Source organism: Podarcis erhardii (assembly GCF_964252035.2).
Source record: "Podarcis erhardii genome assembly, chromosome: 2".
NCBI classification, from domain to species: Eukaryota; Metazoa; Chordata; class Lepidosauria; order Squamata; family Lacertidae; genus Podarcis; species Podarcis erhardii.
This window is the reverse complement of record NC_138498.1, coordinates 127,160,370-127,435,594: the sequence shown is the minus strand read 5'-3', so window position 1 is coordinate 127,435,594 and position 275,225 is coordinate 127,160,370. Positions and strand designations below refer to the sequence as shown.

General features: G+C 48.4%; 4 protein-coding genes and 1 long non-coding RNA gene across 25 annotated transcripts; 2 read left to right on the top strand and 3 right to left on the bottom strand.

The window, feature by feature from the left end:
- Positions 1–38,849: 38,849 nt before the first annotated feature.
- Positions 38,850–51,160, bottom strand: LOC309334715 (tapasin-like). 2 transcript variants are annotated; one of them, XM_081849312.1, is made up of 8 exons: positions 50,992–51,160; positions 50,235–50,448; positions 43,005–43,310; positions 41,827–42,159; positions 41,014–41,340; positions 40,565–40,654; positions 39,703–39,743; positions 38,850–39,376 (listed from the first exon to the last, which is right to left on the bottom strand). In XM_081849312.1, the coding sequence occupies exons 1-8, from the start codon at positions 51,049–51,051 to the stop codon at positions 39,374–39,376; spliced, it is 1,374 nt and encodes a 457-aa protein (XP_081705438.1). In that variant the 5' UTR covers positions 51,052–51,160; the 3' UTR covers positions 38,850–39,373. The 2 variants fall into 2 exon arrangements, with proteins under 2 accessions (XP_081705438.1, XP_081705437.1); XM_081849311.1 differs by having other exon boundaries at positions 50,235–50,447; positions 50,985–51,159.
- LOC309334748 lies at positions 43,318–44,914 on the top strand. The gene is made up of 2 exons (XR_014153241.1): positions 43,318–43,457; positions 44,311–44,914. It is a non-coding gene; the product is annotated as an uncharacterized lncRNA (long non-coding RNA).
- Positions 46,225–186,703, top strand: LOC309334671 (uncharacterized protein). Of its 14 annotated transcripts, none has more exons than XM_081849206.1 (6): positions 74,973–75,237; positions 75,290–75,643; positions 162,450–162,575; positions 177,403–177,576; positions 181,885–181,971; positions 184,718–186,703. In XM_081849206.1, exons 4-6 carry the CDS (start codon positions 177,444–177,446, stop codon positions 186,088–186,090), a joined length of 1,593 nt encoding a protein of 530 aa, XP_081705332.1. In that variant the 5' UTR covers positions 74,973–75,237; positions 75,290–75,643; positions 162,450–162,575; positions 177,403–177,443; the 3' UTR covers positions 186,091–186,703. The 14 variants fall into 14 exon arrangements, 13 of the variants coding, with proteins under 13 accessions (XP_081705334.1, XP_081705336.1, XP_081705332.1 ...); XM_081849199.1 differs by having other exon boundaries at positions 75,290–75,952; positions 177,413–177,576; XM_081849205.1 differs by having other exon boundaries at positions 75,290–75,952.
- Positions 120,065–248,094, bottom strand: LOC309334660 (uncharacterized protein). 7 transcript variants are annotated; one of them, XM_081849163.1, is made up of 4 exons: positions 247,507–248,087; positions 244,115–244,288; positions 190,422–190,595; positions 120,065–124,987 (listed from the first exon to the last, which is right to left on the bottom strand). In XM_081849163.1, exons 2-4 carry the CDS (start codon positions 244,245–244,247, stop codon positions 123,003–123,005), a joined length of 2,292 nt encoding a protein of 763 aa, XP_081705289.1. In that variant the 5' UTR covers positions 244,248–244,288; positions 247,507–248,087; the 3' UTR covers positions 120,065–123,002. The 7 variants fall into 7 exon arrangements, 5 of the variants coding, with proteins under 5 accessions (XP_081705289.1, XP_081705290.1, XP_081705291.1 ...); XR_014153225.1 differs by lacking the exons at positions 120,065–124,987; positions 190,422–190,595 and adding exons at positions 239,283–239,373; positions 240,749–241,079 and having other exon boundaries at positions 247,507–248,094; XM_081849164.1 differs by lacking the exon at positions 244,115–244,288 and having other exon boundaries at positions 247,507–248,086.
- A 13,671-nt stretch (positions 248,095–261,765) lies between these two features.
- LOC309334672 (uncharacterized protein) lies at positions 261,766–268,585 on the bottom strand (the record flags this gene model as incomplete). The annotated part of the gene is made up of 2 exons (XM_081849211.1): positions 261,766–264,560; positions 268,453–268,585. 2 exons carry the CDS (start codon positions 268,583–268,585, stop codon positions 262,768–262,770), a joined length of 1,926 nt encoding a protein of 641 aa, XP_081705337.1. The 3' UTR covers positions 261,766–262,767.
- Positions 268,586–275,225: the final 6,640 nt, after the last annotated feature.

The following is a 275,225-nucleotide window of genomic DNA, read 5'->3' as shown; positions in this document are numbered from 1 at the left end:
AGATTAGGGAAAGAAGAAAGAAGAGGAAGCAGGATTGGATGAACATTATAAGAGACCATAATTTTCCATTGTGACTTGGCTGAGATTTGTTGGAACAGTTTTTCAAAGGCTTTATAGAAACTGGACCTAGAAGCTGGAGAAATACTACAGTGGTGCCTCGCAAGACGAAATTAATTCGTTCCGCAAGTTTTTTCGTCTATCCCAGTGGAACAGACCTGACATAGCATTTGCTATTAATCTGCTCAGCCGGGGAGCTTCAAGCCCAAGTGTGCAAGCCTGGAATGGTATCAAACGGGTCCTGCATTGTGAGAGTTCAGAACTTAACTGGTTAAGTGTTCTGAGATGTGCGTCACTTTCTGACGTCAGCTGTAGAAGCTGGGAGGAGTCTGGGAGGAGACTGTACTTGTTGTTCTCTCTGTGTGTCTTGAGAGAGATGGACATGTTTTACCATGGCTGAAAGAAGCCCCGGTCTTATATGGGCTGAAATGTTCCAATAAAGAGCTGTAAATAGACAAACCTGTCTGTGTATGCTTGCATGGAGAAAAGGAGAAAAAGACTGCTTTACACCGCTGTATGCTACTCTGCTAAGCCGTGGCTAAAGAGACAGCAGAATTTGTTGCGCAGCTAGGAAGGAAGTGTGCCGGACGCTGTAAATGACTGATTGGGATCGTAAACTAATCAGTGGCCACGGCTCAACGATCAAGCTCCAAAGATCGTTATCTCAAGAGGTTATGGAGGTCAGTAAACGCTCGTAAAACAGTCGGCTATGAGCTACTGGAATGCTTTGAAGTCCGCACGGAAGCTAGCCGGAGGTTGGAAGCTGCATTCCGTGAGTCTAGCCTGATGCCGGGAAGCAGAGGGAGTTTTTGCCTGCTTCTGAGAGGCAAGAGAGCTGCTGAGAGACAGAGCTAAACGCTGGGAGCAGCTGAAATCGTTCCTCCACGGAAGGGTGAGCCGGAGCAGCTGGGCCGTTTCTCCACGGACAGGAGCCGGAATCAGCTGGTACTGAGTGAGTACTGCTTGTGGGGCACCTTGGGAGAACGGGAGAATATGGCTGAGAGCCAGGATATGCCGGTGGAAGAGCTCACTTTAAAAAGTTGGGCAACCTGGAGCAGAAGAGTAAGGGGCTGGTTCCTGGTCCATGGGCTTTGGGAAGCAAGCCAGAGGGAACCAAAAGCACCACCCCTTAGCTGGGAAGCAGAGGAGCTTCAGAGAGAGCTGGATATGCTCAGAGCATGCGTTCATGCATCGCTGAGACCCCATTTGGAGGGTGTACAGTCAGCAAGGGCTGCCTGGGATGTGCTGAAGGGCTTGTGTGAAGCTTCAGCAGAAGGCCAGAGCCCTGGAGACGCTGGACTGGCAGGCCCATTTCCCGATGTATCGGCCTCTAGGAGCGCTGGTGAGCAGATCGGGGGGGCGAAGAGTTCCAAAGGCAAGTTTAAGAAACTTTCCACAGGAAGTGCTGAAACGGAGAGCAGCTTCAGGGGGGGCAAGGCTGGTGGGAGGCGCCGTTCCAGGAGAAGGAAGGCCAGGCCAGCTGGGAGGAGCCCCGGGCAGTGTTTTTCCACTGGAGTTCAACGTCTGCGTGGCAGTTGCCCCCACCGGAGCACAGAGCCGAGGCAGGATGTTGTGAAGGACACTTCTCATGGGAATCAGGCGGGTTTCCATGGCAACAAGCCTGGCCAGGCAGGCAGGCGTGGGATTGAGTCCGGAGGACGTGCAGGTGGACGTCGTGGTAAACAACAGGAAGAGTCTTATCAAGTCATTGCTAGCATGGCTTTGTTTGAAGACAGCCGTGTGGAGCTGAATTTTGTCATCGACTCTGCAGCTAACCGCAACATGGTTCCAGAGACCCCTGCAGTCGAGATGTGGAATTGCACGGCAGTTCCAAAAGGGCAGGGACAAACTGTTAAGTTTGCAAATGGACAAAGAGCTGAAGTTTATAAGTTTGCTAATGCCTATCTTTCTGTTTTGCAGGAAAGGATGGAGTTTTGTATTGTCCCAGAGGTGCATCACTGTTTGTTATCTGTGCCTTATTTGTTGAAAAAAGGGTTTCAGGTTTGTTTTCAGGATGATGTCTGCACAATCTCCAAAGGGGAGAGGGTACTTGCCAAGGTTAAGAAGGGGCAGAATGATCTTTTCATTCTTAAAACGTCTCTTGGGGGTGAGGGGAAGGTTGAGAGAGCACAGGCGCAGCGTGCTACAGTTCCCACTCATGTTCAATGTGCTTGTGTATGGCATCAGAGGACTTTTCATGGTTCTCTAGAAGAACTGCAAGTGCTTCCTGAGGTTACCAGAGGGTGTAAAATTAGAGATTGTGGACGTGCCATTAATTGCGCCACTTGCAAGCAGGCGAAGAAGAAAGGGTGCAGTTACCCAGAGGTGGAACGGGTAACCACTAAACCTTTTCAGCTGGTACACATAGATCTGTTCAGTCCTGTCAGGGAACAGAGTCTAGGGGGGGCCAGGTATCTGCTAACGTTTCAGGATGATTTTTCGCAGAGCACCTGGACTCACGGTCTCAAATCCAGGGAGGATGCAGCACAGCTGATCAGGAGCTGGATTGAGGGGGTGGAACTAAGGTTCTCCACCAAGGTGAAAGCAATCGTCAGTGACAGAAATGCTAGGTACACTGGTTCTGCTTTGCAGCAGTTCTTTCACAAAAGAGGGATAAGTTACACAGTTACTTCACCCAGTAAGAGGGGGGTGGCAGAGCTGAGGAGTGAAGCTCTGGTTAAGGCTGCACAGGTGATGCTAACGGAAGCTAGGTTACCTCCGAAGTTTTGGCTGGAGGCAGTCCGATGTGTGTCTTTCACCTGGAATCGTGTCTACAACTCACTGGTAGGTGACACACCGTACTCTTTGTTGAATGGCAGAAAACCCCAGGTTCACTTTCTGCGCAAGTTTGGATCTCCTGCGGTTGTCCCTGTGCCTAAGGCTTTGCAAGGGCCAGATGGAGCCAAAGTCCAGAAAATGATCTTCTGTGGGTATGAGCCAGACGCTCGTGCATGGAGATTTGCTTACCCGTCAGGTGATCAGAGTAAGGTGCTGATCAGCAAACACGCTGAGTTCTTTGAGCAGGATGAAAGGCCAAAGATTTCTGCACAGCGTGATGTTCTTTCAGAATGTCTCTCTGATCCAGAGGACAGTTCTGGTGAGGAGGAAGGAGAGGCTGAGTCTGCTGATGACGACCAGGTCACTGACCAGAGACAGGAGCAGGATGGGGCGTCTCCACAAGTTGTTAGAAAAGGACAGCCCAAGAGTGAGCCTAGTTCTCCTGTGAGTGTAATGGAGAGGATTCGAAGACGCTTTAAGTCAGAGGGGGAATCCTGTGATGCAGAGGACACATCTGCTGGTGACAGTGAGCCAGAGGAAACACCAGAGTTTGTGCCCAGGCGATCCAGTCGCACAACCAAGGGTATTCCACCTGAGAGGTACCAGGCCACAGGTGCGTGGGTAAGTTTCGCACAGTGCGATTCTGAGAGCTGTGAGGTGATTCCACAGATGCCTAACAGGTACTCCAAGGGAGAGCGCAAGGCATTGGGGAAGGGATTGATCTCACAGGGTGTGGCTGAAGATGTTACACAGGTCTTGTCAGAAAGCAACGCAAGGGGGTGTGTGAGAGTTCAGAACTTAACTGGTTAAGTGTTCTGAGATGTGCGTCACTTTCTGACGTCAGCTGTAGAAGCTGGGAGGAGTCTGGGAGGAGACTGTACTTGTTGTTCTCTCTGTGTGTCTTGAGAGAGACGGACATGTTTTACCATGGCTGAAAGAAGCCCCGGTCTTACATGGGCTGAAATGTTCCAATAAAGAGCTGTAAATAGACAAACCTGTCTGTGTATGCTTGCATGGAGGAAAAGGGAGAAAAAGACTGCTTTACACCGCTGTATGCTACTCTGCTAAGCCGTGGCGAAAGAGACAGCAGAATTTATTGCGCAGCACGGAAGGAAGTGTGCCGGACGCTGTAAATGACTGATTGGGATCGTAAACTAATCAGTGGCCACGGCTCAACGATCAAGCTCCAAAGATCGTTATCTCAAGATACTGCAAGATACCAAAGACTTCTGCCTTAAGCTGTCAGCCAATTGCGACATCAAGCTGACGTGCTCGGTAGACAGCGATTGGGTGAATCTGGCAGATAGGAGGTCCGTGTCCAGTATGGTGGTACAATTTGGGAGCTCTTTGTTTGGGTGGAGTTCCCAAAAGCAAAGTCTCATAGCGCTCTCATCTACTGAGGCTGAGTTCAGTGCTGTCAGAGCTGCCCCAAGGTCCCAGCTCACAGAGGACCAACGCCAGGTCGTTGTTATATACAAAAGTCTTTATTGAAGTTCAGTCTCTATTTCAAAACCGTGGCGCACAGCTCTACGTCTTAAACCCTAGACCGCCGAAGCTCCGTCTGAATCTCCTCCCCTCTGACACCAGTTTAAGACTCTAGCCCTGCTCCACCTCTTCCTCTGCTCTCTCCGCCTCTGGGTCCTCCTGTCCGCTGGGGCATTCCCCTTTCTGGACTCTTCTGACGCTGAGTCCCCTGACTCCTCCCCCTGCCTCCGGCGGGCTTTAGGACCTGGTTCCCAATCCTCGTTCTCTGCTGTCCCGCGCGCCTGTACATTTGAACTTGGCGCTCGCGCCAACCCAGTGACCTTCCTCCTGACGGTTACACTGCTTCTATCCCTGCTTCCCTCTTCCGGGATGCTGGCTGGACCTGACCTCCCCTCCGTTGCCTGACTCTCCGATGGAGGCGTGGTCAGCCCTGACTCATCTTCTCTCCCTGCTGGGGGAGACACTGGCCCCGATATCTGGGACTCTTCCCCCCCACTACGCTCTGGTGGGGAAGTTGGTCCTGATCTCCAACTGCTGCTCTGGGAGTCCCCGCTGGCCCCTTGCTTCTGGAGTGTCCCCCTTGGGACCCCCCTTGCCCTGGCCACCGGCGCCCCCTTCTGTGAATCTTCTGATTTGCTGGAGAGGCTCATGGAATCTCTCGGGCCACTGTCATCTTCTCCTACGCTGCCCTCCGATTCTTCCCCTTCGCTCTCCATTTCCTCTCTCCCCTGTGCCTCTGCTCCTGAGCCCCTGACATCCATCCCCCCCTCGAAGCCCCCCCTTCCCCCCTCTTCTGGTGTGGGTTCCAGGTGCTCCAGTGCTGTGGGGGTGAGCGCAGGATACAGTTCTTCCCCCCTGGTGTGCAGCCAGCCGGCTGGATCCGGCCAGTCCGCAATGGGCTCGTCGACGTCGATCTCCTCTGCTTCCATCTCTCTACAGGTGTGCTCGAACCCCGGATCCTCCCCCAACACGTCCATGTCCCCCTCTCCCCCTGTTGCCTCGGGTGACGCTGCGTGCGAGGGCCCGCTTGGCAGTTCCCTGCTCCACCCCACCTCTGGTTGATCTTCCCACCAATAAGAGCGGTCTGTGCCAAACCCTGAGATTGATCCCTCTGGGGAGCTAGTCTCTGGCGCCGTTTCCTCAGCTGATGAGAACCCCTGGAACGTGCTGGCTGAAAGTGTGGGTGTGAAAAAGATATTCATTGAAATAATCTGCCGGCATGGGTCTGTGTGGGAATAGTGCATGAAACTCGTCTTTGAGGTAGTGCTCCTCCACCGCATAGTAAGGCACCCACCTGTTGGCGCTGGCCGGGGTACCTTCCCTGACGAGGAGATATTCAACCCCCTCTTCCCATCTCGAGTCTAAAATCTCCGTGACCTCGTTGAGTGGCGCCGCCCTCGGTGACCCCCTCTTCGTGGGTGCCTCGCTGAGCGGGTCTGGTGCAGTCCCTGGCACCTGAAACCTGTGGGGTGCCTTGTAGGGTGTGAGCACTGATCTATGAAACACCGGGTGCATTCTGGAGCCCTCCGGGAGTGTCAACCGGAAGGCCACTGGATTGATCTGTGCCTCGACCTGGTAAGGCCCTAGCTGCTTGTGTCCAAGCTTCTTCTTAGCTAACGATCTGGCCGGCACTGCCTGGGCTGCTAACCAGACCCAGTCCCCCACCTGGATGTCTTCCCCAACTCTCCTGTGCCTGTCTGCCTGCATTTTGTAGGCGTGTTTTGCTAGCTCCAACTGCCGTCGGAGTTGCTCGTGGACCTCCTGTAACTCCGCTGCCAAGGCCTCTGCTCCCTGTGGCTCCCCCTCCCCCACTCTCTCTAATCCCGGGAAGGTTCTGGGATGCCGCCCATTGTTGGCGAAGAACGGTGTCACCCCCGTGGACACGTGCTTCGTGTTGTTGTAGGCAAACTCGGCCAGCGGTAGGTAGTCCACCCAGGTCGAGGGCTGTTGATTCGCGTAGCATCTCAGGTACTGCTGCATGATGGCGTTGACCCTCTCCGCTTGTCCGTTGGTCTGCGGGTGTCGTGCCGACGCTAAGTTGATCTTGACGTTCAGGATGCCCAGCAGCTTCTGCCAGAAGTTCGAGATGAACTGGCGACCCCGGTCGGACAGGATGGACCGCGGCAAGCTGTGCACTTTGAACAGGTGGTCTATGAACAGTTTGGCGGTCTGTTCCGCTGTGGCCACCTTCGCGCAAGGAATGAAGTGCGCCATCTTGGTGAACATGTCTACGACCACGAGTACCGCTGTCTTGCCCCGTGAGCTGGGCAGATCTGTGACAAAGTCCAGGGCCACTTTCTCCCACGGCTCGAGCGGCGTCTGTAGCGGTTCTAGCAGTCCCGCCGGCGGCCTGTGTACTGGTTTGGCCCTTTGGCATGTGTCACACCTAGTGACGTAATCCGCGACTTCTCCCCTCATCTTGGGCCACCAAAAGTCTCTGGCTACTAATTCCGCCGTCTTGTCCTTGCCGAAGTGCCCGGTACTGGGCGCGTCGTGTAACTGCTGCAGTACTTTCGCGCGGAGATCGTCTCCCGGCACATAGAGGGCTCCTTTGCGGATGAGCAGTCCGTCGTGTATCTGGAACTCGTCGTCCTTCGCTGTGCCGCTGCGCACCTCCTCCATCTTGGATCGTGCGAAGGAGTCCGTCTGCAGCGCGCGACGTACCGCGTCCAGGTCCACGGTGGCTGAGGCGCATGCCCACGCTTTCGGTGCGAAAATGTGCTTGGCCGCCGCCGGTGCCTCTTCCTCGAGATACTGTGGTTTCCTGGATAGCGCATCCGCTATGATGTTGTTGTCTCCCGGGATGTATTCTATCCTGAAGTCGAAATCCGCAAAGAACTCCGCCCAGCGGATGTGTCTCTGGTTCAGGAACCGCGCCGTGCGCCAGTACTCCAGGTTCTTATGGTCCGTGCGGACCTGCACTGTGTGTTTGGCTCCGATGAGGAAGTGCCGCCACGCCTTGAAGGCTGCATGAATTGCCAGCAACTCCCTGTCCCAGATGGTGTAGTTCTGCTCTGACTTGCTGAGTTTCCTGGAGTAGAAAGCACACGGCCTCCAGTCCCCTTGCGGGTCTCGCTGCAACAGGACCGCCCCCACGGCTCTGTCCGAGGCGTCCGTTTCGACCCTCATTGGTTTGCTGGGGTTTACGTGTAGCAGCTGCTCTTCGGACGCGAAGAGACGCTTGAGTTTCTGAAAGGACCGCTCCGCCTGGTCCGTCCAGATGAACTTCTTCTTGGAGCTGAGGGTGTCCGTGATGGCCGCCGTCTCCATCGCGAATCCCTTGATAAACTTGCGATAGAAGTTGGCGAAGCCGACGAACTTCTGGACCTCCTTCCGATTGCGCGGGCTCTTCCAGTCCAACACCGAGCGGACCTTGGTGCTGTCGATGGCGAGTCCCTTGTAGCTCAGGAAGTCCACCTCCATCATGTCAAACTGGCACTTCTCCAGTTTGGCGTAAAGTCTGTGCTCCCGTAGTCTCTGCAGAACCTCCTTGACGTCCCTCTCGTGAGCCTCCTGCGATTCCGAGAAGATCAGAATGTCGTCCAGGAAGCAGACGCACTTCTTGTAGAGGAGTCCCGCTAACACGTGGTGCATGAAGGCTTGGAAACAGTGGGAGCCATTTTGCAAGCCAAACGGCATAACTCGGTATTCATAGGTGCCTAAAGGCGTAAACATGGCCGTCTTCCACTCGTCGCCCTCCCGCATGCGTATAAGGTTGTACGCCCCTCGCAGATCCAACTTGGTGAAGATGCGTCCCTTCCTCACCGTCGCGAGCAGGTCGTCGATCTTGGGCATGGGGAATGCCGTGGGCTTCGTCCTCGAATTTATGACCCTGTAATCAACTACAAGCCTCTTTTGGGGTGTGTCTTTTTTCTCCACGAAAAACACGGGACTGCCCCTCACTGCTTTGGATTCTTGGATGAATCCCCGCTTCAAGTTGTGATCTATGAACTCCCTGAGCTCTTGCAGTTTGTCTTCAGACATGGAATACAGTTTTCCAGTCGGCAGCGTCGCCCCCGGCAGGAGGTCAATCTTGCAGTCGTAGGGCCTGTGGGGAGGCAGCTTGTCCGCTTCCTTCTCGCAGAAGACCTCCAAAAACGCCTTGTACTTGTCGGGCACCGCTTGCAGCATGCCCAAGTGTAGCTGTGGTTCATCCTCTCGCCCCTCATCTTCCTGGCTAGTCAGGATGCAGTGTTCTGCGCAGTAGGAGGAGCAGAAGGTCAATTGATGCTGGTACCATGCTAATGCCGGGCTGTGCCTGTCCAGCCAACTCATGCCCAATACTATGGGCGTGTCCGACAGGTGGGTGACATTGAAGCTGATGACTTCGCGGTGATTTCCAATTTGCATCACCATTGGCGGTGTTTGCTGTACCACCTGTCCTCCCAGTAGCTCTCTGCCATCGACTGTGACGACGTTCAGGGGCATTGTGGCTGGTAAGAGCGCTATGCGATGTTGCTTGATGAAATCCACTCCTATAAAGTCTGCATTACTACCACAGTCAATGGTAATAGGGACTTCCATGGTGCGTCCATTGGGGAGCTGGAGCGATGCGGTGAGTTGCACCACTGGTTTGGGCGGGAGGGGGTCTGTGGGCTGTAAAATCCCTGGGGACTGCTTCACTGACTCGCCTGGCTGGACCCCAGTGCCTCTGTCTCCAGCCAGACTCCGTCGTTTCCCTGCATCTGTTCCCCCTGCTGAGCTGCTCCTTTTACTGTTGCTGAGGCTGCAGTGTGCCTTTGGAGCCTCTGGGGACACTCTTTGGCCATGTGCTGAGCACTGTCGCAGATGTAGCACTTCCTGTTCCCTCTAGGAGCCTTCGCCTTGACTGCTCCTGGTGTTTGGGCTCTGGTTGCTGTCTGAGCCCTGGCACTACCTATCTCCATCGGCTCTTCTCCTCCCCCCAGAGGGGGCGTGGACTGCGCACGCGCTGTCTCTCTAGGTAGGAAAGAAGTTGTTCTGGCTGGTGTGCTTTCCATACGTCCCTCATCCCTCCTCCAAGGGCGTTCTTCCAGGCGCACCCCTATTGCCAGCGCTTTTTGGACGACTTCTGAGGTGTTGTTGGGTCTCTCCCCCCTCGCCAGCTCATCTTTCACGGCCCCATTTAGCCCCTCCCAGAACAGATCTCTGACTGCAGCTGAGTTCTTCTCCCAGCCCAGCGCATTTACCAACGCAAAAAAGCGGGAGTGATATTGCCTCACAGTGGCTTTGCCCCGTTTTAATCCATGCATTTCCCTCCTGGCAACGTCCACATCCACTGTAGATTTAAAACAAGCATCCATAGCCTTAATAAAGGCATCTGAATTTTGGAGGGTGGGATCATTGTCGCGCCAAAGATTGCGCAGCCACGCTTTAGCTTCCCCGTGCAGATGAGTTAGTATGAAGCCTACTTTCTCCTCCTCATCTCTAAAGTCTTTCCGAAGCAAATTGAGCGCGAACACTAGGTCTGCTCTGAAGTTAGGATACTGCTGCAGGTTCCCGTCGAAATGGGCTACGAGGCTGCCCCCCCTCTTCCCGAGGCCAACTCCCTCTGGCTTAGGTCCTGGCAGTCCCTCCTTGCCCAAACGTTCCCACCTGGTCTGCAGATCCTGGCAGAGCGCTAGTGCTTCTCCCTCTTTTTTCCTGGACACTCCTATCTCCATGGAAAGCCTCGTGACTGCGTCTTGCAACTGTTTTACTTTCTCGTCTGTAGTCATCTTTGCCGATCTTCGTGAGCTCGCAAAACACCGAGTTTTGCCCCCCCCCCCGCTGCGCCCACTCACGCTGCGAGGGTTAATTTTCTTAGGCAGACGGAGCTTACTGTCAGAGCTGCCCCAAGGTAACCAGCTCTCAGAGGACCAACGCCAGGTCGTTGTTATATACAAAAGTCTTTATTGAAGTTCAGTCTCTATTTCAAAACCGTGGCGCACAGCTCTACGTCTTAAACCCTAGACCGCCGAAGCTCCGTCTGAATCTCCTCCCCTCTGACACCAGTTTAAGACTCTAGCCCTGCTCCACCTCTTCCTCTGCTCTCTCCGCCTCTGGGTCCTCCTGTCCGCTGGGGCATTCCCCTTTCTGGACTCTTCTGACGCTGAGTCCCCTGACTCCTCCCCCTGCCTCCGGCGGGCTTTAGGACCTGGTTCCCAATCCTCGTTCTCTGCTGTCCCGCGCGCCTGTACATTTGAACTTGGCGCTCACGCCAACCCAGTGACCTTCCTCCTGACGGTTACACTGCTTCTGTCACTGCTTCCCTCTTACTGGAGGCTAGCTGGACCTGACCTCCCCTCCGTTCCCTGACTCTCCGATGGAGGCGTGGTCAGCCCTGACTCATCTTCTCTCCCTGCTGGGGGAGATGCTGGCCCCGATACCTGGGACTCTTCCCCCCCACTACGCTCTGGTGGGGAAGTTGGTCCTGATCTCCAACTGCTGCTCTGGGAGTCCCTGCTGGCCCCTTGCTTCTGGAATGTCCCCCTTGGGACCCCCCTTGCCCTGGCCACCGGCGCCCCCTTCTGTGAATCTTCTGATTTGCTGGAGAGGCTCATGGAATCTCTCGGGCCACTGTCATCTTCTCCTACGCTGCCCTCCGATTCTTCCCCTTCGCTCTCCATTTCCTCTCTCCCCTGTGCCTCTGCTCCTGAGCCCCTGACAAGTGCGCTTTCTGAGATTTGCAGGGAACTGGAATTCTATGTGTTTGGTTCCAGAAATCTGCGGAGAGAGTTGTTTGCCTGTCACTGTTTTGGAAGACAATCAGCTCTGTCTGAAGTTGGCAGAATCTGAGCAGTTTGAGGCCAGGACCAAGCACCTAGACATCTGTTTCCAGCATGTGTGTCAGAGTGTTTGGGCTGGATTAGTTGCATTGAAATACTGTCCCTCTGCCTGGAAGCTTGCTGCTGGGGAGTTCTGTGAAGGTCTGTGTTTGGGGTAAGTGGTGTTTAGATAGAAGAAACAGTGTGCAGACTTTTCCTTTATCTCACACAGAAAGCACTCGCTGCTCCCTGGAAGAATTTATGCACAGAGGAAATGTGTCGGACTCAGGCAGTAATCCAACAGCCCTGTTTAGGGAAGCTTTTAATAACGGATGGATTACTGTATTTTAATATTTTGTTGGAAGCTGCCCAGAGTGGCTGGGGAAACCCAGCCAGATGGGAAGGGTATAAATAAATTATTATTATCATTAACATCATCATCATCTATTTTCTGAATTTTTTTATATTAAGATTCTTTATTTTGAATTTAGGAGGACACACACAGGAAGAGGACATTTGGAGGTGCGAGGGACCTGCAAGGAACGCAAGGAAGGAAGGATCTCTCAGGGTGGGATATGGGGAGAAGAGGGGGTCAAGCAGAGAAGTGGGGGAGCCTGCCTTTCTATGTGTTGATGAATGACATGATATATATGATACAAAGGTCATAAACAGTATTTTTAGTGTATCCCCCCCTTTTTTTCCTTTCTATACAATTGTATTTTGTAAGGGTTGTTTAATATTTTTTGTTTTATTTCTCTTTTTTTGTTTCCCCTCTGTATGAATTCTTTGATGGCGAGTGAGATGGTAGGTGCTATGGAAGCTCTTTCCACATTTCAAGCACTGATAGGGTTTCTCCCCTGTATGAATTCTTCGATGGGAAGTCAGATGGTGAATGTGATTAAAGCTCTTTCCACACTCCAAGCACTGATAGGGTTTCTCCCCTGTATGAATTCTTCGATGGGAAGTCAGATGGTGGCTGTGACTGAAGCTCTTCCCACATTCCAAGCACTGATAGGGTTTCTCCCCTGTATGAATTCTGTGATGGGAAGTGAGACTGGAGCTAACAGTGAAGCTCTTTCCACATTCAAAGCACTGATAGGGTTTCTCCCCTGTATGAGTTCTTTGATGCAAAGTGAGTTTCGGCCGCTCCCGGAACTTCTTCCCACATTCAAAGCATTCATAGGGTTTCTCCCCTGTATGAGTTCTTTGATGCAAAGTGAGTTTCGTACGCTCCCGGAAGTTCTTCCCACATTTGAAGCACTGATAGGGTTTCTCTCCTGTATGAATTCTTTGATGGGAAGTGAGAGTGTGCCTCTGACTGAAGCTCTTCCCACATTGCAAGCACTGATAGGGTTTCTCCCCTGTATGAATTCTTTGATGGGAAGTGAGATCACCACTCAGACGAAAGCTCTTTCCACATTCCAAGCAGTGATAAGGTTTTTCCCCTGTATGAATTCTTTGATGGAAAGTGAGATTCACCTTCTGACTAAAGCTCTTTCCACATTCCAAGCAGTGATACAGTTTCTGCCCTCTATGAACTCTTTGATGGAAAATGAGAGTGGACTTCCGACTGAAGCTCTTCCCACATTCCAAGCACTGATAGGGTTTCTCGCCTGTATGAGTTTTTTGATGCAAAGTGAGCTTGGCCCCCTCCCCAAAGCTCTTCCCGCATTCGAAGCACTGATAGGGTTTTTCTCCTGTATGAGTTCTTTGATGGGAAGTGAGACTGTGCCTGAGACTAAAGCTCTTCCCACATTCCAGGCAATGATAGGGTTTCTCCCCTGTATGGACTCTTCTATGCAAAGCAAGATCACCTTTCTGACGAAAGCTCTTCCCACATTCCAAGCACTGATAGGGTTTCTCCCCTGTATGAATTCTCTGATGTGAAGTGAGAGTAGTACTGTGCCTGAAGCTCTTCCCACATTCCAAGCACTGATAAGGTTTCTCCCCTGTATGAGTTCTTTGATGCAAAGTGAGTTTCGTCCGTTCCCGGAAGTTCTTCCCACATTCCAAGCACTGATAGGGTTTCTCCCCTGTATGAGTTCTTTGATGCAAAGTGAGTTTCGTCCGCTCCCGGAAGTTCTTCCCACATTGCAAGCACTGATAGGGTTTTTCTCCTGTATGAATTCTTTTATGGGAAGTGAGAGTGTGCCTCTGACTGAAGCTCTTCCCACACTGCAAACACTGATAGGGTTTCTCCCCTGTATGAATTCTTTGATGGGAAGTGAGAGTATTACTGTGCCTGAAGTGCTTCCCACATTCCAAGCACTGATATGGTTTCTCCCCGGTATGAATTCTTTGATGGAAAGTGAGATTCCGGCGGTTACTGAAGCTCTTTCCACATTCTGAGCACTGATACAATTTCTCCCTGCTCTGTCCTCTTTTGTGTGCAGTGAGACTATCCCTCTGAACAAAGCTCTTTCTTTGACGGGAGGTGTCCTGGGAGCTCTGACGGATGTTCTCTCCACACTCTGAATGTTTATATGACTTCTCCGCTATGTGGATTCTGTTGTGCTCCCCCTTGTTCTTCCCTTCCAGTTCATCTCCATCTGCAATGAAGAGAGAAACGAATTAGAGCCTCAGGAAGAAATGGAGCTCCAGATCATTGAACAAAGTTAATGAATGCCTGTGATAGAGGAAGAACTAAAAATAGTTAGATGTGGGGCCTTTCTATAGTTTTCACTGCTTTGGTTGGCTGGTATTTACTGACATATTGCTTGGCTTTTATCTGGAATGGATTTTGTTCTGGCTCAATCCTGGAATCCACTCCATCTCCAAGGTTAGTCATCTCTTTGGTCAATCAAATGCAAACAGAAGCCTAAACAACAAGCCTGACAGAATTTACATCAACTTCCCTAAAAACTCTGTAGCCGGCATTTAAGAAGGCCTGGGTGGTTCAGAGAAGCCTGGTCACTGTTTTAAAAGGCATGACTAGACGCAGAACATTTAGAGAGGAAACAGTTGATATCCCTCCATTCTGGGTTCACGGTGGGGGATGTTAGAATCCCAGACGCTCTTGGTCTCCAGCCAAAGAGTTGAAGTTCATCACATACAGGTATGTATGGAACCCCTCCCATATCCAAGAATCTCCTGAGGAGCCTGCTGATTCTACAGAGAGGAGGAGCAATGTTCTGCTTTCTACTTAGTCAGTGAGTGAATCAGCAGGCGTGTGAGTCAGTCAGTGTATCAGAGAGAGTGTTAGAGATCGTGTCTAGAGATAAGGTTGCTGCTAAGAGCAGCTGCAGACTCTCAGTGTAGCATTGATTTATGCTTAGATCCTTTAGCTCTGTATATAGTTTTGTATCATAGTTGTAGCTATAGAATAAAAGGAAGATATTCTACAGAGCTGCTCTCCGAGTGGTTTATACTCTGCAAGACTCTGCAAAACTCTGCTGCGCAACGACTGTATTATTGTGCAAGTGAATCCGGTGCTCTCAGCTCTAAGCTGTGAGTCCACAGCACGGTGACCTGTCCCTGTGAGAAAGGTGGTCACTGGCAGTGCTACCCAGCTCGCCTAGCCCAGTCGGGGTTGAAGTGCATGAGTCCAGTTGGTGCACTGGCTCAAGGGCAATGCTGACAGTTGCCTCAATCTGGTTGGTCTAAATTTAAATTTATACGTAAATCACTTTCTTCACTTTGAGGAGACTGCATTTTTTCATTAGCAACAAAAGAGGAAAAGTGACTATAACTCAGTTCAAACCAATTCATGAACCAGAACTCATACACCGACCACTAATGATGAACCATATATTATAGATATTCCTGCAAATTTATTCTGCTATTTTTGATATGCAAATGGCATGCAAAGACTTAGTCTACATATTTGTATCATTTATTAGTCCTATGATCCTTGTTTTTAAAAGCAAATAAGAAGTTATTCCAAAAAGAAAAAGACAACACACAGAGGCCCCATCTGCATTCAAACTGCAAAGCAGGATCAGTGAGTTTTCTGACATTGGCAGGGCATTCAGATCACAGTACTGGTTTTAGACCATTTGAGCTGTGGTGACTGGGGAGCTGTGATCTATTCCTGGCTCTAATTGCCTGCAGATGACAAAGGCGCAAGCAGGCAGGCAGGTAGGTGGGGGAGCCCAAAAAGGTGCTCCCCTTCTCCATCTCCATCCGCCTGCCTGCCTCCCCCCCACCCCCTAGCTGAGGAAGCCCCAATTCCTCTCTGGCTCCATCCATCCAGGTCCCCATCTCCACTCTCCTGGAACTCACCAGATCTTTTGGAGGTCCCTGGGAGGGAACGCTCAGAGGTTGTGGGGAGGGATGCGGGAGACAGCCGGACCAGGTCAACCGTCCATCTTCCCCCTTCCATACTTGCTAGCTTTGCAGGATCCGTCTCTTTCATCCTTCCTGAGGAGTCAAGGAGCCAAAAGAAGCTGCAGGGTCCTGAGAGAGAGGAAGAAGCAAAGGAACCCTCAGAGGCTCTGCAGGGATTTTCTGGCTGGAGGGGAAGCCTCCCAATATGTTGGGGGCCCCATCAGCAGCAAAATCCCTGCTTTAACTCATTTCTGGCCAGAGAGCTTCCCCTCTTCACCCTCCATCCATCCATGTTCCCATCTCCCCTCCCCTAGGACTCACCAGATCTCTCGGAGGCCCCTGGGTGGGAACGCTCAGAAGTTGTGGGGAGCGATGCAGGAGACAACCTGACCAGGTCAACCGTCCATCTTCCCCCTTCCAACTTCGCTAGTTTTGCAGGATCCATCCCTTTCATCCTTCCTGAGGAGTCGAGGAGCCAAAACAAGCTGCAGGGTCCTGGGAGAGAGGAAGAAGCAAAGGGAGCCTCAGAGGCACTGCAGGGATTCTTCTGCCCCTGGAGAAGCACAAATGGGGCAGCCCCTTCCCAACAGAAGCCCCATTTCTATACCTCTCCAGTGGTTCCAATAAATCAGGTAGGCTACTTGCGTGGCAATTGAAGAAAGAAAAAGAGAGAGTAATTGAGAAATGAAAAATAATTGAAGATCCTAAAGAAATATGCAAAAAAATTGTAAACTACTATAGGAAATTTTACCATGCAGAAGAAGACCAAGAGGAGGAAATGGAAAGACACATAGCACAAAATAGATTCCCGACAATAGCAGATTGGAAAATAGAACAACTAAATCTACCAACAGTGAGGTGCAGCAATCAATCTCAAAAGCAAAGATAGGAAAGTCCCCAGGTACGGATGGATTATCGGCGGCATTTTATAAGAAGTTAGAAGATATATTATCAGAACTAATGAAACAGTACTAAACGGAATTTAAAAGAAGGAAGAATACCAAAATCATGGGAAGAAGTATTTATCACACTGATACCCAAACAAGGAGCAGATCCAACACTAATCAAAAATTATAGACCTATATCATTGTGCAATAATGATTATAAAATATATTGAATGAAATAATACATAGAGATCAGGCTGGCTTCTTACCAGGCAGACACATGCACAATAAAATGAGAAACATAATTGATATTTTAGAATATTTAGAAGCAAGAGCAGATAAAAAAGCCATTTTGATGCTAATAGACATGGAGAAGGTCTTCGACAACATCTCTTGGAGCTCCATGAAAAAAACTACAGAAAAAACAGGACTCGGAGAAAATATTATTAGGGGTGTTGAGGCAAAATAATAAGGAAAATCCTTGAATTTCGAAGTGGCAGGATTTAGTTGAATAAGACTAGTATGCTAGCAAAAAATATGTCAACACAGGAAAAAGAAGAACTAAAGAAAATATCAGGATTGGAAACAGTAAATAAAACTAAGTATTTGGGAATCTGGCTGACAAATGAAAACACCAATCTATTTAAAGAAAATTATATTAAAACATGGAAAGAAATCAATTTTGAATCATATAATAAGAAAATTGATATATAGAGTATGGGAAAAACATAAAGTGGTGTTAGAACCTAAAACCCCCTGGTGGATTTCAAGAAGCAATAACTGGGGAAAAGAAAAATATGGAATTGAATTGGGCCACTTTCACTGCCTTGTTGTGACAAAGGGGCTTGAATAACTCAGAGACGCTATGAGCTAAGCTGTGCAGGGCCACCCAAGACGGACAGGTCATGGTGGAGAGTTTTGACCAAATGTGATCCACCTGGAGCAGGAACCGGCCAGCCACTCCAGTATCTCTGCCAAGAAAACTCCATGGACAAAGACAACAGGCATCTAAAAGTTATGTCGCTGGAAGATGAGCCCCTCAGGTCGGAAGGCGTCCAACATGCTAGTGAGGAAGAGCGGAGGACAAGTAGATTCAGAGCTGATGAAGCGGCTGGGCCAAAGCCGAAAGGACGCTCAGTTGCGGATATGCCTGGAAGCAAAAGGAAAGTCTAACAAACACTCTGTGAGGTGAGCGGGGCTGAGAGACTTCAAAGAAGTGTGACTGGCCCAAGGTCACCCAGCAGCTGCAGGTGGAGGAGCGGGGAAGCAAACCTGGTTCACCAGATTACGAGACTACCACTTTTAACCACTACACCACACTGGCTCTCCAGAGGAATTATACCAGAAACATATGGATGTCTCGTACACCCCAGGTAGTGTGGTTGCTGACCTTGAGCCAAACATCCTGGAGAGTTAAGTCAAATGGGCCTTAGAATCAGAATCTCCTTTAAATCAGAACCAGTGAATGCGGTGAAGGTCCGGTGTGAGTGCCTGGAGGCGGTTGGAGGATGGATGGCGGCTAACAGATTGAGGTTGATCCTGACAAGACAGAAGTACTGTTTTGGGGGGACAGGGGGCAGGTGGGTGTGGAGACTCCCTGGTCCTGAATGGGGTAACTGTGCCCCTGAAGGACCAGGTGCGCAGCCTGGGAGTCATTCTGGACTCACAGCTGTCCATGGAGGCGCAGGTCAATTCTGTGTCCTGGGCGACTGTCTCCACCTGGTTTGCAGGCTAAGACCCTACCTGCCTGCGGACTGTCTTGCCAGAATGGTGCATGCTCTGGTTATCTCCTGCTTGGACTACTGCAATGCACTCTACGTGGGGCTACTTTTGAATGTGACCCAGAAACTGCAATTAATCCAGAACACCAGTCCTGAGAGATCTGCATTGGATCCCAGTATGTTTCCGAGCACAATTCAAAGTGTTGGTGCTGACCTTGAAAGCCCTAAACGGCCTCGGTCCAGTATACCTGAAGGAGTGTCTCCACCCCCATCATTCTGCCCGGACACTGAGGTCCAGCTCTGAGGGCCTTCTGGCGGTTCCCTCATTGTGAGAAGTGAGGTTACAGGGAAGCAGACAGAGGGCCTTCTCGGTAGTGGCGCCTACCCTGTGGAACACCCTCACCTCAGATGTGAAGGAAATAAGCAGCTATCCTATCTTTAAAAGACATCTGAAGGCAGCCATGTTTAGGGAAGTTTTTAATATTTAATGCTGTACTGTTTTTAACATTTGACTGGGAGCCGCCCAGAGTGGCTGGGGAAACTCAACCAAACGGGCAGAGTGTAAATAATAAATAATAATAATAATAATAATAATTATTATTATTATTATTATTTAGAAAGCACTGCTAATAACAAGGCCAGGGGAAGATGCTGCTGTTATGTTAAGGTGCAACACTCAATATGCCAGCAAGTGTGGAAAACTCAGCAGTGGCCAGAGGATTGGAGAAGATCAGTCTACATCCCAATCCCAAAGAAGGGCAGTGCCAAAGAATGCTCCAACTACCGCACAATTGCACTCATTTCACACGCTAGCAAGGTTATGCTTAAAATTCTACAAGGCAGGCTTAAGTATTATGTGGACCGAGAACTCCCAGAAGTGCAAGCTGGATTTCGAAGGGGCAGAGGAACCAGAGACCAAATTGCAAATATGTGCTGGATTATGGAGAAAGCTAGAGAGTTCCAGAAAGACATCTACTTCTGCTTCATTGACTATGCAAAAGCCTTTGACTGTGTGCCTGATCACCTCATCTGTCTCCTGAGAAATCTCTATGTGGGACAAGAAGCAACAGTTAGAACTGGATATGGAACAACTGATTGGTTCAAAATTGGGAAAGGGGTACAGCAAGGCTGTATATTGTCTTCCTGCTTATTTAACTTATATGCAGAATTCATCATGCGAAAGGCTGGGCTGGATGAATCCCTAGCAGGAATTAAGATTGCCAGAAGAAATATCAACAACCTCAGATATGCAGATGACACAACCTTGATGGCAGAAAGTGAGGAGGAATTAAAGAACCTTTTATTGAGGGTGAAAGAGGAGAGCACAAAATATGGTCTGAAGCTCAACATCAAAAAACAAAGATCATGGCCACTGGGCCCATCACCTCCTGGCAAATAGAAGGGGAAGAAATGGAGGCAGTGAGAGATTTTGCTTTCTTGGGCTCCATGATCACTGCAGGTGGTGACAGCAGTCACGAAATTAAAAGACGCCTGCTTCTTTAGAGAAAAGCAGTGACAAACCTAGACAGCATCTTAAAAAGCAGAGACATCACCTTGCCAACAAAGGTCCGTATAGTAAAAGCTATGGTTTTCCCAGTTGTGATGTATGGAAGTGAAAGCTGGACCATCAAGAAGGCTGATCACCGAAGAATTGATGCTTTTGAATTATGGTGCTGGAGGAGACTCTTGAGAGTCCCATGGACTGCAAGAAGATCAAATGCATCCATTCTTAAGGAAATCAGCCCTGAGTGCTCACTGGAAGGACAGATCGTGAAGCTGAGGCTCCAATACTTTGGCCACTTCATGAGAAGAGAAGACTCCCTGGAAAAGACCCTGATGTTGGGAAAGATGGAGGGCACAAGGAGAAGGGGACGACAGAGGACAAGATGGCTGGATAGTGTTCTCGAAGCTCCCAGCGTGAGTTTGACCAAACTGCGGGAGGAAATAAAACACCACCTAACAGGGTGGATCCAGTATCACCAAATAAATGAGGTCTTCATAGCTGACAAGAAAAAAGGTTTTGCAATTTCAGTATTGGATAAAGGATTATTACAAAACAAAACAAAACAAAACAAAAGTAATTTCTAAAATGTATGGAACATTATTGGAGTGGGAGGATATGGATGAACAGGTAAAGGCGGTAATGATCAAATTGGCTATGGATTTAGGGAAACCTATTCAATTAACATCATGGGAAAAATTATGGAAGGAGAGTTGGAATTTTACGGCTTGTGAGGCAATAACAGAAAATTTGATAAAGATGTTTTTTAGATGGTATATAACACCAACCAAGATATGTAAAATGTATAAAACAAAATCAAAATTACGTTGGAGGTGTAACCAAGTAGAGGGGACACTTCTGCATATGTGGTGGCTATGTGATAAAATCAAGGGCTTCTGGGATACGGTTTATGAAGAACTAAAAATTGAGACTGGTTTCCCAGGTGAAGCTTTTTCCACATTCTAAACAGTCCCCTGTAGGAAATATTTCATGGAAGATTAGATTCACCAACAGAATGAAGCCAGACAAATGTAGAAAGGGAAAAAGATCTCTGAAGCCTACATGGAAGAATATTCCCAGACAGAACAGGAGATACATCTCCTATGGAGAGTTTTCCATTCCAGGAGAGTTGTGGGTGTGTTAACATCTCAGATGCTGTAGGTGGCACTATTGGGCTCCCTCAAAATAGAGGAAGAAGGAGAAGAGAAGAAGAGTTTAGATTTGATATCCCGCTTTATCCCTACCTGAAGGAGTCTCAAAGCGGCTAACATTCTCCTTTCCCCTCCTCCCCCACAACAAACACTCTGTGAGGTGAGTGGGGCTGAGAGACTTCAAAGAAGTGTGACTGGCCCAGGGTCACCCAGCAGCTGCAGGTGGAGAAGCGGAGACGCGAACCCGGTTCCCCAGATTACGAGTCCACCGCTCTGAACCACTACACCACACTGGCTCTCTTGTTTCTCCTACAGAGATCTGTATGGAATTTCAAAGCTGATTTCATGATCCAACAGGGAGTCTTACCTGAGAGGCCACGATCCCACGATTCTGATCCTTGACTTCCTTCTGCAGAGCTCTCTGGTCAGGATCCAGCAAAGCCAAGTCCTCGTCTGTGAAAGGAACAGCTATGTCTTCAAAGCACACCGGACCCTAAGAGAAAAAGGGAGAAGAAAGATGATCTTCTACACATTGCTCTGTTCTCTTCTGTCACAATTTTGTTGTGTATTTAAATGATGGGTACAGGGTTGCTTCAGGATAAGAACAGAAATTGCACAGCGGTGGCCCCATTTTCTAACGTGGTACCTCGGGTTAAGAACAGTTTCAGATTAAAAATAGACCTCCAGAATAAATTAACCCGATGTACCACTGTATTAATCTTTGTGTAAATGGGGGAATTCCACAAAATAATATTTTCTTATCTATATGGTACTCATCTTCAGGTAAATCTTTGCAAGCATTCCCATTTTGCAGATGGAAGGACCTCCTCTCCCTTCATCTGGTGGGGTGGACCCTCCCCCTGCCCTCAAGCCAACTTCAAGGGGCACCAGGAGGGGGAGGGGAGGGAATGTTGGTTGGTTGGCATCCATGTGTCTTAGGAGACCACGGAAGAGTGTCTCTTTGGGAGTGAGGTCCGGTTGTTGGAAGGTAACAGCGCCAGCCCTGGGTGTGGAGACCGACAGGGGAGAGACATAAACAACTACCTGACATTCAGAAGACATCTTAAGGCAGCCCTGCTCAGGGAAGTTTTAAATGTATGACATATTAGTGTCTTTTTCGTTTTTGTGGAAGCCACCCAGAGTGGCTGGGGAAACCTGGCCAGATGGGCGGGGTACAAATAAATTATTATTATTATTATTATTATTATTATTAGTTGTTGTTGTTGTTGTTGTTGTTGTTGTTGTTGTTGTTGTTGTTGTTGCTGCTGCTGCTGCTGCTGCTGCTGCTGCTGCTGCTGCTGCATCTGGGACAGAGGAAGTGGTCCGGTTTTGCTGCTGCAGATGCAGACGGGCTTTTCTTCTCCCTGTGCTCCCCCCATGTGGGAATGTTCCCCTCTGGCTGCAGCCTCTGTTCACAAAGGTGACTTTTCCCTCCCTCTGAAGGGGGTTTATTTCCTTGTCCCAAAGCCCCCTCCACAAAAATGACGGCAGCATCAGAATCCCAAGGAAGAGCAGAGCTGCATATTTCCTGCGAACTGGCCCCCTCCCTGGGTTGGCAGAGAGGACAAAGGAGGACCCTCTGCTCCCCGACTTGGGGGTCTCCCCCCACCGCGCATGACCTGAGCAGGGACCCCCATGCCCCCTCCCTGCCCCCCTGGGACCCCCTTCTTCCCAGGACACACTAAGGGGGCAGAGAGAGGGGACTCACCGGATTCCAGGAGGGGCTTCTGCAAAGAAGAGAGAAGAAAGAAGGATGGGAGGGGGGAGGGAATTTAGCCATGGAGGACCTTGCCCCCTCCCCCTTCACTTCCTGCCCTCTCTAGGAATCCAGCTCTGCTCCTTTTAACCCTTGCCAAACCGAGTCCTTCCCTCCCTCTCCCTGCCTGCACTTTTCCTGGTTCTGCGCCTGCGCCCTAGGGGCTGCCCCCTTCCCTCCCTCTGCCCCAAGGAGCCCACATTCCACCAGGGAGACGGGGGGGGTCCATGGGGGGGTTACCTCGGCTCTCCCCTCCCCCCACATCGTTCTCCTGGATCCCGAGGAAAGGCTGGGAGGGAGAAGGGGCGAAGGGCTGCCCAGTGGCGGGAGGTGCCGTGGGCTCCGAAATGGCTCCCTCCAGACACCCCCCCCAGGAACACCCTCCAGCTCAGGGGGGGGAGGGAGGGAGGGGGGCTTCCCAGCCGGGAGACCCCTCCCCCTCCCGAAAATCACCTCCCCCCCACCAGGAAAATAGGGAGATGAAACGCACTCGCGATCTTGGGGGGAGGCCAAAATGAGATTTACCTTTCAGGAGACCCACCTACAAAGGACCCATGGAAAATGGCTAATCAATAAAGCAGCTTGGGGCCAATAATTTATACCTTCAGATCAACTGAAAAAAGAGGCCCTTTATGCCAGCCCCACACTCGACCCAAAGCGGATATTAGACGTCGTAGCAAATGGAAAGAAATCGGACTTTTCAATACTGCCAGGGATGCCGGCAGAGGCGAAGGGAGTTTTCATCCAGAGCTTGAAAAGCGAGAGGCATGAAGAGAAATCCGCCCCTCAAGCCCCGGGAAACGGCCGCCTGGTCTGCCAGGAATCCTGGGCGCCTGAGACTGAGGCGAGGCAGTTGGGAAAAGGCGGGAAAAGGCGCTGAGGGGAAGAAGAGGCGGCGGGGGGAGGGGCGCCTCCTCTCTGGTCCCTCAGAGACACAAGGGGGGGGGAGCAGAAAGGAGGGGGCTTTCAGACTAAGGGGTGGCAGGCGGGGGGGTCTCTCTCTCCCTTGTCGCAGGAAACCCACCGCCATCATTCAGTTTGTACAAACTCCTCACACACTCACACACTACATACCCTACGCTTCTGTTATAAATTCATAGAAAATCAACCATACATCGGATCTGCACTGTTCCACTTTTATTTTACTCCATGAAGGAAGGACTACAAAATGGGGAAGAAGTGTGCATGCACACGAAAGCTCATACCAAGAACTAACTTAGTTGGTCTTTAAGGTGCTACTGGAAGGAATTTTTTAATTTTGTTTTGACTATGGCAGACCAACATGGCTACCTATCTGTAACTGGGGAAATGGTGAAGGTTTGATACAGGCCAGCCCAGCACATCCACAGGAGCCCTGCCCAGTTGCTATGCCAACCCTGATGGTCCTAGACCGAAGACCATCAAGATCACAAAGAACTTGCATATGGGAGTGGATTCAGCAAGGACTGGAATAAAGGACAATGATCAGATCTTCCCTCAGGGGGCAGGAAACTGCCAACTCCCCTCTGTCACCTGGAAGTGACTCATGGGGAGGGGGGAAAGGAGGAACCAGCCAGGTGACAGGACACTCAGGTTACCACCATAATCCCTCCTTTCTGTGATGTATGTATGATGTTTCTGGGGGGTGGTCTTCATCTACAGGGTGACAGTTTCAAAAGTCTTTAGAAGGCCTTACACACCCCTGTTGCAACAGTTCAATAAAGGCCAAGCCTACAGACTGCTGTTTTGCTCCAAGTTACCCTGGTTGGTGTCTTTGTTTTGGTTCAAGGGAGCCCTCGGATTTTTCCGTTAACAGCTGGAGACTCCCCTTCTGGCCCCTCGGGGTCCCAGGAGCCCTTTCTGGATGGCCCTCGCTTGTTCCTCCCCCTCAGGCAGTAGTTCAACAGGAGAAGTCTCAAGGGGCCAATGGAGCCCAGTGTGAGGACTGGGGAAATTGCTGAACTGGGGTTCTCCCAGTCCAGCCCAGACAAGAAAGAAAGGGAGCTCTCAGAAGAGGAAGCCATTGCGGAGAAGAACTGGACTTTGGCTGTTCTCTGCTGAGGGTCTCCTGCCTTTCTTCCAAGGCTTCCAGGGGGTGCCACGCCCAGAGGAAGACACAGCCCCCCCCTGAAGGGCCCTGGGGAGCAAGCAGAGCCTGCCTCAGTTTCCTTCCCCAAGGCCTTGGAGGAACCTTGGGGTACAGAAGGAGAAACCCCAAATGGAGCTCAGAGTCCTGGCAAGTGGGGAAAGGAACATGATATAGCACTTTCCAGATGAGTCTCGATACAATACAATATTTTTTATTGTCATTGCCCCATACAGAACAACGAAATTGAAAAAATCAACACCAGACATTGAAAAACCAACAAGCCTGCTACCCCAGCCTGGTTAGCCCCCTAAAAACTCTGATACCCCATAATTAAATACAATATACTCCCATAGAGACTACCTTACACTGCATTTAAAACCAAAATCACAACTGGATAGAAACTGTTTCTCAGGCGGCTAGTCCTAGTCCTTATAATCCTGTACCTTCTTCCAGAAGGCAGAAGCTGAAAGAGATCATTTCCAGAGTGCGCAGTATCCTGCACTATCTCTGCAGCTTTCTTATCTAGCACTTTCTGCAAATGCCTGCAGGGCCATGAGTAGTATGCATGAAAACATCAATGCTAAATTGAGCAGATCCCCGGAGGCAGCGCGGATTATTGCAGGGGACTTCACTCACACAGATGTGAGGGCAGCACTCCCAAAATCCCATCAGCACATTGAGTGTGCAATAAGGGGAGAAAGTACTCTTGACAAGGTGTATACGAACATTAGACGGGCATATGAGGTGCACTTCGGTGGTTCAGATCATGTGTCCCTGCTTCTGACACCAGTGTACACACCCCTCAGGAAAGAAGGCCAGCTACAAACACGGATGGTTACAGTGTGGCCTGAGGGAGCCTCTCAGCAGTTGCAGGACTGTTTCCAGGAGACCGATTGGAATATGTTCGACCAGCAAGATCTAGAAACTTATACATCAACGGTCCTGGATTATATTAGATTCGGCAGGTAAACACGAGGAAGGCTATGGGCCCAGATGGGGTGGCTGGCAGGGTGCTAAGAGATTGTTCGGACCAACTGGCAGGAATCTTTATGAAGATTTTTAACCAGACTCTGGCCCAAGCCGCCGTTCCACTCTGTCTGAAATCTGGTACCATTATACCCCTGCCAAAAAAACCAAAGATAGACAGTCTGAATGAAATGTTTCAAAAAACTGGCAAGGAACCGTATCATATCTTGTCTGCCAGTAGGACTTGACCCTCACCAGTTTGCATACAAGGCAAAGAGATCCACGGAGGATGCTGTGGCTTTACATGGTGTCCTGACTCATTTGGAGAAGAAAGGGAAGTATGCGAGATTTTTCTTTGTAGACTTTAGTTCTGCATTTAATACTATTCTTTCGCATAGATTGGTGCCCAAACTATTAGACCTGGGACTTCCACCGTGTTTGTGCAGGTGGATATTATATTTTCTATCAAAAATTTTTAGACGCTCAATACAGCTGACTGTGCCCCCAAATACCCCATTAATAAAATCATTAAGTTTGCAGATGATACAACGGTGGTTGGTTTAATCATGGCTGGAGAGGGGGAGGTGGCCTATAGGAAGGATGTTGAGCAGTTGGGGGAGGGGTGCAGGAAAAATTTCCTCCCTAGCTGAAAGAAAACAAGCGATTACTGTGGACTTTAGGAAATGTAGAGCATTTGGTATCGCCTCCACGGTCCAGGGACTGATCCACCCTGGCTTCCTCCTCGGAGGTCCCTTCAGAAGGAGAAGGGGTCCCGGGTCTCCATGGGGGAAAGCGTTCCTGAGGCCTGCGTTCGAGGCCAATGCTTTCGCCTTTCAGGCTCCAGCCCACCTTCTCTCTGGTGTTTTTGTCAGCTGTAGAGATGGGATCACATGCATTCCCAAGTTTAATAAGGATCCCTTGAAAAAGCTGAGAAACCTTCTTTTGCCAATGAACTTTGCCTCTGCGTGATTTATTGGGAACCAGATGCATCCACTCCAAAGAAGCTTCTGCAGCGCCTTGGCATTGAAGACCCAGAAAAAGAGACGGAGGAGAATGTGTGGGTCACAAGGTGGTAGTTGGAAAGGAGTCAGTGGGAGAAGTGGGAGGGAGAAGGTTGTGTTGAGCAGGCGAGAAAAGAGCAGGAGGAGACAGAAAGAGCCCCATGGAAAGACGAGGTTGGGCTGAGCTGGTGTGGGAATGAGAGGCAGAGAATGCAAAGCAACTCCGGAAACGGTGAACAAGGCAAGCTATGATCTCGTTTGAGGAACGGGAATTAAGATGCCTGCTTCCCCATCCCCAGTGGATTAAAATGTCCAAAGATTAGGGAAAGAAGAAAGAAGAGGAAGCAGGATTGGATGAACATTATAAGAGACCATAATTTTCCATTGTGACTTGGCTGAGATTTGTTGGAACAGTTTTTCAAAGGCTTTATAGAAACTGGACTAGAAGCTGGAGAAATACTAATTTGGATTATTAGACGATCATTATAAGAATCATATTGCACTGTCTGAGTTGGTTAAGATTTGAAAGCTGGGCTAGGGAGGGAGATGAAGGGAATGTGTCATCTTGGTGAAGAGAAGAAGAGTTTGGATTTGATTTCCCGCTTTATCACTACCCGAAGGAGTCTCAAAGCGGCTAACGTTCTCCTTTCCCTTCCTCCCCCACAACAAACACTCTGTGAGGTGAGTGGGGCTGAGAGACTTCCGAGAAGTGTGACTGGCCCAAGGTCACCCAGCAGCTGCAGGTGGAGGAGCGGAGACGCGAACCCAGTTCCCCAGATTACGAGTCCACCGCTCTATGCTAAATACCACTTACCACTGTATGCTAAATACAGCTGGGTTTATTCTGGAGTGCAAATTATGAATAATTGTTGCTACAGATGATTTTCAGACAGAGATGGGAGTTTTCTTTTCGGTGCCTGCCCTGTGGAACACCCTCCCAGCAGATGTCCAAGGAAAAAACAACTACCAGACTTTTAGAAGACATCTGAAGGCAGCCCTGTTTAGGGAAGCTTTTAATATTTGATAGATTACTGTATTTTAATATTTTGTTGGAAGCTGCCCAGAGTGACTGGGGAAACCCAGCCAGATGGGAAGGGTATCAATAAATCATCATCATCATCATCAATTTTTTTGTATTTTTTATATTTTTAATATTTTCTATTAAGATTCCTTTATTTTGAATTTAGGAGGACACAGATAGGAAGAGGAGAGTTGGAGGTGGGAGGGACCTGCAAGGAACGCAGGGAAGGAAGGATCTCTCAGGGTGGGATACGGGGAGAAGAGGGGGTCACGCAGGAGAGAAGTGGGGGAGCCTGCCTTTCTATGGGTTGACGAATGATATGATATATATGATACAAATGCCATAAACAGTATTTTTAGTTTATATCCCCTTTCTCTTTTCTATACAATTGTATTTTGTAAGGGTTGTTTAATATTTTTTGTTTTATTTCTCTTTTTTGCTTTCCCCTCTGTATGAATTCTGCGATGCGAAGTGAGATGGGAGCTATGAGTGAAGCTCTTTCCACATTTCAAGCACTGATAGGGTTTCTCCCCTGTATGAGTTTTTTGATGCAAAGTGAGCTTTGTCCCCTCACGGAAGTTCTTCCCACATTCGAAGCACTGATAGGGTTTTTCTCCTGTATGAATTCTTTGATGGGAAATGAGACTGTTCCTCTGACTGAAGCTCTTTCCACACTGCAAGCACTGATAAGGTTTCTCCCCTGTATGAATTCTTTGATGCAAAGTGAGTTTCGTCCGCTCCCGGAAGTTCTTCCCACATTCCAAGCAGTGATACGGTTTCTGCCCTCTATGAATTCTTTGATGGTAAGTGAGACTGTCCTTCCACCTGAAGCTCTTCCCGCATTCGAAGCACTGATAGGGTTTTTCTCCTGTATGAGTTCTTTGATGCAAAGTGAGCTTGGCCCCCTCCCCGAAGCTCTTCCCACATTCGAAGCACTGATAGGGTTTTTCTCCTGTATGAGTTCTTTGATGGGAAGTGAGATGAGAGCTCTTTCTGAAGCTCTTTCCACATTGCAAGCACTGAAAGGGTTTTTCCCCTGTGTGAATTCTTCGATGGGAAGTGAGATGTGCGCTTTGATTAAAGCTCTTTCCACATTTCAAGCACTGATAGGGTTTCTCCCCTGTATGAATTCTGTGATGGGAAGTCAGATGGAAGCTATCAGTGAAGCTCCTTCCACATTCGAAGCACTGATAGGGTTTCTCCCCTGTATGAGTTCTTTGATGCAAAGTGAGCTTGGCCCGCTCCCTGAAGCTCTTCCCGCATTCGAAGCACTGATAGGGTTTCTCCCCTGTATGAGTTCTTTGATGCAAAATGAGCTTGGCCCGCTCCCTGAAGCTCTTCCCGCATTCGAAGCACTTATAGGGTTTTTCTCCTGTATGAGTTCTTTGATGGGAAGTGAGATTCTGCCTGTGACTGAAGTTCTTCCCACATTTCAAGCACTGATATGGTTTCTCCCCTGTATGAATTCTTTGATGGGAAGTGAGAGAGCTGCTTTGATAAAAGCTCTTCCCACATTCCAAGCACTGATAGGGTTTCTCCCCTGTATGAATTCTTTGATGGGAAGTGAGAGAGTTGCTTTGACTAAAGCTCTTTCCACATTCCAAGCACTGATAGGGTTTCTCCCCAGTATGAATTCTTTGATGGGAAGTGAGATGTGCGCTTTGATTAAAGCTCTTCCCACATTCCAAGCATTGATAGGGTTTCTCCCCTGTATGAATCATTTGATGAGAATTGAGATGGGCCCTCTGACTGAAGCTCTTCCCACATTCGAAGCACTGATAGGGTTTCTCCCTGCTCTGTCCTCTTTTGTGTGCAGTGAGGCTATCCCTCTGAACGAAGCTCTTTCTTTGACGGGAGGTGTCCTGGGAGCTCTGACGGATGTTCTCTCCACACTCTGAATATTTATCTGACTTCTCCGCTATGTGGATTCTGTTGTGCTCCCCCTTGTTCTTCCCTTCTAATTCCTCACCATCTGCAATGAAGAGAGAAGCGAATTAGAGCCTCAGGAGGAAATGGAGCTCCAGATCACTGAACAAAGTTAATGAATGCTTGTGATAGAAGAAGAACTAAAAATAGCTAGCTGTGGGGCCTTTCTATAGTTTTTACTGCCTTGGTTGGCTGGTATTAACTGACATATTGCTTGGCTTTTATCAGGAATGCCTTTTGTTCTGGCTCAATCCTGGAATCCACTCCATCTCCAAGGTCAGTCATCTCTTTGGTCAATCAAATGCAAACAGAAGCAAAAACAACAAGCCTGACAGAATGTTCCTTGTTTTTAAAAGCAAATAAAAAGTTATTCCAAAAAGAAAAAGACAACATACAGAGGCCACCATCTGCATTCAAACTGCAAAGCAGGATCAGTGAGATGTCTGACATTGGTAAGGCATTCAGACCACAGAACTGGTTTTAGACATTTTGAGCTGCCAAATCATCGCGTTGGCTGGGGAGCTGTGATCTATTCCTAGCTCAAATTGCCTGCAGATGACAAAGGCGCAGGCAGGCAGGCAGGTGGGGGAGCCCGAAATGGTGCCCCCCTTCTCCATCTCCATCCGCCTGCCTGCCTCCCCCCACCATCTAGCTGAGCAAGCCCCAATTCCTCTCTGGCTCCATCCCTCCACGTCCCCATCTCCACTCCCCTGGGACTCACCAGATCTCTTGGAGGTCCCTGGGAGGGAACGCTCAGAGGTTGAGAGGAGTGATGCAGGAGACAACCTGACCAGGTCAACCGTCCATCTTCCCCCTTCCATCCTCGCTAGCTTTTCAGGATCCGTCTCTTTCATCCTTCCTGAGGAGTCGAGGAGCCAAAACAAGCTAGAGGGTCCTGGGAGAGCAGAAGAAGCAAAGGGAGCCTCAGAGGCCCTGCAGGGATTTTCTGGCTGGAGGGGAAGCCTCCCAATATCTTGGGGGCCCCATCCACAGCAAAATCCCTGCTTTATCTCATTTCTGGCCAGAGAGCTTCCCCTCTTCCCCCTCCATCCATCCATGTCCCCATCTCCCCTCCCCTGGAACTCACCAGATCTCTCGGAGGTCCCTGGGAGGAAATGCTCAGAAGTTGTGGGGAGGGATGCAGGAGACAACCTGACCAGGTCAACCGTCCATCTTCCCCCTTCCATCCTCACTAGGGTTTCAGAATCTGTCCCTTTTATCCTTCCTGAGGAGTCAAGGAGCCAAAACAAGCTACAGGGTCCTGGGAGAGAGGAAGAAGGAAAAGGAGCCTCAGAGGCCCTGCAGGGATTCTCCTGCCCTAGATATTCTCCTGCCCCTTGAGAAGCACAAATGGGGCGGCCCCTTCTGAAGAAAAGCCCCATTTCTATACCTCTCCAGTGGTATAGAGTTGGATGTGGTCAAAAATGAGATGGCAAGAATAAATATTGACATCCTAGGCATCAGTGAACTAAAATGGACAGGGATGGGCAAATTCAGTTCAGATGACCATCATAACTACTACTGTGGTCAAGAATCCCGTAAAAGAAATGGAGTGGCCCTCATAGTCAAGAAAAGAGTGGCAAAAGCTGTACTGGGATGCAATCTCAAAAATGATAGAATGATCTCGATACGAATCCAAGACAGACCTACAAGAAATTGAATACAGATTTCCAAAGAATAGCAAGGAGACAAGAGGGCCTTCTTAAACGAGCAATGCAAAGAAATAGAGGAAAACAATAGAATGGGAGAAAACCAGAGATCTATTCAATAAAATTGGAGATATGAAAGGAACATTTTGTACAAAGATTACCATAATAAAGGACCAAAGTGGTAAGGACCTAACAGAAGCAGAAGACATCAAGAAGAGGTGGCAAGAATACACAGAGGAGGAGGAGGAGGAGGAGAAGAAGAAGAAGAAGAAGATATCCCACTTTATCACTACCCGAAGGAGTCTCAAAGTGGCTAACATTCTCCTTTCCCTTCCTCCCCCACAAGAAACACTCTGTGAGGTGAGTGGGGCTGAGAGACTTCAAAGAAGTGTGACTGGCCCAAGGTCACCCAGCAGCTGCAGGTGGAGGAGAGGAGACGTGAACCCGGTTCCCCAGATTACGAGTCTACCGCTCTTAACCACTACACCACACTGGCTCTCCATAGGAATTATACCAGGAAGATGGAGGGCACAAGGAGAAGGGGACGACAGAGGACGAGATGGTGGGACAGTGTTCTTGAAGCTACCAGCATGAGTTTGGCCAAACTGCGGGAGGAAATAAAACACCTAACAGGGTGGATCCAGTATCACCAAATAAATGAGGGCTTCATAGCTGACAAGAAAAAGGGTTTTGCAATTTCAGTATTGGATAAAGAATTACTACAAAACAAAACAAAACAAAAGTACAGTGGTGCATCGCAAGACGAAATTAATTCGTTCCGCAAGTTTTTTCTTCTTGCGAGTTTTTCGTCTTGCGAAGCATGGTTTCCCATAGGAATGCATTGAAAATCAATTAATGTGTTCCTAGGGAGACCGCCTTCAGACTAGGTCAGGGGACAGTCTGTCCCCGGACCTCTTCTGAAGGCTGGCGGGGGGAGAAGGACTTTTCTCCCCACCGCCAGCCTTCAGAACAGCCTTCTGAAGGCTGGCGGTGGGAAGAAAAGCCCTTCTCCCGCCGCCAGCCTTCAGAAGAGTTCCTGCAGGGCTGCCTAGGCTGCGGATAGCAGCCTGCTGCCCGGCGCGAGGGGCGCTCTGAAGCAGAGCGCCCCTCGCGCAGGGCAGACATCTGCAGCTTGGGGAGCCCTGCATGACTTCCCCGCAGGGCTCTCCAAACTGCGGATAGCAGCCTGCTGCCCCCCGCTCTTCTTCAGAGCGCCCCTCGCGCGGGGCAGACATTCGCAGGCTGCTATCCGCAGCTTGGAGAGCCCTGCGGGGAACTCTTCTGAAGGCTGGCGGGGGAGAAGGGCTTTTCTTCCCCCCGCCAGCCTTCAGAATGCTGTTCTGAATGTTGGCGGTGGGGAGGAAAAATCCTCCTCCCACCACAAACCCCGGGAACAGAGGAGAAGCGCTGCGCGCCTTCTCCTCTGTTCCCGGACCTCCCACCGCAAGCCTTCAGGACAGGTCCGGGAACAGAGGAGAAGGCGCGCTGCGCTTCCCCGCTGTCCCCGGAGATTTCCCTATGGGCTTTCGTCTTGTGAAGCAAGCCCATAGGGAAATTCGTCTTCCGAAGCCGCTAAAAATCAGAAAACCCTTTCGTCTTGCATGTTTTTCGTTTTGCGAGGCATTCGTCTTGTGGGGCACCACTGTAATTTGTAAAATGTATGGAATCTTATTGGAGTGGGAGGATATGGATGAACAAGTAAAGGTGGTAATGATCAAATTGGCTATGGATTTAGGGAAACCTATTCAAGTAACATCATGGGGGAAATTATGGAAGGAGAGTTGGAATTTTACGGCTTGTGAGGCAATAACAGAAAATTTGATAAAGATGTTTTAAATAAGGAAATATTTCTTTACGCCACAGTGGCAGTGAGAACATTTATTGCCAATTAATTGCCAAAAATTGGAAAAAAGAAATAATTCTGACAAAAAAAAGCTCTCTTTGGGGGCTCCCTGGCACTTGGGGAGAGAACATAAATTTTGTTACTACTCCGGGTCAACGCTATCATTCCCCTTAATTCCTCATGAAGTTTCCTAAAACCCGTTATACCATATGCCTTATACCATTTCCTAAAATTCTATGATTTTCCCTGCTGTGTTTTATTTAATGGAACTTGAGACTGGTTTCCTAGGTGAAGCTTTTTCCACATTCTAAACAGTCCCCTGCAAGAAATATTTCATGGAAAATTAGATTCACCAAAAGAACGAAGCCAGACAAATGTAGAAAGGGAAACAGAAAATTTGACAGGATGTACCTCCACGCCCCTGAGATCTCTGAAGCCTACATGGAAGAAGGCCTGGGCAGCTCAGAGCAGCCTCCTCATGGTTGGAAAAGGCAGGACTGGTGGAAGAATATTCCCAGACAGAACAGGAGATGCATCTCCTATGGAGAGTTGTGGGTGGGTTAACATCTCAGATGCTGCAGGTGGCGCTATGGGGCTCCCTCAAAATAGAGGCGGTTTGTCCTTCAGAGATCTGTATGGAATTTCAAAACTGATCTCATGATCCAGCAGGGAGCCTTACCAGAGAGGCCACGATCCCAGGATTCTCTCTTTGACTTCCTTCTGCAGAGCTCTCTGGTTAGGATCCAGCAAAGCCCAGTCCTCCTCCGTGAAAGGAACAGCTATGTCTTCAAAGCCCACTGGACCCTAAGAGAAAAAGGGAGAATAAAGATGATATTTTTCTACACATTGCTCTGTTCTTTTCTGTAACAATTTTGTTGTGTATTTAAATGATGGGTACAGTGGTACCTTGGGTTACAGATGCTTCAGGTTACAGACTCCACTAACCCAGACATAGTACCTCGGGTTAAGAACTTTGCTTCAGGATTAGAACAGAAATTGCATGGTGGTGGCAGCGGAGGCCCCATTTTCTAAAGTGGTACCTCAGGTTAAGAACAGTTTCAGGTTAAAAATAGACCTCCAGAATAAATTAAGTTCTTAACCTGAGGTACCACTGTATTAATCTTTGTGTAAGCGGGGGAATTCACATAATAATAATTTTATTATCTATATGGTACTCATCTTCAGGTAAATCTTTGCAAGCATTCCCATTTTCCAGATGGAAGGACCTCCTCTTCCTTCATCTGGTGGGGTGGACCCTCCCCCTGCCCTCAAGCCAACTTCAAGGGGCACCAGGAGGGGGAGGGGAGGGAATGGTTGGTTGGTTGGCATCCGTCTGTCTTAGAGGACCACGGAAGAGTGTGTCTTTGGGAGTGAGATCTGGGGGAGAGACATGTGTTGTTGCATCTGGGACACAGGAAGTGGTCTGGAGATGCAGACGGGCTTTTCTCCTCCCTTTGCTCCCCCCACGTGGGAATGTTCCCCTCTGGCTGCAGCCTCTGTTCACAAAGGTGACTTTTCCCTCCCTCTGAAGGGGGTTTATTTCCTTGACCCCCAAGCCCCCTCCCCAAAAATGAAGGCAGCATCTGGATCCCAAGGAAGAGCAGAGCTGCATATTTCTTGCGAACTGGCCCCCTCCCTGGCTTGGCAGAGAGGACAAAGGAGGACCCTCTGCTCCCCGACTTGGGGGTCTCCCCCCACCGCGCATGACCTGAGCAGGGACCCCCATGCCCCCTCCCTGCCCCCCTGGGACCCCCTTCTTCCCAGGACACACTAAGGGGGCAGAGAGAGGGGACTCACCGGATTCCAGGAGGGGCTTCTGCAAAGAAGAGAGAAGAAAGAAGGATGGGAGGGGGGAGGGAGGGAGGGAATTTAGCCATGGAGGACCTTGCCCCCTCCCCCTTCACTTCCTGCCCTCTCTAGGAATCCAGCTCTGCTCCTTTTAACCCTTGCCAAGCCGAGTCCTTCCCTCCCTCTCCCTGCCTGCACTTTTCCTGGTTCTGCGCCTGCGCCCTAGGGGCTGCCCCCTTCCCTCCCTCTGCCCCAAGGAGCCCACATCCCACCAGGGAGACGGGGGGGTCCATGGGGGGGTTACCTCGGCTCTCCCCTCCCCCCACATCGAGGCGCCTGGATCCCGAGGAAAGGCTGGGAGGGAGAAGAGGCGAAGGGCTGCCTAGTGGCGGGAGGTGCCGTGGGCTCCGAAATGGCTCCCTCCAGACACCCCCCCCAGGAACACCCTCCAGCTCAGGGGGGGCAGGAGGGAGGGGGGCTTCCCAGCCAGGAGGACCCCCCCCCGAAAATCACCTCCCCCCCCCCGGAAAATAGGGAGATGAAGAAGTGTCCCAGGGAAGGAATGAAACGCACTCGCGATCTTGGGGGGAGGCCAAAATGAGATTTACCTTTCAGGAGACCCACCTACAAAGGACCCATGGAAAATGGCTAATCAATAAAGCAGCTTGGGGCCAATAATTTATACCTTCAGATCAACTGAAAAAAGAGGCCCTTTATGCCAGCCCCACACTCGACCCAAAGCGGATATTAGACGTCGTAGCAAATGGAAAGAAATCGGACTTTACTGCAATGGATGCCGGCAGAGGCGAAGGGAGTTTTCATCCCGCCTTTCGAAAGAGAGAGGAGCTTGAAAAGCGAGAGGTATGAAGAGAAATGAGGAGAATGAAAAGAAATCCGCCCCTCAAGGCCCGGGAACCTGCCGCCTGGTCTGCCAGGAATCCTGGGCGCCTGAGACTGAGGCGAGGCAGTTGGGAAAAGGCGGGAAAAGGCGCTGAGGGGAAGAAGCGGCGGGGGGGGGGAGGGGCGCCTCCTCTCTGGTCCCTCAGAGACACAAGGGGGGGGGAGCAGAAAGGAGGGGGCTTTCAGACTAAGGGGTGGCGGGGGGGGGTCTCCCTCCCTCCCTCCCAACCCCAGTGCATTCCTCTCATGGTGGAAGGTGTGGGAGAAAAGAGATGACCCTGCCTGCCTTCCAAGGCTGAGGTTTGGACAGACACCCCAAAGAAGGGGGGCCCTTCGGAGAATGGTTGATCTTGACAACTTGAGTTGTGGAGAATAATCCCTCAGGGGCTCCTTTCCTTGCTAGCTTTACAACCAAGTGAAGAACGGGTTAGAAGTCGATTGTGAGCCTGAAAAGAGGGAGAGATTTACAGTTGAGAGGAGACTTGAGATAAGGTTATGGAAATTATGGGGGGGGGGGCACATCTTTCAAGTTAAAAGTTACAAATATTATGCCTGAATGTATCCTTTCAACTTGACAGCCCTCGTCTGTCCCCAAAATGGGCCAAGACCTCTTGAAGGAAGGTGAGGACAGGTGACCCCACCTAGGCCCAAAGTCACCCCCCACCAAAGCAGGCTCAAAGCTTCTCAAAGCTTTTCAAAATCATTTTCTCATGTAGCAGGAACCCCCCACCCCCACCCCAATCATTCTGTTTGTATAAACTTCACACACACGCACGCCACATTTCTGTTATAAATTCATAGAAAATCAACCATACATTGGATTTGCACTGTTCCACTTTTATTTTACTCCATGAAGGAAAGACTACAAAATGGGGAAGGTTTGATACAGGGCAGCCATAATCCCTTCAGCATCCCAGCACATACACAGGTGCCCTGCCCAGTTATGGCTATGCCAACCCTGATGGTCCCAGACAGAAGACCATCAAGATCACAAAGAACTTGCATATGGGAGTGGATTCAGCACGGACTGGAACAAAGGACACTGATCAGATCTTCCCTCAGGGGGCAGGAAACTGCCAACTCCCCTCTGTCACCTGGAAAGTACTCAGGGGAGGGGGAAAGGGGGAACCAGCCAGGTGACAAGACACTCAGGTTACCACCAACTCCTCCCTCAGCCCCTCCTTTCTGTGATGTATGCATGATGTTTCTGGGGGTGGGCTAGACCTAGAGGAGGGGAATTTCAAAAGTTTTTATAAGACCTTGCACACTATTCTTCGGGGTCTTTCCTCTCTCTTGCAAGTGAGGGGAACACCCTGTTGCAACAGTTCAATAAAGGCCAAGCCTACAGGCTGCTGTTTTGCTCCAAGTTATCCTGGTTGGTGTCTTTGTTTTGTCCAAGGGAGCCCTCGGAGTTTTCCTGCAACACTCAGCAGCTAAGCATCAGAAACATTCCGCTCTGCTGTAACAAAGGGAGGGAACACAGTCCATTGTTTCTCAGGCCTTTCTGATGCCTTCTGGCCTTGCTAAAGAACCACATTGCAACTTCCTTTCTGTCCGGGAACCAGGCCAGAACAAGAGATTGAAACATATCTGAACACTCTGAAACCCCTTTCCTGGGAAGAGTCCAATAGTCCCAAGACAGCTTTCTGTTCATGCTCAGAGGACTCCTGAGGGAGGAGAAAGGAGGAGGGAACTGGAAAGGGGTATATATGCTTGTGCACATGACTGTGAATTTCGTGCATGCTTTCTGTGACTTATCACACTTGCTCCTTCTACCAGTTCATGGATGGTAGAAATAAAAGCCTTTTCTCCAAAACTATTCCTTGAGTGTCTGTTGACTCCCACTTCCCTTTCCCGGGCGCAATATTTTTCCCACCCGAGGGCAAAGCCTCAGAAGGCTACACACTGTTCCTCTCCTTTAGGCGGTAGTTCAACAGAAGTCACTCCCACTCCAGATCCCTGCAGGCCTCAGGGGGCCACTGGAGCCCAGTGGGGGGGACTCTGGGGAACTGGCTGGACTGGGGTCCTCCAAGTGAGGGCCGCCCAGAAAGTGCTCCTGGGACCTCGAGGGGCCAGAAGGCGAGTCTCCAGCCTGGCCTTTCCCCTATTTCTGCAGGTGGTGCCCTTCTCCTAGCGCTGACTCTTGGGGTTGACTGATAGGAATTTTGAGGTCTTCGATATATAGTAATGTTCATAACCGCACGTACATAGATCAGCACAGGAAGACTGACCTGGAGCCATTTTGATTCCTAAACTGAGCAAATGTTTTCTCCGCAAGGTCAAAGTGGAAAAGCCTCCCCATTGTCTTTTCCTTCACAAATCCTGTCTTAAGGGAGTTTGAATAGGGTGTGAGCCTGTGACCTGGCCCAGGAACTAAGTATTTATCATTACAAAAGACTGGCCAGGCTACCCAGGAAATACAATCAAGTAACCTGCCAGACAGGAGAAAAACAACATTCAAATTTCTGTTCTAAGAGCGCCTTTTTTGTGATGTATGTATGATGTTTCTGGGGGTGGTCTTGATCTACAGGGTGGCAATTTCAAGTCTTTATAAGGCCTTGCACACCATTTTTCTGGGTCCTTCCTCTCTCCTGCAAGTGAGGGGAACACCCTGTTGCAACAGTTCAATAAAGGCCAAGCCTACAGGCTGCTGATTTGCTCCAAGTAATCCTGGTTGGTGTCTTTGTTTTTGTCCAAGGGAGCCCTCGGATTTGTCCATTAACAAAGTGAAGCTGGGGAGGAGGCCCAGGAGGCTGTCCCAGGAGCTCCTCCTTCCACAACAACCCTGCCAGGCTGGCCTCTTGCATGTCGCCCCCTTTCCAGCAGGCGAAGCTGCAGGGACCACTCACTTCCTGGCCCTCCAAAAATGGAGGAGGCTTCGGACCCTTGATGAACCTGAGAGGAGCCTTGAGGGGGGCAGAGAGGGGCTCTTGCCCCTTCCCAGACTTTTCCTCCAACCATTTATTACTACTGTTTATCAAACCTGGCCACCTTCACCTCTCCTGCAGCCCTGGAAGGAAAAAAGAGACACACGGCATGCATTTCTTTTCAACACGGGTTTATTCTCTAGGTTGGCTCTGCCCCACGAGGCTTACAGTCTACAGCAGAATCTACACAGAATGGGGAGGGGGGGCGAGTTTTGGGCTCTGGGTGGAGGGAAGGGGGGCAGGTCCTAGTCCGTATCGAGAGAGAGGGCCGAGCTGCTCTGCCTGGCCATCTCTGCAGGGACGTTGCACCCAGGTCTCTAGAGGGGATAAACTTGGGTCTGGACTGTACCACTTCAGGTCCCCCGGAGGGGGAGGTAAAGGGACACCTGATGACCCACATTCTGTAAGTGGAGGATCCCTGATTTATTTATTTGGGGGGTGGGGAGGGATATGCCAATCTTGCTCAAGTCAGTCTCCCCTACTCCAAAAAGGTTCTCTCCCACAATCCCAAAGACAACACAGGCCCCCGTCAAGAGTCTCCCAGAGCATGTGCAGAGTCTGCGGCCCAGGACCTTAGGGTTGCTTTTGATGCAATTCCTGCCTTGCGGGGGATTGGACTAGATGACCCTCAGGGACCCCTCCCAATTCTACACTTCTATCATTTCACAGCACACAAGTGAGGAGGGGCAGGGACTGCCAGAAAGGGGAATTTTTGCTATGCACAGATCTGGCCCCCTCCTTAAAATCACAGCTGTGAATCTGCAGGATGCGAAGCCAAGCAGACCCCTGACCCCAAAAAGGAAGGGGAAGGGGGCTTCCAACAAGGGACCGGAGGGGCAAGACTGGGCAGCGAAAGAGGAGGGACCCAGGAGTCCGGGGGCCTACGATCCACTTCACCCTTTCAATGGGATCCGGAGACAGGCAGCAAACCAAGCCAGGAGCTGGGCTGCCCAAAGTCCGTTACTGCAGAAAGAAGAGAAATCCGTGAGATTTTGACCCAATTTGGAGAGGAAACATTAGCTGGCTGGGGGTTGCAATTGCAGGAATTGCTCCACAAGAACCCTGCGAAGTAGGCAGACTGGATCCTGCCTCCCGGGCCCCCCTGCGAGCTTCATCATGGCCAGGGACTGGGGATTCAAACCCAGATCTCTCTGCCAGGGCCTAGTCTGGCCCTCTCACCACTGCACCGCACTGCCTCTCAGTGAGTGGCATAGAGATATATTTTTAAAGAATAGAAAAATGAGGAATCGAGAGAACTTGGCAGTCTTGGGAGCATCTTGGACACTGACCTCGGATTTGGGCTTCTCCGATTTGGGTTTTTCTTCAGAAGCTGAAAAGGAGGAAAATGAAGCAGGGAAAGGTGAATGACCAGAAAATTCAGGGAAATGGGACAGGAATACTTGAAAGCATGCAGAAAGCTAAAACGGAAATCAACATTTCTGAGCCGCTGGGCAGGGATGTTTTTAGCAGGCAGCCAAAGAGAATCTGGCCAAGGCACCTGGTTGGTTTCAAGAGGCAGGGAGTTCCAAAGGATCTTGGAGCCAGGAGGGACCCCGAGGGTCATCTAGTCCAACCCCCCGCAAGGCAGGAATCTTGAACCCACAACCCTGAAATCAAGAGTCTCAGGCTCTCCCAGCTGAGCTTCTTGTACTGGCAACTGTGGAAAAGGGGAGTCAATTGGCCAGCGCCAGTTCCGCCAATCAAAGTCGTCAGGTGGGGGGAGGGGAAGGTTTCTCAACTGCTTTTACTGTCAATATTTGCATGGTCTTAATAGATTCTGAATTGTCTCCGCCAGGGTAATAGGGTGGGATATAAATAAATATAATATTTCTATTTTTCATTATAATAATTAGACTTGAGGTAGGCTGGGTTATTTGTTTTGGTTCTCATTTTTATTATGTACTTTGTGTTTTCGTCATGCATTTTTATGCCAAAAACTGCCTGGAGATCCAGAAAAGGAGGGTGCTGTGCATGTTTATAGAATCCTAGAATTGTAGAATCGGAAGGGACCCAGAGGGTCATCTAGCCCAACCCCTGCAAGGCAGGAATCTCAGCCAAAGTATCCCCTAAAAATATTGACCAAATGACAAAATAGGACCATATCGATAACAAAAATAACAGTACAGAAGGGGTGGGTGGGAACAACCTTACCCCATCGGAAGAAGGACCGCAAGACCCCCAGCAGCACAATGGCGACCAGGAACAAGCCGATGGCATCCTCCAGGGAGGGGCCCAGGGACCCTGGGTGGGGGGAGAAGGGGCAGAGGCAGAAGGGGGGCGTCAGCGAGGGAGAAGAGACCCCCACCCTGCCTTGGCCACCCATTGCAGGTCCCCAAGCTGCACCTTCGCCCCACCCCGCATATCCTCCACCCCATGCCCGACTTGATCAGTGCCAATTCACAGAATCCTAGTTGGGAGGGCACCCCAGCGGTCATCTAGCCCAACCCCCTTCAAGGGAGGAATCCCAGCTAAATCACGCAGGACGGACGACCCCCCCAACCTCCGCCAGTCAGGAATCACACCCACAGCCGGTCTTCTGGGCCTTGCTACCCAGCCCCCAGGGGACCCCCAAGTGCAGACCCCCAAGTGCAGACCCCCACCTGCCACATGGAGCATGACCGCCTTCTTGACCCCCGCCTCGCCCAGCCCGGCGTGGCCCACGTGGCAGACGTAGGAGACCCCGTGGTCCTCGGTCGGGACGGGCAGCAGGCGGGCGAAGCTGGTGAAGCTGAAGGTGCCGTCGGGACCCTGGCGGTGCCCCGAGTCCCCGATGTCCAGGAAGGCGTCCTGGGGGGCGCCGGACCCCCTCCGCTTCCAGCTGACCGAGGCACCCAGAGGGAAGAAGCCGGAGACCTCGCAGGCCAGCTGGGGCCGGGCGCCGGGGGGCACCGAGAGCGTCGTGGGGCGCAGCGTCACCTGGGGGGGCTCTGCAGGGCAAGAGGGCGAGAGGGAGTGAGCAGAGGGCCCCCTGCTGACAACCAGGAGCGCTGCAGGCGAGGGGGGCTCTTGGATTCGAATCCTGAGGAAGTCAGGGTCCCCGTTGGCTTGATCAAGTGGCCAGACGCTTCTTAAGGAGCCTCCCAGTCCAGGGGCAGTCTCTCTGGATCGCTTGGTTCTTAGAAGCCTAGAATTGCAGAAGTGGAAAGGACCTGCAAGGGTCATCTAGACCAACCCCTGCCAGGCAGGGATCTCAGGGCAATTTGGCCACTGCGAGGTTTAAGCACTCTCCCTATGTTCTTTTGGAGCCTCCAGGCCCAGGAGCAGTCTATCTGGATCCCTAGGTCCTGGCCGGCATTTGGACTGTGAGAATACAAGATGCTGGCTCCATGGGGGTCCCTTTGGGCAGTGGACCCCCCTTTCCCCTTCCCTCCGCCCTCCCTGCGAGGGAGACCCCCCACTGGTCGCTCACTCACCCACCACCTTGAACTCGAGCGCCTGCTGGGCGTGCAGGTGGGGCAGGTAGACGGTGCAGATGTAGGTGCCCTCATGGCGGACGGCCACGCTCCGCAGCCGCAGGGAGGCGCCGCCGGCCTCAGCATCCAGCAGCAGCTCGGCCCCCTCCTCGGCCACCGACACCCCCCGCGTGGCTCCGTCGAAGGCCAGCACCACCTTCCCGGCCCCCCGGAACTGATGGCGCCACTCCACCGAGAAGGCCGAGGCCGGCGCCGAGAAGCCACAGTGCAGGACTGCCGGGCGCCCGAGGCGGGACTCCAGGCGCGGCGTCCGCGTGAAGACCGACAGCACCACTGCGCAAGGAGGGAGGAGGGAGGAGGGCGAGGTGAGCAGGAGAGATCCCCAGCGGTCATCTAGACCAACCCCCGTGCAAGGGAGGAATCCCAGAAGGGAAGAACCCAAACCCAGCCTGCCGAAACAACAAACCCAGGGCCGTGTTTAGCAGATGCGGCACCAGGCTGCAAATGTCTGCCCAGCACCCCCAAATTACCACTGATAGTGGTACTGCCAGCCATTGTGAGGGGCGCAACTCTCCCCCATGCCAATGCAGGAGAGCGATCCCCCGAAAGGCCAGCGCCCTGGCGCGACGCATCACTAAGCCCTATGGGAAAGACGGCTCTGAACAAACCCACAACCTATTTGATCTATTCATTTAATTTCGTGGTTCTCAAATTTGGGGGGGACCCCCATAAACGCTCTCCCTTTCAGCCAGTGCCCTAAAAGAGGCATGGTTTGGAACAACTGTTTGCACGACCCAGGAAGATGAAAGCAAGATTTGAAACAGCAACAATTAGTTGCCAAATGACTCTAAATCCACTTCAAACTACTCCAAGTAGTTCAACCCAGCAGATGCATTTGATCCAGGGATTTCCGCTTTCCAACTGGCCCACGGTGCCCCCCACCCCCCATGAGGGTGTAACCAATGACTTTGGACGCTCCTAATTTAAATAACTGCTTTTCTTCCCCGCCTTCTCCTCCCAGGGGCTCAAGGCGGCCTCCCTCCCCTTCCCCTGCCATTCCCCCGCGCTGACCCTGCCAGGTAGGCCTGCCTGAGAAGCAGGTCCCTCTCTCCCAGGCTGCCGGCGCAGGGCTCTAGCCGCTAGGCTGCACTGCTCCCCTTCCGCTCTCCAGGTGGTACCTGCGGTGGTGGTGACGCTGCTGACCCCATCCTGCTGCTTCCAAGGCGGGGCCTCCTCAGTGTGCAGGACACTGCTGACCCCGAACCCGGCGTCGGGGGCCTGGATGCTGGCGATGAGCCACTTGCCCCTCTCCAGGGCGCGGGGGCAGCCCCCTCCGCCCGCCAGCCCCTCCGCCCAGGCGACGTGGGACTCTTGCGGCGCGTAAGCGTTGATCTCGCAGGAGGATTCAGCCTCGCTGGCATCCGGACTCAGCCAGGGCGGGGGGGTGGCCGAGGCCTGACCGCCCCACAGGGCCCCAGAGGGGTCTGCCGGGGGGACAAAGCGGGGGGAGGTGAACCAGTGTCTGGGGGGGGGAATGATGAGCCTTGTCTCTCCACTGCCGGACCCCCCCAACCTACATAGCAGGGGGTTGGAGTGGATGACCTTTGGGGTTCCCAACTCCACCGTTCTGTGTCAGCCAGTTCAGCGAAAACAAGATGCTCTTTAAGGAGGATTTGTTTTGTCTATTTAATGGGATTTAAATGCCAGTTAATAAACCAAAACAACCAGTTACAGATAGGTAGCCGTGTTGGTCTGCCATAGTCAAAACAAAAAAAATTCCTTCCAGTAGCACCTTAACCCACAATAATACTACAACCAGACCTAACACGGACACTGGCACCAGAGCCTGCAATAAACCCAGATGCCAACTTTGCTGCCACATACACCCGGACAACACCATTACTGGCCCCAACAACATCACACATACCATCTCGGGACTATTTAATTGCTCATCGTCTAACATTGTGTCTGCCATCAAATGCCAACAGTGTCCTTCAGCTCTCTATATTGGACAAACAGGCCAGACCTTACGCCAAAGAATAAATGGACATAAATCGGACATCAGGAATCACAAGACAGAGAAACCAGTAGGAGAACACTTCAATCTCCCAGGACATTCTATACAAGATCTCAAAGTAGCTGTTTTACTACAAAGGAATTTCAGAAATAGACTGGAAAGAGAAGCTGCTGAATTACAACTTATTACCAAACTTAAAACCATTGAGAAACCTGGTCTGAACAAAGACCTTGGATTCTTATCTCATTATACATGACAAAGCCATTTTTCACCTTTTCACCCCTTGCTTTTTCCTGTAAGACCTATTGCAGTCGTTAAGAGTCGTCAACAGGCTCATCACAGCTATCTGCCAATCACCCATTCCTACCACCCTTCTGAGTAATACCCCTCCCCACCTTCTCACTATATAGAAGGGTCTGGAAACTTCTGTTTCAGTGTATCTGAAGAAGTGTGCATGCACACGAAAGCTCATACCAAAACAACCAAGCAGCTTTGTACCTCTGAAAAGTGAAAATGTTGAGGTGGGAAACCAATTTGAAGTAGATCCAGAATAAGCATAAGTAGATTAAATTAATCCACAACAATAGGACTCCTGAGTTATTGAGATGATTTCTTTTGTCCATTTACTGTATTTATTTTTCTCAATTGGAACTATAAAATGGTGATTTTCTTGAGCCAAAATGAGAGCAACCCTGAACAATTTTTAGCAAAAAAGCACTGTACTATATACCAGACAAGCATGTATGGAACTGTAGTTGTTTGCATATATAGTGACATATTGTAATATACCTTCTCCCCTTTTTATTTCTTTGTTCTCTATTCACTTTTTATTTCCCTTTTTATTATTCAAATATTCTCAATTTAAATTGTGGGGGGAGGTGTGGTTGAACCCGGAGCCAGGCCTGTCAGCCCTCATCATAATTTCGCTTTATTCCTATCCGTGGGTCTCTCCTCCGAGTCAAAGTCCGCTGGGGGCTCCCCTGGGCCTCTGGGGGCTCTGGCACTCAGCACAGTTATTTCAAATGATTTTAAGCCCTAAGAGTTTAAAATGGATAACATGGATAATAGATATAGAAATAAGGAAGCTGCCCAAGGCCAACCATGTTTGGGCCTGTGACGGACAGCAGAGCCAGGCCAGTCAGCGAATTTCGTCCTTCTGAAATCGCCGCCTGGGGGGGCTGGAGCCTCGCTCTGATTGGCTGCCAAGCCACCGGGAGGCGGAGCCTGCCCTTTTGGCGGGAAAAGGCAAGGCGGCTTTTCTGAGGGGGGAGCTTGGAGGGGAAGGTGGGGAGGAGAGGAAGAGGAGTCAGGCGGGAGTTTAAGGGGAGAAGCTGGGGGGGGAGGGAAGGGAGACCCCCAAGAAGAAGAAGAAGAAGAAGAAGAGTTTGGATTTGATATCCCGCCTTTCACTCCCTTTAAGGAGTCTCAAAGCGGCTAACATCCTCCTTTTACCTTCCTCCCCCACAACAAACACTCTGTGAGGTGAGTGGGGCTGAGAGACTTCAAGAAGTGTGACTGGCCCAAGGTCACCCAGCAGCTGCAGGTGGAGGAGCGGAGACGCGAACCCGGTTCCCCAGATTACGAGACTACCGCTCTTAACCACTACACCACACTGGCTGAGGGGTAGGGCTGAGAAGGAGGGCTGAGGGGACCCCCTGGGTGTGGGGGGACGGACTGAGGGGGGGGGAGCGGAGGGAGACCCCCAAAAAGGAGGGCTGAGGGGACCCCCTGGGTGTGGGGGGCAGACTGAGGGGGGAGCGGAGGGAGACCCCCAAGAAGGAGGGCTGAGGGGGCCCCCTGGGTGTGGGGGGCGGACTGAGGGGGGGAGCGGAGGGAGACCCCCAAGAAGGAGGGCTGAGGGGGCCCCCTGGGTGTGGGGGGCGGACTGAGGGGGGGAGCGGAGGGAGACCCCCAAGAAGGAGGGCTGAGGGGCCCCCCTGGGTGTGGGGGGGCGGACTGAGGGGGGAGCGGAGGGAGACCCCCAAGAAGGAGGGCTGAGGGGACCCCCTGGGTGTGGGGGGCGGACTGAGGGGGGGAGGGAAGGGAGACCCCCAAGAAGGAGGGCTGAGGGGACCCCCTGGGTGTGGGGGGCGGACTGAGGGGGGGGAGCGGAGGGAGACCCCCAAGAAGGAGGGCTGAGGGGGCCCCCTGGGTGTGGGGGGCAGACTGAGGGGGGGAGCGGAGGGAGACCCCCAAGAAGGAGGGCTGAGGGGAACCCCTGGGTGTGGGGGGCGGACTGAGAGGGGGGAGCGGGGGAGACCCCCAGGAAGGAGGGCTGAGGGGGCCCCCTGGGTGTGGGGGGTGGACTGAGAGAGGGGAGGGGAGACCCCCAAGAAGGAGGGCTGAGGGGACCCCCTGGGTGTGGGGGGCGGACTGAGGGGGGGGAGGGAAGGGAGACCCCCAAGGAGGAGGGCTGAGGGGGCCCCCTGGGTGTGGGGGGCGGACTGAGAGGGAAAGGGCCCCTCGCTCAGGAACCCCCCAAGTCTGAATGGGACACGACTCAGTCCAGGAAGGAGAGGGAGGAAGGAGAGGGAGGAAGGGGCAGAAATGGAGTCCAGCATTTGACCACCATGTCTAGAAAGCGGAACATCGGCCTGAGAAGAGAAGCTGCACCTGGACTTCTGCCTTTAATGCCCTGACAGCCTCCAAGTTGAGGCAAGAAGTTGACTTCTGCCTGGAAGAACCCGTCTCTGGACCCCCCCTTTTCCCCAGTAAATAGAACTTTTCTTCTTGTTACAGATAGGTAGCCGTGTTGGTCTGCCATAGTCAAAACAAAATAAAAAAATTCTTTCCAGTAGCACCTTAAAGACCAACTAAGTTAGTTCTTGGTATGAGCTTTCGTGTGCATGCACACTTCTTCAGATACACTGAAACAGAAGTTTCCAGACCCTTCTATATAATGAGAAGGTGGGGAGGGGTATTGCTCAGAAGGGTGGTGGGAATGGGTGATTGGCAGATAGCTGTGATGAGCCTGTTGACGACTCTTAACGACTGCAATAGGTCTTACAGGAAAAAGCAAGGGGTGAGAAGGTGAAAAATGGCTTTGTCATGTATAATGAGATAAGAATCCAAAGTCTTTGTTCAGACCAGGTCTCTCCATGGTTTTAAGTTTGGTAATAAGTTGCAATTCAGCAGCTTCTCTTTCCAGTCTATTTTTGAAATTCCTTTGTAATAGAACAGCTACTTTGAGATCTTGTATAGAATGTCCTGGGAGATTGAAGTGTTCTCCTACTGGTTTCTCTGTCTTGTGGTTCCTGATGTCGGATTTATGTCCGTTTATTCTTTGGCGTAAGGTCTGGCCTGTTTGTCCAATATAGAGAGCTGAAGGACACTGTTGGCATTTTATGGCATACACAATGTTAGACGATGAGCAATTAAATAGTCCCGAGATGGTATGTGTGATGTTGTTGGGGCCAGTAATGGTGTTGTCCGGGTGTATGTGGCAGCAAAGTTGGCATCTGGGTTTATTGCAGGCTCTGGTGCCAGTGTCCGTGTTAGGTCTGGTTGTAGTATTATTGTGGGTTAGGAGTTGTTTAAGACTGGGTGGCTGTCTGTAGGCAATGAAAGGTCTTCCTCCCAGAGCTTGAGAAAGAGAACTGTCATTGTCCAGGAGAGGTTGTAGATCTCTTTTTTTATATATATAAATATTTATTGAGATTTTTTGAATACAATGCATAAATAATAAACAACATTACTTATATCATGACATAGTTTCATCACTTCTTTGGACTCCCTCACGTCTCCCGCTCCCACTTACATCGTTATAAAATTTTTCAAGCAAATTATCATCTTGTTTACAACCTTATATCCGCTCATTTAAATAGAATCTGACAGTTCTCCAGAAAATTCATATTTTCGTTAGTCTCACTTATCATCAAGTTCAAATCTAATTCCGTGGTAGGCAGTTATTTATGATCAAGCATCCTTCTTAACATTCAACCAGATTACAATGTTTTTGTAAGTAAATCTTAAATTTCTTCCAGTCTTCTTCAACCCTCTCTTCCCTCAGGTCTCGGATTCTGCCGGTCATCTCAGCCAATTCCATATAGTCCATCAGCTGCATCTGCCACTCTTCCAGTGTGGGTAGATCTTGAGTTTTCCAGTTTTTTGCAATGAGAATCCTTGCTGCCGTTGTTGCATACATAAAAAATGTTCGGTCCTTCTTTAACACCTTCTGGCTGACAATACCCAGAAGGAAGGCCTCTGGTTTCTTAGTAAAGGTATACTTAAATACCTTTTTCAACTCATTATATATCATTTCCCAGAAGGCCTTCACTTTAGGGCAGGTCCACCAGAGGTGAAAGAATGTTCCTTCATTTTCTTTACATTTCCAACATTTATTATCAGACGAATGGTATATTTTGGCAAGTTTAACTGGGGTCATGTACCATCTATATATCATTTTCATTACATTTTCCTTCAAGGCATTACATGCAGTGAAGTTCAGCCCAGTGGTCCACAACCTTTCCCAGTCCTTAACCTTGTCATGAGAGGTTGTAGATCTCTGATGATGCGTTGTACTGTTTTAACTTGGGAGCTGTATGTGATGACTAGAGGTGTTCTGTTATTTTCTTTTTTGGGTCTGTCTTGCAGCAAGTTCTCTCTGGGTATCAGTCTGGCTCTCTTGATCTGTTGTCTAACTTCATCTGCTGGGTATTTTAGTTCTAAAAAGGTTTGCTGTAGATCTCTTAGGTGAGAGTCTCTGTCTGTAGAATTGGAACAGATGCGGCTGTAACGTAGTGCCTGGCTATATACAATGGACTGTTTGGTATGTTTGGGATGGTAGCTAGAAGCATGTAGATATGTTTGTCGGTCAGTTGGTTTATGGTATAAGGTGGTGTCTATGCGCCCATCCTGTATTTTTATAGTAGTGTCCAAAAAATGTATTTCTTGCATAGATTGATTCATTGTTAGGTTGATGGTGGGGTGAAAATCATTGAATTTCTGGTGGAAGGTGTCCAGGGTCTGTTGACCACGTGTCCAGATGATAAAAATATCATCAATGTATCGCAGGTACAAGAGAGGTTTGAGTGGGTAGGAGTTTAGGAAACGTTGTTCTAAATCTGCCATGAAGATGTTTGCATACTGTGGGGCCATGCGGGTGCCCATTGCTGTGCCGCTGATCTGAAGGAACAGGTTATCACCGAATTTGAAGTTGTTGTGGGTAAGGACAAATTGGCAGAGTTTGGTAGCAAAGTCCGCTGTGGTTTTATCTGAAATGGTGTTCCTTATAGCTTGTAAACCATCGTTGTGTGGGATGTTGGTATACAGAGATTCCACATCCATAGTAGCTAGTATAGTATTGTTGGGAAGATTATTTAAAGATTGTATTTTCCTCAGAAAGTCTGTGGTGTCACGTACATAGCTGGGAGCACTGATGGCATATGGTTTCAGAACAGAGTCCATATAACCGGAGACACCCACTGTAATAGTGCCAATACCTGAAATGATGGGGCGTCCTGGATTTCCTGGTTTGTGTATTTTAGGTAGAAGATAGAAAGTTCCTGGTCGAGGTTCTGTTGGTGTGTTTGTGAGGATCTGTTCTTGGATGTGTGGGGGTAGCTCCTTAACAATCTTGTTCAGTTCTTCTTGGTTCCGCTTCTGCCCTGGACTCTAAATCCCCAAGTTTTCCCTCACACAAGAGAGGCTGTGGTCAATGGCAAAAATTCACTGAATTGGCGTAATGTGAGGTGGATCCGCTATATTTAATTGGGCGTTAATTGGGTGTCGTTAGCAGGGACATAATGCCTCTTTATTAATTGGAGGCTTGAGGGGGGATCCGCTACAGGGCTGTTCTAAAATGATCCTAAAGAGTTGTGGAGTTGGAATGCGTTTCTACCAAATAGAGTAGATTAAGAATCTACATCTATGTTTTGGGATAATAATATCACCTAGACATTAGATAAGTATATATGGAATTGGAATTGTTAACTCTTATAATGATATAGTGTATTATTATTATTATTATTATTATTATTATTTAGTGTTGTTCAATCACACTGATGTTTTAAAAATAAAAAATGTTTAAAAATAAAAAAGTAAACACCTGTAGGTTGGACCCCGAGGGACATCTAGTCTCGCCCCCTGCAATGCAGGAATCTTAGCTCAAGAATCCCTGACATTTGGCCTTCCAGCCTCTGTTTGGAAAACCTCCAAGGAAAGCAACTCTGACCCTGGAGGTTTAAGAACGGAGATTGGGGAAGGAGTGTTTGCCGACACTGAAGATCCAGAGAATCATTTAAGTTTCCCAGCCTCAGTTGTGGCGCCTGTGAAATGGGTCTCTGAGTGAGGCTGAATTCAGAGGTGCTTCAAGTCCCTCCAGGTGAATGAGAAGCAGAGATGGGGGCCAGGGGACAGGTGGGGGTGTCCTATGGGGGGGGGGTCTCCATACCCAGGACCTGGAAGGCCAGGCCGGCCTCCACCTCCGGGGGCAACTCGGACTCCAGGGCAGCTTCTTCCAGGCGTCTCCCCGGTGGGGGCAGGAACAAGATGGCGGGGCGCGGCTTGGGGGCGCTGGACATGCCTGAGCCTCCGCCCCCCGCCTCCTCCAGGAACCAGCAGCCCCGCTTGGCCAGCGGAGGCGGGGATCTGCCGAAGGACGCTCCTGCCAGGAGAGGAAGAAGAAGAAGAGGAAGAAGGGGGTGGACCAGATGCCCCCGGGGGGCCCCCAAGCAGCCCAAGGGGACCCCTCCCCCCTAGCCCAGCCTCCAAGCCCAGTCCGGGTAGACTGCCTCTGGGCCTGGAGGCTCCACCGGAAGAGCCCTGCTGGATCCGGAGCAGGGCAAGGGAGACTGGCTCTGTCCAGGGAGGCTCCGCTGGGACGCAGCGGGGAAGAAGAGGAAGCAGCGGGGCAGCAAGGGGGCCGGATTGGGGACTCTGCCAGGGAACGGAAAGCGAAAGCGAAAGCGGGACTATCCCGGGCCAAATCCCGCCCCCGCCCCCGCCCCGCTCTGCGACAGGCAGAAATCCCACCGGAGAAGTTTCCCCCGCTGAGTTTCTGCCTTGCAAGGGGAGGATGGATGCCTCCTCCTCCTCCTCCGCCCCCCCACCCCCTCGGAGGGAACCCAGGCGTCCGGCCCCGAGCTCTAACCCTAACCCGCGCCCTGCGAGGGGGGGACCCAGGCGTCCGGCCTCGACCTACCCAGCAGCAGCAGCAGCAGCAGCAGCGGGAGCCCCTTGGCGCGGAGCGGAGCGGGTGGGGCAGCCATGAGGCTCCGCAGGGGGAGAGCAAGGAGAGGCGGCGGGCGGCGATGGCGGAGACTCCGTCCGCGCTTCCCCTTTCGATTTCGGAGCCCCGGAAGGAGGGCGGGGCAGGAGGGAGGGGGGACCCCTCTCCCAGCCCCCCCCCAGGCACCCTCAGGGGTCTCCCGCGGGAGATGCGGATTCTGGCCTGGCCGGAGGAGGGGCGAGATGCCTCGAAAGAAGGGGAAAGAGCAGGAAACCAGCTGCCCCCCCCCAGCCCCCCAGAGTTGGGGAAGGAGGCGGGAGGCAGAGCGGCGAGCTGGGGGCGCCCCATCGGAGATGGTCCCTCTGGAAGGTCCCTTGGTCAGGTGGGACCGAGTTCTCTTTCATGGAAGAGATTCACAGAAGGGGTCCCGAGGGTCATCCAGCCCAACCCCCTCGAACCCACGACCCGGAGATCGAGAGTCTCCTGCATTACCAACGGAGTCATTTCCTCCAAAGGGACTGGCGTCTCTCTCAGGGACCCTCCTAATATTGCAACAGACTTTCAGTCGGCTACTGAGCAGGTGAAATATAATAATAATAATAATAATAATAATAATAATAATAATAATAATAATACTACATTATTTATACCCCGCCCGCACATCTGGGGGCAGGGCACGAGGCTGCTCTCTTGATGGCCTCTGAGCCCAGAATCACAGGGAACTCTGCACATGCCCTGGACCATCCGGGTTCTGGGAGGGAGGGAGAGCGGCCTGCTGGCTGCGCTCAGCTTGCAAAGGGTTAAATCGAACAGAGCTGGAGACCAGCTTATAAAACACACTTTGGGTGACAGTCTCAGAAGAAATACAAAGCATTAAAACAATGTACAACAAGAAACTCCTGCAGGGAGTTGACCCAACCACTTCTTAACACTGTTTATGAAACTTGGGCCCCTCAGGGCTCTGGCAAAATGATCTCCCTTGGTTGGGCCTGTGATGGACAGCAGAGCCAGGCCAGTCAGCGGACTTAGTCCCTCAGAAATTTCCTGGAGCCTCGCTCTGATTGGCTGCCAAGCCAGCGGGGGTGGAGCCAGCCCTTTTGGCGGGAAAATGCAAGGCGCCTTTTCTGAGGGATGGTCTGAGGGGGGAGAGGAAGAGGAGTCAGGCGGGAGTTGAAGGGGAGAAGCTGGGGGGAGGGAAGGGAGACCCCCAAGAAGGAGGGCTGAGGGGGCCCCCTGGGTGTGGGGGGCGGACTGAGGGGGGGAGCGGAGGGAGACCCCCAAGAAGGAGGGCTGAGGGGACCCCCTGGGTGTGGGGGGCAGACTGAGGGGGGGAGCGGAGGGAGACCCCCAAGAAGGAGGGCTGAGGGGACCCCCTGGGTGTGGGGGGCGGACTGAGGGGGGGGAGCGGAGGCAGACCCCCAAGAAGGAGGGCTGAGGGGGCCCCCTGGGTGTGGGGGGCGGACTGAGAGGGGGGAGGGAAGGGAGACCCCCAAGAAGGAGGGCTGAGGGGGCCCCCTGGGTGTGGGGGGCGGACTGAGAGGGGGGAACGGAGGGAGACCCCCAAGAAGGGGTCTTCCGGGATAGCGCGAACGGGTAATGGCGGATTCCCTCCGAGCCCCGGAGGGAATCGGCTCCGTCGAGGACGGGTCTTGCCGTGCCGGCGACACGGGGACCCTTAAAAACCGCAAGCGCGGAAGCTTGCGGACCTGGTAACTCGGTGGGCACCTCAAGCGCCCTCCTCGACCCGCGAAGAGCCTTTTTAAAGGCTGCGGAGTGGACTGGGGAGCGGCGTGGTGCTGAGAGTTCAGCGCTACCTCGACGGAGCGAAGCCGCGAGCCATGACCGTAGAGCGCCGTCTTTCTTCCTGAAATTGGGACTGAAAAAAGCAACCCGTGAGTAGAAGGAAATTTTGGCACTAAAAGTTTTTATTCCTGAATTCGAGTACAATCGGGGGACGTGTCAAAAAGGAAGTCCACACTCCCCCCCCCCACCAAAAGACTTAAAGTAAGGAGAGGAACACTAAGTCGGAAAAACTGTGGTGTTTAAAGAAAAAGCTTTCATAAATTGGATTAAAAAGTTAATTGTGCTGGAGTGAAGAGAGGGGAATTTCAGAGGTTTTTTTCTTTTGTTTTCTCTGGCTGACCCCCCCCCGAACCCGGGCAGCGCCCTGTGTGTGAACCTGAGAGAAAGAATAAGGAGTTTGACAGCTGTCAAAAGAGCTGTCAAACGGATAGTTAAAACCTGGAACTGTGCTACAAATGTATTTTTGGATTAAAAGTGTTACATTAAATTTACTGGAAACAAACTAATTTTGAACAACAAAGTAACGGACCGTTGGAAAAGAACCATGATGGAAATCCCCCTGGAGGGAACTAAAGACATTGCAATGGCGGCTGAAGGAAAATTACTGGCAGAGATAAAAAAAATGTTTTTTTTGGTGGGAGCTCTGCAAGAACAGAGCTCGGCTATGAGTGAACAATTGATGACCTTCAATCTTAAACTAAGCAACTCTGTTGATGGAATTAACCGGATGGAAAAAGAACCTGCAGCTGCAGAAGAAGAGATAACTTTAGAACTGGGGGAAAAAGAAGAAGGAGAAGAGGGAGTTCAGGAGGAAGAGAGTAATCAAAAGTCTGTAACTTTTGGGAACAAAAGAAATGAAGAAGACAACCAAAGGATTACAAATCTGCAAAGAAAGATGGAAGTCCCTGGAATAACTGGAATATCGAGCTATAAAAGAATGAACAAGTTTGATGGGGACTTATTTTTTAAGCTGCAACAGGGGAGATTTGTTGATCCTGGACAGAAACTGTTTCTGTTTGATTTGGAAGGAGGAAAATATGAGGAACTGGGGACAGAATTACTCCGAGAAGAGAAGACCAACAAAAAGGACTATAAACAAAATTGGTGGAAAGAGACTAATTGGGGCCTAAGGGCCTCCGATGTGAGAAATCCGGGTTAAAAATATGGGAAGGGGCAAAAACCGGGGTAGGGGAGGGAGGGGAGTGTAGGGTGGTAAGACTCTGGGATCTAGAACTGAAATATTATGATTTTTGGTTCAATATATGATTTTTGGTTTAATATAAAGACCGAGGAATTTGTGGGAGAGAAATTAGGCCGACCTTAGAGAAAGGATTCAATGTATATAATGGGATATGATAAGTAAAAATGGAAAAATGATAAATTTCAAGAAAGATATGAACAATATTTAAGAGAAATGAACAAATAACTTGCTGAGATACTTAATGAAATTGGAAGGTGGGTAGGGGGGTGTGGGGAAGTCACTGAAAGAAGGTAATGAATGTAAGACTATGAAATTACAGATGTTTTGTTTTGTGTTTGTTTTATATGTGTGTGTTTGTCTGAAAAAGCTGAAAACCCAATAAAAAAAAAATAAAAACAAACAAACAAACTTTGCAGATAGTGGATAAAATGGAGTGTTTCGGGAGGTGGCAAAGAGATATCTCTAAATTTGTCTGGCAGGGCAAAAAGCCCAGAATCAAGTTTAAGATATTAACTGACGCTAAAGAAAGAGGGGGCTTTGCCCTGCCAGACTTAAAGCTGTATTATGAATCAGCAGCTTTCTGCTGGTTGAAAGACTGGCTACTTCTCGAAAACACTGATGTTTTAGATTTGGAAGGATTTAATAACGCGTTTGGTTGGCATGCATATCTGTGGTATGACAAGGTTAAAATACATAAGGTTTTCAAGAATCATTTTGTCAGAAAATCAGTCTTTAATGTCTGGTCAAAATATAAGGACTTATTGGAAAACAAGACCCCAAGGTGGTTATCACCAATGGAGGCTAAGGCCCCGAAAAGACTCAATATGGAGGCCAAATGGCCGAAATATTGGGAAATAATAGAAAAAGATGGTGACAATTGGAGGTTGCAGAGTATGGAGAAACTAAAGGGGAAAGTGCGAGATTGGTTACACTATGCTCAGATTAAAGAAACTTTTAAGTCAGATAAAAAATTAGGATTCCAGGTGGAAAAATCAAAGTTAGAAACAGAATTGTTAGAACCTAATTCTAAGATACTTTCAAGAATGTATAACTTGCTGCTAAAATGGAATACACAGGATGAAACGGTCAAATCAGCCATGATAAAATGGGCACAGGACATAGGTTACAACATTATGTTTGCTGACTGGGAAAAGTTATGGACCACCGGTATGAAGTTTACGGCATGTAATGCCCTGAAAGAAAACATTATGAAAATGATATATAGGTGGTACATGACCCCAGTCAAGCTTGCAAAGATATACCATTTGCCTGATAATAAATGTTGGAAGTGTAAAGAAGCTGAAGGATCATTCTTTCACCTTTGGTGGACTTGCCCTAGAGTGAAGGCCTTCTGGGAAATGATATATAATGAGATGAAAAAGGTATTTAAGTATACCTTCCTTAAGAAACCAGAGGCCTTTCTCCTGGGCATTGTCGGCCAGAGTGTGCAAAAGAAGGATCGAACCTTTTTTATGTACGCCACAACAGCAGCAAGGATACTCATTGCTAAAAGCTGGAAAACTCAAGATTTGCCCACACTGGAAGATTGGCAGCTGCAACTGATGGACTATATGGAACTGGCTGAGATGACTGGCAGAATCCGAGACCTGGGAGAAGAACTGGTGGAGGAGGACTGGAAGAAATTTAAGGATTATTTACAAAAATATTGTAAATTGTATGAATGTTAAGAAAGATGTAAGATCTGTAATAATACGGCTCCAACAAATTAGTAATAAGGAATACAAATTTTAACGTAATTGAAAGAAAAGACAAATTTTGGATAAACAGTATTTTATAGTTAAGTTTCAATAAGAGAGTGGTTAAATTTCAAAATTTGAGATATTAATACTGGAAAATTTTATTATATAAATTAAACTAAGTTAATAATTTGCTGGCAAAATTTATGAGTTTAGAAAGCAGGAACAAGAGTCGTGAGGAAGTCCAAGGAGGTGTATGAAATGTGGATATCGGAAAATGTTATGCTACTATATGTCTTTATTGTTAAACAAAAATTTAATAAATATTATTTTTTTAAAAAAAACATTGTTCAATAATCTGGAGCTCCCATTTCCTCCTGAGACTCTGATTAGCATCTCTCTTCATTGCAGATGGTGATGACTTAGAAGGGAAGAACAAGGGAGAGCACAACAGAATCCACATAGCGGAGAAGTCATATAAATATTCAGAGTGTGGAGAGAAGATCCGTCAGAGCTCCCAGTCCACCTCCCATCAAAGAAAGAGCTTCGTTCGAAGGAATAGCCTCACTTCACACAAAAGAACACAGAGTAGGGAGAAATTGTATCAGTGCTTGGAGTGTGGAAAGAGCTTCAATCGGAAGGATAGTCTCACTTCCCATCAAAGAATTCATACAGGAGAAAAACCCTATCAGTGCTTGGAATGTGGAAAGAGCTTCAATCAAAAGAATAATTTCACTGTGCATCAAATAATTCATACAGGGGAGAAGCCCTATCAGTGCTTGCAGTGTGGAAAGAGCTTCCTTCGGAAGGATAGTCTCACTTCCCATCAAAGAATTCATACAGGGGAGAAACCCTATCAGTGCTTGGAATGTGGAAAGAGCTTTCGTCTGAGTGGTGAACTCACTTCCCATCACAGAATTCATACAGGGGAGAAACCCTATCAGTGCTTCGAATGTGGGAAGAGCTTTCGTCTGAGTGGTGAACTCACTTCCCATCATAGAATTCATACAGGCGAGAAACCCTATCAGTGCTTGGAATGTGGAAAGAGCTTCAATCGAAAGGGTCATCTCACTTCTCATCAAAGAATTCATACAGGGGAAAAACCCTATCAGTGCTTGGAATGTGGAAAGAGCTTCTGTCAAAGGGCGACGCTCACTTCCCATCAACAAATACATACAGGGGAGAAACCCTATCAGTGTTTAGAATGTGGAAAATGCTTCAGTCATAGCACCGGTCTCACTTCTCATCAACAAATTCATACAGGGGAGAAGCCCTATCATTGCTTGGAATGTGGAAAAGGCTTCAGTCATAGCGCCAATCTCACTTCCCATCAAAGAATTCATAAAGGGGAGAAACCCTATCAGTGCTTCGAATGTGGGAAGAGCTTTCGTGTGAGTAGTGAACTCACTTCCCACCAAAGAATTCATACAGGGGAGAAACCCTATCAGTGCTTGGAATGTGGAAAGAGCTTCAGTCAAAGCACCCATCTCACTTCCCATCAAAGAATTCATACAGGGGAGAAATAATAATAATAATAATAATAAATTTTATTTATATCCCGCCCTCCCCAGCCGAAGCCGGGCTCAGGGCGGCTAACAACACTAAAACAATACAACATTATAAAACATTATAAAAATGAGTTAAAAACAAAATTAATGGCAACCATAAGCTAAAGTCTTGAAAAGATTGCCAAAGGAGGGAGTCAGGCTGCGCCCTAACAAAAGGCCAGGTGGAACAGCTCTGTCTTGCAGGCCCTGCGGAAAGATGTCAAGTCCTGCAGGGCCCTTGTCTCTTGTGACAGAGCGTTCCACCAGGTTGGAGCCGCAGCCGAAAAAGCCCTGGCTCTGGTTGAGGCCAGCCTAACCTCTCTGTGGCTTGGGACCTTCAAGGTGTTTTTATTTGAAGACCGTAAGTTCCTCTGTGGGGCATACCAGGAGAGGCGGTCCCGTAGGTACGAGGGCCCTAGGCCGTATAGGGCTTTGAAGGTTAAAACCAGCACCTTAAACCTGATCCTGTACTCCACCGGGAGCCAGTGCAGCTTGTATAGCACCGGATGAATGTGATCTCTAAGCGAAGACCCCGTAAGGAGTCTCGCTGCGGCATTCTGCACCCGTTGGAGTTTCTGGGTCAGTCTCAAGGGCAGCCCCACGTAGAGCGAGTTACAATAATCCAGTCTGGAGGTGACCGTCGCGTGGATCACAGTGGCTAGGTCAGGGCGAGAGAGGTAAGGAGCCAACTGCTTAGCTTGGCGGAGATGAAAAAAAAAAGAAACCCTATCAGTGCTTGGAATGTGGAAAGAGCTTCAATCGAAAGGGTCATCTCACTACTCATCAAAGAATTCATACAGGGGAGAAACCCTATCAGTGCTTGGAATGTGGAAAGAGCTTCTGTCAAAGGGTGACACTCACTTCCCATCAACGAATACATACAGGGGAGAAACCCTATCAGTGCTTGGAATGTGGAAAGAGCTTTCGTCAGAGTGGTTATCTCAATTCCCATCAAAGAATCCATACAAGAGAGAATATGTCTTAGTGTTTGGAATGTGGGAAAAGATTCATTCATTGCCCACCAAATAATTTATACGGGGTTGAAAATTGGGTCCCTCTCAAAGAGGGCTGCAGACAACCGACAGATTACAACTGGGGAATATTTCACACAGGAAACCACATCAGCTTGCATGGACTTTTGTCGTATATGGATTTATAAAAGTGAAGGTGAATCTTTGATCTTAGGGCCCAGGGGGAGCAAGCTTGGATTGTAGAGGAACTGAACAAGTATTAACTGTGAAATCTATCGCACAGTGTGGTCTCTTATGGAAGGTTCTTCAGTTTGGGAAAATATCAGTTCATTAAAATACATTACATGTGTCTTAATTTTAACTAAACAAAGGAAAGCTGGAAGACAGCCCAGAGTCCTGGAAGGTAAGACAGTGGAATGAAATAGGGCCTTCTGAGGAGGGACTGCACCAAAAACAATTGAGGGACAACAACAAGAAGAGCACAATTTTCATCATGCATGTTTTTTTACATATAGATCTGTTAAATATGATGAAAGTTGCATGCCAGTGGCTGTCAAGATAAGATAAAGGATTAAGATCGGGATGATATTGGGAATAAATAAAAGAGAGAAAAGTAGGAACAAGAACCCCCCCCCCAAAAAAATAATCTCATCAGTCATTGACTTTTGTCTTTTTGGTTTCTCTGTTATTCTGTCTCTCACAGCTACAATAAACCTACCATTAATATTGTGGACTAGGCATTTCTTTGTCAGAGGGCAAAAAAACAAAACAAAACAAATTTAGCAGGGGATCAAATACTTTCCCCCCTCACTCTGTTTGTTTACACACACCCACACACACACACACACACACACCCTGGCTCTCGTTTGGAGGAGGAGTGAGAGACGGAGGCTCTTTACTTCTAGAATGGCATTTCCAGGACTTCCGGGTTAGCGCGAACGGCTAATGGCGGATTCCCCCCGAGCTCCGGAGGGAATCGGCTCTACTGAGGACGGGTCTTGCCGTGCCGGCGACACGGGGACCCTCAGAAACCGCAGGCGTGGAAGCCTGCGGACTTGGTGACTCGGTGGGCACCTTAAGCGCCCTCCCCGACCCACGAAGAGCCTTTTTAAAGGCTGCGGAGAGGGTACGGAGAGTGGCGTGGTGCTGAGAGTAGACCGCTACCTCAGTGGAGTGAAGCCGCAAGCCATGGCCGGAAAGCGCTGACTTTCTTCCCAAAATTCGGACTGGATAACAAAGGACCCGTGAGTAGTGGAATTTGGACTTTAAAAATTTTATCCTGTGAATTCGGCACGATCGGGGGATGTGTTAAAGGGAAGTCCGCACCCCCTCTACTTATAGACGATTCAAAGCAAGGAACGGAGAATTAAGGCGGAATGAATACTGTTTTGATGATTTAAAAGTTTTTCACAAATTTGATAGAAGAAGATTTTGTGCTGGAGAGAAAGGGAATTTTGGAACTTTGTGTGTAATCCCCCCCAAAAACCCGGGAGCGTCCTATTTGGGTGCCGGAGGAAGAAGTGAAAGGAGTTTGACAGCTGTCAAAGAAGCTGTCAAACGGGCGGACAAAGTAAAGAATTTTGTTATTTAACAACTTTTGGAATTAAAGCTGATACATTTGGACTGAGGCGATTGGAAACAAAGTATTGATAATAACAAAGTAACAGATTATTGGAAAAGGACTACTAAATAACTGAAAGCCCCCTAGGGGGAATTAGTGACATTACAATGGCTGCAGAGGGAAAATTACTGGCGGAGATAGAAAAAATGTTCTTTCTCATGGGAATCCTGCAGGAGCAGAGTATGGCTCTGAGTAAAGTCTTTATGACCTTGAATTCTGAAACAAACAACTCTGCTGAATGCACAAAGGAGACGCATGATAAAAACTCTGCAGCTGAGCAGGAAGAGATGCCTTTGGAATTGACAGAGAAGAAAGAAGGAGTTCAGACACTACAAGTGGAAAATATCAACCAGGAATCTGCATTGTTAGAGTATGAGCAAGAAGACCTTTGGATTATAAACCTGCGAAAGATGAGAAAGAAGAAGAGAGAAGTCCCTGGAGTACTTGGAATATTAAAACTAAAAAGAATAAAGCAACATGATTGGGACTTTCCTCTCGAGTATGGAAAACTAGAGGGTCTTTCGCAGCAAACACTCTTTAACATTCTGGATGAAAGAAAATATGATGTGACTCTGACTGAACTCCTTCGGGGTCTTAGGACCAACAAAGAGGATTACCAACATAATTGGCAGAGAAGGACTGACAGAGAATTAGACGCCTCGGACGTGAGGAATCCGGGCTAAGAACTATTTTTTGTTTGTTTTTTTGGACATTTGTCTGGGAAGGGACAGAAACCGGGGCGGGGGGGGGGAGAGAATAGAACTATAAAATGTTACGTTTTGTTTTACTTGGTCAATGTGACCTATAATTAATATAATAAAGGGAAAATTTGTGGAGGGGAAGTTAGATCGACCTTAAAAAAAAAGAAATTAATGATTATAAGAGAATTGGATAAGTTGAATATAGATTAACAAAAAGAATTTAATTTTTAAAAACAATATGAATATCTTTAAGAGGTTAGGTAAGAACTTGCTGAATTAATTTTGGAACTGGGATGTAAGAGGAGGGGGTGGGGGGAAGTCAATGAAAGTGGGTAAAGAAAATTAGGGTATGTAATTGTATTTGTGTGTTTGTGTGTTCTTGTCTTTGTGTGTGTGTTTGTTGTTATAAAATGTAAAAACCCAATAAAAATTATTTAAAAAAAAAAAAAATAGAATGGCATTTCCACGGCACCTCCTTTCCTCCCAGGAGCTCCTCCTTCCACAACCCTGCCAGGCTGGCCGCTTGCCTTTCACCCCCTTTCCAGCACTGCGTGGTTTAGTGTGGCAGCACCTGCCCTTTGGAACTCCCCGCCTCTTGCAATAAAGTGTGTGCCTTTGCTAGACTCTTTTCAGGCAGCGGCTAAAAGCATTCTTGTTTAGGCAAGCATAGCCAGATGCTTAGGACGCTGAAGTAATTTTAATGTCTTTTAATATTTTAGCTTTTCTGTGTTTTAAAGTAGGCTTGTTATTTTTTATTGATTTTACTGCTGTGGTGTTGTTGTTGTTTTTCTATTGGTAAACAACTTTGCAGGTTGTTTAAAATAAATTTTAAGAAATAAATAAACAATAAATAAAATAGCACAAGCCAAAACACAATGCATCCTGTAGATTTAAGTAACTGTCCACAGTGGCCTACTTGTGATCGGAGGCCCAGAATCCACAATCCTTTGTAAGAAAATATGAAATAAAGTCAAAACATTTTTGCAGGCAAAAAAATAGAGGTCAATATTGGGGAGGTGACAAAAACTTTTCCACACCAGGTACCCCCTGACCTTGTTATGCCACTACCCGGGGTGCAGGGAGGGGGCATGGGGGTCCCTGTTCAGATCATGCCTGATGGGGGGAGACCCCCAAGTCAGGCGGAGAGGGTCCTCCTTTGTCCTCTCTGCCAAGCCAGGGAGGGGCCAGTTTGCAGGTCTATCTATCTATCATCTACCTATCTACCTACCTATCTATCATCTACCTACCTACCTAGATATATATACACACCCCTGGCTCTCGTTTGGAGGAGGAGAGAGACGGAGGCACCTTACTGGCAGAATGGCATTTCCCTCGCCCCTCCTTTCCTCCCAGGAGCTCCTCCTTCCACAACAACCCTGCCAGGCTGGCCACTTGCATGTTGCCCCCTTCCCAGGCTACAGGAGGACTGCAGCTGTTCTTCCTTGGGATCCAGATGCTGCCTTCCTTTTTGGGGAGGGGCTTTGAGTCAAGAAAATAAACCCCCTTCAGATGGAGGGAAAAGTCACCTTTGTGAACAGAGGATGTAGACAGATGAGAAGGTTTGAGATATACAGACTCAGCCTACATATTTGTATCATTTATTATTCCTATGTTCCCTGTTTTATAAAGCTAATAAAAGTTATACAAAAAGAAGAGAAAAAGGCAACACACGGAGGCCCCATCTGAGTTCACACTGCACAGCAGGATCAGGTTCCTTTAAGGAGTCCAGTGCTGCGCGATGGATCAGTGAGTTGTCAGACATTGGCAGGGCATTCAGATCACAGAACTGGTTTTAGACATTTTGAGCTGCCAACACATCGCGGTGGCCGGGGAGTTGTGATCTATTCCTAGCTCAAATTGCCTGCAGAGGACAAAGGCGCAGGCAGGCAGGTGGGGGAGCCCAAAAAGGTGCTCCCCTTCTCCATCTCCATCCGCCTGCCTGCCTCCCCCCACCCCCAAGCTGAGGAAGCCCCAATTCCTCTCTGGCTCCATCCATCCACGTCCCCATCTCCCCTCCCCTGGGACTCACCAGATCTCTCGGAGGTCCCTGGGAGGGAGCGCTCAGAGGTTGTGGGGAGGGATGCAGGAGACAGCCTGACCAGGTCAACCGTCCATCTTCCCCCTTCCATCCTTGCTAGCTTTGTAGGATCCGTCTCTTTCATCCTTCCTGAGGAGTCGAGGAGCCAAAAGAAGCTGCAGGGTCCTGGGAGAGAGGAAGAAGCAAAGGGAGCCTCAGAGGCCCTGCAGGGATTCTCCTGCCCTAGATATTCTCCTGCCCCTGGAGAAGCACAAATGGGGCAGCCCATTCCCAACAGAAGCCCCATTTCTAAACCTCTCCAGTGGTTTCAATTTCCCCTGTTTGCTCCTCACCCCACTTCATAAGGCTGGCAGGGTCTGTCCAGTAGTGACCTCAAGGTAGAACCCCTTGAACTCAGTGGGGCCTATGGACAGAACTTGGTGCCAAAACCAGTCGCCTTCCTCTCCCTGAGCCTGAAAACTGCAACATCAGAGCATGGGCAGAAAACAGACGAGTAGCTATTACATGTAAGTGGCCCCATGCTTGGTGCTTTCTATGGAGTGTCCTGTTGACGTTTTTTGAGCTCTCTCATCGCAAGCCAGGCAGGTGTTGTGGCCATATTTGCCTCTTGCATGGGGACCAAATCTTTGGGGAAGCTTTTCATCTCCAATTGGTAGGAAAGAGGGTTCATTAACCTGCTGGTGGGAGGAGGTGGCTTTTCAGCCCATAAATTCAACTCACGCTGGAATATCTGGTGGGCTGGATCTACAGCACAAAGGGTCAGGTTCTACTTGCATGAGCCCTTGTGTTCCTTCTTCAAACTCATTAGGCAGGAACGTCAGAGGTCAAATCTGGAGAATATTTCATTCTGGGCGTCTTGTGGCAGAGCACAGAAGACATGCAATCAATTCTTTTCAGTTCTGTCAAGTAGGTCCTTCCCTAGATTTCTCAAGTGCAAGGACCCAGGGCTGTCTGAGTTAGGGGGTTCCTTGGGGTCCAGGTCAGCTGTCTAGTCAGGATTGTCACCTGCAGAGTATATGTCAACTAAAGCAGGAAAGTCTGCCTTGGATCGAGGACTTTTTGGAGGTGTTGCTGAATGTGGAAGCAGAGGAGCTGGTGATGCCACATTTTGGAATAATCTTGAGACTAATACACCACTCCTCCATAGATATTCTCTGTGCTTATACACTATATTCACAAACTTTACACTCCTCTTGTGAGAAGATACCTAAAGGATTAGGGTAGCTTGAGAGAAGTAGCTTATTTTGAGACAGCACCCATTTCCAATTCTTGTTTATCAAAACCCTCTTCCTAGTTGGTTTGGTTTTGGCTTCTGACAGGACAGCAGTGCATTTGATAATCTTCCATATTGTTTCATATTGATATAAGGATCTGGTGTGCAGATTCCAGTACAGTGGTACCTCGGGTTACATACGCTTCAGTTACATACGCTTCAGCTTACAGACTCTGCTAACCTAGAAATAGTACCTCAGGTTAAGAACTTTGCTTCAGAATGAGAACAGAAATCGTGCTCTGGTGGTGCGGCGGCAGCAGCGGGAGGCCCCATTAGCTAAAGTGGCGCTTCAGGTTAAGAACAGTTTCAGGTTAAGAACGGACATCTGAGAACGAATTAGTGTTCTGTCTGGACCCAGAGCATGAGCTACTCTTAAGTAAGTTAAAAAGTATTTTCAAGTCAACTTTTTATTATTGCACTATTTTTAAATTTTTTAACATTTTTGCTCTTCTTTGTACTTTTAGACCTCCTTCTGCCATGTGGACGAATCAAACCTCCCTTATTGATCTATTTTTAATGGTAGGGAAAGAGATATTCTTGTATTATCTGGTGCCACAGACTCTGCTTGATTTTATTCAGAAGGTTTTACAAGTACCTATCAGGATGGTAAGAATTTTATTACATTCAGCCAAAAAGGATTTTAAGTGTTCCATGTAATCTGTTAGTACTACAAGCCACCCAATGACTGATAGTCCCTCTTTGGTCCCAAAAGTTTGGGAGTTGCAGTCTTTTATACTTGCTTTAATTTTGAATTTTTCTTTCAGATTAGTTCCTCTACCTGTTTAGCCTGAATTTGGCCTAGAGTCGCTTGAGCTCCTGGTCTCCGTGCCAGAGATGACTTAGCAGTTGAGCTGCCTGGGCCCTGTTACGGAAGGGGGGGGGGCATGTCTTCTTCACCTTCTTCTTCGCTACAATATATCAATTTATTTCCAATTGTCAAAAGGGACTGAAATCTATAAAATTCATAGAAAATCAGCGTGCCAGTTTGCTCAATTACTCTAGGACTCCATCACATCTCCCCTGTCCAGCATAATCCCTCAAGCAAAGTGTCAAGACCCTAATCCTTTCAAATTGCTCTGATCAGCCTTTCCTCCAGACAATGTCAGGTGGCAGACTATGCATATTTGAGACCATTGTTTTTTCATCCCCAGGAAGTGTTTATCTGTGCATATCTCCAGCTCTGCATATTCCCCCCTCCCTCCTCCATATGTTAATCTGTGTAACCCCCCCACCTTCCTGAAGTGCTGATCTGTGTAACCCCTCCACCTTCCTGAAGTGCTGATCTGTGTAACCCCCCACCTTCCTGAAGTGCTGATCTGTGTAACCCCACCTTTCTGTGATGTATTCATGACGTGTTTTGCACTGTATTCTGGGACATGGAGGGAGTTTCAAAAACTCATGTCACCCCTTTCTCACTGTTCAATCTCGCCTTGAACCTGTTGCGCAATAAACTTGGATCTTCTGCAGTTTGCTCCTGTCTCCGGCTGAGCTCATTTTCCTCCGCAGGGACCCACGGACTTAGTCCGATGAGCTGGGTGGCAGAGTAGCCTCGCACCCAGATTTTTGCCGTAACAGTTGGCGCCCAACGTGGGGCATGCGGTTCTCCCGCGTTGCTGACCGGGGGCCCCGAAATCTTCAGCCGGCACCAGGCCATTTTGCCTGGGAAGATCCTTTGGACCCCCGGCCATCTTCCGGGCGGTAATCGAAAGCCCCAGGAGTTCAGCCGGGGAGCAAAGAGGGATCCAGCCGGCTTATCATCATAGAAGACACGTGAGTATAAGGAAAAGGAAAAATCCAGTGCACTGGTGGGAAAGGGGTGGAAATCTCCTGGCAACTGAATTCTCTGCCCTCCTCTCTATCGCTCCTTCTCGCCTGTCTCTTGGTCCAATTGGTGAGAGAGACCGTGGACTGCTGCTCAACCCGAAAGGGGGGTTCTGAGCTCTATCTCTTTCTCTAAAAACCCTCCAGCCAGCCGCACCAATTGGGAGTCCGAAAGTAAGACGGAGAGACCCGACTTGAAAGATAGCCGACTCTCCGCAACGGGTATCCCAGTTGAAAGCAAGGGGTTGGAGTTCTTTTTCCGAACTTCCCGAGCGTCCTTCCTAGGGGGCAGGAAGTGGTCTTGCTTTCTATCCAATCCCAGCCGCACTGGTCGGTGCCACGTAACACGTGTATCGTGCGTGAGCCCGCTTCCAAAAGCAAGGGGGATTTTCGGTTCGAAACTCTATCCAGGGATCACCCGATCTGGCACCGCACGGCGCGGGCGTTCAGTAGGGCCCCTTTTCCTGAGATTGACGATAGGTAGGAGGTTGCCAGGAGGGATAGCCCATGAGGAATTGGGCGGGATCGGCAGAGTGGAAAAGGACCCCAGGTTATTGACTAAGGAAATAGGAAGGAATACCGGATAGCTAGAGCTCTTTAAAAACCCTCTAAGGAAGTTGCCAAGCGACTAAAGACCCCTCTTTACTATAAATCCCGTATTAAGTATATCAATCTCCTAGATATACCAATCCTTACCACCCTTTCTCTTCCCTCTTTCTGTCTAGACACGCGTAAAACATAAAATGGGTACCCAGGCTTCCACACGCGAGCGGGCTCACTCTGGGAAGAAGGCTTCTAGAAAGCCATCTCAGTCTCAGAAGGACCCTGACTCTCCTCTCCAATTTGTCATCACGTATTGGAAGACGATTCCTGGCCACAAATTATTATCGAAGCAAAATTAGAGAACCTCTGTTCTGAAATCTGGCCTGCCAGCACCGCCTCCGCCAAGCCCGAATTGCGTTGGCCGGCTGGTTAACTGGTGGTGTTTGAAGAGGCAAGGAGGCTCTTAAAACCATGTGGGACCTTCCTACTAATTTCACTTAATGAAGCTAAAGGAAGCAGCCCAACTCCTTGCAATAACCAACTAAAGGACGAGAGTATATATGTTTACATGTTGTCTGTTATGTGTGTTGTGTGTTAATATGTGTGTTTACATGTTGTCTGTTATGTGTGTTGTCTGTTCCTTCTGTCTCTGACAGACTGCCTTTCTTAAGCGCGCATAGTTTAAACTGCAAGCTTGCTTCAAAATTTTAAATTTAAGGAAGCTATGCTGGACCTTATCAGTCCTAAATAAGACAAAATGAGAATGAAGGGTGCAAATGTTTACCCCACCTCTTGCTTTGCCGCAACTTTTCAGATCGTGAGTCTACAGTCTATTTTGGAATGTGAATGTTTCTAATGTGGATTAGATGTTTCTGCTGCAAAAGTGTAGGTGAGCACAACTGCTCTCTCAAGCTAAAATGCAGTGTATTTATTTCATGAAGCACATGCCTATGAAAGTATGGTCTTCCTTCTAAGAAAATATCTGAGTCCAGTTTTAACTTTGATTTGGTTGGACAGAAGAGTTATTGTAAGGCTCCTGATATCAGGCCTCTTTTCTTAGAAAATGCCCCCCCCCTTGTTTCATTCTGTCTCTTTCAGGTTTTTTTTTTTTCTTCTCTTCTTCTGTGCCAGGTAAATTTACTTCCGAGTAAGCTTCCTTTAAAGGAAACTGCAAAAGGGGGGGCATAGATTAGGCTTACTATTCCTCTGCAAATTCAGGAAAAATTGTCACTTTTGTATTCCCTTTAAATCAAATCTATGGCTGTTTTAACTATGCTTTATAAGAGATCCTCTCCCTATCTTAAGAAAATGTTCACTTCAATCTTTCTTTAAAGATCATTTGTCTAGGAACTTGCACTCTAAGGAACTTGCACGTCTAAGGAAGTAAACTCAAACTAATCTCAAGATCTGCTAAAGGGTTCTGTATAAAGTTGGGAATTTTTATTTTCCTCTTCCTTAGTACATGATAGGAGCACTGATTGTGCTCTCTTCCCCAGTAGTGCCTGTGTACATAAGTATGTGTGTGTAGTACAAATCTTGCTGTGAAATCTTGCTGTGAACCCTTTATTTTGGAGGGTTGGACTAGATGACCCCTGGGTCCCTTTCAACTCTCCCAATTTGTGGCTGTGTGGAAGGACATGTGTCCGCAAGCATTGCAGGGTAATTCTTAAATTCTGGTGTGGTGATGGAGTTGAAATTCAGCCTAGCTTTGCTCTTTAGTTTTAAAAAGGTGAGAGGTGAAGCTGTGATGTTTTGAAGCACAACTGGTAATATCAAGCATTTGAGTGATTACAGTGTTTATCATTTTGTCCACTATTTAAAATCAGACAAATACATATGGGCCTTGACCAATCCTGTAAATAAAGGGGCAGGAAAATTTTTGTCTGCAAATGGTAAGGCCAAAAAACTTAGAATGTTAAAAAAAAAATTTAAAAAATCCTATGAATTCTGACTCTCTGGCCATTTTTTCCCATATATAAGGGCGCGGCATTGTTCCACGAATGGCCAGAGGGATATTAGCCCTTTCCTGTACATAAAGGAAGCAGTCGCTTTGCTTGGGCTGAAATTGCTAGCTTTTGTTGGTGAATACTTCAATTGCTGAGTTTCTCTCTTTTGTTTTAAATCTAACCCTCTTTTAAAATCTACTTACCCTTCCCTTATTCAAATTCTAATTTTGCCAAAAGATGCAACATTTCAATAGTATAAAAGGTTTGCTGAGACATGAACTCCACACATGCACAGAGACTAGATCAGAAAAAAAAGGATAGGAAAAGAAATGAGAGAGAGAGAGAGGAAGGAGGGGGAACTGTGGGGGGGGGAGGTTTATGTAAAAACTTGGAACCATTGAGAGAAATCACCCTTAATGTGTCCCAAGTTTGAAATCTTAACATGCCAAATTCTTTTCACAGGTAAATATCAAAGAATTCCACCTCTCAATGGGATTTAAATCACAGACTTTGTTTGTGTGCATTTTAGGAACAGCATTTCCTGACAGGCTTCTCACGTGAAATAATTTTCCCTTTTAACAGGATATGTGAACCCCGATAACAAAGTGTTTGTCCCTTTTTTCTCCCACAACAACTTTCTTTCTGTTCTGTGAAATCCCTGCTGTATTAGTGACTTCCATCTCTTCGTGGCTTTGACACTTTTTAAGTTACAAATAATCTGTTTTCATTTATTTAATCTGTTTTTCCATGATGTCTATGAAGCTAATCGAAGCACAACCAAACATTGTTTGTGGAATGGTATTTGTTTACCTTTTGCCTGAGCATTTCTTATTAATTCTGTCATTTTGGCTAGTTCAAGGTACTTGCACAACTTTAAATTGCCATTCATTTTTTCTTGGTATTAAGTCATTTCCCAGTATTTTGCTATTAACATTCTAGCCGATATGGTCACATCAAGAAACACTCTTTTATTTTCATTGTTACTTCAGATTTCTTAAAATTCTGTGTCTTAGCATTTATTTATTTTGGTTCCTCATAGGTCATTGTGTGTGTGTGTGTGTGTGTGTGTGTGTGTGTTTTATTATTATTTTAACTGTGTCTTTTAAGTCCACCCTGCCCTTACAGGATATCACTTCTACAAGTGTGTTATTACAGATCCAATGAAAGACTTCGCCACCACAACAGAAGACACCAAAGTTTCAAAGTGGTGTCTCTTTCAAAGGATATAGACTGCCGGGGGAGTGGGGCTGACAAAGGGGGGTGGAGTTGAATTACAAGGACATTTTCTGACTTTTGAACCTCAAGATACATATATAAAATATCCCAATTGTCTCAAGATATGCAACTGATATTTAATTAGTTTGTTTTGTATTATGTGTTATTACGTAGGAATGTTGAAATGTGTCTGACAGTGTGTCATTTCCACAAATGGGGGGGCTATTTTGTGGCTATTTTTGTGTGTAAGTGTTTTATGTCTAATGTCTTATTCCTTACACCCCAGTGGAGGATCCTCATACATTTTATACCTTTTAACAGATCAGGATATTATGTAGTCCAATGTTTAGACTTAGATAAATTTATTACCATATTTCGTTGTTTCACCTGGCACTCTGCCAACTTCCCTACCCATTTTAAAAAAAAATGTGCTAAAACCCACTTTACCAAGGAGAAGCTTCTAAGATACATGAAGGTGGATATGCTTTGGTTTAGCAGGAATGATCCCTTATACAGTTAAATTGACTTATTTCGACAAGTGCCCCTTTAAGAATGGTTTTCTTTTAACAGATTGGTTTGAAGAGTTGAGAACCATGGGGAAAGATAAATTCAAATTGGACTCAGTTTGAATTGGGCAAGTGTATCCAGGCTGCAATTAGCTTTTGGTCCTTAAAGTGCAAGTGAGCAACTTCCCATGACTGCAAGACCTGAGCCTACAGTAATAAAACCCCATAGGAAGCCAAGGCAAGGACATTTCCCTCAGGACGTGTCCAAACCTGTGGCAGCTGTGGTGAGTGCCAGGCAACATGGTTAATATGAAAGCCCTAAGTGGATTCACCAGGGATTGCCACTACTGTGAGACCACAGAAAAGCTACCTTGACACCTGAGAACACAAAAATGGCGGGGGACAAAGCAAACTGCATTTTTTTCAGTCAGTAGTGGACCTTCCTGCTAAATGTAAAGCATAGACCACTATTGAACAAAATACAACAGGTGTCCTTTTATGTGATATCCTATATCCAGCTATCTGCACTACTATACTTGCAAATGGCCTTAAGAGGCATGATTTGCAAGTCCCCTTCAGGTTTGCACAAACCCACACATCTAGTACGATAGATACAAAGTTATTATTTAGTGCATATCTATATAACATACACATACATTGTCTTGGTCCGTGTCGCTCCCTCCTTTGTTGCCCTGCTCAACCCACCTCCTTTTCCATTAGGGCCTATTCCTACTCACACGGCACCCCTACCTTCACCGAGATTTAGGGTGCGGAGAAAAGATTTGCAAGTTCTTACAGAACTTTAATGCAAATCTATCTCCGAATGGGGGACTGTTACGGAAGGGGGAGGGCATGTCTTCTTCACCTTCTTCTTCGCTACAATATATCAATTTATTTCCAATTGTCAAAAGGGACTAAAATCTATAAAATTCATAGAAAATCAGCGTGCCAGTTTGCTCAATTACTCTAGGACTCCATCACATCTCCCCTGTCCAGCATAATCCCTCAAGCAAAGTGTCAAGACCCTAATCCTTTCAAATTGCTCTGATCAGCCTTTCCTCCAGACAATGTCAGGTGGCAGACTATGCATATTTGAGACCATTGTTTTTTCATCCCCAGGAAGTGTTTATCTGTGCATATCTCCAGCTCTGCATATTCCCCCCTCCCTCCTCCATATGTTAATCTGTGTAACCCCCCCACCTTCCTGAAGTGCTGATCTGTGTAACCCCTCCACCTTCCTGAAGTGCTGATCTGTGTAACCCCACCTTTCTGTGATGTATTCATGACGTGTTTTGCACTGTATTCTGGGACATGGAGGGAGTTTCAAAAACTCATGTCACCCCTTTCTCACTGTTCAATCTCGCCTTGAACCTGTTGCGCAATAAACTTGGATCTTCTGCAGTTTGCTCCTGTCTCCGGCTGAGCTCATTTTCCTCCGCAGGGACTCACGGACTTAGTCCGATGAGCTGGGTGGCAGAGTAGCCTCGCACAGAGATTTTTGCCGTAACAGCCCCAAACCTCTTTCTGCTCATCCTTAGAGCTGCTGAGAGATCCTATAAGGTCAGTAATAGGATCTGGCTCCTGCTGTTTCTTAGCCACCTCCTCATTTTCCTTATTCACGTAAAAATGAGTAATTTCTGCTTGTGTTTTCTTCAGAGAAGCTCTCTTTGGAGGAGGGTCTGTGGCACTTGGGGAGAGAACATGCATTTTGTAACTACTCTGGGTCAACACTGTCTTTCCCTTAATTCCTCATCAAGTTTCCCGATACCAGAAATACCATATGCCTTATACCATTTTCTGAAATTCTGTGATCATCCTTGCTGTGATTTATTTAATGGAAACTGAGACTGGTTTTTGCAGGTGAAACGTTTTCCAAACACTCCCCCGGATGAAGTATCTCATGGGAACTGTGGGTGGAGCTGCGAAGGAAGCTTTCCTCCCGTTTCAAGCACTAATTTATTCCCCCGTTAGTTCTTTCATGTGAAGTGAGGCTCTCCTTCTGAACGAAGAGCTTTCCTTGATGGGAAGTGGACTGGGAGCTCTGACTTAAGTTCTCTCCACACTCTGAATATTTATATGGTTTCTCCATTGTGCGGATTTTTCTTGTTGTCTCCTTCCTTCTTCCTTTCCAATTCACCACCTACAACCTACAATCTACTGTTATATGGCAGTATTATTATGATTATGTTTAGGCTGAGGAAGAAATTGAGAAGCTCCCCTCCGGAGTTCGTAAAGGGTAGATATTCCTGGTGCCCTGAATCCTGCTCTTCCGCCAGGGAAGCGGGGCTGCGTCCAAAGCACTGAATGGTGAAAGTACTCAGGGAAGGGAGCAGAGAGCGAGGGAAGCATTAGGCCCCCATTTCTAGATAGGGGAACATCGGCCTGAAGGGGAGCAGCTGCATTTGGGCAAGCGGAGCTGGAGAAAAGCTGGGCCTGTCCTGCTGCGCTTCAGGCCCTGACAGCCTCCACGTCCAAGTGTAAGTTGACTTCGCCCCTCCATTCACCGAGCGAGGAGGGCCGTCCCGGAGTTGACGCTGCCCAGGAGGCCAGAAAGAGCAGAGGCCATGTTGGGTCAGGGCAACCGGTCCTTCTATGTTTGGAGCGGGAGGAAGGGCCGGCGGCCAAATTTTGTGCCTGTCTGTTATACACACATACATCTCTATAATAATAATAATAATAATAATAATAATAATAATAATAATAATAATAATAATAATAATTTATTATCTATACCCCGCCCATCTGGTTGGGCTTCCCCAGCCACTCTGGGCGGCTTCCAAAAAAATATTACAATACTGTAATACATCAAACATTAAAAACTTCCCTGAACTTCCCTTCAGATGTCTTCTAAAAGTCTGGTAGTTGTTGATCTCTTTGGCATCCACAGGGCGGGCGCCACTACCGAGAAGGCCCTCTGCCTGGTTCCCTGTAACTTGGCTTCTTGCAGCGAGGGGCGCTGGATCTCAGTGTCCGGGCAGAAGAATGGGGGTGGAGACGCTCCTTCAGATATACTGGACCGAGGCCGTTTAGGGCTCTATATCTATCTATCTATCTATCTATCTATCTATCTATCTATCTATCTATCTATCTATCATCTATCTATCTATCTCTATCATCTACCTACCTACCTACCTACCTAGATATATACACCCCCCTGGCTCTCGTTTGGAGGAGTGAGAGAGGGAGGCACTTTACTGGCAGAATGGCATTTCCCTGGCCCCTCCTTTCCTCCCAGGAGCTCCTCCTTCCACAACAACCCTGCCAGGCTGGCCTCTTGCATGTCGCCCCCTTTCCAGCAGGCGAAGCTGCAGGGACCACTCCTTTCCTGGCCCCCCCAAAATGGAGGAGGCCTTGGACCCTGGATGAACCTGAGAGGAGCCTGGAGGGGGGCAGGGAGGGGCCTCTCGCCCCTTCCCAGACTTTTCCGCCATCCATTTATTAAGATAAGATAAAATAAGATAATCTCTTACAGCCCGAGACCAGCTTATAAAACACACTTTGGGTTACAGTCTCAGAAGAAATACAAACCATTAAAACAATGTACAACAAGAAACTCCTGCAGGGAGTTGACCCAACCACTTCTGAACACTGTTTATGAAACTTGGGCCCCTCAGGGCTCTGGCAAAATGATCTCAAACCCAAAGAGTAGAAAATGGATTGACAGGTAACTGACAGACGGAGATGATCTCTAGAGATGCCCCCCTTGGTTGGGCCTGTGATGGACAGCAGAGCCAGGCCAGTCAGCGGACTGAGTCCCTCAGAAATTCCCCCCTGCGGGGGCTGGAGCCTCGCTCTGATTGGCTCCCAAGCCAGCTGGGGGCAGAGCCAGCCCTTTTGGCGGGAAAATGCAAGGCGGCTTTTCTGAGGGATGGTCTGAGGGGGGAGCTTGGAGGGGAAGGTGGGGAGGAGAGGAAGAGGAGTCAGGCGGGAGTTCAAGGGGAGAAGCTGGGGGAGGGGAGGGAGACCCCCAAGAAGGAGGGCTGAGGGGACCCCTGCGTGTGGGGGGCGGACTGAGAGGGGGGAGTGGAGGGAGACCCCCAAGAAGGAGGGCTGAGGGGACCCCTGGGTGTGGGGGGAGGACTGAGAGGGGGGAGTGGAGGGAGACCCCCAAGAAGGAGGGCTGAGGGGACCCCTGCGTGTGGGGGGCGGACTGAGAGGGGGGAGTGGAGGGAGACCCCCAAGAAGGAGGGCTGAGGGGACCCCTGGGTGTGGGGGGCGGACTGAGAGGGGGGAGCGGAGGGAGACCCCCAAGAAGGAGGGCTGAGGGGACCCCTGGGTGTGGGGGGCGGACTGAGGGGGGGGCGGAGGGAGACCCCCAAGAAGGAGGGCTGAGGGGACTCCTGGGTGTGGGGGGCGGACTGAGAGGGGGGAGCGGAGGGAGACCCCCAAGAAGGAGGGCTGAGGGAACCCCTGGGTGTGGGGGGCGGACTGAGGGGGGGCGGAGGGAGACCCCCAAGAAGGAGGGCTGAGGGGACCCCTGGGTGTGGGGGGCGGACTGAGAGGGGGGAGCGGAGGGAGAGCGGCCTGCTGGCTGCGCTCAGCTTGCGAAGGGTTAAATCGAGCAGAGCTGGAGTCCTAGAGAGGACAGGAAGTAGAGACAGCAGGGGGCGGGTCCTCCAGAGCAGAGTCCCCTCCCTCCGCGCCCCTTCCGGCCTCTCTTGTCTGTCTCCTCCCCGTGCTGCCTCGGTTTCCCTCCTGAGAAGAGTCCGGGGAGTCTCCTCTCTCTCTCTCTCTCTCTCCCCTTGGGGTGCCTGGGGGAGAAGGGGGTCCCAGGGCTGCAGGGGGAGACCCCCAAGTCTGGGAGCAGAGGGTCCTGCTGCCCCCTGGAAATGGGGGAGCCCCTGCCAGAGCCCCACGGGAAGCCTCTCTGGGGGGCTGCAGGGGAGAGAGAGGCTGAGCTGGCTGCCCTCCATGAGGCAGTGCAGGGGGGAGGGGGCTGGGGGGGGCAGGTCGGCAAAGCTTCCTCTCTCGGACTCCTGGAGGGGTGCCCTGTCTCCGGGGACCAAGGAGCAGGCAAGCAGAGCCATGGGGTGCTTCCTAGTTTGGGGGCTGCTCACCCCCCTTGCTGGACAAAGACTGGACCCCCTCCCTGAGGGCGTCAAGGAAAGACCCCTCTGAAGAGCAGACCAGACCCCGCTCCATCAAGCCTTCCTGCCTTGCAGGGGGTGGGACTAGATGACCCTTCTTCTGACCCCCCTCTCCCTTCTCTTGCTGACTCCCCTCCTAGAGTCTGGGCCCCCATGGAGCCTCTCCCCTTCACCCCCTCCCTGGCTCCAAGACCTCCCTGCTGGTCCCCTCTGGGATTAGGGGATTAGGCTTTCCCACAAGACATTTCCAGAAGCAGCATAGATCTGTCACAGAAAAGGTGTGGTCTCAGGTAGACCCTGAGCTCCAGGCTTGGCCCCGTCCATCAAATATAGTCTTCCATCACATTGCAAAGGAAAGCATGGACAGTTCAAATACATCCCTTGGTCTTGTCTGGGCTTGGTCCCACTCTAGAGTGGGTAGGGATTGTGATTGAGACGGTTATCTGTTTGCCACTCTTGGGGCAGGATCTCACCGGTCATGACTCCTTGGGAAGTCCCTGTACATCTCTGGATTATGGTGGGCTCACTCACCCCTCCCATTATGCCTCACTTCCCTGGGTCCGAAATGCCATTGGAACAGAGAAGATTGAAACAACTATGTGACTTCTTGTGAATTCCTAAAGTTTAACAATATGTAGCTGCTTCAAAGTGTGGATCCAAGGGTATGTGGCAGAATAGTAATGGGGAACCCCCGTCTCCCTTGCGGTTAGTCTGGATAAGCTGTGGCCTCCTTGGGGCAGAGTCCTTGTCACAATGGAGGAGGGGGGGAGGAAGGGGAGCCCCTAAGTGCAGGGGCAAAAGCGGAAAAGTGCAGGAATGGAGAGGGAGGGGGTCCCTCGGCTTGCAAAGGGTTAAAAGGAGCAGAACTGGATTCCTAGAGAGAACAGGGAGTGAAGGTCCTCCATGGCTAAATTCCCCCCTCCCTTCCTGCTTTCTTCTCTCTCTTTTGCAAAAGCCCCTCCTGGACTCTGGTGAGTCTCCTCACTCCTCCCCCTGAGGGTGCAATGGGGCGAAGGGGGTCCCAGGGGTGCAGGGAGGGGGCATGGGGGTCCCTGTTCAGATCATGCCTGGTGGGGGAGACCCCCAAGTCTGGGAGCAGAGGGTCCTCCCTTGTCCTTTCTGCCAAGCCAGGGAGGGGGCCAGTTCGCAGGAGATCTGCAGCCTTTGGGATCCAGGCGCTGCTTCCTTTTGGGGGGAGGGGGCTTTGGGTCAAGGAAAAGTGGGGAGGCAAAGAAACCCCCTTCAGAGGGAGGGATAAGTCACTTTTGTGAGCAGAGGCTGCAGCCAGAATGGAACATTTGCACGTGGGGGGAATACAGGGAGAAGAAAAGCCCGTCTGCATCTTCACAACCGGACCACTTCCTGTGTCCCAGATGCAACAACACATGTCTCTCCCCTATTCAGGCTAAGCAAGTAGGCGAACTAATGTGAAAGCAAATTTCAGGTGTGTCCTCAGGAAATGCTAAAGCAAGGATAAAAGACTCCTTCTCCCAATATTCTGGGACAAATGAGGAGGGATTATCCGTCAGCGGGTGGCTTGTGCTACTAACAGAGGATGTGGAAAACATTTTTCTGACTGTAATAAAATTATTATCATCCTGACAGATCCTTGTAAAACCTTCTGGGGGAAATCTAACAGAGGGTCTTTAGGTTTTGATAAGCAAGAAATGGAAATTGGTGCAATCTCAAAAGAGGCTAGTTCTATCAAGGTACCCTAAGACTTTGGGAATCTTGTCACAAGCGTAAAGCTCCCCTCTGGAGTTTTTACAGGGTCTACATGCCTGGTGTTCTTAAGAGCACAACAGATTTAGCACATGCGCAGGATCTATACTTTGACGGCTTCCATGCCACTGTGGGGGCCACATTTTGAGACTGGAGACTTGCAAAGATGGTGTATTAGCACAGGGAATATCGAAGGGGGAGGGCTGCGTTTCAAAAATCTGGCATCGCCAGATCCTCCTCTGCAACCTCTTGGTCCCCAACCTCTTGGTCCTCTGCAACCTCTTGGTCCCCATGCAACCCCAGACAGAGGCAAATATGGCCACGTCTGCCTGGTTTGCGATGAGGGAGCTCAAAGAGCGTCAGCAGGGCTCTCCATAGAAAGCGCCTAGCATGGGACTTCCGGTCGGCGCCAGCGATTAATGGCGGACTTTTCCCGGAGCTCCGGGAGAAGCCTGCTCCGCGGGTTCGGGTCCTGCCGCTACGGCGAAGCGGGGACCCTTAAAAATTACAGGTGGAGAAGCCTGTAAGCAAGGAGGCTCGGCGGGTACCATTACGACCCCTCCGAACTGCGAAAGAGCCTTTTTAAAGGCTACGGAGCGGTGTCGGGGGGAGCGCGGTGCTGAGAGCCGCTACCCAGCCTGTGGAGCGAAGCCGCGTCGCCATTATCGGAGAGCGCTGATTTCTTCCTGCAAATTGACTCCGAAAGCATCTACTCGTGAGTAGGATTAAAAGCTTAAATTGGATTTTAAAGAGTAAAGATTTAAAGACTTAAATTGGATCTTAAAGATTAAAAGATTGGCCACCACGGGAAAGGCACAAAAGGGAAGTCTGCCTTACCGCATTGTAGAGACAAGAGAGCAAAGAGACTTTTAATCTGAAACCTTTGAGGATTATATTTGAATAACAAATCCATTGCCTAAAAGCAAAATAGCGGGCAGGAGCGGTGAGGGAGAACTGTCACTGAAACTATTTAACCTGCATGAAAGGGAAGAATAGAATTTTATCCACTGCCTTTGTTTTCCTGGGAGCAGACTGCTTTTTAAAAAGGGAAAAATTTTGAACTGTTAAGGAAGTGAGCCTGGAAAGTAACTGGGAAAGATACATTGTTGAGGACTTTACCTGGACTGCTACATATGGAAACTATTTTTTTTTTTAAAAAGTGCTGGAACTGGGGATTTTTTCTCTGGTAAAAGAGATGGAGGGGGAACTTTGAAACATTATATTAGTTGCAAGAACTGTGAACTGTAAATCTAAGCTGTGAGTTCCCCCCATAGAGGAGACTTTGTTGCATTGTGAGAAACAACTAAGCAACTAGAAGCTGAGCCACTGGAAATTTACTAGTAAAAACAATTCTAGGAGTGTGGGACTGACCTTGGCCTGGCTGATAGTGGCATGGCAGATGGTAAAGGAAAAATAGACCAGGCTCAGGAGAAAAACCTCAGATCCGGCAAAACATACAGTACTACACAGTCAAGAAGGGCCTCAGTTGTAGGAGCAGCTGCAGCCCCGCAAACAAAACCTAAAGCTATGTCTGCAGAAGATGCTTTGACAAAAGTTCTTGGAAAAATAAACGAATCTCTGGAATTTTTAACAAAACAAGGGACTGACACAAGTAAACAAGTAGCTGAGATCTCAAAAAAACTGGACTTGAATACTTCCAGCTTAAAAGAATTGGGAACTCAAGTTTCTGCCAATGCTCAAAATATTGGAAGGCTCCTTGAGGAATCAGCTACTACACGAAAAATTGCTGAGGAGGCAAGAGAGATTGCAACCGAAACACAGGGAAAAATACCACCGGTTGTAAAGAAACTGGCGGACCATGACTTATCCTTTGCTATGATAGTTCTTCAAAGGAGGGATCGCAACCTAAGATTAAGATTTGTCCCAGAAAGTGAACAGGACAATTTGGCGGACTTTATTACAAAAGAATTTTTTGACTATTGGCAAGAAGGCCTGCAGGGGGAGCAGCTCAAGATCACGAGTGCATTCAGACTTGGAATAAGACAGAAAAAGAATAAACCAAGAGATTGTTTGACTACTTTGGGATCAAAGGAAGAAAGAGATAAAATTTTAAACTTGCATTATCAAAACACACTGCAAATTGAAGATTCTTATGTGGAGATTTTTAAAGACATCCCAAAGGCCATTTTGGATGCAAGAGAGGACTACAAAGAACTGGTTGTACTACTGAAAAAAAGCAGAAACTTCTTCAGGTGGGAATTCCCCCAAGGCTTATCTTTTAAGTACAGAGGAAAGAAGGTCAGAATAAAGACACCGAGTGATAAAGATAAATTCTTGAGAGACTACGGAGAAGACCTAGTGAAGGAAGCAGAACTTGGAGAAGAGCCAGTAACATCAGGAAAAGGACTACTGGACGTGGCAAATCTATCGTTTGGACTACAGCCACCAACAGATGAAGAGCAAAAATTGGGAGCAGTAGGAGGAGTAAGTAAATAATCTCATCATGGCTTTGCGACTACTGAGTTGGAACTGTAATGGCCTGAACATTCCTCGGAAGAGGAAGAACGTATTTCATATTTTACAGAAACAACAATTGGACTTGATTTGCTTGCAAGAGACACATGTGACAAGAGTACACAGAAAACTACTTATCAATAAAAAACTAGGACATGAATTTATCTCATCAGACAGAGTGAAAAAAAGAGGAGTGGTTATATATGCAAAGGATAGATTGATGCCGAAACAAATATTTAAAGATGAACAAGGAAGATACCTGGCAATCGAAATTCAGTTACAAGGTCAGAAATTTCTGATTTTAGGAATTTATGCACCAAATGAAGGCAAATCTGAATTCTTTAAAAAGCTACATGAGACTTTGTTGGATTACATGGACTCAAATATAATTTTGATGGGAGATATGAATGGAGTTTTATCTACAAACATGGACAAAGCGCAAAGACAAGTAATTTCTTAAGACTGAAGGTTACCAAAAACATTCTTTGAAATGACTGACAATATGGACTTAGTTGATATCTGGAGATTAAAAAATCCCCTCGAAAGAGGAGGAACCTTTTTCTCTGAAGCTAAAATGACCTGGACTAGAATTGACCAAATATGGGTCACTAGAGGACTGGCATCGAAGATAAAAAAGGTAGAAATCTGCCCAAAAACTTGCTCCGACCACAATGCCGTGAAGATGGAAATGAATCAAACAACAGCTGGCACATTTAGATGGAGAATGAATGACTCTTTATTTAGAGATAAAGAATTTTGCAAAAAGGCCCAAAAAACACTAAGAGATTACTTTGAAATTAATATGAGGACAAATGTGGAAAAAAGAATAATCTGGGACGCAAGCAAAGCAGTTATGAGAGGTCTCTTGATACAACAAAATGTAATAAAGAAGAAAAGTCAAAATGAGAAAAAGGACAAGATTTTAGAAAAGATCAAAGAAGGAGAAAAGAAATTGAGATCAAAACCAAAGTCTCAGGAGATCTTGCGAGAAATTAAATTATATCAAATTCAATATATGGAATTGATGAATCAAGAAATAGAATGGAAAATCAAACAAATGAGACAGAAAACGTTTGAATCTGCTGATAAATGTGGGAAATTCTTGGCTTGGCAATTGAAGAAGAGACAAAAATTAAATACGGTGACAAATTTAGAAGTGGACGGAAAGAACATTAACAATCCAATTGAAATTAGAAGCTGCTTCCAGAGATATTTTAAACAACTATATGCAAAAGGGCCAGAAAAAGAGACTGATATAGAACAATTCTTGAAGAAAAATGGGATGAAGGAAATTTCATGTCAAGACAAAATACTTCTGAATCAGAAAATAGCTGAACAAGAGATAGAAGATGCCATTCAAAATATGAAACTAGGCAAATCTCCGGGACCTGATGGACTGACTTCCAAATATTATAAGATTTTAAAAGAATGGCTAATACAACCATTGAAGGAAGTCTGCAACGAAATTCTTGAGGGGAAAGAAGCACCTGATACGTGGAAAGAGGCTTATATCACGCTTATACCGAAGACAGAGACTGAAAAGACCCAACTGAAGAACTACCGCCCAATATCTTTACTAAATGTGGATTACAAAATTTTTGCTGACATTCTAGCTAAAAGATTGAAAAAAGTTTTGATGGGGGAGATTCATAGGGGTCAATCGGGCTTTCTCCCGAAAAGGCATTTATCAGATAATGTAAGGAACATAATAGACATTTTGGAAATGCTAGAAGTGAATATAAATACAAAAGCTGTTCTGATATTTGTGGACGCGGAGAAAGCCTTTGACAATATTTCTTGGACATTTATGAAGAAGAATCTCCATGGGATGGGGGTAGGCCAAGGTTTTGAAAACGGTATAGGCGCTATTTATTCTGAACAAAGAGCAAAGCTAATTGTAAATAATGTTATTACAGAAGAACTTAAGATAGAAAAAGGGACACGTCAGGGGTGCCCAATTTCCCCACTGTTGTTTATTTCGGTGCTGGAGGTTCTGCTGAATATGATAAGAAAAGACCAGCTGGTTAAAGGGGTTCAGGTCGGAGCGAGACAATATAAACTGAGAGCTTTTGCAGATGATTTGGTACTTACATTGCAAGAGCCGGAATCTAGTACGAAAAGGGTTCTAGAATTAATTCAAGAGTTTGGTCAAGTGGCAGGATTTAAATTAAATAAATTAAAAACTAAGGTATTAGAGAAAAATCTAACAGTAAGAGAGAAGGAAAAGTTTCAGGATGAAACAGGTCTAACTGTGGTTAAGAGCGTAAAGTATCTGGGGATTAATATGACAGCTAAAAATGTGAACTTGTTTAAAGACAACTATGAGAAATGTTGGAACCAAGTGAAAAAGGATTTAGAAATTTGGGCTAACTTGAAACTTTCTTTGTCTGGCCGAATAGCAGCAATTAAGATGAATGTACTGCCTAGAATGTTATTTTTGTTTCAAACATTGCAAATTGTTGACAAGATGGAGTGTTTTAAGGGATGGCAGCGAGACATTTCTAAATTTATCTGGCAGGGCAAAAAGCCCAGAATAAAATTTAAGATTTTAACTGACGCAAAGGAAAGGGGAGGATTTGCCCTGCCAGATTTGAAACTTTATTATGAATCAGCAGCTTTCTGCTGGTTGAAGGATTGGCTGCTTCTTAAAAACACAGACATTTTAGATTTGGAAGGTTTTAACAACTTTTTTGGGTGGCATGCATATTTGTGGTATGACAAAGTGAAGATTCATAAAGGCTTTAAAAGTCATATTGTCAGGAAAGCATTGTACAATGTGTGGATTAGATATAAAGACCTACTGGAGAACAAAACTCCAAGGTGGCTTTCATCAATGGAGGCAAAAGCTGTGAAAAGACTTAATATGGAGTCCACATGGCCGAAGTATTGGGAAATTTTAGAACAGGAGGGTAGTAACTTTAAATTGAAGAGTTTTGAGAAACTAAAGGATAAAGTTAGAGATTGGCTTCACTATTATCAAATAATGGAGGTTTACAAGATGGATAAGAAAATTGGTTTCCAGGTGGAGAAATCTAAACTGGAAACAGAATTGTTAGAATCCAATACTAAGCACTTATCAAAAATGTATAACTTGCTGCTGAAATGGAATACGCAGGATGAAACTGTTAAATCAGCTATGCTCAAGTGGGCACAAGATATTGGTCATAATATTATGTTCGCTGACTGGGAAAGGTTGTGGACCACCGGCATGAAATTCACGGCGTGTAATGCCTTGAGAGAAAATATTATGAAAATGATATATAGGTGGTACATGACCCCAGTCAAGCTTGCAAAAATTAACCACTTGTCAGATAACAAATGTTGGAAATGTAAAGAGAATGAAGGTTCATTCTTTCACCTCTGGTGGACATGCCCAAGGATTAAGGCTTTCTGGGAAATGATATATAACGAAATGAAGAAGATGTTTAAATACACTTTCCTGAAGAAACCAGAGGCCTTCCTCCTGGGCATGGTTAGTCATGTGGTGTTAAAGAAGGATAGAACTTTGTTTTTATATGCTACAACAGCAGCAAGGATTCTCATTGCAAAGTATTGGAAGACATCAGACTTACCAACCCTGGAAGAATGGCAGATGAAGATGACAGATTATATGGGACTTGCAGAGATGACGGGCAGAATCCGAGACCAGGAGAAAGAGACAGTGGAAGAAGATTGGAAGAAATTTAAGGACTATCTTAATAAGTACTATAAGATTAAGGAATGTTAGATTGACGTGGATTTAAAAAGATGGTGGTTTTCAGAGATATTAGAGTATGAAAAGGAATGGAATTTGTTAAAATTTTAGGGAAATAAGGGAATGGAGTTGCTGACGGGATAATGAAATTAGAATACAAAACGGTGAGGTATGAGGAAGTCGGGGAAATTAGGTTGATAAAATAATTTTTGGAACTATACTTGTTTTTTGTTTGTGTTTGTCTTTATTGTAATTGTTTTGTATTGGTATGTTTTACTGGAAAATTCAATAAATATTATTCAAAAAAAAAAGAAAGCGCCTAGCATGGGGGAACCTACAGGTAATGGCTACTCATCTATTTCCTGCCCATGCTCTGGGTTGCAGTTTTCAGGCTCAGGGACAGGACGGTGACTGGTTTTGGCACCAAGTTCTGTCTATAGGCCCCACTGAGTTCAAGGGGTTCTACCTTGAGGTCACTACTGGACAGACCCTGCCAGCCTTAAGAAGTGGGGCGAGGAGCAAACAGGGGAAATTGAAACCACTGGAGAGGTTTAGAAATGGGGCTTCTGTTGGGAAGGGGCTGCCCCATTTGTGCTTCTCCAGGGGCAGGAGAATATCTAGGGCAGGAGAATCCCTGCAGGGCCTCTGAGGCTCCCTTTGCTTCTTCCTCTCTCCCAGGACCCTGCAGCTTCTTTTGGCTCCTCGACTCCTCAGGAAGGATGAAAGAGACGGATCCTGCAAAGCTAGCAAGGATGGAAGGGGGAAGATGGACGGTTGACCTGGTCAGGCTGTCTCCCGCATCCCTCCCCACAACCTCTGAGCGCTCCCTCCCAGGGACCTCCGAGAGATCTGGTGAGTCTCAGGGGAGGGGAGATGGGGACATGGAGGGATGGAGCCGGAGAGGAATTGGGGCTTGCTCAGCTAGGGGGTGGGGGGAGGCAGGCAGGCGGATGGAGATGGAGAAGGGGGGCACCTTTTCGGGCTCCCCCACCTGCCTGCCTGCCTGCCTGCACCTTTGTCTCCTGCAGGCAATTTGAGCTAGGAATAGATCACAGCTCCCCGGCCAACGTGATGAATTGGCAGCTCAAAAGGTTTTAAACCAGTTCTGTGATCTGTCAGACAACTCACTGATCAATCACGCAGGAAGACACAACTCTTGAAAGGAACCTTTCAAGAGGCCTCTGTGTATTGCTTTTTTCTTTTCTTTTTGGAATAACTTTTTATTTGCTTTTAAAAACAAGGATCATAGGACTAATAAATGATACAAATATGTAGGCCAAGTCTTCTCATGTCATTTGTATTTACAATAGCAGAATAAATTTGACGGAATATCTATAACATACAGTTCATCATTAGTGGTCAGTGTATGAGTCCTGGGTTCATGAATTGCTTTCAACTGAAAAAAAAGGGGGAAACAGAAGAGAACAGAGAACATTCAACATTGCAAAACTGAATGCCTAGTCAGGAGCTCTTGTGGCCGTTGTGTTTAGATGTTCCGTTGTGTTCCTCTTCTCTTACCAATGAAACAATACAGAGTTGGTCTTCTCATGAAAATGGGAGGGGGGTTCAAAGTGAAGAAAATGATTTGCGTATAAATATAGACCAACCACATTGAGGCAACTGCTGATGGGGAATGGGCAGGTGAAGATGTTGCCGTTTGTTTCACACACAAGGCGTGGACGTTGGATGATAAGAACTGTTTTGAAATCTCTATGTGATGAACCTCCACTGTTTGGATGGAGACCAACAGCACCTGGGATTCTAACATTCCCACCGTGAACCCTGCATGGAGGGATAATGTGGTGGTCATGTAGGATTGCTATGAGGAATTATGAAAAATGAAGCAAGCCATTGTGCCAGCGGTGAAAGCATCGCTTTGACTGGGTTTGAATCATTTGACCTGATTTCTGATAAATCCCACAAACCTCTGCCCCGTTTTCTCTATGCCTGACTGTCACGTATAAAGCATTCTAATACAGACCAGGCATCCTGGGCCATAAAGATAAGGAGGTAGCTCTGATGCAGCTTTGTTAGTCTTTAGGTAGATTTTGGGGCCAGGAAACAGAGTTCACAAGGAGATGGTAAAATGCCTCTCTTTCCTTGCCTGTCCTTTCTTTCCTTTTACTGCCTGTTTATTACCTCTGGGTTTGCTAAATGCATTCTTCCTGGGTTCCTGTTTATTTTAGCCTAAACATGTATTAATGCTCAAATAGCAAATAGTTCTTTGTAGTTAAGAGGCCTCCTCTGATCTACTTTGTCCCCACGTGGGGATTTTTTGAAATTCTCACAGGAAATCAGATTGGTTCTTACAAACGTTATGTTAAAGTTCTTTTGTTAATAAAAACGGACTGGGCCAGGGAGTGGGGATCGCACTTCCTCCCAGAGTCTTGCTGGTCAAGCCTCATGTCTATTGTATTAATCAGGTCCAGTCCTTCCTTTGCCTTCAGAACGCAACAGGATAACAACTGTTTTCTCTGTGAATGTATTTCATCTAGTCATGCCTTTTCAAACAATAACCAGGCTTGTCTTAACTGCCCAGGACTTCTAAATGTCAAAACAAAAGTTCTGTCAGGTTTGTTTTTGTTTCGGCTTCTGTTTGCATTTGATTGACCAAAGAGATGACTGACCTTGGAGATGGAGTGGATTCCAGGATTGAGTCAGAACAAAATCTATCCCAGATAAAAGCCAAGCAATATGTCAGTTAATACCAGGCAACTAAGGAAGTGAGAACTATAGTAAGGCCTCACATCTAACTCCCTTCAGTTCTTCCTCTGTCACAAGCATTCATTAAAAATGTTCAATAATCTGGAGTTCCATTTCTTCCTGAGGCACTAATTTGCTGCTCTCTTCATTGCAGATGGTGATGAATTGGAAGAAAGAACAAGGGAGAGCCCAACAGAATCCACATATCGGAGAAGTCATCTAAATATTCTATGTGTGGAGAGAACATTGGTCAGAGCTCCCAGTCCATCTCCCATCAAGGAAGGAGCTTCGTTCAGAGGGATACCATCACTTCCCATGAAAGAACTCACAGTAGAGAGAAATTGTATCAGTGCTTGGAATGTGGAAAAAGCTTCAGTCAAAGCGAGACTCTCACTTCCCATCAAATAATTCATACAGGGGAGAAACCCTATCAGTGCTTGGAGTGTGGAAAGAGCTTCAGTCTCAAGCACAGTCTCACTTCCCATCGAAGAATTCATATAGGTCACAAACCATATCAATGCTTTGAATGTGGAAAGAGCTTCTGTCAAAGTGCCCATCTCACTTTTCATCAAATAATTCATACAAGAGAGAAAAATTCTTAGTGTTTGGAACGTGGGGAAAGCTTCAGGCAGAGTGCTAGTCTAATTGCCCACCAAGTAATTCACACAGGGTTGAAAGCATTTAAGAACTCAAAGCAGGGTGAATAAAGAATAATAAATTCGGAATCTTAGCCAACGCCCTCCAATGCAGAAATCTCGTTTCAAGCACCCGTGACAAATGGCCATCCAAATTCTTCCTAAAAAACCTCCAATAAAGCGGAGTCTACTCCCTTCCAATATAGTTCCTTTTCACTGTCCGCTCTTACTATTGGAAAGTTCTTCCTGGGGAAGCCAGGTGGCCTCTCTGTGGGCTACTGGAAAGAATTAAAGGACAAGCCTCTTCTGTAAAAGATATTATGAACCAAGTGCTGGAAACGGGACAAACCCCAGAAACCTGAAAAGAGGCAAACATTACTTGGATGCCCAAACAAGATAAGGACATAACAAATCCTTAAAATGTCCGACCGATTTCATTATTAAACTGCGACTATAAACTGTTTGTGGACGCTGGCGCTGTGGGTTAAACCACAGAGCCAAGGACTTGCCGATCAGAAGGTCGGAGGTTTGAATCCCCGCGACGGGGTGAGCTCCCATTGCTCGGTCCCTGCTCCTGCCAACCTAGCAGTTCGAAAGCACGTCAAAATGCAAGTAGATAAATAGGTACCGCTCCGGCAGGAAGGTAAACGGCATTTCCGTGCGCTGCTCTGGTTCACCAGAAGCGGCTTAGTCCTGCTGGCCACATGACCTGGAAGCTGTATGCTGGCTTCCTCGGCCAGTAAAGCGAGATGAGCGCTGCAACCCCAGAGTTGGCTACGACTGGACCTAATGGTCAGGGGTCCCTTTACCTTTATAAACTGTTTGCAGCAATATAAGCAAACATATTTGAAAAGTTATGAATGAGTAATTGTATTTTTCGCTCCATAAGAGGCACCTGACCATAAGATGCACCTAGTTTTTAGAGGAGGAAAACAAGAAAAAAATATTCTGAATGAAACAGTGGGTGTATGATTTTTGTGGTTCATGCTGTGACCACAAACATGTGATCTGATGGTGAATTTGGGGTGACCCAATGCAAAAATCCTTTGGATCCATGGGCTTTTACCTCCTCTCTCCCAGGCAGCATCCCTTACCTCTCTTCCAATCCCACCGATCAGCTGTTTCCTTTCAACACTCTCTTCCCTCTTGTTTGCCTTAGTGTCTTTTCCTTAGCGAGAGCAGTTTTTTGCTCCTCCTTTTCTTCTAATTTCTCTCCTTATTGCTTTAGTCTTCCTGTCTTCTCTCCTTGCAAGTTTGCTGTCTTTACCTCCCGCCTCCCAGGCAGTTTCCTTTATCTCTAGCATCCCTTATCTCTCTCCCCGATCAGCGGCTTTGTTTCAACACCCACTTCCCTCTTTTTTTAAAAAAAGTATGATCTGCTTTCTGCCCCTGGGCAATTCGCCCCAGGGACCACGCATTTGCTCCATAAGACGCACAGACATTTCCCCTTTTTAGGAAGAAAAAAGTGTGTCATGGAGCGAAAAATACAGTAATACATATGGACCAAACAGGCAGAAGTATAAGACAGTAACAGATGCACTCAAGAAAAATTTGATTAGATTCCCGTGGGAATTTTCTGAGGGTATCACTTTTACATACAAGGACAGAAGAAAATTTTTAGATCAGTGGACGAGTTGGGAAAATTCTGGAGGAAGTACAAAAAAGAACTAACTGGCGATTCAACGTTGGAGCGAGAAGAAACAACGCAGACACCACAAGAAGTATAGAGAGGCAAGCGCTTGCCACACTCCTTGGCAGCAAATTCCACTGTCGAACAGCTCTTACTGTCAGGAAGTTCTTCCTAATGTTTAGGTGGAATCTTCTTTCTTGTAGTTTGGAACCATTGCTCTGTGTCCGCTTCTCTGGAGCAGCAGAAAACAACCTTTCTCCCTCCTCTATGTGACATCCTTTTATATATTTGAACATGGCTATCATATCACCCCTTAACCTCCTCTTCTCCAGGCTAAACATGCCCAGCTCCCTTAGCCGTTCCTCATAAGGCATCGTTTCCAGGCCTTTGACCATTTTGGTTGCCCTCCTCTGGACACGTTCCAGTTTCTCAGTGTCCTTCTTGAACTGTGGTGCCCAGAACTGGACACAGTACTCCAGGTGAGGTCTGACCAGAGCAGAATACAGTGGCACTATTACTTCCCTTGATCTAGATGCTATACTCCTATTGATGCAGCCCAGAATTGCATTGGCTTTTTTAGCTGCCGCATCACACTGTTGGCTCATGTCAAGTTTGTGGTCAACCAAGACTCCTAGATCCTTTTCACATGTACTGCTCTCAAGCCAGGTGTCACCCATCTTGTATTTGTGCCTCTCATTTTTTTTGCCCAAGTGCAATACTTTACATTTCTCCCTGTTAAAATTCATCTTGTTTGTTTTGGCCCAGTTCTCTAATCTGTCAAGGTCGTTTTGAAGTGTGATCCTGTCCTCTGGGGTGTTAGCCACCCCTCCCAGTTTGGTGTCATCTGCAAATTTGATCAGGATGCCCTTGAGTCCATCATCCAAGTCGTTGATAAAGATGTTGAATAAGACCGGGCCCAAGACAGAACCCTGTGGCACCCCACTAGTCACTCTTCTCCAGGATGAAGAGGAACCATTGATGAGCACCCTTTGGGTTCGGTCAGTCAGCCAGTTACAAATCCACTGAGTGGTAGCATAGTCAAGACCGCATTTTACCAGCTTCTTTACAAGAAAATCATGGGTCACCTGGCCAGTTCTTTTAATACTCTTGGATGCAGTTCATCTGGCCCTGGAGACTTGAATACATCTAAACTAGCCAAGTATTCTTGTACTATCTCCTTAGTTATTCTGGGCTGTGTTTCCTCTGCTGAATCATTTGCTCCAAATTCTTCAGGTCGGGCATTGTTTTCTTTATCGGAGAAGACTGAGGCAAAGAAGGCATTGAGGAGTTCAGCCCTTTCTGTGTCCCCTGTTTGCATTTCACCATCTTCTCCTCTGAGTGACCCCACTGTTTCTTTGTTCTTCCTTTTGCTACAAACATACCCATAAAAGCCTTTTTTGTTGCTTTTAACCTCTCTAGCAAGCCTGAGTTCATTCTGTGCTTTAGCTTTTCTGACTTTGTGTCTACACGTGCTGGCTATTTGTTTGAATTCCTCTTTGGTGGTTTCCCCCCTTTTCCATTTTTTGTACACATCCTTTTTTAATCTTAACTCAGTTAAAAGTTCTTTAGATAGCCACCCTGGCTTCTTTAGGCACCTTCCATGTTTCCGTCTCATTGGTATTGCCTGAAGTTGTGCTTTTACTATCTCCCTCTTAACAAACTCCCCGCCATCATGAACTCCCTTTCCTTTTAATATTACTGTCCATGGGATCTCACCTAGCACTTCCCTAAGTTTTATGAAGTCGGCTTTCTTAAAGTCAAGAAATTGAGTCCTAGTATGCTTGGCTGCTCCTTTCCGCTGTATAGTAAACTTCAGAAGAGCATGATCACTCGCGCCTAATGATCCTTCCACTTCTACCCCACTAACCAGGTCGTCAACATTGGTTAGGACCAGATCTAAAATGGCTGCTCCTCTTGTTGCTTCTCCCACTTTCTGGACAATGAAGTTGTCTGCAAGGCCAGTGAGGAATCTGTTTGACCTTATGCTCTTGGCTGAGTTTGACATCCAACAAATATCCGGGTAATAGAAGTCCCCCATTACTACTATCTCCCTTCCTTTTGCATGCTTGGCCATCTGTTCCAGGAAGGCATCATCTATGTCCTCCGTTTGGCTTGGGGATCTATAGTAAACTCCCACAATGAGGTCCCTGTTATTCTTCTCTCCCTTAATTTTGACCCAAATGCTCTCACTTTGGCTTTGAGGTTCTAAATCTTGGATCTCTTCACAGGTATACACATCCCTGACATATAACGCCACTCCTCCTCCTTTCTTGTCTGGTCTGTTTCTCTGAAATAGATTGTATCCCTCCATTATTACATTCCAGTCGTGGGACTTATCCCACCAGGTTTCAGTGATGCCTATTATGTTATATTTAGTTTGCTGTACCAAGAGCTCAAGCTCATCTTGTTTATTTCCCATGCTTTGCGCATTAGTGTACAGACATTGAAGTCCATTAATCATTCCCCCGTGTCTCTTATTTAAGGATTTTTTCCTCCCACCACTAGGTCTGCGTGCTGTTTGCTCCATTTGGTCTATGACATTTGGATGATCATCTTCATCAATTGATAGACTCCTACCTTCATGAGCACTGTCTCCCTCCCTGATGAGGTTTCTGAGATTTTTGGCAAAAACATTCCTCCCAACCGTTGTGAGGTGCAGCCCATCGCTTGCCAGACGTCCATCTTCAAGAAACCGCAGTCCGGGATCTAAGAATCCAAACCGTTCCTGTTTACACCATTTGCGAAGCCAGCTGTTCACTTCCACAATTTTCCCCTCTCTCCCTGGGCCACGTCGTTCAACTGGGAGGACAGATGAGATGACAATTTGTGCATTTAATTGCTTCAATTTCCTGCCCAGAGCCTCGGAGTCTCTTTTGATCTTCTGGAGGCTATTGCTTGCAGTGTCATTGGTTCCCACATGAAGCAAGAGGAAGGGGTATTTGTCAGTGGGTTTTATGATTCCTTGCAGTCGTTCAGTTACATCTTGGATCTTAGCCCCGGGGAGACAACACACTTCCTGAGACATCTTGTCAGGCCCACAGATCACTGCTTCTGTTCCCCTCAGTAGGGAATCCCCTATCACCACTACACGCCTCCTCTTAGGTCTGGTCGGGGTTCTTCCGTGAGCTGTCCATTCCAAGGTCGGTGTTGGAATTCTGCCTCGGTCAGAGGAATGTGCCTACCTCTCCAGGCACCGGCTGAATTCCTTTTGACCTCCCCCTGCGACTCCCGGCAGGTAAACAAGACGAGGTCTGTATCGGCGATTTTTCCCAGACTGTGAGAAAAACACACCACTGCTTCTCCCTCTCCCTGCATATCCCCAGGGAGGGGAATCAGACTCAGACAGAAATGTATCTACATGCTTTTATTCCTGTCTTTAGCAGCCATACAGTTAAAGATGTCTGCACTCTTTGAACAACAGAGAGAAACTCTAACCCCACCCATGTACATCCTGTACAGGTCATATGACACACACTGAGCTCACATCCTGTGCTCAGTACGGAGAAAGGACTGCCCCTTTCTTGCCATGGCAACAGTCACAAACATCCTGTCTGGCTTTCCAGCCAGCAGCAGCTGGCTTAGCTGCTTCTTCTTGCTTCTGCATTGCTTCTTTATGGTAACATACTCCCCCTAAAGAATCAATGCGTGCAGCGAGCAAAGCTTGATCCAGAGAAGAAAACAAACAGTTGTTATATGTATAACACTCCCCTGTTGTTTCAGTTCCACCCTTGGAACTACCCGCCACTGGTCTTACCAATGTACCTCTCTGGTTGTGTGACTTCCAAGGAATGAGTGCATCTGCATTACCTTGGTTAGCAACTCTCTGTTGTGCCTTTGTCTCTGACTCAGACACAGCTTCAATCTGACCTTGGTCGTTTACAACAGCAACACATGCAATAGCTAGGTTTGCAAACTCTTTTGAATACCTCTTGGGTGGTACACCCTTCGTTGCTCTCTCAGACCTACGTAAGAGGTGCTGCTCTTCTTTGCTTTCTGGTTCAGCCTTTGGACTCTTTAGACTCTTTGGAGAACCAGTACTAATTGTAAACAGTGGTTCGTCCTCCTCTTCTGAGGGTCTAGTCATTATGTGAGATTTCCTCTCAATGACTGTGACAACCGAGCTGTCTGAGCTATCGCTGTCATCATCAGTACTACTGAATTCAATAAAATCATCATCATCATCATCAGAATCATCATCTCCTGTGGGAAATGTGTGAGCAATCACTCTCTCCTGTTCAGGAGCACTCTCTAGGAATTTTGTGAGAATCACCTGACCAGATTCAGACAAAATTACTCTGTAGAGACCCTTTTCATAACCCACAAAAATGCCTCTGGCATTCTTTACTCCACCCAGAGCTTCTGTCCTCACATGAGACCCAAAAACCTTGAAATGGGTAACAGAAGGTTTTCTATGGAACAGTTTCTCAAAAGGAGAACTTCCCAACTCTTTTGAAAACTTTCTCAAGTATAAGTAAATGACATTAGCGACTCAGCCCAGTACTCATGTGGCAGATGTGAACTTAGCAATTGCGCCTCCATTCCCTTTTGCAATTCTTTGTTCACCCTAACACAGACACATCTCTTCCATGCTTCTTCGGAAGCAGCAATTTTGTGTCTTATCCCTTTCTTCTCCAGGAACCTCTGGAAATCCTGTAAGAGAAAAATTGGCTTCTCATCTGTGCAAAGACAATTTATGTCAGCATCATGCATATTTTTAACCTTGTCACAAAACTCTTTAAACCTTTCTAAGGCGTCTTTTGGTCTCTCCAAAAGATAAATCCAGACAAAACCTGTGAAAGAATCAACACATATTAGGTAATATTTAGCATTGCCTCTAGATGGTGCTAGAGGACCAATCACATCAGCATACACGCGCTGAAATGCCCTGTCGACCCTCGAGGTGACCTGTTTGACGTTCTTCTTGGCTACACCTGCAAAAGAGATCATGTTAGAATTACATTTCATGTAATCATTTTGATCAAAAGTCAACAAATACAATCCATCTTTCTCTTTGGCAGAAAGATACAGCTCTCCATCTTTGTAGATCTCGCAGCTCTGATCATCATAGGACAGTTTTAGTCCTTTCTTAGCAATCTGCGATACGCTGAGCAGATTGTACTTCAACCCTGGAACCAAAAAAAACATTGTTTATAGTCAAGTTCAGACTTTCAAGATACACAGTTCCAACTCCGGTCGCTTCCAGCTCCTGACCGTTGGCCTGTTGTACAGCGAAGCTTTGCTTCTTAAACGTCGAAAATAGCTCTCTGTGATGGGTCATGTGAACCGTGGCCCCAGTGTCCAAAACGAAAGAATTCCCCACTTCTGGTGTGGCCTTTAGCAACATCAAAGCCTTTGCAGGCTTCGCCTGTGACTTGGTATGACTTTTGCCTGACGCCTCAGACTTCGTAGAGCTTCCCTTGGTTCCTTTGTGCTGACGTGGCTTCTTACAGTTCCGCTGAAGATGCCCAGCTTGTCCACAATTGTAACATCGGACAGCGTTCAAAGCTACAGCATTTTCTCCAGTAGCAACAGCAGCGGGGGTGTCAGAACTCCGTTCTTGTCTCCCCCTGTCCTTTACCTCCAGTGCAGCAAGTCTGTCATGTTCATTAAGAACCATGGCATAGACCCTCTCCGAGGTTAACTGAGCAGCCGGTAGCGAACCAAGCTGACTGGCAACGGATTTGTAAGTCCGATTCAGGCTGTTTATCACCATGAAGCAAAACACTTCCTCATCCAGACGGAAATTGCGTTCCACCATCTGTTGGCGCAGATATTTCATTTCTGTCAGGTGCGCTTGAACATCTCCATCAGGCGCAAGCCTCAGATTGGTCAGCTTCTCAAAATACAGCAACGCTGAAGAACCTGCATCTCTCTGATGTGTCCTTCTCAGCGTGTCCCAAACCTCTTTCGCGTGCTGTAAATCCTGTATATGCACAAGCTGAGAGGCTGACACACACAGAATTATAGCCGTCCTCGCCTTCACATTCTGTGACTCCCAAGCATGCGTTGGTGCTGCAGGGATGGGGTTCTCAATCACCCCAAAGAGTCTCTGATTCTGCAGCAGGGCCTTCATCTTAATAGACCAAGATGAATAATTGTCATTGGTCAGGAGGGGTGTAGAAGGCAGGGCTCCCCCCTTCTTGGCATCCATTTTGAGTCCTTGCATTAACTCTCAAGCACAAGCCTCTAAAATCCAATAGCTGGTTTGTTTACGCTCTTGGGCACCTGGCAGCTCTAACACTGGCTGCTTGGAAAGTCCCTTTCTAGAGTTCATGAGAGCCTAGTCATAACAAGACGTTGTTTATGCCTCTCTTAGGCATAGCCTGATAGTCCAGCTCACTTTTGTAGCTTGCCACCACACTGACTGGCGTTGCTTAGCAACAGTGCATTCCTTTCTTGTACAGGAAACCACAAGAATTTCTGGAATGCAAGCCTCTTCTCACTCGGAGCTGTTTTTCCAAACGCTGCTCCCGTGAAGCAGAGAATGAATCAATCTGCATTCACCCTTTTAAGCCCGAAAATCTCATACCTTGGGCTCCGTGGCTTGGCTGTCAGCTTCGTCTGGTCAGCTTCTGGCTGCAGAGGATCAGCCCCTCACTTCAGGCTTCCATGGAGCGATGAAAACAGCAGCTCTGCTACTATTTTTGCAGACTTCCATGGATCGGAGAAACCAGCAGCTCTGCTACCACTATTGGAATTCTGCCTCGGTCAGAGGAATGTGCCTACCTCTCCAGGCACCGGCTGAATTCCTTTTGACCTCCCCCTGCGACTCCCGGCAGGTAAACAAGACGAGGTCTGTATCGGCAATTTTTCCCAGACTGTGAGAAAAACACACCATTGCTTCTCCCTCCTCCCTGCTTCCCCAGGGAGGGGAAATAGACTCAGACAGAAATGTATCTACATGTCTTTATTTCTGTCTTAAGCAGCCATACAGATAAAGATGTCTGCACTCTTCACAAACAACAGCAGAGAGAAAAAACAACTCCACCCATGTACATCCTGTACAGGTCATATGACACACACTGAGCTAAAATCCGGTGCTCAATACGGAGAATGGACTGCCCCTTTCTTGCCATGGTAACAGTCACAAACATCCTGTCTGGCTTTCCAGCCACCTGCAGCTGGCTTAGCTGCTGCTTGCTTCTGCATTGCTTCTTTATGGTAACAGCCTGCACATTCCCTGAGGACTGACTTTGCTCCTCGTCTTCATATTCCTGATCGACTGTAATGAGGGAGAGATCCTCAAATGGAGTCTGCTCTTCGTCTTCCATGCTAGGGGAGAGGACCTCAAAGCGATTGTGTATTTCTAAACAATCAGAGCGAACCCTGGGTCTCCTACTTCTTTGAGTCACATTTCTCCATATATCTGGCTCCTGTGTTGGTGAACTAGCCTCCTTCTCAGGGGAGTCCCCTGTCTCCTCCTTGGTGGAGACGGTGTGCTCTGTTGCTTCCAAGAAGAGCTCCAGCTCTCTAATTCTTTGGAGCGTAGCTACACGTTCCTCCAGTTGCTGGACTTTGTCTTTTAAGAGGGCAATCAACATGCAATTGCTGCAGGTAAAGCTGCCTGCAACCTTTGGCAAGATGGCAAACATTGCGCAGGAACCGCAGGCGACTGCAGCTGTTCCCTCACTCTCCATCTTGAGAACGTATCGTTGGGGGTGGCCACAGCGGTCCTCCATAAGAAGCGTGCAGACAGGACAAATAACCCCCCCCCAAAAAAACCCTAGGTTTGAGACTAGCTCCCCTAAATCTAAAAGATGGATCAAACACAAAGAAACACACACACAAGAAAATCCTTTTTGCTCCTCTAAGAGACACAGACGTGCTTGACCTAAAGGGTTTTGACAACCGAAACGGGTGGCACACATATTTAATTTATGAAAAATTGAGGCTCTATAAGGGATTTTTAAATCGTGGGGTGGTGAATGCTTCCCTCCGTGAGGGAGCCTTCCCAGACCCACTGAAAGAGGCGGTTATTAAACCGCTTCTTAAAAAACCATCTTTAGATGTGGCCACAATGGCCAACTATCGCCCAGTCTCAAATCTTCCATTCTTGGGCAAGGTGATAGAGCGAGCGGTTGCCGAACAACTCCAGGCACGCCTGGAAGAAGCGGACCATTTGGATCCCTTCCAGTCGGGATTCAGGCCTCATCATGGGACTGAAACTGCCTTGGTCGCACTGGTTGATGATCTCCGGCGGGCTAGGGACAAAGGTGAGAGCTGTTTCCTAGTTCTGCTGGATCTCTCAGCGGCGTTTGATACCATTGACCATAACATCCTTCTGGACCGTCTTGAGGGGCTGGGAGCTGGGGGCACTGTCCTACAGTGGTTCCGCTCCTTCCTCCTGGGCCGTGTTCAGAAAGTGGTGGGGGGGGATGAGTGTTCAGACCCCTGGGCTCTCACTTGTGGGGTGCCTCAGGGTCCTGTCCTCTCCCCCATGCTTTTCAACATCTACATGCAGCCGCTGGGAGAGATCATCAGGAGGTTTGGGCTGGGTGTTCATCAGTATGCAGATGATACCCAGCTCTACCTCTCTTTTAAATCAGAACCAGTGAGGGCAGTGAAGGTCCTGTGTGAGTGTCTGGAGGCGGTTGGAGGATGGATGGCGGCTAACAGATTGAGGTTGAATCCTGACAAGACAGAAGTACTGTTTTGGGGGGACAGGAGGCGGGCAGGTGTGGAGGATTCCCTGGTCCTGAATGGGGTAACTGTGCCCCTGAAGGACCAGGTGCGCAGCCTGGGAGTCATTTTGGACTCACAGCTGTCCATGGAGGCACAGGTCAAATCTGTGTCCAGGGCAGCTGTTTACCAGCTCCATCTGGTACGTAGGCTGAGACCCTATCTGCCTGCGGACTGTCTCGCCAGAGTGGTGCATGCTCTGGTTATCTCCCGCTTGGACTACTGCAATGCACTCTACGTGGGGCTACCTTTGAAGGTGACTCGGAAACTACAACTAATCCAGAATGCGGCAGCTAGACTGGTGACTGGGAGCGGCCGCCGAGACCATATAACACCGGTCTTGAAAGACCTACATTGGCTCCCAGTACGTTTCCGAGCACAATTCAAAGTGTTGGTGCTGACCTTTAAAGCCCTAAACGGCCTCGGTCCAGTATACCTGAAGGAGCGTCTCCACCCCCATCATTCTGCCCGGACGCTGAGGTCCAGCGCCGAGGGCCTTCTGGCGGTTCCCTCATTGCGAGAAGCAAAGCTACAGGGAACCAGACAGAGGGCCTTCTCGGTAGTGGCGCCCGCCCTGTGGAACGCCCTTCCAGCAGATGTCAAAGCGATAAACAACTACCTGACATTCAGAAGACATCTTAAGGCAGCCCTGTTCAGGGAAGTTTTTAACGTGTGATTTTACTGTATTTTTGGTTTTTATGGAAGCCGCCCAGAGTGGCTGGGGAGGCCCAGCCAGATGGGCGGGGTATAAATAATAAATTATTATTATTATTATTATACTATAAGAACATTCTTATACAAGATTTGGTTAAAACATAAAGGAATATTGGAACCAGAAATTCCCTTATGGACCTCACCGACAGAAGCCCTGGCTGTTAAAAAGAAAAATATGCAAGGAGACTGGGCCACATATAGAGTTCTAATAGAATAAACTAATGATAACATCAAATTAAAAGAATTTGAAGAAATTAGAAGACACCTGACAGACTGGGTACAGTATTTTCAGATAAATGAAAGATTTAATTTAGATAAAAAGGAGGGTCTTGCAAAGATCTGAAAAAGAACTAATATAGTATAAAGGAAAATACATCTCAAGAATGTATAACCTGCTACTAGAATGGGAGGTGAAAGAAGAATTGGTGAAAAGTTCAATGGTGAAATGGGCAGAAGACCTAGGATATAACATCTATAGGGATCAATGGGAGAAATTGTGGAGTGAGGACATCAAATTCACAGCGTGCTATAATCTGAGAGAAAATAATAATAATAAATAAATTTTATTTATATCCTGCCCTCCCTAGCCAAAGCCGGGCTCAGGGCGGCTAACAACACTAAAACAGTGCAACATTATAAAATCATTATAAAAATTAAGCAGTCTTGATATTTGTGGACGCGGAGAAAGCCTTCAACAATATTTCTTGGAGTTTCATGAAGAAAAATTTACAGGGAATGGGGGTAGGCCAAGGTTTTGAAAACGGTATAGGTGAAATTTATTCAGAACAAAAAGCTAAATTAATTGTGAATAATGTAGTTACAGAAGAGTTTAAGATTGATAAAGGAACATGACAGGGTTGCCCAATCTCCCCATTGCTTTTTATATCGGTCCTGGAGGTTTTGCTTAACATGATTAGAAAGGACCAATTGGTTAAAGGTATACAAGTCGGAGCCAAACAGTATAAATTGAAAGCATTTGCTGATGATTTGGTATTGACATTACAGGAGCCACAATCTAGTACGAAAAGAGTATTGGAATTGATTCAAGAATTTGGTCAGGTTGCGGGATTTAAGTTGAATAAGCTGAAAACTAAGGTTTTAGAGAAAAATATAACAGAGATTGAGAAAGAGAAGTTTCAGAAGGAGACAGGTTTAACACTGGTTAAGAAAGTGAAATACCTGGGGGTTAACATGACTGCTAAGAATGTGAATTTATTTAAAGATAACTATGAAAAATGTTGGACGGAAGTGAAAAAGGATCTAGAAATATGGTCAAATTTGAAGTTATCATTGCTAGGCCGAATCGCTGTGATAAAGATGAATGTATTGCCAAGGATGTTGCTCTTGTTTCAAACACTGCAAATTTTGGACAAAGTGGACTGTTTCAAGAAGTGGCAGAGAGATATTTCTAGATTTGTCTGGCAGGGCAAGAAGCCTCGAATAAAATTGAAGATATTAACAGATGCTAAAGAAAGAGGTGGATTTGCCCTGCCAGACCTGAAGCTGAATCAGCCGCTTTTTGCTGGCTGAAAGAATGGCTGCTTCTTGAAAACACGGACATTTTGGATTTAGAAGGTTTTAATAATGTTTTGGGGTGGCATGCATATCTGTGGTATGATAAGGTCAAAGCACATAAAGCGTTTAAAAACCATATTGTCAGGAAAGCACTGTTTAATGTCTGGATAAGATACAAGGACTTGCTTGAAAACAAGACTCCAAGGTGGCTGTCACCAATGGAAGCGAAGGCTCTGGAAAAGCTCAATATGGAGGCCAAATGGCCGAAATATTGGGAAATTTTGGAGCAAGAGGGAGATAGATTAAAACTGCAGAGCTTTGAAAAACTAAAAAACAAAGTGCGAGACTGGCTTCATTATTATCAAATAATGGAGGCTTACAAATTGGACAAGAAAATTGGCTTCCAGGTGGAAAAATCAAAATTGGAAACAGAATTGTTAGATCCTAAAACTAAGAATTTGTCAAGAATGTATAACTTGCTGTTGAAATGGAATACTCAGGATGAAACGGTGAAATCTGCTATGATTAAGTGGGCACAAGATGTTGGACATAATATCATGATGGCTGACTGGGAACAGTTATGGACCACAGGTATGAAGTTTACGGCATGTAATGCCTTAAGAGAGAATATAATGAAAATGGTATACAGGTTTTACATGACACCAGTCAAGCTCGCAAAAATTCACCATTTGCCCGATAATAAATGCTGGAAATGTAAAGAGACTGAAGGTACATTATTTCACCTTTGGTGGACATGCCCAAGGATTAAGACCTTCTGGGAGATGATTTATAATGAAATGAAAAAGGTATTTAAATATACCTTCCTGAAGAAACCAGAGGCCTTTCTCCTGGGCATGGTCGGCCAATTGGTGCCAAAGAAGGATAGAACTTTTTTTATGTATGCAACAACAGAAGCAAGAATACTCATCGCGAAGTATTGGAAGACACAAGATCTACCCACCCGGGAAGAATGGCAGATGAAAGTGATGGACTATATGGAACTGGCGGAAATGATTGGCAGAATCTGAGACCAAGGAGAAGAGTTGGTGGAAGAAGATTGGAAAACATTTAAAGTTTATTTACAGAAACATTGTAAAATTAAGGAATGTTAGAAGGATGTTGGAATGAAATAGTGTGGTTTTAGCAGAAATGTTATAAAGGATTAAGTAAAAAATGGATAGTTAATTGGTGAAAGAAGAGAATGTAAAATTACAATATATTAAGATAAATTATTAGGGTAAGAACAAAGTTGGAAAGGATTTGCTGAAATATCTAATTGAATTAGAATACAAAAAAGGGAGGTGTGAGGAGGTCAAGGAAGTAAGCAAGTGAAAGTAAGCATGTAAAGGTTTGATTCGTTTCTTCTTTTTTTCTTTTTGTGATGATGTTGTTTTTATGTATTGTTCTGCATTCTTACTTTTTCTTTTTTTTATATATTCTTTTTTCCCCAAATTGATATTCTTTGTATTTTTTTTGTAACCTTTAAAATTTTAATAATTTTATTTTTTAAAAAACATTATAAAAATTAATTAAAATCAAAATTGATGGCAACCATAAACTAAAGTTTTGTAAATATTGTCAAAGGAGGAAGTCAGGCTGTGCCCTGACCAAAGGCCTGGTGGAACAGCTCTGTCTTGCAGGCCCTGCGGAAAGATGTCAAGTCCTGCAGGGCCCTTGTCTCTTGGGACAGAGCGTTCCACCAGGTTGGAGCCGCAGCCGAAAAAGCCCTGGCTCTAGTTGAGGCCAGCCTAACTTCTCTGTGGCCTGGGACCTTCAAGATGTTTTTATTTGAAGACTGTAAGTTCCTCTGTGGGACATACCAGGAGAGGCGGTCCCGTAGGTACGAGGGTCCTAGGCAGTATAGGGCTTTGAAGATTAAAACCAGCACCTTAAACCTGATCCTGTACTCCACCGGGAGCCAGTGCAGCTGGTATAGCACCGGATGAATGTGATCTCGCGGCGAAGACCCCATAAGGAGTCTCGCCGCGGCATTCTGCACCCGCTGGAGTTTCTGGGTCAGTCTCAAGGGCAGCCCCACGTAGAGCGAGTTACAATAATCCAGTCTGGAGGTGACGTCGCGTGGATCACAGTGGCTAGGTCAGGGCGAGAGAGGTAAGGAGCCAACTGCTTAGCTTGGCGGAGATGGAAAAATGCCGCCTTTGTTATAGCTGCAATCTGCGCCTCCATGGAGAGGGAGGTATCGAAGATTACACCCAAACTCTTAACGGACGGTGCTGGCACTAATTGCACCCCCGCAAGAGATGGGAGTTGCCCCCTCAATCCCATATCGTCCCGTCCCAGCCAGAGGACCTCTGTCTTCGAAGGATTTAACTTCAACCGGCTCCCACGTAACCATCCAGCCACAGCTTCCAAACATCTGATCAGTGTGTCTGGGGCCGAGTCAGGATGGCCATCCATCAACAGATAGAGTTGGGTGTCATCAGCATACTGATGGCAGCCCAGCCCAAAACTCCGGACAAGCTGGGCGAGGGGGCGCATAAAGATGTTAAAAAGCATTGGGGAGAGTATCGCACCCTGGGGCACTCCACACACCAAGGAGTGGCGGGATGACAATTCCCCCCCAAGCGTCACCCTCTGTCCCCGACCAGAGAGAAACGAGCGCAGCCATTGAAGGACTGTGCCCTGGATCCCCACGTCGGCAAGGCGGTGGTCCAGGAGTTCGTGATCGATCATGTCGAAGGCTGCTGACAGGTCTAGAAGAATCAGCAGCCCCGACCCGCCTCGATCCAGCTGCCTGCGGAGATTATCTGTTAGGGCAACCAGAGCCGTCTTGGTCCCATGACCAGTGCGGAAGCCGGACTGGAATGGATCCAGAGCCGATGTTTCATCCAGAAACCTACCAAGCTGTTCAGCAACCGCTCTCTCAATCACCTTACCCAGGAATGGAAGATTTGAAACCGGGCGGTAATTGGATAGATCTAAGGGATCTAATGGTGTTTTCTTTAAAAGCGGGCGCACCACTGCCTCCTTCAGTTCCCCTGGGAATGTCCTGGTGCCAAGGGACAAATTGATGATATCCCCCAGGGGGGCCTGCACCTCGTCTGGACACGCTCTAATCAGCCAGGACGGGCACGGGTCAAGAGGACAGGTGGTGGGCTTTCCAGCTCGGAGGAGTCTGTCCACATTGGCTGGGGATATCCGGTCAAAATGGTCCAATACTGGACCCGAGGACAGTCGGGGGGCCTCCAGTTCCTTTATTGTATCCAAAATATTATGAAAATGCTATACAGATGGCACCACACTCCAGCAAAACTAGCAAAGATGTATGAAATCAGATCACCAACTCGCTGGAGGTGTAAAGAAGGTATAGGGTGATATATGCACATGTGGTGGGAATGCACAGCCATTAAAGAATTTTGGAATAACATCAACAATGAATTAAAATAATTATTTCAGTTTTCATTTAAGAAAAAACCTGATACCTTTCTCCTGGGAATAATGTCACCAGAAATCAAAAAAGAAAAGAGACCACTTTTTATGTATACAACAGTAGCAGCCAGGATCTTAATCGCAAAAAACTGGAAAAGTAACGAAACACCTTGTCAGGGAACTGCCCTTGGAGCCCAGAGTGGAGGTAAGGCTCCCCAATGATGCAAGAGAGGGAACAAGCAGGGGGAGAGAGAGAGCTTCCTCTGGGGAAGGAAATCAGCGTGACGCCAGGAAGAAAGGGGAGCCTGAGAGGGCTGTGGAGGGAGGGTTCAGAGACTCTGCCACCGAGACTAGCGGGGAGAGCACAGGACCTCCGCTAGGGACGCCCACTCTGCGCAGAAAGCTTCCGCGCAGGGAGTCTAGGCGGAGACTTGGTGTCAAAGAACTTTTATGTTGGAAGAAATTCAGGAAATGCCCACTGACGGATTCTGCCAGTGACTAAGACAGCCATGGAGTAAGGGCTGTCCAGCCAGGGAAAGGTTTAGTCAGACAACGCAGTCTGGAGCAGTTGCTACTTACGCACAAGCAACCCCAATTCCCATTACAGCAATCCGTCAGTCCTTGATGTTGCTTGTGCACAAGCAGGACAGGCGGCAAGATGAGTCAGACCGGAGGAGCAGGCGCCGGAGAGGGAGCACAGAGAGGACCAACTCTGGAGGAGAGAAACAGAGATTTGGAACAGCAGCTGGCTCAACTAGCGGCGCGGCTAGATGAAAGGCGGACTCAGGATGCCCAGGGGAAACCCACCCCCATTGCGAGGAAGGTACCGGGACTGGTGCATAAGTTTGGGGGCAATCCCAGGGATTATAATGCTTTCAAGACGGAGGTGCAGTACGCGCTGGACCTGCAGTATGATGACTTTGTGGACGATGGGGTGAGGGTAGCCTATGTGATAGGGCATCTTCAAGACGCTGCCAGGGAATGGGTCAGACCCTTGATGGCCTCGGACAATGCTGCCTTAAAGGACCTTAGGAAATTTTTTGGCGCCATGGATCTCATGTTTTCCAGTCAAGTAGAGCAGAGCGTGACTCACAGGGAACTGATGGCGTGCAAACAAGGAAACCAATCAGAGAGTACTGGTCGTGTTTTGCGATGCTTATCCACAGACTTGGGTGGGAACTGAGTTCGGAACCAGTGCAGATGCTATTTGAGGAGGGCTTAGCCCCTTCGGTTAAGGATGAACTTTCCCGCTCGCCCCGCCCGCAATCGATGGATCAGCTGACTAAAATGGCGCTTGCTGTTGGAGTACGCCAAGAGGCGCGCGCTCTAGAGAGGCGGGAAGGGAGGGCGGAGCGTTGGCAGGACAACCGCATTCCTGAAATGCCGGAGCAACCTTCCCAGCCAGCGGAGCCAATGGAGATTGGAGGGGAGGCGCGCGGGTTTTCAAGCTCCAGTGAGGTTCGCAAAAAGGAGGGGAAAGCGACTAAGAAGTGTTTTCTCTGCCAACAGCCAGGACATTTTGCCAGGGTCTGCCCTCAGAGAAAGGCATGGCAAGGAATGGTGGGGGCAGCTGGTAGTGAGGAGTGTTGTATTTGCAGGCTCCTGTGCACAGCGGAAGGATGAGCAGTACGTGCCACATACTTTACATTACTTTATTTACACTTCAATGCTGAGAGATTACATACAGGCATCTTGCCTCTGCGAGAGCAGAGAAGCATCCTCTCTCTTCGGAAGCACCAAGAGAACTGAGAAAAACAGGAAACCAGTGTACGTCACATCCAGTCTCCTTTTCCCGTGGGAAAACCCAACAGTAACTCTGACTGTGGAATGTAAACAATGCTTTGTGACTGGCATTTCGCTGCACAGTGAAGGAAGCAGAAACCAACAAGGAGGAGGGGAATAATAAAGAGCAGGGAAACGCCAGCGCTTGGCTGCTGATGAGCGGGCACAGCAGCCAGGCCAGCAACCAATAAAAGTGCCCAAACCAAAATCAGGGAGCTCAGGGACGCAGGAGAAAATCAAGGGGGTTTTGAGGAGAAAGAAGGGGCACTGTATTACAGGGGAGCATTGTACGTACCAGAAGGGGACTTGAGGAGGAGAGTACTCAAACAACTGCATGACAACCCGACGGCGGGGCATTTTGGTCAACACAAAACCATGTTGCTTGTCACCAGGCAGTTCTGGTGGCCAAGAGTGAGGGAAGATGTACGGGAATACGTATGGGGGTGCGATCGCTGCCAGCGAGCTAAGGGGGAGAAAGCAGCACCCGCGGGGTTACTGGAACCCTTACCCACTCCGGGGAGACCATGGGAGGTGGTATCCATAGATTTTATGACCGATTTGCCCAAGTCCAGGGTGAAAACAGCCGTCATGGTGGTAGTCGACTTGTTAACCAAAATGTGCCATTTTATTGCTTGCTCGCATGCAGTAACGGCAGAGGAAACAGCCAGGCTGTTTGTAGATAGATCACATTTTCCGGTTGCATGGTGCCCCCTTGAGGGTTTTGTCCGACAGAGGAAGGCAATTTACTTCCAGGTTCTGGAGGAAGCTCATGAGCTTGCTGCATGTCGAGGTGAGTTTCTTGACGGCCAGACATCCGGAGACTAACGGGCAAGCAGAAAGAGCGAATAGCATACTCCAACAATACCTACGCTGCTATGTCGGCGAGAGGGAGAACGATTGGGTGGAAAAACTAGCACTGGCCGAATTTGCTTACAATAACGCTGAACATGTGTCCATGGGAATGAGTCCGTTCATGGCCAATTACGGGTGTCACCCCAGGGCCTTCCCAGGGGAGGGGGAGGAGAGGTGGAGTGTGCCGGCGGCAGAGCAGTTTGTGGAGGAAATGGAGGCCTTACACCAACAACTTAAGATGAACCTGGAAAGGGCCAATGAAGCATACAAGAGGCAGGCAGACAAGCACCGCAGAGAAGGGGAAACCATAAGGGTTGGGGACCGGGTGTGGTTGTCAACCCAAGGGCTACCGTTCAAGGGAGGTTGTAAGAAATTACGGCCAAGGCGACTGGGACCTTTCGTGGTAACACAGCAGGTGAATCCTGTGGCCTTTAGGCTCAACTTGCCGACCAACATGAAGCTGCACCCAGTGTTCCACAGATCTTTACTCTCGCCATATCGGGAGGGAAGGGTATTTCCGGGGCGAGAGAGAGAGATCCCCACTCATCCACAGGTGGAGGAAAGGGAACTCAGTGGTCAAGCCGCGGAAATTCTTGATTCAAGGAGGAGGGGGAGACAGGTGGAATATTTGGTGGCTTGGGGGGGAGCCCGAGTCGGAAAACACATGGGTTCCCGCAGAAACCATCAGGGATGAGTATCTTAGGGAGGAGTTTCACCGCAGGTTCCCAAGGAAGCCGAAACCACTAGAGAGGTTGTGGGAGGAGCAGTTTGGCACCACGGATGATGAAGAAGAGTTCAGGGGGTATCCGACCTCCGAAGAGGAGGGAGGGGAGGTATCAGAGGGAGAGGAATCGGACTGGGAAGATTGGGCAGCGGAAAGAGACAGCAGCAGGTGGAGAACTGTGTTTGAATCATCGGAGGAAGGGGATAGCTCTTTCCAGGGGTTCCCCGCATCACCGTCAAAGGAACGGGCTGGGGGTGAGGAGGGCCCTGGGGGGGAGGTGGATGTCAGGGAACTGCCATCGGAGCCCAGAGTGGAGGTAAGGCTCCCCAATGATGCAGGAGAGGGAACAAGCAGGGGGAGAGAGAGAGCTTCCTCTGGGGAAGGAAATCAGCGTGACGCCAGGAAGAAAGGGGAGCCTGAGAGGGCTTCGGAGGGAGGGCTCCGAGACTCTTCCACCGAGACCAGCGGGGAGAGCACAGGACCTCCGCTAGGGACGCCCACTCTGCGCAGAAAGCTTCCGCGCAGGGAGTCTAGGCGGAGACTTGGTGTCAAAGAACTTTTATGTTGGAAGAAATTCAGGAAACGCCCACTGACGGATTCTGCCAGGGACTAAGACAGCCACGGAGTAAGGGCTGTCCAGCCAGGGAAAGGTTTAGTCAGACAACGCAGTCTGGAGCAGTTGCTACTTACGCACAAGCAACCCCAATTCCCATTACACACCTACGATAAATGAGTGGCAGGTCCAAATGATAGAAGATCTACAGATGGCCATGATGACAGGGAGAATTAGAGGGTATCCAAAACAGAAAGTACAGAAAGAATGGAAAATCTTTAAAGAATATTTGGGAAAGTATTGCAATAACAAACATCTCCTGGCAGAAATAGAATGATCCTTGGAAAACAATAAATATAATGTTTTTTGATATCTGATGAAAACAAAGAAAGAAATACAATAATTTGGAACTGTGTGTGAAAAAACTGTAGAAATAATAATAAAAAGGTAAAGGTACCCCTGCCCGTACGGGCCAGTCTTGACAGACTCTAATCAGAAGTCAAATATGTTTGTTTTGCTTTGCTTTCTTCCTCCTCTTTTCTTCTTTCCCCTTCCTTTTACCCCCCCTCCCTCTTTTTCTCTTTTTCCTTTTGTGTTTCCTTTCCTGGTCTTTCTCTTTTTGATATGTTAAGAAAAAGAAAAAGAGATGAAGTGTATTATGAAAACCTCAGTAAGTTAAAAGTGATGCCATGTAATTTCTTTATTGATATTTATGAAATGTTAACACTGGATCACGGTAATGATTGAATGTAGCAACTACTGTGGTTTCGTTTTCTTTGTTATTGTCGAATTCTAAATAAAGTTTTATTCTGTTGAAATTAAAAATAAACAGAAATGTTTGCAGCAGGCTTCCAAAAGTGAAGACACTTGCCATGTGTCAAGAGGCAGGGAGTTCCATAGGGTAATGGGGTTTCACAGGTATTCAGATCTTTGTGGAAGCCTTTGGCAGAGCTGTTCATCCCAAAAAGAAACCGGCATCTCTCCCGCTGGTCATCAACTGGCGGGTTGCAGCCTGATCCAAGGGGACCATTGGAGTACAGGGTCAGATTTAAGGTGCTGCTTTTGACCTTTAAAGCCCTTCACGGCCTAGGACCCTCGTACCTACGGGACCGCCTCTCCTGGTATGCCCCACGGAGAGCCTCAAGGTCCATAAATAACAACAGCCTAGTGGTCCCAGGCCCTAAGGAAGTTAGATTAGCTTCAACCAGAGCCAGGGCCTTTTCAACTCTGGCTCCGGCCTGGTGGAACCCTCTGCCTCATGAGACCAGGGCCCTGCAGGATCTGATTTCTTTCCGCAGGGCCTGTAAGACAGAGTTGTTCTGCCTGGCCTTTGGCTTGGAGCCAATTTGATTCCCTCCTTCTCTTTCTTTTTTCCTTTCCTTCACCTCCTGTGATGAGGCTACATTTTAATATTTTAATGTTTCAATATTTAATGTTGTATTTAAATTTTGTTTTTAAGTTGTATTTAAGTTTTTAAGACTGTGAGTGTCTGGAAGCGGTTGGAGGATGGATGGCGGCTAAAAGATTGAGGTTGAATCCTGACAAGACAGAAGTACTGTTTTGGGGGGACAGGGGGCGGGCAGGTGTGGAGGATTCCCTGGTCCTGAATGGGGTAACTGTGCCCCTGAAGGACCAGGTGCGCAGCCTGGGAGTCATTTTGGACTCACAGCTGTCCATGGAGGCACAGGTCAAATCTGTGTCCAGGGCAGCTGTTTACCAGCTCCATCTGGTACGTAGGCTGAGACCCTATCTGCCTGCGGACTGTCTCTCCAGAGTGGTGCATGCTCTGGTTATCTCCCGCTTGGACTACTGCAATGCACTCTACGTGGGGCTACCTTTGAAGGTGACCCGGAAACTACAACTAATCCAGAATGCGGCAGCTAGACTGGTGACTGGGAGCGGCCGCCGAGACCATATAACACCGGTCTTGAAAGACCTACATTGGCTCCCAATACGTTTCGGAGCACAATTCAAAGTGTTGGTGCTGACCTTTAAAGCCCTAAACGGCATCGGTCCAGTATATCTGAAGGAGCGTCTCCACTCCCATTGTTCTGCCCGGACACTGAGGTCCAGCACCGAGGGCCTTCTGGCGGTTCCCTCACTGCGAGAGGCCAAGTTACAGGGAACCAGGCAGAGGGCCTTCTCGGTAGTGGCACCCGCCCTGTGGAACGCCCTCCCATCGGATGTCAAAGCGATAAACAACTACCTGACATTCAGAAGACATCTGAAGGCAGCCCTGTTCAGGGAAGTTTTTAATATGTGACATTTTAGTGTATTTTTCATCTCTGTTGGAAGCCGCCCAGAGTGGCTGGGGAAACCCAGCCAGATGGGCGGGGTACAAATAATAAATTATTATTATTATTATTATTATTATTATTCCTTCAACTTATTTTTATTATTGCTTGTTAGCCGCCCTGAGCCTGGCCTTGGCTGGGGAGGGCGGGGTATAAATAAATTATTATTATTATTATTATTATTATTATTATTATTATTATTATTATTATCATTATCATCATCATTATTAATATATTGCTGCAGGCCACCTCAATGTCCGAGCGGTGTGAGATTCCAAGACTACAGGAGCAGTATGCCTGGCTTGGTGTTTACTTTTGGAATGAGGCACAGAGGAGACTGGGGGGGGTCTTTAAGATACATGGTCTCTTTACACATATATGCAAGTCTACATTGTAGAGATTCACAGCATTCACCCCCCCCCCAAAGGTCTGGTTTCTCCCACAGGCGCAGCCTTGGATTCAAACAGAAATGAAACATTCCTCTAAGTCTCTCTCCAGCTTGCTCCTTCTCCTCTCCCTCACATCACGGTCCTCTACCGGCCCGTTGGGGGAGTGGGACCCCCATTTCCCGAACCACACAGGTCCCCTTCCTTGTTTCCCCTGAATGGCCCGTCTCCCAGGCGATTGGCTCCTCAGGAAAGCCATCCTTGCTGAATCCAGGGGTTGGGAAGGTCTCAGCGTACAGTCTCCCTCCCCCAAACACACAACAATAGGCAAGGCAAAGAAATGGGTACATGCCAATTCAATGCATTTCTGCCATTGACCACAGCCTCTCTTGTGTGAGGGAAAACAAACAAGAAAAGTTCTTTTTGCCAAGAAAAAGCTGGTGTCAGGAGACGCGTTCTTTCAGGCTGAAGTCAACTTCTGGCTTCAACTTTGAGGATGTCACGGCGTTAAATGCAGTAGTCCATGCACAGTTTTTCTTAAGCTCCGGTTCCCGAAAAGCCATTGTTCCAGTTCAGGTTTCCAGACATGGCGGACAAATGCTTCCCTTGGTTTCTGCCCCTTCCCTCTCCTTCCTTGACTGAGTTATGACAGGTGTCACTCACCATTCAATGTTCTGGACGCAGCCCTGCTTCCCTGGCGGAGTCAGACTTGGGGGGTTCCTGAGCGAAGGGCCCTTTCCCTCCGCATCCCCCCTTAGTCTGCCCCCCACACCCAGGGGGCCCCCTCAGCCCTGTTATTCTAAAGCAGCAATGCTGCAGCAAGCAAAGGCTCTAACAGCTCAGACAGCTGCCAGTGGCTGTAAAGCCAGACAGGATGTGTGTGACTGCTGCCATGGAAACAAAGGGGCAGTCCATCCTTATTGAGCACAGGATATGAGCTCAGTGTGTGTCATATGACCTGTACAGGATGTACATAGGTGGAGTTTGGAGTTACTCTCTGTTTTGTTGAAGAGAGCAGACATCTTTTACTATATGACTGCTAAAGACAGGAATAAAGCATGTAGTTACATTTCTGTCTGTGTCTGATTCCCCTCCCTGGGGATATGCAGGGAGGAGGAGAAGGAGGAGAAGCAGTTGGTGTGTTTTTCTCACAGCCTGAGGAAAATCGCCGGAACGGACCTCGTGTTGTTTTTCCTGCCGGGAGTCGCCGGAGGGAGGTCAAAGGAATTCAGCCGGTGCCTGAACAGATAGGCACACACCTCTGACCGAGCCTGAATTCCAACAGTGGTAGCAGGAGCCAGATGGTTTCTTCGATCCATGGGAGTCTGCATCAAAGAATGGCAGAGCTGCTGTTTCCATTGCTCCATGGAAGCCTGAAGTGAGAGGCTATTTCTCTGCAGCCAGAAGCTCACCAGAGGAAGCTGAAAGCCAAGCAACGGAGCCCAGGTATGAGATTTTCGGGCTTAGAAGTGTGAATGCAGATTGATTCATTCTCTGCTTCGAGGGAGCAAGGTTTGGGAAAAACAGCTCCGAGAGAGAAGGGCTCTGCATTCCAAACATTCCTGTGGTTTTCCTGTCCAAGGAAAAGGAATGCAGTTGCTTAACAACACAGGCCAGTTCCAAGATAAGGGCTGTAAGTCACACAATGCCTCAGAGAGGCAAAAACAAGTTAGTTTTGACTAGGCCCTTAGAAAAAACTCTTGAAAACGACTCTGCAAGCGGCCAGTGTTATAGCTGCCAGGTGCACAGAGTGTAAACAAGCCAGCTATTGGATTTTAGAGGCTTGTGTTTGAGAGTCAGTGCAAGGACTCAAAATGGATGCTAAGAAGGGGGGAACCCTGCCTTCTCCGCCCCTTTTGACCAGTGACAATTATGCATCTTGGTCTATTAAGATGAAGGCCCTGCTGCAGAATCAGAGACTGTTTGGGGTGATTGAGAACCCCATCCCTCCAGCACCAACGCGTGCTTGGGAGTCACAGGATGTGAAGGCCAGAACTGCTATAATTCTGTGCGTGTCAGACTCTGAGCTTATCCATGTACAAGATTTACAGCACGCGAGAGATGTTTGGGACACGCTGAGAAGGACACATCAGAGAGATGCAGGTTCTTCAGCGTTGCTGCATTTTGAGAAGCTGACCAACCTGAGGCTTGCGCCTGATGGAGATGTTCAAGCGCACCTGACGGAAATGAAATTTCTGCGTCAACAGATGGTGGAACGCAATTTCCGTCTGCAGGAGGAAGTGTTTTGCTTCATGGTCATCAACAGTCTGAATCGGACTTACAAAACAGTTGCCAGTCAGCTGGGGTCCCTCCCAGCAGCTGATCTAACGTCGGACAGGGTCTTTGCCGTGGTTCTTTGTGAACATGACAGGCTTGCCGCCCTGGAAGTCAAGGACAGGGGGAGACAAGAACGGAGTTCTGACACCCCCACTGCTACAGCTACTGGAGAAAATGCCGTAGCTTTGAACGTTGTCCGATGCTACAATTGTGGACAGACTGGGCATCTTCAGCGGTACTGCAAGAGGCCACGTCAGAACAAGGGAGCCAAGGGAAGCTCCACGAAGTCTGAGGCGTCAGGCAGAGGTCATGCCAAGTCACAGGCGAAGCCTGCAAAGGCTTTGATGTCGAAAGGAACCAAGCCAGAAGTGGAGAACGTTTTTATCATAGACACGGGAGCGACATTTCACATGACCCATCGTAGGGATTTGTTTTCGTCGTTTAAGAAGCAAAGCTTCGTTGTACAACAAGCCAACGGTCAAGAGCTGGAAGCGACCGGAATTGGGACTGTGTATCTTAAAAGTCAGAACTTGACTATAAACAATGTTTATTTGGTTCCAGAGTTGAAGTACAATCTGCTCAGCGTTTCGCAGATTGCCAAGAAGGGACTAAAACTGTCCTATGATGATCAACACTGCGAGATCTACAAAGATGGAGAGTTGTATCTTTCTGCCAAAGAGAAAGATGGACTATATTTGTTGACTTTTGATCAAAGTGATTACATGGAATGTAATTCTTCTGATCCTAACATGATCTCTTTTGCAGGTGTATCCAAGAAGAACGCCAAGCAGGTAACCTCGAGGGTCGACAAGGCATTTCAGCGAGTGTATGCTGATGTGATTGGTCCTTTAGCACCATCTAGAGGCAATGCAAAGTATTACCTAATATGTGTTGATTCTTTCACAGGTTTTGTCTGGATTTATCTTTTGGAGAGACCGAAAGAAGCCTTAGAAAGGTTTAAAGAGTTTTGTGAAAAGGTTAAAAATATGCATGATGCTGACATAGATTGTCTTTGCACAGATGAGAAGCCAATTTTTCTTTTACAGGATTTCCAGAGGTTCCTGAAGAAGAAAGGGATAAGACACAAAATTGCAGCTTCAGAAGAAGCTTGGAACAGATGTGTCTGTGTTAGGGTGAACAAAGAATTGCAAAAGGGAATGGAAGCGCAATTGCTTAGTTCACATCTGCCACATGAGTACTGGGCTGAATCGCTAACGTCATATTGTTATACGTGGTTGAGAAAGTTTTCAAAAGAGTTGGGAAGTTCTCCTTTTGAGAAACTGTTCCACAGAAAACCTTCTGTTGCCCATTTCAAGGTTTTTGGGTCTCATGTGAGGACAGAAGCTCCGGGTGGAGTTAAGAATGCCAGAGGCATTTTTGTGGGTTATGAAAAGGGTCTCTACAGAGTAATTTTGTCTGAATCTGGTAAGGTGATTCTCACAAAATTTCTAGAGAGTGCTCCTGAACAGGAGAGAGTGATAGTTCACACATTTCCCACAGGTGATGATGATTCTGATGATGATGATGATGATGTTGATTTTGTTGAGTTCAGTAGTACTGATGACAGCGATAGCTCAGACAGCTCAGTTGTCACAGTCATTGAGAGGAAATCTCACGTAATGACTAGACCCTCAGAAGAGGAGGAAGATGAACCACTGTTTACAATTGGTACTGGTTCTCCAGAGAGTCCAAAGGTTGAACCAGAAAGCAAAGAAGAGCAGCACTTCTTACGCAGGTCTGAGAGAGCAACGAAGGGTGTACCACCCAAGAGGTATTCAAAGGAGTTTGCTAACCTAGCTGTTGCTATTGTAAACGACCAAGGTCAAATTGAAGCTGTGTCTGAGTCAGAGACAAAGGCACAACAGGGAGTTGTTAACCAAGGTAATGCAGAAGCACTCATTCCTTGGAAGTCACACAACCAGAGAGGTACATTGGTGAAACCAGTGGCGGGTAGTTCCAAGGGTGGAACTGAAACAACAGGGGAGTGTTATAAGTATAACAACTGTTTGTTTTCTTCTCTGGATGACGCTTTGCTCGCAGCACGCATTGATACTTTAGGGGGAGTATGTTATTCTAAAGCAGCAATGCTGCAGCAAGCAAAGGCTCTAACAGCTCAGACAGCTGCCAGTGGCTGTAAAGCCAGACAGGATGTGTGTGACTGCTGCTATGGAAACAAAGGGGCAGTCCATCCTTATTGAGCACAGGATATGAGCTCAGTGTGTGTCATATGACCTGTACAGGATGTACATGGGTGGAGTTTGGAGTTACTCTCTGTTTTGTTGAAGAGAGCAGACATCTTTTACTATATGACTGCTAAAGACAGGAATAAAGCATGTAGTTACATTTCTGTCTGTGTCTGATTCCCCTCCCTGGGGATATGCAGGGAGGAGGAGAAGGAGGAGAAGCAGTTGGTGTGTTTTTCTCACAGCCTGAGGAAAATCGCCGGAACGGACCTCGTGTTGTTTTTCCTGCCGGGAGTCGCCGGAGGGAGGTCAAAGGAATTCAGCCGGTGCCTGAACAGATAGGCACACACCTCTGACCGAGCCTGAATTCCAACAAGCCCTCCTTCCCGGGGGTCTCCCTCCGCCCCCTCTCAGTCCGCCCCCCCACCCAGGGGGTCCCCTCAGCCCTCCTTCTTGGGGGTCTCCCTCCCCTCCCCTCTCTCAGTCCACCCCCCACACCCAGGGGGTCCACTCAGCCCTCCTTCTTGGGGGTCTCCCTTCCCTCATCCCTCTCAGTCCGCCCCCCACACCCAGGGGTCCCCTCAGCCCTCCTTCTTGGGGGTCTCCCTCCGCTCCCCCCCTCAGTCCACCCCCCACACACAGGGGGTCCCCTCAGCCCTCCTTCTTGGGGGTCTCCCTCCCCTCCCCTCTCTCAGTCCGCCCCCCACACCCAGGGGGTCCCCTCAGCCCTCCTTCTTGGGGGTCTCCCTGCGCTGCCCCCTCTCAGTCCGCCCCCCACACCCAGGGGGTCCCCTCAGCCCTCCTTCTTGGGGGTTTCCCTCCGCTCCCCCTTCTTAGTCCGCCCCCCACACCCAGGGGGTCCCCTCAGCCCTCCTTCTTGGGGGTCTCCCTCCCCTCCCCTTTCTCAGTCCGCCCCCCACACCCAGGGGTCCCCTCAGCCCTCCTTCTTGGGGGTCTCCCTCTGCTCCCCCCCTCAGTCCGCCCCCCACACCCAGGGGGTCCCCTCAGCCCTCCTTCTTGGGGGTCTCCCTCCCCTCCCCTCTCTCAGTCCGCCCCCCCCCACCCAGGGGGTCCCCTCAGCCCTCCTTCTTGGGGGTCTCCCTCCCCTCCCCCCAGCTTCTCCCCTTGAACTCCCGCCTGACTCCTCTTCCTCTCCCCCCTCAGACCCTCCCTCAGAAAAGGCGCCTTGCATTTTCCCGCCAAAAGGGCTGTCTCCGCCCCCGCTGTCTTGGGAGCCAATCAGAGCGAGGCTCCAGGAAATATCTGAGGGACTAAGTCCGCCGACTGGCCTGGCTCTGCTGTCCATCACAGGCCCAACCAAGGGGGGCATCTCTAGAGATCATCTCCGTCTGTCAGTTACCTGTCGATCCATTTTAGGGTTTGAGATCCTTTGAAATAACTGTTCCGGGTGCCAGAACCCTGCGGGGCCTAAGTTTCATAAACAGTAGTAATAAATGGTTGGAGGACAAGTCTGGGAAGGGGCGAGAGGCCCCTCCCTGCCCCCCTCCAGGCTCCTCTCAGGTTCATCCAGGGTCCAAAGCCGCCTCCATTTTGGGGGGGCCAGGAAAGGAGTGGAAGGGAAGGGAAGTTGGTTGTTGGCTTCTATTTCCATAGTGAATTGTATTTTGGGGTGTAAGTTGTTGAGATGTGTGAGATGTGTGTAAGTTGTTGAGATGTGTGAGCCAAACTTTGGCTCAGATATGTTGACAACACCTTTGTAATTTGGCCACACGGGAAAGAAAAACTGGATAGCTTCCTCACACATCTCAACAACTTACACCCCAAAATACAATTCACTATGGAAATAGAAGCCAACAACCAACTTCCCTTCCTTGACGTCCTAATCTACAAAAAACCTGATGGCTCCCTAGGACACACTATCTACCGGAAAAAAACACACACCAACCGCTACTTACATGCACAATCACACCACCACCCTGCACAAATAAACTCCGTAGCCAAGACTCTCATCTCCAGAACCAAACGCCTGGCTGACAAAGACCACTTGACAACTGAGTTACAGAATCTCTCAAACGTGTTAATTGCCAATGGATACCAGCAAAACAGGATTACGAAGCTAATCCAAAAGGAAACACCCCCCAAAAACCAAGACACAGAAGAAAACAATGGCATGGCCCTCCTCCCTTATATCAAGGGCACTACAGATAAAATTAGCAAAATCCTCCATAAACACAATATCAAAACAGCCTTTTGCACCAACCAAAAAATAGCCAATATCCTCAGAAACCCCAAGGATAAAATCCAGTTGGAAAACCAAGGGATCTATGAAATACCCTGCAAAGTCTGCCCAGCCACGTACATTGGACAAACAAACAGACGAATAAATGCACGTATCGCAGAACACAAGAATGCCGTCAAAAAAGAAGAAAAAACTTCCTCTCTTTTCCAACACATGAAAGAAACAGGACACGAAATTAATTTTGCAGATTCCAAATTGCTCTTTAACACGGAACATCACCACAAGAGAATAATCATGGAAGCCATCGAGATAGAGAAACACCCTCACAACATGAACAAGCGTGACGACACATCCCGCTTGCCAGACATCTGGAAATTAGCCCTCCCCACAAAAACTGACACCAGATCCAGAGGCACACAGAACGCCAACACCAATCAACCACACCAGACCCAAACCCAGACCCTCTCCACAGATGAATTACAGACACCATCCAGTAGCCAATCCATGGTGGCACCTCCGGATGCTGCACCCCCCTGCAATCCCTACACAGATCTGGCTGACACAAGCCACAAAACCACAGCTCGCCCCTATACACGAAGCCAAGCCAGAGCACAACTAAGTACAGTACAGCCATCTTCTCAGGAAAACTCTTCACAAAGTTCAAGAGGTCAAGACACAAAGACTTTAACAACTAATCCACACCTAATGACCCACCTAAGTGGTACTCAGGATATCACTCAAGAAATCACTCAAGATATCTCTCAAGTAATTAAGGAACAAAAGAAGAAAAGGCACACTAGCCTGGGAACTTCCTCTCTGCCCAGAACATTGGAGGCTATACACCACACCCCCTCTACAGTATTTATAGGAACTCAAACACTGAGATCCTGCTCTGTTCCAGTAACAAGAAGCCGAAAGCACCAGCCTGAAGATGACGAGTGAGACCTCGTCGAAACGTCGCCTAGACACCCCAACTTTTACACGGGAAGACACCCGAGGACACCAAAACCTGCATTCCTGTACCCGTGAAAATCTACGAAAGCAAATATATATATATATATATATATATATGTGTAGGTATGTATGTTGGTAGGTAGGTAGGTAGAACAGAGCTGCAGTCCTCCTGCGAACTGGCCCCTCCCTGGCTTGGCAGAGAGGACAAAGGAGGACCCTCTGTTCCCTGACTTGGGGGTCTGCGCCCACTGTGCATGATCTGAGCAGGGACCCCCATGCCCCCTCCCTGCACCCCGGGTAGTGGCATAACAAGGTCAGGGGGTACCTGGTGTGGAAAAGTTTTTGTCACCTCCCCAATATTGACCTTTCTTTTTTTTTTGTGCCTGCAAAAATGTTTTGACTTTATATCATATTTTCTTACAAAGGAATGTGGATTCTGGGCCTCTGGGCCACTGTGGACAGATACTTAAATCCACAGGATGCATCGTGTTTTGGCTTGTGTTGTTTTATTTATATTTATTGTTTATTTATTTCATAAAATTTATTTTTAAAAAACCTGCAAAATTGTTTACCAGTACAAAAACAAACAAACACCACAGCAGTAAAGTCAATAAAAAATAACAAGCCTTCTTTAAAACAGAGAAAAGCTAAAATATTAAAACAGATTAAAATTACTTCAGCTTCCTAATGCTTTTAGCAGGTGCCAGAAAAGCGTCTAGCAAAGGCATGCGCTTTATTGCAAGAGGCGGGGAGTTCCAAAGGGCAGGTGCTGCCACACTAAACCATGCAGTGCTGGAAAGGGGGCGACATGCAAGAGGCCAGCCTGGCAGGGTTGTTGTGGAAGGAGGAGCTCCTGGGAGGAAAGGAGGTGCCAGGGAAATGCCATTCTAGAAGAGCCTCCGCCTCTCACTCCTTCTCCAAACGAGAGCCAGGTGTGTGTGGGTGTGTGTCAACATATACAGCGAGGGGGGTTTCTGGGGGGTTTCCTGTTGTTATTCTCTCTTGCACAGCTACAATAAACCTACGATTAAAATTTTGATCTGGTCATTTCTTCGTCAGAGGGCAAACGGCAAATTTAGCAGGGGATCAATTACTTTCCCCCCTCACTGTAGATAGATGATAGACAGATGTATATATGTATGTGTGTATAACAGACAGGCACAGAATTGCCCTCATTCAAGATGGCCACGGGCCCTTCCTCCTGCTCCAAACATGGGAGAACCGGCTGCCCTGACCCAACATGGCCTCTCCCCTTTCTCCGCAGCGGCTTCCCCTTGCGAGGCGATTGGGCGAGGGGGAGAGAGCACCCGGAAGTGGGTGGATTGAGCCAGCTGCCTGGTTACCCACATGGGTTTGGGAGAGAGCAGTAGCCAGGGAGGGAGGGAGGGGAGCCGGACAGGGGGTGCGGGAGGAGGCAGGAGACCCTTGCAAGGGCTGGGGCTGGGTGGTCTTTGGGGAGCATTTAGGATTCATTTTGTTACCGGAAAAATCCGAGGGCTCCCTTGGACAAAAAGTAAAGACACCAACCAGAGTAAATTGGAGCAAATCAGCAGCCTGTAGGCTTGGCCTTTATTGAACTGTTGCAACAGGGTGTTCCCCTCACTTGCAGGTGAGAGAAAAGACACAGAAAAATGGTGTGCAAGACCTTATAAAAACTTTTGAAATTCCCCTCCTCTAGGTCAAGCCCACCCCCAGAAACATCACGCATACATCACAGAAAGGAGGGGTTGAGGGAGGAGTTGCGGTGGTAACCTGAGTGTCCTGTCACCTGGCTGGTTCCCCCTTGAGTACTTTACAGGTGACAAAGGGGACTTTGCAGTTTCCTGCCCCCAGAGGGAAGATCTGATCATTGTCCTTTGTTCCAGTCCAAGCTGAATCCACTCCCATATGCAAGTTCTTTGTGATCTTGATTGTCTTCTGTCTGGGATCATCAGGGTTGGCATAGTCATAACTGGGCAGGGCTCCTGTAGATGTGCTGGGATGGTGAAGGGATTATGGCTGCCCTGTATCAAATCTTCCCCATTTTGTAGTCTTTCCTTCATGGAGTAAAATAAAAATGGAACAGTGCAAATCCAATGTATGGTTGATTTTCTTATGAATTTATAACAGAAGTGTGGCGTATGTAGTGTGTGAGTGTGAGTGTGTGTGAAGTTTGTACAAACAGAATGATTGGGGTGGGGTGGGGTTCCTGCTACAATTTGCAATGTTGCAGGGTCCATCAGGGCAGCTCCGGGGTTTCCATAACTTGCTGGCTTGGTGTTTTGCAAGTTTCCTTAATTGTTTGACCCCACACATACAGACCTCCCTCTTTCTCTCCCCCCACCCAAAAAATAAGTCCTCCGGAGATACTGGGAGGGCAAAGCCCCCCAAGCTGAAACAGAAGAGAGTGGTGCTTGGGATCCCAAGAAGCCACTGCAGAATGAGCCCCCCCCCCATGGGTCCTGGCAGGAAGAAGTGGATATCGGGTATGAGGGAGGTGGAGGGGAGTAGGTCTGCATTGCAGGGGGGTCTAGATGGCCCTTGGGGGTCCCTTCCAATTCAGCCAGTCTGAAGTCTGGGAAAGGGGCTGAATCTTTGGGGAGTGGAGATACAACTTTCCCCCAATCTCCCCAATTCCACTCCCGCCTGGTTCGTTCTTGGGCGTTTGCTGCAATCCCTGCCTTGCAGGGGGTTGGACTAGATGGCCCCTGGGGGCCCTTCTGACCCTGTGATTTCTTCCAGAAGGTAGACCTATTTCCTGGCCCAGCCTCCATCCATTGTTCTCTGCTAATTTGACCTCCACCCCTATTATTCTGCCTTTCCTATCCTTAAATATTTGTTTGAAATCTAATTTGGGGTTAATATACAAAACCACTTCCCTTTTCTTGGTTTTTTTCTGTGTGTTTCCTGCAAATATATAATGTCCAATTTTTGTTTTAGCAAGATTTATGTTATAAGGTTTCTTTTGGTTTCATTCTTAAGTCCATTTATGTTCCACAAGAGCACTTTCAGATCCACCCCAATGTCCTCTATTTTTTGTCCCTTTACTCCTCTCCCTCCTCCTCCTGCTTGTCATGTTTCCTCTAATTCTCCAGTCTTTATTACTATTATTATTAATTTTTCATTAATAATTTCATTAATAATTGATACAATACCAAATTTTAACATCCAAGATGAAAATTTTGTTCTTCTTGTTGTCCCTCCTCAGATAGCCCTATTTCATATAATCACAGAGTTGGAAGAGACTACAAGGGCCATCGAGTCCAACCCCCTGCCAAGCAGGAAACACCATCAGAGCACTCCTGACATATGGCTGTCAAGCCTCTGCTTAAAGACCTCATTTCATTCCGCCGTCTTACCTTCCAGGACTCTGGGCTGTCTTCCAGCTTTCCTTTGTTTAGATAAAATTAAGACACATGTAATGTATGGGATGCGGGTGGCAGTGTGGGTTAAACCACAGAGCCTAGGGCTTGCTGATCAGAAGGTCAGCGGTTTGAATCCCCATAACGGGGTTAGCTCCCGTTGCTCGGTCCCAGCTCCTGCCAACCTAGCAGTTTGAAAGCACGTCAAAGAGCAAGTAGATAAATAAGTACTGCTCTGGTGGGAAGGTAAACGGTGTTTCCGTGCACTGCTCTGGTTCACCAGAAGCGGCTTAGTTATGCTGGCCACATGTCCTGTTGCAAGGATTTTTAAGTACCTGTGACCCTCTCAAATAGTGTCCAAGAATTGACAGACGCAGCAGTGAAGAAAAAGAAAGTGAGGTTTATTGCTGAGCAATAATTGACCCAGTGGAATTCTTTCCAAAAGACTGGGCCCCGGGCTCTAGCGCCCAGAAGCTTTATACCCGAGTACATACTTCATAGATCATGACATAATCAGATACAATTGCAAACGGCAGCAAAAATAAAGCTAATGAGCGCATTCCAGCCTTGCCTCTTCTGATCATGTAAAGAGTTCCCTCCCAACTTCTGCTTTTTCAGTCTGAACACGCAGTTTTAACCTTTTCCCCAGATTTATGGTAAGAAACAGAAAATTTGAGAAAAGGAACTTCGGCTGTTGTGCTCCTACGCGGCCATCTGCTATACATTCTGCGCTTAGCATCTTCCTGTTTTAACTGCTCAGACCTTGTCTGGACAAGGGGGGAAAGTGCCAGCACATCAGATTTATTGCTGCCCCCCTTTGGTTAGCGAGACATTGAAAATAACAAGGAAGGGTACTGGGGCAGAGTTCATTTAGGATTTTTTCAGATTTAAGCAATTTGCTATAAGCTTTTGCAGAAGCTTTCACGATTCAAACATGGATTATATAAAATCATCATATAAATATCTGGTTATATATGGATATATATGGATATATGGATAACTGATAACTGATTATATGGATAACTGATTATATGAAAAGCATAAGGATAAATTCCTTCAGGTCCTGCTTCAGTCCCTGAAGCTGTACGCTGGCTCCCTTGGCAAATAAAGCAAGATGAGTGCCGTGCCCCAGAATCGATCATGACTGGACCTAATGGTCAGGGGTCCCTTTACCTTTGATGTATTTTAACGAAGTGATATTTTCCCAAACTGAAAAATCTTCTGTAAGAGACCACTCCATGGGATAGATTTCACAGATAATAATTGTTCGGTCCCTCTACAATCCAACCTTGCTCCCCCTGGGCCCTAAGATCAAAGATTCACCTTTACTTTTACAAATCCATACACAACAAAAGTTCATGCAAGCAGATGTGGTTTCCTGTGTGAAATATTCCTCAGTTGTAATCTGTCGGTTGTCTTCAGCCCCCTTTGAGAGGGACCCCTTTTTTTCTAATGCGCCATCATTTGCGCTGTTGTAGCATCCCCAGCCGAAATCATATTTAATCATGTATTTGAACAAAGTCTCTCCATATCTTCAAACAGGCTGATACCTTGCCAGTTCTAATTAGAGCCCTCCACAAAGGACCGCACCATTAAACATCAAATTCTCAAGTTTTTTTTTTAATATAGTTTCACTTGCATTCCATTTCATTAATTGAATCTTTCTCCACGAGGCTTGCCAAATCATGAAGTAGCTGTCAGTACTGCAGTGTTTCATTCTATCATTGCACAGTGTGACACTGTGCCTTTAATTGCCTAATTACCTAATGTATCATCGTGTGAGAACGGGAGCGATTTCTATATCTCCTCCTCCTCCCCTCTGGTCCTTGCATCTGGCTTTTGCTGAAGGATACGGCTGCGTGAGTCAGCTCTTCGCTCTGTTGACTTCTTATTTTCTTGATGCTGCATTCCAGCCAGAGTCTGCCTCTGCTGTACTCTGCTACTACGGGCGAAGTTCCTCACCATTCGGACAAGTGAGGGAGGGCGTTGGCCCAACAGCACGAAGTATCAAAAAAGATGAAACGCTCACCTCACATCTTCTGTAGCAGAGCGACAAAAGTCCATTCAAAGTCTGAATTCAAATCTTTGTTGAAAAACAGGAATGCTCCCGCTCATGGCGTTGGCATCAGAGAGTGTCCAATTCGTGCAATGCTAAACACCCAGCGCCCCTGCCTCCACTGCAGCGAGCGGCAGATATCGGACGACGTGCGGGTGAAGGCACATCCGCCCCATCTCTGCGGGGTTCAACAGGGATAATTAGCCGCAGATCCACCTTGTTTAATTGCATGAGCTGACAGTGAAAAGGAACTCTCTCAGAAGGGGGTGGACCTTCATTGGGGGGTTCTAAGAAGTTGGATGGCCACCTGTCATGGGTGCTTGAAATGAGATTTCATAGAATCATAGAGTTGGAAGAGACCACAAGGGCCATCGAGTCCAACCCCCTGCCAAGCAGCAAACACCATCAGAGCACTCCTGACATATGGTTGTCAAGCCTCTGCTTAAAGACCTCCAAAGAAGGAGACTCCACCACACTCCTTGGCAGCAAATTCCACTGCTGAACAGCTCTTACTGTTAGGAAGTTCTTCCTAATGTTTAGGTGGAATCTTCTTTCTTGTAGTTTGGATCCATTGCTCCGTGTCCGCTTCTCTGGAGCAGCAGAAAACAACCTTTCTCCCTCCTCTATGTGACATCCTTTTATATATTTGAACATGCCTATCATATCACCCCTTAACCTCCTCTTCTCCAGGCTAAACATGCCCAGCTCCCTTAGCCGTTCCTCATAAGGCATCATTTCCAGGCCTTTGACCATTTTGGTTGGCCTCCTCTGGACACGTTCCAGTTTGTCAGTGTCCTTCTTGAACTGTGGTGCCAGAACTGGACACAGTACTCCAGGTGAGGTCTGACCAGAGCAGAATACAGTGGCACTATTACTTCCCTTGATCTAGATGCTATACTCCTATTGATGCAGCCCAGAATTGCATTGGCTTTTTTAGCTGCCGCATCACACTGTTGGCTCATGTCAAGTTTGTGGTCAACCAAGACTCCTAGATCCTTTTCACATGTACTGCTCTCAAGCCAGGTGTCACCCATCTTGTATTTGTGCCTCTCATTTTTTTTGCCCAAGTGCAATACTTTACATTTCTGGAGGGGGTTGGACTAGATTCTGAATCTATAATTCTATACTTCACCCTGGTGTGAGATCTTAAATTGACTTTTGAACAAGTGAAATTTTATACACATTCCATGTGCTGATATGCTTTCAACCCCGTATGAAATATTTGGTGGGCCATGAATGAATCCTTTCCCACATTCCAAACACTAAACCGTTTCCTCTCTTGTATGAATTATTTGATGGGAAATGAGAGAGCTGCGTTGACTGAAGTTCTTTCCACATTCCAAGTACTGAAAGGGTTTCTCCCCTGTATGAATTCTTTGATGGGAAGTGAGATTCTGCCTGAGACTGAAGCTCTTTCCACATTCCAGACAATGATAGGGTTTCTCCCCTGTATGAATTCTTTGATGGGAAGTGAGATTCTGCCTGAGACTGAAGCTCTTTCCACATTCCAAGCACTGATAGGGTTTCTCCCCTGTATGAATTCTGTGATGGGAAGAGAGTGCGGCACTTTGACTGAAGCTCTTTCCGCATTCCAAGCACTGATAGGGTTTCTCCCCTGTATGAATTCTTTGATGGGAAGTGAGATTATGCCTGAGACTGAAGCTCTTTCCACATTCCAAGCACTGATAGGGTTTCTCCCCTGTATGAATTCTGTGATGGGAAGAGAGTGCGGCACTTTGACTGAAGCTCTTTCCGCATTCCAAGCACTGATAGGGTTTCTCCCCTGTATGAATTCTTTGATGGGAAGTGAGCTTGTGGCTGTCCCGGAAGCTTCTTCCACAATCGAAGCACATATAGGGTTTCTCCCCTGTATGAATTCTGTGATGGGAAGTGAGTTCACCACTCTGACAAAAGCTCTTTCCACATTCGAAGCACTGATAGGGTTTCTCCCCTGTATGAATTCTGTGATGGGAAGTGAGTTCACCACTCAGACGAAAGCTCTTCCCACATTCGAAGCACTGATAGGGTTTTTCCCCTGTGTGAAGTCTTTGATGGGAAGTCAGATGACCACTCAGACAAAAGCTCTTTCCACATTCCAAGCAGTGATACGGTTTCTCTCCTGTATGAAGTCTTTGATGGGAAGTCAGACCACGACTCAGACGAAAACCTTTTCCACAATCCAAGCACTGATAGGGTTTCTCCCCTGTATGAATTCTTTGATGAGAAGTGAGATTCACCCACGTACTGAAGCTCTTTCCACATTCGAAGCACTGATAGGGTTTCTCCCCTGTATGAATTCTGTGATGAGAAGTGAGATGGGTCCTTTGACTGAAGCTTTTCCCACATTGGAAGCACTGATAGGGTTTCTCCCCTGTGTGAAGTCTTTGATGGGAAGTCAGATGACCACTCCGACGAAAGCTCTTTCCACAATCCAAGCACTGGTAGGGTTTCTCCCCTGTATGAATTTTTTGATGAGAAGTGAGATTCACCCACGTACTGAAGCTCTTTCCACATTCGAAGCACTGATAGGGTTTCTCCCCTGTATGAATTCTGTGATGAGAAGTGAGATGGGTCCTTTGATGGGAAGTCAGATGACCACTCCGACGAAAGCTCTTTCCACATTCCAAGCACTGATAGGGTTTCTCCCCTGTATGAATTCTGTGATGGGAAGTGAGAGTCCCCTCCTGAGTGAAGCGCTTCCCACATTCCAAGCACTGATAGGGTTTCTCCCCTGTATGAATTCTGTGATGGGAAGTGAGAGTCCCCTCCTGAGTGAAGCGCTTCCCACATTCCAAGCACTGATAGGGTTTCTCCCCTGTATGAATTTTGTGATGGGAAGTGAGGTGATCCTTCCGATTGAAGCTCTTTCCACATTCCAAGCACTGATAGGGTTTCTCCCCTGTATGAACTCTTTGATGGGAAGTGAGATTTGCACTTCGACTAAAGCTCTTTCCACATTCGAAGCACTGATAAGGTTTCTCCCCTGTATGAACTCTTTGATGGGAAGTGAGATTCCCCGAGTGACTGAAGCTCTTTCCACATTCTCTGCACTGATACAATTTCTCCCTACTCTGTGTTATTTCGTGTGAAGTGAGGCTATTCCTTTGAACAAAGCTCTTTCTTTGATGGGAGGTGGACTGGGAGCTCTGACGGATATTCTCTACACACTCTGAATATTTATCTGACTTCTCCGCTATGTGGATTCTGTTGTGCTCCCCCTTGTTCTTCCCTTCTGATTCATCACCATCTGCAATGAAGAGAGATGCTAATTAGAGTCTCAGGAGGAAATGGGAGCTCCAGATTATTGAACAATGTTAATGAATGCTTGTGACAGAGGAAGAACTGAAGAGAATGAGATGTGAGGCCGTCCAATAGTTTTCACTGTTTTTGTTTCCTGGTATTAACTGAGATATTGCTTGGCTTTTATCTGGGATGGATATTTTTGTGGCTCAATCATGGAATCCACTCCATCTCCAATCACAACATGTTATGATCCAACAGGGATCCTTACTGAGAGAGTCCATGATCCCACAATTCTCCTCCTTGACTTCTCCTGTGTGAGTGCCTGAGGGCCCTGCTCTTGCCACTAACCACCTGGCCCGGGGCGGGGCCTGACAGGCCTCACAACTATGGTTGCTGTTACTGCTGCTGCTGTCCAGGAGGACTCGGGGACGCAGAGTTCTTTTAAAAATGTTTTTAAATTTTTCTTTTGAATTTTTTGTATGTGGGGGTGGGGTGGATGTTTGGTTGGGCCTGGGAATTTGTTTGATTTAGGTGTTTTTGTAATTTTTACAGGTTTTTTGTATTGTTTTATTTTTTAAAGGTTTTTTTTGTTCTTAAGGGGAGGGGTCAGGGCTGCCGGGGAGTGGGTCCCAGCCAACAAAATGGCTGGGGCATGTTCCACAGGGAGGGATGCACTGGGACAACCGATCTCAGTGATCACGGGTAGGAGGAGGAGTTACGCTAAGACCAGACCATGTCGTTACAGAGGAGGCAGGTTTAGTCGTTGTCCGAGTCTGGTCCTGACTGGATGGATACTAGAATCAGCAAGGGATACCCACATGACCTGAAGCTGCTGCTGTGCAATGCCAGGTCAATGATTCATAAAACCACTGCCATCCATGACTTGATCATGGATGGAGGACTTGACCTGGCATGTGTAACAGAGACTTGGTTGGATGAAGCAGATGGGCCTGTCCTTGCCGCTGCTTGTCCACCAGGTTTCTCTTATGCACAGCAACCCAGGCCATGTGGGCGGGGAGGGGGGGGTTGCAGTGATTTTTAGGAAGTCATTAGTCTGCACCAGGCATCCTATTGGGAAGACTCAGTTTTCTGAGTGCATGTTCTGGAAGTTGGGCAATAGGGGCAGTACAGGATTCCTTTTGGTGTACCGACCTCCCCGCTGCACCAAGGATTCCCTGCCTGAGCTGCTTCAGGTCGTGGCGGATGTTCTCCTGGAGACACCTAGCTTGGTTGTCCTAGGGGATTTTAATATCCATGCCGACACGACCTTACAAGGGGCGGCTCGGGACTTCGTGGAAAGCATGGCCTCCATGGGGCTGTCCCTGAATAAGTCTGGCCCAACCCATAGCCACGGACATGCCTTGGACCTGGTGTTTACCTCTATGGATGTTGGTGATCTGACACTAAGTAAAAGCGAAACAAAAGAAGTGCCATGGTCAGATCACTTCCTGGTGCAACTGGACTTCTCCGCGACCCATCCCCTCTGCAGGGAGGTGGGACGAATTTGGATGGCCGGCCCCTGCCACTTAATGGATCCAAATGGTTTCCAGAGCCTGGTAGGGGATGTTTTATCCCATGTTGATGGCCTTTCAGCTGATTACCTGCTGGCCCGCTGGAATGTGGAGTTAACCAGGGCTATTGACTGTTTGGCTCCGAAGCGCCCTCTCCGACTGCATGGAGCCCGGACAGCCCCGTGGTTTTCCACGGATCTGAGGGCAATGAAACAATCATTGAGACGGCTAGAGCGACGGTGGCAGATAACTCATTCTGAAGCTGACCGGACACGGGTTGGAGCTCAATGTCGAGCCTACCAAGTGGCGGTTTTGGCCATTAAATCCTGCCGTCCAGTCAGCGCTTCCCTGCATGGCTCTGCTTGGGGCTGACCTGGGCAGGAAAAACAGAGTTGCAGCAGCGGTCCTGCCGTCCGTGTGAGATAGAGGGATAAATCAAGTCCAGAGACAGTTCGTTGCTATCTCTAAAAGCGTTTATTTACAAGCCATAAATCAGTCTCATTCCATCGGAGCTTTCCGGCATCTCTCCCGTACCAAAAGCACACACAGCTTCTTTTCAGCGTCTCAGTCAAAAGTGAAACCAACTCTCACAGACAAAGACAGACAAAGCCTGTCACGTACGGCCCTGCTTCAGGCCACTCCCCAGATACAGGACAACAAGGAGTTTTAATCCTGTAAACTCCAAACTCCACAGCGGTAGCGACGGCGAAGACTTTCTTCACCACCTCTATTGCATCTGCAGAAAACAGCAGCAGGAGACTTTTTCAGGTGGTTCGCAATATAGCAGAACCACCTGTTACATCGGGGCCCAGCAAGGGCCACATGATCTCCTGCAATGATTTTGCTAATTTTTTTGCAGATAAAGTCGCTCAGATTCGGGAAGAGGTAGACGCCACCGTGGGAGCAGAGCCGGGGCGGGAGAGTGCTAGAGTCCTGTCTAGTCAAATTGTGTGGGATCAATTCCAATCTGTTACCTCCGAGGATGTGGACAGGCTGCTTGGACGAGTGAAACCAACCACCTGTCTCCTGGATCCTTGCCCATCCTGGCTTATAAAAGCTAGCTGTGAAGGGCTGGGCGATGGGCTTCGTGGGGTGGTGAATGCTTCCCTCCGTGAGGGAGCCTTCCCAGACTCGCTGAAAGAGGCGGTTATTAAACCGCTTCTTAAAAAACTATCTTTAGATGCGGCCATAATGGCCAACTATCGCCCAGTCTCAAATCTTCCATTCTTGGGCAAGGTGATGGAGCAAGTGGTTGCTGAACAACTCCAGGCACGCCTGGAAGAAGCGGACCATTTGGATCCCTTCCAGTCGGGATTCAGGCCTCATCATGGGACTGAAACTGCCTTCGTCGCACTGGTTGATGATCTCCGGCGGGCTAGGGACAAAGGTGAGAGCTGCTTCCTAGTTCTGCTGGATCTCTCAGCGGCGTTTGATACCATCAACCATAACATCCTTCTGGACCATCTTGAGGGGCTGGGAGCTGGGGGCACTGTCATACAGTGGTTCCACTCCTTCCTCCTGGGCCGTGTTCAGAAAATGGTGGTGGGGGATAAGTGTTCAGACCCCTGGGCTCTCACTTGTGGGGTGCCTCAGGGTTCTGTCCTCTCCCCCATGCTTTTCAACATCTACATGCAGCCGCTGGGAGAGATCATCAGGGGGTTTGGGCTGGGTGTTCATCAGTATGCGGATGATACCCAGCTCTACCTCTCTTTTAAATCAGTGAATCACCAGTGAAGGCGGTGAAGGTCCTGTGTGAGTGTCTGGAGGCGGTTGGAGGATGGATGGCGGCTAACAGATTGAGGTTGAACCATGACAAGACAGAAGTACTGTTTTGGGGGGACAGGGGGCGGGGAGGTGTGGGGGACTCCCTGTCCTGAATGGGGTAACTGTGCCCCTGAAGGACCAGGTGTGCAGCCTGGGAGTCATTTTGGACTCACAGCTGTCCATGGAGGCACAGGTCAAATCTGTGTCCAGGGCAGCTGTTTACCAGCTCCATCTGGTACGCAGGCTGAGACCCTATCTGCCTGCGGACTGTCGCGCCAGAGTGGTGCATGCTCTGGTTATCTCCCGCTTGGACTACTGCAATGCGCTCTATGTGGGGCTACCTCTGAAGGTGACGCGGAAATTACAACTAATCCAGAATGCGGCAGCTAGACTGGTGACTGAGAGCGGCTGCCGAGACTATATAACACCAGTCTTGAAAGACCTACATTGGCTCCCAGTACGTTTCCGAGCACAATTCAAAGTGTTGGTGCTGACCTTTAAAGCCCTAAACGGCCTCGGCCCAGTATATCTGAAGGAGTGTCTCCACCCCCATCGTTCTACCCGGACACTGAGGTCCAGCACCGAGGGCCTACTGGTGGTTCCCCCACTGCGAGAAGCCAAGTTACAGGGAACCAGGCAGAGGGTCTTCTCGGTAGTGGCGCCCTCCCTGTGGAATGCCCTCCCACCAGATGTAAAAGAGGACATGGATGTAAACTACCAGACTTTTAGAAGACATCGGAAGGTGGCCCTGTTTAGGAAGGCTTTTAATGTTTGATGTAGTACAGTATTTTAACAAACAGCAACATCTTTACCTGAACACTCCCCATCAGAAGTTATCTCAATCTGGTTGGTCTAAATTTAAATTTATACGTAAATCTCTTTCTTCACTTTGAACCCCCTCCCTCCCATTTTCATGATGAAACCAACTCTGTATTGTTTCTTTGGTAACAGAAGAGGAAAAGCGACTATTACTCACTTAATCTAAGCACAACGGCCACAATAGCGTCAGTCTAGGCATTTGGCTCTGCGATGTTGAATGTTCTCTGTTCTCTCCTGTTTCCCCTTTTTTTGTTTCAGTTGAAAGCAATTCATGAACCCAGAACTCATACACTGACCACTAATGATGAACTATATGTTATAGATATTCCGGCAAATTTATTCTGCTATTTTACATAGCGACGGATCAGTGTTGGACATTGGTAAGGCATTCAGATCACAGAACTGATTTTAGACCTTTTGAGCTGCCAATGCATCGCGGTGACTGGGGAGCTGTGATCTATTCCTAGCTCAAATTGCCTGCAGATGACAAAGGAGCAGGCAGGCAGGCAGGTGGGGGAGCCCGAAAAAGTGCCCCCCTTCTCCATCTCCATCCGCCTGCCTGCCTCCCCCCACCCCCTAGCTGAGCAAGCCCCAATTCCTCTCTGGCTCCATCCATCCATGTTCCCATCTCCCCTCCCCTGGGACTCACCAGATCTCTCGGAGGTCCCTGGGAGGGAACGCTCAGAGGTTGTGGGGAGGGATGCAGGAGACAACCTGACCAGGTCAACTGTCCATCTTCCCCCTTCCATCCTCGCTAAGTTCGCAGGATCTGTCTCTTTCATCGTTCCTGAAGAGTCAAGGAGCTAAAAGAAGCTGGAGGGTCCTGGGAGAGAGGAAGAAGCAAAGGGAGCCTCAGAGGCCCTGCAGGGATTCCCCTAGATATTCTCCTGCCCCTGGAGAAGCACAAATGGGGCAGCCCCTTCCCAACAGAAGCCCCATTTCTAAACATCTCCAGTGCTTGCAGTTTCCCCTGTTTGCTCCTCGCCCCACTTCGTAAGGCTGACATGTTCTGCACAGTAGTGACCTGAGAGTAGATCCCATTGAATTCAGTGGTGCTTATGGACAGAACTTGGTGCCAAAACCAGTCACCATCCTGTCCCCAAGCCTTGGCCGATCATCAAAACTAAACTCCATTTCCTTCCATAGCAATACAGTGAAAGTTTGAGGCTTTAATCCATTTCAATTTTATCACATAGTTCACTTTTCTGTTGTAATCCATAAATATAATCCAAATCTCTTTTCATAGAATCATAGAGTTGGAAGAGACCACAAGGGCCATCGAGTCCAACCCCCTGCCAAGCAGGAAACACCATCAGAGTACTCCTGACATATGGTCGTCAAGCCTCTGCTTAAAGACCTCCAAAGAAGGAGACTCCACCACACTCCTGGGCAGCAAATTCCACTGTCGAACAGCTCTTACTGTCAGGAAGTTCTTCCTAACGTTTAGGTGGAATCTTTTTTCTTGTAGTTTGGAACCATTGCTCCGTGTCCGCTTCTCTGGAGCAGCAGAAAACAACCTTTCTCCCTCCTCTATGTGACATCCTTTTATATATTTGAACATGGCTATCATATCACCCCTTAACCTCCTCTTCTCCAGGCTAAACATGCCCAGCTCCCGTAGCCGTTCCTCATAAGGCATCGTTTCCAGGCCTTTGACCATTTTGGTTGCCCTCCTCTGGACACGTTCCTCCTCTGCCCTCCTCTGGACATCTCCTCTTGCTTTTTATCAGTTTGTTCAGGGAAGGAGGGTTCGTTCTGGTGGGCTGGATCTGGAGCACAAAGGGTCAAGTTCTGCTTGCATGAGCCCTTGTGCTCCTTCTTCAAACTTATTAGGCAGGAACGTCAGAGGTCCAATCTGAGAGTATTTCATTCTGGGCTACTTATGGCAGAGCACAGAAGACATGCAATCAATTCTTTTCAGTTCTGTCAAGTAGGTCCTTCCCTAGATTTCTCAAGTGCAAGGACCCAGGGCTGTCTGAGTTAGGGGGTTCCTTGGGGTCCAGGTCAGCTGGCTAGTCAGGATTGTCACCTGCAGAGTATATGTCAACTAAAGGACAATAGTCTGCCTTGAACTGAGGACTTTTTGGAGGTGTTGCTGAATGTGGAAGCAGAGGAGCTGGTGATGCCACATTTCGGAATAATATTGAGAGTAATACACCACTCCTCCATAGATATTCTCTGTGCTTATACACTATATTCACAAACTTTATGCTCCTCTTGTGAGAAGATACCTAAAGGCTTAGGGTAGCTTGAGAGAAGTAGCTTATTTTGAGACAGAACCCATTTCCAATTCTTGTTTATCAAAACCCTCTCCCTAGTTGGTTTGGTTTTGGCTTCTGACAGGAGAGCAGAGCATTTGATAACCTTGCATATCGTTTCATATTGATATAAGGATCTGGTGTGCAGATTCCAGTAAAGTGGTACCTCGGGTTACATACGCTTCAGGTTATATACGCTTCAGTTTACAGACTCCGCTAACCTAGAAATAGTACCTCGGGTTAAGAACTTTGCTTCAGGATGAGAACAGAAATCATGCTCCGGCGGCACGGCAGCAGCAGGAGGCCCCATTAGCTAAAGTGGTGCTTCAGGTTAAGAAAAGTGTCAGGTTAAGAACGGACCTCTGGAACGAATTAAGTACTTAACCCAAGGTACCACTGTACAGTACAAGCTTCTTAAGTGTTCTGTCTGGACCCAGAGCATGAGCTACTCTTAAGTAATTTAAAAGGTATTTTTAAGTCAACTTTTTAATATGGCACTATTTTAATTTTTTTTAACATTTTTGCTCTTCTTTGTACTTATAGACCTCCTTTTGCCATGTGGACGAATTAAACCTCCCTTATTCATCTATTTTTAATGGTAGGGAAAGAGATATTGTTGTATTATCCGGTTCCACACTCTCTGCCAGACTTTATTCCAGAAGGGTTTACAAGTGCCTATCAGGATGGTAAGAATTTTATTACAGTGAGCCAAAAAGGATTTTATGCATTCTATGTCCCTCGTTAGTAGTCCCTCGTCACCCAATGACGGATAATTCCTCATTTGCACCAGAGGCTTGGGACAAGGAGTCTTTTAGCCTTCTATTAGCATTTCCTGAGGATAGTTCTGAATTTTGCTTTCAGATTAGTTCCTCTACCTGTTTAGCCTGAATTTGGCCTTGAGTCGCTTGAGCTCCTGGTCTCAGTGCCAGAGATGACTTAGCAGTTGAGCTGCCTGGGCCCAAAACCTCTTTCTGCTCATCCTTGGAGCTGCTGAGAGATCCTATAAGGTCAGTAATAGGATCTGGCTCCCGCTGTTTCTTAGCCACCTCCTCATTTTCCTTATTCATGTAAAATGGAGTAATTTCTGCTTGTGCTTTCTTAGAGAGACTCTCTTTGGAGGAGGGTCTGTGGCATTTGGGGAGAGAACATACATTTTGTAACTACTCTGGGTCAACAATGTCTTTCCCCTTAATTCCTCATCAAGTTTCCTGATATCATTAATAATAATAATAATAATAATCCTAGCCTGAGGAAGAAATTGAGGCTGAAATGATTGATCAATGGAAATGACTGCTTGTGAAAGAGGAAGAAGGGAGGGGAGTTACTGCCTTTTTTGGCTGGTATTAGCAAACGTATTTATGGGACCTGGAGATTCAAAAAGCCTGGCTCGTTCCAGGGATGGATTTAATTTGGCTCAGTCATGGAATCTTCTCCATCTCCAAGCTCAATCATTTCTTTGCTCAACCAAAAACAGACAGATGCCGAAAGGAAAATAGAAAATTTGACAGGATGTACCTCCACGTCCCTGAGATCTCTGAAGCCTACATGGAAGAAGGCCTGGGCAGCTGAGACCAGCCTCATCCTGGTTTGAAAAGGCAGGACTGGTGGAAGAATATTCCCAGACAGAACAGGAGATGCATCTCCTATGGAGAGTTGTGGGTGGGTTAACATCTCAGATGCTGCAGGTGGCGCTATGGGGCTCCCTCAAAATAGAGGAGGTTTGTCCTTCAGAGATCTGTATGGAATTTCAAAACTGATCTCATGATCCAGCAGGGAGCCTTACCAGAGAGGCCACGATCCCAGGATTCTCCTCCTTGACTTCCTTCTGCAGAGCTCTCTGGTCAGGATCCAGCAAAGCCCAGTCCTCCTCTGTGAAAGGAAGAGCTACGTCTTCAAAGCCCACTGGACCCTAAGGGGAAAAGGGAGAAGAAAGATGATATTTCTCTACACATTGCTCTGTTCTTTTCTGCCTCTTAATAGCTGCATTGTTTTAACATTATTCTTTTCCTTCATGCTTATTTCAGTATCTTAATGGAGCAATTTTGTTGTGTATTTAAATGATGGGGGAGAGACATGTGTTGTTGCATCTGGGACACAGGAAGTGGTGCTGGAGATGCAGAAGGGCTTTTCTTCTCCCTGAGCTCCCCCCACGTGGGAATGTTCCCCTCTGGCTGCAGCCTCTGGTCACAAAGGTGACTTTTCCCCCCCTCTGAAGGGGGTTTATTTCCTTGACCCAAAGCCCCCTCCCCAAATGAAGGCAGCATCTGGATCCCAAGGAAGAGCAGAGCTGCATATTTCCTGCAAACTCGCCCCCCCCCTGGCTTGGCAGAGAGGACAAAGGAGGACCCCCTGCTCCCTGACTTGGGGGGTCTCCCCCCCCCCCGGCATGATCTGAGAGGGACCCCCACTCATCCTCCCTGCCCCCCTGGGACCCCCTTCTCCCCATGGCACCCTCAGGGGGAGGAGAGAAGAGACTCACCCGAGTCCAGGAGAGAGAAGAAAGCAGGGAGGGAGGGGGAGGGGGAATTTACCCATGGAGGACCTTGCCCCCTCCCCCTCCACTTCCTGTCCTCTCTAGGAATCCAGCTCTGCTCCTCTTAACCCTTGCCGAGCCCAGGGACCCCCCAGCCCAGCCCCCCCTCTGCCCCCCTGGGAGCCCGACTCGGCGCCAGGGAGACGGGGCTTCCCCAGGAGTCTCCTCGAGAGCAGGCGCCAGGGAGGAAGAGGAGTCCCAGATCCCCCCAAGGAAGACCCTTCCAAGTCTGCCCTCCAGCTCCCCCTCTTCCCTGGGGCAGCCCCACTGAATCGGGGAGACGCCTCCTTCCCTGCGACGTGGAGGCTGGCAGGCCCAGCTGGGCTTCTTCCAGGCTCTGGCGGAGTCAGACTTGGGGGGCCCTTTCCCCCCTCCCAGTCCGCCCCCCACACCCAGGGGGCCCCCTCAGCCCTCCTTCTTGGGGGTCTCCCTCCCCTCCCCTCTCTCAGTCCGCCCCCCACACCCAGGGGGTCCCCTCAGCCCTCCTTCTTGGGGGTCTCCCTTCCTTCCCCCCTCTCAGTCCGCCCCCCACACCCAGGGGGTCCCCTCAGCCCTCCTTCTTGGGGGTCTCCCTTCCTTCCCCCCTCTCAGTCCGCCCCCCACACCCAGGGGGTCCCCTCAGCCCTCCTTCTTGGGGGTCTCCCTTCCTTCCCCCCTCTCAGTCCGCCCCCCACACCCAGGGGGTCCCCTCAGCCCTCCTTCTTGGGGGTCTCCCTCCGCTCCCCCCCCAGTCCGCCCCCCACACCCAGGGGGTCCCCTCAGCCCTCCTTCTTGGGGGTCTCCCTCCGCTCCCCCTCTCAGTCCGCCCCCCACACCCAGGGGGTCCCCTCAGCCCTCCTTCTTGGGGGTCTCCCTCCCCTCCCCCCCTCAGTCCGCCCCCCACACCCAGGGGGTCCCCTCAGCCCTCCTTCTTGGGGGTCTCCCTCCGCTCCCCCTCTCAGTCCGCCCCCCACACCCAGGGGGCCCCCTCAGCCCTCCTTCTTGGGGGTCTCCCTCCCTTCCCCCCTCTCAGTCCGCCCCCCACACCCAGGGGGTCCCCTCAGCCCTCCTTCTTGGGGGTCTCCCTCCCCTCCCCCCCTCAGTCCGCCCCCCACACCCAGGGGGTCCCCTCAGCCCTCCTTCTTGGGGGTCTCCCTTCCTTCCCCCCTCTCAGTCCGCCCCCCACACCCAGGGGGTCCCCTCAGCCCTCCTTCTTGGGGGTCTCCCTTCCTTCCCCCCTCTCAGTCCGCCCCCCACACCCAGGGGGTCCCCTCAGCCCTCCTTCTTGGGGGTCTCCCTTCCTTCCCCCCTCTCAGTCCGCCCCCCACACCCAGGGGGTCCCCTCAGCCCTCCTTCTTGGGGGTCTCCCTTCCTTCCCCCCTCTCAGTCCGCCCCCCACACCCAGGGGGTCCCCTCAGCCCTCCTTCTTGGGGGTCTCCCTTCCTTCCCCCCTCTCAGTCCGCCCCCCACACCCAGGGGGTCCCCTCAGCCCTCCTTCTTGGGGGTCTCCCTCCCTTCCCCCCTCTCAGTCCGCCCCCCACACCCAGGGGGTCCCCTCAGCCCTCCTTCTTGGGGGTCTCCCTTCCTTCCCCCCTCTCAGTCCGCCCCCCACACCCAGGGGGTCCCCTCAGCCCTCCTTCTTGGGGGTCTCCCTTCCTTCCCCCCCCCCTCAGTCCGCCCCCCACACCCAGGGGGTCCCCTCAGCCCTCCTTCTTGGGGGTCTCCCTCCCCTCCCCCCCTCAGTCCGCCCCCCACACCCAGGGGGTCCCCTCAGCCCTCCTTCTTGGGGGTCTCCCTCCGCTCCCCCTCTCAGTCCGCCCCCCACACCCAGGGGTCCCCTCAGCCCTCCTTCTTGGGGGTCTCCCCCACTTCCCCCCTCTCAGTCCGCCCCCCACACCCAGGGGTCCCCTCAGCCCTCCTTCTTGGGGGTCTCCCTCCACTCCCCCCTCTCAGTCCTCCCCCCACACCCATGGGGTCCCCTCAGCCCTCCTTCTTGGGGGTCTCCCTCCGCTCCCCCCCCCTCAGTCCGCCCCCCACACCCAGGGGGCCCCCTCAGCCCTCCTTCTTGGGGGTCTCCCTCCCCTCCCCCCAGCTTCTCCCCTTGAACTCCCGCCTGACTCCTCTTCCTCTCCCCCCTCAGACCATCCCTCAGAAAAGCCTCCTTGCCTTTTCCCGCCAAAAGGGCTGGCTCCGCCCCCGCTGGCTTGGCAGCCAATCAGAGCGAGGCTCCAGGAAATTTCTGAGGGACTAAGTCCGCTGACTGGCCTGGCTCTGCTGTCCATCACAGGCCCAACCAAGGGGGGCATCTCTAGAGATCATCTCCGTCTGTCAGTTACCTGTCGATCCATTTTAGGCTTTGAGATCCTTTGAAATAACTGTTCCGGGTGCCAGAACCCTGCGGGGCCTAAGTTTCATAAACAGTAGTAATAAATGGTTGGAGGACAAGTCTGGGAAGGGGCGAGAGGCCCCTCCCTGCCCCCCTCCAGGCTCCTCTCAGGTTCATCCAGGGTCCAAAGCCGCCTCCATTTTGGGGGGGCCAGGAAGGGAGTGGTCCCTGCAGCTTCGCCTGCCGGAAAGGGGGCGACATGCAAGAGGCCAGCCTGGCAGGGTTGTTGTGGAAGGAGGAGCTCCTGGAGGGAAGGAGGGGCCAGGGAAATGCCATTCTGCCAGTAAAGTGCCTCCCTCTCTCACTCCTCCTCCAAACGAGAGCCAGGGGGGTGTATATATATCTATGTATGTTGGTAGGTAGGTAGGTAGGTAGATGATAGATAGATAGATAGATAGATAGATAGATAGATAGATAGATAGAAAGATATGGGAGCCAAACAGTACAAATTGAAAGCATTTGCTGATGACTTGGTATTGACTTTACAGGAGCCAGAATCCAGCACTAAAAGAGTATTAGAATTAATTCAAGAATTTGGAAAGGTAGCAGGCTTTAAGTTGAATGAGACGAAAACTAAAGTTTTAGAGAAAAATTTAACTGAGATTGAGAGAGATAAGTTTCAGAAGGAGACAGGATTGACATTGGTCAAGAAAGTGAAATATTTAGGGGTTAACATGACTGCTAAGATTGTGAATCTATTTAAGGATAATTATGAAAAATGTTGGACTGAAGTGAAAAAGGATTTAGAAATATGGTCAAATTTGAAGCTATCGTTGTTAGGCCGAATTGCTGTGATAAAAATGAATGTACTGCCAAGAATGCTGTTTTTGTTTCAAACATTGCAAATTTTGGACAAAATGGACTGTTTCAAGAAGTGGCAGAGAGATATCTCTAGATTTGTCTGGCAGGGCAAGAAACCTCGAATAAAATTTAAGATATTAACTGATGCTAAGTAAAGAGGTGGATTTGCCCTGATTCATAAACTTTATTATGAATCAGCCGCATTTTGTTGGCTGAGAGAATGGATGCTTCTTGAAAACACGGATGTGTTGGATTTGGAAGGCTTTAACAATGTATTTGGTTGGCATGCATATCTGTGGTATGATAAGGTTAAAGCACACAAAGCGTTCAAAAACCATATTGTCAGAAAAGCACTGTTTAATTTTTGGATAAGATATAAGGACTTGTTAGAAAATAAAACCCCAAGATAGTTGTCACCAATGGAAGCAAAGGCTCAGAAAAAACTCAATATGGAGGCCAAATGACCGAAGTATTGGGAAATGTTGGAACAAGAGGGTGACAGATTAAAATTGCAGAGCTTTGAAAAATTAAAAAACAGAGTATGAGATTGGCTCCCTTTCCTGCCAACTCCATCTGGCCTAGGGGGCGGAGCCTGCACTCACCGCCACAGCTTAAGAGGCCCAAGGGGCGGAGCCTGCACTCACCGCCACAGCTTAAGAGGCCCAAGGGGCGGAGCCTGCACTCACCGCCACAGCTGAAGAGGCCTGAGGGAGGCTTCCGGGACACTGCTGCTGCTGCTGCCTGCGTGACAGGGACAGCCCCATGGAGGCCATGCTTTTTATGAAGTCCCGAGCGGCCCCTTGTAAGGTCGTGTCAGCATGGATGTTAAAATCCCCCAGGACAACCAAACTAGGTGTCTCCAGGAGAACATCCGCCACGACCTGAAGCAGCTCAGGCAGGGAATCCTTGGTGCAGCGGGGAGGTCGGTACACCAATAGGAATCCTGTACTGCCCCTATTGCCCAGCTTCCAGAACATGCACTCAGAGAACTGGGTCTTCCCAATAGGACGCCTGGTGCAGACTAATGACTTCCTAAAAATGACTGCAACCCCCCCTCCCCGCCCACAAGGCCTGGGTTGCTGTGCGTGAAAGAAACCTGGTGGGCAAGCAGCGGCAAGGACAGGCCCATCTGCTTCCTCCAACCAGGTCTCTGTCACACATGCCAGGTCAAATCCTCCATCCACAATCAGGTCGTGGGTGGCAGTGGTTTTATTCATCACTGACCTGGCATTGCACAGCAACACTTTCAGGTCATGTGGGTATCCCTTGCTGATTCCTGTATCCTTCCAGTCAGGACCAGACCTGGAGGCAGGGATAGTCCTCAAACAACGACTAAACTTGCCTCCTCGGTAATGACATGGTCTGGTCTTAGCATAACTCCTCCTCCTGCCCGTGATCACTGAGATCGGGTGTCCCAATACCCCCCCCCCCCCGTGGAACCTGCCCCAGCCATTCTATTGGCTGAGGCCCACTCCCAGGTGTTACAGGAAAAATCCGAGGGCTCCCTTGGACAAAACAAAGACACCAACCAGGATAACTTGGAGCAAAACAGCAGCCTGTAGGCTTGGCCTTTATTGAACTGTTGCAACAGGGTATTCCCCTCACGTGCAGGAGAGAGGAAAGACCCAGAAGAATAGTGTGCAAGGTCTTATAAAAACTTTTGAAATTCCCCTCCTCTAGATCAAGCCCACCCCCAGAAACATCATGCATACATTACAGAAAGGAGGGGCTGAGGGAGGAGTTGGTGGTGGTAACCTGAGTGTCGTGTCACCTGGCTGGTTCCTCCCTTCCCCCCTCCCCCTGAGTCACTTTCAGGAGACAAAAGGTAGTCGCAGTTTCCTGCCCCCTGAGGGAAGATCTGATCATTGTCCTTTGTTTCAGTCCATGCTGAATCCACTCCCATATGCAAGTTCTTTGTGATCTTGATGGTCTTCTGTCTGGGATCATCAGGGTTGGCATGGGCAGGGCTCCTGTTTATGTGCTGAGACAGTGAAGGGATTATGGCTGACCAGGACTAAGTCACCCCCCTTTGTTAGTTCTTGTCATATGGAGTAAAATAAAAATGGAACAGTGCAAATCCGATGTATGGTTGATTTTCTATGAATTTATAACAGAAATATGGCGTATGTAGTGTGTGAGTGTGTGTGTGTGTGAAGTTTATACAAACAGAATGATTGGGGTGGGGGGGGGGTTCCTGCTACACAGGCAGCCTTGACCCTTCCCCTTAAAAAGCAAAATACAAACTATATAATAACTTAACAGAATAAGAATAATAAAAAACAAAGCAAGAAACAAGAGCGCTCAAATTAAACTACTCCCCACCCTGACTAAATGCTTATCCCACCCCAAGCAAAAATAAAATAATGAAATAATATAATATTATAAAAAACAACCACCACCATTTAAGGTGCTGCAAATTAAAAGAGCTTAAAACATTTAAAACCATTTTGTCCCTTGCTGCAGGTAGCTGCTCAGGCCTCTTAAGCTGTAGTGATAAGTGCAGGCTCCGCCCCCTAGGCCAGATGGAGGTGGCAGGAAAGGGAGCGGCCCAGCCAGCACTCACTAGAGGAGCAGCAGCAGCAGTGTCCTGGAAGCCTCCCTCAGGCCTCTTAAGCTGTGGCGGTGAGGGCAGGCTCCGCCCCTTGGGCCTCTTAGCTGTGGCGGTGAGTGCAGGCTCCGCCCCTTGGGCCTCTTAGCTGTGGCGGTGAGTGCAGGCTCCGTCCCTTGGGCCTCTTAGCTGTGGCGGTGAGTGCAGGCTCCGCCCCTTGGGCCTCTTAGCTGTGGCGGTGAGTGCAGGCTCCGCCCCTTGGGCCTCTTAAGCTGTGGCGGTGAGTGCAGGCTCCGCCCCTTGGGCCTCTTAAGCTGTGGCGGTGAGTGCAGGCTCCGCCCCTTGGGCCTCTTAGCTGTGGCAGTGAGTGCAGGCTCCGCCCCTTGGGCCTCTTAAGCTGTGGCGGTGAGTGCAGGCTCCGCCCCTTGGGCCTCTTAGCTGTGGCGGTGAGTGCAGGCTCCGCCCCTTGGGCCTCTTAAGCTGTGGCGGTGAGGGCAGGCTCCGCCCCTTGGGCCTCTTAAGCTGTGGCGGTGAGTGCAGGCTCCGCCCCTTGGGCCTCTTAGCTGTGGCGGTGAGTGCAGGCTCCGCCCCTTGGGCCTCTTAAGCTGTGGCGGTGAGGGCAGGCTCCGCCCCTTGGGCCTCTTAAGCTGTGGCAGTGAGTGCAGGCTCCGCCCCTTGGGCCTCTTAGCTGTGGCGGTGAGTGCAGGCTCCGCCCCTTGGGCCTCTTAAGCTGTGGCGGTGAGGGCAGGCTCCGCCCCTTGGGCCTCTTAGCTGTGGCGGTGAGGGCAGGCTCCGCCCCTTGGGCCTCTTAGCTGTGGCGGTGAGTGCAGGCTCCGCCCCTTGGGCCTCTTAAGCTGTGGCGGTGAGGGCAGGCTCCGCCCCTTGGGCCTCTTAAGCTGTGGCAGTGAGTGCAGGCTCCGCCCCTTGGGCCTCTTAAGCTGTGGCAGTGAGTGCAGGCTCCGCCCCTTGGGCCTCTTAGCTGTGGCGGTGAGTGCAGGCTCCGCCCCTTGGGCCTCTTAGCTGTGGCGGTGAGGGCAGGCTCCGCCCCTTGGGCCTCTTAAGCTGTGGCGGTGAGTGCAGGCTCCGCCCCTTGGGCCTCTTAGCTGTGGCGGTGAGTGCAGGCTCCGCCCCTTGGGCCTCTTAAGCTGTGGCGGTGAGTGCAGGCTCCGCCCCTTGGGCCTCTTAAGCTGTGGCGGTGAGTGCAGGCTCCGCCCCTTGGGCCTCTTAGCTGTGGCGGTGAGTGCAGGCTCCGCTCCTTGGGCCTCTTAGCTGTGGCGGTGAGTGCAGACTCCGCCCCTTGGGCCTCTTAGCTGTGGCGGTGAGTGCAGGCTCCGCCCCTTGGGCCTCTTAAGCTGTGGCGGTGAGTGCAGGCTCCGCCCCTTGGGCCTCTTAAGCTGTGGCGGTGAGTGCAGGCTCCGCCCCTTGGGCCTCTTAGCTGTGGCGGTGAGTGCAGGCTCCGCCCCTTGGGCCTCTTAAGCTGTGGCGGTGAGGGCAGGCTCCGCCCCTTGGGCCTCTTAGCTGTGGCGGTGAGTGCAGGCTCCGCCCCCCAGGCCAGATGGAGTTGGCAGGAAAGGGAGCGGCCCAGCCAGCACTCAGTAGAGCCGCAGCAGCAGCCTTCTCGTGCCTCTGCTAGACTCTTTTCAGGCACCTGCTAAAAGCATTCTTGTTTAGGCAAGCATAGCCAGATGCTTAGGAAGCTGAAATAATTTTAATCTCTTTTCATATTTTAGCTTTTCTGTGTTTTAAAGTAGGCATGTTATTTTTTATTGATTTTACTGCTGTGGTGGTGGTGTTGTTTTTTGTATTGGTAAACAACTTTGCAGGTTCTTTAAAATAAATTTTAATAAATAAACAAACAATAAATATAAATAAAATAGCACAAGCCAAAACACAATGCATCCTGTAGATTTAAGTAACTGTCCACAGTGGCCTACTTGTTATCAGAGGCCCAAAATCCACATTCCTTTGTAAGAAAATATGAAATAAAGTCAAAACATTTTTGCAGGCAAAAAAACAAAGGTCAATATTGGGGAGGTGACAAAAACTTTTCCACACCAGGTACCCCCTGACCTTGTTATGCCACTACCCGGGGTGCAGGGAGGGGGCATGGGGGTCCCTGTTCAGATCATGCCTGATGGGGGGAGACCCCCAAGTCAGGCGGAGAGGGTCCTCCTTTGTCCTCTCTGCCAAGCCAGGGAGGCGCCAGTTTGCAGGAGTGAAGAAAGACAGTCAGGTTACCCTAAAAACCCTAAAACTCTTTGTGAATCCCCCCCCCCCAGCCAGGCCTCCAAGCCTCGCCTCAGGCACTCTCAAACTGCACTCTCAAAGCTTTTTTCTCTCTCTAAGGCTAAAAGCATTAGCTAAGCATATTGCTCTTGCTGTAACGAAAAGACTGAAACGAAGGTGGAGAACAGAGTCCTTTGCTTCTCAAAGCCTTTTTGTTTCTAAGGCCAGTGGCCTTGTTAAAACCAGATTGCAACTTTCTTACAGGAGAATGAAACATATCTGAACACTCTGAAACCCCCTTTGGCTTCTCACCCCCTTTTCCCGGGAACAGTCCAAAATAGTCCCAAGACGGGAACTTTCTGTTCATGCTCAGGAGACATGGGGCAGAACTTTTCCGAAGGAGGAGAAAGGGGAGGGAACTGGAAGGGGAATATATGCTCTGTGCAAATGGTTGTGAACTCGTGCTTGTTTGTGAGTTATCACACTTGCTCCTTCTACCAGTTCATGGATGGTAGAAATAAAGCTTTTTCTCCGAAACTATTCCTTGAGTGTCTGTTGACTCCCATTTTCCCTTTATCGGGCGCAATATTTTTCCCACCCGAGGGCAACGCCTCATAAGGCTACAGGAGGACTGCAGCTGTTCTTCCTTGGGATCCAGATGCTGCCTTCCTTTTGGGGGAGGGGGCTTTGGGTTGTTACCGGAAAATCCGAGGGCTCCCTTGGACAAATGAAGACACCGACCAGGGCAATTCAGAGCAAAACAGCAGCCAGTAGGCTTGGTCTTTATTTTGGAAAGACTGTCGCGACAGGGCTCCCACCGTTCACGAGGTGAAACAAAATGGAAGCCCCGAACAAAGGAAGACCCTAACTTTGATTAGATGCTAATCTCCGAAGCTACACCCCCAAAATTACATCATATTTACATCATGATTACATTAAAATTAGGAGGAGTCGAGGAGGGGCTACACAGGTAATCTGAGTGTCCTGACACCTGGCCGGAGCCTCCTCTCGCCTCCCCACATGAGTCATTTTAAGGACAAAAGAGAAGGGCGAAGTTTCCTGCCCCCTGAGGGGAATCCGGTCAGAGCCCTTTGTGAGAGTCTGTGCGGAATACACTGAAATATGCAAGTTATTGTGTTCCTGATAGCCTTCTGTCTGAGCCCATCACGATGGTTGTCAAGGTTGTCACGTTCGCTGCAGAGTACGTGACCGCTCGGTCAAAGGATTATGGTTGCCCTGTATCAGGTCACCCCCCTTTGATAGTCCTTGTAATATGTAGTCAAATAAAAGTGGTCCGATGAAAATCCGATGTACGGCTGATTTTTGGTGAATTTGTAAAGAATATGGTCCTTGAAGTTCAAAGTATTTTCTCTTTTCGGAAGCAACTTGCTACATTTTGATTAAATCAGTCACGGTCAATTAAACTCGGAAACATTGTATTGAGAGCTGTCAAAAGGTGAGGGAACAGACGCTTGCAGCTTGCAGTACCAGCGTGGCCGCCGCAAGGGGCGCTGTTCGATAATGGTGATTGGCTGAGGCGGCCGCTGTTTGACCTAGAGTTCAGGCGCCCGGTCTACTCACAGTAAAAATAGGGCGAAGCGGAGCGCTATGGCGAAAGGCTGTCAGTCTAGCGCTTCCTTATCTACGGAAGGCTTTTAAGAGATGACCCTCTAAAGGGACATCTCTAGGGTCAGGGAGGGGAGATACGTGTATGTGTGTGGTGCTTGTGCGGTACACGTGTAGATGAAAAAGGGGGGGGATTTCCGGCGGCAGTTCCCCCCTTCGGAGATAGGATTGCGAAGGTAGGAAAACCGCGCAATCCTTCTCTCCGCACAATCAATAAAAGTCTGACATGTCATACCTAGAATCCGGATTTTGGAAGTTCTTCAAGGGTCCCATCTCGATGGGAGTCGCCTGGGTTCTTGGTGCTGGCAATTTGTAGGTAGTAGCTGATCGCGGGCGAAGAGTCGGAAGGCAAGAGCCGCAAGTCTGACAGCACATCGGGAAGCAGTGGATTGCGCAGCAGAAGACAGCAATGCAGATGGTTACAGTAATGAGGATCAGGAGTCCATTCCCTAGGAGTTGTTTTATCCAGCCTGACCCAGGCAGCCAGTTCCACAACTGGGTATCTGACAGTCCTTCGTGTTGGATGTCTTTAAGCTCGTCCGTTAATTTATGGATGTTGTTGAGGTGTCCGGTAATATTAAGGGTTTGATCGGACACGTGGGTGCAACACTCGGTTCCGACAAGGGCACAAATGCCTCCGGTCGAGGCAAGAACGTAGTCCAAAGCAAGGCGGTTCTGAATCGCAGTCTGTCTGACTTCCGTTAATTCCGTCAGGATAGATTGGGTAGCCGCATTGGACTCCTCCATGAAGTTTAACAGGATATCCGTTAATTTAAGGATATCGACATGGTTGGAGCCGGCTCCATACGCGGGAAAAAGAGCCCGGCCATAGGTTTCACTATTGGCTGCCACGTCAGAGAGTTGTGATAAGTCCTTTGCCCTCTTATTGCGTCTCCTTCCGGAGGGTAGATCTTGTGTGACCCGAACTCCAGGTAAAATTAGTCCAAGATAACAAGTGCCACGGGAGTGGGGGCTGGCCCATACATAGCCGCGGTGGCCACAAACCCAGAACAACCCCTGTAGACACAAGTCTATGCGGCCAGTGAGGAAGGCACGGAAGAAACATTGGGAGACCGGGGAGGGGCTCCAGGAGTCGGGTAAGCTCATTACGCGTTTCCATGCAGACATTAAACTGGGGTGGATAGAGGGGTTGCCCTGGTGCCATAGGGTAATCCTGCCGTTTAAAGCAATGTCAATGGTGTACTTACAGGTGCTTTCGCCGATAACTTTGTCATTTCCGCTGAACTTCCGGCAAAGGTCACCTGTTGTGGGTCCGGTTAGGTAGATGTATTGGTGAGTCAAGTTCACGGCAGTCAGGTTCCAGGATTGCACGTCAGCGGAGAGATGTTGTTGCAGCGTGAGGGGTATTCCAAGAAATGGTATGCCACTGTGGAGGTGTGCGGGAGCATTGGCACAAATCCAACACTCATTGGTTGTTGTCTGTTTAGCAATTTGAGAGATCAGTTTCACGTAAGTGTTGGAATGCCAAGTGGACAAAAAGTCATTATTGTTGGGGTTTTCGGATATTGACAGTTCCCCCCTTTGTCGAGGTGCGGTACCGGCGGGGTGAAGGGGGTCTTGGCGGAGCAGGTATGTGAGGTTTGTGGCGAGACCTCCACACCTTTGGGGTCCGGTAGTGTCCCATTCTGCTGGAGGTGTGACGGAGTGATGCCAGCCTTCAAGGTACACTTTCCCGTCCCAACCGGAAGCGAGTCCGATGTCCCAGACGCAGCAGTACCTTCGGAGGCAAACTCCTTGTAGGATGGTTTGGCGGGGAGTGGAATCCACTCGTTGACAGTAAAACCCATGAGTTAGGCGTTCTGTGGGGTGATTCTGGTCAGTATAAACTGACTCACCGCCACCGTTGTCTAGAAGTGTCCAGTTTAGAGTTTGTTTGGGTGTACCATCAGAAAAGAGTACGTAAGAACCATTGAGGCACTGGGCTCGGTTCCAAGGGCCATCTCTAGTGAGGATGAGTTTGCCGAGCGGTACATAAGAGGGCGAACGAATGAAAAGTTCCCACGTTTGGTGAATAGCAAGGGTTGGTAATATGGCATGTCGAAGGAGAACGCGGGTTTCGGGTATGCAGAAATCAAAATCTCCTAGGCGGTCCGGTGTCCCTCTTTTTACCATATCAACAATTCCAAAGTCCAGATATTTGTTTTGTAATCCTGGGCATGAGCCGTGTGTGGTTATGGTGTGTTGAGACAGAGCAGAGGTAATAGAAAGGAGGAGTAGAATGGGTATGGTAGTTGTCATTGTGGATAGTGGGTATTGGCAGGCTGTGGGGCTGTTAAGCAGAGCTGTCAAACTGCGAAGCTGTCAAACTGTGGAGCTGTCAAACTGCGGAGCTGCCAAATCGCGAAGCTGTCAAACTGCGGAGCTGTCAAACTGCGGAGCTGTCAAATCGCGGAGCTGTCAAACTGTGGAGCTGTCAAATGTGGGCGTGTGTTTTACGGAGTTTGAGGCGAATTGGGGGTTGGTCGTCCTGGTCGGCTGCTGTGATTATTTCGGAGGTCCAATGGGCTGATGTGTCAGGTCCGGTCTGTTGGGCTCGATTTGTGCCCCGATCATGTCCGGTCTGTTGGGCTCGATTCGTGCCCCGATCAGGTCCGGTCTGTTGGGCTTGATTCGTGCCCCGATCAGGTCCGGTCTGTTGGGCTCGATTTGTGCCCCGATCATGTCCGGTCTGTTGGGCTCGATTCGTGCCCCGATCAGGTCCGGTCTGTTGGGCTCGATTCGTGCCCCGATCAGGTCCGGTCTGTTGGGCTCGATTCGTGCCCCGATCAGGTCCGGTCTGTTGGGCTCGATTCGTGCCCCGATCAGGTCCAGTTTGTTGGTCTTCCTCGATGCTGCTGTCGTCGTCTGCTGTTCGGGCTGGTATGTCGTAGGGCGAGTCGTCCGCTGTGGGCTCGGGTGGCGAGGCGGGTTTGCAGCGGGTGTGGTGTAACCAGGCTGTCTTTTCTGCTACCTTAACAGAAGTTGGAGTGGTTAAAAGTACTTGGTAGGGGCCCTCCCAAGTGGGCTGTAAGGGTACCTTATGGTAAGTCTTTGCTAGTATCCAATCCCCCGGTTGATACGGGTGAATGTTTTCATCTAGGGGGACATTTTGGCTGGAGGCGGCGTATTTGTGTAGAAGGATGAGTTGTTTCTGGAGTTGTATTACATATTTAGTTAGCTCTGCCTCTCCAACCTCTAGTTCTGATGTTGGAAATTGGGTATTATATACTGGGGAGGGTCTTCCGAATAGTAATTCATAGGGAGATAGTTTGAGGTTTCCACGAGGGCACGCTCTTAAGTTATGGAGTACTAATGGAATGGCATTAACCCATTTTATACCTGAGTCTTTACAAAGTTTTCCTAGCTGAGATTTAAGCTGCTGATTCATTCTTTCGACTTGCCCGGAGGAAGGTGGATGGTATGGGGTATGTAATTTCCATTTAACTCCGAGAGCGCTGGCAACCTGTTGGATTATGTCTGATGTGAAATGTGAGCCTCTGTCGCTGTCTATGTGTCGGGGAACTCCGAAGCGGGGTATAATCTCCTGTAATAGAATCTTTGCAACAATGTGGGCTGTTGCTCGGCGGGTGGGAAAACATTCGACCCACCCGGTCAACTGGTCGATGATTACCAGGGCATGTTTGTAGCCTAGGCAGAGTGGCAGGTCTATAAAATCTATCTGAAGACTTTCGAATGGGACAAAGGCCCATGGTCTGGCCCCTGGTGGACATCTGGCGGTATGTTTTGGATTAAAGCTCTGGCAAGTATGGCAATTCTTTACGGCAGCTTTAGCGGCGAGAGCAAGACCTGGGGCATACCAACATCGTTGCATTGTGTCTATAAGTTTGTCTCTGCCCCAGTGGGTACTTTGGTGTAGGACCCTCAAATGTTTGGGTACCCATAGTCTGGGCATTATGAGCCTTTTGTCCGGGAAGTACCAAACACCGTTTTCTAAGTGGGCTCCTTGTTCCTCCCATCCTTTAACCTCCTCCGGGGTCGCAGTTTTGTACATTTCTGTGAAGTCTGTGTCTGATAAAACCTGTGGTCCCTGGAACTCATTGTCTGCAGAGAGGGGTTGAAGGGCTGCCTCTTGTGCTGCGCAGTCAGCGCGTCGGTTCCCTGTCGAGATTGGGTCCCTGCCTTTCGTGTGCGCTTTGCAATGTACTACTGCGATAGCCTCAGGAAGGTGTATTGAGTTCATGAGGCGCTGTACTAGGGAAGCGTGCGCTATTTGAGTACCTGCCGCAGTCAAGAAACCTCTCTGTAACCAGATTTGCCCGGTAGCATGCACTAACCCGAAACAATACTTCGAATCTGTGTAGATGGTGATCCTTTGTCCTGCTCCTAATTCGCAAGCTCTGATTAGGGCGATAAGTTCAGCCGCTTGTGCGCTGTATTTTGCATGGACAGGTCGTGCCTCTAGGGTCTCGCTGTCGGTGACTATGGCATATCCACTTTTCCGTTCCCCTCCTACAACCTTGGAGCTCCCATCTGTATACAGGATGAGGTCTGGGTCCGTTAAAGGAAGGTAATCAAGGTCTTCCCGTGGTTTTTCCACATGGCGGACTATTTGAGAACAATCGTGATGTGGGGTGCCGTCATCAGGGAGAGGTAAAAGGGTTGCAGGGTTGAGGGAGTTTACTCTTTTTATGGTGACATTTGATGGACTGAAGAGGATGGCCTCGTATCTGTTTAAGCGTTGTATTGTGAAACGTTGACATCCTTGCAAGCTAAGGAGGGTAGCGACAGCATGGGGAACATTCACAGTTAGTTCGTGCCCCAGGACGGTTTCCTGTGCTTTTTCTAGTAGTAGGGCTGCAGCCACTACAGCTCTAAGGCATCCCACGTGTCCTAGTACAGTAGTGTCCAGCTGAAGACTGTAATAAGCGACGGGCCTATTTCTCCCTTGAAATGGTTGTGTAAGGACACCCGAAGCTACTCCTTTATTTTTGTGCACGTATAGAGAAAAAGGTAGTCTATAGTCTGGGAGCCCGAGGGCAGGTGAGGTTCTCAGTTCTCTCTTAATAGATTCAAAGGCTTCAAGCGCCTCTGCAGACCACTGTAATTGATCTGGGGCATTGTCGTGTGTCATCGCTGTAAGGGGGCGGGTGAATTCTCCGTAGCGTGGAATCCATGCTCGGCAGAATCCGCTCATTCCAATGAAACCCCGGAGTTGTCTCTTAGTTTTTGGCAGGGGTAATTTAGTTATCGCCTCAATTCTGTCTGTAGTTAGTGCGCGGGTGCCCTCTCCTAGGACATGGCCAAGATATTTAACCTCTTTCTTGCAATATTGTATCTTCTTTGGGGATACTTTATGTCCCTTTTGTGCCAGTATGTTTAGGAGAGTTATAGTGTCTTTTTTGCAGGATTCTAGATCCCGACCACAGAGTAAAATGTCATCAACGTAGAGCCTGAGGGCTGAACCCCCGGGCAGAGTCACGTCTGATAGATCTTGGTGTAATATAGATGAAAAGATCGCTGGGGATTCTACATATCCTTGGGGCAATCGGGTCCACGTTAACTGCCCCGTCCGCCAGGTGAAGGCAAAAAGGAACTGGCTTTCCGGGTCTACAGGGATGCTGAAGAAAGCGGAGCATAGATCTATGACAGAGTAGACTACTGTTCCCTCCGGAATGGTGCTTAGGAGATGGTGTGGGTTAGCAACTACCGCGTGTCGGGGAATGACAAAAGAATTGACGAGCCTGAGATCCTGGACCAGACGCCATTTTACGGGATTTGTGTTGGGCTTTTTGACGGGGAGAAGAGGGGTGTTACAGGGAGAAGTGCATGGGACCAAAACTCCCATCCTCAGGAATTCGTCAATCATCGGGGCTAGTCCGTCTATCGCGTCTGGAGGAAGGGGGTATTGCTTAGTGCAAGGGAAGGGTATGGAGGGGGTCTGGTTGGTTTCAAAATCGCCATTTGACGGGCAATTTGGGCTTGCTGCCGTTGAAATAATTCGCGGGCTTCGACGAAGACATTTAGGTAATATAGTTGTTGGGGCTTCTCGTCAGCTAAATAAGACTTAAGTGCTTGCATTCTTATGAGGTTGAAGGAACCATGGGGCGGCCATCGAGAAAGTGGTTCCAGGTGGTGGGTAAAAGCGACCCACGAGATGTTACAGAGATCCCTCAGTTTGGATTTTGAGAGTCCCTTTCTCCCTCTCAATTCCTTCCAGTTGAGGAGGACAAATCGCAGAGGGGTATCGGAGTCCTCCGCAGAGCGGGAAGGCTTCATAGAAGCCTTGTCGCCAGGAGGAGTCCAGTCAGAGTGTTGGGAAGCGTGGGCTCCCATTGCTCTATTCTATGGAAATGGGGTTGGCTAGCGATGTGCACTACAGACAAAAGGATGGACAGACAAAGGGAGACATACACAAAAAAAGGGGGAATAGAAAAAAATAGTATTCTTTCAGTAATTTTAGGTACCTCAGTTTATTTCTATTGAACTTAATCCTGCCTACTATTGAACCGTAACTAACTTATCATCTATAATTCCCAAACATCAGCTTTGAACTCGCGGGTCTCTCTCTCTACCCGATACACCAGTGTTTCCCAACCTTTTTTGGGCAAAGGCACACTTGTTTCATGAAAAAAATCTCGAGGCACACCACCATTAGAAAATGCTTTAAAAATTAACTCTGTGCCTATATTGACTATATATAAAGTAACTCTCTTTAATAGGAATCAAATAAACACAAAGATAGTATTTTATAATTACTTTATTATGAAATAGTAAACAGAAATATGAAAAATTATAAAATACTTTATTCAGTGCGCAACCTGGGCCTGTTTGGCTGAACACAAAGCTGATATTCTGGCTGGAATTGAAGAAAGACACACACGTAGCTCTTCGTCAACAGCTCTCAGTCTCTCTCTGTATTTAGTTTTTATAGCAATCATGCTTGAAAAGCTCAACTCACAGAGATATGTAGTGGAAAATGGGAGCAATGTCAAAATAGCTTTGTTTGCCAGAAGGGGGAACTCCTTGGCAGTTTCCAACCAAAAACTGTCCAAAGGTAGATCAGCAAATCTTAGCTTGAAACCACGATTTTGTCTCAGTTCAGTTAGTTCCTCCTGCTCCTGTAAAGTCATGTCCTTTCCACCAACTGATGCTGAGCTATAAGGGTCCCTAACCCAGTCAAGGCATTCAGTGGAGACTGAAGAGAAATAAAATGACAACTTCCCCTCGAGAGTTTTTAAATGTTTACCTATTATCTCACACAGTGCAGCAGTGTGAACACCTTGCCATTGCTTGGTGAGTGGGAACATTTCAAGATTGCCACTTTCCACGTGTTGATGCCAGAGTTGCACCTTTGAACGGAATCCATTTATTTTATCTGTACTTGTAAGCAGGTTTTCATTTCGGCCTTGCATTCGTGTGTTCAGTTCATTCAGATGATGAAATATATCTGCCAGTTATGCCAGCCTTGCACACCACTCATCACTTGCAAGCAGCTTTGCGTAATCTGACCTCTCATTTGTCAGAAACACTTTAAGTTCCTCCCGCAGCTCATACACACGAACCAAGACCTTGCCACGCGACAACCACCGGACCTCCGTATGAAACAGCAAGGTTTTATGCTTCGCTCCCATCTCCTCACACAAAGCTGCAAATATGCGACTTTTCACGGGTCGTGACTTTACAAAGTTTACCATGCGCACAACATCATCCAACACATGAACTAGGTCTGCTGGTAAAGTCTTGGCTACGAGGGCCTCACGGTGCAAAAAACAATGCGTAACAATCACATCTGGATTTCTTTCCTTCACTCTGCTTACAAAGCCTTTGGTGTGCCCGACCATGGCTGCAGCTCCATCGGTGCAGACACTTGTGCAGTTTTCCCACTTAAGTCCTCCTTGTTCAAGGTATTCTGATGTGACCCGAAAAATTTCTTCTCCTGTTGCTTTTTCTGGCAATGCCTTGCAGAAAAAGAAGTTTTCTCTAATTGCATCACCATCAACAAAACGCACATTGGCCAAGAGTTGAGCATGTCCACTGATATCAGTAGACTCGTCAAGTTGTAATGCAAATTTCTCACTGCTATGGATCTTTTCCAAAACCACACTTTCAATGTCTGCAGACATGTCATTAATACGTCTGGAAATTGTTTTGTTTGAGAGAGGGACTTTGGCTATTTCCTTAGCTGCTTCAGGTCCGAGCATCTCCTCTACAATAGCTTTGCAGGCGGGAAGTATTAATGTCTCTGCCACAGTGTGCGACTTTTTTGACTTGGCTATAAGTTCAGCAACGTGATAGCTAGCTTTAAGACCTCTTTCATTTACCTTTGAGGTTTGTCTCATGAAAGTTGCCTGTTTCTCCGTGTTTTCACGCAGGCGAACAAAATAGTCCGCATTCTTGTTTTGAAGCGAAGGGTGTTTCGTTTGGAGATGGCGTTTAAGTTTGCTTGGGACCATAGCACTGTTAGCTAGCTTTTCACCACACACCACGCACAGTGGAGTTGGTTGGTTTGCATCTCCGGTGAAAGTAAATCCAAATGAAATATAGCTTTCGCTATATTGCCTTGTGCCAGAGAATTTGCTTGAGCTAACCATCTTTGCTTTCTTTTCATGCCCACTCATACTTGGGCTCTCATCTGGCTCCAAATTTTGTTCAGAGTCCAGTTCTTTTCTTTTCAAAAACTTTTCCATCACTGCAGTATCCGGCCATCCAATTGCCACTGACAAACGGATACAGACTCCTTTTTTTTACAGCACAGCTCGCACAAATGTACACGGAACACCCTTTTCGAATTGAAACACACAGTCTCACGAGAGCAAGGAGCAGCGATTTTATATTTTACAAAAAGAAGTCGCTAGTCCTCATGGTGACAGGGTGGAAAATATTTAAAAGCAGAACCACCTTGAGGAAGGTGGAGCCATATCACATCCGGGCAGGAGGCCTAAATTGGTGGAACGCTCAGGCCCCGCTTATTCAAAGAGGACACCAGGCAACGTCTCAGGGTATTAAGAACCCTGAGCTAGATTAATGTCCCCAAACGTCATGGTTTGTGCCAACCTACTGACACTCCACAAAGCTTCTTAACCATGTTCGTATGAAAAAAAAATGGGGTGCTGCGGCTCTCCCAACCCACTAACTACCAGCACGCTTCAACACAATGCCGTGCGCGGCAAGAGCCCAGGCTTTCTGATCCAAGCTGCTTTCCGTAGCACTTCCGGGCAAAGCCGAGCACATGCTACGAAGCGCCCACACGTGTACGAAAAGTCCTGGCTCAGCCGCGAGTTGGCGCAGGCAGATGCCGTCCTGGAGGCAAAAGCCGTCACGTGGGGATTTTCTTCCTCCCTCCTTTAAATTTGGAACGTACGGCGCGCACTCCCTTCACGCCTAGGGGGATTCCCCCTCCCCTTCCCGCTCTCTCTTCCTCCCTCCTTTGGCGCGCGCTCGATTCAAGCCTAGGGGGATTCCCCCCTCCCCTCCCCTTCCCGCTCTCTCTTTCTCCCTCCCTCCTTTGGCGCGCGCTCGATTCAAGCCTAGGGGGATTCCCCCCTCCCCTCCCCTTCCCGCTCTCTCTCTCTGCCTCCCTCCTTTGGCGCGCGCTCGATTCAAGCCTAGGGGGATTCCCCCCTCCCCTCCCCTTCCCGCTCTCTCTCTCTGCCTCCCTCCTTTGGCGCGCGCTCGATTCAAGCCTAGGGGGATTCCCCCCTCCCCTCCCCTTCCCGCTCTCTCTCTCTGCCTCCCTCCTTTGGCGCGCGCTCGATTCAAGCCTAGGGGGATTCTCCCCTCTCCGCTCTCTCTCTCTCTCTCCCTCCTTTTCTCCACCCACACGCCTCCCTTTACGGCTGCTCTGCGCGTGTGCGTTGCTGCGACGCTCTTCCAGTCTTTCCCTGCACCGTGGGAGGTAAGTGCTGGCTCCTGACGCGGGTGCGTGTGGCGCCCCCTCCCCCCCGACCGCCTTCCTCCCACGGCACACCAGTCAACGTCTCGCGGCACACTAGTGTGCCGTGGAACACTGGTTGGGAAACACTGCGATACACAAACATAACTCCTAAAATTCTACCGCAGTATTGCTTACACAACTGGTCCTAGTGTGGGGCCCCAATTTGTGAGCCACCCCTTCTACCCTCCACGACAGCCTCCTGCCTAGCCTTTGAGACTAAATTCGGAACCCCTACTGGACGCTTGCGCAATGCAATGCCAGATCAAGGTCCGAGAAAAATGAAAGTTTGGAAAGGAAGCAAACGACCTTGCGTTCTCACGTACCCGGGTCATCCCTAACAAAGGTCGCCAGGCAGGAGGGGCGGCTTCGTTTGCATAATAGACGAGAAAAGAGAGAGAGAGAGAGAGAGAGAGAGAGAGAGAGAGAAAGCTTGGATGGACGCCTCTGGACGACTCCGAGAGAGGGACGTCAGAGAAAAACAGTAAAGAGCCGCGCTTTCCCGGACTCAATTCCAAGACGGAAAACGGGGGAGAAAAGGATAGGGGGAGAATTTTTCTTTGAAGGACGCCTCCAGACGACTCCGAGGGAGGAACGTCAGAGAAATAACTAAGAGCCACGCTTTCCCGGACTCAATTCCAAGACGGAAAACGGGGGAGAAAAGAGATAGAGAGATTAAGGCATCCCTGGACGACTCCGAGAGGTAATGCCGGAAAACAGTAAAAGGTGCCACAATTTCCCCGGCCACACTCCGCGTAAGAAATTGAGGGGAGAGAAAGAGAAAGGTTTTGGCGTACCCAGACGACTCCGAGAGGTAACGCCAGACAGTAAAGTTCCGCGATCTCCTGGCCACTTTCCGAAGGGGAGAATCGAGGTAGAAAAGGACAGAGTTAAAGCGTACCCGGCCGACTCCGAGGGGCTACGCCAGAAATGAAAGAAGGAAAGTCTGGCTGTCGTGGGGACACTGCTTCTCCACCCCCCTCCCAATGTGTTTTACTTCAAACCATACTCACGTTCGAAGATGTCCCCCGCAGATCCCGGGATCCTTTTCTTTTAGCCGGCCTTTACCTCGCCTTTGCTCTCTCTGGTCAGGCTTCTGGTGACGATTGATTACCGCCCGCAAAGAGGAGGCAGGGAGAGGAAAAAGGGATCCCCGGGCTAAGGTTGCCCAGTGGCGCCCGATCCCCTCTATCTCCCCCCCCCCTCACCTTTGTAGGAGAACCAAGTGTCCCTGAGCACGGTCGCCAAAACTGTTACCGGAAAATCCGAGGGCTCCCTTGGACAAATGAAGACACCGACCAGGGCAATTCAGAGCAAAACAGCAGCCAGTAGGCTTGGTCTTTATTTTGGAAAGACTGTCGCGACAGGGCTCCCACCGTTCACGAGGTGAAACAAAATGGAAGCCCCGAACAAAGGAAGACCCTAACTTTGATTAGATGCTAATCTCCGAAGCTACACCCCCAAAATTACATCATATTTACATCATGATTACATTAAAATTAGGAGGAGTCGAGGAGGGGCTACACAGGTAATCTGAGTGTCCTGACACCTGGCCGGAGCCTCCTCTCGCCTCCCCACATGAGTCATTTTAAGGACAAAAGAGAAGGGCGAAGTTTCCTGCCCCCTGAGGGGAATCCGGTCAGAGCCCTTTGTGAGAGTCTGTGCGGAATACACTGAAATATGCAAGTTATTGTGTTCCTGATAGCCTTCTGTCTGAGCCCATCACGATGGTTGTCAAGGTTGTCACGTTCGCTGCAGAGTACGTGACCGCTCGGTCAAAGGATTATGGTTGCCCTGTATCAGGTCACCCCCCTTTGATAGTCCTTGTAATATGTAGTCAAATAAAAGTGGTCCGATGAAAATCCGATGTACGGCTGATTTTTGGTGAATTTGTAAAGAATATGGTCCTTGAAGTTCAAAGTATTTTCTCTTTTCGGAAGCAACTTGCTACATTTTGATTAAATCAGTCACGGTCAATTAAACTCGGAAACATTGTATTGAGAGCTGTCAAAAGGTGAGGGAACAGACGCTTGCAGCTTGCAGTACCAGCGTGGCCGCCGCAAGGGGCGCTGTTCGATAATGGTGATTGGCTGAGGCGGCCGCTGTTTGACCTAGAGTTCAGGCGCCCGGTCTACTCACAGTAAAAATAGGGCGAAGCGGAGCGCTATGGCGAAAGGCTGTCAGTCTAGCGCTTCCTTATCTACGGAAGGCTTTTAAGAGATGACCCTCTAAAGGGACATCTCTAGGGTCAGGGAGGGGAGATACGTGTATGTGTGTGGTGCTTGTGCGGGACACGTGTAAATGACAAAAGGGGGGGGATTTCCGGCGACAGGGTCAAGGAAATAAACTCCCTTCAAATTGAGGGAAAAGTCACCTTTGTGAACAGAGGATGTAGACAGACAAGAACATTCCCACATGGGGGGAGCACAGGGAGAAGAAAAGCCCGTCTGCATCTTCACAACCGGACCACTTCCTGTGTCCCAGATGCAACAACACATGTCTCTCCCCTATTCAGGCTAAACAAGTAGACAAACTAACGTAAATGCAAATTTCAGATTTATTCTCAGGAAATATTAAAGCAAGGATAGAAGACTCCTTCTCCCAACCTTTTCGGAGTCACTGGGTGGCTTGTACCACTGACAGAGGACATGGAACACATAACATCCTTTCTGGCTCACTGTAATAAATTCTTACCATCCTGATAGATACTTGTAAAACCTTCTGGAAAAATCCTAGCTGAGTGTTTGTGGGTTTTGATAAGCAAGAAGTGGAAATTGGTGCTGTCTCAAAAGAGACTAGTTCTCTCATGCTACCCTCAGCCTTTGGGAATCTTGTCACAAGAGGAGCGAGAAGCTCCCCTCTGGAGTTCATAAAGGGTAGATATTCCTGGTGCCCTTAATCCTGCTCTTCCGCCAGGGAAGCGGGGCTGCGTCCAAAGCACGGAATGGTGGAAGTACTCATGGAAGGGAGCAGAAGGCGAGGGAAGCATTAGGCCCCCATTTCTAGAAAGGGGAACATCGGCCTGAAGGGGAGCAGCTGCTTTTGGGCAAGAGCAGAGGCCATGTTGGGTCAGGGCAACCGGTTCTTCTATGTTTGGAGCGGGAGGAAGGGCCGGCAGCCAAATTTTGTGCCTGTCTGTTATACACACATACATCTCTATAATAATAATAATAATAATTTGTTATCTATACCCCGCCCATCTGGTTGGGCTTCCCCAGCCACTCTGGGCGGCTTCCCAAAAAATATTAAAATACTGCAATACATCAAACATTAAAAACTTCCCTGAACTTCCCTTCAGATGTCTTCTGAATGTCAGGTAGTTGTTTATCGCTTTGACATCTGATGGGAGGGCGTTCCACATGGCGGGCGCCACCACCGAGAAGGCCCTCTGCCTGGTTCCCTGTAACTTGGCTTCTCGCAAAGAGGGAACCGCCAGAAGGCCCTCGGTGCTGGACCTCAGTATCGTGTCCGGGCAGCAGAATGGGGGTGGAGACGCTCCTTCAGATATACTGGACCGAGGCCGTTTAGGGCTCGCTCTATCTATCTATCATCTATCTATCTATCTATCTCTATCTTCTTCTTTTTTAATGATATTTATTATAAGTTTAAAAATTACAAAAGGAAAAAGAAAAACAACAACAAAATTTTTGTAACAAGACATACATTACAATACATAAAAAGAAAAGCATAAAAAATACAACAATACAGTGAAAAAAACAATAACACTAAAACACTAAAACACACATCTAATATTCCATAACTTTACCTTTCATTTTACTTGTTTCATCGACCTCCTCGCACCTCCCTTTTTTGTATTCTAGTTCAATTAATTGTTTCAGCAAATTCTTTCCATCTTTCTCAATTTTTGTTCCATAATTTATCTTAACGGTCTAACCTTAAATTTTTCATTTTAACCCATTATCAATCAGCTTTTACTTAATTCTTTATTACATTTCTGCTAAAACCATATAACTTCATTCCAGCATCCTTCTAACATTCATTAATTTTGCAATGTTTTTGTAAATATACTTTAAATTTTTCCCAATCTTCTTCCACCGACTCTTCTCCCTGGTCTCAGATTCTGCCAGTCATTTCCGCCAGTTCCATGTAGTCCATCAGCTTCATCTGCCATTCTTCCCTGGTAGGTAGATCCTGTGTCTTCCAGTACTTTGCGATAAGTATTCTTGCTGCTGTTGTGGCGTACATAAAAAAAAATCCTGTCTTTCCTTGGCACCAATTGGCTGACCATGCCCAGGAGAAAGGCCTCTGGTTTCTTCAGGAAGGTATATTTAAATACCTTTTTCATTTCATTATAGATCAGCTCCCAGAATGCCTTAATCTTTGGGCATGTCCACCAAAGGTGAAAGAATGTGCCTTCAGTTTCATTACATTTCCAACATTTATTATCGGGCAAATGATATATTTTTGCAAGCTTGACTGGTGTTATGTACCACCTATAGATCATTTTCATTAAATTCTCTTTTAAGGCATTACATGCCGTGAACTTCATACCTGTGGTCCATAACTGTTCCCAGTCAGCCATCATAATATTATGTCCAACGTCTTGTGCCCATTTAATCATAGAGGATTTCACCGTTTCATCTTGAGTATTCCATTTCAACAGCAAGTTATACATTCTTGACAAATTCTTAACTTTAGGATCTAACAATTCTGTTTCCAATTTTGATTTTTCTACCTGGAAACCTAATTTTTTGTCCAAATTATATGCCTCCATTATTTGATAATAATGGAGCCAATCTCATACTCTGTTTTTTAATTTTTCAAAGCTCTGCAATTTTAATCTGTCACCCTCTTGTTCCAAAATTCCCCAATACTTCGGCCATTTGGCCTCCATATTGAGTTTTTTCTGAGCCTTTGCTTCCATTGGTGACAACCATCTTGGGGTTTTATTTTCTAACAAGTCCTTATATCTTATCCAAAAATTAAACAGTGCTTTTCTGACAATATGGTTTTTGAACGCTTTGTGTGCTTTAACCTTATCATACCACAGATATGCATGCCAACCAAATACATTGTTAAAGCCTTCCAAATCCAACACATCCGTGTTTTCAAGAAGCATCCATTCTCTCAGCCAACAAAATGCGGCTGATTCATAATAAAGTTTATGAATCAGGGCAAATCCACCTCTTTACTTAGCATCAGTTAATATCTTAAATTTTATTCGAGGTTTCTTGCCCTGCCAGACAAATCTAGAGATATCTCTCTGCCACTTCTTGAAACAGTCCATTTTGTCCAAAATTTGCAATGTTTGAAACAAAAACAGCATTCTTGGCAGTACATTCATTTTTATCACAGCAATTCGGCCTAACAACGATAGCTTCAAATTTGACCATATTTCTAAATCCTTTTTCACTTCAGTCCAACATTTTTCATAATTATCCTTAAATAGATTCACAATCTTAGCAGTCATGTTAACCCCTAAATATTTCACTTTCTTGACCAATGTCAATCCTGTCTCCTTCTGAAACTTATCTCTCTCAATCTCAGTTAAATTTTTCTCTAAAACTTTAGTTTTCGTCTCATTCAACTTAAAGCCTGCTACCTTTCCAAATTCTTGAATTAATTCTAATACTCTTTTAGTGCTGGATTCTGGCTCCTGTAAAGTCAATACCAAGTCATCAGCAAATGCTTTCAATTTGTACTGTTTGGCTCCCATATCTATCTATCTATCTATCTATCTATCTATCTATCTATCTATCTATCATCTACCTACCTACCTACCTACCAACATACATAGATATATATACACCCCCCTGGCTCTCGTTTGGAGGAGGAGTGAGAGAGGGAGGCACTTTACTGGCAGAATGGCATTTCCCTGGCCCCTCCTTTCCTCCCAGGAGCTCCTCCTTCCACAACAACCCTGCCAGGCTGGCCTCTTGCATGTCGCCCCCTTTCCGGCAGGCGAAGCTGCAGGGACCACTCCCTTCCTGGCCCCCCCAAAATGGAGGCGGCTTTGGACCCTGGATGAACCTGAGAGGAGCCTGGAGGGGGGCAGGGAGGGGCCTCTCGCCCCTTCCCAGACTTTTCCGCCATCCATTTATTAAGATAAGATAAAATAAGATAATCTCTTACAGCCGGAGACCAGCTTATAAAACACACTTTGGGTGACAGTCTCAGAAGAAATACAAAGCATTAAAACAATGTACAACAAGAAACTCCTGCAGGGAGTTGACCCAACCACTTCTGAACACTGTTTATGAAACTTGGGCCCCTCAGGGCTCTGGCAAAATGATCTCCCTTGGTTGGGCCTGTGATGGACAGCAGAGCCAGGCCAGTCAGCGGACTTGGTCCCTCAGAAATTTCCTGGAGCCTCGCTCTGATTGGCTGCCAAGCCAGCGGGGGCGGAGCCTGCCCTTTTGGCGGGAAAAGGCAAGGCGGCTTTTCTGAGGGATGGTCTGAGGGGGGAGAGGAAGAGGAGTCAGACGGGAGTTGAAGGGGAGAAGCTGGGGGGAGGGAAGGGAGACCCCCAAGAAGGAGGGCTGAGGGGGCCCCCTGGGTGTGGGGGGCAGACTGAGGGGGGGGAGGGAAGGGAGACCCCCAAGAAGGAGGGCTGAGGGGGCCCCCTGGGTGTGGGGGGCGGACTGAGGGGGGGAGCGGAGGGAGACCCCCAAGAAGGAGGGCTGAGGGGACCCCCTGGGTGTGGGGGGCAGACTGAGGGGGGGAGCGGAGGGAGACCCCCAAGAAGGAGGGCTGAGGGGACCCCCTGGGTGTGGGGGGCGGACTGAGGGGGGGGGAGCGGAGGCAGACCCCCAAGAAGGAGGGCTGAGGGGGCCCCCTGGGTGTGGGGGGCGGACTGAGAGGGGGGAGGGAAGGGAGACCCCCAAGAAGGAGGGCTGAGGGGACCCCCTGGGTGTGGGAGGCGGACTGAGGGGGGGGAGGGGAGGGAGACCCCCAAGAAGGAGGGCTGAGGGGACCCCCTGGGTGTGGGGGGCGGACTGAGAGGGGGGGCGGAGGGAGACCCCTAAGAAGGAGGGCTGAGGGGACCCCCTGGGTGTGGGGGGCGGACTGAGGGGGGGGAAGGAAGGGAGACCCCCAAGAAGGAGGGCTGAGGGGACCCCCTGGGTGTGGGGGGCGGACTGAGAGGGGGGAAGGAAGGGAGACCCCCAAGAAGGAGGGCTGAGGGGACCCCCTGGGTGTGGGGGGGCGGACTGAGAGGGGGGGCAGAGGGAGACCCCCAAGAAGGAGGGCTGAGGGGACCCCCTGGGTGTGGGGGGCGGACTGAGGGGGGGGAGGGGAGGGAGACCCCCAAGAAGGAGGGCTGAGGGGACCCCCTGGGTGTGGGGGGCGGACTGAGAGGGGGGGCGGAGGGAGACCCCCAAGAAGGAGGGCTGAGGGGACCCCCTGGGTGTGGGGGGCGGACTGAGGGGGGGAGCGGAGGGAGACCCCCCAAGAAGGAGGGCTGAGGGGGCCCCCTGGGTGTGGGGGGCGGACTGAGAGGGGGGAGGGGAGGGAGACCCCCAAGAAGGAGGGCTGAGGGGACCCCCTGGGTGTGGGGGGCGGACTGAGAGGGGGGAGGGAAGGGAGACCCCCAAGAAGGAGGGCTGAGGGGGCCCCCTGGGTGTGGGGGGCGGACTGAGGGGGGGAGTGGAGGGAGACCCCCAAGAAGGAGGGCTGAGGGGACCCCCTGGGTGTGGGGGGCGGACTGAGGGGGGGAGCGGAGGGAGACCCCCAAGAAGGAGGGCTGAGGGGGCCCCCTGGGTGTGGGGGGCGGACTGGGAGGGGGGAAAGGGCCCCCCAAGTCTGACTCCGCCAGAGCCTGGAAGAAGCCCAGCTGGGCCTGCCAGCCTCCACGTCCCAGGGAAGGAGGCGTCTCCCCGATTCAGTGGGGCTGCCCCAGGGAAGAGGGGGAGCTGGAGGGCAGACTTGGAAGGGTCTCCCTTGGGGGGATCTGGGACTCCTCTTCCTCCCTGGCGCCTGCTCTCGAGGAGACTCCTGGGGAAGCCCCGTCTCCCTGGCGCCCAGTCGGGCTCCCAGGGGGGCAGAGGGGGGGCTGGGCTGGGGGGGCCCTGGGCTCGGCAAGGGTTAAGAGGAGCAGAGCTGGAGTCCTAGAGAGGACAGGAAGTGAAGGCGGAGTGGAGATCCCCCCTCCCCCCTCCCTCCCTGCTTTCTTCTCTCTCCTGGACTCGGGTGAGTCTCTTCTCTCCTCCCCCTGAGGGTGCCATGGGGAGAAGGGGGTCCCAGGGGGGCAGGGAGGGGCCTGGGGGTCCCTGCTCAGGTCATGCACAGTGGGGGGAGACCCCTAAGTCAGAGAGCAGGGGGTCCCCCTTTGTCCTCTCTGCCAAGCCAGGGAGGGGCCAGTTCGCAGGAGATCTGCAGCTCTGCTCTTCCTTGGGATCCAGATGCTGCCTTCCTTTTGGGGAGGGGGCTTGGGGTCAAGGAAATAAACCCCCTTCAGAGGGAGGGAAAGTTCACCTTTGTGAGCAGAGGCTGCAGCCAGAGGGGAACATTCCCACGTGGGGGGAGCTCAGGGAGAAGAAAAGCCCGTCTGCATCTGCAGCAGCAAAACCGGACCACTTCCTCTGTCGCAGATGCAACAACAACTAATAATAATAATAATAATAATTTATTTGTACCTCTCCCATCTGGCCAGGTTTCCCCAGCCACTCTGGGCGGCTTCCACAAAAACGAAAAAGACACTAATATGTCATACATTTAAAACTTCCCTGAGCAGGGCTGCCTTAAGATGTCTTCTGAATGTCAGGTAGTTGTTTATGTCTCTCCCCTGTCGGTCTCCACACCCAGGGCTGGCGCTGTTACCCTCCAACAACTGGATCTCACTCCCAAAGAGACACTCTTCCGTGGTCTCCCAAGACAGATGGATGCCAACCAACCAACATTCCCTCCCCTCCCCCTCCTGGTGCCCCTTCAAGTTGGCTTGAGGGCAGGGGGAGGGGCCACCCCACCAGATGAAGAGAAATTGGAATGCTTGCAAAGAATTACTTGAAAATGAGTGCCATATAGATAATAAAACATTATTTTGTGGAATTCCCCCATTTACACAAAGAGTAATACCCATCATTTAAATACACAACAAAATGGTTTCAGAAAAGAACAGAGCAATGTTTAGAAAAATATCATCTTTCTTCTCCCTGTTTCTCTTAGGGTCCATTGTGCTTTGAAGACGTAGCTGTTCCTTTCACAGAGGAGGACTGGGCTTTGCTGGATCCTGACCAGAGAGCTCTGCAGAAGGAAGTCAAGGAGGAGAATCCTGGGATCGTGGCCTCTCTGGTAAGGCTCCCTGCTGGATCATGAGATCAGTTTTGAAATTCCATACAGATCTCTGAAGGACAAACCTCCTCTATTTTAACCTATTATATATTTTAACCTCCTCTATTATAACTTACCACTTCCCAGCATTTCCTGTGCGAATGTGAGATCTTTGGTGAATAAGCTGGAGGAGTGGAAATTGTGGATAGCAACGGAGAAAACTGTGAGTGAATGCTGTCTTCTGCTGCTTACAGAAACTTGGCTGACACCAATTATTCCTGACTCAGCCATAGAACTAACAGGCTATACAGTGTTCCGCCATGATAGAACAGAGGACTCTGGTAAAAGAAGGGGGGGAGGTTTGTGTGCATACGTGAATAAGAGCTGGTGCACAAACCCCGCTGTGATAGCTAGTCATTGCTCCCCAACTGTGGAATTTATGACGCTTAAATGCAGACCTATATATATCCCCCGAGAATTTACAGCAGTACTGATAACTACAGTATACATTGCACCTGATGCGAACATTAATGAGGTGATGGGTCTTCATCAGATGGGTCTGATGCGAACATTAATGAGGTGATGCCATTAGCAGACAACAAGGCAAGTATCCCGAGGCTGCATTTCTTGTATGCGGGGATTTCAACCAGGCAGATTTGAAAGTGGTCCTACCTAAATTCCTACAGATGCCTACAGCATCTGAGATGTTAACACACCCACAACTCTCCATAGGAGATGCATCTCCTGTTCTGTCTGGGAATATTCTTCCACCAGTCCTGCCTTTTCAAACCAGGATGAGGCTGCTCTGAGCTGCCCAGGCCTTCTTCCATGTAGGCTTCAGAGATCTCAGGGACGGGGAGGTACATCCTGTCAAATTTTCTATTTCCCTTCCTGCATCTGTTTTTGGTTGAGCAAAGAAATGACTGAGCTTGGAGCAGATTCCACGACTGAGCCAAATTAAATCCATTCCTGGAAAGAGCCAGGCTTTTTGAATCTCCGGGTCCCATAAAAAAGTTAGCTAATACCAGCCAAAAAAGGCAGTAACTCCCTTCCCTTCTTCCTCTTTCACAAGCAGTCATTTGCATTCTTCAGTCATTTCAGCCTCAATTTCTTCCTCAGGCTAGGATTATTATTATTATTATTATTATTATTATTATTATTATTATTAATGATATCAGGAAACTTGATGAGGAATTAAGGGGAAAGACATTGTTGACCCGGAGTAGTTACAAAATTAATGTTCTCTCCCCAAGTGCCACAGACCCTCCTCCAAAGAGAGTCTGTCTAAGAAAGCCCAAGCAAAAATTACCGTATTTTTCGCTCTATAACACGCACCTGACCATAACACGCACATAGTTTTTAGAGGAGGAAAACAAGAAAAAAATATTCTAAATGAAACAGTGGATATATGATTTTTGTGGTTCATGCTGTGGTCACAGACATGTGATCTGACGGTGAGTTTGGGGTAGCCCAATGCAAAAATCCTGAGGATCCATGTGGATCCATGCTTTGTAACCACGTTTTTGCGCCATTGCGACCCCATGAAACAGTGGGTGCGTGTGTGTTTTGGTGCAGGCTGTAGCCATGGATATGCTATGTGATCTGATGGTGAATTTGGGGTGACCTAGTGCAAAAATCCTGAGGATCCATGTGGATCCGTGCTTTGTAACCACGTTTTAAGTGGGGAGGGAAGGAAAAGAACTCAAGGGACAAGGAGCTCGCGTGGGGGGTGTGGAGAAGGATGCTGCTAATAATGCAGGAGAGGCTCCTCTCCGGCTTTGCTCCTTTAGAACAAGCAGGCTCTGCGTCTCTCCCTCCTCCCCGGCAAGGAAACCATGATAGTAACCACTCTGAGACAAATCAAGAAAAATTGCGACCAACACTCTCCCCCAAGCGCAGTGAGGTCAAAACACACACACACGCAGAGAGGGAACTGGCCCTAAAGTCGCAGGGCGCTGGGGGAGTGAAGGGGAAGCAAGAGAAGGAGAAGGAGCCCTCACACACACAGAGACACACAGAGTGTCAATTCTAAAGTCGGAGGGACAGCGCAGGGAGAGTGAAGGGAAGCAGGAGGAGGAGAAGGAGCCCTCACACACACAGAGACACACAGAGTGTCAATTCTAAAGTCGGAGGGACAGCAGGGAGAGTGAACGGGAAGCAGGAGGAGGAGAAGGAGCCCCCTCTCTCTCTCTCTCACACACACACAGAGTGTCAATTCTAAAGTCGGAGGGACAGCGCAGGGAGAGTGAAGGGAAGCAGGAGGAGGAGAAGGAGCCCCCTCTCTCTCTCTCTCACACACACACAGAGTGTCAATTCTAAAGTCGGAGGGACAGCGCAGGGAGAGTGACGGGAAGCAGGAGGAGGAGAAGGAGCCCCCTCTCTCTCTCTCTCACACACACACAGAGTGTCAATTCTAAAGTCGGAGGGACAGCGCAGGGAGAGTGAAGGGAAGCAGGAGGAGGAGAAGGAGCCCTCTCTCTCTCTCTCTCACACACACACAGAGTGTCAATTCTAAAGTCGGAGGGACAGCGCAGGGAGAGTGAAGGGAAGCAGGAGGAGGAGAAGGAGCCCCCTCTCTCTCTCTCTCACACACACACAGAGTGTCAATTCTAAAGTCGGAGGGACAGCGCAGGGAGAGTGACGGGAAGCAGGAGGAGGAGAAGGAGCCCCCTCTCTCTCTCTCTCTCACACACACAGAGTGTCAATTCTAAAGTCGGAGGGACAGCGCAGGGAGAGTGAAGGGAAGCAGGAGGAGGAGAAGGAGCCCCCTCTCTCTCTCTCTCTCACACACACAGAGTGTCAATTCTAAAGTCGGAGGGACAGCGCAGGGAGAGTGACGGGAAGCAGGAGGAGGAGAAGGAGCCCCCTCTCTCTCTCTCTCACACACACACAGAGTGTCAATTCTAAAGTCGGAGGGACAGCGCAGGGAGAGTGAAGGGAAGCAGGAGGAGGAGAAGGAGCCCCCTCTCTCTCTCTCTCACACACACACAGAGTGTCAATTCTAAAGTCGGAGGGACAGCGCAGGGAGAGTGAAGGGAAGCAGGAGGAGGAGAAGGAGCCCCCTCTCTCTCTCTCTCACACACACACAGAGTGTCAATTCTAAAGTCGGAGGGACAGCGCAGGGAGAGTGACGGGAAGCAGGAGGAGGAGAAGGAGCCCCCTCTCTCTCTCTCTCTCACACACACAGAGTGTCAATTCTAAAGTCGGAGGGACAGCGCAGGGAGAGTGACGGGAAGCAGGAGGAGGAGAAGGAGCCCTCTCTCACACACACACAGACACAGAGTGTCAATTCTAAAGTCGGAGGGAGAGTGCAGGGGCGCAGGGAGAGCGAAGGGGAAGCAGGAGGAGGAGAACTATAGCTCAAGCACACACACACACAGCCCCTACAGTGGCTAATCCAAAATCGGACAGCAAAAAACTGCAGGCAGGGACAGAGAGTACGGTTTTTTTTAAAAGCAGCCAACCCCGCTCTGCTTCTCTCCCTCCTCCCGGCTAGGCTGGCTGAAAAGCTTCGCTGCTACTTAGCAGCTCTGTGGGGAGGAGAGAGGAACTTAGAGGACGGGTTTTTTTAAAGCAGCCAAGCCCGCTCTGCTTCTCTCCCTCCTCCCGGCTCGGCTCGCTGACAGGAGCCGCTTACACCTGCTTTGCTGTTTCAAAGCAAGCCACAGACTGCTCACAACTGCAGCAGATTCCCCCGCCATCTGTAGGCATTCGCTCCATAACATGCACAGACATTTCCCCTTACTTTCTAGGAGGAAAAATCTGCGTGTTATGGAGCGAAATTTACGGTACTCAATTTTACATGAATAAGGAAAATGAGGAGGTGGCTAAGAAACAGCAGGAGCCAGATCCTATTACTGACCTTATAGGATCTCTCAGCAGCTCTAAGGATGAGCAGAAAGAGGTTTTGGGCCCAGGCAGCTCAACTGCTAAGTCATCTCTGGCACGGAGACCAGGAGCTCAAGCGACTCAAGGCCAAATTCAGGCTAAACAAGTAGAGGAACTAATCTGAAAGAAAAATTCAGAACTATCCTCAGGAAATGCTAATAGAAGGCTAAAAGACTCCTTCTCCCAAGCCTCTGGTGCAAATGAGGAATTATCCGTCATTGGGTGACGAGGGACTACTAACGAGGGACATAGAATGCATAAAATCCTTTTTGGCTCACTGTAATAAAATTCTTACCATCCTGATAGGTACTTGTAAACCCTTCTGGAATAAAGTCTGGCAGAGAGTGTGGAACCGGATAATACAACAATATCTCTTTCCCTACCATTAGAAATAGATCAATAAGGGAGGTTTGATTCGTCCACATGGCAAAAGAAGGTCTAAAAGTGCAAAAATGTTAAAAAAAATTAAAATAGTGCAATATTAAAAAGTTGACTTAAAAACACCTTTTAAATTACTTAAGAGTAGCTCATGCTTTTGGCAGGTGGGGAGGCAGGATGGCGGCTGCAGCAGCAGAAAAGAGCTCCTGAAGCCAGCCAGAGTGAAAGGCTCTGTCTGGCCGATTCCCGGGCTCCCAGGTCTGCTGCTGCCAACACTGCCAAGGGAGAGGAATCGGGGGTGCCCGGGGCGTCTTTCAAGGGAGCCAAAACACCCCCCCCACGACCTTGATTGAGCCGGAAAGGCACCTGACCCCCCCCCAACAGCCGAGAGGAGCTCCAAATCCAGGAAGACAGTGGAGCTAACGCAGAGAGGGAGAAAAAGAGAAGGGGGAAGGAAGAAGGGAAAAAAAGAAAGAAAGAAAGAGGAGCCCTAGCTTTGCCGACAAGGAAGAGGGGAGGTAGGTGAACACGGGAAGGCAAAGGACGCTGCGAAAAAACACGTGGCTGAGCCAACCGGAGCCTACCCCTCCATGCAAAGCCGCATGACAAAGGAGATCACAGAAAGGAAGAAACTACCCCCTTCTTTTCTCCTTTTTTCTATAAAAAACAACAACCAACAAACAAAATCCTTTTTTAACCCCTTCCTACCCCTCTCCCCCTTTTTTAAAAAAGAAATTCTTTTTTATTCCCCCCCCATATACCTACTTTTATCATTTTTCTTTTTAAAAGAGGGGCCACTGCTGCTGCAGCCACCCTTTATTTGAATCTTTATTTTTATTTCTATCTTTTCTACACACTATTTAAAGACACACTTTTCCACACACACACACCCTCAATTTAAACCTCATTTTATTTTCACCTCAAACTCCCCTCTTAAGAATTAAAATGGCAGTACCCAGAAAACAGCCCTGAACCATCACAGGCCATTTCCTGGGACTGCCACTTCGCCCCAGACTTTCCACTCTCTTTTACCTATCCTCCTTTACCTATACTTTACTCATTTTTATTTTCATTTTTAAATAAAAAGCTCTATCTATCTATCTATCTATCTAAAGACAACCCCCCCTTTTTTTTACCTTTAATTCTCATTTTTATCTTTTACCTGTACATTTTTAATTACTTTTTTACAAATAAAAAATAATAACAATAATTAGGGGGAAATATTATTATCTATTTTATTTTTATTTTATTTTATTTTTTTAAAAAACCACACATTTTTTCCCCTCTCTCTTTTTAAAGCCCGTTCTTGTCTATTTGTTGGCTTGTTCTTGAGGGGGGAATCTTTCGCCCCCAGCTATGACCACCACTCTCTTTTAAAACAAAAATTTCCTCTATATCACTGCTATTGTTACTGATACTCTCCCCCTCAACTCCCCCCTTTTATTTTTCTCTCCCTTTTTGCTCTCCCCTCTCTCTCTTCACCCCTCCTCATTTTTTCCCCTTATCCCACCTTTCATCTTCCATCCCCAATTTTTTTTTCTATCCCTTTTATTTTTTAAAATCAACCCCCCCTTTTTAGCCTGTCCGTCAGTTTGTTTTTGAGAGGGGAGCCCTTTCCCCCCCCACCCCCTCTTTTAAAATAAGACTTTCCCCCATACCATTGCAGCAGCTCACCCTCCCTCCCTCCTCCCCTCTCCCCCTCTCTTTTCTTCTCCTTCCCTCCCCCACCCTTCCCCCTCCTCCTCTCATTCTCTCTCCCTCCTCCCTCTCTCCATCCCCCCCCTTCCCCTAAAGCAGTGTTTCCCGGCCTTGTGCCTCCGGCTGTTTTTGGACTGCAACTCCCATGATCCCTGACTAGCAAGACCAGTGGCAGGGGATGATGGGAGTTGTGGTCCGGGGGCGGCTGGGGGCGCAAGGTTGGGAAACACTGCCCTAAAGGAAACACATACACACATTCATATCACCCTATCATAATTTGCCCCCTCATACTATAGCTAAAACTACTGCTGCAATCTAATACCTCTGATATTACTGTACTATCTCTCCTCTCTTTCAACTCTTTTTGTCTCTCTCTCTCTCTTCTCTCTTACTCCAATCTCCCCTCCCCCCCGCCTCCCCCCTTCTTCTCTCTTTCTTCTTCTTCTTCTTCTTCCCTTTTCTCCCTCCACCCTTTACATATAGCCTATCTGTCTGTCTCTGTTTCTAAGCGCACTCCCAACCCCAATTTCCACCTTAACTGGACCCCAGTACCCCTTTTGGGTATATACAACCCCCTCCTAAAGACATATTTCCCCTGGCCCCACCCCTCTAATCTCTTGCATCTCTACCTGCTAACCCCCCTCCCTTTATATGAACTGTCTGTCCGTTAGTCTACCCACCTCTGCTTACCTGCCCTCCCCCCCAGCCTCGGCGGCACCGCTGAGGCAACTACAGAAAACCCAAGAGAAGTTCTTAAAACACAGGCTAGAAGTGACACAAATGACCGCCTAATCCAAACGCTCTGTAAAAGCCACCAGCCAACAAAGCCTGATCAGCTCAACAACCCAACAATACCCAGGAATCACCACTGGCACAACTCCTAACCACCACACGCCCTACCCCAAGTGGACGCCAAGCCAACCTCAAACCAAAACTATCAGGGAGACTGAGATGACACCAACCAGGGAGATGGCAAACAATGCTAAGATGGTAACTCCCCTTCAAGATGATGACCACCCAATAACGAAACGAGATCTGAGGGAAATGGAAGCAAGATTAGAAGAAACACTGAAGGCCACAATGGCTCCCATGCAGGGACTAATCAACAATCTAACCTCCAAAGTGGAAGCTCTAGAGAACAAAAACCAAATGCAAGAAAAAATAATAGAGCAATACCGGGAGGAGAACGCACGTGTGAACAAGAAACTGGACGAACTGGTAAACCAAATGGAAGCAGAACACAGAGAGATGAAAATTAAGCAAGCCGACCTTGAAGATCGCAATAGACGCTGTAACATCCGCTTCCGCAACTTTCCTGAAAAAGCAGAGGAGAAAAGCCCAACAGACCTAATTATACGCTGGCTGAAAAACACAATCCCAGGCCTGAAACTTGAGGCAGATGACTTGGAGAGGGCTCACAGAGCCCTAAAACCCATGCCAAAACCCAGCGCCCCCCCAAGAGACATCATTGTATGCTTCACGCGCTACAAAAAGAAGGAAGAGGTATGGAACAACCTCAGAAACTCAACCAACCTTCGATATGGAGAAACCCCCATTCTGGCCCTACAGGACCTATCCCAGGATACCCTAAACCGGAGGAAAAGCCTGCGCCCATTCACCCAGCGTCTCCAACAAGCCGGGATCAAATACCGATGGGGCTTCCCCTTCCGCCTAATTGTAACAACTAATACAACACAACACACGGCCACCAACATATCTGAGGCCCTACAACTACTAAAGAACCTTGAACTCGACCTCCCACCGGAATGGCAACCGACAAACCCACCAAGTGACAGCCCCAACCACGAGGAAACAACAGCAAGCAACTGGACGACGGTACAGAGCAAAAAGAAACAACAGAAGCGGCAGAACAACGCAAACCAATACAGGCAAGCACAACGCTCAGAACCGTCCCGCCGGCCATACGACACAAGAAACCAGACCAAGATTAACCAAACCAATTCATCGCAGATGGACAACCCTACAACAACAACAACCGCAGCTGAATGAAGCAACCAGGAAAAAAAACCCACAAACCGAAGGACTGGTGATTTCTCCCCCCCTTTCCCCCTCCCCCCCAAAACATAGATTTAGTTAACACCATCAACATCCCCCCCAGCCCCGCACCCCCACAGAAACCCCCACCCCAACACCAGTCCAGACGACCTCAACCACATTCCCCATCACCCACACCTTCAACATCCTCATACTCCATACTAAGGAAAAACAACTCCAACCTTAATAACACAACCCACAATCAGGCTAAAATCTGATACCCAACCAGCAATATGGTGGCACCAGAGCGTACCAGCACCCACATCCCCACCCCAACACACCAACAATGTTGCTTATAACATTGGCAACATTGCTTACGAACCTTATACTTGACAGCGACGTTACAAAGTCACTTCACACTGTCTCACTGATCTCCCCCTCTCGCAGACAACAGGGGGGATGGCCTGTCCTTGAACATGGCCTTCCACACCAGCTGAGACCTAGGACCAACCGGCTAAATGCCAGATGGCCCAAAATACCCCAAACAAACACCTATATGACTACATATAGGAAACTCCCTACAACTTACCCCCTACTCTTTAACCCAAATCTCACTCTACTCCCACTAGCCCCCCACCCACCACACCCTAGGTCAGCGCAACCCCATTGGTTCTTTAAACAACACGAAGAGAGAGACACAAGACAACCCGAACGGGTTGGCAGGGAATCGCCCCACATAATAGATAAGCAAGATGGCTAACCTAAAAGCAATTACATTAAATGTGAGGGGGCTGGGAAACCCCATCAAAAGAAAACGCATCACCTCATATATAAACACCATGAAACCACACATCACCTTCCTACAAGAAATACACAACCCACCCAAAGGCAGCAAACTCCTGAGCGACCCCCGCTTCAGTCAACAGTGGGTCGCACAAGGCTCAGGGAAAGCTCGTGGTGTAGCCATAATACTCAGTAGAGACCTGAACTTCACTGCCACAACAGTCCTCAAGGACAAAAAAGGCAGATTCATTTTCGCTAAAGGGACACTAGATGGCAAAATCAAACTGACAATCGGCTCCATATATGCCCCAAACATGAAACAATTAGAATTCTTCCAGAAGACACTAAACAAATTCCTCTCCTTCTCTGAAGGGGAAGCAATCCTAGGAGGGGACCTCAATCTAAATATGAAAGGTTTATCCCTGAAAGATATCCACCCCACAACCCCATGGGCAACCTTCCTCCGAAGGAAACCCCCAACAACTAGGAACTCTTACAAGTTACTAAAAATGCTAAAAAACAGGGGTCTCTACGACATTTGGGGTGAGCAAAACCCGGGAGACATCAGCCATACATTCCAATCAGGACGCCATGATAGTGTCCAGACTGGACAGCATTCTACTCACACAGGGCCTGATCCCCTCAGTGGAATCAACAAACATAGGTAACATTAAAATCACAGATCACGCCCCAGTAGAAGTCATCGTTAAAATAGGAGAAGGAACACAAACCACCCCATCATGGTCCTTCAGTCCCATCCTAACTACAAACAAACAAATTAGAGAGAGTCTCACAAAAACCCTCCAAAACTACTTCAAGGAAAACGATGTAAACAACATAACAACCCCCCTCCTATGGGATGCAATGAAAGCGGTCACCAGAGGAGCTTGCATAAAAGAGAAAACATTCCTTAAAAAACAAACCTCCTCAAAAATTAGCAAAATAGAACAAGACATCACAGCCCTCTCATCACGCTACAAACAAACAGGATCTAAAAAACTCCTCAAACTTATAGAAAAAAAAAGGAGAGAACTAGACTCCCTAGAAATTAACAAAACAATGATCAACATTCTATACTCTAAACAACGTTTCTACGAATATGGAGGGAAAAACTCCAGATTACTAGCAAATAGATGTAGGAAAAAAGCACTCAAAACAAGAATACACTGCATCACCAAAAAAGACGGCAACATAACATTCTCCCCCGAAGAAATAACCTCAGAATTTGCAGAATTCTACGCCAACCTATACACCTCCCATAACCCACCAGAGAAGGAAATCAGAACATTTCTAGCAGGACTGACCATGCCTACCCTAACTGATGAGGAACAGGAATTCATGGACAGCCCTATCACCCCAGAGGAAATAGATGCGGTCCTCAAAAACCTGAAACCACACAAAGCCCCAGGCCCAGATGGCTTCACAGCAGAATTCTATAGGAAATTCAAAGAACCCTTGATGCCCTACATGACCCGCCTATTCAACGACATCATAAAAGGGGCCCCCATCCCCAAAACCTGGACCCACTCCAAAATAGTCTCCATCCCAAAACCACTAAAAGACAGCCTCAAAGTAGAATCATACCGCCCAATCTCATTAATAAACCAAGACTACAAGATATTCACATCAATCTTGGCCAACCGCCTAAAAATCTTCCTACACAAGTTAATAGCCCCAGACCAGACTGGTTTTGTCCCTGGCCACAATATAACAGACCCCATCAGGAAACTACTGAACCTGATCGAACACAGCAAGGCAACCAAACTCCCATTGACAATTATGTCCCTAGACATCCTCAAAGCCTTTGATTGCTTGGAGTGGAAATACATATTAGCAGTACTAACTAACATGGAATTTGGCCCCAACTTCCTACAAATCCTCAAACAAATATACTCCCAAGCCTCAGCAAAATGCAGAACTAACAATATGGATTCTAATACTATAGCTATCCAAAGAGGCACGAAACAAGGATGCCCACTGTCTCCCTTCTTATTTATCCTGGCTCTGGAACCCTTAGCAATCCGCATCCGAGCAGCAACAGACATCAAGGGAGTGGAAATAAAAGGCAGAACCTATAAATTAGGGCTCTTTGCAGATGACCTAATGGTCACAACACCAGACCCCATAAGCACAGCAACCTCCCTAATCAGAGAACTCAACACATTTGCAATGGTGTCGGGCCTACAGGTAAATTTTACAAAGTCAGAAGCTATGTGCTTCAACACCCCTCCTCACACCCAAAAAGAACTCACAAAGGTCACCAAAATAAAACTTTGCCACACCAAGTTCAGATACCTAGGGGTACAAATAACCAGAAACCTCAATAAACTGTACCTCCACAACTACAAGCCCCTGTGGCGACAAATTAACAAAGACCTAAAGAGATGGAATAACACAAATTTCACTCTCTCAGACAAAATAGCCATGATCAAAATGATCACACTCCCAAAACTAACCTACCTATTCCAAACCCTCCCAATCTGGATCCCCTCAACCCAACTTCGCAGTTGGCAGAGAAAACTACACTCTTTCATCTTCTCACATAAAAAACCAAGAATAAGCCCCAAATACCTGCACCTCCCCACCTCAGAAGGAGGATGGGGAATCCCCAACATAGAAGCATATTACAATGCCAACCAAATACGCCATATAATCCCATATATACTAGAAGATGAGACAAAACAATGGGTACACCTAGAGAGGGACACAATTGAAAACACCTGCACCACAACATACCCACTCCTCCCAAACAAACTAAAGAAAATTCCCACAACACTTAACAGGTACACACAGACCATGCTCAAAGCATGGAAAACACAAATAGGCAAACTATCCCCAACCCCATCCCCACTAATCCCCCTGGCGTACCACCCATTATTCTACCATGCAGCACAAAACCTCCAGACAAAAACCTGGCGAACCAAAGGCTTATATCGCCTAATAGACTTTTATAAAAATAACAAACCCTTGTCAACACAAGAAATACAAAACAAACTAGAAGACACCCAAATGACCTGGTTAACACAACACCAACTACATGCCTTCTTAAACAACCCAACAGTAAAATCAGCAGCAACTAGGCCCCTGACAACCTTCGAAAACCTCCTCCTAACAACAAAGGGAAACGGCAAAGGGACGGTATCCGCAATATACAAAATACTACTCCAAAATCCCGCAAATCCCCTAGACACAATCAAAAAACAATGGGAGAATGACATAGGCTATGAGATTAACCCCACTCAATGGACCAGAATGTGGTCTAAACCCCCCTTTAAATCCATATCAACAAAAAGAAAAGAACTCACACTGAAACTCACCTACAGGTGGTACCTAACACCAAGGAAACTAGCGCTAATACACCCAGGAACCTCACCAAAATGCTGGAGAGGGTGCACCTCCTCAGGCACATACCTCCACATGTGGTGGGAGTGTCCCAAAATTCAACTATTCTGGACAACAGCCATACAAGAAATATGTAAAATAACTAAGCAAGTAATAGACATCACCCCAGAATTGGCCCTACTAAACATCTTCCAAGACAACAATGCCCATTTACACCACAAAGAACTTATAACCCACCTGCTCTCAGCAACCAGAAACATCATAACCAGACACTGGAGAGACCTGTCAGGAGTAAGCATGGACCAATGGTACCAAATAGTATGGGAAACAGCCCTACTAGAAAAATTAACTAATAAACTGAAACTGACACGGGGACAAACAGAAGAAGACGCCTTCACCCCGGTATGGCTCCCCTTTATCACATACACAGCCCAACAGGACAACGACAATAATCCACCAAAAGCATACAAATCAATATGGCTAACCTGATCCAAAACACCCACCCACCCCACTCACACACGAAAACAAAGATCACCACAGCCAATCACAAGCAAACAATCACACCCTAAGCCAACCCCAACCTCTCTCACCACCAAAGGAACACAAGTGAACAACACAAGCAACGCTGACACCAAACTCTACATACATTAAACATAATAGAAACACCGCCACACGACCCCACCCCCATCCATCCTCCCTCTCCCCACCCCCCTTTCTTTTTTCTTTCTGTTTTCTTCTCCCCCTAATGCCTCAACAAATGAAACGGATTTGTAAAGACGTAACATGGAAGAAGAAGAAGGGGAAAAGAAAAAATGAGGCACTACACTTCTGTAAAACAAGAAAATCCTTAATAATTTTTTTTTTTTTTTTTTAAAGAGTAGCTCATGCTCTGGGTCCAGACAGAACACTTAAGAAGCTTGTACTGTACAGTGGTACCTTGGGTTAAGTACTTAATGTGAAGAGAATCAGAACTTACAGGGTTAAACAGTTCTGAGTGACGTCTCACATTCTGAGGCGTGGCCATGTTCACAGAGGGGAGTGTTTTCTCTGTTGTTGTTTTTTTTTGGTTTCCTTTCGCTTTTGCGGCGAGGCAGCAAGATGTGTGCTCTCTCGCCAGGTGATTTAAGAGTTGTTTTTCTACAAGATTAAAGACTGTAAGAGCAAAGCAAGAACGCTTGAGTGAGGCTGATTTATTACACACACACACACAGCAACAGTTTCTACGCTGCGGAAACTCTGCTACTGGTAGCTGACGGAGAGCTACCGAAGGGGTCCAGTGTGAAGCGCGCAGCAGAAGCGTCTGGACTCCATCCAAAAGCCACACTTAATTCGTTCCAGATGTCCGTTCTTAACCTGACACTGTTCTTAACCTGAGGCACCACTTTAGCTAATGGGGCCTCCCGCTTCTGCCGCACCACTAGAGCACGATTTCTGTTCTCATCCTGAAGCAAAGTTCTTAACCCGAGGTACTATTTCTAGGTTAGCGGAGTCTGTAAACTGAAACGTATATAACCTGAAGCGTATGTAACCAGAGGTACCACTTTACTGGAATCTGCACACCAGATACCTATATCAATATGAAACAATATGCAAGGTTATCAAATGCTCCGCTGTCCTGTCAGAAGCCAAAACCAAACCAGGGAGAGGGTTTTGATAAACAGGAATTGGAAATGGGTTCTGTCTCAAAATAAGCTACTTCCCTAAAGCTACCCTAAGTCTTTGGGAATCTTGTCACAAGAGGAGTGTAAAGTTTGTGAATATAGTGTATAAGCGCAGAGAATATCTATGGAGGAGTGGTGTATCAGTCTCAAGATTATTCCAAAATGTGGCATCACCAGCTCCTCTGCTTCCACATTCAGCAACACCTCCAAAAAGTTCTCAATCCAAGGCAGACTATTGTCCTTTAGTTGACATATACTCTGCAGGTGACAATCCTGACTAGCCAGCTGACCTGGACCCCAAGGAACCCCATAACTCAGACAGCCCTGGGTCCTTGCACTTGAGAAATCTAGGGGAGGACCTACTTGACAGAACTGAAAAGAATTGATTGCATGTCTTCTGTGCTCTGCCATAAGTAGCCCAGAATGAAATACTCTCAGATTGGACCTCTGACGTTCCTGCCTAATACGTTTGAAGAAGGAACACAAGGGCTCATGCAAGTAGAACCTGACCCTTTGTGCTGTAGATCCAGCCCACCAGATATTCCAGCATGAGTTGAATTTATGGGCTGAAAAGCCACCTCCTCCCACCAGCAGGTTAATGAACCCTCTTTCCTACCAATTGGAGATGAAAAGCTTCCCCAAAGATTTGGTCCCCATGCAAGAGGCAAATATGGCCACAACACCTGCCTGGCTTGCAATGAGAGAGCTCAAAGAACATCAACAGGACACTCCATAGAAAGCACCAAGCATGGGGCCACTTACATGTATTAGCTACTCGTCTGTTTTCTGCCCATGCTCTGGGGTTGCAGTTTTCAGGCTTGGGGACAGGAAGGCGACTGGTTTTGGCACCAAGTTGTGTCCATAAGCCCCACTGAGTTCAAGGGGTTCTACCTTGAGGTCACTACTGGACAGACCCTGCCAGCCTTACGAAGTGGGGTGAGGAGCAAACAGGGGAAATTGAAACCACTGGAGAGGTTTAGAAATGGGGCTTCTGTGGGGAATGGGCTGCCCCATTTGTGCTTCTCCAGGGGCAGGAGAATATCTAGGGCAGGAGAATCCCTGCAGGGCCTCTGAGGCTCCCTTTGCTTCTTCCTCTCTCCCAGGACCCTGCAGCTTCTTTTGGCTCCTTGACTCCTCAGGAAGGATGAAAGAGACAGATCCTGCAAAGCTAGTGAGGATGGAAGGGGGAAGATGGACGGTTGACCTGGTCAGGCTGTCTCCTGCATCCCTCCCCACAACCTCTGAGCGTTCCCTCCCAGCGACCTCCGAGAGGTCTGGTGAGTCCCAGGGGAGGGGAGATGGGGACCTGGATGGATGGAGCCAGAGAGGAATTTGGGCTTGCTCAGTTAGGGGGTGGGGGGAGGCAGGCAGGCGGATGGAGATGGAGAAGGGGAGCACCTTTTCGGGCTCCCCCACCTGCCTGCCTGCTCCTTTGTCATCTGCAGGCAATTTGAGCTAGGAATACATCACAGCTCCCTGCCCAACGCGATGTGTTGGCAGCTCAAAATGTCTAAAACCAGTTCTGTGATCTGAATGCCCTGCCAATGTCAGACAACTCACTGATCCATCGCGCAGCCCTGGACTCCTTAAAGGAACCTGATCCTGCTGTGCAGTGTGAACTCAGATGGGGCCTCCGTGTGTTGCCTTTTTCTCTCCTTTTTGTATAACTTTTATTAGCTTTATAAAACAAGGAAGATAGGAATAATGGATGATACAAATATGTAGGCTGAGCCTGTATATCTCAAACATAGCAGAATAAATTTGCAGGAGTATCTATAACATATAGTTCATCATTAGTGGTCAGTGTATGAGTTCTGGGTCCATGAATTGCTTTCAACTGAAACAAAAAAAGGGGAAACAGGAGAGAACAGAGAACATTCAACATCGCAGAGCCAAATGCCTAGACTGGAGCTCTTGTGGCCGTTGTGCTTAGATTAAGTGAGTAATAGTCATTTTTCCTCTTCTGTTACCAATGAAACAATACAGAGTTGGTCTCATCATGAAAATTGGGGGGGGGGGTTTCAAAGTGAAGAAAGAGATTTACGTATAAATTTAAATATTTTCCTGTTTTAATGTTTTTTAATTATTATTATTTTTATTGGTTTTCACATATTACTTTACAATACAGATGTACCAAAGCCAACACCATTTCCTCCCCATCCCCCCAATACATTTGCATTTCTATTTCCTCAATCCATCATATTATCCTTTTCTCCCTCCTCCCACTTCCCTCCGCCCCCACTCGATTTCCTCCACATTATACAATTTACAATAATCTTTGCATTCTACAACCTTCTCGAATCATCTTCATATTCTTATTATCTTTCCTTACTAATTTTTCTTCCATGCAGTACTTCACATTTTAATCTAGGCATATTAGCGTATCTTTCCTTGAGCAATATTTTGCCATATATTCATCAAAACATTTCCACTTGGTTGTCAAGTCTCTGCTTAAAGACCTCCAAAGAAGGAGACTCCACCACACTCCTTGGCAGCAAATTCCACTGTCGAACAGCTCTTACTGTCAGGAAGTTCTTCCTAATGTTTAGGTGGAATCTTCTTTCTTGTAGTTTGGATCCATTTCTTCTTATAGCAGTTAATTTTGCCCGAATTAGGACTTCCGGGTTAGCGCGAACGGCTAATGGCGGATTCCCTCCGAGCTCCGGAGGGAATCGGCTCTGCTGAGGACGGGTCTTGCCGTGCCGGCGACACGGGGACCCTCAGAAACCGCAGGCGCGGAAGCCTGCGGACTTGGTGACTCGGTGGGCACCTTAAGCGCCCTCCCCGACCCACGAAGAGCCTTTTTAAAGGCTGCGGAGAGGGTACGGAGAGTGGCGTGGTGCTGAGAGTAGACCGCTACCTCAGTAGAGTGAAGCCGCAAGCCATGGCCGGAGAGCGCTGACTTTCTTCCCAAATTTGGACTGGATAACAAAGGACCCGTGAGTAGTGGAATTTGGACTTTAAAAATTTTATCCTGTGAATTCGGCACGATCGGGGGATGTGTTAAAGGGAAGTCCGCACCCCCTCTACTTATAGACGTTTCAAAGCAAGGAACGGAGAATTAAGGCGGAATGAATACTGTTTTGAGGATTTAAAAGTTTCTCACAAATTTGATAGAACAAGATTTTTGTGCTGGAGAGAAAGGGAATTTGGAACTTTGTGTGTATCCCCCCCAAAAAACCCGGGAGTGTCCTATTTGGGTCCCGGAGGAAGAAGTGAAAGGAGTCTGACAGCTGTCAAAGAAGCTGTCAAACGGGCGGACAAAGTAAAGAATTTTGCTATTTAATAACTCTTGGAATTAAAGCTGATACATTTGGACTGAGGCGATTGGAAACAAAGTATTGATAATAACAAAGTAACAGATTATTGGAAAAGGACTACTAAATAACTGAAAGCCCCCTAGGGGGAATTAGTGACATTACAATGGCTGCAGAGGGAAAATTACTGGCGGAGATAGAAAAAATGTTTTTTCTCGTGGGAATCCTGCAGGAGCAGAGTATGGCTCTGAGTAAAGTTTTTATGACCTTGAATCCTGAAACAAACAACTCTGCTGAATGCACAAAGGAGATGTACGATAAAAATTCTGCAGCTGAGCAGGAAGAGATGCCTTTGGAATTGACAGAGAAAAAAGAAGGAGTTCAGACACTACAAGTGGAAAATATCAACCAGAAATTTGCAGCGTTAGAGTATGAGCAAGAAGACCTCTGGATTACAGACCTGCGAAAGATGAGAAAGAAGAAGAGAGAAGCCCCTGGAGTACTTGGAATATCAAAACTAGAAAGAACAAAGCAATATGATTGGGACTTTTCTCTTGAGTATGGAAAACTAGATGGTCTTTCGCAGCAAACACTCTTCAACATTCTGAATGAAAGAAAATATGATCTGACTCTGACTGAACTCCTTCGGGGTCTTAGGACCATCAAAGAGGACTACCAATATAGCTGGCAGAGAGGGACTGACAGAGAATCAGACGCCTCGGACGTGAGGAATCCGGGCTAGAAATATTTTTTGTTTGTTTTCTGGACATTTGTCTAGGAAGGGACAGAAACCGGGGCAGGGGGGGGAGAGAATAGAATTATAAAATGTTATGTTTTGTTCTACTTGGTCAATGTGACCTATAATTAAGATAAATAAAGGGAAAATTTGTGAAGGGGAAGTTAGATCGACCTTAAAAAAAAAGAAATCAATGATTATAAGAGAATTGGATAGTTGAATACAGATAAACAAAAGATTTTAATTTTCAAAAGCAATGTGAATATTTTTAAGAGGTTAGGTAAGAACTTGCTGAATTAACTTTGGAATTGGGATGTAAGAGGAGGGGGTGGGGGGAAGTCAATGAAAGTGGGTAAAGAAACTTAGGGTATGTAATTGTATTTGTGTGTTTGTTTGTCTTTGTCTTTGTGTGTGTGTCTGTTGTTATAAAATGTAAAAACCCAATAAAAATTATATATAAAAAAAAAATAATAATAATAATTTTGCCCGAATTAAATATTCATTTAGTTTAGAAATCTATTCCTCCTTTGTGGGTATAGTTTGTGACTTCCACCGAGCAGCAATCACTATTCCAGCAGCTGTACTTGTGGAATGTAATGGCATCCGCCACACTTTCCTGTGCCAACTCTCCGTGCCAACTGTGAGCCTTAAGCTGTCTTCCTGGCTCCAAGCCGAGTTTCGCAGCAGCGGTCGTGCCTTGGGTGGGTGATAAATCCAAGGCTGCATGCAGGCTTCTTGCTCATCTAAGAAGTCTTTAAGCATTTTACAGAAAAACATCATAAATCAACCTGGAGATCGAGCGGACATCTCCTCGGCTCGACAGCTAAAAACGAAAGTAATTCACACACAAAGAAAGATTCCCATATGTGAACAAAACCACGCCTCAGAATGTGAGACGTCACACAGATCTGTTTAACCCTGTAAGTTCTGATTCTCCTCACAGTACTTGCATATAGAAAAATTCTCTCTCCCCCCCCCCCGTGGTATCTCTTCATCTCTCAATCCAAGGAGATATGTCTCTGGTTTCTTTGTTATTGATATTTTCAACATCTTCTTTAGTTCTTCGTGTACTACTATCCCAAATTTCTTAATTTCCTCACACCTCCACCACATATGTATTGTTGTTCCTATTTCTCCACCACATCTCCAACAGAGGTTGGATTTCAATTTGTATATCTTTGCCAGCTTAACTGGCGTTAAGTACCACCTATAGAACATCTTTACAAAATGTTCTTTAATTGTATATGAGGCAGTAAATCGTATAGCCTCTCGCCAGAGTTTCTCCCATTGCTCTAGATAGATAGTATGTCCGAGATCCTGAGACCATTTAATCATCGTTTCTTTCACTTCTTCCTCCATCAATTCCCAGTCCAATAAAAGATTATAGGTTTTGAATAACAATTTCTTCTTGTTCTTTATCACTGTGACTTTAAATTTCGAATCTTCTTTTGCAAATCCTTTCTTTTGATCTGAGTTGAATATACTTCTAAGTTGTATATATTGCCATCTGTCAATTTAAATTTGGACCAACCAGATTGAAATAACTTCTGATGGGGAGTGTTCAGGTGAAGATGTTGCTGTTTGTTTCACAGACAAGGGGTGGACGTTGCTGGATCCTGACCCGAGAGCGCAGCATAAAGAGGTCAAGGAGGAGAATCGTGGGATCGTGGACTCTCTTGGTAAGGCTCCCTGTTGGATCATAATGTTGTGATTGGAGATGGAGTGGATTCCATGATTGAGTCAGAACAAAATCCATCCCAGATAAAAGCCAAGCAATATCTCAGTTAATACCAGCCAACTAAGGAAGTGAAACCTATAGGACGGCCTCACATCTCATTCTCTTCAGTTCTTCCTCTGTCACAAGCATTCATTAACATTGTTCAATAATCCAGGGCCGCAAAACGAATTAGAGATGGAACAGTTCTTAAAGAAGAATGGTCTACCAAAGTTGTCTCTCAAGAACAGAACAATCTTGAATTATAAAATAACACAATTAGAAATTGAGGAGGCCATTCAGAACATGCAATTGGGCAAATCTCCAGGGCCAGATGGGCTTACCTCCAAATATTATAAGACATTGAAAGATTATTTGGTCCATCCATTAATGGAGGTCTGCAATGAAATTTTGGAGGGGAAAAAGGCACAATTTATTCAGAGCAAAAAGCTAAATTGATAGTTAACAATGTGGTGACAGAAGAGTTTAGAATTGAGAAAGGAACACGACAAGGTTGCCCTATATCCCCTTTATTATTTATATCGGTCCTGGAAGTGCTCTTGAATATGATTAGAGGAGACCGGTTGGTGGAAGGTATTCAGGTCGGAGCGAAACAATATAAACTGAAAGCATTTGCAGATGACCTAGTTTTGACTTTAGAAGAGCCAGAGCCTAGTACGAAAAGGTTATTACAATTGATTCAGGAGTTTGGTCGGGTGGCGGGATTCAAACTTAACAAGCAGAAAACCAAGGTTTTGGAAAAAAAATTGACTCTTTTAGAGTCAGAAAGGTTTCAGAAAGAGACAGAATTAAATGTGGTTAAAAAAGTAAGATACCTAGGGGTAAACATAACAGCGAAGAACAGGAATCTATTTAAAGACAATTATGAAAAATGTTGGTCTGAAATTAAAAGGGATCTAGATGTATGGTCAAGATTGAATCTCTCCTTGTCAGGACGTATTGCTGTTATCAAGATGAATGTATTGCCGAAAATGTTGTTTCTGTTTCAAACTTTGCAGATAGTGGATAAAATGGAGTGTTTCGGGAGGTGGCAAAGAGATATCTCTAAATTTGTCTGGCAGGGCAAAAAGCCCAGAATCAAGTTTAAGATATTAACTGACGCTAAAGAAAGAGGGGGCTTTGCCCTGCCAGACTTAAAGCTGTATTATGAATCAGCAGCTTTCTGCTGGTTGAAAGACTGGCTACTTCTCGAAAACACTGATGTTTTAGATTTGGAAGGATTTAATAACGCGTTTGGTTGGCATGCATATCTGTGGTATGACAAGGTTAAAATACATAAGGTTTTCAAGAATCATGTTGTCAGAAAATCAGTCTTTAATGTCTGGTCAAAATATAAGGACTTATTGGAAAACAAGACCCCAAGGTGGTTATCACCAATGGAGGCTAAGGCCCCGAAAAGACTCAGTATGGAGGCCAAATGGCCGAAATATTGGGAAATAATAGAAAAAGATGGTGACAATTGGAGGTTGCAGAGTATGGAGAAACTAAAGGGGAAAGTGCGAGATTGGTTACACTATGCTCAGATTAAAGAAACTTTTAAGTCAGATAAAAAATTAGGATTCCAGGTGGAAAAATCAAAGTTAGAAACAGAATTGTTAGAACCTAATTCTAAGATACTTTCAAGAATGTATAACTTGCTGCTAAAATGGAATACACAGGATGAAACGGTCAAATCAGCCATGATAAAATGGGCACAGGACATAGGTTACAACATTATGTTTGCTGACTGGGAAAAGTTATGGACCACCGGTATGAAGTTTACGGCATGTAATGCCCTGAAAGAAAACATTATGAAAATGATATATAGGTGGTACATGACCCCAGTCAAGCTTGCAAAGATATACCATTTGCCTGATAATAAATGTTGGAAGTGTAAAGAAGCTGAAGGATCATTCTTTCACCTTTGGTGGACTTGCCCTAGAGTGAAGGCCTTCTGGGAAATGATATATAATGAGATGAAAAAGGTATTTAAGTATACCTTCCTTAAGAAACCAGAGGCCTTTCTCCTGGGCATTGTCGGCCAGAGTGTGCAAAAGAAGGATCGAACCTTTTTTATGTACGCCACAACAGCAGCAAGGATACTCATTGCTAAAAGCTGGAAAACTCAAGATTTGCCCACACTGGAAGATTGGCAGCTGCAACTGATGGACTATATGGAACTGGCTGAGATGACTGGCAGAATCCGAGACCTGGGAGAAGAACTGGTGGAGGAGGACTGGAAGAAATTTAAGGATTATTTACAAAAATATTGTAAATTGTATGAATGTTAAGAAAGATGTAAGATCTGTAATAATACGGCTCCAACAAATTAGTAATAAGGAATACAAATTTTAACGTAATTGAAAGAAAAGACAAATTTTGGATAAACAGTATTTTATAGTTAAGTTTCAATAAGAGAGTGGTTAAATTTCAAAATTTGAGATATTAATACTGGAAAATTTTATTATATAAATTAAACTAAGTTAATAATTTGCTGGCAAAATTTATGAGTTTAGAAAGCAGGAACAAGAGTCGTGAGGAAGTCCAAGGAGGTGTATGAAATGTGGATATCGGAAAATGTTATGCTACTATATGTCTTTATTGTTAAACAAAAATTTAATAAATATTATTTTTTTAAAAAAAACATTGTTCAATAATCTGGAGCTCCCATTTCCTCCTGAGACTCTGATTAGCATCTCTCTTCATTGCAGATGGTGATGACTTAGAAGGGAAGAACAAGGGAGAGCACAACAGAATCCACATAGCGGAGAAGTCAGATAAATATTCAGAGTGTGGAGAGAAGATCCGTCAGAGCTCCCAGTCCACCTCCCATCAAAGAAAGAGCTTCGTTCGAAGGAATAGCCTCACTTCACACAAAAGAACACAGAGTAGGGAGAAATTGTATCAGTGCTTGGAGTGTGGAAAGAGCTTCAATCGGAAGGATAGTCTCACTTCCCATCAAAGAATTCATACAGGAGAAAAACCCTATCAGTGCTTGGAATGTGGAAAGAGCTTCAATCAAAAGAATAATTTCACTGTGCATCAAATAATTCATACAGGGGAGAAGCCCTATCAGTGCTTGCAGTGTGGAAAGAGCTTCCTTCGGAAGGATAGTCTCACTTCCCATCAAAGAATTCATACAGGGGAGAAACCCTATCAGTGCTTGGAATGTGGAAAGAGCTTTCGTCTGAGTGGTGAACTCACTTCCCATCACAGAATTCATACAGGGGAGAAACCCTATCAGTGCTTCGAATGTGGGAAGAGCTTTCGTCTGAGTGGTGAACTCACTTCCCATCATAGAATTCATACAGGCGAGAAACCCTATCAGTGCTTGGAATGTGGAAAGAGCTTCAATCGAAAGGGTCATCTCACTTCTCATCAAAGAATTCATACAGGGGAAAAACCCTATCAGTGCTTGGAATGTGGAAAGAGCTTCTGTCAAAGGGCGACGCTCACTTCCCATCAACAAATACATACAGGGGAGAAACCCTATCAGTGTTTAGAATGTGGAAAATGCTTCAGTCATAGCACCGGTCTCACTTCTCATCAACAAATTCATACAGGGGAGAAGCCCTATCATTGCTTGGAATGTGGAAAAGGCTTCAGTCATAGCGCCAATCTCACTTCCCATCAAAGAATTCATAAAGGGGAGAAACCCTATCAGTGCTTCGAATGTGGGAAGAGCTTTCGTGTGAGTAGTGAACTCACTTCCCACCAAAGAATTCATACAGGGGAGAAACCCTATCAGTGCTTGGAATGTGGAAAGAGCTTCAGTCAAAGCACCCATCTCACTTCCCATCAAAGAATTCATACAGGGGAGAAACCCTATCAGTGCTTGGAATGTGGAAAGAGCTTCAATCGAAAGGGTCATCTCGCTACTCATCAAAGAATTCATACAGGGGAGAAACCCTATCAGTGCTTGGAATGTGGAAAGAGCTTCTGTCAAAGGGTGACACTCACTTCCCATCAACGAATACATACAGGGGAGAAACCCTATCAGTGCTTGGAATGTGGAAAGAGCTTTCGTCAGAGTGGTTATCTCAATTCCCATCAAAGAATCCATACAAGAGAGAATATGTCTTAGTGTTTGGAATGTGGGAAAAGATTCATTCATTGCCCACCAAATAATTTATACGGGGTTGAAAATTGGGTCCCTCTCAAAGAGGGCTGCAGACAACCGACAGATTACAACTGGGGAATATTTCACACAGGAAACCACATCAGCTTGCATGGACTTTTGTCGTATATGGATTTATAAAAGTGAAGGTGAATCTTTGATCTTAGGGCCCAGGGGGAGCAAGCTTGGATTGTAGAGGAACTGAACAAGTATTAACTGTGAAATCTATCGCACAGTGTGGTCTCTTATGGAAGGTTCTTCAGTTTGGGAAAATATCAGTCCATTAAAATACATTACATGTGTCTTAATTTTAACTAAACAAAGGAAAGCTGGAAGACAGCCCAGAGTCCTGGAAGGTAAGACAGTGGAATGAAATAGGGCCTTCTGAGGAGGGACTGCACCAAAAACAATTGAGGGACAACAACAAGAAGAGCACAATTTTCATCATGCATGTTTTTTTACATATAGATCTGTTAAATATGATGAAAGTTGCATGCCAGTGGCTGTCAAGATAAGATAAAGGATTAAGATCGGGATGATATTGGGAATAAATAAAAGAGAGAAAAGTAGGAACAAGAACCCCCCCCCCCCCAAAAATAATCTCATCAGTCATTGACTTTTGTCTTCTTGGTTTCTCTGTTATTCTGTCTCTCACAGCTACAATAAACCTACCATTAATATTGTGGACTAGGCATTTCTTTGTCAGAGGGCAAAAAAACAAAACAAAACAAATTTAGCAGGGGATCAAATACTTTCCCCCCTCACTCTGTTTGTTTACACACACACACACACACACACACACCCTGGCTCTCGTTTGGAGGAGGAGTGAGAGACGGAGGCTCTTTACTTCTAGAATGGCATTTCCAGGACTTCCGGGTTAGCGCGAACGGCTAATGGCGGATTCCCCCCGAGCTCCGGAGGGAATCGGCTCTACTGAGGACGGGTCTTGCCGTGCCGGCGACACGGGGACCCTCAGAAACCGCAGGCGTGGAAGCCTGCGGACTTGGTGACTCGGTGGGCACCTTAAGCGCCCTCCCCGACCCATGAAGAGCCTTTTTAAAGGCTGCGGAGAGGGTACGGAGAGTGGCGTGGTGCTGAGAGTAGACCGCTACCTCAGTGGAGTGAAGCCGCAAGCCATGGCCGGAAAGCGCTGACTTTCTTCCCAAAATTCGGACTGGATAACAAAGGACCCGTGAGTAGTGGAATTTGGACTTTAAAAATTTTATCCTGTGAATTCGGCACGATCGGGGGATGTGTTAAAGGGAAGTCCGCACCCCCTCTACTTATAGACGATTCAAAGCAAGGAACGGAGAATTAAGGCGGAATGAATACTGTTTTGATGATTTAAAAGTTTTTCACAAATTTGATAGAAGAAGATTTTGTGCTGGAGAGAAAGGGAATTTTGGAACTTTGTGTGTAATCCCCCCCAAAAACCCGGGAGCGTCCTATTTGGGTGCCGGAGGAAGAAGTGAAAGGAGTTTGACAGCTGTCAAAGAAGCTGTCAAACGGGCGGACAAAGTAAAGAATTTTGTTATTTAACAACTTTTGGAATTAAAGCTGATACATTTGGACTGAGGCGATTGGAAACAAAGTATTGATAATAACAAAGTAACAGATTATTGGAAAAGGACTACTAAATAACTGAAAGCCCCCTAGGGGGAATTAGTGACATTACAATGGCTGCAGAGGGAAAATTACTGGCGGAGATAGAAAAAATGTTCTTTCTCATGGGAATCCTGCAGGAGCAGAGTATGGCTCTGAGTAAAGTCTTTATGACCTTGAATTCTGAAACAAACAACTCTGCTGAATGCACAAAGGAGACGCATGATAAAAACTCTGCAGCTGAGCAGGAAGAGATGCCTTTGGAATTGACAGAGAAGAAAGAAGGAGTTCAGACACTACAAGTGGAAAATATCAACCAGGAATCTGCATTGTTAGAGTATGAGCAAGAAGACCTTTGGATTATAAACCTGCGAAAGATGAGAAAGAAGAAGAGAGAAGTCCCTGGAGTACTTGGAATATTAAAACTAAAAAGAATAAAGCAACATGATTGGGACTTTCCTCTCAAGTATGGAAAACTAGAGGGTCTTTCGCAGCAAACACTCTTTAACATTCTGGATGAAAGAAAATATGATGTGACTCTGACTGAACTCCTTCGGGGTCTTAGGACCAACAAAGAGGATTACCAACATAATTGGCAGAGAAGGACTGACAGAGAATTAGACGCCTCGGACGTGAGGAATCCGGGCTAAGAACTATTTTTTGTTTGTTTTTTTGGACATTTGTCTGGGAAGGGACAGAAACCGGGGCGGGGGGGGGGAGAGAATAGAACTATAAAATGTTACGTTTTGTTTTACTTGGTCAATGTGACCTATAATTAATATAATAAAGGGAAAATTTGTGGAGGGGAAGTTAGATCGACCTTAAAAAAAAAGAAATTAATGATTATAAGAGAATTGGATAAGTTGAATATAGATTAACAAAAAGAATTTAATTTTTAAAAACAATATGAATATCTTTAAGAGGTTAGGTAAGAACTTGCTGAATTAATTTTGGAACTGGGATGTAAGAGGAGGGGGTGGGGGGAAGTCAATGAAAGTGGGTAAAGAAAATTAGGGTATGTAATTGTATTTGTGTGTTTGTGTGTTCTTGTCTTTGTGTGTGTGTTTGTTGTTATAAAATGTAAAAACCCAATAAAAATTATTTAAAAAAAAATAAATAGAATGGCATTTCCACGGCACCTCCTTTCCTCCCAGGAGCTCCTCCTTCCACAACCCTGCCAGGCTGGCCGCTTGCCTTTCACCCCCTTTCCAGCACTGCGTGGTTTAGTGTGGCAGCACCTGCCCTTTGGAACTCCCCGCCTCTTGCAATAAAGTGTGTGCCTTTGCTAGACTCTTTTCAGGCAGCGGCTAAAAGCATTCTTGTTTAGGCAAGCATAGCCAGATGCTTAGGACGCTGAAGTAATTTTAATGTCTTTTAATATTTTAGCTTTTCTGTGTTTTAAAGTAGGCTTGTTATTTTTTATTGATTTTACTGCTGTGGTGTTGTTGTTGTTTTTGTATTGGTAAACAACTTTGCAGGTTGTTTAAAATAAATTTTAAGAAATAAATAAACAATAAATAAAATAACACAAGCCAAAACACAATGCATCCTGTAGATTTAAGTAACTGTCCACAGTGGCCTACTTGTGATCGGAGGCCCAGAATCCACAATCCTTTGTAAGAAAATATGAAATAAAGTCAAAACATTTTTGCAGGCAAAAAAATAGAGGTCAATATTGGGGAGGTGACAAAAACTTTTCCACACCAGGTACCCCCTGACCTTGTTATGCCACTACCCGGGGTGCAGGGAGGGGGCATGGGGGTCCCTGTTCAGATCATGCCTGATGGGGGGAGACCCCCAAGTCAGGCGGAGAGGGTCCTCCTTTGTCCTCTCTGCCAAGCCAGGGAGGGGCCAGTTTGCAGGTCTATCTATCTATCATCTACCTATCTACCTACCTATCTATCATCTACCTACCTACCTAGATATATATACACACCCCTGGCTCTCGTTTGGAGGAGGAGAGAGACGGAGGCACCTTACTGGCAGAATGGCATTTCCCTCGCCCCTCCTTTCCTCCCAGGAGCTCCTCCTTCCACAACAACCCTGCCAGGCTGGCCACTTGCATGTTGCCCCCTTCCCAGGCTACAGGAGGACTGCAGCTGTTCTTCCTTGGGATCCAGATGCTGCCTTCCTTTTTGGGGAGGGGCTTTGAGTCAAGAAAATAAACCCCCTTCAGATGGAGGGAAAAGTCACCTTTGTGAACAGAGGATGTAGACAGATGAGAAGGTTTGAGATATACAGACTCAGCCTACATATTTGTATCATTTATTATTCCTATGTTCCCTGTTTTATAAAGCTAATAAAAGTTATACAAAAAGGAGAGAAAAAGGCAACACACGGAGGCCCCATCTGAGTTCACACTGCACAGCAGGATCAGGTTCCTTTAAGGAGTCCAGTGCTGCGCGATGGATCAGTGAGTTGTCAGACATTGGCAGGGCATTCAGATCACAGAACTGGTTTTAGACATTTTGAGCTGCCAACACATCGCGGTGGCCGGGGAGTTGTGATCTATTCCTAGCTCAAATTGCCTGCAGAGGACAAAGGCGCAGGCAGGCAGGTGGGGGAGCCCAAAAAGGTGCTCCCCTTCTCCATCTCCATCCGCCTGCCTGCCTCCCCCCACCCCCAAGCTGAGGAAGCCCCAATTCCTCTCTGGCTCCATCCATCCAGGTCCCCATCTCCCCTCCCCTGGGACTCACCAGATCTCTCGGAGGTCCCTGGGAGGGAGCGCTCAGAGGTTGTGGGGAGGGATGCAGGAGACAGCCTGACCAGGTCAACCGTCCATCTTCCCCCTTCCATCCTTGCTAGCTTTGCAGGATCCGTCTCTTTCATCCTTCCTGAGGAGTCGAGGAGCCAAAAGAAGCTGCAGGGTCCTGGGAGAGAGGAAGAAGCAAAGGGAGCCTCAGAGGCCCTGCAGGGATTCTCCTGCCCTAGATATTCTCCTGCCCCTGGAGAAGCACAAATGGGGCAGCCCCTTCCCCACAGAAGCCCCATTTCTAAACCTCTCCAGTGGTTTCAATTTCCCCTGTTTGCTCCTCACCCCACTTCATAAGGCTGGCAGGGTCTGTCCAGTAGTGACCTCAAGGTAGAACCCCTTGAACTCAGTGGGGCTTATGGACACAACTTGGTGCCAAAACCAGTCGCCTTCCTCTCCCTGAGCCTGAAAACTGCAACCCCAGAGCATGGGCAGAAAACAGACGAGTAGCTAATACATGTAAGTGGCCCCATGCTTGGTGCTTTCTATGGAGTGTCCTGTTGACGTTCTTTGAGCTCTCTCATTGCAAGCCAGGCAGGTGTTGTGGCCATATTTGCCTCTTGCATGGGGACCAAATCTTTGGGGAAGCTTTTCATCTCCAATTGGTAGGAAAGAGGGTTCATTAACCTGCTGGTGGGAGGAGGTGGCTTTTCAGCCCATAAATTCAACTCACGCTGGAATATCTGGTGGGCTGGACCTGGAGCACAAAGGGTCAAGTTCTACTTGCATGAGCCCTTGTGTTCCTTCTTCAAACTTATTAGGCAGGAACGTCAGAGGTCAAATCTGGAGAATATTTCATTCTGGGCGTCTTGTGGCAGAGCACAGAAGACATGCAATCCTTTTCAGTTCTGTCAAGTAGGTCCTTCCCTAGATTTCTCAAGTGCAAGGACCCAGGGCTGTCTGAGTTAGGGGGTTCCTTGGGGTCCAGGTCAGCTGTCTAATCAGGATTGTCACCTGCAGAGTATATGTCAACTAAAGCAGGAAAGTCTGCCTTGGATCGAGGACTTTTTGGAGGTGTTGCTGAATGTGGAAGCAGAGGAGCTGGTGATGCCACATTTTGGAATAATCTTGAGACTAATACACCACTCCTCCATAGATATTCTCTGTGCTTATACACTATATTCACAAACTTTACACTCCTCTTGTGAGAAGATACCTAAAGGATTAGGGTAGCTTGAGAGAAGTAGCTTATTTTGAGACAGCACCCATTTCCAATTCTTGTTTATCAAAACCCTGTCCCTAGTTGGTTTGGTTTTGGCTTCTGACAGGACAGCAGTGCATTTGATAATCTTCCATATTGTTTCATATTGATATAAGGATCTGGTGTGCAGATTCCAGTACAGTGGTACCTTGGGTTACATACGCTTCAGTTACATACGCTTCAGCTTACAGACTCTGCTAACCTAGAAATAGTACCTCAGGTTAAGAACTTTGCTTCAGAATGAGAACAGAAATCGTGCTCTGGTGGTGGCGTGGCAGCAGCGGGAGGCCCCATTAGCTAAAGTGGCGCTTCAGGTTAAGAACAGTTTCAGGTTAAGAACGGACATCTGAGAACGAATTAGTGTTCTGTCTGGACCCAGAGCATGAGCTACTCTTAAGTAAGTTAAAAAGTATTTTCAAGTCAACTTTTTATTATTGCACTATTTTTAAATTTTTTAACATTTTTGCTCTTCTTTGTACTTTTAGACCTCCTTCTGCCATGTGGACGAATCAAACCTCCCTTATTGATCTATTTTTAATGGTAGGGAAAGAGATATTGTTGTATTATCTGGTGCCACAGACTCTGCTTGATTTTATTCAGAAGGTTTTACAAGTACCTATCAGGATGGTAAGAATTTTATTACATTCAGCCAAAAAGGATTTTAAGTGTTCCATGTAATCTGTTAGTACTACAAGCCACCCAATGACTGATAGTCCCTCTTTGGTCCCAAAAGTTTGGGAGTTGCAGTCTTTTATACTTGCTTTAATTTTTAAATTTGCTTTCAGATTAGTTCCTCTACCTGTTTAGCCTGAATTTGGCCTTGAGTCGCTTGAGCTCCTGGTCTCCGTGCCAGAGATGACTTAGCAGTTGAGCTGCCTGGGCCCAAAACCTCTTTCTGCTCATCCTTAGAGCTGCTGAGAGATCCTATAAGGTCAGTAATAGGATCTGGCTCCTGCTGTTTCTTAGCCACCTCCTCGTTTTCCTTATTCACGTAAAATGGAGTAATTTTTGCTTGGGCTTTCTTAGAGAGACTCTCTTTGGAGGAGGGTCTGTGGCACTCGGGGAGAGAACATGCATTTTGTAACTACTCTGGGTCAACACTGTCTTTCCCTTAATTCCTCATCAAGTTTCCTGATACCATATGCCTTATACCATTTTCTGAAATTCTGTGATCATCCTTGCTGTGATTTATTTAATGGAAACTGAGACTGGTTTTTGCAGGTGAAACGTTTTCCAAACACTCCCCCGGATGAAGTATCTCATGGGAACTGTGGGTGGAGCTGCGAAGGAAGCTTTCCTCCCGTTTCAAGCACTAATTAGTTCCCCCGTTAGTTCTTTCATGTGAAGTGAGGCTCTCCTTCTGAACGAAGAGCTTTCCTTGATGGGAAGTGGACTGGGAGCTCTGACTAAAGTTCTCTCCGCACTCTGAATATTTATATGGTTTCTCCATTGTGCGGATTTTTCTTGTTGTCTCCTTCCTTCTTCCTTTCCAATTCACCACCTACAACCTACAATCTACTGTTATATGGCAGTATTATTATGATTATGTTTAGGCTGAGGAAGAAATTGAGAAGCTCCCCTCCGGAGTTCGTAAAGGGTAGATATTCCTGGTGCCCTGAATCCTGCTCTTCCGCCAGGGAAGCGGGGCTGCGTCCAAAGCACTGAATGGTGAAAGTACTCAGGGAAGGGAGCAGAGAGCGAGGGAAGCATTAGGCCCCCATTTCTAGATAGGGGAACATCGGCCTGAAGGGGAGCAGCTGCATTTGGGCAAGCGGAGCTGGAGAAAAGCTGGGCCTGTCCTGCTGCGCTTCAGGCCCTGACAGCCTCCACGTCCAAGTGTAAGTTGACTTCGCCCCTCCATTCACCGAGCGAGGAGGGCCGTCCCAGAGTTGTCGCTGCCCAGGAGGCCAGAAAGAGCAAAGGCCATGTTGGGTCAGGGCAACCGGTCCTTCTATGTTTGGAGCGGGAGGAAGGGCCGGCGGCCAAATTTTGTGCCTGTCTGTTATACACACATACATCTCTATAATAATAATAATAATAATAATAATTTATTATCTATACCCCGCCCATCTGGTTGGGCTTCCCCAGCCACTCTGGGCGGCTTCCAAAAAAATATTACAATACTGTAATACATCAAACATTAAAAACTTCCCTGAACTTCCCTTCAGATGTCTTCTAAAAGTCTGGTAGTTGTTGATCTCTTTGGCATCCACAGGGTGGGCGCCACTACCGAGAAGGCCCTCTGCCTGGTTCCCTGTAACTTGGCTTCTTGCAGCGAGGGGCGCTGGATCTCAGTGTCCGGGCAGAAGAATGGGGGTGGAGACGCTCCTTCAGATATACTGGACCGAGGCCGTTTAGGGCTCTATCTATCTATCTATCTATCTATCATCTATCTATCTATCATCTATCTATCTATCTCTATCATCTACCTACCTACCTACCTACCTACCTAGATATATACACACACCCCCCGTTTCCCGTTTGGAGGAGGAGTGAGAGAGGGAGGCACTTTACTGGCAGAATGGCATTTCCCTGGCCCCTCCTTTCCTCCCAGGAGCTCCTCCTTCCACAACAACCCTGCCAGGCTGGCCTCTTGCATGTCGCCCCCTTTCCGGCAGGCGAAGCTGCAGGGACCACTCCCTTCCTGGCCCCCCAAAATGGAGGCGGCTTTGGACCCTGGATGAACCTGAGAGGAGCCTGGAGGGGGGCAGGGAGGGGCCTCTCGCCCCTTCCCAGACTTTTCCGCCATCCATTTATTAAGATAAGATAAAATAAGATAATCTCTTACAGCCGGAGACCAGCTTATAAAACACACTTTGGGTTACAGTCTCAGAAGAAATACAAAGCATTAAAACAATGTACAACAAGAAACTCCTGCAGGGAGTTGACCCAACCACTTCTGAACACTGTTTATGAAACTTGGGCCCCTCAGGGCTCTGGCAAAATGATCTCCCTTGTTTGGGCCTGTGATGGACAGCAGAGCCAGGCCAGTCAGCGGACTTAGTCCCTCAGAAATTTCCTGGAGCCTCGCTCTGATTGGCTGCCAAGCCAGCGGGGGGCGGAGCCTGCCCTTTTGGCGGGAAAAGGCAAGGTGCCTTTTCTGAGGGATGGTCTGAGGGGGGAGAGGAAGAGGAGTCAGGCGGGAGTTGAAGGGGAGAAGCTGGGGGGAGGGGAGGGAGACCCCCAAGAAGGAGGGCTGAGGGGACCCCCTGGGTGTGGGGGGCGGACTGAGAGGGGGGGCGGAGGGAGACCCCCAAGAAGGAGGGCTGAGGGGACCCCCTGGGTGTGGGGGGCGGACTGGGAGGGGGGAGGGAAGGGAGACCCCCAAGAAGGAGGGCTGAGGGGACCCCCTGGGTGTGGGGGGCGGACTGAGAGGGGGGAGGGGAGGGAGACCCCCAAGAAGGAGGGCTGAGGGGACCCCCTGGGTGTGGGGGGCGGACTGGGAGGGGGGAGCGGGGGAGACCCCCAAGAAGGAGGGCTGAGGGGACCCCCTGGGTGTGGGGGGCGGACTGGGAGGGGGGAGCGGGGGAGACCCCCAAGAAGGAGGGCTGAGGGGGCCCCCTGGGTGTGGGGGGCGGACTGAGGGGGGGAGTGGAGGGAGACCCCCAAGAAGGAGGGCTGAGGGGACCCCTGGGTGTGGGGGGAGGACTGAGAGGGGGGAGTGGAGGGAGACCCCCAAGAAGGAGGGCTGAGGGGACCCCCTGGGTGTGGGGGGCGGACTGAGAGGGGGCAGCGGAGGGAGACCCCCAAGAAGGAGGGCTGAGGGGACCCCTGGGTGTGGGGGGAGGACTGAGAGGGGGGAGTGGAGGGAGACCCCCAAGAAGGAGGGCTGAGGGGACCCCTGGGTGTGGGGGGCGGACTGAGGGGGGGGGCGGAGGGAGACCCCCAAGAAGGAGGGCTGAGGGGACCCCTGGGTGTGGGGGGCGGACTGAGAGGGGGGAGCGGAGGGAGAGCAGCCTGCTGGCTGCGCTCAGCTTGCGAAGGGTTAAATCGAGCAGAGCTGGAGTCCTAGAGAGGACAGGAAGTAGAGACAGCAGGGGGCGGGTCCTCCAGAGCAGAGTCCCCTCCCTCCGCGCCCCTTCCGGCCTCTCTTGTCTGTCTCCTCCCCTTGCTGTCCGGGGAGTCTCCTCTCTCTCTCGCTCTCTCTCCCCTTGGGGTGCCTGGGGGAGAAGGGGGTCCCAGGGCTGCAGGGGGAGACCCCCAAGTCTGGGAGCAGAGGGTCCTGCTGCCCCCTGGAAATGGGGGAGCCCCTGCCAGAGCCCCACGGGAAGCCTCTCTGGGGGGCTGCAGGGGAGAGAGAGGCTGAGCTGGCTGCCCTCCATGAGGCAGTGCAGGGAGGTCGGGGCTGGGGGGGGCAGGTCGGCAAAGCTTCCTCTCTCGGACCCCTGGAGGGGTGCCCTGTCTCCGGGGACCAAGGAGCAGGCAAGCAGAGCCATGGGGTGCTTCCTAGTTTGGGGGCTGCTCACCCCCCTTGCTGGACAAAGACTGGACCCCCTCCCTGAGGGCGTCAAGGAAAGACCCCTCTGGAGAGCAGACCAGACCCCGCTCCATCAAGCCTTCCTGCCTTGCAGGGGGTGGGACTAGATGACCCTTCTTCTGACCCCCCTCTCCCTTCTCTTGCTGACTCCCCTCCTAGAGTCTGGGCCCCCATGGAGCCTCTCCCCTTCACCCCCTCCCTGGCTCCAAGACCTCCCTGCTGGTCCCCTCTGGGATTAGGGGATTAGGCTTTCCCACAAGACATTTCCAGAAGCAGCATAGATCTGTCACAGAAAAGGTGTGGTCTCAGGTAGACCCTGAGCTCCAGGCTTGGCCCCGTCCATCAAATATAGTCTTCCATCACATTGCAAAGGAAAGCATGGACAGTTCAAATACATCCCTTGGTCTTGTCTGGGCTTGGTCCCACTCTAGAGTGGGTAGGGATTGTGATTGAGACGGTTATCTGTTTGCCACTCTTGGGGCAGGATCTCACCGGTCATGACTCCTTGGGAAGTCCCTGTACATCTCTGGATTATGGTGGGCTCACTCACCCCTCCCATTATGCCTCACTTCCCTGGGTCCGAAATGCCATTGGAACAGAGAAGATTGAAACAACTATGTGACTTCTTGTGAATTCCTAAAGTTTAACAATATGTAGCTGCTTCAAAGTGTGGATCCAAGGGTATGTGGCAGAATAGTAATGGGGAATCCCCGTCTCCCTTGCGGTTAGTCTGGATAAGCTGTGGCCTCCTTGGGGCAGAGTCCTTGTCACAATGGAGGAGGGGGGGAGGAAGGGGAGCCCCTAAGTGCAGGGGCAAAAGCGGAAAAGTGCAGGAATGGAGAGGGAGGGGGTCCCTCGGCTTGCAAAGGGTTAAAAGGAGCAGAACTGGATTCCTAGAGAGAACAGGGAGTGAAGGTCCTCCATGGCTAAATTCCCCCCTCCCTTCCTGCTTTCTTCTCTCTCTTTTGCAAAAGCCCCTCCTGGACTCTGGTGAGTCTCCTCACTCCTCCCCCTGAGGGTGCAATGGGGCGAAGGGGGTCCCAGGGGTGCAGGGAGGGGGCATGGGGGTCCCTGTTCAGATCATGCCTGGTGGGGGAGACCCCCAAGTCTGGGAGCAGAGGGTCCTCCCTTGTCCTTTCTGCCAAGCCAGGGAGGGGGCCAGTTCGCAGGAGATCTGCAGCCTTTGGGATCCAGGCGCTGCTTCCTTTTGGGGGGAGGGGGCTTTGGGTCAAGGAAAAGTGGGGAGGCAAAGAAACCCCCTTCAGAGGGAGGGATAAGTCACTTTTGTGAGCAGAGGCTGCAGCCAGAATGGAACATTTGCACGTGGGGGGAATACAGGGAGAAGAAAAGCCCGTCTGCATCTTCACAACCGGACCACTTCCTGTGTCCCAGATGCAACAACACATGTCTCTCCCCTATTCAGGCTAAGCAAGTAGGCGAACTAATGTGAAAGCAAATTTCAGGTGTGTCCTCAGGAAATGCTAAAGCAAGGATAAAAGACTCCTTCTCCCAATATTCTGGGACAAATGAGGAGGGATTATCCGTCAGCGGGTGGCTTGTGCTACTAACAGAGGATGTGGAAAACATTTTTCTGACTGTAATAAAATTATTATCATCCTGACAGATCCTTGTAAAACCTTCTGGGGGAAATCTAACAGAGGGTCTTTAGGTTTTGATAAGCAAGAAATGGAAATTGGTGCAATCTCAAAAGAGGCTAGTTCTATCAAGGTACCCTAAGACTTTGGGAATCTTGTCACAAGCGTAAAGCTCCCCTCTGGAGTTTTTACAGGGTCTACATGCCTGGTGTTCTTAAGAGCACAACAGATTTAGCACATGCGCAGGATCTATACTTTGACGGCTTCCATGCCACTGTGGGGGCCACATTTTGAGACTGGAGACTTGCAAAGATGGTGTATTAGCACAGGGAATATCGAAGGGGGAGGGCTGCGTTTCAAAAATCTGGCATCGCCAGATCCTCCTCTGCTTCCACATACGGATTTGGTCCCCATGCAACCCCAGACAGAGGCAAATATGGCCACGTCTGCCTGGTTTGCGATGAGGGAGCTCAAAGAGCGTCAGCAGGGCTCTCCATAGAAAGCGCCTAGCATGGGACTTCCGGTCGGCGCCAGCGATTAATGGCGGACTTTTCCCGGAGCTCCGGGAGAAGCCTGCTCCGCGGGTTCGGGTCCTGCCGCTACGGCGAAGCGGGGACCCTTAAAAATTACAGGTGGAGAAGCCTGTAAGCAAGGAGGCTCGGCGGGTACCATTACGACCCCTCCGAACTGCGAAAGAGCCTTTTTAAAGGCTACGGAGCGGTGTCGGGGGGAGCGCGGTGCTGAGAGCCGCTACCCAGCCTGTGGAGCGAAGCCGCGTCGCCATTATCGGAGAACGCTGATTTCTTCCTGCAATTCCAGTTACAGATAGGTAGCCGTGTTGGTCTGCCATGGTCAAAACAAAATAAAAAAATTCCTTCCAGTAGCACCTTAAAGACCAACTGAGTTAGTTCTAGGTATGAGCTTTCGTCTGCATGCACACTTCTTCAGATACACACAAAAGAATTTTTTGACTATTGGCAAGAAGGCCTGCAGGGGGAGCAGCTCAAGATCACGAGTGCATTCAGACTTGGAATAAGACAGAAAAAGAATAAACCAAGAGATTGTTTGACTACTTTGGGATCAAAGGAAGAAAGAGATAAAATTTTAAACTTGCATTATCAAAACACACTGCAAATTGAAGATTCTTATGTGGAGATTTTTAAAGACATCCCAAAGGCCATTTTGGATGCAAGAGAGGACTACAAAGAACTGGTTGTACTACTGAAAAAAAGCAGAAACTTCTTCAGGTGGGAATTCCCCCAAGGCTTATCTTTTAAGTACAGAGGAAAGAAGGTCAGAATAAAGACACCGAGTGATAAAGATAAATTCTTGAGAGACTACGGAGAAGACCTAGTGAAGGAAGCAGAACTTGGAGAAGAGCCAGTAACATCAGGAAAAGGACTACTGGACGTGGCAAATCTATCGTTTGGACTACAGCCACCAACAGATGAAGAGCAAAAATTGGGAGCAGTAGGAGGAGTAAGTAAATAATCTCATCATGGCTTTGCGACTACTGAGTTGGAACTGTAATGGCCTGAACATTCCTCGGAAGAGGAAGAACGTATTTCATATTTTACAGAAACAACAATTGGACTTGATTTGCTTGCAAGAGACACATGTGACAAGAGTACACAGAAAACTACTTATCAATAAAAAACTAGGACATGAATTTATCTCATCAGACAGAGTGAAAAAAAGAGGAGTGGTTATATATGCAAAGGATAGATTGATGCCGAAACAAATATTTAAAGATGAACAAGGAAGATACCTGGCAATCGAAATTCAGTTACAAGGTCAGAAATTTCTGATTTTAGGAATTTATGCACCAAATGAAGGCAAATCTGAATTCTTTAAAAAGCTACATGAGACTTTGTTGGATTACATGGACTCAAATATAATTTTGATGGGAGATATGAATGGAGTTGTATCTACAAACATGGACAAAGCGCAAAGACAAGTAATTTCTAAAGACGGAAGGTTACCAAAAACATTCTTTGAAATGACTGACAATATGGACTTAGTTGATATCTGGAGATTAAAAAATCCCCTCAAAAGAGGAGGAACCTTTTTCTCTGAAGCTAAAATGACCTGGACTAGAATTGACCAAATATGGGTCACTAGAGGACTGGCATCGAAGATAAAAAAGGTAGAAATCTGCCCAAAAACTTGCTCCGACCACAATGCCGTGAAGATGGAAATGAATCAAACAACAGCTGGCACATTTAGATGGAGAATGAATGACTCTTTATTTAGAGATAAAGAATTTTGCAAAAAGGCCCAAAAAACACTAAGAGATTACTTTGAAATTAATATGAGGACAAATGTGGAAAAAAGAATAATCTGGGACGCAAGCAAAGCAGTTATGAGAGGTCTCTTGATACAACAAAATGTAATAAAGAAGAAAAGTCAAAATGAGAAAAAGGACAAGAGTTTAGAAAAGATCAAAGAAGGAGAAAAGAAATTGAGATCAAAACCAAAGTCTCAGGAGATCTTGCGAGAAATTAAATTATATCAAATTCAATATATGGAATTGATGAATCAAGAAATAGAATGGAAAATCAAACAAATGAGACAGAAAACGTTTGAATCTGCTGATAAATGTGGGAAATTCTTGGCTTGGCAATTGAAGAAGAGACAAAAATTAAATACGGTGACAAATTTAGAAGTGGACGGAAAGAACATTAACAATCCAATTGAAATTAGAAGCTGCTTCCAGAGATATTTTAAACAACTATATGCAAAAGGGCCAGAAAAAGAGACTGATATAGAACAATTCTTGAAGAAAAATGGGATGAAGGAAATTTCATGTCAAGACAAAATACTTCTGAATCAGAAAATAGCTGAACAAGAGATAGAAGATGCCATTCAAAATATGAAACTAGGCAAATCTCCGGGACCTGATGGACTGACTTCCAAATATTATAAGATTTTAAAAGAATGGCTAATACAACCATTGAAGGAAGTCTGCAACGAAATTCTTGAGGGGAAAGAAGCACCTGATACGTGGAAAGAGGCTTATATCACGCTTATACCGAAGACAGAGACTGAAAAGACCCAACTGAAGAACTACCGCCCAATATCTTTACTAAATGTGGATTACAAAATTTTTGCTGACATTCTAGCTAAAAGATTGAAAAAAGTTTTGATGGGGGAGATTCATAGGGATCAATCGGGCTTTCTCCCGAAAAGGCATTTATCAGATAATGTAAGGAACATAATAGACATTTTGGAAATGCTAGAAGTGAATATAAATACAAAAGCTGTTCTGATATTTGTGGACGCGGAGAAAGCCTTTGACAATATTTCTTGGACATTTATGAAGAAGAATCTCCATGGGATGGGGGTAGGCCAAGGTTTTGAAAACGGTATAGGCGCTATTTATTCTGAACAAAGAGCAAAGCTAATTGTAAATAATGTTATTACAGAAGAACTTAAGATAGAAAAAGGGACACGTCAGGGGTGCCCAATTTCCCCACTGTTGTTTATTTCGGTCCTGGAGGTTCTGCTGAATATGATAAGAAAAGACCAGCTGGTTAAAGGGGTTCAGGTCGGAGCGAGACAATATAAACTGAGAGCTTTTGCAGATGATTTGGTACTTACATTGCAAGAGCCGGAATCTAGTACGAAAAGGGTTCTAGAATTAATTCAAGAGTTTGGTCAAGTGGCAGGATTTAAATTAAATAAATTAAAAACTAAGGTATTAGAGAAAAATCTAACAGTAAGAGAGAAGGAAAAGTTTCAGGATGAAACAGGTCTAACTGTGGTTAAGAGCGTAAAGTATCTGGGAATTAATATGACAGCTAAAAATGTGAACTTGTTTAAAGACAACTATGAGAAATGTTGGAACCAAGTGAAAAAGGATTTAGAAATTTGGGCTAACTTGAAACTTTCTTTGTCTGGCCGAATAGCAGCAATTAAGATGAATGTACTGCCTAGAATGTTATTTTTGTTTCAAACATTGCAAATTGTTGACAAGATGGAGTGTTTTAAGGAATGGCAGCGAGACATTTCTAAATTTATCTGGCAGGGCAAAAAGCCCAGAATAAAATTTAAGATTTTAACTGACGCAAAGGAAAGGGGAGGATTTGCCCTGCCAGATTTGAAACTTTATTATGAATCAGCAGCTTTCTGCTGGTTGAAGGATTGGCTGCTTCTTAAAAACACAGACATTTTAGATTTGGAAGGTTTTAACAACTTTTTTGGGTGGCATGCATATTTGTGGTATGACAAAGTGAAGATTCATAAAGGCTTTAAAAGTCATATTGTCAGGAAAGCATTGTACAATGTGTGGATTAGATATAAAGACCTACTGGAGAACAAAACTCCAAGGTGGCTTTCATCAATGGAGGCAAAAGCTGTGAAAAGACTTAATATGGAGTCCACATGGCCGAAGTATTGGGAAATTTTAGAACAGGAGGGTAGTAACTTTAAATTGAAGAGTTTTGAGAAACTAAAGGATAAAGTTAGAGACTGGCTTCACTATTATCAAATAATGGAGGTTTACAAGATGGATAAGAAAATTGGTTTCCAGGTGGAGAAATCTAAACTGGAAACAGAATTGTTAGAATCCAATACTAAGCACTTATCAAAAATGTATAACTTGCTGCTGAAATGGAATACGCAGGATGAAACTGTTAAATCAGCTATGCTCAAGTGGGCACAAGATATTGGTCATAATATTATGTTCGCTGACTGGGAAAGGTTGTGGACCACCGGCATGAAATTCACGGCGTGTAATGCCTTGAGAGAAAATATTATGAAAATGATATATAGGTGGTACATGACCCCAGTCAAGCTTGCAAAAATTAACCACTTGTCAGATAACAAATGTTGGAAATGTAAAGAGAATGAAGGTTCATTCTTTCACCTCTGGTGGACATGCCCAAGGATTAAGGCTTTCTGGGAAATGATATATAACGAAATGAAGAAGATGTTTAAATACACTTTCCTGAAGAAACCAGAGGCCTTCCTCCTGGGTATGGTCAGCCATGTGGTGTTAAAGAAGGATAGAACTTTGTTTTTATATGCTACAACAGCAGCAAGGATTCTCATTGCAAAGTATTGGAAGACATCAGACTTACCAACCCTGGAAGAATGGCAGATGAAGATGACAGATTATATGGGACTTGCAGAGATGACGGGCAGAATCCGAGACCAGGAGAAAGAGACAGTGGAAGAAGATTGGAAGAAATTTAAGGACTATCTTAATAAGTACTATAAGATTAAGGAATGTTAGATTGACGTGGATTTAAAAATATGGTGGTTTTCAGAGATATTAGAGTATGAAAAGGAATGGAATTCGTTAAAATTTTTGGGAAATAAGGGAATGGAGTTGCTAACGGGATAATGAAATTAGAATACAAAACGGTGAGGTATGAGGAAGTCGGGGAAATTAGGTTGATAAAATAATTTTTGGAACTATACTTGTTTTTTGTTTGTGTTTGTCTTTATTGTAATTGTTTTGTATTGGTATGTTTTACTGGAAAATTCAATAAATATTATTAAAAAAAAAAAGAAAGCGCCTAGCATGGGGGAACCTACAGGTAATGGCTACTCTGCTATTTTCTGCCCATGCTCTGGGGTTGCAGTTTTCAGGCTTAGGGACAGGACGGTGACTGGTTTTGGCACCAAGTTCTGTCCATAGGCCCCACTGAGTTCAAGGGGTTCTACCTTGAGGTCACTACTGGACAGACCCTGCCAGCCTTAAGAAGTGGGGCGAGGAGCAAACAGGGGAAATTGAAACCACTGGAGAGGTTTAGAAATGGGGCTTCTGTTGGGAAGGGGCTGCCCCATTTGTGCTTCTCCAGGGGCAGGAGAATATCTAGGGCAGGAGAATCCCTGCAGGGCCTCTGAGGCTCCCTTTGCTTCTTCCTCTCTCCCAGGACCCTGCAGCTTCTTTTGGCTCCTCGACTCCTCAGGAAGGATGAAAGAGACGGATCCTGCAAAGCTAGCAAGGATGGAAGGGGGAAGATGGACGGTTGACCTGGTCAGGCTGTCTCCCGCATCCCTCCCCACAACCTCTGAGCGTTCCCTCCCAGGGACCTCCGAGAGATCTGGTGAGTCCCAGGGGAGGGGAGATGGGGACATGGAGGGATGGAGCCAGAGAGGAATTGGGGCTTCCTCAGCTAGGGGGTGGGGGGAGGCAGGCAGGCGGATGGAGATGGAGAAGGGGGGCACCTTTTCGGGCTCCCCCACCTGCCTGCCTGCCTGCCTGCCTGCACCTTTGTCTCCTGCAGGCAATTTGAGCTAGGAATAGATCACAGCTCCCCGGCCAATGTGATGAATTGGCAGCTCAAAAGGTTTTAAACCAGTTCTGTGATCTGTCAGACAACTCACTGATCAATCACGCAGGAAGACACAACTCTTGAAAGGAACCTTTCAAGAGGCCTCTGTGTATTGCTTTTTTCTTTTCTTTTTGGAATAACTTTTTATTTGCTTTTAAAAACAAGGATCATAGGACTAATAAATGATACAAATATGTAGGCCAAGTCTTCTCATGTCATTTGTATTTACAATAGCAGAATAAATTTGACGGAATATCTATAACATACAGTTCATCATTAGTGGTCAGTGTATGAGTCCTGGGTTCATGAATTGCTTTCAACTGAAAAAAAAGGGGGAAACAGAAGAGAACAGAGAACATTCAACATTGCAAAACTGAATGCCTAGTCAGGAGCTCTTGTGGCCGTTGTGTTTAGATGTTCCGTTGTGTTCCTCTTCTCTTACCAATGAAACAATACAGAGTTGGTCTTCTCATGAAAATGGGAGGGGGGTTCAAAGTGAAGAAAATGATTTGCGTATAAATATAGACCAACCACATTGAGGCAACTGCTGATGGGGAATGGGCAGGTGAAGATGTTGCCGTTTGTTTCACACACAAGGCGTGGACGTTGGATGATAAGAACTGTTTTGAAATCTCTATGTGATGAACCTCCACTGTTTGGATGGAGACCAACAGCACCTGGGATTCTAACATTCCCACCGTGAACCCTGCATGGAGGGATAATGTGGTGGTCATGTAGGATTGCTATGAGGAATTATGAAAAATGAAGCAAGCCATTGTGCCAGCGGTGAAAGCATCGCTTTGACTGGGTTTGAATCATTTGACCTGATTTCTGATAAATCCCACAAACCTCTGCCCCGTTTTCTCTATGCCTGACTGTCACGTATAAAGCATTCTAATACAGACCAGGCATCCTGGGCCATAAAGATAAGGAGGTAGCTCTGATGCAGCTTTGTTAGTCTTTAGGTAGATTTTGGGGCCAGGAAACAGAGTTCACAAGGAGATGGTAAAATGCCTCTCTTTCCTTGCCTGTCCTTTCTTTCCTTTTACTGCCTGTTTATTACCTCTGGGTTTGCTAAATGCATTCTTCCTGGGTTCCTGTTTATTTTAGCCTAAACATGTATTAATGCTCAAATAGCAAATAGTTCTTTGTAGTTAAGAGGCCTCCTCTGATCTACTTTGTCCCCACGTGGGGATTTTTTGAAATTCTCACAGGAAATCAGATTGGTTCTTACAAACGTTATGTTAAAGTTCTTTTGTTAATAAAAACGGACTGGGCCAGGGAGTGGGGATCGCACTTCCTCCCAGAGTCTTGCTGGTCAAGCCTCATGTCTATTGTATTAATCAGGTCCAGTCCTTCCTTTGCCTTCAGAACGCAACAGGATAACAACTGTTTTCTCTGTGAATGTATTTCATCTAGTCATGCCTTTTCAAACAATAACCAGGCTTGTCTTAACTGCCCAGGACTTCTAAATGTCAAAACAAAAGTTCTGTCAGGTTTGTTTTTGTTTCGGCTTCTGTTTGCATTTGATTGACCAAAGAGATGACTGACCTTGGAGATGGAGTGGATTCCAGGATTGAGTCAGAACAAAATCTATCCCAGATAAAAGCCAAGCAATATGTCAGTTAATACCAGGCAACTAAGGAAGTGAGAACTATAGTAAGGCCTCACATCTAACTCCCTTCAGTTCTTCCTCTGTCACAAGCATTCATTAAAAATGTTCAATAATCTGGAGTTCCATTTCTTCCTGAGGCACTAATTTGCTGCTCTCTTCATTGCAGATGGTGATGAATTGGAAGAAAGAACAAGGGAGAGCCCAACAGAATCCACATCTCGGAGAAGTCATCTAAATATTCTATGTGTGGAGAGAACATTGGTCAGAGCTCCCAGTCCATCTCCCATCAAGGAAGGAGCTTCGTTCAGAGGGATACCATCACTTCCCATGAAAGAACTCACAGTAGAGAGAAATTGTATCAGTGCTTGGAATGTGGAAAAAGCTTCAGTCAAAGCGAGACTCTCACTTCCCATCGCAGAATTCATACCGGGGAGAAACCCTATCAGTGCTTGGAGTGTGGAAAGAGCTTCAGTCTCAAGCACAGTCTCACTTCCCATCGAAGAATTCATATAGGTCACAAACCATATCAATGCTTTGAATGTGGAAAGAGCTTCTGTCAAAGTGCCCATCTCACTTTTCATCAAATAATTCATACAAGAGAGAAAAATTCTTAGTGTTTGGAACGTGGGGAAAGCTTCAGGCAGAGTGCTAGTCTAATTGCCCACCAAGTAATTCACACAGGGTTGAAAGCATTTAAGAACTCAAAGCAGGGTGAATAAAGAATAATAAATTTGGAATCTTATCCAACCCCCTCCAATGCAGAAATCTCGTTTCAAGCACCCGTGACAAATGGCCATCCAAATTCTTCCTAAAAAACCTCCAATAAAGCGGAGTCTACTCCCTTCCAATATAGTTCCTTTTCACTGTCCGCTCTTACTATTGGAAAGTTCTTCCTGGGGAAGCCAGGTGGCCTCTCTGTGGGCTACTGGAAAGAATTAAAGGACAAGCCTCTTCTGTAAAAGATATTATGAACCAAGTGCTGGAAACGGGACAAACCCCAGAAACCTGAAAAGAGGCAAACATTACTTGGATGCCCAAACAAGATAAGGACATAACAAATCCTTAAAATGTCCGACCGATTTCATTATTAAACTGCGACTATAAACTGTTTGTGGACGCTGGCGCTGTGGGTTAAACCACAGAGCCAAGGACTTGCCGATCAGAAGGTCGGAGGTTTGAATCCCCGCGACGGGGTGAGCTCCCATTGCTCGGTCCCTGCTCCTGCCAACCTAGCAGTTCGAAAGCACGTCAAAATGCAAGTAGATAAATAGGTACCGCTCCGGCAGGAAGGTAAACGGCATTTCCGTGCGCTGCTCTGGTTCGCCAGAAGCGGCTTAGTCCTGCTGGCCACATGACCTGGAAGCTGTATGCTGGCTTCCTCGGCCAGTAAAGCGAGATGAGCGCTGCAACCCCAGAGTTGGCTACGACTGGACCTAATGGTCAGGGGTCCCTTTACCTTTATAAACTGTTTGCAGCAATATAAGCAAACATATTTGAAAAGTTATGAATGAGTAATTGTATTTTTCGCTCCATAAGAGGCACCTGACCATAAGATGCACCTAGTTTTTAGAGGAGGAAAACAAGAAAAAAATATTCTGAATGAAACAGTGGGTGTATGATTTTTGTGGTTCATGCTGTGACCACAAACATGTGATCTGATGGTGAATTTGGGGTGACCCAGTGCAAAAATCCTTTGGATCCATGGGCTTTTACCTCCTCTCTCCCAGGCAGCATCCCTTACCTCTCTTCCAATCCCACCGATCAGCTGTTTCCTTTCAACACTCTCTTCCCTCTTGTTTGCCTTAGTGTCTTTTCCTTAGCGAGAGCAGTTTTTTGCTCCTCCTTTTCTTCTAATTTCTCTCCTTATTGCTTTAGTCTTCCTGTCTTCTCTCCTTGCAAGTTTGCTGTCTTTACCTCCCGCCTCCCAGGCAGTTTCCTTTATCTCTAGCATCCCTTATCTCTCTCCCCGATCAGCGGCTTTGTTTCAACACCCACTTCCCTCTTTTTTTAAAAAAAGTATGATCTGCTTTCTGCCCCTGGGCAATTCGCCCCAGGGACCACGCATTTGCTCCATAAGACGCACAGACATTTCCCCTTTTTAGGAAGAAAAAAGTGTGTCATGGAGCGAAAAATACAGTAATACATATGGACCAAACAGGCAGAAGTATAAGACAGTAACAGATGCACTCAAGAAAAATTTGATTAGATTCCCGTGGGAATTTTCTGAGGGTATCACTTTTACATACAAGGACAGAAGAAAATTTTTAGATCAGTGGACGAGTTGGGAAAATTCTGGAGGAAGTACAAAAAAGAACTAACTGGCGATTCAACGTTGGAGCGAGAAGAAACAACGCAGACACCACAAGAAGTATAGAGAGGCAAGCGCTTGCCACACTCCTTGGCAGCAAATTCCACTGTCGAACAGCTCTTACTGTCAGGAAGTTCTTCCTAATGTTTAGGTGGAATCTTCTTTCTTGTAGTTTGGAACCATTGCTCTGTGTCCGCTTCTCTGGAGCAGCAGAAAACAACCTTTCTCCCTCCTCTATGTGACATCCTTTTATATATTTGAACATGGCTATCATATCACCCCTTAACCTCCTCTTCTCCAGGCTAAACATGCCCAGCTCCCTTAGCCGTTCCTCATAAGGCATCGTTTCCAGGCCTTTGACCATTTTGGTTGCCCTCCTCTGGACACGTTCCAGTTTGTCAGTGTCCTTCTTGAACTGTGGTGCCCAGAACTGGACACAGTACTCCAGGTGAGGTCTGACCAGAGCAGAATACAGTGGCACTATTACTTCCCTTGATCTAGATGCTATACTCCTATTGATGCAGCCCAGAATTGCATTGGCTTTTTTAGCTGCCGCGTCACACTGTTGGCTCATGTCAAGTTTGTGGTCAACCAAGACTCCTAGATCCTTTTCACATGTACTGCTCTCAAGCCAGGTGTCACCCATCTTGTATTTGTGCCTCTCATTTTTTTTGCCCAAGTGCAATACTTTACATTTCTCCCTGTTAAAATTCATCTTGTTTGTTTTGGCCCAGTTCTCTAATCTGTCAAGGTCGTTTGGAAGTGTGATCCTGTCCTCTGGGGTGTTAGCCACCCCTCCCAGTTTGGTGTCATCTGCAAATTTGATCAGGATGCCCTTGAGTCCATCATCCAAGTCGTTGATAAAGATGTTGAATAAGACCGGGCCCAAGACAGAACCCTGTGGCACCCCACTAGTCACTCTTCTCCAGGATGAAGAGGAACCATTGATGAGCACCCTTTGGGTTCGGTCAGTCAGCCAGTTACAAATCCACTGAGTGGTAGCATAGTCAAGACCGCATTTTACCAGCTTCTTTACAAGAAAATCATGGGTCACCTGGCCAGTTCTTTTAATACTCTTGGATGCAGTTCATCTGGCCCTGGAGACTTGAATACATCTAAACTAGCCAAGTATTCTTGTACTATCTCCTTAGTTATTCTGGGCTGTGTTTCCTCTGCTGAATCATTTGCTCCAAATTCTTCAGGTCGGGCATTGTTTTCTTTATCGGAGAAGACTGAGGCAAAGAAGGCATTGAGGAGTTCAGCCCTTTCTGTGTCCCCTGTTTGCATTTCACCATCTTCTCCTCTGAGCAACCCCACTGTTTCTTTGTTCTTCCTTTTGCTACAAACATACCCATAAAAGCCTTTTTTGTTGCTTTTAACCTCTCTAGCAAGCCTGAGTTCATTCTGTGCTTTAGCTTTTCTGACTTTGTGTCTACACGTGCTGGCTATTTATTTGAATTCCTCTTTGGTGGTTTCCCCCCTTTTCCATTTTTTGTACACATCCTTTTTTAATCTTAACTCAGTTAAAAGTTCTTTAGATAGCCACCCTGGCTTCTTTAGGCACCTTCCATGTTTCCGTCTCATTGGTATTGCCTGAAGTTGTGCTTTTACTATCTCCCTCTTAACAAACTCCCCGCCATCATGAACTCCCTTTCCTTTTAGTATTACTGTCCATGGGATCTCACCTAGCACTTCCCTAAGTTTTATGAAGTCGGCTTTCTTAAAGTCAAGAAATTGAGTCCTAGTATGCTTGACTGCTCCTTTCCGCTGTATAGTAAACTTCAGAAGAGCATGATCACTCGCGCCTAATGATCCTTCCACTTCTACCCCACTAACCAGGTCGTCAACATTGGTTAGGACCAGATCTAAAATGGCTGCTCCTCTTGTTGCTTCTCCCACTTTCTGGACAATGAAGTTGTCTGCAAGGCCAGTGAGGAATCTGTTTGACCTTATGCTCTTGGCTGAGTTTGACATCCAACAAATATCCGGGTAATAGAAGTCCCCCATTACTACTATCTCCCTTCCTTTTGCATGCTTGGCCATCAGTTCCAGGAAGGCATCATCTATGTCCTCCGTTTGGCTTGGGAATCTATAGTATACTCCCACAATGAGGTCCCTGTTATTCTTCTCTCCCTTAATTTTGACCCAAATGCTCTCACTTTGGCTTTGAGGTTCTAAATCTTGGATCTCTTCACAGGTATACACATCCCTGACATATAACGCCACTCCTCCTCCTTTCTTGTCTGGTCTGTTTCTCTGAAATAGATTGTATCCCTCCATTATTACATTCCAGTCGTGGGACTTATCCCACCAGGTTTCAGTGATGCCTATTATGTTATATTTAGTTTGCTGTACCAAGAGCTCAAGCTCATCTTGTTTATTTCCCATGCTTTGCGCATTAGTGTACAGACATTGAAGTCCATTAATCATTCCCCCGTGTCTCTTATTTAAGGATTTTTTCCTCCCACCACTAGGTCTGCGTGCTGTTTGCTCCATTTGGTCTATGACATTTGGATGATCATCTTCATCAATTGATAGACTCCTACCTTCATGAGCACTGTCTCCCTCCCTGATGAGGTTTCTGAGATTTTTGGCAAAAACATTCCTCCCAACCGTTGTGAGGTGCAGCCCATCGCTTGCCAGACGTCCATCTTCAAGAAACCGCAGTCCGGGATCTAAGAATCCAAACCGTTCCTGTTTACACCATTTGCGAAGCCAGCTGTTCACTTCCACAATTTTCCCCTCTCTCCCTGGGCCACGTCGTTCAACTGGGAGGACAGATGAGATGACAATTTGTGCATTTAATTGCTTCAATTTCCTGCCCAGAGCCTCGGAGTCTCTTTTGATCTTCTGGAGGCTATTGCTTGCAGTGTCATTGGTTCCCACATGAAGCAAGAGGAAGGGGTATTTGTCAGTGGGTTTTATGATTCCTTGCAGTCGTTCAGTTACATCTTGGATCTTAGCCCCGGGGAGACAACACACTTCCTGAGACATCTTGTCAGGCCCACAGATCACTGCTTCTGTTCCCCTCAGTAGGGAATCCCCTATCACCACTACACGCCTCCTCTTAGGTCTGGTCGGGGTTCTTCCGTGAGCTGTCCATTCCAAGGTCGGTGTTGGAATTCTGCCTCGGTCAGAGGAATGTGCCTACCTCTCCAGGCACCGGCTGAATTCCTTTTGACCTCCCCCTGCGACTCCCGGCAGGTAAACAAGACGAGGTCTGTATCGGCGATTTTTCCCAGACTGTGAGAAAAACACACCACTGCTTCTCCCTCTCCCTGCATATCCCCAGGGAGGGGAATCAGACTCAGACAGAAATGTATCTACATGCTTTTATTCCTGTCTTTAGCAGCCATACAGTTAAAGATGTCTGCACTCTTTGAACAACAGAGAGAAACTCTAACCCCACCCATGTACATCCTGTACAGGTCATATGACACACACTGAGCTCACATCCTGTGCTCAGTACGGAGAAAGGACTGCCCCTTTCTTGCCATGGCAACAGTCACAAACATCCTGTCTGGCTTTCCAGCCAGCAGCAGCTGGCTTAGCTGCTTCTTCTTGCTTCTGCATTGCTTCTTTATGGTAACATACTCCCCCTAAAGAATCAATGCGTGCAGCGAGCAAAGCTTGATCCAGAGAAGAAAACAAACAGTTGTTATATGTATAACACTCCCCTGTTGTTTCAGTTCCACCCTTGGAACTACCCGCCACTGGTCTTACCAATGTACCTCTCTGGTTGTGTGACTTCCAAGGAATGAGTGCATCTGCATTACCTTGGTTAGCAACTCTCTGTTGTGCCTTTGTCTCTGACTCAGACACAGCTTCAATCTGACCTTGGTCGTTTACAACAGCAACACATGCAATAGCTAGGTTTGCAAACTCTTATGAATATCTCTTGGGTGGTACACCCTTCGTTGCTCTCTCAGACCTACATAAGAGGTGCTGCTCTTCTTTGCTTTCTGGTTCAGCCTTTGGACTCTTTGGAGAACCAGTACTAATTGTAAACAGTGGTTCGTCCTCCTCTTCTGAGGGTCTAGTCATTATGTGAGATTTCCTCTCAATGACTGTGACAACCGAGCTGTCTGAGCTATCGCTGTCATCATCAGTACTACTGAATTCAATAAAATCATCATCATCATCATCATCATCATCAGAATCATCATCTCCTGTGGGAAATGTGTGAGCAATCACTCTCTCCTGTTCAGGAGCACTCTCTAGGAATTTTGTGAGAATCACCTGACCAGATTCAGACAAAATTACTCTGTAGAGACCCTTTTCATAACCCACAAAAATGCCTCTGGCATTCTTTACTCCACCCAGAGCTTCTGTCCTCACATGAGACCCAAAAACCTTGAAATGGGTAACAGAAGGTTTTCTATGGAACAGTTTCTCAAAAGGAGAACTTCCCAACTCTTTTGAAAACTTTCTCAAGTATAAGTAAATGACATTAGCGACTCAGCCCAGTACTCATGTGGCAGATGTGAACTTAGCAATTGCGCCTCCATTCCCTTTTGCAATTCTTTGTTCACCCTAACACAGACACATCTCTTCCATGCTTCTTCGGAAGCAGCAATTTTGTGTCTTATCCCTTTCTTCTCCAGGAACCTCTGGAAATCCTGTAAGAGAAAAATTGGCTTCTCATCTGTGCAAAGACAATTTATGTCAGCATCATGCATATTTTTAACCTTGTCACAAAACTCTTTAAACCTTTCTAAGGCGTCTTTTGGTCTCTCCAAAAGATAAATCCAGACAAAACCTGTGAAAGAATCAACACATATTAGGTAATATTTAGCATTGCCTCTAGATGGTGCTAGAGGACCAATCACATCAGCATACACGCGCTGAAATGCCCTGTCGACCCTCGAGGTGACCTGTTTGACGTTCTTCTTGGCTACACCTGCAAAAGAGATCATGTTAGAATTACATTTCATGTAATCATTTTGATCAAAAGTCAACAAATACAATCCATCTTTCTCTTTGGCAGAAAGATACAGCTCTCCATCTTTGTAGATCTCGCAGCTCTGATCATCATAGGACAGTTTTAGTCCTTTCTTAGCAATCTGCGATACGCTGAGCAGATTGTACTTCAACCCTGGAACCAAAAAAAACATTGTTTATAGTCAAGTTCAGACTTTCAAGATACACAGTTCCAACTCCGGTCGCTTCCAGCTCCTGACCGTTGGCCTGTTGTACAGCGAAGCTTTGCTTCTTAAACGTCGAAAATAGCTCTCTGTGATGGGTCATGTGAACCGTGGCCCCAGTGTCCAAAACGAAAGAATTCCCCACTTCTGGTGTGGCCTTTAGCAACATCAAAGCCTTTGCAGGCTTCGCCTGTGACTTGGTATGACTTTTGCCTGACGCCTCAGACTTCGTAGAGCTTCCCTTGGTTCCTTTGTGCTGACGTGGCTTCTTACAGTTCCGCTGAAGATGCCCAGCTTGTCCACAATTGTAACATCGGACAGCGTTCAAAGCTACAGCATTTTCTCCAGTAGCAACAGCAGCGGGGGTGTCAGAACTCCGTTCTTGTCTCCCCCTGTCCTTTACCTCCAGTGCAGCAAGTCTGTCATGTTCATTAAGAACCATGGCATAGACCCTCTCCGAGGTTAACTGAGCAGCCGGTAGCGAACCAAGCTGACTGGCAACGGATTTGTAAGTCCGATTCAGGCTGTTTATCACCATGAAGCAAAACACTTCCTCATCCAGACGGAAATTGCGTTCCACCATCTGTTGGCGCAGATATTTCATTTCCGTCAGGTGCGCTTGAACATCTCCATCAGGCGCAAGCCTCAGATTGGTCAGCTTCTCAAAATACAGCAACGCTGAAGAACCTGCATCTCTCTGATGTGTCCTTCTCAGCGTGTCCCAAACCTCTTTCGCGTGCTGTAAATCCTGTATATGCACAAGCTGAGAGGCTGACACACACAGAATTATAGCCGTCCTCGCCTTCACATTCTGTGACTCCCAAGCATGCGTTGGTGCTGCAGGGATGGGGTTCTCAATCACCCCAAAGAGTCTCTGATTCTGCAGCAGGGCCTTCATCTTAATAGACCAAGATGAATAATTGTCATTGGTCAGGAGGGGTGGAGAAGGCAGGGCTCCCCCCTTCTTGGCATCCATTTTGAGTCCTTGCATTAACTCTCAAGCACAAGCCTCTAAAATCCAATAGCTGGTTTGTTTACGCTCTTGGGCACCTGGCAGCACTAACACTGGCTGCTTGGAAAGTCCCTTTCTAGAGTTCGTGAGAGCCTAGTCATAACAAGACGTTGTTTTTGCCTCTCTTAGGCATAGCCTGATAGTCCAGCTCACTTTTGTAGCTTGCCACCACACTGACTGGCGTTGCTTAGCAACAGTGCATTCCTTTCTTGTACAGGAAACCACAAGAATTTCTGGAATGCAAGCCTCTTCTCACTCGGAGCTGTTTTTCCAAACGCTGCTCCCGTGAAGCAGAGAATGAATCAATCTGCATTCACCCTTTTAAGCCCGAAAATCTCATACCTTGGGCTCCGTGGCTTGGCTGTCAGCTTCGTCTGGTCAGCTTCTGGCTGCAGAGGATCAGCCCCTCACTTCAGGCTTCCATGGAGCGATGAAAACAGCAGCTCTGCTACTATTTTTGCAGACTTCCATGGATCGGAGAAACCAGCAGCTCTGCTACCACTATTGGAATTCTGCCTTGGTCAGAGGAATGTGCCTACCTCTCCAGGCACCGGCTGAATTCCTTTTGACCTCCCCCTGCGACTCCCGGCAGGTAAACAAGACGAGGTCTGTATCGGCAATTTTTCCCAGACTGTGAGAAAAACACACCATTGCTTCTCCCTCCTCCCTGCTTCCCCAGGGAGGGAAAATAGACTCAGACAGAAATGTATCTACATGTCTTTATTTCTGTCTTAAGCAGCCATACAGATAAAGATGTCTGCACTCTTCACAAACAACAGCAGAGAGAAAAAACAACTCCACCCATGTACATCCTGTACAGGTCATATGACACACACTGAGCTAAAATCCGGTGCTCAATACGGAGAATGGACTGCCCCTTTCTTGCCATGGTAACAGTCACAAACATCCTGTCTGGCTTTCCAGCCACCTGCAGCTGGCTTAGCTGCTGCTTGCTTCTGCATTGCTTCTTTATGGTAACAGCCTGCACATTCCCTGAGGACTGACTTTGCTCCTCGTCTTCATATTCCTGATCGACTGTAATGAGGGAGAGATCCTCAAATGGAGTCTGCTCTTCTTCTTCCATGCTAGGGGAGAGGACCTCAAAGTGATTGTGTATTTCTAAACAATCAGAGCGAACCCTGGGTCTCCTACTTCTTTGAGTCACGTTTCTCCATATATCTGGCTCCTGTGTTGGTGAACTAGCCTCCTTCTCAGGGGAGTCCCCTGTCTCCTCCTTGGTGGAGACGGTGTGCTCTGTTGCTTCCAAGAAGAGCTCCAGCTCTCTAATTCTTTGGAGCGTAGCTACACGTTCCTCCAGTTGCTGGACTTTGTCTTTTAAGAGGGCAATCAACATGCAATTGCTGCAGGTAAAGCTGCCTGCAACCTTTGGCAAGATGGCAAACATTGCGCAGGAACCGCAGGCGACTGCAGCTGTTCCCTCACTCTCCATCTTGAGAACGTATCGTTGGGGGTGGCCACAGCGGTCCTCCATAAGAAGCGTGCAGACAGGACAAATAACTCCCCCCCAAAAAAAACCCTAGGTCTCCCCTAACAAACGTTTGAGACTAGCTCCCCTAAATCTAAAAGATGGATCAAACACAAAGAAACACACACACAAGAAAATCCTTTTTGCTCCTCTAAGAGACACAGACGTGCTTGACCTAAAGGGTTTTGACAACCGAAACGGGTGGCACACATATTTAATTTATGAAAAATTGAGGCTCTATAAGGGATTTTTAAATCGTGGGGTGGTGAATGCTTCCCTCCGTGAGGGAGCCTTCCCAGACCCACTGAAAGAGGCGGTTATTAAACCGCTTCTTAAAAAACCATCTTTAGATGTGGCCACAATGGCCAACTATCGCCCAGTCTCAAATCTTCCATTCTTGGGCAAGGTGATAGAGCGAGCGGTTGCCGAACAACTCCAGGCACGCCTGGAAGAAGCGGACCATTTGGATCCCTTCCAGTCGGGATTCAGGCCTCATCATGGGACTGAAACTGCCTTGGTCGCACTGGTTGATGATCTCCGGCGGGCTAGGGACAAAGGTGAGAGCTGTTTCCTAGTTCTGCTGGATCTCTCAGCGGCCTTTGACACCATCGACCATAACATCCTTCTGGACCGTCTAGAGGGGCTGGGAGCTGGGGGCACTGTTATACAGTGGTTCCGCTCCTTCCTCCTGGGCCGTGTCCAGAAGGTGGTGGTGGGGGGTGAGTGTTCAGACCCCTGGGCTCTCACTTGTGGGGTGCCTCAGGGTCCTGTCCTCTCCCCCATGCTTTTCAACATCTACATGCAGCCGCTGGGAGAGATCATCAGGAGGTTTGGGCTGGGTGTTCATCAGTATGCAGATGATACCCAGCTCTACCTCTCTTTTAAATCAGAACCAGTGAGGGCAGTGAAGGTCCTGTGTGAGTGTCTGGAGGCGGTTGGAGGATGGATGGCGGCTAACAGATTGAGGTTGAATCCTGACAAGACAGAAGTACTGTTTCTGGGGGACAGGAGGCGGGCAGGTGTGGAGGATTCCCTGGTCCTGAATGGGGTAACTGTGCCCCTGAAGGACCAGGTGCGCAGCCTGGGAGTCATTTTGGACTCACAGCTGTCCATGGAGGCACAGGTCAAATCTGTGTCCAGGGCAGCTGTTTACCAGCTCCATCTGGTACGTAGGCTGAGACCCTATCTGCCTGCGGACTGTCTCGCCAGAGTGGTGCATGCTCTGGTTATCTCCCGCTTGGACTACTGCAATGCACTCTACGTGGGGCTACCTTTGAAGGTGACTCGGAAACTACAACTAATCCAGAATGTGGCAGCTAGACTGGTGACTGGGAGCGGCCGCCGAGACCATATAACACCGGTCTTGAAAGACCTACATTGGCTCCCAGTACGTTTCCGAGCACAATTCAAAGTGTTGGTGCTGACCTTTAAAGCCCTAAACGGCCTCGGTCCAGTATACCTGAAGGAGCGTCTCCACCCCCATCATTCTGCCCGGACGCTGAGGTCCAGCGCCGAGGGCCTTCTGGCGGTTCCCTCATTGCGAGAAGCAAAGCTACAGGGAACCAGACAGAGGGCCTTCTTGGTAGTGGCGCCCGCCCTGTGGAACGCCCTTCCAGCAGATGTCAAAGCGATAAACAACTACCTGACATTCAGAAGACATCTTAAGGCAGCCCTGTTCAGGGAAGTTTTTAACGTGTGATTTTACTGTATTTTTGGTTTTTATGGAAGCCGCCCAGAGTGGCTGGGGAGGCCCAGCCAGATGGGCGGGGTATAAATAATAAATTACTATTATTATTATACTATAAGAACATTCTTATACAAGATTTGGTTAAAACATAAAGGAATATTGGAACCAGAAATTCCCTTATGGACCTCACCGACAGAAGCCCTGGCTGTTAAAAAGAAAAATATGCAAGGAGACTGGGCCACATATAGAGTTCTAATAGAATAAACTAATGATAACATCAAATTAAAAGAATTTGAAGAAATTAGAAGACACCTGACAGACTGGGTACAGTATTTTCAGATAAATGAAAGATTTAATTTAGATAAAAAGGAGGGTCTTGCAAAGATCTGAAAAAGAACTAATATAGTATAAAGGAAAATACATCTCAAGAATGTATAACCTGCTACTAGAATGGGAGGTGAAAGAAGAATTGGTGAAAAGTTCAATGGTGAAATGGGCAGAAGACCTAGGATATAACATCTATAGGGATCAATGGGAGAAATTGTGGAGTGAGGACATCAAATTCACAGCGTGCTATAATCTGAGAGAAAATAATAATAATAAATAAATTTTATTTATATCCCGCCCTCCCTAGCCAAAGCCGGGCTCAGGGCGGCTAACAACACTAAAACAGTGCAACATTATAAAATCATTATAAAAATTAAGCAGTCTTGATATTTGTGGACGCGGAGAAAGCCTTCAACAATATTTCTTGGAGTTTCATGAAGAAAAATTTACAGGGAATGGGGGTAGGCCAAGGTTTTGAAAACGGTATAGGTGAAATTTATTCAGAACAAAAAGCTAAATTAATTGTGAATAATGTAGTTACAGAAGAGTTTAAGATTGATAAAGGAACATGACAGGGTTGCCCAATCTCCCCATTGCTTTTTATATCGGTCCTGGAGGTTTTGCTTAACATGATTAGAAAGGACCAATTGGTTAAAGGTATACAAGTCGGAGCCAAACAGTATAAATTGAAAGCATTTGCTGATGATTTGGTATTGACATTACAGGAGCCACAATTTAGTACGAAAAGAGTATTGGAATTGATTCAAGAATTTGGTCAGGTTGCGGGATTTAAGTTGAATAAGCTGAAAACTAAGGTTTTAGAGAAAAATATAACAGATTGAGAAAGAGAAGTTTCAGAAGGAGACAGGTTTAACACTGGTTAAGAAAGTGAAATACCTGGGGGTTAACATGACTGCTAAGAATGTGAATTTATTTAAAGATAACTATGAAAAATGTTGGACGGAAGTGAAAAAGGATCTAGAAATATGGTCAAATTTGAAGTTATCATTGCTGGGCCGAATCGCTGTGATAAAGATGAATGTATTGCCAAGGATGTTGTTCTTGTTTCAAACACTGCAAATTTTGGACAAAGTGGACTGTTTCAAGAAGTGGCAGAGAGATATTTCTAGATTTGTCTGGCAGGGCAAGAAGCCTCGAATAAAATTGAAGATATTAACAGATGCTAAAGAAAGAGGTGGATTTGCCCTGCCAGACCTGAAGCTGAATCAGCCGCTTTTTGCTGGCTGAAAGAATGGCTGCTTCTTGAAAACACGGACATTTTGGATTTAGAAGGTTTTAATAATGTTTTGGGGTGGCATGCATATCTGTGGTATGATAAGGTCAAAGCACATAAAGCGTTTAAAAACCATATTGTCAGGAAAGCACTGTTTAATGTCTGGATAAGATACAAGGACTTGCTTGAAAACAAGACTCCAAGGTGGCTGTCACCAATGGAAGCGAAGGCTCTGGAAAAGCTCAATATGGAGGCCAAATGGCCGAAATATTGGGAAATTTTGGAGCAAGAGGGAGATAGATTAAAACAGCAGAGCTTTGAAAAACTAAAAAACAAAGTGCGAGACTGGCTTCATTATTATCAAATAATGGAGGCTTACAAATTGGACAAGAAAATTGGCTTCCAGGTGGAAAAATCAAAATTGGAAACAGAATTGTTAGATCCTAAAACTAAGAATTTGTCAAGAATGTATAACTTGCTGTTGAAATGGAATACTCAGGATGAAACGGTGAAATCTGCTATGATTAAGTGGGCACAAGATGTTGGACATAATATCATGATGGCTGACTGGGAACAGTTATGGACCACAGGTATGAAGTTTACGGCATGTAATGCCTTAAGAGAGAATATAATGAAAATGGTATACAGGTTTTACATGACACCAGTCAAGCTCGCAAAAATTCACCATTTGCCCGATAATAAATGCTGGAAATGTAAAGAGACTGAAGGTACATTATTTCACCTTTGGTGGACATGCCCAAGGATTAAGACCTTCTGGGAGATGATTTATAATGAAATGAAAAAGGTATTTAAATATACCTTCCTGAAGAAACCAGAGGCCTTTCTCCTGGGCATGGTCGGCCAATTGGTGCCAAAGAAGGATAGAACATTTTTCATGTATGCAACAACAGCAGCAAGAATACTCATCGCAAAGTATTGGAAGACACAAGATCTACCCACCCGGGAAGAATGGCAGATGAAAGTGATGGACTATATGGAACTGGCGGAAATGACTGGCAGAATCTGAGACCAAGGAGAAGAGTTGGTGGAAGAAGATTGGAAAACATTTAAAGTTTATTTACAGAAACACTGCAAAATTAAGGAATGTTAGAAGGATGTTGGAATGAAATAGTGTGGTTTTAGCAGAAATGTTATAAAGGATTAAGTAAAAAATGGATAGTTAATTGGTGAAAGAAGAGAATGTAAAATTACAATATATTAAGATAAATTATTAGGGTAAGAACAAAGTTGGAAAGGATTTGCTGAAATATCTAATTGAATTAGAATACAAAAAAGGGAGGTGTGAGGAGGTCAAGGAAGTAAGCAAGTGAAAGTAAGCATGTAAAGGTTTGATTCGTTTCTTCTTTTTTTCTTTTTGTGATGATGTTGTTTTTATGTATTGTTCTGCATTCTTACTTTTTCTTTTTTTATATATTCTTTTTTCCCCAAATTGATATTCTTTGTATTTTTTTTGTAACCTTTAAAATTTTAATAATTTTATTTTTAAAAAAACATTATAAAAATTAATTAAAATCAAAATTGATGGCAACCATAAACTAAAGTTTTGTAAAGATTGCCAAAGGAGGAAGTCAGGCTGTGCCCTGACCAAAGGCCTGGTGGAACAGCTCTGTCTTGCAGGCCCTGCGGAAAGATGTCAAGTCCTGCAGGGCCCTTGTCTCTTGGGACAGAGCGTTCCACCAGGTTGGAGCCGCAGCCGAAAAAGCCCTGGCTCTAGTTGAGGCCAGCCTAACTTCTCTGTGGCCTGGGACCTTCAAGATGTTTTTATTTGAAGACTGTAAGTTCCTCTGTGGGGCATACCAGGAGAGGCGGTCCCGTAGGTACGAGGGTCCTAGGCAGTATAGGGCTTTGAAGGTTAAAACCAGCACCTTAAACCTGATCCTGTACTCCACCGGGAGCCAGTGCAGCTGGTATAGCACCGGATGAATGTGATCTCGCGGCGAAGACCCCATAAGGAGTCTCGCCGCGGCATTCTGCACCCGCTGGAGTTTCTGGGTCAGTCTCAAGGGCAGCCCCACGTAGAGCGAGTTACAATAATCCAGTCTGGAGGTGACGTCGCGTGGATCACAGTGGCTAGGTCAGGGCGAGAGAGGTAAGGAGCCAACTGCTTAGCTTGGCGGAGATGGAAAAATGCCGCCTTTGTTATAGCTGCAATCTGCGCCTCCATGGAGAGGGAGGTATCGAAGATTACACCCAAACTCTTAACGGACGGTGCTGGCACTAATTGCACCCCCGCAAGAGATGGGAGTTGCCCCCTCAGTCCCATATCGTCCCGTCCCAGCCAGAGGACCTCTGTCTTCGAAGGATTTAACTTCAACCGGCTCCCACGTAACCATCCAGCCACAGCTTCCAAACATCTGATCAGTGTGTCTGGGGCCGAGTCAGGATGGCCATCCATCAACAGATAGAGTTGGGTGTCATCAGCATACTGATGGCAGCCCAGCCCAAAACTCTGGACAAGCTGGGCGAGGGGGCGCATAAAGATGTTAAAAAGCATTGGGGAGAGTATCGCACCCTGGGGCACTCCACACACCAAGGAGTGGCGGGATGACAATTCCCCCCCAAGCATCACCCTCTGTCCCCGACCAGAGAGAAACGAGCGCAGCCATTGAAGGACTGTGCCCTGGATCCCCACGTCGGCAAGGCGGTGGTCCAGGAGTTCGTGATCGACCATGTCAAAGGCTGCTGACAGGTCTAGAAGAATCAGCAGCCCTGACCCGCCTCGATCCAGCTGCCTGCGGAGATTATCTGTTAGGGCGACCAGAGCCGTCTTGGTCCCATGACCAGTGCGGAAGCCGGACTGGAATGGATCCAGAGCCGATGTTTCATCCAGAAACCTACCAAGCTGTTCAGCAACCGCTCTCTCAATCACCTTACCCAGGAATGGAAGATTTGAAACCGGGCGGTAATTGGATAGATCTAAGGGATCTAATGGTGTTTTCTTTAAAAGCGGGCGCACCACTGCCTCCTTCAGTTCCCCTGGGAATGTCCTGGTGCCAAGGGACAAATTGATGATATCCCCCAGGGGGGCCTGCACCTCGTCTGGACACGCTCTAATCAGCCAGGACGGGCACGGGTCAAGAGGACAGGTGGTGGGCTTTCCAGCTCGGAGGAGTCTGTCCACATTGGCTGGGGATATCCGGTCAAAATGGTCCAATACTGGACCCGAGGACAGTCGGGGGGCCTCCAGTTCCTTTATTGTATCCAAAATATTATGAAAATGCTATACAGATGGCACCACACTCCAGCAAAACTAGCAAAGATGTATGAAATCAGATCACCAACTCGCTGGAGGTGTAAAGAAGGTATAGGGTGATATATGCACATGTGGTGGGAATGCACAGCCATTAAAGAATTTTGGAATAACATCAACAATGAATTAAAATAATTATTTCAGTTTTCATTTAAGAAAAAACCTGATACCTTTCTCCTGGGAATAATGTCACCAGAAATCAAAAAAGAAAAGAGACCACTTTTTATGTATACAACAGTAGCAGCCAGGATCTTAATCGCAAAAAACTGGAAAAGTAACGAAACACCTTGTCAGGGAACTGCCCTTGGAGCCCAGAGTGGAGGTAAGGCTCCCCAATGATGCAAGAGAGGGAACAAGCAGGGGGAGAGAGAGAGCTTCCTCTGGGGAAGGAAATCAGCGTGACGCCAGGAAGAAAGGGGAGCCTGAGAGGGCTGTGGAGGGAGGGTTCAGAGACTCTGCCACCGAGACTAGCGGGGAGAGCACAGGACCTCCGCTAGGGACGCCCACTCCGCGCAGAAAGCTTCCGCGCAGGGAGTCTAGGCGGAGACTTGGTGTCAAAGAACTTTTATGTTGGAAGAAATTCAGGAAATGCCCACTGACGGATTCTGCCAGTGACTAAGACAGCCATGGAGTAAGGGCTGTCCAGCCAGGGAAAGGTTTAGTCAGACAACGCAGTCTGGAGCAGTTGCTACTTACGCACAAGCAACCCCAATTCCCATTACAGCAATCCGTCAGTCCTTGATGTTGCTTGTGCACAAGCAGGACAGGTGGCAAGATGAGTCAGACCGGAGGAGCAGGCGCCGGAGAGGGAGCACAGAGAGGACCAACTCTGGAGGAGAGAAACAGAGTTTTGGAACAGCAGCTGGCTCAACTAGCGGCGCGGCTAGATGAAAGGCGGACTCAGGATGCCCAGGGGAAACCCACCCCCATTGCGAGGAAGGTACCGGGACTGGTGCATAAGTTTGGGGGCAATCCCAGGGATTATAATGCTTTCAAGACGGAGGTGCAGTACGCGCTGGACCTGCAGTATGATGACTTTGTGGACGATGGGGTGAGGGTAGCCTATGTGATAGGGCATCTTCAAGACGCTGCCAGGGAATGGGTCAGACCCTTGATGGCCTCGGACAATGCTGCCTTAAAGGACCTTAGGAAATTTTTTGGCGCCATGGATCTCATGTTTTCCAGTCAAGTAGAGCAGAGCGTGACTCACAGGGAACTGATGGCGTGCAAACAAGGAAACCAATCAGAGAGTACTGGTTGTGTTTTGCGATGCTTATCCACAGACTTGGGTGGGAACTGAGTTCGGAACCAGTGCAGATGCTATTTGAGGAGGGCTTAGCCCCTTCGGTTAAGGATGAACTTTCCCGCTCGCCCCGCCCGCAATCGATGGATCAGCTGACTAAAATGGCGCTTGCTGTTGGAGTACGCCAAGAGGCGCGCGCTCTAGAGAGGCGGGAAGGGAGGGCGGAGCGTTGGCAGGACAACCGCATTCCTGAAATGCCGGAGCAACCTTCCCAGCCAGCGGAGCCAATGGAGATTGGAGGGGAGGCGCGCGGGTTTTCAAGCTCCAGTGAGGTTCGCAAAAAGGAGGGGAAAGCGACTAAGAAGTGTTTTCTCTGCCAACAGCCAGGACATTTTGCCAGGGTCTGCCCTCAGAGAAAGGCATGGCAAGGAATGGTGGGGGCAGCTGGTAGTGAGGAGTGTTGTATTTGCAGGCTCCTGTGCACAGCGGAAGGATGAGCAGTACGTGCCACATACTTTACATTACTTTATTTACACTTCAATGCTGAGAGATTACATACAGGCATCTTGCCTCTGTGAGAGCAGAGAAGCATCCTCTCTCTTCGGAAGCACCAAGAGAACTGAGAAAAACAGGAAACCAGTGTACGTCACATCCAGTCTCCTTTTCCCGTGGGAAAACCCAACAGTAACTCTGACTGTGGAATGTAAACAATGCCTTGTGACTGGCATTTCGCTGCACAGTGAAGGAAGCAGAAACCAACAAGGAGGAGGGGAATAATAAAGAGCAGGGAAACGCCAGCGCTTGGCTGCTGATGAGCGGGCACAGCAGCCAGGCCAGCAACCAATAAAAGTGCCCAAACCAAAATCAGGGAGCTCAGGGACGCAGGAGAAAATCAAGGGGGTTTTGAGGAGAAAGAAGGGGCACTGTATTACAGGGGAGCATTGTACGTACCAGAAGGGGACTTGAGGAGGAGAGTACTCAAACAACTGCATGACAACCCGACGGCGGGGCATTTTGGTCAACACAAAACCATGTTGCTTGTCACCAGGCAGTTCTGGTGGCCAAGAGTGAGGGAAGATGTACGGGAATACGTATGGGGGTGCGATCGCTGCCAGCGAGCTAAGGGGGAGAAAGCAGCACCCGCGGGGTTACTGGAACCCTTACCCACTCCGGGGAGACCATGGGAGGTGGTATCCATAGATTTTATGACCGATTTGCCCAAGTCCAGGGTGAAAACAGCCGTCATGGTGGTAGTCGACTTGTTAACCAAAATGTGCCATTTTATTGCTTGCTCGCATGCAGTAACGGCAGAGGAAACAGCCAGGCTGTTTGTAGATAGATCACATTTTCCGGTTGCATGGTGCCCCCTTGAGGGTTTTGTCCGACAGAGGAAGGCAATTTACTTCCAGGTTCTGGAGGAAGCTCATGAGCTTGCTGCATGTCGAGGTGAGTTTCTTGACGGCCAGACATCCGGAGACTAACGGGCAAGCAGAAAGAGCGAATAGCATACTCCAACAATACCTACGCTGCTATGTCGGCGAGAGGGAGAACGATTGGGTGGAAAAACTAGCACTGGCCGAATTTGCTTACAATAACGCTGAACATGTGTCCACGGGAATGAGTCCGTTCATGGCCAATTACGGGTGTCACCCCAGGGCCTTCCCAGGGGAGGGGGAGGAGAGGTGGAGTGTGCCGGCAGCAGAGCAGTTTGTGGAAGAAATGGAGGCCTTACACCAACAACTTAAGATGAACCTGGAGAGGGCCAATGAAGCGTACAAGAGGCAGGCAGACAAGCACCGCAGAGAAGGGGAAACCATAAGGGTTGGGGACCGGGTGTGGTTGTCAACCCAAGGGCTACCGTTCAAGGGAGGTTGTAAGAAATTACGGCCAAGGCGACTGGGACCTTTCGTGGTAACACAGCAGGTGAATCCTGTGGCCTTTAGGCTCAACTTGCCGACCAACATGAAGCTGCACCCAGTGTTCCACAGATCTTTACTCTCGCCATATCGGGAGGGAAGGGTATTTCCGGGGCGAGAGAGAGAGATCCCCACTCATCCACAGGTGGAGGAAAGGGAACTCAGTGGTCAAGCCGCGGAAATTCTTGATTCAAGGAGGAGGGGGAGACAGGTGGAATATTTGGTGGCTTGGGGGGGAGCCCGAGTCGGAAAACACATGGGTTCCCGCAGAAACCATCAGGGATGAGTATCTTAGGGAGGAGTTTCACCGCAGGTTCCCAAGGAAGCCGAAACCACTAGAGAGGTTGTGGGAGGAGCAGTTTGGCACCACGGATGATGAAGAAGAGTTCAGGGGGTATCCGACCTCCGAAGAGGAGGGAGGGGAGGTATCAGAGGGAGAGGAATCGGACTGGGAAGATTGGGCAGCGGAAAGAGACAGCAGCAGGTGGAGAACTGTGTTTGAATCATCGGAGGAAGGGGATAGCTCTTTCCAGGGGTTCCCCGCATCACCGTCAAAGGAACGGGCCGGGGGTGAGGAGGGCCCTGGGGGGGAGGTGGATGTCAGGGAACTGCCATCGGAGCCCAGAGTGGAGGTAAGGCTCCCCAATGATGCAGGAGAGGGAACAAGCAGGGGGAGAGAGAGAGCTTCCTCTGGGGAAGGAAATCAGCGTGACGCCAGGAAGAAAGGGGAGCCTGAGAGGGCTTCGGAGGGAGGGCTCCGAGACTCTTCCACCGAGACCAGCGGGGAGAGCACAGGACCTCCGCTAGGGACGCCCACTCTGCGCAGAAAGCTTCCGCGCAGGGAGTCTAGGCGGAGACTTGGTGTCAAAGAACTTTTATGTTGGAAGAAATTCAGGAAACGCCCACTGACGGATTCTGCCAGGGACTAAGACAGCCACGGAGTAAGGGCTGTCCAGCCAGGGAAAGGTTTAGTCAGACAACGCAGTCTGGAGCAGTTGCTACTTACGCACAAGCAACCCCAATTCCCATTACACACCTACGATAAATGAGTGGCAGGTCCAAATGATAGAAGATCTACAGATGGCCATGATGACAGGGAGAATTAGAGGGTATCCAAAACAGAAAGTACAGAAAGAATGGAAAATCTTTAAAGAATATTTGGGAAAGTATTGCAATAACAAACATCTCCTGGCAGAAATAGAATGATCCTTGGAAAACAATAAATATAATGTTTTTTGATATCTGATGAAAACAAAGAAAGAAATACAATAATTTGGAACTGTGTGTGAAAAAACTGTAGAAATAATAATAAAAAGGTAAAGGTACCCCTGCCCGTACGGGCCAGTCTTGACAGACTCTAATCAGAAGTCAAATATGTTTGTTTTGCTTTGCTTTCTTCCTCCTCTTTTCTTCTTTCCCCTTCCTTTTACTCCCCCTCCCTCTTTTTCTCTTTTTTCTTTTGTGTTTCCTTTCCTGGTCTTTCTCTTTTTGATATGTTAAGAAAAAGAAAAAGAGATGAAGTGTATTATGAAAACCTCAGTAAGTTAAAAGTGATGCCATGTAATTTCTTTATTGATATTTATGAAATGTTAACACTGGATCACGGTAATGATTGAATGTAGCAACTACTGTGGTTTCGTTTTCTTTGTTATTGTCGAATTCTAAATAAAGTTTTATTCTGTTGAAATTAAAAATAAACAGAAATGTTTGCAGCAGGCTTCCAAAAGTGAAGACACTTGCCATGTGTCAAGAGGCAGGGAGTTCCATAGGGTAATGGGGTTTCACAGGTATTCAGATCTTTGTGGAAGCCTTTGGCAGAGCTGTTCATCCCAAAAAGAAACCGGCATCTCTCCCGCTGGTCATCAACTGGCGGGTTGCAGCCTGATCCAAGGGGACCATTGGAGTACAGGGTCAGATTTAAGGTGCTGCTTTTGACCTTTAAAGCCCTTCACGGCCTAGGACCCTCGTACCTACGGGACCGCCTCTCCTGGTATGCCCCACGGAGAGCCTCAAGGTCCATAAATAACAACAGCCTAGTGGTCCCAGGCCCTAAGGAAGTTAGATTAGCTTCAACCAGAGCCAGGGCCTTTTCAACTCTGGCTCCGGCCTGGTGGAACCCTCTGCCTCATGAGACCAGGGCCCTGCAGGATCTGATTTCTTTCCGCAGGGCCTGTAAGACAGAGTTGTTCTGCCTGGCCTTTGGCTTGGAGCCAATTTGATTCCCTCCTTCTCTTTCTTTTTTCCTTTCCTTCACCTCCTGTGATGAGGCTACATTTTAATATTTTAATGTTTCAATATTTAATGTTGTATTTAAATTTTGTTTTTAAGTTGTATTTAAGTTTTTAAGACTGTGAGTGTCTGGAAGCGGTTGGAGGATGGATGGCGGCTAAAAGATTGAGGTTGAATCCTGACAAGACAGAAGTACTGTTTTGGGGGGACAGGGGGCGGGCAGGTGTGGAGGATTCCCTGGTCCTGAATGGGGTAACTGTGCCCCTGAAGGACCAGGTGCGCAGCCTGGGAGTCATTTTGGACTCACAGCTGTCCATGGAGGCACAGGTCAAATGTGTGTCCAGGGCAGCTGTTTACCAGCTCCATCTGGTACGTAGGCTGAGACCCTATCTGCCTGCGGACTGTCTCGCCAGAGTGGTGCATGCTCTGGTTATCCCCCGCTTGGACTACTGCAATGCACTCTACGTGGGGCTACCTTTGAAGGTGACCCGGAAACTACAACTAATCCAGAATGCGGCAGCTAGACTGGTGACTGGGAGCGGCCGCCGAGACCATATAACACCGGTCTTGAAAGACCTACATTGGCTCCCAATACGTTTCGGAGCACAATTCAAAGTGTTGGTGCTGACCTTTAAAGCCCTAAACGGCATCGGTCCAGTATATCTGAAGGAGCGTCTCCACTCCCATTGTTCTGCCCGGACACTGAGGTCCAGCACCGATGGCCTTCTGGCAGTTCCCTCACTGCGAGAGGCCAAGTTACAGGGAACCAGGCAGAGGGCCTTCTCGGTAGTGGCACCCGCCCTGTGGAACGCCCTCCCATCGGATGTCAAAGCGATAAACAACTACCTGACATTCAGAAGACATCTGAAGGCAGCCCTGTTCAGGGAAGTTTTTAATATGTGACATTTTAGTGTATTTTTCATCTCTGTTGGAAGCCGCCCAGAGTGGCTGGGGAAACCCAGCCAGATGGGCGGGGTACAAATAATAAATTATTATTATTATTATTATTATTATTATTATTATTATTACTTCAACTTATTTTTATTATTGCTTGTTAGCCGCCCTGAGCCTGGCCTTGGCTGGGGAGGGCGGGGTATAAATAAATTATTATTATTATTATTATTATTATCATTATCATTATCATTATCATTATCATCATCATTATTAATATATTGCTGCAGGCCACCTCAATGTCCGAGCGGTGTGAGATTCCAAGACTACAGGAGCAGTATGCCTGGCTTGGTGTTTACTTTTGGAATGAGGCACAGAGGAGACTGGGGGGGGGGTCTTTAAGATACATGGTCTCTTTACACATATATGCAAGTCTACATTGCAGAGATTCACAGCATTCACCCCCCCCCAAAGGTCTGGTTTCTCCCACAGGCGCAGCCTTGGATTCAAACAGAAATGAAACATTCCTCTAAGTCTCTCTCCAGCTTGCTCCTTCTCCTCTCCCTCACATCACGGTCCTCTACCGGCCCGTTGGGGGAGTGGGACCCCCATTTCCCGAACCACACAGGTCCCCTTCCTTGTTTCCCCTGAATGGCCCGTCTCCCAGGCGATTGGCTCCTCAGGAAAGCCATCCTTGCTGAATCCAGGGGTTGGGAAGGTCTCAGCGTACAGTCTCCCTCCCCCAAACACACAACAATAGGCAAGGCAAAGAAATGGGTACATGCCAATTCAATGCATTTCTGCCATTGACCACAGCCTCTCTTGTGTGAGGGAAAACAAACAAGAAAAGTTCTTTTTGCCAAGAAAAAGCTGGTGTCAGGAGACGCGTTCTTTCAGGCTGAAGTCAACTTCTGGCTTCAACTTTGAGGATGTCACGGCGTTAAATGCAGTAGTCCATGCACAGTTTTTCTTAGGCTCCGGTTCCTGAAAAGCCATTGTTCCAGTTCAGGTTTCCAGACATGGCGGACAAATGCTTCCCTTGGTTTCTGCCCCTTCCCTCTCCTTCCTTGACTGAGTTATGACAGGTGTCACTCACCATTCAATGTTCTGGACGCAGCCCTGCTTCCCTGGCGGAGTCAGACTTGGGGGGTTCCTGAGCGAAGGGCCCTTTCCCTCCGCATCCCCCCTTAGTCTGCCCCCCACACCCAGGGGGCCCCCTCAGCCCTCCTTCCCGGGGGTCTCCCTCTGCCCCCCTCTCAGTCCGCCCCCCCACCCAGGGGGCCCCCTCAGCCCTCCTACTTGGGGGTCTCCCTCCGCTCCCCCCCTCAGTCCGCCCCCCACACCCAGGGGGTCCCCTCAGCCCTCCTTCTTGGGGGTCTCCCTCCCCTCCCCTCTCAGTCCGCCCCCCACACCCAGGGGGTCCCCTCAGCCCTCCTTCTTGGGGGTCTCCCTCCCCTCATCCCTCTCAGTCCGCCCCCCACACCCAGGGGTCCCCTCAGCCCTCCTTCTTGGGGGTCTCCCTCCGCTCCCCCCCTCAGTCCACCCCCCACACACAGGGGGTCCCCTCAGCCCTCCTTCTTGGGGGTCTCCCTCCCCTCCCCTCTCTCAGTCCGCCCCCCACACCCAGGGGGTCCCCTCAGCCCTCCTTCTTGGGGGTCTCCCTGCGCTGCCCCCTTTCAGTCCGCCCCCCACACCCAGGGTGTCCCCTCAGCCCTCCTTCTTGGGGGTTTCCCTCCGCTCCCCCTTCTTAGTCCGCCCCCCACACCCAGGGGGTCCCCTCAGCCCTCCTTCTTGGGGGTCTCCCTCCCCTCCCCTTTCTCAGTCCCCCCCCACACCCAGGGGTCCCCTCAGCCCTCCTTCTTGGGGGTCTCCCTCTGCTCCCCCCCTCAGTCCGCCCCCCACACCCAGGGGGTCCCCTCAGCCCTCCTTCTTGGGGGTCTCCCTCCCCTCCCCTCTCTCAGTCCGCCCCCCCCCACCCAGGGGGTCCCCTCAGCCCTCCTTCTTGGGGGTCTCCCTTTCCTCCCCCCCTCAGTCCGCCCCCCCACCCAGGGGGTCCCCTCAGCCCTCCTTCTTGGGGGTCTCCCTTTCCTCCCCCCCTCAGTCCGCCCCCCACACCCAGGGGGTCCCCTCAGCCCTCCTTCTTGGGGGTCTCCCTCCCCTCCCCTCTCTCAGTCCGCCCCCCACACCCAGGGGGTCCCCTCAGCCCTCCTTCTTGGGGGTCTCCCTTCCCTCATCCCTCTCAGTCCGCCCCCCACACCCAGGGGTCCCCTCAGCCCTCCTTCTTGGGGGTCTCCCTCCGCTCCCCCCCTCAGTCCACCCCCCCCACCCAGGGGTCCCCTCAGCCCTCCTTCTTGGGAGTCTCCCTTTCCTCCCCCCCTCAGTCCGCCCCCCCCACCCAGGGGGTCCCCTCAGCCCTCCTTCTTGGGGGTCTCCCTCCCCTCCCCCCAGCTTCTCCCCTTCAACTCCCGCCTGACTCCTCTTCCTCTCCCCCCTCAGACCCTCCCTCAGAAAAGGCGCCTTGCATTTTCCCGCCAAAAGGGCTGTCTCCGCCCCCGCTGTCTTGGGAGCCAATCAGAGCGAGGCTCCAGGAAATATCTGAGGGACCCAGTCCGCTGACTGGCCTGGCTCTGCTGTCCATCACAGGCCCAACCAAGGGGGGCATCCGGCAGCTTCTCAATATGTCTACAGATCATCTCCGTCTGTCAGTTACTTATCAATCCATTTTAAACTCTTGGGGTTTGAGATCATTTTAAATAACTGTGCTGGGTGCCAGAGCCCTGTGGGACCTAATGAATAGTACTAATAAATGGATGGAGAAGAAGTCTGGGAAGGGGCGTGTGTGTGTATATATATATATATATATATATGTAGGTATGTTGGTAGGTAGGTAGGTAGAACAGAGCTGCAGTCCTCCTGCGAACTGGCCCCTCCCTGGCTTGGCAGAGAGGACAAAGGAGGACCCTCTGTTCCCTGACTTGGGGGTCTCTCCCCCCATCAGGCATGATCTGAGCAGGGACCCCCAGGCCCCCTCCCTGCACCCCGGGTAGTGGCATAACAAGGTCAGGGGGTACCTGGTGTGGAAAAGTTTTTGTCACCTCCCCAATATTGACCTTTCTTTTTTTTTGTGCCTGCAAAAATGTTTTGACTTTATAACATATTTTCTTACAAAGGAATGTGGATTCTGGGCCTCTGGGCCACTGTGGACAGATACTTAAATCCACAGGATGCATCGTGTTTTGGCTTGTGTTGTTTTATTTATATTTATTGTTTATTTATTTCATAAAATTTATTTTTAAAAAACCTGCAAAATTGTTTACCAGTACAAAAACAAACAAACACCACAGCAGTAAAGTCAATAAAAAATAACAAGCCTTCTTTAAAACAGAGAAAAGCTAAAATATTAAAACAGATTAAAATTACTTCAGCTTCCTAATGCTTTTAGCAGGTGCCAGAAAAGCGTCTAGCAAAGGCATGCGCTTTATTGCAAGAGGCGGGGAGTTCCAAAGGGCAGGTGCTGCCACACTAAATCATGCAGTGCTGGAAAGGGGGCGACATGCAAGAGGCCAGCCTGGCAGGGTTGTTGTGGAAGGAGGAGCTCCTGGGAGGAAAGGAGGGGCCAGGGAAATGCCATTCTAGAAGAGCCTCCGCCTCTCACTCCTTCTCCAAACGAGAGCCAGGTATGTGTGGGTGTGTGTCAACATATACAGCGAGGGGGGTTTCTGGGGGGTTTCCTGTTGTTATTCTCTCTTGCACAGCTACAATAAACCTACGATTAAAATTTTGATCTGGTCATTTCTTCGTCAGAGGGCAAACAGCAAATTTAGCAGGGGATCAATTACTTCCCCCCCTCACTGTAGATAGATGATAGACAGATGTATATATGTATGTGTGTATAACAGACAGGCACAGAATTGCCCTCATTCAAGATGGCCGTGGGCCCTTCCTCCTGCTCCAAACATGGGAGGACCGGCTGCCCTGACCCAACATGGCCTCTCCCCTTTCTCCGCAGCGGCTTCCCCTTGCGAGGCGATTGGGCGAGGGGGAGAGAGCACCCGGAAGTGGGTGGATTGAGCCAGCTGCCTGGTTACCCACATGGGTTTGGGAGAGAGCAGTAGCCAGGGAGGGAGGGAGGGGAGCCGGACAGGGGGTGCGGGAGGAGGCAGGAGACCCTTGCAAGGGCTGGGGCTGGGTGGTCTTTGGGGAGCATTTAGGATTCATTTTGTTACCGGAAAAATCCGAGGGCTCCCTTGGACAAAAAGTAAAGACACCAACCAGAGTAAATTGGAGCAAATCAGCAGCCTGTAGGCTTGGCCTTTATTGAACTGTTGCAACAGGGTGTTCCCCTCACTTGCAGGTGAGAGAAAAGACACAGAAAAATGGTGTGCAAGACCTTATAAAAACTTTTGAAATTCCCCTCCTCTAGGTCAAGCCCACCCCCAGAAACATCACGCATACATCACAGAAAGGAGGGGTTGAGGGAGGAGTTGCGGTGGTAACCTGAGTGTCCTGTCACCTGGCTGGTTCCCCCTTGAGTACTTTACAGGTGACAAAGGGGACTTTGCAGTTTCCTGCCCCCAGAGGGAAGATCTGATCATTGTCCTTTGTTCCAAGCTGTCCAAGCTGAATCCACTCCCATATGCAAGTTCTTTGTGATCTTGATTGTCTTCTGTCTGGGATCATCAGGGTTGGCATAGCCATAACTGGGCAGGGCTCCTGTAGATGTGCTGGGATGGTGAAGGGATTATGGCTGCCCTGTATCAAATCTTCCCCATTTTGTAGTCTTTCCTTCATGGAGTAAAATAAAAATGGAACAGTGCAAATCCGATGTATGGTTGATTTTCTTATGAATTTATAACAGAAGTGTGGCGTATGTAGTGTGTGAGTGTGAGTGTGTGTGAAGTTTGTACAAACAGAATGATTGGGGTGGGGTGGGGTTCCTGCTACAATTTGCAATGTTGCAGGGTCCATCAGGGCAGCTCCGGGGTTTCCATAACTTGCTGGCTTGGCGTTTTGCAAGTTTCCTTAATTGTTTGACCCCACACATACAGACCTCCCTCTTTCTCTCCCCCCACCCAAAAAATAAGTCCTCCGGAGATACTGGGAGGGCAAAGCCCCCCAAGCTGAAACAGAAGAGAGTGGTGCTTGGGATCCCAAGAAGCCACTGCAGAATGAGCCCCCCCCCCGAATGGGTCCTGGCAGGAAGAAGTGGATATCAGGGGTAAGAGGGAGGTGGAGGGGAGTAGGTCTGCATTGCAGGGGGTCTAGATGGCCCTTGGGGGTCCCTTCCAATTCAGCCAGTCTGAAGTCTGGGAAAGGGGCTGAATCTTTGGGGAGTGGAGATACAACTTTCCCCCAATCTCCCCAATTCCACTCCCGCCTGGTTCGTTCTTGGGCGTTTGCTGCAATCCCTGCCTTGCAGGGGGTTGGACTAGATGGCCCCTGGGGGCCCTTCTGACCCTGTGATTTCTTCCAGAAGGTAGACCTATTTCCTGGCCCAGCCTCCATCCATTGTTCTCTGCTAATTTGACCTCCACCCCTATTATTCTGCCTTTCCTATCCTTAAATATTTGTTTGAAATCTAATTTGGGGTTAATATACAAAACCACTTCCCTTTTCTTGGTTTTTTTCTGTGTGTTTCCTGCAAATATATAATGTCCAATTTTTGTTTTAGCAAGATTTATGTTATAAGGTTTCTTTTGGTTTCATTCTTAAGTCCATTTATGTTCCACAAGAGCACTTTCAGATCCACCCCAATGTCCTCTATTTTTTGTCCCTTTACTCCTCTCCCTCCTCCTCCTGCTTGTCATGTTTCCTCTAATTCTCCAGTCTTTATTACTATTATTATTAATTTTTCATTAATAATTTCATTAATAATGGATACAATACCAAATTTTAACATCCAAGATGAAAATTTTGTTCTTCTTGTTGTCCCTCCTCAGACAGCCCTATTTCATAGAATCACAGAGTTGGAAGAGACTACAAGGGCCATCGAGTCCAACCCCCTGCCAAGCAGGAAACACCATCAGAGCACTCCTGACATATGGTTGTCAAGCCTCTGCTTAAAGACCTCATTTCATTCCGCCGTCTTACCTTCCAGGACTCTGGGCTGTCTTCCAGCTTTCCTTTGTTTAGATAAAATTAAGACACATGTAATGTATGGGATGCGGGTGGCAGTGTGGGTTAAACCACAGAGCCTAGGGCTTGCTGATCAGAAGGTCAGCGGTTTGAATCCCCATAACGGGGTTAGCTCCCGTTGCTCGGTCCCAGCTCCTGCCAACCTAGCAGTTTGAAAGCACGTCAAAGAGCAAGTAGATAAATAAGTACTGCTCTGGTGGGAAGGTAAACGGTGTTTCCGTGCACTGCTCTGGTTCACCAGAAGCGGCTTAGTTATGCTGGCCACATGTCCTGTTGCAAGGATTTTTAAGTACCTGTGACCCTCTCAAATAGTGTCCAAGAATTGACAGACGCAGCAGTGAAGAAAAAGAAAGTGAGGTTTATTGCTGAGCAATAATTGACCCAGTGGAATTCTTTCCAAAAGACTGGGCCCCGGGCTCTAGCGCCCAGAAGCTTTATACCCGAGTACATACTTCATAGATCATGACATAATCAGATACAATTGCAAACGGCAGCAAAAATAAAGCTAATGAGCGCATTCCAGCCTTGCCTCTTCTGATCATGTAAAGAGTTCCCTCCCAACTTCTGCTTTTTCAGTCTGAACACGCAGTTTTAACCTTTTCCCCAGATTTATGGTAAGAAACAGAAAATTTGAGAAAAGGAACTTCGGCTGTTGTGCTCCTACGCGGCCATCTGCTATACATTCTGCGCTTAGCATCTTCCTGTTTTAACTGCTCAGACCTTGTCTGGACAAGGGGGGAAAGTGCCAGCACATCAGATTTATTGCTGCCCCCCTTTGGTTAGCGAGACATTGAAAATAACAAGGAAGGGTACTGGGGCAGAGTTCATTTAGGATTTTTTCAGATTTAAGCAATTTGCTATAAGCTTTTGCAGAAGCTTTCACGATTCAAACATGGATTATATAAAATCATCATATAAATATCTGGTTATATATGGATATATATGGATATATGGATAACTGATAACTGATTATATGGATAACTGATTATATGAAAAGCATAAGGATAAATTCCTTCAGGTCCTGCTTCAGTCCCTGAAGCTGTACGCTGGCTCCCTTGGCAAATAAAGCAAGATGAGTGCCGTGCCCCAGAATCGATCATGACTGGACCTAATGGTCAGGGGTCCCTTTACCTTTGATGTATTTTAACGAAGTGATATTTTCCCAAACTGAAAAATCTTCTGTAAGAGACCACTCCATGGGATAGATTTCACAGATAATAATTGTTCGGTCCCTCTACAATCCAACCTTGCTCCCCCTGGGCCCTAAGATCAAAGATTCACCTTCACTTTTACAAATCCATACACAACAAAAGTTCATGCAAGCAGATGTGGTTTCCTGTGTGAAATATTCCTCAGTTGTAATCTGTCGGTTGTCTTCAGCCCCCTTTGAGAGGGACCCCTTTTTTTCTAATGCGCCATCATTTGCGCTGTTGTAGCATCCCCAGCCGAAATCATATTTAATCATGTATTTGAACAAAGTCTCTCCATATCTTCAAACAGGCTGATACCTTGCCAGTTCTAATTAGAGCCCTCCACAAAGGACCGCACCATTAAACATCAAATTCTCAAGTTTTTTTTTTAATATAGTTTCACTTGCATTCCATTTCATTAATTGAATCTTTCTCCACGAGGCTTGCCAAATCATGAAGTAGCTGTCAGTACTGCAGTGTTTCATTCTATCATTGCACAGTGTGACACTGTGCCTTTAATTGCCTAATTACCTAATGTATCATCGTGTGAGAACGGGAGCGATTTCTATATCTCCTCCTCCTCCCCTCTGGTCCTTGCATCTGGCTTTTGCTGAAGGATACGGCTGCGTGAGTCAGCTCTTCGCTCTGTTGACTTCTTATTTTCTTGATGCTGCATTCCAGCCAGAGTCTGCCTCTGCTGTACTCTGCTACTACGGGCGAAGTTCCTCACCATTCGGACAAGTGAGGGAGGGCGTTGGCCCAACAGCACGAAGTATCAAAAAAGATGAAACGCTCACCTCACATCTTCTGTAGCAGAGCGACAAAAGTCCATTCAAAGTCTGAATTCAAATCTTTGTTGAAAAACAGGAATGCTCCCGCTCATGGCGTTGGCATCAGAGAGTGTCCAATTCGTGCAATGCTAAACACCCAGCGCCCCTGCCTCCACTGCAGCGAGCGGCAGATATCGGACGGCGTGCGGGTGAAGGAATATCCGCCCCATCCCTGCGGGGTTCAACAGGGATAATTACCCCCAGATCCAACTTGTTTAATTGCATGAGCTGACAGTGAAAAGGAACTCTCTCAGAAGGGGGTGGACCTTCATTGGGGGGTTCTAAGAAGTTGGATGGCCACCTGTCATGGGTGCTTGAAATGAGATTTCATAGAATCATAGAGTTGGAAGAGACCACAAGGGCCATCGAGTCCAACCCCCTGCCAAGCAGGAAACACCATCAGAGCACTCCTGACATATGGTTGTCAAGCCTCTGCTTAAAGACCTCCAAAGAAGGAGACTCCACCACAGTCCTTGGCAGCAAATTCCACTGTCAAACAGCTCTTACTGTCAGGAAGTTCTTCCTAATGTTTAGGTGGAATCTTCTTTCTTGTAGTTTGGAACCATTGCTCCGTGTCCGCTTCTCTGGAACAGCAGAAAACAACCTTTCTCCCTCCTCTATGTGACATCCTTTTATATATTTGAACATGCCTATCATATCACCCCTTAACCTCCTCTTCTCCAGGCTAAACATGCCCAGCTCCCTTAGCCGTTCCTCATAAGGCATCATTTCCAGGCCTTTGACCATTTTGGTTGGCCTCCTCTGGACACGTTCCAGTTTGTCAGTGTCCTTCTTGAACTGTGGTGCCAGAACTGGACACAGTACTCCAGGTGAGGTCTGACCAGAGCAGAATACAGTGGCACTATAACTTCCCTTGATCTAGATGCTATACTCCTATTGATGCAGCCCAGAATTGCATTGGCTTTTTTAGCTGCCGCGTCACACTGTTGGCTCATGTCAAGTTTGTGGTCAACCAAGACTCCTAGATCCTTTTCACATGTACTGCTCTCAAGCCAGGTGTCACCCATCTTGTATTTGTGCCTCTCATTTTTTTTGCCCAAGTGCAATACTTTACATTTCTGGAGGGGGTTGGACTAGATTCTGAATCTATAATTCTATACTTCACCCTGGTGTGAGATCTTAAATTGACTTTTGAACAAGTGAAATTTTATACACATTCCATGTGCTGATATGCTTTCAACCCCGTATGAAATATTTGGTGGGCCATGAATGAATCCTTTCCCACATTCCAAACACTAAACCGTTTCCTCTCTTGTATGAATTATTTGATGGGAAATGAGAGAGCTGCGTTGACTGAAGTTCTTTCCACATTCCAAGCACTGAAAGGGTTTCTCCCCTGTATGAATTCTTTGATGGGAAGTGAGATTCTGCCTGAGACTGAAGCTCTTTCCACATTCCAGACAATGATAGGGTTTCTCCCCTGTATGAATTCTTTGATGGGAAGTGAGATTCTGCCTGAGACTGAAGCTCTTTCCACATTCCAAGCACTGATAGGGTTTCTCCCCTGTATGAATTCTGTGATGGGAAGTGAGTTCACCACTCAGACGAAAGCTCTTCCCACATTCGAAGCACTGATAGGGTTTTTCCCCTGTGTGAAGTCTTTGATGGGAAGTCAGATGACCACTCAGACAAAAGCTCTTTCCACATTCCAAGCAGTGATACGGTTTCTCTCCTGTATGAAGTCTTTGATGGGAAGTCAGACCACGACTCAGACGAAAACCTTTTCCACAATCCAAGCACTGATAGGGTTTCTCCCCTGTATGAATTCTTTGATGGGAAGTGAGATCACAACTCAGACGAAAACCTTTTCCACAATCCAAGCACTGATAGGGTTTCTCCCCTGTATGAATTCTTTGATGAGAAGTGAGATTCACCCACGTACTGAAGCTCTTTCCACATTCGAAGCACTGATAGGGTTTCTCCCCTGTATGAATTCTGTGATGAGAAGTGAGATGGGTCCTTTGACTGAAGCTTTTCCCACATTGGAAGCACTGATAGGGTTTCTCCCCTGTGTGAAGTCTTTGATGGGAAGTCAGATGACCACTCCGACGAAAGCTCTTTCCACAATCCAAGCACTGATAGGGTTTCTCCCCTGTATGAATTTTTTGATGAGAAGTGAGATTCACCCACGTACTGAAGCTCTTTCCACATTCGAAGCACTGATAGGGTTTCTCCCCTGTATGAATTCTGTGATGAGAAGTGAGATGGGTCCTTTGATGGGAAGTCAGATGACCACTCCGACGAAAGCTCTTTCCACATTCCAAGCACTGATAGGGTTTCTCCCCTGTATGAATTCTGTGATGGGAAGTGAGATTCCCCTCCTGAGTGAAGCGCTTCCCACATTCCAAGCACTGATAGGGTTTCTCCCCTGTATGAATTTTGTGATGGGAAGTGAGGTGATCCTTCCGATTGAAGCTCTTTCCACATTCCAAGCACTGATAGGGTTTCTCCCCTGTATGAACTCTTTGATGGGAAGTGAGATTTGCACTTCGACTAAAGCTCTTTCCACATTCGAAGCACTGATAAGGTTTCTCCCCTGTATGAACTCTTTGATGGGAAGTGAGATTCCCCGAGTGACTGAAGCTCTTTCCACATTCTCTGCACTGATACAATTTCTCCCTACTCTGTGTTATTTCGTGTGAAGTGAGGCTATTCCTTTGAACAAAGCTCTTTCTTTGATGGGAGGTGGACTGGGAGCTCTGACGGATATTCTCTACACACTCTGAATATTTATCTGACTTCTCCGCTATGTGGATTCTGTTGTGCTCCCCCTTGTTCTTCCCTTCTGATTCATCACCATCTGCAATGAAGAGAGATGCTAATTAGAGTCTCAGGAGGAAATGGGAGCTCCAGATTATTGAACAATGTTAATGAATGCTTGTGACAGAGGAAGAACTGAAGAGAATGAGATGTGAGGCCGTCCAATAGTTTTCACTGTTTTTGTTTCCTGGTATTAACTGAGATATTGCTTGGCTTTTATCTGGGATGGATATTTTTGTGGCTCAATCATGGAATCCACTCCATCTCCAATCACAACATGTTATGATCCAACAGGGATCCTTACTGAGAGAGTCCATGATCCCACAATTCTCCACCTTGACTTCTCCTGTGTGAGTGCCTGAGGGCCCTGCTCTTGCCACTAACCACCTGGCCCGGGGCGGGGCCTGACAGGCCTCACAACTATGGTTGCTGTTACTGCTGCTGCTGTCCAGGAGGACTCGGGGACGCAGAGTTCTTTTAAAAATGTTTTTAAATTTTTCTTTTGAATTTTTTGTATGTGGGGGTGGGGTGGATGTTTGGTTGGGCCTGGGAATTTGTTTGATTTAGGTGTTTTTGTAATTTTTACAGGTTTTTTGTATTGTTTTATTTTTTAAAGGTTTTTTTTGTTCTTAAGGGGAGGGGTCAGGGCTGCCGGGGAGTGGGTCCCAGCCAACAAAATGGCTGGGGCATGTTCCACAGGGGGGGATGCACTGGGACAACCGATCTCAGTGATCACGGGTAGGAGGAGGAGTTACGCTAAGACCAGACCATGTCGTTACAGAGGAGGCAGGTTTAGTCGTTGTCCGAGTCTGGTCCTGACTGGATGGATACTAGAATCAGCAAGGGATACCCACATGACCTGAAGCTGCTGCTGTGCAATGCCAGGTCAATGATTCATAAAACCACTGCCATCCATGACTTGATCATGGATGGAGGACTTGACCTGGCATGTGTAACAGAGACTTGGTTGGATGAAGCAGATGGGCCTGTCCTTGCCGCTGCTTGTCCACCAGGTTTCTCTTATGCACAGCAACCCAGGCCATGTGGGCGGGGAGGGGGGGGGTTGCAGTGATTTTTAGGAAGTCATTAGTCTGCACCAGGCATCCTATTGGGAAGACTCAGTTTTCTGAGTGCATGTTCTGGAAGTTGGGCAATAGGGGCAGTACAGGATTCCTTTTGGTGTACCGACCTCCCCGCTGCACCAAGGATTCCCTGCCTGAGCTGCTTCAGGTCGTGGCAGATGTTTTCCTGGAGACACCTAGCTTGGTTGTCCTAGGGGATTTTAATATCCATGCCGACACAACCTTACAAGGGGCCGCTCGGGACTTCGTGGAAAGCATGGCCTCCATGGGGCTGTCCCTGAATAAGTCTGGCCCAACCCATAGCCACGGACATGCCTTGGACCTGGTGTTTACCTCTATGGATGTTGGTGATCTGACACTAAGTAAAAGCGAAACAAAAGAAGTGCCATGGTCAGATCACTTCCTGGTGCAACTGGACTTCTCCGCGACCCATCCCCTCTGCAGGGAGGTGGGACGAATTTGGATGGCCGGCCCCTGCCACTTAATGGATCCAAATGGTTTCCAGAGCCTGGTAGGGGAAGTTTTATCCCATGTTGATGGCCTTTCAGCTGATTCCCTGCTGGCCCGCTGGAATGTGGAGTTAACCAGGGCTATTGACTGTTTGGCTCCGAAGCGCCCTCTCCGACTGCATGGAGCCCGGACAGCCCCGTGGTTTTCCACGGATCTGAGGGCAATGAAACAATCATTGAGACGGCTAGAGCGACGGTGGCAGATAACTCATTCTGAAGCTGACCGGACACGGGTTGGAGCTCAATGTCGAGCCTACCAAGTGGCGGTTTTGGCCATTAAATCCTGCCGTCCAGTCAGCGCTTCCCTGCATGGCTCTGCTTGGGGCTGACCTGGGCAGGAAAAACAGAGTTGCAGCAGCGGTCCTGCCATCCGTGTGAGATAGAGGGATAAATCAAGTCCAGAGACAGTTCGTTGCTATCTCTAAAAGCGTTTATTTACAAGCCATAAATCAGTCTCATTCCATCGGAGCTTTCCGGCATCTCTCCCGTACCAAAAGCACACACAGCTTCTTTTCAGCGTCTCAGTCAAAAGTGAAACCAACTCTCACAGACAAAGACAGACAAAGCCTGTCACGTACGGCCCTGCTTCAGGCCACTCCCCAGATACAGGACAACAAGGAGTTTTAATCCTGTAAACTCCAAACTCCACAGCGGTAGCGACGGCGAAGACTTTCTTCACCACCTCTATTGCATCTGCAGAAAACAGCAGCAGGAGACTTTTTCAGGTGGTTCGCAATATAGCAGAACCACCTGTTACATCGGGGCCCAGCAAGGGCCACATGATCTCCTGCAATGATTTTGCTAATTTTTTTGCAGATAAAGTCGCTCAGATTCGGGAAGAGGTAGACGCCACCGTGGGAGCAGAGCCGGGGCGGGAGAGTGCTAGAGTCCTGTCTAGTCAAATTGTGTGGGATCAATTCCAATCTGTTACCTCCAAGGATGTGGACAGGCTGCTTGGACGAGTGAAACCAACCACCTGTCTCCTGGATCCTTGCCCATCCTGGCTTATAAAAGCTAGCTGGGAAGGGCTGGGCGATGGGCTTCGCGGGGTGGTGAATGCTTCCCTCTGTGAGGGAGCCTTCCCAGACTCGCTGAAAGAGGCGGTTATTAAACCGCTTCTTAAAAAACTATCTTTAGATGCGGCCATAATGGCCAACTATCGCCCAGTCTCAAATCTTCCATTCTTGGGCAAGGTGATGGAGCAAGTGGTTGCTGAACAACTCCAGGCACGCCTGGAAGAAGCGGACCATTTGGATCCCTTCCAGTCGGGATTCAGGCCTCATCATGGGACTGAAACTGCCTTCGTCGCACTGGTTGATGATCTCCGGCAGGCTAGGGACAAAGGTGAGAGCTGCTTCCTAGTTCTGCTGGATCTCTCAGCGGCGTTTGATACCATCAACCATAACATCCTTCTAGACCATCTTGAGGGGCTGGGAGCTGGGGGCACTGTCATACAGTGGTTCCACTCCTTCCTCCTGGGCCGTGTTCAGAAAATGGTGGTGGGGGATAAGTGTTCAGACCCCTGGGCTCTCACTTGTGGGGTGCCTCAGGGTTCTGTCCTCTCCCCCATGCTTTTCAACATCTACATGCAGCCGCTGGGAGAGATCATCAGGGGGTTTGGGCTGGGTGTTCATCAGTATGCGGATGATACCCAGCTCTACCTCTCTTTTAAATCAGTGAATCACCAGTGAAGGCGGTGAAGGTCCTGTGTGAGTGTCTGGAGGCGGTTGGAGGATGGATGGCGGCTAACAGATTGAGGTTGAACCATGACAAGACAGAAGTACTGTTTTGGGGGGACAGGGGGCGGGGAGGTGTGGGGGACTCCCTGTCCTGAATGGGGTAACTGTGCCCCTGAAGGACCAGGTGTGCAGCCTGGGAGTCATTTTGGACTCACAGCTGTCCATGGAGGCACAGGTCAAATCTGTGTCCAGGGCAGCTGTTTACCAGCTCCATCTGGTACGCAGGCTGAGACCCTATCTGCCTGCGGACTGTCGCGCCAGAGTGGTGCATGCTCTGGTTATCTCCCGCTTGGACTACTGCAATGCGCTCTATGTGGGGCTACCTCTGAAGGTGACGCGGAAATTACAACTAATCCAGAATGCGGCAGCTAGACTGGTGACTGATAGCGGCTGCCGAGACTATATAACACCGGTCTTGAAAGACCTACATTGGCTCCCAGTACGTTTCCGAGCACAATTCAAAGTGTTGGTGCTGACCTTTAAAGCCCTAAACGGCCTCGGCCCAGTATATCTGAAGGAGTGTCTCCACCCCCATCGTTCTACCCGGACACTGTGGTCCAGCACCGAGGGCCTACTGGTGGTTCCCCCACTGCGAGAAGCCAAGTTACAGGGAACCAGGCAGAGGGTCTTCTCGGTAGTGGCGCCCTCCCTGTGGAATGCCCTCCCACCAGATGTAAAAGAGGACATGGATGTAAACTACCAGACTTTTAGAAGACATCGGAAGGTGGCCCTGTTTAGGAAGGCTTTTAATGTTTGATGTAGTACAGTATTTTAACAAACAGCAACATCTTTACCTGAACACTCCCCATCAGAAGTTATCTCAATCTGGTTGGTCAAAATTTAAATTTATACGTAAATCTCTTTCTTCACTTTGAACCCCCTCCCTCCCATTTTCATGATGAAACCAACTCTGTATTGTTTCTTTGGTAAAAGAAGAGGAAAAGCGACTATTACTCACTTAATCTAAGCACAACGGCCACAATAGCGTCAGTCTAGGCATTTGGCTCTGCGATGTTGAATGTTCTCTGTTCTCTCCTGTTTCCCCTTTTTTTGTTTCAGTTGAAAGCAATTCATGAACCCAGAACTCATACACTGACCACTAATGATGAACTATATGTTATAGATATTCCGGCAAATTTATTCTGCTATTTTACATAGCGACGGATCAGTGTTGGACATTGGTAAGGCATTCAGATCACAGAACTGATTTTAGACCTTTTGAGCTGCCAATGCATCGCGGTGACTGGGGAGCTGTGACCTATTCCTAGCTCAAATTGCCTGCAGATGACAAAGGAGCAGGCAGGCAGGCAGGTGGGGGAGCCTGAAAAAGTGCCCCCCTTCTCCATCTCCATCCGCCTGCCTGCCTCCCCCCCACCCCCTAGCTGAGCAAGCCCCAATTCCTCTCTGGCTCCATCCATCCATGTTCCCATCTCCCCTCCCCTGGGACTCACCAGATCTCTCGGAGGTCCCTGGGAGGGAACGCTCAGAGGTTGTGGGGAGGGATGCAGGAGACAACCTGACCAGGTCAACTGTCCATCTTCCCCCTTCCATCCTCGCTAAGTTCGCAGGATCTGTCTCTTTCATCGTTCCTGAAGAGTCAAGGAGCTAAAAGAAGCTGGAGGGTCCTGGGAGAGAGGAAGAAGCAAAGGGAGCCTCAGAGGCCCTGCAGGGATTCCCCTAGATATTCTCCTGCCCCTGGAGAAGCACAAATGGGGCAGCCCCTTCCCAACAGAAGCCCCATTTCTAAACATCTCCAGTGCTTGCAGTTTCCCCTGTTTGCTCCTCGCCCCACTTCGTAAGGCTGACATGTTCTGCACAGTAGTGACCTGAGAGTAGATCCCATTGAATTCAGTGGTGCTTATGGACAGAACTTGGTGCCAAAACCAGTCACCATCCTGTCCCCAAGCCTTGGCCGATCATCAAAACTAAACTCCATTTCCTTCCATAGCAATACAGTGAAAGTTTGAGGCTTTAATCCATTTCAATTTTATCACATAGTTCACTTTTCTGTTGTAATCCATAAATATAATCCAATTCTCTTTTCATAGAATCATAGAGTTGGAAGAGACCACAAGGGCCATCGAGTCCAACCCCCTGCCAAGCAGGAAACACCATCAGAGTACTCCTGACATATGGTCGTCAAGCCTCTGCTTAAAGACCTCCAAAGAAGGAGACTCCACCACACTCCTGGGCAGCAAATTCCACTGTCGAACAGCTCTTACTGTCAGGAAGTTCTTCCTAACGTTTAGGTGGAATCTTTTTTCTTGTAGTTTGGAACCATTGCTCCGTGTCCGCTTCTCTGGAGCAGCAGAAAACAACCTTTCTCCCTCCTCTATGTGACATCCTTTTATATATTTGAACATGGCTATCATATCACCCCTTAACCTCCTCTTCTCCAGGCTAAACATGCCCAGCTCCCGTAGCCGTTCCTCATAAGGCATCGTTTCCAGGCCTTTGACCATTTTGGTTGCCCTCCTCTGGACACGTTCCTCCTCTGCCCTCCTCTGGACATCTCCTCTTGCTTTTTATCAGTTTGTTCAGGGAAGGAGGGTTCGTTCTGGTGGGCTGGATCTGGAGCACAAAGGGTCAAGTTCTGCTTGCATGAGCCCTTGTGCTCCTTCTTCAAACTTATTAGGCAGGAACGTCAGAGGTCCAATCTGAGAGTATTTCATTCTGGGCTACTTATGGCAGAGCACAGAAGACATGCAATCAATTCTTTTCAGTTCTGTCAAGTAGGTCCTTCCCTAGATTTCTCAAGTGCAAGGACCCAGGGCTGTCTGAGTTAGGGGGTTCCTTGGGGTCCAGGTCAGCTGGCTAGTCAGGATTGTCACCTGCAGAGTATATGTCAACTAAAGGACAATAGTCTGCCTTGAACTGAGGACTTTTTGGAGGTGTTGCTGAATGTGGAAGCAGAGGAGCTGGTGATGCCACATTTCGGAATAATATTGAGAGTAATACACCACTCCTCCATAGATATTCTCTGTGCTTATACACTATATTCACAAACTTTATGCTCCTCTTGTGAGAAGATACCTAAAGGCTTAGGGTAGCTTGAGAGAAGTAGCTTATTTTGAGACAGAACCCATTTCCAATTCTTGTTTATCAAAACCCTCTCCCTAGTTGGTTTGGTTTTGGCTTCTGACAGGAGAGCAGAGCATTTGATAACCTTGCATATCGTTTCATATTGATATAAGGATCTGGTGTGCAGATTCCAGTAAAGTGGTACCTCGGGTTACATACGCTTCAGGTTATATACGCTTCAGTTTACAGACTCCGCTAACCTAGAAATAGTACCTCGGGTTAAGAACTTTGCTTCAGGATGAGAACAGAAATCATGCTCCGGCGGCACGGCAGCAGCAGGAGGCCCCATTAGCTAAAGTGGTGCTTCAGGTTAAGAAAAGTGTCAGGTTAAGAACGGACCTCTGGAACGAATTAAGTACTTAACCCAAGGTACCACTGTACAGTACAAGCTTCTTAAGTGTTCTGTCTGGACCCAGAGCATGAGCTACTCTTAAGTAATTTAAAAGGTATTTTTAAGTCAACTTTTTAATATGGCACTATTTTAATTTTTTTTAACATTTTTGCTCTTCTTTGTACTTATAGACCTCCTTTTGCCATGTGGACGAATTAAACCTCCCTTATTCATCTATTTTTAATGGTAGGGAAAGAGATATTGTTGTATTATCCGGTTCCACACTCTCTGCCAGACTTTATTCCAGAAGGGTTTACAAGTGCCTATCAGGATGGTAAGAATTTTATTACAGTGAGCCAAAAAGGATTTTATGCATTCTATGTCCCTCGTTAGTAGTCCCTCGTCACCCAATGACGGATAATTCCTCATTTGCACCAGAGGCTTGGGAGAAGGAGTCTTTTAGCCTTCTATTAGCATTTCCTGAGGATAGTTCTGAATTTTGCTTTCAGATTAGTTCCTCTACCTGTTTAGCCTGAATTTGGCCTTGAGTCGCTTGAGCTCCTGGTCTCAGTGCCAGAGATGACTTAGCAGTTGAGCTGCCTGGGCCCAAAACCTCTTTCTGCTCATCCTTAGAGCTGCTGAGAGATCCTATAAGGTCAGTAATAGAATCTGGCTCCCGCTGTTTCTTAGCCACCTCCTCATTTTCCTTATTCATGTAAAATGGAGTAATTTCTGCTTGTGCTTTCTTAGAGAAGCTCTCTTTGGAGGAGGGTCAGTGGCATTTGGGGAGAGAACATACATTTTGTAACTACTCTGGGTCAACAATGTCTTTCCCCTTAATTCCTCATCAAGTTTCCTGATATCATTAATAATAATAATAATAATAATCCTAGCCTGAGGAAGAAATTGAGGCTGAAATGATTGATCAATGGAAATGACTGCTTGTGAAAGAGGAAGAAGGGAGGGGAGTTACTGCCTTTTTTGGCTGGTATTAGCTAACGTATTTATGGGACCTGGAGATTCGAAAAGCCTGGCTCTTTCCAGGGATGGATTTAATTTGGCTCAGTCATGGAATCTGCTCCATCTCCAAGCTCAATCATTTCTTTGCTCAACCAAAAACAGACAGATGCCGAAAGGAAAATAGAAAATTTGACAGGATGTACCTCCACGTCCCTGAGATCTCTGAAGCCTACATGGAAGAAGGCCTGGGCAGCTGAGACCAGCCTCATCCTGGTTTGAAAAGGCAGGACTGGTGGAAGAATATTCCCAGACAGAACAGGAGATGCATCTCCTATGGAGAGTTGTGGGTGGGTTAACATCTCAGATGCTGCAGGTGGCGCTATGGGGCTCCCTCAAAATAGAGGAGGTTTGTCCTTCAGAGATCTGTATGGAATTTCAAAACTGATCTCATGATCCAGCAGGGAGCCTTACCAGAGAGGCCACGATCCCAGGATTCTCCTCCTTGACTTCCTTCTGCAGAGCTCTCTGGTCAGGATCCAGCAAAGCCCAGTCCTCCTCTGTGAAAGGAAGAGCTACGTCTTCAAAGCCCACTGGACCCTAAGAGAAAAAGGGAGAAGAAAGATGATATTTCTCTACACATTGCTCTGTTCTTTTCTGCCTCTTAATAGCTGCATTGTTTTAACATTATTCTTTTCCTTCATGCTTATTTCAGTATCTTAATGGAGCAATTTTGTTGTGTATTTAAATGATGGGGGAGAGACATGTGTTGTTGCATCTGGGACACAGGAAGTGGTCCTGTTTGGTGCTGCAGATGCAGACGGGCTTTTCTCCTCCCTTTGCTCCCCCCACGTGGGAATGTTCCCCTCTGGCTGCAGCCTCTGCTCACAAAGGTGACTTTTCCCCCCCTCTGAAGGGGGTTTATTTCCTTGACCCAAAGCCCCCTCCCCAAATGAAGGCAGCATCTGGATCCCAAGGAAGAGCAGAGCTGCATATTTCCTGCAAACTCGCCCCCCCCCTGGCTTGGCAGAGAGGACAAAGGAGGACCCCCTGCTCCCTGACTTGGGGGGTCTCCCCCCCCCCCGGCATGATCTGAGAGGGACCCCCACTCATCCTCCCTGCCCCCCTGGGACCCCCTTCTCCCCATGGCACCCTCAGGGGGAGGAGAGAAGAGACTCACCCGAGTCCAGGAGAGAGAAGAAAGCAGGGAGGGAGGGGGAGGGGGAATTTACCCATGGAGGACCTTGCCCCCTCCCCTCCACTTCCTGTCCTCTCTAGGACTCCAGCTCTGCTCCTCTTAACCCTTGCCGAGCCCAGGGCCCCCCCAGCCCAGCCCCCCCTCTGCCCCCCGGAGCCCCCCTGGGAGCCCGACTGGGCGCCAGGGAGACGGGGCTTCCCCAGGAGTCTCCTCGAGAGCAGGCGCCAGGGAGGAAGAGGAGTCCCAGATCCCCCCAAGGGAGACCCAAGCAAGTCTGCCCTCCAGCTCCCCCTCTTCCCTGGGGCAGCCCCACTGAATCGGGGAGACGCCTCCTTCCCTGGGACGTGGAGGCTGGCAGGCCCAGCTGGGCTTCTTCCAGGCTCTGGCGGAGTCAGACTTGGGGGGCCCTTTCCCCCCTCAGTCCGCCCCCCACACCCAGGGGTCCCCTCAGCCCTCCTTCTTGGGGGTCTCCCTCTGCCTCCCCATCTCAGTCCGCCCCCCACACCCAGGGGGTCCCCTCAGCCCTCCTTCTTGGGGGTCTCCCTTCCCTCCCCCCTCCCAGTCCGCCCCCCACACCCAGGGGGCCCCCTCAGCCCTCCTTCTTGGGGGTCTCCCTTCCCTCCCCCCTCCCAGTCCGCCCCCCACACCCAGGGGGTCCCCTCAGCCCTCCTTCTTGGGGGTCTCCCCCACTTCCCCCCTCAGTCCGCCCCCCATACCCAGGGTGTCCCCTCAGCCCTCCTTCTTGGGGGTCTCCCTCCACTCCCCCCTCTCAGTCCGCCCCCCACACCCAGGGGTCCCCTCAGCCCTCCTTCTTGGGGGTCTCCCTCCACTCCCCCCTCTCAGTCCTCCCCCCACACCCATGGGGTCCCCTCAGCCCTCCTTCTTGGGGGTCTCCCTCCGCTCCCCCCTCCCAGTCCGCCCCCCAAACCCAGGGGGCCCCCTCAGCCCTCCTTCTTGGGGGTCTCCCCCACTTCCCCCCTCCCAGTCCGCCCCCCACACCCAGGGGGCCCCCTCAGCCCTCCTTCTTGGGGGTCTCCCCCACTTCCCCCCTCCCAGTCCGCCCCCCACACCCAGGGGGCCCCCTCAGCCCTCCTTCTTGGGGGTCTCCCCCACTTCCCCCCTCTCAGTCCGCCCCCCACACCCAGGGGGCCCCCTCAGCCCTCCTTCTTGGGGGTCTCCCCCACTTCCCCCATCTCAGTCCGCCCCCCACACCCAGGGGGTCCCCTCAGCCCTCCTTCTTGGGGGTCTCCCTTCCCTCCCCCCTCCCAGTCCGCCCCCCACACCCAGGGGGCCCCCTCAGCCCTCCTTCTTGGGGGTCTCCCTTCCCTCCCCCCTCCCAGTCCGCCCCCCACACCCAGGGGGTCCCCTCAGCCCTCCTTCTTGGGGGTCTCCCCCACTTCCCCCCTCAGTCCGCCCCCCATACCCAGGGTGTCCCCTCAGCCCTCCTTCTTGGGGGTCTCCCTCCACTCCCCCCTCTCAGTCCGCCCCCCACACCCAGGGGTCCCCTCAGCCCTCCTTCTTGGGGGTCTCCCTCCACTCCCCCCTCTCAGTCCTCCCCCCACACCCATGGGGTCCCCTCAGCCCTCCTTCTTGGGGGTCTCCCTCCGCTCCCCCCTCCCAGTCCGCCCCCCAAACCCAGGGGGCCCCCTCAGCCCTCCTTCTTGGGGGTCTCCCCCACTTCCCCCCTCCCAGTCCGCCCCCCACACCCAGGGGGCCCCCTCAGCCCTCCTTCTTGGGGGTCTCCCCCACTTCCCCCCTCCCAGTCCGCCCCCCACACCCAGGGGGCCCCCTCAGCCCTCCTTCTTGGGGGTCTCCCCCACTTCCCCCCTCTCAGTCCGCCCCCCACACCCAGGGGTCCCCTCAGCCCTCCTTCTTGGGGGTCTCCCTCCACTCCCCCCTCTCAGTCCTCCCCCCACACCCATGGGGTCCCCTCAGCCCTCCTTCTTGGGGGTCTCCCTCCGCTCCCCCCCCCTCAGTCCGCCCCCCACACCCAGGGGGTCCCCTCAGCCCTCCTTCTTGGGGGTCTCCCTTCCTTCCCCCCCCTCAGTCCGCCCCCCACACCCAGGGGGTCCCCTCAGCCCTCCTTCTTGGGGGTCTCCCTTCCTTCCCCCCCTCTCAGTCCGCCCCCCACACCCAGGGGTCCCCTCAGCCCTCCTTCTTGGGGGTCTCCCTTCCTTCCCCCCCCTCAGTCCGCCCCCCACACCCAGGGGGCCCCCTCAGCCCTCCTTCTTGGGGGTCTCCCTTCCCTCCCCCCAGCTTCTCCCCTTCAACTCCCGCCTGACTCCTCTTCCTCTCCCCCCTCAGACCATCCCTCAGAAAAGCCTCCTTGCATTTTCCCGCCAAAAGGGCTGGCTCTGCCCCCTCTGGCATGGCAGCCAATCAGAGCGAGGCTCCAGGAAATTTCTGAGGAACTAAGTCCGCTGACTGGCCTGGCTCTGCTGTCCATCACAGGCCCAACCAAGGGGGGCATCTCTAGAGATCATCTCCGTCTGTCAGTTACCTGTCGATCCATTTTAGGGTTTGAGATCCTTTGAAATAACTGTGCCGGGTGCCAGAACCCTGCGGGGCCTAAGTTTCATAAACAGTAGTAATAAATGGGTGGAGGACAAGTCTGGGAAGGGGCGAGAGGCCCCTCCCTGCCCCCCTCCAGGCTCCTCTCAGGTTCATCCAGGGTCCAAGGCCTCCTCCATTTTGGGGGGGCCAGGAAGGGAGTGGTCCCTGCAGCTTCGCCTGCCGGAAAGGGGGCGACATGCAAGAGGCCAGCCTGGCAGGGTTGTTGTGGAAGGAGGAGCTCCTGGGAGGAAAGGAGGTGCCAGGGAAATGCCATTCTGCCAGTAAAGTGCCTCCGTCTCTCTCACTCCTCCTCCAAACGAGAGCCAGGGGTGTGTATATATATCTAGGTAGGTAGGTAGGTAGGTAGATGATAGAGATAGATAGTAGATAGATAGATAGATAGATAGATAGATAGATAGAGCCCTAAACGGCCTCGGTCCAGTATATCTGAAGGAGCGTCTCCACCCCCATTCTTCTGCCCGGACACTGAGATCCAGCGCCCCTCGCTGCAAGAAGCCAAGTTACAGGGAACCAGGCAGAGGGCCTTCTCGGTAGTGGCGCCCACCCTGTGGATGCCAAAGAGATCAACAACTACCAGACTTTTAGAAGACATCTGAAGGGAAGTTCAGGGATGTTTAGAGTGGCTGGGGAAGCCCAACCAGATGGGCAGGGTATAGATAATAAATTATTATTATTATTATTATTATTATTATTATTATTATTATTATTATTATTATTGAGATGTATGTGTGTATAACAGACAGGCACATAATTTGGCCACCGGCCCTTCCTCCCGCTCCAAACATAGAAGGACCGGTTGCCCTGACCCAACATGGCCTCTGCTCTTTCTGGCCTCCTGGGCAGTCTCAACTCCGGGACGGCCCTCCTCGCTCGGTGAATGGAGGGGCAAAGTCAACTTACACTTGGACTTGGAGGCTGTCAGGGCCTGAAGCGCAGCAGGACAGGCCCAGCTTTTCTCCAGCTCCGCTTGCCCAAATGCAGCTGCTCCCCTTCAGGCCGATGTTCCCCTTTCTAGAAATGGGGGCCTAAAGCTTCCCTCGCTCTCTGCTCCCTTCCCTGAGTACTTTCACCATTCAGTGCTTTGGACGCAGCCCCGCTTCCCTGGCGGAACAGTAGGATTAAGGGCACCAGGAATATCTACCCTTTACGAACTCCAGAGGGGAGCTTCTCGCTCCTCCTGTGACAAGATTCCCAAAGGCTGAGGGTAGCTTGAGAGAACTAGCCTCTTTTGAGACAGCACCAATTTCCATTTCTTCTGGATCAAAACCCACAAACACTCTGCTAGGATTTTTCCAGAAGGTTTTACAAGTATCTATCAGGATGGTAAGAATTTTATTACAGTGAGCCAAAAAGGATTTTATGTGTTCCATGTCCTCTGCTAGTATTACAAGCCACCCAGTGACTGATAATCCCTCCTCATTTGTCCGAAAAGGTTGGGAGAAGGAGTCTTCTATCCTTGCTTTAGCATTTCCTGAGGATACACCTGAAATTTGCTTGTTTAGCCTGAATAGGGGAGAGACGTGTGTTGTTGCATCTGGGACACAGGAAGTGGTCCGGTTGTTAAGATGCAGGCGGGCTTTTCTTCTCCCTGTCCCCCCCCCCAATGTGGGAATGTTCTCGTCTGTCTACATCCTCTGTTCACAAAGGTGACTTGTCCCTGAATTTGAAGGGGGTTTATTTTCTTGACCCAAATCCCCCTCCCCCCAAAAAGAAGGCAGCATCTGGATCCCAAGGAAGAACAGTTGCAGTCCTCCTGTAGCCTTATGAGGCTTTGCCCTCGGGTGGGAAAAATATTGCGCCCGGAAAAGGGAAAATGGGAGTCAACAGACACTCAAGGAATAGTTTCGGAGAAAAAGCTTTATTTCTACCATCCATGAACTGGTAGAAGGAGCAAGTGTGATAACTCACAAACAAGCACGAGTTCACAGCCATTTGCACAGAGCATATATTCCCCTTCCAGTTCCCTCCCCTTTCTCCTCCTTCGGAAAAGTTCTGCCCCATGTCTCCTGAGCATGAACAGAAAGTTCCCGTCTTGGGACTATTTTGGACTGTTCCTGGGAAAAGGGGGTGAGAAACCAAAGGGGGTTTCAGAGTGTTCAGATATGTTTCATTCTCCTGTAAGAAAGTTGCAATCTGGTTTTAACAAGGCCACTGGCCTTAGAAACAAAAAGGCTTTGAGAAGCAAAGGACTCTGTTCTCCACCTTCGTTTCAGTCTTTTTGTTGCAGCAAGAGCAATATGCTTAGCTAATGCTTTTAGCCTTAGAGAGAGAAAAAAGCTTTGAGAGTTCCTGAGGCGAGGCTTGGAGGCCTGGCTGGGGGGGGGGGATTCACAAAATCTATAGGATGCATTGTGTTTTGGCTTGTGTTGTTTTATATATATTTATTGTTCATTTATTTCATAAAATTTATTTTAAAAAACCTGTAAAGTTGTTTACAATACAAAAAAACAAAGAAACAACAACACCACTGCAGTAAAATCAATAAAAATTAACAAGCCTACTTTAAAACAGAGAAAAGCTAAAATATTAAGAGAGATTAAAATTACTTTAGCTTCCTATGTGATCATGGTATCTCCCCTGCCAGGTAAGTAAGATTTGGGTGGTATGTGCATCTATGGAAAGAAAAGAAAAAGGGTTACAAATCATTTGAAAACCATATCTTCCGGAAATTGTTAATTGAAGTTTGGGACAGATACAAAAATATATTAGAAATGGGGGTCCCACATTGGTTATCCCCATTAGAGGTTTGTTACGGTAAAATCTGGGTGCGGAGTTGCCCTGCCACCCAGCACGTCGGACTAAGTCCGCGGGTCCTAGCGGAAGAAATGAGTTCAGCCGGAGACGGAGCAAGATGCGAAGATCCGAGTTTATTGGCCAACAGGTTCAAGTCGAGATTGAACCCCGAGAATGGGGCGACATAGACTTTTAAAAGTTCCCTCCAAGTCCCAGAATACAATGCAGGAAAACGTCATGAATACATCATGGGAAGGTTGGGTTACATGTAAACACGTCATGAATACATTACGGACAGGTAGGGTTACACATATTAGCATTTCAGGAAGGGAGGGGGAGATATGCAGAGTGAAGGGATATGCATAGATAACATGGATAAACATTTCCTGAGTACAGGTGGTGGCAAGACAATGGAACAGATATGCATCGTCTGCCACCTGGCATTGCCCGGAGGAAGGTTTTGGCAGAGCGATCCAATCGGATTAGGGTCTTCCTGAGTACGTGACCTGTCGCTCAGGGGATTATGGCAGTGGGGCAGCAACATGGAGTCCAGAGGGAACAGAGTAGAACGATGTCAAAACGGAGAAAATCGGAGCTTTGGCTGATTTTATATCATTTTCCGAAGCTTTCGGCCGCCTCGCCGGTCAAGTGTATATTGTACATTGAAAACGGAAACAAATGGATACATTGTAACCAGACTTTGACAGTTTTACGAGGTCGCTGGTTTCGGTTCCATTGTTCTCGCAGCGGGGGGCCGTCAGCAACTTGTCAGGAGGTTAAATGAGGCGTGCAAGAGCTTCCGAGCTAGCTCCTGCAGGGGAAGGCACGCTCCTGATTGGCTGAGGCGCGGCCCTTATAGTCAATGGAGGGTTTAGTTTGATACGGTCAACTCATGTTGAGAATAGGGCGAAAGGAAGGCATAGGAAAGGCATAGGAAAGAAGGGCTTATTCCGCCCGTATAGAGAGAGAAGGAATATTTATAAGGTCAAGGGGTATAGTGTGGTGCTTGTGCAACAGTGTAGGGGTTCAGGGGCTGGGCGTCATCGAGGTCATCGCCTCGGGCCCTCTTTGGGGAGAAGGAGGTGAGGAAAGGTGCCCCCCCCTCTCCTTCCGTATCAGGTTATAGGAGTTAAAAAAACTAATATGATGAGTGAATGGATCACTTATGGAGATTTGGTGGTGAAAGAAGGAGAGAAATGGAGATTGAAACCATACGAGCAAGTAAAAGAACATGTATATGACTGGCTGCACTACTATCAGATAAGCGATATGTTTAAAAAGGATGTGAAAGAAAAAGGGTATAAAGAAAAAGATTCAAAATTTCAAACAGAAATTGTTAATAATGATTGTAAGATAATTTCAAAAATGTACAAAATTTTACTGGAATGGCACATGTTAGACGAGGAAGTAAAAGTGGTAATGATTCAATGGGCCAGAGATTTAGGGTATACTATAGATATGGAAGATTGGTAAAAAATATGGAATGAAAATCTGAAGTTTACAGCATGTACTACGTTAAAAGAAAATGTTATGAAAATGGTATATAGATGGTATATGACACCAGTTAAATTAGCAAAAATGTACAAAACTTGTAACAAATGTTGGAAATGTAAAGAGAAAGAGGGTACATTTATTCATATGTGGTGGGAATGTAAGAAAGTGAAGGGGTTCCGGGAAATGATATATGAGTTAAAGAAAATGCTGAAATATAGCTTTGTAAAGAAACCAGAAACCTTCCTACTGGGAATAACTAGAAAGGAAATAAATAAGAGGGACTGTAAACTCTTTCAGTACGCAATAACAGCAGCGAGAATATTGATGGCTCAAAAATGGAAACAAGAAGAAGTACCGACCTTGGAAGAATGGAGAACAAAACTGACAGACTATGCAGAACTGGACAAATTAACTGGAAAAATTAGATTTCAAAGAGATCATAAGTTTTTAGAGGACTGGGGAAAATTTAGAGAATATTTGAAAACTGTATGTGAGGAATACACAACGCTAGTGTGTTTTAAAGAAGCTTTGTGAAAAAAATGTGGAGTTTGGAACAAACAGGGTTAAAACTCCGTGGTGCCCTGCATCTGGGAGGGGCCGGAAGCAGGGCCCTACGTCACAGGCTTTGTCTGTGAGAGTTACTTTCAGTTCTCACTGAGAGACGGAGAGAGACGCAGCTCAACTGACAGGCTGTGTCTGTGTGCTTTTGGAAGCACGGAGAGATGCCAGAATGGCGGAGTCTTCTGACGGGAAAAGACTGATTTATGGCTTGTAAATAAACGCTTCTAGAGATAAGAACCGATCTGTCTTTTGGACTTGATTTATCCCTTTCTCACATGGACTCAGGACCGCTGCATTTACTCTGCTAGGCCAGCTCAGAGCTTCCAGGGATACGGAGCTGAACTGGGAAGCTTGCTGGACCCAATATGCGCAAAGGTTATGGGAGGTTACGTGTTTCCTGACAAGTGTGAGAAGGGAGGAGAACGCCAGCTTTGAGTTGCTGTGATCTCCTGCCAGGAAGGGCAGTGGGAGATGCTGGTGATCGGAGCCAAGAGCCAAGAGAGAGGCTGCTGCTTCGGAGGACCAGCTTGCTGGCAGAGTGAGTACGCTTTAAGCCCCGGTGGGAGGAGATGGCTGCTCAGGCACAGGGCCATGAGAGCTTCAATATCCCCTTCGAAAGGCTCAATGGCACCAACTGGGAGGCCTGGAGTGAGCACATGTACCACTGGCTGAAGGGAAAGGAGCTGTGGGAATGCACGCAAGCTGATCCAGGCCAGGCCCAGCCCAAAGCAGACGTGGCTGATGCTCTAGAGAGAGAGCAGAGGGTGCTAGCCATTTTAAAGGGCAGTGTTCATGCATGGCTGTTGCCAGAGCTCCAAGGGAAGAAGCCCTGGGTCGCGTGGCAGGCACTGAAGACAGCATGTCAGAAAGCAGTGGGAGCCACACCAGAGGGGGCTAGAAGATGCCCAAAGGGAGCAGCAAGCCCAGGAGGGTCTGAGCAACGCCCAGAAAGCCCAGAGGGGGCTAAGAGAAGCCCAGAAGAAGCTGGGGCTGTTTTGGGGAGCTGTTTTTATGCTTCAACACATCTGAGTGATGGACTGTGTCCTGGGGAAAGGCTGGGAGCTGGAAAGAGGAAAGCAGTGGCAAGCTGTTCCTTAGGCGACGTGGCACCCAGGAGTGGGGGTGCAGGCCAATCCAAGAGCTCTGAGAAAGCCAAAGTCTCCCAGAGTTGTTTGTGCTTTGAGGCGAAGTCCAACAGCAAAGGGCATTGTTCTGCTGAGGCTCTGGAATGCAAGGTCAGCCACCTGCAAGGAAGGCAGATAAGCAGCGTTTCACAGACAACAGAGCCTGGGAACAGCAGTAGCAGCCGTGCAGTAACCATGGCAACCAGGATGGACACTGGCATTGACACAGACCCCGGTGGGGGTGCGAGCGTTGCCATGGCAGCTTTGGAAGACAGTCAGAGAGACACTTTATCTCTAATTATAGACACGGGAGCGACTCACTGTCTTGTGCCATCTGGTGGGCTCCTGAGGAACTGCAAGACAGTTCAAACTGGACGTTGTGTCAAAATGGCGGATGGATCTAAGAGACCACTGACTGAATCTGGGTCTTTATATTGTTCTTTCTTGGATTGTTGGGTGCAAGCTTATGTTGTCCCAGAGCTTGCGCACTCTCTTTTAAGTGTAACAGCCTTAAACGATGCTGGGTTCGATGTTCACTTTTCTAACACTTGTTGCTCTTTCTACAGGGATGGAAAGAAGATCTACAGCGTTGAGAGAACAGACAGGCTCTTTCTGGTGCAGATGCCTGTTGAAAATGGGGTTGGTGGAAAAATGGGACTAGTGGAAAATGGGACTGGTGGAAAAATGGGGCTGGTGGAAAATGGGGCTAGTGGAGAGTCCATTGAAGATGCCCATGTGCAGTGTGCAAATGTCCCACCACACGATGGTTGTATTCACTTGTGGCACAGAAAATTCGGACATGCCGGGTGGTCGCTTGTGAAAAAAGCCGCAGAGAACACCATTGGTTGTAGGTTCAAGGCTTGTGACAAATACCTAGATTGTCAAGCCTGTAAGCAGTCGAAGGTCACAACATGCTCATACCCCAGATCAGAGAGGAGAACTAGCAAACCCTTTGAACTTGTGCATGCAGATTTGTCAGGACCCATGCCAACACCTTCTTTAGCTGGGTCTAAGTGGGTTCTAGTTCTGATTGACGATTTTTCGAAATTTAGTTGGGTTTTTGCGCTAAAATGCAAGTCAGAAGCGGCTGCATTGATCAGAGATTGGATCACTGCGATTGAACTACAGTTCTCTACCAGGGTGATTTCCTTTCAATCTGATCGCGGGGGGGAGTTCACAGGTTCTGCGCTGCAATCGTTTTTCAGGCAGAAGGGTATCAATCATCGATTGACGGCCCCCTACTCTCCGCAACAGAACGGGGTTGCAGAGAGAAAGTTTCGCACATTACAGCAATCTGCGAATTCTATGTTGGCAGACTCGGGTTTGCCACAGCGCTTTTGGGCAGAGAGTTATCGGACGGCATGTTTTGTACAGAACAGGGTGTACAATTCCAGTGTAGGCAACACACCGTATTACTTGTTGCATCAGAAGAAGCCGAAGGTGGGGTTTCTTCATGTTTTTGGGTCTGAGGCTTTTGTTCTCATTCCAAAAGCCATGCGCAAAAAGGGTGAGCCAAGGTCTAGGAAGATGATCTTTGTGGGCTATGAGCCGGGTTCAAAGGCGTGGCGTTTCGCATACCCTACTGGCAACCAGTCTAAGCTGCTTATTAGCGGCAGTGCTGAGTTTTGCGAGCAGAGTGGGTGGAAGCGTCTTCATGGGAACCCAGATGTTCTGTCAGACTCAGATGAGGAAGAGGAGGAAGGCGAGGCTGAACCTGTTGCTGATGCGCGCAGTCCACAGCAACAGGGTCCAGCGCTAGTTTCTCCGAAAGGGAGTCCCAGGACCCCTCCACAGGTCACCATCAAGTCTGAGCTAAGGAGTGCACCATCCTCACCAGCAGAACCAGCTGTGCGCCCGAAACGGCGCAGCAGGTCAGAGGGGGATGTGTCTGACACAGAGGATAGTAGGGTTGATCCAGGTGAATCAGGCGCAGTTCCAGAATTCACGCTGAGGAGGTCAGCAAGATCAACAAAGGGCAAGCCACCTGAAAGGTATGAAGCCACTAGTGTCTGGGTTGGTGTGGCTAGATGTGAGCCTGAATCCTTTGAGGATGTTCAGAAGTTGCCTCAGGAAGAAGCTAGCAAATGGCATGAGGCGATGCAGAAGGAGATGAACTCAATGGAGTCTCTAGGTGTGTTTTCTCTCACGAAGTTGCCAATGGGCGAAAAAGCTGTTAGCTGCAGATGGATTTACCGTTTGAAACCCACAGAAGCAGGAGAACCACAGTATAAAGCGAGATTAGTAGCCCGAGGATTCACACAGAGGAAGGGTGTTCATTTCACAGAGGTATATTCGCCAACCTCGAGAGCGGAGACTCTGAGAATGCTTTTGGCGATAGCAGCACAGAGAGGTTGGAAGGTGAACCATTTTGGTGTAGATGTCGCCTACCTGAACTCAGATCTCAAGGAGGAGTTGTACATGCTTCCTCCTCCAGGGTTTGAAGTCAGTGAACCAGGCGTTGTGTGGCGATTGCACAAATCCATCTATGGATTACGTCAATCTGCCAGGAATTGGAATATGTGCCTACATGAAGCTTTAGAGGAGCTAGGCTTTAAGAGATCTCTTGCAGACAGTTGTCTTTACATTAAAGAGTCAGGCTTGAAACAGGAAGTGATCCTTGTGTTTGTTGATGATATCTTAGTGATGGCGCAGACAGGTAAACAGGTAGAAAAGTTTGCTAGAGAGCTTGGAAAGCGGTTCAAGCTGAAGCAGCTTGGAGATGTCAAATCCTATCTGGGCGTGCAAATCACAAAAGCAAGTGATGGAAGCTTCTTGCTTTGCCAGAAAGGTAAGATTGAACAGTTGCTTGAGAAGTTCAGGATGTCTGAGTGTGCAGGTGCCAGATCACCCATGGAGGCTGGTTTTGTAAAGGAGTGTCAGCAAGTAGAACGTGTGGTGTTCGAAAACACTGAGCTCTTTCAGTCAGCTCTGGGTAGTCTGTTATATCTGTCACAGTGGAGCAGACCAGATATAGCGTTTGCTGTCAATCTGCTCAGTAGAGAGGCCTCAAGTCCTAGTGTGCAGGCCTGGAATGGTATAAAGCGGGTGCTGCGTTACCTGCAAGATACCAAAGACTTTTGTCTTAGGTTGTCAGCTCAAGGAGAAGTCAAACTGACTTGCTTTGTGGACGCAGATTGGGGTAACCTTGAGGATCGCAAATCAGTGTCAGGTCTAGTGGTGAAGTTTGGGGACTCAGTGATAGGGTGGAGGTCCCGGAAGCAAAGTCTCATAGCGCTTTCATCTACTGAAGCTGAGTTCAGTGCGCTATCAGATGCTTGCAGAGAGTTAGAGTTCTATGTGTGTTTGGTTGAGGAAATCTGTGGAGAGGTTTGTCTGCCCGTTGTGGTGCATGAAGACAATCAACCGTGCCTAAAACTGGCTGAGACAGGGCAGTTCAAGGCGAGAACCAAACATTTGGACATACGTTTTCAAAATGTGTGTCGGAGCGTTCGTGAGGGGCTAGTTGCTCTGAAATACTGTCCCTCAACCAAGAACCTCGCTGATGGTTTCACAAAACCATTAACCTTCCAGAAGCACGAGGAGTTCTGTGAGGGTTTGTGTATGGGGAAAGCATTGTTGGCTATTGTCCCCAGATGCAGGACAAGAGGGGGTGTGGAGTTTGGAACAAACAGGGTTAAAACTCCGTGGTGCCCTGCATCTGGGAGGGGCCGGAAGCAGGGCCCTACGTCACAGGCTTTGTCTGTGAGAGTTACTTTCAGTTCTCACTGAGAGACGGAGAGAGACGCAGCTCAACTGACAGGCTGTGTCTGTGTGCTTTTGGAAGCACGGAGAGATGCCAGAATGGCGGAGTCTTCTGACGGGAAAAGACTGATTTATGGCTTGTAAATAAACGCTTCTAGAGATAAGAACCGATCTGTCTTTTGGACTTGATTTATCCCTTTCTCACATGGACTCAGGACCGCTGCATTTACTCTGCTAGGCCAGCTCAGAGCTTCCAGGGATACGGAGCTGAACTGGGAAGCTTGCTGGACCCAATATGCGCAAAAAAAATAAGGAATATTGCAAGAATATAAATGAGGATAGAAAAATTGTATTTAAAGGCGATACTAAAATCAAGGAATGTGAAGATAGAAATTTAACTCCGGATGATTGTCAGAGGAGTTGAGGGAGGTCCAATAAGCTAAAATATGTGATGTGAAAATTTGTATGATTGGAGATTTTATGGAAAAATTTAAAAAAATATTTAAAAAATTACTTTAGCTTCCTAAGCATCTGGGTATGCTTGCCTAAACAAGAATGCTTTTAGCAGGTGCCAGAAAAGTGTCTAGAAGAGGCATGTGCTTTATTGCAAGAGGCGGGGAGTTCCAAAGGGCAGGTGCTGCCACACTAAACAACGCAGTGCTGGAAAGGGGGTGAAAGGCAAGCGGCCAGCCTGGCAGGGTTGTTGTGGAAGGAGGAGCTCCTGGGAGGAAAGGAGGTGCCATGGAAATGCCATTCTATTTTTTTAAAATAATATTTATTAAAGTTTTAAAGGTTACACAAGAAAAAGAAAAAACACCATATTAAACAGAAAACAAAACAATACATCACAATAAAAAAGAGCAAAAAAGAAAAATACAAACAATTAAAACAAAAACAAAAAGTTCAAACCTTCACATAACTTATCTTTCATTTGCTTGTTTCCTTGACCTCCTCCACCTCCCTTTTTATATTCTAGTTCTAAAAGTAAAGAGCCTCCGTCTCTCACTCCTCTTCCAAACGAGAGCCAGGGGTGTGTGTGTGAACATATAGAGTGAGGAGAGAAAGTATTTGATCCCCTGCTAAATTTGCTTTTTTGCCCTCTGACGAAGAAATGCCTAGTCCACAATATTAATGGTAGGTTTATTGTAGCTGTTTGGGAAAGATGGAGGGCACAAGGAGAAGGGGGCGACAGAGGACGAGATGGTTGGATAGTGTTTTCGAGGTTACCAGCATGAGTTTGAACAAACTGCGGGAGGCAGTGGAGGACAGAGGTGCCTGGCGTTCTCTGGTCCATGGGGTCACGAAGAGTCGGACACGACTAAACGACTAAACAACAACAACTTATTGTAGCTGTGAGAGACAGAATAACAACAGAGAAACCCAGAAGACAAAAGTCAAAGATTGATGATGATGATTATTTTATTTTTTTGGTTCCTGTTCCTACTTTTCTCTCTTTTATTTATTCCCAATATCATCCCGATCTTAATCCTTTATCTTGACAGCCACTGGCATGCAACTTTAATCATATTTAACAGATCTATATGTAAATTAACATGCAAGATGAACATTTTGCTCTTCTTGTTGTTGTCCATCAATTTTTTTCGGTGCAGTCCCTCCTCAGAAGGCCCTATTTCGTTCCACCGTCTTACCTTCCAGGACTCTGGGCTGTCTTCCTACTTTCCTTTGTTTAGTTAAAATTAAGACACATGTAATGTATTTTAACTGACTGATCTTTTCCCAAACCGAAGAATCTTCTGTGTGGGAGTCATAAAGCCAAGGCAGAGGCTTGTAAATACTGCAGGGTGCCCCCTGACATTCCTCTGGGCAATGATTACCTTATATGGTAAAGGGGCAATAAAAGCTTGACCGGATGAGATAACATGAGATTGGCAAACGGCCATGCGGCTGGACAGAACAAAGCACAATAAAAAGTGACCGGAGAGAAGAAGTCTGAATGAGCTGCTCTCTCTTATTATGGAAATATTGCTGGCTTTCTGTGTCTTTATTTTATGCTAAACAAATGCCACTTGTGACGGCTGGCTCCAACACTTCTGTAAGAGACCACACTGTGCGATAGATTTCACAGTTAATAATTGTTTGGTTCCTCTAGAATCCAAGCTTGATCCCCCTGAGCCCTAAGGGAAGCTTGCAAAGATCAAAGATTCACCTTCACTTTTATAAATCCATATATGACAAAAGTCCATGCAAGCAGGTGTGGTTTCCTGTGTGAAATATTCCCCAGTTGTAATCTGTCGGTTGTCTGCAGCCCCCTTTGAGAGGGACCCCTTTTTCAAACCCGTATAAATTATTTGGTGGGCAAGGAATGAATCTTTTCCCACATTCCAAACACTAAGACGTTTTCTCTCTTGTATGGATTCTTTGATGGGAATTGAGATAACCACTCTGACGAAAGCTCTTTCCACATTCCAAGCACTGATAGGGTTTCTCCCCTGTATGAATTCTGTGATGATAAGTGAGACTATCCTTCCGACTGAAGCCCTTTCCACATTCGAAGCACTGATAGGGTTTTTCCCCTGTATGAATTCTTTCATGGGTAGTAAGACTTTCCTTCCGACTGAAACCCTTTCCACATTCGAAACACTGATAGGGTTTCTCCCCTGTATGAATTCTTTGATGGGAAGTGAGCTTGGGGCCCTCCCGGAAGCTTTTCCCACATTCCAAGCACTGATAGGGTTTCTCCTCTGTATGAATTCTTTGATGGGAAGTAAGACTATCCTTCCGACTGAAACCCTTTCCACATTCGAAGCACTGATAGGGTTTTTCCCCTGTATGAATTCTCTGATGAGAAGTGAGATTTCCCTCCTGACTGAAGCTCTTCCCACATTCTGAGCACTGATAGGGTTTCTCCCCTGTATGAATTCTGTGATGGGAAGAGAGTGTGGCACTTTGACTGAAGCTCTTTCCGCATTCCAAGCACTGATAGGGTTTCTCCCCTGTATGAGTTCTTTGATGCAAAGTGAGCTTGTGGACCTCCCGGAAGCTTCTCCCACAATCGAAGCACATATAAGGTTTCTCCCCTGTATGAATTCTTTGATGGGAAGTCAGATCACCACTCAGACGAAAGCTCTTTCCACATTCCAAGCACTGATAGGGTTTTTCCCCTGTGTGAACACTTTGATGGGAAGTCAGATCACCACTCAGACGAAAGCTCTTTCCACATTCCAAGCAGTGATACGGTTTCTCTCCTGTATGAAGTCTTTTATGGGAAGTCAGATCACCACTCAGACGAAAACCTTTTCCACATTCGAAGCACTGATAGGGTTTCTCCCCTGTATGAATTCTTTGATGGGTAGTAAGACTTTCCTTCCGACTGAAGCCCTTTCCACAATCCAAGCACTGATAGGGTTTCTCCCCTGTATGAATTCTTTGATGAAAAGTGAGATTCACCCACTTACTGAAGCTCTTTCCACATTCCAAGCACTGATAGGGTTTCTCCCCTGTATGAATTCTTTGATGGGAAGTGAGATCACCACTCAGACGAAAGCTCTTCCCACATTCCAAGCACTGATAGGGTTTCTCCCCTGTATGAATTCTTTGATGAGAAGTGAGATTCCCCTCCTGAGTGAAGCGCTTCCCACATTCCAAGCACTGATAGGGTTTCTCCCCTGTATGAATTTTGTGATGGGAAGTGAGGTGACCCTTCCGATTGAAGCTCTTTCCACATTCCAAGCACTGATACGGTTTCTCCCCTGTATGAATTCTTTGATGAGAAGCGAGATTCTGGCGGTGACTAAAGTTCTTCCCACATTCCAAGCACTGATACGGTTTCTCCCCTGTATGAACTCTTTGATGGGAAGTGAGATTCCCCCAGTGACTGAAGCTCTTTCCACATTCCAAGCAATTATATGGTTTCTCCCCTGTGTGAACTCTTTGATGCAAAGTGAGATGATCCTTTCGATTGAAGCTCTTTCCACATTCTCTGCACTGATACAGTTTCTCCCTACTCTGTGTTCTTTCGTGTGAAGTGAGGCTATTCCTTTGAACAAAGCTCTTTCTTTGATGGGAGGTGGACTGGGAGCTCTGACGGATCTTCTCTACACACTCTGAATATTTATCTGACTTCTCCGCTATGTGGATTCTGTTGTGCTCCCCCCTGTTCTTCCCTTCCAGTTCATCACCATCTGCAATGAAGAGAGAAGCTAATTAGAGTCTCAGGAGGAAATGGGAACTCCAGATTATTGAACAATGTTAATGAATGCTTGTGACAGAGGAAGAACTGAAGAGAATGAGATGTGAGGCCGTCCAATAGTTTTCACTGTTTTTGTTTCCTGGTATTAACTGAGATATTGCTTGGCTTTTATCTGGGATGGATATTTTTGTGGCTCAATATTGGAATCCACTCCATCTCCAATCACAACATCTTATGATCCAACAGGGATCCTTACTGAGAGAGTCCATGATCCCACGATTCTCCTCCTTGACTTCTCCTTGACCTCCCCTTTGTGAATGCCTGAGGGCCCTGCTCTTGCCACTCACCACCTGGCCCGGGGCGGGGCCTGAAGCCTCAAAAGGACTGCTCTGCTGCCCAGGAGGACTCTCCTGGGTGAGTGCCTGAGGGCCCTGCTCTTGCCACTCACCATCTGGCCCGGGGCGGGGCCCGACAGGCCTCACAACTACGGTTGCTGTTACTGCTGCTGCTGTCCAGGAGGACTCGGGGGCGCAGAGTTCTTTTTAAAATGTTTTAAAAATTTTCTTCTGAATTTTTTATATGTGGGGGGTGGGGGTGGGGTGGGGTGGATGTTTGGTTGGGCCTGGGAATTTGTTTGATTTAGGTGTTTTTGTAATTTTTACAGGTTCTTTTGTATTGTTTTATTGTTTTATTTTTTTAAAAGGTTTTATTTTGTTCCTAAGGGGAGGGGTCAGGGCTGCCGGGGAGTGGGTCCCAGGCAACAAAATGGCTGGGGCATGTTCCACAGGGGGGGATGCACTGGGACAACCGATCTCAGTGATCACGGGTAGGAGGAGGAGTTACGCTAAGACCAGACCATGTCGTTACAGAGGAGGCAGGTTTAGTCGTTGTCTGAGGACTATCCCTGCCTCCGGGTCTGGTCCTGACCGGATGAATACTGGAATCAGCAAGGGATACCCACATGACCTGAAGGTGCTGCTGTGCAATGCCAGGTCAATGATTCATAAAACCACTGCCATCCATGACTTGATCATGGATGGAGGACTTGACCTGGCATGTGTAACAGAGACTTGGTTGGATGAAACAGATGGGCCTGTCCTTGCCGCTGCTTGTCCACCAGGTTTCTCTTACGCACAGCAACCCAGGTCATGTGGGCGGGGAGGGGGGTTTGCAGTGATTTTTAGGAAGTCATTAGTCTGCACTAGGCATCCTATTGGGAAGACTCAGTTTTCTGAGTGCATGTTCTGGAAGCTGGGCAATAGGGGCAGTACAGGATTCCTTTTGGTGTACCGACCTCCCCGCTGCACCAAGGATTCCCTGCCTGAGCTGCTTCAGGTCGTGGCGGATTTTCTCCTGGAGACACCTAGTTTGGTTGTCCTAGGGGATTTTAACATCCATGCCGACACGACCTTACAAGGGGCCGCTCTGGACTTCGTGGAAAGCATGGCCTCCATGGGGCTGTCCCTGAATAAGTCTGGCCCAACCCGTAGCAATGGACATGCCTTAGACCTGGTGTTCACCTCTAGTGACGTGGGTGATCTGACACTAAGTAAAAGCGAAACAAAAGAAGTGCCATGGTCAGATCACTTCCTGGTGCAACTGGACTTCTCCGCGACCCTTCAGTGGGACCGATTCAGATGGTCCGCCCCCGCCACTTAATGGATCCAAATGGTTTCCTGAGAATGGTAGGGGATGTTTTATCCCATGTTGATGGCCTTTCAGCTGATTCCCTGGTGGCCTGCTGGAATGTGGAGTTAACCAGGGTTATTGACTGTTTGGCTCCGAAGCGCCCTCTCCAACTGCATGGAGTCCGGACAGCCCTGTGGTTTTCCACGGATCTGAGGGCAATGAAAAAAACATTGAGACGGCTAGAGCGCCGGTGGGTTAGGGACAAAGGTGAGAGCTGCTTCCTAGTTCTGCTGGATCTCTCAGCGGCATTTGATACCATCGACCATAACATCCTTCTGGACCGTCTTGAGGGGCTGGGAGCTGGGGGCACTGTCATACAGTGGTTCCGCTCCTTCCTCCTGGGCCGTGTTCAGAAAATGGTCATGTGGGATAAGTGTTCAGACCCCTGGGCTCTCACTTGTGGGGTGCCTCAGGGTTCTGTCCTCTCCCCCATGCTTTTCAACATCTACATGCAGCCGCTGGGAGAGATCATCAGGGGGTTTGGGCTGGGTGTTCATCAGTATGCGGATGATACCCAGCTCTACCTCTCTTTTAAATCAGTGAATCACCAGTGAAGGCGGTGAAGGTCCTGTGTGAGTGTTTGGAGGCGGTTGGAGGTTGGATGGCGGCTAACAGATTGAGGTTGAACCCTGACAAGACAGAAGTACTGTTTTTGGGGGACAGGAGGCGGGCAGGTGTGGAGGATTCCCTGGTCCTGAATGGGGTAACTTTGCCCCTGAATGACCAGGTGTGCAGCCTGGGAGTCATTTTGGACTCACAGCTGTCCATGTAGGCACAGGTCAAATCTGTGTCCAGGGCAGCTGTTTACCAGCTCCATCTGGTACGCAGGCTGAGACCCTATCTGCCTGCGGACTGTCGCGCCAGAGTGGTGCATGCTCTGGTTATCTCCCGCTTGGACTACTGCAATGCGCTCTATGTGGGGCTACCTCTGAAGGTGACGCGGAAATTACAACTAATCCAGAATGCGGCAGCTAGACTGGTGACTGAGAGCGGCTGCCGAGACTATATAACACCGGTCTTGAAAGACCTACATTGGCTCCCAGTACGTTTCCGAGCACAATTCAAAGTGTTGGTGCTGACCTTGAAAGCACTAAACGGCCTCGGTCCAGTATATCTGAAGGAGCGTCTCCTCCCCCATCGTTCTACCCGGACACTGAGGTCCAGCACCGAGGGCCTTCTGGTGGTTCCCCCACTGCGAGAAGCTAAGTTACAGGGAACCAGGCAGAGGGCCTTCTCGGTAGTGGCGCCCTCCCTGTGGAATGCCCTCCCACCAGATGTAAAAGAGGACAACAACTACCAGACTTTTAGAAGACATCGGAAGGTGGCCCTGTATAGGGAGGCTTTTAATGTTTGATGTAGTACAGTATTTTAAATTTTTTTTTTTTTTTGGAAGCTGCCCAGAGTGGCTGGGGAAGCCCAGACAGATGGGCGGGGTATAAATAATAAATTATTCTTATTATTATTCTTTATGCTGAGCTCTCTGGTCAGGATCCAGCAACGTCCACGCCTTGTCTGTGAAACAAACAGCAACATCTTCACCTGAACACTCCCCATCAGAAGTTATCTCAATCTGGTTGGTCTAAATTTAAATTTATACGTAAATCTCTTTCTTCACTTTGAACCCCCTCCCTCCCATTTTCATGATGAAACCAACTCTGTATTGTTTCTTTGGTAACAGAAGAGGAAAAGCGACTATTACTCACATAATCTAAGCACAACGGCCACAATAGCGTCAGTCTAGGCATTTGGCTCTGCGATGTTGAATGTTCTCTGTTCTCTCCTGTTTCCCCTTTTTTTGTTTCAGTTGAAAGCAATTCATGAACCCAGAACTCATACACTGACCACTAATGATGAACTATATGTTATAGATATTCCGGCAAATTTATTCTGCTATTTTACATAGCGACGGATCAGTGTTGGACATTGGTAAGGCATTCAGATCACAGAACTGATTTTAGACCTTTTGAGCTGCCAATGCATCGCGGTGACTGGGGAGCTGTGACCTATTCCTAGCTGAAATTGCCTGCAGATGACAAAGGAGCAGGCAGGCAGGCTGGTGGGGGAGCCCGAAAAGGTGCCCCCCTTCTCCATCTCCATCCGCCTGCCTGCCTCCCCCCACCCCCTAACTGAGCAAGCCCCAATACCTCTCTGGCTCCATCCATCCATGTCCCCATCTCCCCTCCCCTGGGACTCACCAGATCTCTCAGAGGTCCCTGGGAGGGAGCACTCAGAGGTTGTGGGGAGGGATGCGGGAGACAGCCGGACCAGGTCATGCGTCCATCTTCCCTCTTCCATCTCCTCTAGCTTGACAGGATCCGTCTCACTCATCCTTCCTGAGGAGTCAAGGAGCCAAAAGAAGCTGCAGGGTCCTGGGAGAGAGGAAGAAGCAAAGGGAGCCTCAGAGAATCTCCTGCCCTAGATATTCTCCTGCCCCTGGAGAAGCACAAATGGGGCAGCCCCTCCCCCACAGAAGCCCCATTTCTAATCATCTCCAGTGCTTGCAGTTTCCCCTGTTTGCTCCTCACTGACATGTTCTGCACAGTAGTGACCTGAGAGTAGATCCCATTGAATTCAATGGTGCTTATGGACAGAACTTGGTGCCAAAACCAGTCACCATCCTGTCCCCAAGCCTTGGCCGATCATCAAAACTAAACTCCATTTCCTTCAATAGCAATACAGTGAAAGTTTGAGGCTTTAATCCATTTCAATTTTATCACAGAGTTCGCTTTTCTGTTGTAATCCATAAATATAATCCCATTCTCTTTTATCTCCTCTTGCTTTTTATCAGTTTGTTAGCATTCGAGGTGTGTGTGCTGCCGAATCATTTATGTTACAAACATGATATATATATATATATAAAGAAAGAGTAAAGGCTCCCCCTCCCCAACAACACACATTTTCCTTTCCAGTTCAAATTGTTTCGGCTTTGTATCTGTCTAAATTTAGCGGTTTATTATCTTGTTCCATCTGTTCCAGCACGCAGCTTTAATTGAGGACAATTACCCTCAAATCATCTGTTTATTCTTTGCTAACGATCTCTGCTATCGTGGGAGCGGCATCCATTAAGGGAGACCGGAACCAGAAGCCTCAAAAGCCCCATTTCTAAACAATTCCAGTGATTCCAATTTCAGCTCTTTGCTCCTCACCCCAATTTGTAAGGCTGGCATGGTCTGTACAATAGTGACCTGAGAGTAGATCCCATTGAACTCACTGGGGCTTATGGACAGAACTTGGTGCCAAAACGAGTTACCATCCTGTCCCTAAGCCTGAAAACTGCAACCCCAGAACCAATTCTTGGTTTGGTTTTGGATTCTGACAGGAGAGCAGAGCATTTGATAACCTTGCATATCGTTTCATATTGATATAAGGATCTGGTGTGCAGATTCCAGTACAGTGGTACCTCGGGTTACATATGCTTCAGGTTATATACGCTTCAGTTTACAGACTCCGCTAACCTAGAAATAGTACCTCGGGTTAAGAACTTTGCTTCAGGATGAGAACAGAAATCAGGCGCGGCGCAGCAGCAGCAGGAGGCCCCATTAGCTAAAGTGGTGCTTCAGGTTAAGAACAGTGTCAGGTTAAGAACGGACATCTGGGACGAATTAAGTACTTAACCCAAGGTACCACTGTACAGTACAAGCTTCTTAAGTGTTCTGTCTGGACCCAGAGCATGAGCTACTCTTAAGTAATTTAAAAGGTATTTTTTTCAGTCAACTTTTTAATATTGCATTATTTTAATTTTTTTTAACATTTTTGCTCTTCTTTGTACTTATAGACCACCTTTTGCCATGTGGACGAATCAAACCTCCCTTATTGATCTATTTTTAATGGTAGGGAAAGAGATATTGTTGTATTATCCGGTTCCACACTCTCTGCCAGACTTTATTCCAGAAGGTTTTACAAGTGCCTATCAGGATGGTAAGAATTTTATTACAGTAAGCCAAAAAGGATTTTATGCATTCTATGTCCCTCGTTAGTAGTCCCTCGTCACCCAATGACGGATAATTCCTCATTTGCACCAGAGGCTTGGGAGAAGGAGTCTTTTAGCCTTCTATTAGCATTTCCTGAGGATAGTTCTGAATTTTGCTTTCAGATTAGTTCCTCTACCTGTTTAGCCTGAATTTGGCCTAGAGTCGCTTGAGCTCCTGGTCTCAGTGCCAGAGATGACTTAGCAGTTGAGCTGCCTGGGCCCAAAACCTCTTTCTGCTCATCCTTGGAGCTGCTGAGAGATCCTATAAGGTCAGTAATAGGATCTGGCTCCCGCTGTTTCTTAGCCACCTCCTCGTTTTCCTTATTCACGTAAAATGGAGTAATTTCTGCTTGTGCTTTCTTCAGAGAAGCTCTCTTTGGAGGAGGGTCTGTGGCACTTGGGGAGAGAACATTAATTTTGTAACTACTCCGGGTCAACAATGTCTTTCCCCTTAATTCCTCATCAAGTTTCCTGGTATCTTTAATAATAATAATAATAATAATAATAATAATAATAGCCTGAGGAAGAAATTGAGGCTGAAATGACTGAAGAATGCAAATGACTGCTTGTGAAAGAGAAAGAAGGGAAGGGAGTTACTGCCTTTTTTGGCTGGTATTAGCAAACGTATTTATGGGACCCGGAGATTCGAAAAGCCTGGCTCTTTCCAGGGATGGATTTAATTTGGCTCAGTCATGGAATCTGCTCCAACTCCAAGCTCAGTCATTTCTTTGCTCAACCAAAAACAGACAGATGCAGAAAGGGAAACAGAAAATTTGACAGGATGTACCTCCACGTCCCTGAGATCTCTGAAGCCTACATGGAAGAAGGCCTGGGCAGCTGAGACCAGCCTCCTCATGGTTGGAAAAGGCAGGACTGGTGGAAGAATATTCCCAGACAGAACAGGAGATGCATCTCCTATGGAGAGTTGTGGGTGGGTTAACATCTCAGATGCTGCAGGTGGCGCTATGGGGCTCCCTCAAAATAGAGGAGGTTTGTCCTTCAGAGATCTGTATGGAATTTCAAAACTGATCTCATGATCCAGCAGGGAGCCTTACCAGAGAGGCCACGATCCCAGGATTCTCCTCCTTGACTTCCTTCTGCAGAGCTCTCTGGTCAGGATCCAGCAAAGCCCAGTCCTCCTCTGTGAAAGGAAGAGCTACGTCTTCAAAGCCCACTGGACCCTAAGAGAAAAAGGGAGAAGAAAGATGATATTTCTCTACACATTGCTCTGTTCTTTTCTGCCTCTTAATAGCTGCATTGTTTTAACATTATTCTTTTCCTTCATGCTTATTTCAGTATCTTAATGGAGCAATTTTGTTGTGTATTTAAATGATGGGGGAGAGACATGTGTTGTTGCATCTGGGACAGAGGAAGTGGTCCGGTTTTGCTGCTGCAGATGCAGAAGGGCTTTTCTCCTCCCTGTGCTCCCCCCACGTGGGAATGTTCCCCTCTGGCTGCAGCCTCTGGTCACAAAGGTGACTTTTCCCTCCCTCTGAAGGGGGTTTATTTCCTTGACCCCAAGCCCCCTCCCCAAAAGGAAGGCAGCATCTGGATCCCAAGGAAGAACAGAGCTGCATATTTCCTGCGATCTTCCCCCCCCCCTCCCTGGCTTGGCAGAGAGGACAAAGGAGGACCCCCTGCTCTCTGACTTGGGGGTCTCCCCCCACTGTGCATGATCTGAGCAGGGACCCCCAGGCTCCTCCCTGCCCCCCTGGGACCCCCTTCTCCCCATGGCACCCTCAGGGGGCAGAGAGAGGAGACTCACCCGAGTCCAGGAGAGAGAAGAAAGCAGGGAGGGAGGGGGGATCTCCACTCCGCCTTCACTTCCCGTCCTCTCTAGGACTCCAGCTCTGCTCCTCTTAACCCTTGCCGAGCCCAGCCCTCCCTCTCCCTCCCCCCTCTGCCCCCCGGAGCCCCCCTGGGAGCCCGACTCGGCGCCAGGGAGACGGGGCTTCCCCAGGAGTCTCCTCGAGAGCAGGCGCCAGGGAGGAAGAGGAAGCCCAGATCCCCCCAAGGGAGACCCTTCCAAGTCTGCCCTCCAGCTCCCCCTCTTCCCTGGGGCAGCCCCACTGAATCGGGGAGACGCCTCCTTCCCTGGGACGTGGAGGCTGGCAGGCCCAGCTGGGCTTCTTCCAGGCTCTGGCGGAGTCAGACTTGGGGGGCCCTTTCCCCCCTCAGTCCGCCCCCCACACCCAGGGGTCCCCTCAGCCCTCCTTCTTGGGGGTCTCCCTCCCCTCCCCCCCTCAGTCCGCCCCCCACACCCAGGGGGCCCCCTCAGCCCTCCTTCTTGGGGGTCTCCCTCCGCTCCCCCCTCTCAGTCCGCCCCCCACACCCAGGGGGCCCCCTCAGCCCTCCTTCTTGGGGGTCTCCCTCCCCTCCCCCCTGTCAGTCCGCCCCCCCACACCCAGGGGGCCCCCTCAGCCCTCCTTCTTGGGGGTCTCCCTCCGCCCCCCTCTCAGTCCGCCCCCCACACCCAGGGGGCCCCCTCAGCCCTCCTTCTTGGGGGTCTCCCTCCACTCCCCCCTCTCAGTCCGCCCCCCACACCCAGGGGGCCCCCTCAGCCCTCCTTCTTGGGGGTCTCCCTCCGCCCCCCTCTCAGTCCGCCCCCCACACCCAGGGGGCCCCCTCAGCCCTCCTTCTTGGGGGTCTCCCTCCACTCCCCCCTCTCAGTCCGCCCCCCACACCCAGGGGGCCCCCTCAGCCCTCCTTCTTGGGGGTCTCCCTTCCTTCCCCCCTCAGTCCGCCCCCCACACCCAGGGGGTCCCCTCAGCCCTCCTTCTTGGGGGTCTCCCCCACTTCCCCTCTCAGTCCGCCCCCCACACCCAGGGGGTCCCCTCAGCCCTCCTTCTTGGGGGTCTCCCTCCGCCCCCCTCTCAGTCCGCCCCCCACACCCAGGGGGCCCCCTCAGCCCTCCTTCTTGGGGGTCTCCCTCCACTCCCCCCTCTCAGTCCGCCCCCCACACCCAGGGGGCCCCCTCAGCCCTCCTTCTTGGGGGTCTCCCTCCGCCCCCCTCTCAGTCCGCCCCCCACACCCAGGGGGTCCCCTCAGCCCTCCTTCTTGGGGGTCTCCCTCCGCCCCCCTCTCAGTCCGCCCCCCACACCCAGGGGGCCCCCTCAGCCCTCCTTCTTGGGGGTCTCCCTCCGCCCCCCTCTCAGTCCGCCCCCCACACCCAGGGGGCCCCCTCAGCCCTCCTTCTTGGGGGTCTCCCTCCACTCCCCCCTCTCAGTCCGCCCCCCACACCCAGGGGGCCCCCTCAGCCCTCCTTCTTGGGGGTCTCCCTCCGCCCCCCTCTCAGTCCGCCCCCCACACCCAGGGGGCCCCCTCAGCCCTCCTTCTTGGGGGTCTCCCTCCACTCCCCCCTCTCAGTCCGCCCCCCACACCCAGGGGGCCCCCTCAGCCCTCCTTCTTGGGGGTCTCCCTTCCTTCCCCCCTCAGTCCGCCCCCCACACCCAGGGGGTCCCCTCAGCCCTCCTTCTTGGGGGTCTCCCCCACTTCCCCTCTCAGTCCGCCCCCCACACCCAGGGGGTCCCCTCAGCCCTCCTTCTTGGGGGTCTCCCTCCGCCCCCCTCTCAGTCCGCCCCCCACACCCAGGGGGCCCCCTCAGCCCTCCTTCTTGGGGGTCTCCCTCCACTCCCCCCTCTCAGTCCGCCCCCCACACCCAGGGGGCCCCCTCAGCCCTCCTTCTTAGGGGTCTCCCTCCGCTCCCCCCCTCAGTCCGCCCCCCACACCCAGGGGGTCCCCTCAGCCCTCCTTCTTGGGAGTCTCCGTCCCCTCCCCCCTCTCTGTCCGCCCCCCACACCCAGGGGGCCCCCTCAGCCCTCCTTCTTGGGGGTCTCCCTCCCCTCCCCCCCCTCAGTCCGCCCCCCACACCCAGGGGGTCCCCTCAGCCCTCCTTCTCGGGGGTCTCCCTCCCCTCCCCCCTCTCAGTCCGCCCCCCACACCCAGGGGGTCCCCTCAGCCCTCCTTCTCGGGGGTCTCCCTCCCCTCCCCCCTCTCAGTCCGCCCCCCACACCCAGGGGGCCCCCTCAGCCCTCCTTCTTGGGGGTCTCCCTCCCCTCCCCCCAGCTTCTCCCCTTCAACTCCCGCCTGACTCCTCTTCCTCTCCCCCCTCAGACCATCCCTCAGAAATGGCGCCTTGCCTTTTCCCGCCAAAAGGGCTGGCTCCACCCCCGCTGGCTTGGCAGCCAATCAGAGCGAGGCTCCAGGAAATTTCTGAGGGACTAAGTCCGCTGACTGGCCTGGCTCTGCTGTCCATCACAGGCCCAACCAAGGGAGATCATTTTGCCAGAGCCCTGAGGGGCCCAAGTTTCATAAACAGTGTTCAGAAGTGGTTGGGTCAACTCCCTGCAGGAGTTTCTTGTTGTACATTGTTTTAATGGTTTGTATTTCTTCTGAGACTGTCACCCAAAGTGTGTTTTATAAGCTGGTCTCCGGCTGTAAGAGATTATCTTATTTTATCTTATCTTAATAAATGGATGGCGGAAAAGTCTGGGAAGGGGCGAGAGGCCCCTCCCTGCCCCCCTCCAGGCTCCTCTCAGGTTCATCCAGGGTCCAAAGCCGCCTCCATTTTGGGGGGGCCAGGAAGGGAGTGGTCCCTGCAGCTTCGCCTGCCGGAAAGGGGGCGACATGCAAGAGGCCAGCCTGGCAGGGTTGTTGTGGAAGGAGGAGCTCCTGGGAGGAAAGGAGGGGCCAGGGAAATGCCATTCTGCCAGTAAAGTGCCTCCGTCTCTCTCACTCCTCCTCCAAACGAGAGCCAGGGGGGTGTATATATATCTAGGTAGGCAGTGGCGTAGCGTGGGGGGTGCAGGGGGGGCCGGCCGCACCGGGCGCAACATTTGGGGTTAGGGCAAATCCACGGGTTAGGGGGCGCAAATCCACGGGTTAGGGGGCGCAAATTACTTGCCTTGCCCCGGGTGCTGACAACCCACGCTACGCCACTGTAGGTAGGTAGGTAGGTGATAGATAGGTATGTATGTGTGTATAACAGACAGGCACAAA

Bases quoted from the DNA above. Each gene is read 5' to 3' on its own strand.
- LOC309334671 (XM_081849198.1), top strand. From the start codon at position 75,646: ATGTGGCAGAATAGTAATGGGGAACCCCCGTCTCCCTTGCGGTTAGTC. The intron at 83,725-181,884 runs GTGAGTCTCAGG...TTTGTTTCACAG, and splicing joins AGGGACCTCCGAGAGATCTG to ACAAGGGGTGGACGTTGCTG. The intron at 181,972-184,717 runs GTAAGGCTCCCT...TCTTCATTGCAG, and splicing joins TGGGATCGTGGACTCTCTTG to ATGGTGATGACTTAGAAGGG.
- LOC309334715 (XM_081849311.1), bottom strand. From the start codon at position 51,051: ATGGCTGCCCCACCCGCTCCGCTCCGCGCCAAGGGGCTCCCGCTGCTG. The intron at 50,448-50,984 runs GTAGGTCGAGGC...CTCTCCTGGCAG, and splicing joins GCTGCTGCTGCTGCTGCTGG to GAGCGTCCTTCGGCAGATCC. The intron at 43,311-50,234 runs GTATGGAGACCC...TCCCCCCGGCAG, and splicing joins CCTGGCCTTCCAGGTCCTGG to ACCCCTCTGGGGCCCTGTGG.
- LOC309334660 (XM_081849163.1), bottom strand. From the start codon at position 244,247: ATGAAAGAGACAGATCCTGCGAACTTAGCGAGGATGGAAGGGGGAAGA. The intron at 190,596-244,114 runs GTGAGTCCCAGG...CCTCTCTCCCAG, and splicing joins AGGGACCTCCGAGAGATCTG to GACCCTGCAGCTTCTTTTGG. The intron at 124,988-190,421 runs GTGAGTCCCAGG...TCTTCATTGCAG, and splicing joins AGGGACCTCCGAGAGATCTG to ATGGTGATGAATCAGAAGGG.